At 45.0% G+C, this 288,358-nt stretch overlaps 4 protein-coding genes and 1 long non-coding RNA gene across 14 annotated transcripts; 3 read left to right on the top strand and 2 right to left on the bottom strand.

The window, feature by feature from the left end:
* Positions 1-85,779: 85,779 nt before the first annotated feature.
* LOC140652730 (uncharacterized) lies at positions 85,780-162,813 on the bottom strand. Its single transcript, XR_012042935.1, has 3 exons — positions 162,466-162,813; positions 161,887-162,029; positions 85,780-85,996 (listed from the first exon to the last, which is right to left on the bottom strand). It is a non-coding gene; the product is annotated as an uncharacterized lncRNA (long non-coding RNA).
* On the top strand, positions 143,599-148,104 carry GPR132 (G protein-coupled receptor 132). Its single transcript, XM_072865325.1, has 2 exons — positions 143,599-143,655; positions 146,998-148,104. The coding sequence occupies exons 1-2, from the start codon at positions 143,599-143,601 to the stop codon at positions 148,102-148,104; spliced, it is 1,164 nt and encodes a 387-aa protein (XP_072721426.1).
* Positions 162,814-163,308: 495 nt separating the features above from the next.
* CDCA4 (cell division cycle associated 4) lies at positions 163,309-178,788 on the top strand. 4 transcript variants are annotated; one of them, XR_012042933.1, is made up of 5 exons: positions 163,509-163,686; positions 167,296-167,376; positions 169,677-174,456; positions 175,042-175,662; positions 176,303-178,788. XR_012042933.1 is itself a non-coding variant. In XM_072863906.1 (4 exons), the coding sequence occupies exons 3-4, from the start codon at positions 169,483-169,485 to the stop codon at positions 170,430-170,432; spliced, it is 801 nt and encodes a 266-aa protein (XP_072720007.1). In that variant the 5' UTR covers positions 163,398-163,446; positions 167,296-167,376; positions 169,348-169,482; the 3' UTR covers positions 170,433-174,456. The 4 variants fall into 4 exon arrangements, 2 of the variants coding, with proteins under 2 accessions (XP_072720009.1, XP_072720007.1); XR_012042934.1 differs by lacking the exon at positions 163,509-163,686 and adding an exon at positions 166,886-166,904; XM_072863906.1 differs by lacking the exons at positions 163,509-163,686; positions 175,042-175,662; positions 176,303-178,788 and adding exons at positions 163,398-163,446; positions 169,348-169,527.
* A 662-nt stretch (positions 178,789-179,450) lies between these two features.
* Positions 179,451-194,645, top strand: LOC140652813 (SERTA domain-containing protein 2-like). 6 transcript variants are annotated; one of them, XM_072864057.1, is made up of 5 exons: positions 179,451-179,633; positions 181,584-181,640; positions 182,709-182,827; positions 185,136-185,222; positions 190,994-194,645. In XM_072864057.1, the coding sequence occupies exon 5, from the start codon at positions 190,998-191,000 to the stop codon at positions 191,847-191,849; it is 852 nt and encodes a 283-aa protein (XP_072720158.1). In that variant the 5' UTR covers positions 179,451-179,633; positions 181,584-181,640; positions 182,709-182,827; positions 185,136-185,222; positions 190,994-190,997; the 3' UTR covers positions 191,850-194,645. The 6 variants fall into 6 exon arrangements, with proteins under 6 accessions (XP_072720158.1, XP_072720156.1, XP_072720157.1 ...); XM_072864055.1 differs by having other exon boundaries at positions 181,584-181,682; XM_072864056.1 differs by lacking the exon at positions 181,584-181,640.
* Positions 194,646-196,882: 2,237 nt separating this feature from the next.
* CLBA1 (clathrin binding box of aftiphilin containing 1) lies at positions 196,883-210,645 on the bottom strand. Of its 2 annotated transcripts, none has more exons than XM_072864050.1 (6): positions 210,518-210,645; positions 208,599-209,277; positions 204,913-205,061; positions 203,275-203,404; positions 201,321-201,434; positions 196,883-199,856 (listed from the first exon to the last, which is right to left on the bottom strand). In XM_072864050.1, exons 2-6 carry the CDS (start codon positions 209,055-209,057, stop codon positions 199,689-199,691), a joined length of 1,020 nt encoding a protein of 339 aa, XP_072720151.1. In that variant the 5' UTR covers positions 209,058-209,277; positions 210,518-210,645; the 3' UTR covers positions 196,883-199,688. The 2 variants fall into 2 exon arrangements, with proteins under 2 accessions (XP_072720151.1, XP_072720152.1); XM_072864051.1 differs by lacking the exon at positions 210,518-210,645 and adding an exon at positions 209,843-210,486.
* Positions 210,646-288,358: the final 77,713 nt, after the last annotated feature.

Here is a 288,358-nt window from a genome sequence, read left to right as displayed (position 1 = left end):
GCGATGTTTTCTTGTGGGACCATTCATTCGCATGGGCACTGAGCTGGGAAAATGCTCATACTCAACGTTAGGCACATCGTTGCCAGGATGGTATTGGTATTTTAGGGTAGTCCATGTGCTGACCCATGGGGGGAGACTTTGCTGAATTGGGACCTCACCCACAGGGTTTTGCCTGCCTGATTTCCCTAGCCATTGAGGGATTATTGCTTTCCTTTTAAGTGAGCTAAGGGCTTTCTGGTGTTTTATAGTTTGCCTAGCTGCTGTCGCAGCAGCAGAGCAAAGCAGAGAGCTCCAGACGCACTCAGGACTGTGCCTCTCCAGTCTCTTCTATACAGTTGCTTGAAGGAGACACACCTGATTTTAGAAGCAGACATATTGCAGGACCATTGTATATTCAAGTCCTACTGTAAGCATATAGATGCTTACCATGTGGTTCTTACCCTGTTTAAACGGCAGTGAAGTCATCAGGGCTACGCCAGTGGAAAACAAGGGCAAATGCAGCCCAAGCAAGGCCCATACCTGTGTGACTTGGTGTACAGCTGAAAGTGGTTTCTGAACCTCTTGTTTTTGCAGGCTCAGTGCGTCTGCCCTCATTTAATTTTAGTGCTCAACCTGCAGTCTGGACAAACAGCATAACGTCATGCCAGGGTGTGCATTCAGCATGTACAGTTAGTACAAAGGAGCAAATAACGGCCCGTTAGACCACGGTATTTAGCAAAGCCCACAAGAAAGAGCTTTCCAGCTATCTCAGAGGGCTCATTTGCATCGAGAGCGCCAGTTTGCTTCTCTGAACGCTTCCCGGCCTGCCTGAACAGTGCCACCCCAACGGCTCTGAAGAAACATTGTAATAGGTACCACTGGATAAACCTTTGTAGCTGCAAATCAGAAAGGTGACCAGAAAAATTACTCTGAAGTTATTTTTTTCCCCATTAAGAGTTAATTTGCATAAATACAGAGAGGTCACCAGGAGGTTTTGCTGTTCTTCAAGCTAGTTTCTGCAAAGGACCCATGAGGCAGAGACGATCTCTTCCCCTTACTAGCAGAGAAAGTGTTCTGGTAAATACCTCTGCAGTTGTCCTGAGGTGTAATGGTTGAACATAGGCTTCCTCATTAATCTCCATGGGGTGCTCAGTCCTGTGAAGACCTGCTGGGTGAGCTACCTCCTCTCATCCTGAGAGTCGGGTCAATGGTTGTGGTAGACCATCTCCTGGTGTTCTGCCTCTTGGGAACTGCATCTTGGCAATGGGCTGGGACGTCAGAAGAAAAGAAAATCATGTGTGTCATTCGGCCAGCTCAGACCCAGGAGATGAGAAGGTGTGTGGAAATAAAACACATTAATGATATACTCAGACAGTGGTAGTGATTTCTACTTTACTAAGGAACCACCTACTAAGTCTCCTGATCTCTACCACTGCTCAGCAGATAGGCAACTCTAGTGTCAGAAGAACAGCAATGATAATTTATCATGATTAAAGGTGCAATAGGTCTCTTTAGATGTAATTAGGTGCTCTCTAAAAGGAAGACACTATAGCTAAGCCTTGCAGGCATGTTTACTTAACCACAGAGGGCCCTCATCAGAACATCAAGTACTAATACATTATCACTAATGATGACAACCAACAGTTTCTTCTCCACATGAATTACAATTACACATTCTCACTTGGCTGGAGAGTCCAATTTTTCACAAAGAAAAGAAATATTTCACAGGACGAGAAATATTAGCAATATGTACAGGTTGTTCTTTCCTACCTTTTTTTTTTGACTCTCTGTTTTCCACTGCTAATTTGTTTCAAATTATTTCCAACATGATTAGATTGGTATGAATGATCACCCGCCACTTTTCTCTTTCACCAGCCCCCATGTGTCTTTAGATGCTCCACATTTTTACAGTTAGCCCGAAGGCAATATTTGATCTCTTAAACCAGCCATCACAAGAAGGTTTGCCAATCTTTATTTCACCGCCAAACACTTTTTCAGTATGGCTTTTGACATCTGAGCTATGTGTTCCTCTCACCTCCAGTTCACCTTTGCAAATGTTCCTTCTCTAACAAGCATATTTTAAGGACCACTGCCCTGATTTCCTATGCTACATCTACACTTAACATAACAAATTGCTCCGTAAAGATCATAGAAGGCTGAAGCAGCTTTGGAGGAAGACAGCCTACCTCAATGCAGTCCAGTGGTCTGGAGGTAGCTATTACCCATGGGTAGCAGCGATACCGTAACAGAGCATCCAAAAGCAGTGCACCTTAGGAGGCTCTGCGAAGCAAAGGTTAACAGCAGGAGGTGAAAATGTGTTAAGAGGCACTAGTGTGAAGGGAGCCACTGAAGTATTTCAGCTAGACCCCAAAACAGGTGAAATGACCCAAGAAGGAGGCACTAGGAAAGCCTGAAACTGTTTGAAGGAGAAAGTCATGGCGATCTCAGCAGCCTCTGATGTCCTGAGCTGCTGTGACGGATGGGGAGGTATTGCATTATCTGGGCTGAAACCACTTCCCCAGTTCTGGGGAAGCCCAGCGCCTCTGTGAATCATATCCTGAGGTGCACAGACCAGAGCTCAGCAGTGGCTGCTGCTGCATCCCTCTGGCTGGCTGGCTGGACTGCTCCTGCAGAAGGACCGAGGGCTGGTACCGCCTAGGGAAAGCCCATCAATACCCAGCATCTAGTCCAACCTCACTGTCCCTGCTAATGAAATTCCTTCTGAACAGGATTTGTCTCCCTGTATCTGCAAGACAGTCTCCAGGCATAGCAGGCTTGCTTTGGGACCCTGCTTAATCACTCATCCACCCCCTGGGGGATGAAAACACAAGTCTCTGTTCCTGTGCCAAAATTGTCTTCTGCTGTGATGCAGAGCCTGCATCTCGGGTTTACTCTCAGAAGTAAACCTGCTCGCAGGTTGTGTGGATGCTAATTCTAGGCCTCTTCTAGTAAACCTCTTTTATTTCTATCTTCCCCACCATCCCCAAATTGTTACTTGGCCAAAAAGCTGCTTAATTAAAATTAAAAAAAAAAAAAAAGAAAGAAAGAAAAGTGCAAGTGAGATCAGGAAACACTTTTCTTTTGAAATGTCCTGGCTAATGACAGCTCTCCAGGCCCCAGGGTGCACACCAGAGAGACCAGGAGGTGCTAGCAGCAGCCGAGGTACTTGGCAGTGGGGTCTGAGACCTTCTTCTGTCCCTCGTGTAACGTGCTGGCTCCTGCCTAGGATGCCCAGAAATGAGCTGCCCATTTTGGGCAGCCTCTTCTCTGTGGGGCAGGAGGAGATTACATTCAGTTGCTCTGTCTTGTCAGGCTGCGGGATTGTGCCTCGGGACTGCACACGTGTATTCACCACTCAATCAAAGAGCAAGTTGCTGCCTAGACTGAGGCTGGGGGCTGCATCTTTCAGATTCAGGTGTCTGTCCTGCGGAAGAACTGGAGGGGAGCCAGCACTGGACCCATAGCTTGTTTTACCCCACACCCTATTTTGATGTACTGCGGGGAGCTCAGACTCAGCTCTGAGAGCAGATTGAGGTTTCTGAGCCCCCAACATCCCCAGGCACGGCTCCAGTCCTAGCTCCAACTGCAGTGCAGTGTTACACCTCTCTACTCCGATGATTTTGCTGCATCCTGCTAAGTACCTGCCTTTCTAACACTTTCTTGATTAATAAACCTCTGCATCCACTTCCTACTGTCATTCGCAGTCACTTTACTGCACTGAAACCTGCTGGCAGCTTGTCACTGGCCAGGCAGCTGGATCTGACCCTCAGAAATCAGGCCATTGCGATCAGTAGGTTTCGTTGCCTGTAAAACAGAGCTGAATGCCACCCACGTTTTCTTGAAGTCTTTGCTTGGCTCAAAGGTCCTGCTCCAGCCTGCCACAGAGCCTGTCCTGCACAGCGGTCCCCTCCTTCCCGCCTGGATGGGACGCAGCACGCTGGAATCTCATTCATGCATCTGCTGTTGCACCACTGCTGCCAATCCAGCCCAGGCTTTAGGAGAGGAGAACATGATCGCTTCGCAGGGCGCTGGGGGAGTCACCACACAAGCAGAGAAGTCCATCTAATCCTCGCATTCCTACAGGAAAGAAAGCCCCCAGTGAGCTAAACATAAATGGCCAACGGTGTGTGTTATTTTTAAGTCCAAAAGCCTGAAGGCAAGGTTTAAAGGCGAGTCTAATGGCATTTTTTTCATGAGCTGTCTTAAGTCCCCTTGTCTCTTGCCTGGATTGCGTCAGCCAGCAGTGACATATTTTGATGCAGGAGCTGTCTCTGTCCCTGTTCTCAAGGCGCTTTAAGCCTCCGTACACGGCTGGAGCGGGCAAACTGAGACACAGAGCAAATGCTGGCTTCCATCTACATATCTTGTCATCCGGGATTGACAGAGACCACAAAGTGGCCTCATGAAGGGATAAAGTCAAACGATACGCCTGCCTGATGTTTCGCGTTATACCCTGCCTCTCCTCCCCGGAGCCAAGGGGAGGCTCGCCATGCCCCGCCGTGATTTCCCTGCCCGCCAGCTGTCCATCACTGGCCGCTGGCGAGAGGCCCCGGGCAGCCCCGCTGTGCCGCACCACCTCCTTCCTCCCCGCCGCCCCGCGCGGGAGCTGAGGATGCAAAAGCCCGGCACGTACCCTCCTTCCCCTCCCTGCTCTGCTGGCCACAGAGAGCTGGGGCTGCACCAGCCCTCCCGAGTGCCCGGGAGCATCGCGACTCCCTCTCCCACACGCTCTGCTCCCACAGCCGCCAGAGCCCCGTGCGTGTCCCAGCCGAGACAAAAATCAACAACTTCACACTACGGATATGTCTAAGTCGCACATTTAGCCGCTTCGTCGCTGTGTGGGGCAGCGTTAGGAGGTGAAACGAGGGTTGCAAATGCAGAAGGGGGAGCACAGTGTGTGCCCTCCGAGGAGCCCCGGGGAGGCAGCCCCTGGCTCAGCGCCAGCTGAGGGCACGCACCCAGCGCGCCCGGGCACAGCAACCGGCTCTCGCTGGGCTTACTCTGCCGTAACTGAGCATCCCGGGTACGCACTGACATTGTATGGCATTAAGTAATGGGTTCCCGTTTAACGCTTTCTCCATTGGAAGCAACTGTAGAGGCAGTTGAATGGTCCCCAAAACTCCAAGATATCTGCCACACTGATGTTTTCATATTCCAGCAATCATTTCTGACAGCAACGCCAGTTTTGTAAAACTGCTCCAGTCAGCTCTGCCATAACTGCAAAATATAACCAGCTTTGACTTTTGCAATATTTCATACTCTAAAATTAAGATGAATATTTTTGTTACAGTACAGACGGCTCTTGCTGAAACAAGCAGCCATTCAATCTGGGATGAAATCCAGAAGGTAGGTGGGGTTTTTTTTGGAAGGAAAGATGACTTCTGGGGACAAAGAAGCCCAGGTCTTTCCCCATAGGGAAAGGACTGGGGCCAAAGTTGGAAACCATCATGCCCCAATGACGATGAATGCGAGAGGTGATGGGAGGCAGCCCCAGGGCTGAAGGCTGAGTGTGGATTTCAGCCCATCTTTTAGGATGGCCTCACCTGCGCACACACCAGCACGGGCTGACACTTGATGCTGAAATCCCCAAATCCCTGGCCTGTGCACCCTGCTGCTCCCGTCCATGCTTCTCAGTATAAAGAAGATACAGAGACATATGACACAGAAAACCACCACTGGTGCTTTGTTTTCTGAACACAAACCTGTTCAAATGAACTGTATTTTTTTTTGTTCTTTTTTAGCTTTGGCTGTGACACCTTCTCAGTTGTTCCTCTTTTTCAGCGACCTTGTGCATTTTTGCTCTTCCTAATCCAGGTTTTTCTGTCCCATATTCTATCACCTGAAGACCCTAACTCTCACAGACAACAGAGATAAGGGAAATAAGATACATATGCCTCTACCCACCAGACCAGCTTTCAAGATTCCCTTTCCCCCTCTGCTGCACCAGTCTGCACCTATGGGGCATCTGGCACAAATGGGACTGACCTGAAAGCAAAGTCCCCTGCACGAACAGGGGAAGGACCTGATCATATGGGGCAGTCCCCACATCTCTAGCAGTGAGTATCTAGAAGCAGCAGTGGCTCGGGGACAGCAACGCAATGTTCATGCAGAAGCACTCGGGCTTGTAACCATGGCCTCGTCCCTGTAACCACGGTCTTGTCCCCGTGGGGTGAGGGAGTCTGGGCAGACCCCAGTGTCTGGGCATCTTCTTCAGACCCTCTTGGAACAGGGGGCTTCTCCTGACTTGGTGCAGAGAAAACAAAGGAGAGGAAACACCAGCATCAGTTTGGGGATGGAGGTGAGGGCACCTTGTTTCTGAATTTTTTAATGAGTTGGGTCATGACAGTGAAAACAAAACCAGTTTAAAGAAGCCAGACTGATTTTATTATCAATACGATTATGAATGCACTGCCTTCCCAGGCAGAGGAAAGGGTCTCATCTTCAACAGTTTCATTAAAATAATGACTTCCACCACTTCTCCCTGCCCCCAGCCCTCACCATAGGCACTCCCTCTCCCATGCTGGCGACTGTGCTGGGATATGCCCCCGATAATCTTCTGCTATCCTGGGGGCCTGGGAGGCAGGAGGGCCATGGAAAGAATCCCAGCGTTTCCATCTGTCGAATTCCCGAGCGGCAGAAACCTGACCCTGCATGGAGTGGGTACGCGCAGCATTATTGCTGCTGTGGCAGAGCAAGCAGCCTGTGCTCCTTGTCATGCATTATTAAGTGAGCTCAGAGAGAGGGAAAGACTCCAACGAGAGGGTGAGTGAACCTGAAAAGTGGAAAAGTCAAATGTATCCCTGTAATAAAAAAAATAAAAATTAAAAAATAAATCCAACCCTGAGCAGCCTCAGTAGCCAATGCGGCAGCTGCTTTCATGGGCAGAGCTGACCGGACGTGAGACAGAGACATGACAGTCATGCTGATGGTTTGCTGCAATAGCGTGGGGTTTTTCCATGATTTTAGCAACTTCCTAGAAAGGGAAGGAGCCTGTGTGAAAAATGAGGCAGTAAATGTTAAAGCCTGCAATGCACTTGTTTCTGTCCTAATTAGCTCAGGGCTGAGGGAGTGGGAATACTTGGCTATTGCATGAGCTGCCCCAGAGCCAAACCCCACAGAAGCGGTACAATCCCATACAGCGCTGTATGGGCTGCGAGCCCGGCCAAGTGCTCCTGGGGTGGCATTGCTGGCACCTGAGGCTGGGGAACACCACGGCTGGTGCAAATCAGCTCAGCTTTGGCTCCCCAGGCAGCACATCCCCTTGGTCCCAAAGCACATTTGGGAGCGGTGGCAGGGCCCCCTGCCCCATGCAGGGCCCTGCCATGGGCACAGCACTCCGAAGCCATCAGCCGAGACTACCCTGGGACACACATTTAGCTGTGCAGGCGCATCCCTGCAGCTGTGCTCCCAGCCAAACTGCTGCACTGTGAAACTGCGTGGCATGAAATACAGGGGGAGAGCGTGGGTGCAGGGTTTGTCCTCTGGGACTCTGTCACCTGGAGAGGTGGATGGGATTTGATGTGGGGGAGGAAGGGGGACCCCAGAAGTCACCTGCCTTTGCCCAACTGATCACTGTCACAGCAACAGCAGAAGGGTTTCAGAACACCAGAAGCCAGCAAACCACATTGAGCTCACCTGCAGGGAAAGGCCACCCACCAGTGGAGGTCCTGGACCAGAGATGCAAACTTGACCAGGTATGCAATCCCTTCCCAGTCTTTTCCCGAGCCTGTTTAGAGATGCTTTTATGGATGCTTTTGCCAATTTTCCAGCCCAGTGGCAACTATTCCTTAAATGGAAAAACAAGAGCATAGGGGAACTTAATGTGTTTCTAGCTGCTTTTAATGAAATTTAATAACTTTGGCAAGGAAGCAGAATCAGCCCAACCAATTCTTGGTGAACCCAGAGCCTGTAACTTGAAAGCCTGTCTCAAGCAGAGCAAAAATGGCCACTCCTGTTATTTGCAGAAGAGGCAAAATTGCAAAGGGCCAAGTATTGCAAAATCCCAGGCTCTGCAGAAGGTGATTTATCGTTACCTGCAAAGACATGACTAAGGAGCTCAGGAATCCCAAGCTGAACAACAGTCCATTGATAAGCCCCAAGACACTGCAGGCCAAACTCTTGGCTAGCCCCCAGCTGACCCCTGCCAGTGTCCTGGGCTTGCCTGAAAGGTGAATGTGTGCAGGTGAGAGGCAGCTGGGAGCGCAGGAGGGCACTGCTGCGGGCCAGGGGCTCCGCGCACCGGGGCTGGTTTGCTTTTGTCAGCAGAGGATGGACCAAATCCATCACTGGAGGCAAATGGCTTCATCGCTGTCAAGGGGCTGAGGGTCAGACCTCTGCTAATAGGTATTTTTTTTTTCAGGGATGTTTTCTTTCCACTTGTGCTCCTGGAAATGCAGAGGCACACAAATAGAAAAGGACAAATCAATAAGCATTTATGAGCCTTGAAAAAGCTTTCATTTTGCTCAGGTAAAATCTTAGTTGTGCTCTTTATGTGGCTGGGATGATTCACTATGCTGCCCTCTCCCCCACAGGCAAGCAGAAATAAACAGGAATACTTTCCAAATTCAGGAAGGACACCCTCCCTCCCTCTTTTCCTCAGTATTAGTATAATTTTCTCCAGACAGCTCAAATCATTCTCTCTGAGTATGTGTAAACTCCTGATCATGCTTGGTTTGCTGCAGCACAGCCTGGCATACAGGCGACCAGTCTTCCTGGCCATGTATAGGTCCCCGATCGACAGCTCATTTCCCTGTGTGCCAGAATACTCCTCCGGTCTCCTGAGCTCTGCTTTTGCTGTCACTAGAGTCAGAGGCAAAACTTCCCCCGGCTCCAGCGGGAGCCAGAGCATGTTTCGTCCAGCAAATCCACGCATATCACCATATGTCGCTTTCTCTCCCTGTTCTGTTTTCCTTTCGGCCCTATCTGCTTCATCAAAGAAAGGGAGCTGATCACGGCAGCCACGCGGGGTGTTTGCACAAAGGCGGTAATTCAAGCCCTGGCGCGAGCTGTTTTGGCAGCGTAGCCTAGGCACCGCTTGTTGTTTCAGCTGACCTCTTTGGCGGTGCCTGCCCCGGCCTCCTCGCTGGATGCAGGTGGCTCTCACGCCAGCGTTCTGCCCGGTGCATTTTTAAAAACCATTTTCTTGTGACTCGCTTGTGGATGAAGCGGCTCGTGTCCTGCTTCGTAGGACACCTGAAGGTCCTCCCACAGGAAAGTTTGCACCCTGCATTATTTTTAAGACTCTGCGGGGCCAAGAGGTGCTGGGCAAAGACAGCAAACTGATAACAACACTAAGAGCGGGTGCTGCCAGGGATTTGGCTGGTGTGGGTCTTTGCTTGGGCAGGAGAGCCACACGCCGCTCTCCATCCTGCTACACATGAGCGTGCACCCATCACACTCGCGGGATGCAGCTGTTGGAACCTCCACCATCTCACGCTGAGGACAGGCATTGCAATTCAAAGAAAATCATTACTTTCTTTCACGTAACGGTCCCCTTTGTAGGTGAATCCTTTCATGGAGGGAGGCTCCCAAGCCCTCCTGCTCATCCTTTGCAATGGCCTGGGAGGGTGCTCTCTGGCTCTTTCTTTGTAGAGACTTTATTCCAAACCTGTTGCCATCATCCAAGCTCTTTGTAGTGAGTTTTCTGGCCCCTGATGGGTTTGGAGAAAGTGCAGGGTGAAATTTCCTTTCGCTGCATGCATCGGTTTGGTTTCTCCCCACTGTGAGAAATTCCAGGATGGAGAACAGTCAGATCAAAGAGAGACAATCCCAGCTGAAACATGCATGATTTGCATATTCCATTAAAAAAAATCAAAGGGGAGGGTGTGTAAAATATTTGTGCCCTCGAGCACATACAATGTATGCCCCAACAAGATGCTCCGTGTAGGGCTTATACTTATTTACTCTGATGCCTAATAACAAAAAACAAAAAAACAAAAAAAAAGAAAAAAGAAAGAAAGAAAAAGAGGCTGTTGTAATTTTCACATCCCAAAGGATTCTGGCTCATCTGATACACAAACCATCTCCTTGAAAGAAGCACAGATACCCCTAGAAAACTTGGGCTGACTTTTGGCAAATTGCTTACTTTTGAAGGTCAAACTAAATACATTCCTTGTGCAGTGGGAGGTCCCCCATTGATAGAAATCTTTATTGCTCTGGTTCTGCCATTTCATTTAACATTTGATAGGCCCCAAACACAGGGGAGGTGAGTGTTTCTCTGCCAAATTTTAGAATGGCACTGTGAAAAGTCAAAATGGCAAAGCTGAGTTTGTTTTAGGCTGAGAAAAGCACGGGTTGTGAATTTAATTCTGCTGCTGGCTCTGCTGCCAGCCAGCTGGATGACAGTGACAAGGTCACCACTCCATGCCACTGTTTCTCCATCTATAGAAACATGTTATTGATCCCTTTTTGGAGTATTTTGAGATCGACTGGTGGAAAAAGAGCTGGGCACCATTACTGTTAGCATTAATATTCTTGTAAAAGGTAATAAAATTGCCTTTTATTACCACCGTGGTGGCTATTAACACTGCTAGCCCATGTTGCACCACCCTGGTGTTAGAGCACGAGCACGCCCTTTTGCAAAAGGAGGGTAATACTATTTGCATGGGGAGATGTGACCTGTGTTGCTTATCCTGAGTTTAATGACTGTGTTCTTCTTTCTACCTACAGTTTCCAGCTTCAAAGTCTGCACTGATCTGCACTGCCTTCCAGCAGGAGACAAGAAGTAAAAGACCAACTGGTCTGTGCTCCCCTTGGAGCAGTGGGTCGCAGGGCTGCTCTGCTGACCCCCATCTCCAAAGACTTTCTTCCAGCAGCAGGTCCGGTTCACACATCAGCAGGCCCTGAGGGATGCAGAAAAAGCTGCAGGGTGGCATGCGGAGAGGAGAGGCAGGGGAAGATGATGGGCCCACACCCAGATGGGAAAACACCATTGGCAAGAGCAGAGCATCTCCTCCCACCCGTAGCTGTCCCAGCCCTTCCCTGGGCAGCGGTACAGCCCTTGGGTGTCCCCTGCAGAGCTACGGACTGGAGGAGACACTCTGCTCCTCTTCCCTGCAGGGGTTTTTTCATGGATAAAGCCATCCTGTGCCAACGCCCCACGCTCGCCCGAAAATCCGACCTGCTGTGTGCCTCAACCCACGGTCCCATGGTCTCCATGCCTCGGTCCAGCCGTCTTCTCCCTTGAAGGGGCCAGGCATGGTGGCCATGCGTGGTAATGCCCTAAGAAAGATGTCGGCTTCTTCCCATTGAGTTTTCCTGGCTATTGGCACACCGCAGCAGTCCTGTATTGATTTGCTTAAAGGCAATGGTCAAGTCCCTCATAATTTATTTAAAACCATCTGGGTGGTTTTTGCTGACTCCCACGCCTTACGCAGCTCACATTAATAGCAATCGGGTGCCAGCAACGAGTCGTTTTTGAGAATACAATCCCTCTCACAGAGCATCTTCCAAGAAAAAATAATACACAGGAAGAATGCACCTCGAGACATCAAGCGTTTTAGTGTTGGTTTGTTTGCTTTTTCCCAATAGCCTGCCTTTAAGGTACATCATTTCTGGCATCAGGTTTCCTCACGTAGAGACCATTTAAGTACTTAAGGCGCTCTCTATGTACTCAGCCAAATGTTTTGCCAAGAAACCTAGAATTTCTTTGCTTTAAAGGCATAAAGTCTTCCATCTGAGTCTTAATTATAGGGTTGAATACACAATGAAACTGCAGCTAAGCCCCTACATGTATGGAATGTAACACCACTTCACTGCGCCTCACCTGAAAGACAACTTGTAAAAAAGCCACAGATGAGTAATAAACTGGAAGGACACTAATAAGAAAAGAGAAAAGATTAAAAAAAAAAAATCCCTCCAGTAAATAATTAGCCTTTTTCAGATTACCCTCCTCCTGATAAAAGACAAAGAGCTCTGTCAGGAAGTGACTCCATCTGAGAACCTACTTCCAGAAAATGTGGTTTTAGTGGTCTAGACCATCTACTCATGGCCATGGGAAGGGTAGGTCTGAACCCATCTGTAGTCAAGCTACTCTGACACGGATGCTGAAGCCCTCTTGAATCATGCTCCTGGGCTGGGTGTCCCAGGGAAGGCAGCAGGAGTGATGGAGTCCCAGACCTCCCCTGGGAGAAGGAAGCCCAAAAGCCATCGCTGCTGGGACTTGTCCTTGGTGCTATTAAAGATCTGCAGTGCTGTAGTCAATGGGAAATTTGCCCAAGTTTCTGCGGGCTTGAGGTCAAGTCCATCTGCAAACCTTGTATTGCACCTGGGCAAGGGATCGAGGTGGCTCTGGCTATGTGGCAAACCCAGCTACTCCTTCAGGGCTGCCCTGGGACTCTTGGGAGCACAGCAAAGCCGTGGGCGGTGGTCTCATGGCCATGCTTGGGCTAGCTCAGACCTCAGCGGCACTGTACCCACCCAACTCTGGGTTCCCACCGCACCTTTTCTGCTGCCGGGGCTGTGCCATGGGGTCTTGGTGGGATAAAACAGTGTGGATAAAAGGGAATGCCCATCCCCGGGGAAGAGGAAGGCGTGTATGGGGTCTCCTTCCTGGGATGGAGAGGGGACAGGCTGAACCAGGATGGTGCATAGGGTGGAAAGCCCTGGAGAGGCAAGTTTGCTCTCCATGGCTGCAGCAGCCAGCTTTGTCTTTCCCCTCCTCGTGGGTGACGTACTGCATGGTGCAAAGAGCCGAACGGCAGAGCGAAACTCCCCGGATAAATCCCTGGCATGGCTGGGTCATCTGCTCGGGGACAGGCAGGAGGATAACAAACAATGAGATCAAGTTAGTTCTGCCATTACTTCGAAAGAAACATGCACTGCATTTCTTAGGAGGGGAAGAAGCCTCATCAAAGCATACCTGAAAGGAGGGAGCATGCTTCACCAGAGCACATAATCTTCATTTTTAACCTGTAATTTATTTTTTTCCATTGAAAGATCAAATTAGCTGCTTTAGCTCTATCCCTAATTAAATGTTTTTCTTTTTTCCTTTTTCCAAATGGCAAATTCCTGCAAAGTCAAACAAGTTGTATCACCTGGCAGAATTAATTTTTAGTCAGGACATGCCTGTCATTCCAAACAAATTAGATATCTGAAGGGGTGGGTTTAGCCGCATTTCTGTGCACTAACCAAACCAAGCAGTTACGATCCACATGGGGCCAAAAACGATGTTCTTCAGGTGACAGCAACCCCTATGCATACCAGCACCTCACTGAATCAAAGAGTAAACACCCATTGTACCCAGGCATATGCCACTGTGGGTCTCTGAACCGATGTTTAATGACCTTGTCAGGGAATGTGTGTGCTGTACTCTTACATTTTTAAGAAAGCATAATGGTGCTTTTGTCTTCTGTTTTTTCCTGTGTGGCAAGTTGCAGCTAGTCTTCAAACTTAGCTTAAAAACTTTACTTATTACTTCTGGACAGTTCTCTTGCCAGTTCTGTGCTTTTTTTTTTTTTTTTTTTTCCTCTTCAGCTGGGTTTCTCAGCAGATATCGAACTTTCTTTTTTAGTGCTGTAATTGATAGTTTGCAAACCAGTTGTGTGTCTGTGCATGTGTGTATCTGCAGACTCACAGTCTCCAGTTCATTGAACAACCTTATGGCAAGAGCATAACTTCTGCCCGAAGACCTAAAATAAACACTAATGCTCTGTTCAAAGGGCCCTGGTGTTTAGTGTCTCCTTATTCAGGAGGGAAGTTCACTAGGTGGCTGCCTTTTGGCATGCGCCAAAGTCCCACTAAATTAAAGACTGTACAAGCTTTTATAGGCACTGAGAACAGTGAAAATGCAGGATTCACAAAAGTGAAACTTTCTCTCTTCCCCACCCAGAGGCTTTCAGGAGAATTTAGGGCTCTTTTTGCCCGTGTTTGTCTTGGTGTGGCCATGGGTGTGCAAAGCACATGTACAGCTCATCAGCCTGCCCTAAATTCACAGCTACAGATCTGGAAAGCTGCTGTTTCCGGCATCTAAACCTGGAGTTCAGCTACAGAAAGGGACACTTCATTACAGATAAGATAACAAATTGTGCACATACACCCAGAAAGCTAATACGGAAGCTTCATATAAATTTCTTGGGACCTGTCATTGGGATTGGGAGGTTCAAGAGGATGTTTGGGATTCGGAGGTAATAGGAACTATTCGTCTGGAGCTATTAGAAAGAAGTCAGGGCTTTTGATGACTTTTTCAGTGCAGCTGTGGATTTTTCATAATTCCTCACGTTCTTCTTTTTAACCAACTTTAATTACTGGAGAATAATATTCATGTCACAAGAGTAGGATTCATCTCACAGCATTTTAGACATTTACAACACTGCTGTCTTATCAGAGCTCCCTTCACAGTCATGTAACGCATTCTAGAGAAGGATGGATGTAAATGATTTTGGGCATCTATTTTAGCATGAGATAAATCCTGCTTGAAGCCATTGACTCTAAAGACACAGCAGCAGGCTAGATGGTAACCAGCTAGAGGGAGGTACCTGGAGCTAGGGAGATGAATTTCACCCTAGGTACCATTTAAGTGTTGAACAGGTCTACCAGCCAACTGCTTTTGCTGCAAAATTTGTAGGAAAATTAGTCAGGGAGCTGGAGGAATCTGGCTCTAGGCAAGGAACATTATCATCTCCTGGCAGGAAGAAAAGGCACTGGGAAGTGAACAATTAGGAAAGTGTATGAATATTAAAATCCTAGTGGCTCCTGAGGTGCCCGTTAACTCTGCTAATACCTGAATGGAATGGAAGACACACAATGGGCCTTCCTAAAGAATATGAGTATGAGGAGTAAGGGAGCCTTTGATAAGCTGATTTTACTTCATGCCCTCTAATGCCTTTCGGGAGCCAGGATCCTGCTGAAAGGCAGCTGAAGCGAGGAGACCCAGAGGTCTTAGTCTCAGCGATGGAGGATTGCTCATCCAAAACAACCTGAGAGCATCCTCAAGCGTGCTGAAGTGAGGGGGAACCCTGGGAAATCTCCTTAAAGGTTATGTGATTTGGTGCAATGAAGTCTCAAAGAGTCAAGCTCAGATGATTTGCTAGGAGACAGACCTACTTGCTTTTGCTCCCATTGCCTGAAGGACAGCTGTGCAGGAGGCAGGGAGGAACCAGAAAGGTGGGCTGAAGGACCCCTTTCTCTCCTCATTGCTCCACCACATGCCACAAACATGGGTATGAAACACAACCAGGGTGGACACTGGAAGGAGATGAGATGAAGGATGTGAAGACACAAATGGGAGGGTGGGAGCAAGGCCCTGAGAGGGTGATTTACCCTACGACATGCTGGGAAGGGGACTGAATTTCATCACTCATGCCTCAGCTAAGTGCTTCACCCCCAAAGACCCTACTTTTCACTCTGGATCAGGAGTTGCTGACTCCATACACCCCCTCCCCATGCAGCCCCATACTGCAAGCCTTCCAAGGGCCTGCCCAAGGGCACCATACCATGCTCCAGGGAGGGACACACAGCTGAGCCCCGAGATAGCTAGGAGATGTTACTGTGGGCAGGATGTGTCCCTTCCCCCAGCTGGGATGTGTGTGGTTCAGCAGTCCCCACATCCAGCCCCATGCCTATCGGTTCTACCCCAACACTTCCCATGTGCTCACACGCCATCTTCCAGGGGTCACAAAATGCCACACCACGCAGTCTGCACATGCGTGTGAGCACACGCTTTCATATGTACCTACAGGCAGAGCTTTATAGGTTTATGAATACAGAAAGCTCCTAAGTGTTTCCATAGTGCTATAGGAGACCATTACATGTAATGTCAGAGCATTAAGGCCGGCACCTCGGGCCCTGCACAAGTGCCCCACATGAAGATAATGCTTCCTATCCCAAAGCACTTACAATCGAAACATAAGAGCACGGGCAACAGGTGGACACAGACAGCCAGGCTGGAGGGAAGCGCATGGCAAAAAAAGGAAACCAAGAAATGCATGCAGTGCTGATGAAGCTGCATGTCCCTATTGTTGAGATTGGTTTTTCCCATTTCTTGCGAAGTATTGCATCAAAAAATTCACATGCTCCATTCTGGGTTGTACAGATAATGCTGGAGACAAAAATGGATCAGCCATAACCATATGCTGTAGTATGGACAAACACTGGCAACTCATAAGTGCTTGTGCCCTGTACAGGAGATCCCAAATTAGATATTTTTGTTTAAATGACACTTCTGCCCTTACAGCTTTTCTCGCCAGCTGTCATATGGAGGACTATGTTCTATATCCGTTTGTTTACCTACTCTGCTGTAGGAACCGTTCCTATGACAGCTCCTATTAGAGAGAACACCTGCAAGTCTGAAACCCTGTGCTCCTTGGTTCAGAAATTAATTGTTCATCTCAATGGGCTGAAGCCTGAATCATTTAAAAAAGGGGACAAGTGAGAGTTTCCAGAGTGGTTAGAACTGCATAGGGGGAGTTGCATCTAGAAGATGGCAGCTTCAGATAACTATTTCCAAAATTCACCTCTGCCAGCATGTTACGTGATGGATTTGAAATGAAAGTCTGCAGTTGCCTTCCTTTGTTAACTACCTGTCTGATGATAAGTCTCCAGGACCCCTGGGCTTGCTGTAGCAGGCACTATGCAAACATATAGAAAGGACATAGCCCAGAGTTTACAGTAACATCACAGGATGGGCTTTTTATTCTATTCTGCTCATTATTCTTTTTTTATTCTGCTCATGAATAAGAGCTGGGAAAAGGTTACTTGCAGCTTCACACAGCTCAGAATCAAGGGTAAGGCCAAATCCAGAAAAACAAATCTCCCACTCGAACGCTCCTTCTGCATTGCTGAAATTAAACTGAGGTCCAACATGAAGTTCAAATTCTGGCAGTGTTAGATGCCAAACATCCAACAGCAGACATTGTAAAAGCAATCAAAGATTGCTGCACCAGCAAACACTCCAGCAGTGGTATCTAATATTGGTGTAACCTTCTTCAGCCAACAAATGCCCATTGACTGTACTAAGGAGGCCAACGTGGACTACAGCATCTAGACTGGAAACATGCTGTTTAGCCCTTCTCTATCTGGCAGAGGACTGTTCTCAGGCAATGCTTGCTAGAAGATTGGGCTTAGTGCTTAGCAAGGTTGTTCCTGTCACTTCCCCAAGAAACATTCCCATAATTTCCTAGAGTACAAAACCAGAAAAATACTTTTTTAATGGGTTAAGTTATTTTGCCTTATCTGTGTGTCTTTCCGCACAGCAGAACGAAGCATGACTGCTGCACACGTTAGCACACTGCTAGCACATCTCTAGCAAGGATGCCGTGACATTAGCTTTATCAAGCACAAGTAACAGGAGAACAAACCTGCTGGGGACCTGAGTAGCAGTCAGGTAAAAGCAGGGTCATGGTGCTTTCATTGCCTCATTCCTGCTGATAGTTAGATGAAGACAGACTGGGCATATTACAGTGACCGCCTTGCTCTGCAGCCTCACCCAGGCTTTCATCTCTTGGCTAATAACTCCTCCTTACTGGGGGCTTTCTGTGTTCCCCTATTTGAAGGCTCTCCGCCACCACCTTGCTTGTCACTCCCCATGGCTCACGAGTCCCATGGTGGGAGTAGGTGGCAAAGAAAAATACCACTTGTTTAAAATTCTGATTTCTGCCCTTTGGCTCTGGTAGGATTCATGACACAGCTCCTTAGGTTTGTGTCTGCAGCTGAGCAGCCATGCACAGGGCTGACCTTATGCACTTCATGCTGGTGGGTGATAGCAGGCTGAAGAGCAAATGAAACCTCTGCAAACAAACTCTTCTGCCTTAGAAGCACAAATCTAGGCATGTTATTTAACATTTTGGCTCTTAAAGTGATACAGCTGAGTCTCAGAAGCATGAAACACCTTGACGGGGGCTTGTCCCAGAGGCCAGATTTCAAGAATGACCTGAGAGGTCCCTTCAACTCTACTCCCCCCTACAAAAGCCAACTTGGGAAAAATGAGACTCACATATCAGAGTCAGAACCACATATCTGGATGCGTACGGTGGCCCAGCAAGCTGCTAAAGCAAACACTGGCAGCACTACCCCTTGACTCGCCCTGTAACACAATACAGAGCAGCTCTGAGGACTGATGCTTTGCAGTGCCGTCACCCGAGGAACCGCTGGACTCTGCTGGTAAATTAATCCTTGAGGTGAGGCCGGGGGGCAAAGGGCAGAGGGGCGCACTGTGAAGGATAATCCCCATCTCCTTTAAAAATTAAAAGCTGTGTTCCACCACCCCAACACTGAGTAGCACTTTGCTGTGTGAAACACTCACAAAACCCAGGAAATGTTAGGTGTGCAAGCTGCCCAGCTCTTAGCTAGGTGCCACGCGAAGGGGCTTGCCTGGGTCCCTCTGCAGAGGCAGAGAGCAGGCACCATGGAGGACCACGCACCCCATGGTCCCAAGTGCCTGGCCTCAAAGGGGGCAAACCCCCTCCCAGAGAGCCCCAGAGATGGAGAGACACCCAAAATCATATCTCCTGCCCATGGACAGTAAGAGCCAGCTTTGCTCAGATAGCTCCGTATTTTCAATTTCCAATATTTTATTGGCACCTGCTCCTTGAGAGACACTTCCCCATCAGGTCTGGGACTTTGAAGCCTGTGCAGCAAGCAGCGCTGGAGATCTCACAGCCCAGGGATGACAGCCAGGGCTCAGATGGGACCAGAGTTGTACATACGTCCTGGGTAGCTGCCCCTCTCCAGCCTTTCACAGGCTGCCACCTCACCGGGGTTATATTTAGTGAGGCATCTGCAGTGACAGTCATTTTTCCAGTATTTAGGAAATGCTAGTGCTGTCTTCTGGTTGGCTGCCAGGTGCTACTGGGAAACATGTGTTGGGATTATTTTCGGCTCTCCCACCACCAGAGTGCCCATCAATCATGCCTGTGGGGCTGCTTCAAGTCTGTCTGGACCATGGCAGCCTTGCAAAGTCCTCCTGCCTCCCCAGGGTGGGGGGAGCGTGAGCATGAGGAGGCTCAAGGGAGGCATGCAGATCATTTTTTTAAGAAATTCCTGTCATGCCAGGCTCTGCTGAGCCCACCCAAGCCCGCTGCAAAGCCTGGGGAAATGGGTGACGTTTAAAAGGAGTGGGCCCGGGCTGGGGGCACGCTCTGGCTTCGTGATGAAGGCTTCCTCTGAAATGGTTCCCAGGAGGAGAAGCTGAGCGAAATGCTCTCCTTCCCCAACATGCTGGCTCACAGCAGGGGTTTCAGCAATCAGGGTGTTGCTTCACTTCATATCGGCTTCTCCCAAGAAGCAGCGCTGAGTTTGCTTTCTGCAGGGGACTTCTTGCTGTTTAGAAAGCAAAATGCACTAAGTAATTGCTCGTAACTAAGTGAGGCATTGGAGGCCAGCAGAGAGTGGAGGGTTTTATAAGTGTTGTTATTACTGAATTGATACGGTCTGTTAAACCCTTTATTTTCTTTTAAATGGGATTTTTTTTATAATGTACTTTGGCCACAGCAGCATCAAAGAAGCGTGGCTCAAACAAACACTTCTGCCAGGCCTTGATGCGCTTTCTCCCAGATTGCGACAGCCTTTCCCCATTGGCGTATGCAGGATCCGGACCTGCCTCCGCACCTCAGTTCCCACCGCTTCCCACTGGGGCTCCTCCTTCGGGCTCTTGGTGCTCTCGGATTTTCCCTCTCAGCCTCTACCCTTCCTCACAGCTACACTTCCCTTCTCTTTCTGCTCTCCCACGCACATCTCCTTACTGAGGGCTGACTGCATGCTGAGGTCAGCCCGGAATGTACTTCAGGGAGGGCTTTTGCTGTGCTCAGCCCTGAGCAAGGTCTGGCTTGCCCATGGGCTCGGCGCTGCTGGCGAGTCCCTGCAGGCTGGGGCAAGGGGTGGGCGCTCAGTCCCAGAGCGGGGCAGCCCATCAGCTGGGGAAGGGCTGCAGCGGCGGTGGCTGCCTCCCCAGCATCGCTCCATGGGCTTGCGCCTTTGATGCAAACCCCTGGGAGAATGGATTACAGTCATGAAGGCTTGTTTCAGGAAAATCCACGCCCAGGGAAAAGGAGAGGGTTTCCCAGCTGGCTGAAAACAGCAATCCCGTTCCCCAGCCCAGCATCCCCAGCGCGGACCACAGCAATGGCCCTGAGCATTTGCTCCAAAGCAGCCGCTGGTGTTTCTCTCTTTCTCCCACCAAGACTTTCTTCCTTCCCTGTTGTGCCTCAATAGTCTTAAAAGGACATTTTAATCTCCATGCTTCGGTCTGCTGCTCAATTATTTTTTTCACTGGAATATATACATATTTCAAGCTGCTGGTAACTGTAAAAATGTCTTGTAAATAATGTCCTTAACAGTTACAAAGTGATGGCTGTGAATTAAAAATGATTTACAGAGGAAATCTGGACACTGTTTAGAACAACTGATAAGATACTGAGTTTTGCAATAGGTGTGTGAGACAGAAAAAGACATGAAATTTCCCAAACACGTTGCTGGTGATGGATGGATTCATCACTGTGTTGTATCTCTTGTTTCAGCTTCTGCTATATGTGGGCTCAGAGAAGCATCTTTTTATGAAATCGCTTATGGAAGTGTTTAGGTTTCCCTGATGGTGATGATTTGTTGATCTGCATTACATATTACAGCAAAAGCAGATAGGGGATGGCTGATGTGGTTCCTGGGATGGGGAGGTCCTGTTTGTGCCAAGAAAGACATTAGATGCAAATCCCCTGCAGCTGATGTTTTTACAATTCAAGTGAGTTTGCAGAGGTCCCTTTAGCTACATATGGTGTATGCCATTGTCACAAGCCAAACACACTGTGCTACTCCTGGCAGACATCGCTGAACCACCCAGTTGCTCTCTTTAAAGCATCCATGCAAGTGTTGGAGCAGTGTTCACATCACCTTTCCACACCTAACTGAATCCCACATCTCCCTTTTACTTTGTTCTTGAGGACGAATGCTACCAGCCACCAGCTCTCCATGAAATACTCCTCCTCTGGCCAGGCAGGCAGAGGCACATTGTACAATCAGGGACAGCAAGGTCAGTAAAAGGGTGAATTTTCTACCTGTCTGCCACATCAGAGCAGCACGAATGTCCATCCCTCAGCTTGCAGGTCAAAGCAGTGGTTCAAAGGAGAAGATACCACAACGCAGGATGGGAAGGCACTTGGGGCCATCCAGTCCAGCCCCCACAACCGTGTGAGCACCATGCAGCTCTCCAGTGCTGCCTCTCTGTGCCCAGCCATGCCGCGCAGCATCAGCACCGTCTTCAGCTCCCAAAACATGTTTCCAGTGGAAGGCCAGAAACCCCAATGTGCCAGAGGAAGGAAGCAAGACGAAACAATTTGTCACCTCTGTCCTGGGCCCAGACAATAGGAGGGCTTTAATAGGTGGGAATGTTCCTGCTGAGACATATCCCATTGCCAAACCTCAGACTGCCCAAGCCCCTCCCTAGTTATCATTCCCCGTGGGATTTTTGCTGAACTGGCAAGAAAACAGTTTCTTATCAGTCTCTTGCTGCCCCTCCCCAAATGCAGAGTTTTGGTGATAGCCAGGTTTCTTCCCAGGGTTTCCAGAAATAGGTGAAAAGGGCTCTGCAGTTCCTGTGCGCTCTCACACAGGGGCCCATAGCGTGCTGACAGCATTCCCAAATCCCACAGGCTGGCCTTGTCCACCCTCAAGCTATACATGCAGCACACGGTGAATACGTTGAGTGCACCCTGGACACCTTGGACCTACTGTGCACAAATGGTGGAGGAGATTTGTATATGGTCAGGAAGCTCCATGTGTGCTCAAGACATCAGATTTCCTGCATGGTGCTTGCTCCAGGAGCCTGACGCATCCAGCACTGCTGCTGTACCCTCCCTGCATTGCATGGTTTCTCTGCCCATCTCCACCGTGTCTTGCCCAGACTCCTGCATGCTTTCAGCTAGGGCAAATCCATTGCTGTGCCTGAGCCACAAACCACCAGTAGACCCAGCTGCAGGACCTTTGAAGTGAATCTTTAAAAACCCAAAAGATTTATCCTACTCTTGCAATGGGAGCATTTGCTAACCCAGGAGGGATGCTGAGAAGCTAATGCCTTCAATGTGTGGAAAGCACAGCAACACTCATGCCTGTTGACCTCACCAGGCTTGTCCTTTGAGGACAGCAAAGGGTAAAAGGCCAATGCAGCTGCTAACTACCCTCCAGAGACTACGGAGACTGAGGCTTCGCCTGGCTTCCCATGGAGCCTAGGCTGGTGGCTGAGATCCATCTGAGCTTGGGCACTTCATGAGGCTCCTAGATGGGAATTTCGCCTCGGGAAACCTTGGAGCTCTGCAGCAAGAAGTCCTGCTCAGTTGAGTTTTCCCTCGTCTGGGGAATAGGAGATGGATCTGGGGTGCCTCCACGGACCTGGGCACTGCCTCCCTGCTCCCACCCAGCACCGTGCCACAGCAGCCACTGCACCTATGCCTGCTCCCAGCACCGGTTGCAGAAGGCATCCAGGGAAAATCAGCTTCAAGCAAAAGAAACTGTATCTTGAGGATTATTAAAGAGTGACAGCCTTTTCTCCTGGAGCAGGAGCTCCCAAGGTTGCACAGCTCACCCAAAAGGGCTGCCTGCAGTTAGGGTGTATTGCAGGTGTGTAGCTCATTCACTGGCAAATTCAGTTCCTGGAAACATTCATGGTGGGTTGAATTTAAGAATGGCATTTCTCCTTTCCAGAATGGGAAGTATTTTTATTTTATTTTATTTTTATGTTTTAGACATTTCTCAGAGAAGTTGAAGTTGTCTGAAGTTGATATGTCTGAAGTTGACATGTCATTTAGGAAGTGAGCATGACTGACTTTCTACTGGAGTAATAGAAACTGAAACATGAAAATTAAACAAAATATTTTGGCTTCCAGGGACTGCAATGTTGCATTTAAAGCAAAGTATTCAGAGTGTCTTCAGAAGTCCTTCCTCAGCCAGGCACCCAGCTTACTCGTGTAGTCCTGGGGGAGGAAGGAGGGACACAGGGACATGGCAGGTTCCAAACCCCCTTCTCTCAGCCATGGGGAGAGCATTGCCCTTTGCATCATCCCTGTGCAACACATACATGGAGCTTGTTAGAGCTCAGCTGAGAAACTGCATCACAAATTTTCCCCTGAGTGGATTTTCACATGTCACTGAGAAATCCCTCAACATAAAATCTATTATCAAAAATATTCAGCAAAAAATATAGAGTATCAGGGAGGAATTTCTCTGACTTCCTGCGTGTGATCTCTTTTGAATCATGGCTACTTGGTAAAGGAAAAACTTGTGGAGTTGCACAAGTTTCCCTCCTCAGGGAAATCTCCCCATCAACTTCAGTGGGATTTTCACATGGGTAAAAGTCCAGGATTCATCCATGACCGTGAAATAGGTGATACTTGTGTTTAGTTGTTCAGGTTTCATAAGGAAAAGGGGGAATAAAAACCTGTTCTTTCACATTACATCGTTTTTATGTGAGATCTACTGAGCTAATTTCAGGAAAAACTCTGTGTGTGTATGTGTGTGTGTGTGTGTTGTGTGTAACCCTGGTGACTGACTGCTCTGGAGCCTATACATACAAAGACTTCAATCAAGATTAGTTAAAATGTAATAAATCTAAGTAGGCAGACATGGTCTGCCCCAACTATTAATAGTAGGAGTGGGGAACTCAACAACTGCTGGTTGCTCAAAGGGCTTAAATGGATAAAATGAAACAGAAGGTATATGTTTTATTATAGGGTGTCACAGTGTTATCAGATGCGTGGAAATCATCCTTGCAATGCTACTGCACCACTAAATCTTGCATGCAGGCTGAATGAAGAGGATTATTTCCAATATCCTTTTGCTCATGCTGCTGTCACAGCTTTTCCATATTTGACTTTGGGAAAAGAAGAAAAGAGTTTGCAAAACGAAGAGTCATGGCAACACTGCATGCGAGCACCAAATCAAATCAGCCATGCGCTGCTCTCATTGGTACATCAGAAGAAGTTACCAAGCCAGCAGAAATGGCTCAAGATCCTTTGCAGGGGTTCATTGGTTTTTGGGTTTATCTACATTTCAAAGAGAAGAAGATGTGGATAAAGCACTTTACGGCAGAGTGGCGTATAGCACTTATGAATGTAAGAGAGTAGGCAACTTGGTCCAATAAGCCAGAGGAAAATTGCATTTAGACCTGGATTTTATTTTTATCTCTTTATACTGTCTGACTCTGGTTTGGACACTGCTTCTTAATCCTTGCCCACCATTTGACTCTCTTGGGCACTAGGGCTGCCAGTTGTGTGGCACAAGCACTGCTTCTCAACATATGCTTATTCAAGGGCTACCCCAATGTGCCCAATCTTAGTGTCTGTAGGAGGTATCATAATGCTAATATAACCTGTGGGTTGGCTTGAAATCTTTTAAAATATACTTCCAATATGGTTCTCTGTGTGGGTATGTAGCTGGGATTAGCAGGTTTTCTGCAGATATTACTAGAACTGCTAGGAATGAACAATGGAAAATAAAGCCTAATTTCTATTAGCCTCTCCTTCTCTTGACTCTTCCAGGAAAATGACAAGATATATTAGAACATTGGAAGTGAGACACATTTGTTTGACTACAGCTATACCACTTCCAGTAATAGCTATTAGTGACTTTCAAAGTTCCCTTTTTTTCTTTCAGCTTCCAAATTCATTGTACTATGAAAGATGTTAAGTCATAATGCTGATGGGGACTTTCTTTTTTGTTGGCACAACATGAAATCACGTCCATCTTGCTCACATTTTCTAAATGGGCCTAGGAGTCTGCTTTCTACTTAGTTTTCCAGACTTGAATATAGATCTACAAGCTGAACCTTTGGTCCAGTGACCCTTTCAAATCGTGTAACTTCCTGAAAATCTACTGCAACCTTAGGAAAACCAAGCAATGGGAACCAATGAAACAGTGGAAAACCCGTAAAGGTTACCTTGGAAAATGGAGGTTGGTCTTGAAAGGCTATTTGTTCACTTGATGGGCTCATTAGATGTGCTTACTCACATGACAGAGAACTCCTGGACTCCTAAAGCACTACTCAAAAAAAGGAGATGTAGGTAAGCAACTGAGGCCCAGATGGACTGTGGAGTACCAGTGGTACCGACACTTCTCTGTGGTACTATTGCTTGTGTGGTGTGTGGCAGAGCAACCCTTACTAGGGCTGCTCCATTCCTACCTATCATGGTCACTCAGTTCTTGGATCAGAGGGAGTTTTCATGCAAAGCCTTTGCTGCATAGCCCTTCCTCCAGCTACAACCACCGTCCAGACCTGCCCGTTATGCAAGACCATGTAAGGATTAGTAGTTCTCCCTTGAGTCTCCCATCACACAGGAGGCTTAAAAAATAGTATATTGGGCTATAGATGCATGGGCAGAGACTGCCATAAGGTGCTCCTTCCCAGGGGGAAGCCTGGGGCTAGCCTGAATGCACCGATACCTAAAACAAGTCAAGGGACCTTTCTGGGACACGAAGTGACAAAAATTGACTGTGTCTGTGCTCCATAGCATTTGGGACTGGATCTCCTTTGGGCCCCATGTGATAACCCTCCAACACTAATATTTTTTACCCAATTTTTTTCAGCTCAAACTTTCTGCAGTAGCACTGGGGTCATGCTATCACCAGCCAGAACTGTGGAAATGGAGGTTATGCATTGCATGCCCTGGCGAGAAGCTGTGGGAAGATGGAAGCATATGGGGCCACGCTCCATGCTGCAAGGATAGGGGATGGCAGGAATAAGCAGTTGGACAGGTTTATCCATATAATCCCTTGTATAAGGGCTGATACCAGCTACACCATGCCACTGTCCCCTGCACGGTCAGGAAACATGTAACAGGATGATCCCAGAAAGGGAAAAATGGATTCTCCCTTCTATAGACTGATGGGGATGTCCTGTAGTGCCTGCACTGTGTTGGCTGACTGTCTTCTCGCTGGCCATCTGGAACTAGGAAAAGCAGCACATAGTGTGTGTGAAGGCAGATGATAACAGCTGAAGCTGGAAAAGAGAAGCAGAGAAAGACAGAGGAAGCTGTTTGTGCTGCTGGAATCTATTCTGCTAGATACAGGGGTTTCATTTATTTAGCAATAAATGTCAGAGATCGGAAAAAAACTAGAAATGAGCCCCAAAATGATGAAGATAGACCTATGAGAAATATTGAGTTTTGTACTGAAAAAAGATCAATCATTTAAAATATTGTTATTGATCTATTAAAATGCTTGAAATTACAATTTTCTTCCTTACTTTTCCACCTTTTACTCTTCATTCCAAGTCCCTTTGTTCCTCACTTGTCACTCAATGTCACATAGATTTTATGATAACTGAGGCTGCATTTTCTTTTCGGCTTTCTTAGAATCATCTGTTTGCCTGTGTCTCATTTCTCTTCTAGTCACTCTGGATGCAAATCATCTGACGCAATTTTAGCCATTTGAGAGTTAGCTACTTACTCGAGCTGGTCTTCTGGGCTCATTTTACAGTGGGCAGAGAGAGACCCAGCTGGCAGTTTATCCCACACTCTCTAGGAAGGGGCAAAAGGCTTAGCTTAGCTTTCACTAGACATCTAACTCTAAGACAGTGAAGAAAGAGCGTGACAAGTCCTGTCATCTGTGACTTTCCAATAACTGCATAGTACTGGACTTAAAAGGACAAAAGGAAGAACAAAACAAAGACAAGCTATCATTTGGAAGAAAAAAAAAGTTAAACCAAAATTCTCCACCTGTCAGAAAAAGGAGATTTTTTTTCAGAAATATTATATTTAGGAAAACCCAAGAACTTTTCACATAAATTCCAAATTCAAGGCAGAAAGGACATTTTAAGCAAAAAAATACAAATCAGATTTAGTAAAATTATAGATGTTATTTCTCTAAAATTCCCCAGGATGTAGTTGGATACTTTATGAAAGGTAAGAGAATGTTTTAAGCAAGAACAACCTCTAAGCAGTTATGAGTGAATTTGTTGTAGACCACAGAGCGGATGTGTTCTATAATGCAGCAGATACACCGTCACAGGCTGCACTGCTGCAATGACAACAGGGGAACCCTATACATGGATCAGAAACACATTTTATCTGGCAGCCCGGTGCATTGGCTATAAAAAACAATAAAGGCAAACCAGGTATTAAATTTATCAGAAAATTATCTAAAACTTGAAGAAAATTCTAGTATTTTCTTTTTTCAAAGAAAAGCAAATCTGTATAACTTCATGTGATATTTAAGTGCTTCTATCTTCCCTTCCCTGTCAGCCCCACACCATCATTTGACATCTCTTCATTTCTCCCTATCTGTCTCAATTAAAAGATCAAATGTAATTTTCCAGTTGATTTTCCTTTCTGAATTTTTTAATTCCCTTTTTCCAACATTCTATTAAATGTCTATCTCTCCACACATGCATAAATTACTTAATAAAGTTGGGGGGGGGGGGGAAGAACAACAAAGGAACATTAGGAAAAAACCCAGATAATTCACAAATGATGGTTAATGAATAAATGCTACTAATGCCATGTGCATTTTGATGCCATGAGGATGCTCTGCTACCTATAACCTGTCCAGTGACTTTGCCCCTTCCAAGGGCCTGGCTCCATCACCTCTTTGCACAGATGTTTGCATATGCCATTGCAGGGAGGTGAAAACCCAGTTGTGCCCGGTGCATCCTGCTGCAAGGTGCTGCCGTGGCCATGAGATGTGGACTGTAGGTGGTTTGATAAGGGTGTTCAAGCCAGGGTTTCAGGCCACGCACCTTTCTGCTTTGTCGTGAGCAGATCTGACCTGCAGTAATCCTCAAAATTTGGAGAAGTGTCGCCTGGAGCGGTGCTCTGTATAACACCACTGTGCAGATACTGGCTCACCAGCTGAGCCCCAGCGTTAGTGTGCAATTGCACTGAATGGGAGAAACCCTCTTTCTTCTCATTTTAGTAGTAATTTATTCAACTGGAAATTACCCCAGCTGGAAAATCGGTATGTCCCTGGTTTATAGGGATGTGCAGCCCCTTCTGCAAACAGAGGTTTAATTTACTTCCCGATTGCTGTGAACTGCAGTGATATTAACTGCACCAGTGTCCTGTATAATCATGGCTGAAGTCAGGCTTTAATGTTTGCAAGCTCCTGTCCAACAAACGGGTCTTTTGTCAGTGAATTTGTTGATAAGGCTGTCAAAAGGAAGCACTTTTTTCTTCTAAAAGCACTATCCTTGTGATGTACTTGGGTCACCATTATTCCAGGCTCATTGCCCCTTGTAAGCATTAACTGAGATGTTCAGACAGAGCCTGTGAAAAGAGGAATTCTGCAGATGGGGAAACAGAGGAGTGTTTCCCCACGGAGTGGCAGCGTGGCCCAAGTGAAAGCCAATGGGGATTTTTCCCCTGGTTGTGTTGCCCTGACATCAGGGTTTGCCAGAATTGGCCATCAAATAGTAATTATGACTCCCAGGCTATGCTTTCATGATCCTTTCTCCAGCAAAAAATTCCCCTTGGCTCTGATGCCAGTTCAGGATCACGTGCTGGTGACCAGCAGATCCAGGCGGCAGCTTGGTGAAGCGTGTTGGATCCGCCATGATTTCCTTGGTATTCTCAGCTGCCTCCAGCCACTTTCTCCCTCCCTGCTATCTACACCCAGGTCTTTTTGCTCACCTGTAAGCTGCTAAATCAACGTCTTTCTGTCTCCAAGTGCCTTTGTGCTAAATTCATTGGTGTTCATAAACATGCCAAGGCAACTATAAAAGTGCAAAAAAATGAATATATGTTAATGTATTCTGTGACCATAAAACCAGAAAAAGGAGAAAAGAAAGCAGTGATTTTATCTCTGTAGAAAGAATAATTTAAGAAACATTACCAAACATAGCTATAGGACATGGCCAATGACTCTATTTCAAGTCTTAACCTCCATATCAACCTGCTCATAAATGAAGTATTTTTTCAACCTTATGTACTTCCCAAGCTGCAAATAATCTGCAACATCAGTGATTCCAGTCTCATTTATTTGCACCAATGTGACTTTATTTTTCAAATAAAAAGCACACTGCCACACACATTTTGCCTACAGCTGGAATAACGTGCAAATTGTTAGCTGTTAAATTCACCCAAGGGGAACAGTTTAAGGTAAAGCAGCATTAGCCTGGAGCACATGTCACAGCACAACAGAACCCCTTGAAAATGAAAATAAAAAATGTAAATCTGCCCTCTGTGTCGTCTGTTACACCATGTCACCAATTGAGCCTAGTCTCTAGGCTTTAAACATTAAGAGAACAGCCCTGCTTTTGATTTTTTACTCCCAGGTTGGTTCTTTAGCTCAGTGCACAGATATTACTCTGTCACATAACTCCTGTGTAATTTGAACTACACTACAAGATTAATCCCTTCTTTTTTTTTTAGAGGACAACCTGATGGAAAGAGCTGCAGTTAGCAGGTGGGCTTGTGGCAAAGAAAAGAGAGCAAGGATCAGTTATAACCTTGAACATGGCTGCTCAACTATGTATCAGATAACCACCAATTCCCTTAAAATCTGTCACTACCCAGCAGTTGCTATGCAAGGGTGAGTGTGAGGCTGCTTAGTTCATGTTCTTAATCAGGCCAGGTGGGTGATGCCTTTTAAGGAGAAGCAGCAGGAGGAATGCATTGGGACCCAGGATGAACAGCCCTGTCGTTTTTGCCAGTATAAAATGTACCTGATGGCCTGGAAGCTCTAGTTTTGTCTGCAAAGGGTTTTTTCAGGGGGATTACAGAGAAGCAGAGCCCTGTCAATCAGGTGTGACCGTGCTGAGTAACGTGGCAATGGCCTGCAACAGGCAGTATTTTCCTCGTTTACATTTGCCCTTACACACTGGCCTGGGTCAAAGCTTTGATGGCATGGATACTTGGAGGACAAAGAATGGGTCTGATCTAGGAAGAACTTGCTTTTTCCTGGACTCAGCCCCCTTCTGAATATCCCCATGTTTTTCACTGTATCATATGTTTCCATGCATTTCTAAGAAGCAGAAGTGATTTTTCTCCTCCTGCCAGCACAGTTGCACAGACATCCTCATTTCAGTGCAGCCCTTAGGGGAGGGCACAAAAGGTGGTGGTTGGTTTAATTGGTCAGACAAGATTACTGCAGGTAAATGCTTAAAATTGCTTATCTGTGGGGATACATACAAAGCTCCTTGATGAGAGAAAGAACATGCTGGTTCCTCATCTCACCTCTGAGCCTGGTTAAACATCTGGCTGATCCAGTTGCTGCACTTATCTCATCAGATCTTCATGTTCACCAAGACAAGCCAAACTCACTGCTTTATACCACCTCCTGCTATCTCACCTGACAGCAGTTTTACTTGCACTGCTGAAACAGCCAATGGAAAAGAGACCTGAGAGCATGAGCTAGAGACCCCCCAATGTTATCAGGTATGGAAATGGCTCTTGGGCACAAAAAACCTCACAGATCAGCTGTGCATGCACAGTCTTTCCAACACACCCAGGCCTCATCCAACTTCTTGTGACATGCATTTGCCAGGACTGCCCAAGATTTTTCACTGGGCTGTCAAAAAGTTTGATCAGCAGTCAAAGCAGTGCAATGGTGAGGTGAGGTGAGGTGAGGTGAGGTGAGGTGAGGTGAGGTGAGGTGAGGTGAGGAGACACATCCTCAGCAATATGAGCTCTCCTCTGCATGGGTCAGGAGCACCAAACCTGATGTGACTGCACCAGCTGGACCTCCTCTGTGGTACTGCAGAGGCAGATGATCCTGTAGGAAAATAAAGAGAAAGCAGAAGGTAGTTGAATAAATGAAGTTGAGCAACAGGTGACGAAAGGAAGCGGCAATGGGACACATTCCTTATGAGGTGATCACAGATGAAGCTGTCCCCACAGCTGGGTGCTTTTCAAGTGCACTGCAGACCAAAGCTGATTCAAAGATGTTCTTCAGAAAACCTTTTCAGATCATGAAACCACACCATAAAGAAGACAAAGTCCTGCTCAGAGGTCAGTAAAGAGCCAAGGCAAAACAAACACCACAAAATAAATACATATTTTAATGCCAAGAGACCAGTAAATTCTTACCTGTCAAGAAATGAAGCTATGTTTTCAGAAGTGACTCAAAAGATTGAGATAATGGCAGCTCAGGGACTTGTGGTTGCCGCTATATAATGGGACAGCTGAAGTCAGGGTCTGCTCCCAGCTGTCCTCTTCATGTTCCCCATCCGAGAGAGGTGCCTCTGCTGCAGAAGCTGAGCAGGATGTCTGTCTGCCTCAGCCGTTGTGTTTTTAACTCCACATGAGTCAAGACCCTTAGGTTCCTCCTTTTGAAGATGGGGTGTAGGTCCTTACATCTCTTAGTTGTGTATAAAAATACTTACCAAGAACCAGACATGGAGTTACAGGGCAGTGACTCACAATTGCCTGTTATTTACTAAATATTTTTATGGTATACTAAGCAGTTATTATGTCCTTCAGTGCCCTCCAAGGGGAACTGTTGCAAACACGTTTTGAGAGATGGTGTCTGTCCCAAGGCACTTGCAGTCTGGACAGACAAGACAGACAAAGTGTGGAAGGATAAACAGTGGGGCAGATAAGTGATTTGCCTGAGGTCGTAGCATTAAAACCGGGACTGGCTCTCCTGATGCCCCATTCCCTGTCTGATACTTTGTCCACTCGGTTCTGATGCTTTGCTATTCCTGGCTATGGAAAAAGTTAATTGAAAAATATGGCAGAACAGAATATTACTGATGAATGATAGGGGCTTTTACCTGATGCCTATTTACAAGAGTAGTTATTACAGAAGAACTAATGCTCAGGGTTCTCTGCTCCATGAAAACAGGTTGGTTGTCTTCGATACCATTTTTATTTTCTCTCTTCTGCCATTGAGAAATGGTAGTTTACCTACACGGGATGGGACATTCATTGCAACAGTGCTTGATGTAGATCCTATTGCTGTCCCATAGGTATGAGCGATATATCCATGGTATTCCATCTCATCTGTGGCAGACCAGAGGCCGGTGACACAGGGATGTCGTCTAACAGCTGAGCAGGGGACAAAGAGCAAGTCCCCTGGCTGCTCTCCCCAGCCGCCAGCTTTGCAATCCTATCCTTAGTTCAGCCGGTGGCTGGTTTTGGGGCGACCACTCATGCTACCCTGTGAACTCAGGGTGCTCCGCACGCCTGTCGTGTCTCTGTCCCTGCTCTCGTGTTGCAGAGTCATTTGGACGCTTCCCATTCTACCGGGAGGCGACGGCGATGTGTGCTCAGAGCATCGCGAGACCTGCAGAGAGAAAGGGAAGCGGAGGGGATTATATCTGCTGCCTGAAAACCTCGAAAGAGGCACTGGAAAAGCCGGAGCTATAAGTTAAATGTTAACACCTGCCTCTGAGAGCCCGCTGCTTTATCTATAATTGGAATATTTGTCCTTGAAGCATCTCAGCTATGCCCCTGAGGAGGAAGAGCAGTGAGAGTATCTGAGGGCACTGTAAGAGCCAGCGAGCTCCAGGAAACAAAAATGTGTGTATCTTAGGCTTTTGTGGTTCCTGTGACATCTTGCCAGGTGTTGGAAAGGTAGTCAAGTTTTAAGAACAGCAAAGGATCCAGATACAAAATGAGTAAGAATTCAAGCCCTTTGCAAACCACCTGCATTTTAATGACATTTATTCCTATAGACAGGCAGCAAAGAGAGCAGGCACTGAGGGCTCACAGAGATAGTCTAGCCGCATGAACACGCTTCCTATGGCATTTACCCCTGATTTCCTAAACCCACAAATGAGTGTGGATGGGGAGAGGGGAGGGGAGTTCTTGTGGGAAAGGTGGAAGAGAAGCATCTTCACCTGGTGGTGAGGTACAACCAGATCTGTGAAAGGTTTCTCGTCCTTGAGACTACTTTGAGGGTACTTTCTGTGGACACAAGTATTTGTGCATGCAGCAGGCTGTGAGTTTAAGCTGGGATGTAGGAGAGCTGTCAAACTTCAGAGGAGCTGTCCCTGGCTGTTGAGGCCATGGGCAGGGAAGGGGTCTCTCCTGGGGGACTGGAGACACAGTGTGTAAGGGTCGGACCTCTGCGTGGGTGGCAGGTGGGTTCGGTTGAAGGGAAGAGGTGGATCTTGAGGCTTTTCTAAACCAAGGGGAGATGAGCTGAATCCCTCCAGTCAATGCAGCAGTGGGGGTTGGATGAGCAAAAAGGCAAATCCCTCAAATGCTTTGCCCTCCACAACAACGGCCTGAACCTGCAACATCAAAAGTTGGCCATCCCTAAGTTGAGGAGAAAAATGGCAACGGTGTCCCTTGGTGCAGACCGCAGTGGGTCTCCCAAATAGGTGTGAGTGTCTGAGCAAAGATGCATTTACAGAAACAGGGCTAAACCCATCATAGCAGTTGAGCCGAGCTCCGGGCAAGGTTGGGACCTGAGCACCGGGTGAATCCCTCTCTGTCCCTGGGAGATGAGCTCCTCCCCAAGACAGCAGGAGCAGGAGCAATGTGAGCAGCAAAGGAGCGGGCACAAGTGGACTTTCCCCAGCTCTCAGCCCTTGGTGGCAAGAAACCAGCCGAGCCGATCGCCCCACTGCTGCCACCAGCCACGTGCCAGCGAACCTGCCCGGCCTTGCAGCCATTTTATCATTTTAATTAAGCTCTGCAGACCTGGAGCTGCTAGGACAGGATTCATGCCTCTGGTATTCACTCTTGGCTCCGGTGAGGACACACTCTCTGCGGCTTTCGGGAGCCGGGGAGGGGTCCTGCACACCGCGGTGCTGGCAGGGCACCAGCGTGTGCCTGGCAACTCCACCGACATCCCAGTGCCTGATTCCTGCGGAGTTACTCAGCCAGCTGGAGTGCACAGGGCAGGAGGAATGGGCTCCCTCGGGGCACAGGTTTGGCTGCTCTGAGTGAGGTCGAAGCAATGCTGGTAGCAATCCCATGCACTGGTGTGGGGTGATATGATGGCCAAGGGACGGCCACAGGGTCCCTCGGTGAGGCAGGGATGTGGGCTGCCTCTGCTCAGCTCATTGCAATGGCTGCAATGCCCGGGCTCTGCCCCCGGTGCACGCTGAACTGGGAGAAAAGTCAGGCTTTCGTAAATGGGCACAGCACCACGCGAAGCTGTTAAATGTCCCCCTCCAAGGAGATGTGGGGGTTGAATGTGAGGTTGCTTCGGTCCAGCCTGGTGTGATGTTGTAGCACTTCCCGTAGGGTTTCGCAGCCAGCCCCTGTGAGCCCCAGCCCAATGGGGAGGTGGTGTGCCCAGGCCTGGCAAGCCGGGGCACATTTCCAGTGTTTTTCGCGGGGGCCATACCTTCCCTCCCGTGCCGGCCCATGCCGCCTGCCCACGTTGTCTCGGGTGCTTCCTGCAAGCACCAGCAACGGTGCCAAACAGAGGGTGCAATCCCCCAGGGGCTCCGGAAAGGTGCGTGGTATGTCCCCGAGGAGGCTGAGAGGTACGCACCCAAGGGCAGCTTTCTTGGTGGACATCTCAGCAGGCTGCAGCTCCAAGTTGGCTCTCCTTCATCCCAGGATGACATGGAGTCACCTCGTTAGTGCCAGAGCAGCCACTTCAGCATTACCTCTGGGTTCAAATGGGAAGGGATCCTGCTCTGTGTTACACCCTCCAGCAGCTCCTCAGGAGCATATTTCTTTCTGTAGGTGAAAGAATAAGGATTTTGCTTTGTTTCTGTTTTCGAAAGCAAAAGATCTCAGTGCAAACATTTTACATCTAATAGCCTGACTAAACTTTGAATTCATGTGGTCACAAGAAGTGATGTCTCATGAACATCCATAAAAACTTCAGGCATTAACTGCATGTGCAATTTTTCTCTTGCTTCTTTAGAGGCAGCAGGTGATATGTTACAGTGATGCGGTATGTGCTCCTGCGAGGAAGGGGAAAGGCATGCCTGCGGGGCGGGCTCAGGACGAAAGGACCAAACTCTTGCCATCCACATGCGTGAGAAAATTTGGAGTAGCATTTGGAGCTGAAGTTAGTGGAGCTGCTCCAGCTCTGTGTCACTGTGACTGAGATCACACTTTATCCTAACACATCTCAAAGCAGCCTCAATAGCAATGCCGCAGTGCACCTTGGCACTGGGAGAGGATCATGTGTGTGCCTCTTCCCTCCAGTGCCATCTTCATCCCCACGCAGCTGAGGGTCTGTTTAGCCTCCCAGGGTTTTCAAGATATTTTGTTTGATTTTTATTAGCGTTGAAGGATTTATATTGTGCTTAATGTTGTGATTTGGTTGTTAATTGTTTTCTCTTCTAGGAAATTACTTCAAACTTTTATTGTTGTTGTTTTAAAAGTCAAAGCAGTTTCTTTCCCATTGTGTTTCCTCCCTTCCTCAAAAGAAATGTCATTAATAGGACACCGGTGTCTGCACCCAAAGTTCTAATTGCTTGTGGAAACTTGTCTGTCTATGTATGTGTCAGCTGTTTTATACCAGAATCAGAAGTGTATTTAAAGAGGAAAAAAAAAAAAAAAGAAAATGGAGTGTAATAAAAAGTATAGCTGAAGGGTTTTGAGCGGTATCTCCATATCAAGAAAAGTTACATCACCTGAGAAAACATCAGATATACTCTTACAGCTCTGCAGTCATTATCCTTATTAGCAGCATTGTTATTACCGCTGGAACAAGCGTGAGCTCAGGGCCATGGAAGCAGGAGGGCTCAGGGCCACATCCTGCAGCACGCGTGATGGGGGGCCTCGCCTGGACCAGCAACAGTAAGCAAACTTGTACAGGAGAGACGGAGGAGCATTTCTGGTAGCTGCATTTTGGAAGAAGTGGCTTTCGGGGAAAGAAAATTTTAGAAAACCCTTTGTTGTTTCTCTCACATGCTGTGCCTGGCTCCTTCTCGCTGCCGCCAGTGTCGCAGTGCCAGGGCTCAGCCTGGCACTTCTCTGCTCTGCCTCTGGGGACATGTGTCAGGGGGGCAAATCCTGCCCATTCACCTCAGAAATGATCCCAAGCACAGCAGAACAGCTGGCATAAGAAATTGGGCAGGTTCCTAGGAAAGAGGGAAGTTTATTTGTAAAGCTCTCCCCTAGACAGAAACTGCCTGTAGCCCAGCAGAGGTCTGCCCGCTAGCCTCTGGGAGAGGCACACGCTGAGTCCAGCTTCACCTTCAGCCACCCTCAACCCCCCAAAAATGCCAAGAGATCTTCCTGTTCTCCCAGGGACCGTGAAAAACTTAAGTGCTTAGTTTAAAGGAGTTGCTTAGGTCCATCTGCGGCAAAGAGGAGGGAAATGGACACCTCTGGGAGGGTGTCTCACCCTAAGGGCGATATTGAGAGGAAAAGGCTGCTTCTCTTTGGAGACTCATAGATTGCCCCATCAGCAACAGACAAAGACCAGTCTGACTCAACGTGTTCCCTTTAAAATTGGCTACTCTAGGCAGGCTGGCAAAATTAAAGCTGACCAAAGGTAGATATTTTTGTAAACAAATTATATTTTTAAAAAAGCCAACCCCCCTTCCTAGGAAGCCACCCGCTTTTTGCATGCCAGATGCTCTGCTGCCTGGAAGCTTTCCAGACAAAGTGCAAAAAAGTTTCTGGATGGGCTGCAAATTAATTCAGCAGCAGTTCATTTGTTTCCCTTAGCTGCATGTACCAATTGCAAATAAGGTTAACAGATGATATTTGCTACTTAGAATAGTTTATAAAACACTACAAGAATTATTTATAGCCTGCCTTCTCTGCATGCATGGAGATTTGATTTGAGGTTCAAGAAATCAAGGTCTCCAGCACAAGTTAAACCCCCTCTTGTGAAAGTTTCATAAATTACCACCAAGGGAGAACACTCCATAGACTTATACCACTCCAGCTGGTATCCTGGAAGATGGGTTTGCTACTTCATCGAAGAGAGTAATCACACCAGTGCTCACAAGGAAACAAGAAAACAGAGGAATTGAGGTTCATATTGTTCTGCATGGGATGGGTCCTCTGCTGATCTGTGCTGCTGGAACTGCGTTGCAATCAGCAGTACCACCACAATCTGCCCCCAGCTGGGGATCCAGATTACAAAAAATAAGAAGTGCATTTAATTTAAATGTCAGCATTTTATAAAGAAGCCTCCAGATAAAATCCCTGCACTCCTCAGTATGCACTATGTCTCATTTTTACATAGTACCAACATCCCATTTACAGGCCAATTAGGGGATTAATATACACACATAACCATAAGTGTGTGTATGGATGTGGATACAATTTTATGGCTAGCATGTTGACAGAAGAGGAGTATCATAGGCCCAGACTGCACTACTGGCTCCATCAACTCATCAGAAATGTCTCTTCTCCAGAACAATCATCTCCTCTTAAAGCACATTTAACCTCTCAGACTTCATGGTTATGGGGTAGTGTTGGATTGGATCACTCCAACTTAGCAGCTGGTTACATATGAATCTGGAAAAGTACTTCTGCATGTACAGTTACCTATTTTGCATTTCAAAATGAGATGGACCACTTATGTGTAAAAATGGTCTTGAGCTATACCTACAGCACCATAAGAGATTAAAAAAATCAGCCTTTCTTCAGCCTCAGAAAGAGGACAGTTGATGCCTCCAAAGACTGCTCAACAAGCTCTGTGCTGGAGAACCCGTTGGAAAGAAAACAAAACAGAAGTGTCTGTGCTAGCGAGACTGTGATTTTTTTTTCCATGGGGTCTACCAGCACTTGTGATACTGCTGCCAATTTAGCTCTGCTCCTACAAGGAGAACTTGCAAAGGCCTGGAGCTATTGAAGGTAAACCTGGTTTGCCTTTCTCCTCCATCATGCCTGTGAACAATGATGACCCACCTCACCAGGAAAAGCTTGCGTATCACAGATGAGGTGACCACGAGGCCTTCAGATAATAGGCTGGAGATGGCTGCAGACATTTCCAAAGGCATAAGCATCATCTAGCAGTGAGGCTCTGCGCAGTGAGCCGCGAGTACAAGGCATCCAGTACATGTAAGTGCCAGGAAGTGCCTGGCATTTGAAGAATTTATGTACTCATTGTTCACATAAACATCGAGTCCCAGGGCACCTGGACACCCAGAAACAAGACAGGCACTGCGGGCATTTGCAGACCAGCCGTATCACCATGCTGACTTTGTCAGAGTCAAATACCACTTGGTTTGAACTGAGGGTCTCTTTGGCTTGCACGCAGAATCATAGCTTCTCTTTTCCTCGAGTCCTCTCTAGATTTTAACGCGGTTGAGTAATTGGAGGGATCAAGTGGGAGTTAGATACATGGCTCTTGACTTCTTTCTAAGTCGGACAAAACGGCGCTTACTTCCCTGCATTCCCTCAGGGAACTCCTGTCCAAAGGAGGGATCTAATGACCTAGTCCATATGGAGCCCTTGAGATACTGTTTTTGCTTCAAAGGCTGAATGCAAATTTTGTGCTTGTATCTTGTGCAGTTGAAGGGCTTGGCAAGAGTACAGAGGTGGGAGGTCTGAGGGATCAATAGCAAGTAATGGCAGCACCTTGCCACAAAAAGGCTAGAAGACAAAAGTCTTGCTGGTAGACATTCAGGATTTGTTGTCATGGTGCAGGGACTGCCTCAGACACTGCAGGGCCTGGATCATGGTCCAGAAGTGAGACCTCAAATGATTTTGAAAAAGCAATTTTGTTTTCCACCCCAAATTCAAAGACCCTCAACTCCTTCCAAGGCATCTTCTCACACACCGAATCCTCTGCCTCTCCCAATACTCTGCCACCCAGCCACTACCTCCTTGGGTGCCATCCTCACTCCTGGAGTGCACGAGGACTGGGCTGAGCCCTGCCCACCCTGTGGGCAGGTGGCTGTGCCCCATGGCCATCCAGGCATGGGCTGCTAAGGTCGCACCGCTGAACGCTGGCGTGGAGGCATGGAGGCAGAGACGTGACTGGGAGGGCAGAGAAATTCATTGGGCTGCATCTTTTCCATTTAAAGTATTATCTCCCCCCTTCCCCCTCTCTGCCCAAGGCCACTGGCCTCCAGAATTTGTCAAAGTCTTGGTCTCAGTGGTGGCAGAGATGAGATCAACCAGGGCATCCAGTTTGTCTCAGCTTCCCCTCATCAAGGCTGTTTTCCTTCTGCTGTTTCTCCCCTTCGTTGAGGTGCAGATACCTCTTCTCCTTTCCCTCATTCATTGGTGGTCTGAAATCACCACAGCTTTTTCAGGCTGTAGGGTTGAGTCCAGGGCATGGTGCTCAGCCCTGAAATAGGAATCAAATCAAATGAGGACTCTGACCGCATGCAGCGTTAACTGGCGGTAGACAGCAGCAAGTTTCTGAAGGAAACCTTGCTTGGTGGGAGTCGGTACTAACACGTCCCCTTGAAAAGCCTCTTCTTGGTCAGAGCTTGCAGAAGTCACGCAGACTGGATGTGATTTCCAGACAAAGGCTGCACAACACCCAGATATTGAAGACTGTTGATGGCTTCTAGAAGGGGTTGAAAACATCATCAACACAGCATAATTATTCATAAGACGGGCCAATTTCAACGCTCAGCACAATACAGTTTTAAACAATACTTGATGAAAATCAATTTCCAAGTCTGTTGAGAGGCTGCTAACATCCCTGGTTACATTGCTAGTCCCGCTGGCATGCTCATTCTCAAGTAATCATATTAGAGGCAGATGTCACACAAGAATGTGACTACGCTAACCATTAAGAGACACTGAGCTCCTTTGTCTTCTGAAGCAAGTTTCCATGGGATTATACTGGGTAGAATAATTTAAGATTAAAAAAGCAATAACAATCCTGAAATCATTTAATGGGATTTTTTTTTAATCTTCCTTGTATCGAAGAATCCAAACTAATCAGGAGTAAGCGGACACCTCTCCCCAGGGGTAAATGGCCATGAAATGCTAGCTCACATCCAGTTTCTGTGGGACCAGGACATTTAGTGGTTGTTGGTATCTTTGTAAATCTCCCTCCTAGGTGAAATTGCACTCTCCCATTCTCCTGCCAAAAAGCAGTAGTCATTTTTGGCTTTCAGGGGGGCTTTCTTTTCCTAGATGAGAATATACAGATATTCTCATCACTTTAGAGAGGCTTTTAAAACCCAGGTGCAGAGCTTTGGCATCAGCAACCTCCCCAGAGCACTTTACAGCACATAAATCTCGCTCCCGGTTAATCAAACAGTGCTGGAGTGAGCCAAGGAACCATGAGAAAGTAAACCCCTCTCCCCCTCCCCTCTCACTTATCAGAGGTTACTGCTGCTTCTTCAGAGGCAGAGTGAGGGAGGTTTTTCGCTTTAAATGTGACTTTAACACTGGTAAGGATGCTGACTTAGTTGGACATGGGCATTTTCTGTGCAAAGAAGTTTTTATTTTTTCATTTTTTCAGAACTGCCCTTGGTGGGCCAGCTGCTCTTCTGCCTTCACCCTACTCCGGAACAAGCCCTTCAATTCTCATCTTTGCAATTATTTACGCTGGCTTTAACCCCAGTTTGAGTTCTCAGCAAGGCTGGAACTGCTTTGCAATTGTGGTCAGGGACAATCACACCATTTCTCCCAGCCAAAGACTTAGCTGGGCACGTGGCTGCCTTCCCAACACTGAAGCAGAGCAACATGCAAAGTGTTGTAAATGGGATAACGTGACAATCCTTCTGCTGCGGGTGCTTTGGTGCTCCATGCTCCCAGGGTTGTGTGCTACAGGACAACTCAGGGTGCATTGCTTTTTGTTGATGAAGAGCTTTGCAAGGGTGGAAGAGGAGGTAACACCACTGAGACCATTCTTTTCCCACCAAAGGCATCTTGGAGCAACATCCCCTTTTCGCCCAAAGCTAACACTACAGGTGCCAGACTAGTTTACAACCAGTGATGCACAGACTCAAGCTGAGCCATGTAGAGCCAGAGGAGAAGACTGCACCTCCAACTTGTTAGGAAATCAGGATTAGCACCTGAAGCAGGGATTATGTTTAGAACTTTGTTCAACCTTCTGCTTCACTGAAGTCCTTACTTTAATCTATAATGGCATATTGTTTTGTCTTAATGAAGTTATGCAAAAAGTTCTTCACTGAAAAGGCCAACCCAGGATTTTCTTTCTTGCCTTCAAGTTGAGATGAAAAGGACTGCCTGCAGCCTGAAAATTTGTTTCCTTAAGGAAATGGGAAGCAAAGAACTTACTTATATTAATGCTTTGTGTGAAGCACCTTTGAATTTCAAGGGGTAAAAATTAGCCTCAACCCTGCTGCTCTGTCTAGGTTTTCATAACCTTTTTCCCACTCCGCTGGCTCCAAGGTCAGTCTGTTGCAGTTATGCTTTGGTCTGTTTTAATTCTGGTCTCTTAGTGCTGATTTCTCTGTGCAAGACATGGAAGCCACACCCCAGTGTATGCTACTCCCAGGCATTAACAGCCTTGTGCTAAATAAACACACAAAGATACTTCTGCATCTGGTTTTATTGGCAGCAGAAAGAGACATTATATGTCTCTGGAAATCTGATAAAGCACTGACATATAAATCCTGGACTGCAAACATTGCCAGTTTAACTCCACTGGACTGAATTTGCTGCAATGCTTAAGGCTGAGAATAAGCTTTCTCACTTTTTCTAAGCACTGTAAACCAGACAATTTTAAAATTAGTATTTGGCAATATCTACAACTTTCTACCAGCAACTAACAACGCCTCAAATTCAGTTTCTGCAGTCTGACATGCTACTATAGGGTAATGACTTTTCATTTGTTCTGCCTTATTTGTGGATCATTGCACAAGCCTGCCTTTCTTCCATGAATATTTAAAAAAGCTGGATAGTTGCTTGGTAAAGGCCTGGGCCGGTGCCCGAGTACTGTGCAGCCTATACCATACTCTGCCACAAACTTCCTGTGTGACCTTGACAAGTGCCTGCGTTTCTCCCATTTCTCAATTTCCCATCATTGCAGTGCGCATTTCCTTTCTTCTATACTTTGTCTCTAAATTCCTTGAACTGGGAAATATCCCTCTGTATATGCATCTTTATACAGGGCTTACCGCAGATCTTGTTTGAGTTTTCAGATGCTAAAAGCAATATGATTAAATTAAGGAAAAAAAATCTACTGTTGGTTTTGTTGTTAGAATATTTGAGATTATTTGAGCATGAGATATATATGTTTGTTTAGCCTGTGTTTGCAAGAGTCATTCAACTAGCATCAAATATGGAGAAAATAGCCAGTGATATGAACTAGGGCTTGGATGCAGGCAGGAGACACAGCTGAGACAAGGGAAGGAGATCAACACCCTTGAATCATTTGCAAGTGAGATTTAATACTTGGAACAGGAGAACCTTGCTACAGAAGAGGACTGCCAGACCTCGTGTCTGCTACAAGCTGTGTGCCCTTTCCCAGTGGTAGACTGAAATGCCTCCGGTGCCATATTCAGGAGCCCTGAATCATGCCGATCCCCCCACTCCCCGGCAGCAGTGCGAGCAGCCCCTCACAGCTCAGCACACCCTGTCCTACAGCCATCAAAACCTGCGGGTGATGTTCCCATCCTCCCTCCTCCCTTCCCAACCCACCGGCTGTCACCATTTGACAGGAGGTGGCCAGAAGGCCCTTAGGGAGGAGGTGGTTCTGGCAGCATTTTTCACAGTAGATGAGGAAAGCCAGCATGGTTTGGGGAAACGTGGAGCAGGGATGGGCTTGAAGGATGGGTTTACAGAAGAGCAAGAGGCCAGAGTTGGGATAGTATGGGAAAAGTGGAAGGAAACATGGTCAGTAGAGCACTAAGGACAGGGCCGATGGAGAGTTTGCCAAGAGTGGTGGAGGAAGATGGAAAGAGCACTGACTGGGAGTGAAAACAGGGAGTTTAGCTTTGGCCATTGCTGATAGTGAGTCCTCGAGAAGAAAAACATGAGCAACCAGGACATGAGAATTTCCTTCAGACCCCAGGACCTTCCTGGCCTGGAGAACCCAGAAGGATCTCACAGCTGTTAACAGGGAAACAAAGTCTGCATCTGTTTAAAGTTTAGTCTCTCCCCCTGTAGTTCCTGCCCCTGCCCTTTTTAAGAATTACAAGTGTGAGACTTCTGGCAAGAAACGTCCCTCCCTGCTACCAAAACAGAGCCACCACCTTTCTCAGCAGACAGGGCAGTCTAGTGCAGCAGTGATGGAGAAAGCCATTGCTGAAATACTCAATTTAGCGTTTTTAAAGAGGTTTCATCAAATGAAATCAGAAAGAAGAATCCTGCAAAGGATAATCTTTTCATTTAAGTGCACAAAATTCACATTAATAGTGGTATAGCCATTCACAGTGCATGTATACGGGCTACACTTAAGGAATGTATTATCTATACGTTAAAAAGTCACTCAGAGTGTTATGGAAAAAGAATATCTACTGATAACATTGACACAAGCAAAGCTGTGAGTACTTAACCGCTTATCTTTGCTTAAGTGCCCTCTTAGAAACACACATCTTCCTATGCAACTTAATTTACAGAGCGTAGGTATGAATGAAATTTGCCCGCCAGCTCTTCCATTTGATTATTTCAGATACTGGCCTAGATTCTTTTCTTAGCTCCTTGATTGAAGTGGACGTGTTCTGTCTATCAAATCTGGACCTCTTCTGAAGAAATGTTGCTAGTGCTCTTGCCCATGTTTTTCTATAATTAAATAGTTTCTGTGTTTTGCCTTGATGAAAGTGTAGGATTTGTCCTTTGGGATCTATGTTGCATTTACAGTTTCTAAACGGTAACTGGGCCTTTGTAGTTAAATCCTAGAGATGTAATTCATTGCGGAGCAACGGTATACAATTAAGCTTTGTTAAGTATGAAAATACGTACTATATGTGTGCATAACAAGAATTTGAGGGCAAAATTCTTCTGAGTTAACACAATGGGGGCAGAAGATGTGCTGGAGGTGTACCATGGCCAGCTGCTTGGGTGCAATTACATGATATGTTTGCTTTGATGGTAAAGCTAGCTTCAGATGTTCCAGTGAAACAGAAACATTCTAAACACTGTGTTTAATAATTTAATTTTCCACTAAAATGTGTCCTTCAAAAATGCATTCTTGCTGAAACAACTTAATCAGTGACAGATATTACAACAAGGTATAACATAGATCTTCCATGCACTCTGTGGCTCCGAGGGGAGTTTTGCCAAGCTGGATCGGCTGAAGGGCATGGCGTGTTTGCAAGAGAAAGATGAAAATAGCTGCAGTGTGTAATTGTCATCCCGGAGTTTGGTGGATTTGATGCTTTACACCACATTTCTCAAGCAGCACTCGAGAATCGGGGAGGGTTACTGGAGCTGAGTGTTAAGTACATGAACCTGAGCAGCATAAATGTCACAGGAATAAGGCCTGGTTGAGAACTGTTGTTTTTTCGTAAATGAGTCTCCTGCCTTTGTTTATAGACACGATTGATGTCCATGTACCAGTATGCTCAAGCACTATCTTTTACCCTCTGTCTTTCCCTTTTCTTCAGAGAAGAGCATAGCACAGGTTATTCTAAGCTTACAGGAAATGACAGCGATATTAATCACTGATTAATCAGGACCTCTAACAAAGGCTCTGCTATTTTGAATATTCATATTGCCATGGCATTAGGAATGTCAGAATTGCCATTGTTCTGCTGATAGTGACACATCCCCGCTCTTCCTGCTCAGCATCTCTGGGATGCAGCTCCAACGGGAGTGAACTGTGCTGTTTCTTCTGAAGGGCTGCCCCTGTTCTCCAGATGGGAGGCAGAGGCACAGAGACATGAAATGACTTGGCTGGATCACATGGGATCCCAGGGAGAGCCAGGAAAGGAACGCAGTCTTAATCCTGGCACAGGGAGGGAACCTTGTTTCTTATAAACAAAATAATTCGCATACCTGACATGAAAGGGTGTATCAAGGTGATAAATGTATGTGTACGTACATGTGCACATAGGTAATACATATATAATGTGTGTAAGATATATAATATTAGATGTGTAACTCATTCAGACTTGGCCAGAAAGAGCTATTATAGTGCTGGCTGAACAAATTTATGCAAATCAGTCACTGATGAAATTAATAAGCTTTACAATATTCTTCAGGCAAATCAAATGCTTGTGGAACCGTTAGTCCCAGAGCCCCAACCTAGAAAATAGGTTATGATGGAAAAATGAGTCTTAACAGAGGGTGAAGGTATATGAAGAGGGAGTTATCTGTTGTCCACCTCCCCGCCACCACCCCAAGGCCATTCCCCCAGGATTAGCCAGGACCTTTCTTGCACAGCTGGTAGTCAGCTTGGGGAGTTTGTTGCTTTAGGAGGTTATGGAGGCAAGGCGTGTCAGCAGGGCCAAAGGGGATTAGACAAATTCATAAACAAAAGGAGCAAGCAGGGATGTGCCCTCTAATGTCACAAGTTGGAACACGGAAAATTCCAGTTAGATATAAGGCCAAAAAATTTTTTACCATGATGGTGGTCAAATATAGCACAAGTCACCCAGAGAGGCTCTGGGATTTCCCATCCTTGGAGGTGTTCAGGCTGGAGTGGACAAGTCCTTGAGCAAGCTGATCTGATTAGCCCTACTTTGACTTGGACTGAGTGGTCTCCGGAGGTGCCTCCCAGCCTAAATTATTCCTTGGTTCTCTAACTGGGTTACCAGCTCTTCCTTTTACTCCTCTCTCTCTTTCCTCTCCTCCTCATCTGGCTAGCTTTCTCCCTAATGCGGCTGGTCTTGCAGGAGGATGGGTTTGCTCTCCCCTCTTGCCCGGCCACCCTCAGGCTGTGGCCTTCAGGGTTCCCATAATACTCTCAGGTCTCAGGTCTTTCAAGGCTAATTTCTTTGCTCTTCTTCCTGGAGGTTTTCCAGTCCCTGCTCCTTGAAACAGAAACATTGGTTTCCTCGGGCAGCAGGTCCATGGCGCTCTTGCTCTGGTGGGAACCCCTGGGATGTGACTGGCCAGGGAAAGAGCTGGCCCAACCCTGCCGCCAAACGGTGGTTTCCATGGTCATGGTACACCAATTTCCTGACATTCATCATGCTCTTGCATTTTACCTGGCCTGTGTCCCCACATTGCTAGCCCTATTATGGGAAGCCTGCAAAGATCTGGTAGGAATTTTGGCTGGGTGTCAAGTAAGCATTTGCTCAAAAAGCCATCAAACAATCTTGGCCCATCTGGCCCATGGTCTAACACTTAAAAAAGTGGAGGATGTACCCAGCTTAAATTGGTTTCGGTCTCTGCACAGCAAATGCCTTGCTCTAGCTGGCCTGTCAATGCTCATTTATGTCAATATGAAGAGGTAATGACAACACGAGATGTATTAACGGGAAAGAAGACACTGAATTTCAAGTGTCAGTACTAGAACTGGGAGACTGTTTTAATGTTTTGTGCGTCTTCCTGCCCTGAAGTATTTCAAACACTCACGTCTTGTTTGCTGAACACTCTGAACAATACACGTGTAGTTACAGATTGATGTCATAAATCACCTAAAGAACAAGACGATCTTTCAGAACAGAGAGGACAATTTTGAGGAAGTTTATTTTTTAAATGGCAATATTTATCCGCTTAGTACTTTAGAAAGAAAAAAAATCTTGGCTGTTTGGCCTGAAAACCACCTGGAAAACATTAGAAAAGGCCTATATTCAGTCTTTGACATTGTATGTTTCTGTGTATGTGTGAATGCACATGTGTATATGTGTATGCATATATGTATATAAAAATCAAACAAAATAAAAGTGGATAGGACCAAATTTCACAAGCCAAGTGAACTCCAAAGCTCAAATTTTATTTCAGATAAATGCACATTTTTGAGCCAATGTAGAGATATGAAGCTAAACAGGAACAGACTGGATAAGCAACGACGGAGGGCGAGTTTCTCCTTCATAGGCTGTGCTGGAATGGCTGCGTTGGCAGAGACCCAGATGTAGATGTGTATATACTAGTGACAGGAGCTCCGTATCTGATACAGTTACGCTGTGTCTCCTGGTAATATAAGCTGGGTCAACAAAAGAAATCTTGGAAGGTCTACTGAAAGTTGATGTTCTGCCTCAGGAAGATTTCCAGAGTTTGTCTTTGTTCTGAGCAGGGTTGAAAACCTGAAATTTCAAAATTACTGTAAGGGAAAACTTTGGGGAAAAAAAAAATTAACATGGGTTATGGTTGCATGATTTTAATTCAGTCTGTTGATCTGATTAATTTTGATTTTTCAATGTTTCCATTTTGCAGTATATTGTATGAAGATTTTCTTACAGTATGATCCATGCTATAACAGAATATCAAAATGAGAAGCAGTTCTATGGTGAAAAATGCAAATTACTTTATTCTCAGAAAGGTGGAATAGGTTGTTTCAACAACTTTTCTGCTTGATTTTACAAATCTTCCAGATTTTAATAGAATAAATTAGTCTTACTTCCATTGACATTTCTCTGCCTAGCCCAATTTTTAAATATGAAATAATTAGAGAGTAAAAGACATATCTGATGGCCAGCAGCTCCATGTAGACAAATCCTGCTTGTAAGTTAGGTACAGTTTTTCTTTTGATCAGAGAAGGCAATATACCATTGTAGCAGGTTGCCAAGGGATGCGACAGACTCCCTAACACTTGAATTCTTTAAATCAAGATCAGATAATTTTTGAAAAGCATACTTTATATCAGCTAGAAATTATAAGGGCAGCAGCCGGAGCTGTGAAGTGAAACTCCATAACCTGTGTAAATGATCAGAAAGATGTTCTTGGCCCTGTATCAAGCCATGATTTTCTGATTCAGTTCTGAGTTCAATAAAAGGGGATATGTGCAGTGATGTGCCATAGCTATTACCCTGTCTGACAAACAGCATTCCGTTTCAGGAGTCTCCATAACAGATACAGTACAGCCTACCTGCAAGTTGTATTTGTCATTTACTCAGGTGTGTTATTTATATAAATTTCTATGAGATCAACTTGATTTCCCAAGGAGTGGTAACTCCAAGTTTTGCAAGTGGGGCTACTAAACACAGCAAGGGCTCAGCAGCTGGAATATGAAGTGGCTTCAACTTAAAGAGGTGTGTGACAACTCATGCTGTTCCCACAGGCTGTCCAGGGGAAGGTGATGTCCTCTCACTTCACACCGGCCTCTGTTTCTGTGCAAGTGATAAATTGGTGCCGTACGATTGCTCTCTGTCATGAAATGAACAGAGGAAGCGATTATCATCGCTGCCCTCTTCCAAATAATAATGAAAGCATCCCCTTCATTTTCATGGGCCTTCAGTATTTGATCACCTGCTCCTCTTGAGCAAAGTGTCCTTTTCCCAGGGGCACATCACAGGATCTGCCAGCCCTGCCAAGGGTTTGGCTTGGCTCCAGCTCTTCTGTGCACATGGACAAGTCTCTCCTTGGTACAAAGAGGTCTTGACTTGTGATGTCTCTGCTCGGAAAAGGTTTGTTGCAAAGCAGTTGTTCAGCAGTCCCTCAGACAAAGGAGAAATGATGATGCTCAGCATCCCCCATGCTCCACCGTGGATCACAATTCAGATCAGGAGCAAAAAACAAAAAGAAAGAAAGAAATCTAATTGAGGCTGCTGTCTCTCCTAACAAAGAGAATGATAGAGAGAAGTCAGATTTCTCTAATTTTAGCCAGTCACTTCCATCCTCACCTCTTCCCAGCCATTGTTAGCAGTCAGTGATGTTCTGAACTTTCAAACTGGATCCAGCTGTGGTCCTCCTTCAGGCTGCTGGAGTTTAGTACACAAAAACATGCATGGTTTGGACAGGATTTCTGCGCTGATACTTTATAAGGGGGTCAACTGCTGCGCTTGGTGTTTTCCTCAACCCTTTCTATACACCCCTTATGATGGCTGATCATAGCAGGACAAAAAAAGTCAGAAACTGAGGATGGGGGACCACAGAGGTGAGTCCACACTCGTTCCCCCAAAATAAGAGACCCCTGAAAATCAGTGTCCGTCCCATTTTTGTACAGAGGATGTACAGCACTGCACCCTGGATCTCACTTCTGTGAAGAGTTAAAGCACTTCTCTTGTATTTGTTTTCACCGTTATCCTGCCTTTTGGACCCTTTCCAGGCACGATATGTCATGACCCAGGTGCAGCAATGCCTTTCCACAACGTGCACTCTGGATGAAGAGATTTCAGGACACTTTGGGAGAAGATGTTTTCCAGCACAAGACCGGTGCCGCTGCTCCGACCTCCATGGCAGGCAGAGCCCGGGCTCCTCAGCTTGCTCCATGCCAGCAGACGTCCCGGGGCTGTGACCCGCCTCTGAGTCACTGCCTGCCACTGGTTCACACCAAGGGATTGCATCTCCAGCAACCTCCCCGCTTCCCTCCTTGCTCCTGTCATAATTTACTACGGACCGATGCCGGGAGCAATTTGTCATCTGTCACCAGCTCAGCTGGCTGCCGAGTGGGTGCTGGATGGTGGAGGAGTGGAGCCCCACCACCTGCTCCCTGCCCCTCTGTGTGGGGAGGGTGCTCCCTGCCCTCTCCAAAAGGCCATTTTCTGCTCCTGGGTGTTTCTCCAGCTTTTCGGAGGAGGAAGGGCTCCCATTGCAATCTGGGTCCAGGAAAAAATGAGAGGCGGCAAAGAACAACCAAGAAGGAGGAGGAATGAGAAGAGGTCTCAGAGCCACTGAACAAACAGACCCGTGGCATCCAGGCATGCTGCACTTGTGTCGTTTCAACCCTGTGGCCAAATAGCCTTGGCTCTCCCAGGCCTTGGCCGTGGTGGGGTTTGGGCAGAGAAGGAGGGGACAGAGGTAATAGTTTCACAAGGACATACTGTTCTTGAGCAATTTCTGTGCAGGTATAAACATGATTTCCTGCGGCATTGATTGGTACATAAGTCTCCTCACTCAAACAGGGCTGAATGCATTTGTTTACTGTGTCTGATGCAAGGAAAAACTTCTGACATATGTTTTATTTATGAGGTGTCCTAACGTAGTGATACTTTTTGTGTGCACGAGGCAGGGAGGGAATTGGTTGCCTCTCCATGGCTCATAATTTGAATGGCTGAGGACTGGGTTTATAGACATGTGTGGAGGGATGACTTAAAAGCTATATAGACCTTGGCTGTGTAATATGATCAGTAAAAATAAAGTGCCTACTACTGGGTACGTTCACAGACCCTGCAGCTTCCCCCAGCGCTTAGCAGCTTCTTTAGAGATGCCTAAAAGACAGCAAAAGTGGTCCTGAAACCAGGAGGAGTGAGTCCAAAAGATCTCAATCTTTCTGAGCTGCTGCTGTGGGAATTTGCAGTAGATGTAAAGACCAGCAGGAGGGGAAATGCCAGCGACCTCCAAAACCAGGAGAGCAGAAGGACAGGAACAGCAGCATGGACAGGACAAGCCCCGTGCTTGCACTGGTGCTTGGGACAGCAGAGCAAGCCCACCAAGGAGAGGTCTGGGCAAGCTGATGTTCAGGCCTATGGCAGACCCAGCCTTTCCAAGTGGTTGAACTTGCTCAGCCTGTCCTCTCCCTTATCAGCTGGACATGGATGCCATGAAGGAGGCAGTCAACTGACTTGAGTGCTGGAGGTTGAGAGCTCACTCTGGAAGGGGAGATGTGGAGGAGATGTTCATCAAAACATAAGAAGGGTTGTACCAATTCAGTCATCAGATCCATCTTGCCCAGAAACCTCTCTCTTGGCCTTGACCTACTGGTCACGGTGCTTGTAAAAAGATAAAAATCTGGCAGATGTGTATGTTGCTGGAATATTGCTAGCCTCTGGGACTATATGGCACTCTTACTTCCCGGGCCAGGACTTGTACCCATGTAGCCCTCAATAATTTCTTCTGTTGTGATCTGGCATTGACTTCATGAAAATGCTTGACCTCTCCAATACCCTGCAGCAAGGATTTCCAGGGACCACGTGAGGACAGGACTGATGTTGCACTGGTAGAGCGACAGGGAGCCCATGGCAGAGGGAGTTAGAGGACATTTGTCCTCGCTGGGCAAAGATGCTCTTGCTAGAGGCAGCTAGGCAGCTAGGCAGGAGACGGCAGCTGCTCAGTCAAGGAGGCTGGAACAGGCAGCGAAATGGCAGCAGGAGGTGAAGAGGCAAAGCAGGTCTGAGGAAGAGCCCTGGTACAAGGTAGAAGCCAGTGAGACTGACTGTGACCACAAGGTAAGAAAAATACAGAGCCTGGGTGAAGACTCCAAGAAGAATGAAACTGGGATTCATTGCAGACTGGGTCAGGAAATAATGGAAAAGACAAGGAAGAGAGAAACCATCCAGATAGAGAGCTGGGAGAAGAGCAGCTGGGACTGTTTGGGCCAGAGTGCAGGCAACAACTGCAGACAATGGGATGAGCTTCAAAAAACAGCATGTGCTGCGCAATGTGCTGCTCAAAAGTGAGTCGTCTAAAGGCAGTTTGGGTGCATCTGCCCTGCAGTTACTTCTGTGAATGCAGTGAATTATTAGATTTACTGGCATGGGCCGTTCTGCACAGGGCAGGTTACTATAGCAGTGTTTACTTTTATGGCAAACAAACTTATCCAGTGCGAGTTACCTTGGGGACAAGCCTCCCCGCTGAGAAATAGTGATGTTACAGCTCAGCCCATATTTGAGCCTTTACTTAGGCTCTATTCCCAGGAGGATTTGAGGGAAAAAGGCTTTAATAATCACTTGAGGAAAGAAAAATGTACCTATAGCTTCCTGCTGACTTAAGTGTTAGAGCTGGAAGGGGTTTCTGTGCAAACTAGTCCATTCAACAAACCCACAAAGAGAGTTTTGGAGAAATGGATGCTGTTCATGAAAACAGGTGGAATTTACCAAGAGTTTTGGCCCAGCCAAATACAAACATGTGCTGTGTAGGGGTGTGGGGTATGGGAGGGATGCGAGGGGTTGAAGAAGATGATGAAAAGGTCAAATAAGATTTCAAAATTATGAATTTTCTTTGTTTTAGCATTTTGTTTGGAAACACTATCTTTTCATCCCATTCTCATCCTCTTTTCATAGTTCCCTCCTTCCAAGTTTTTCTTAAGGGCTTAGGTAACTTGCAAAGAAATTAAACACTTTATTTTCAGAAGGTCTAAGTGGTCTGGGGTTTCCAAAGTTATTTTCACTTCCATCTCACAAAAAAGTAGTAGCAAGGAATATTCTATATAATGTAACTGGTAGAAATTAAGCCTGATGCATGGTAGTCAGCCTGGAGCTGAGCCCTTGGGGAGCACTGCCTGGAGTTAGAAATGGCCGTGCTCTTTAGGAAGGAGAAGCAGCAATATATGTGCATGCCATTACTGGGGCAGGGTGGGGAAGGAAGCATCCTAGGATCTGGTCCCTCCCTCGGTCACACACAGGTCCATTGTATTACAACTCTTGCATGTTTGAACGTAATATCCACCCTGACCTGGCAATGCACGTAAAGCATGAGGCACTGGCTGGTCTATATATACTTGCCTGCAGGAAACATCAAAGTCATTTCCCCTGCAGTGTTTCTTCACCGACTTAACTGGAGAAATGTCTGTAGTGACGTGGTGAGGAGGAGAAGTGTCTGGCTGCCACCGCAGCCAAGCGCAGGCTACCCAGGCTCCCTAACGGCAAGGGCTAATTGCATCAGCTTCCTTATTGCGAAGACCTTCCTTCTCCCAGCAAGCACACAGCCCGCTTTCTTTTCCCCTTGAAATATCGCAGTCTCTGAGTCATCCTATCCACAGAATTCAGAGCAAAATTCAGCCCATCATATCCTGCTTTTTATTTGAAGAAAACAATGAGCGACAAGTCTGCCAACAGGGTCCTAACGCACTGGGGGCTACTGTGGGCCCTGAATGAAGTCCAAGGGGATGTGGCCGACATCTGTCCGGGAATCAAGACAGCTTCTTTGGTCCACATACCACAGAGATGCACTTGAGTTTCCAGACAGGCCTCTTGCTTGTAACAGGTCTACTAGTAGTGGGGGGAGTTTTCAAGGCCATTGCAACCAACTTAGGGTATGATGATTCCTCTGGACTTCAGCAGGATGCACTGCAGCTTGCTTTTGGCATCCACCTCGCACACTTTGGCTTCCAAGACACTTCTAACTGCCGGGTTTAATTTATTTGGAAGATGCTCTTTGTCCCTCAGTTTTGCTCTGCAGTTTTTAGGTAGCTCTTTGACTGATACAAAATCCCCTTTCCCTTCATTTTTTTTAGGGTCATGTTAATAGCAAGAGTGTTGCAGGAGATAGGTATCGCGAAGCTGACAGGAGAAAAGTTCCTGTGCAAAATGCCTCTCTCCCTGAATTCTCTTGAAGGTTTGGAGACATTTTAGCATCCCGGTACAAATGTGACATGATCTGTGTTGGACACAGCACTGTTTGTCCACTTTGTTCCACAGCCACAGGGATAAAAATGAAATTTGTTTTTCATCATTATCAAAATGTTCTGCAAATTCTACCAACATGCTATGTCTTTCAGAAATAACAAACGTCTCTTCTTTAGAACGAGCCACAAGAAAATGTGCTTTGCAGTTATAATCCAAAGCTATTCTCCTTTGACAGGCTGTCTCCTTAAGTCACACGCAGAAAGTCCAAAGTAAGGCTGTTTTTCTACAGTTTTGTGGGTTTTGTTTCCGAAGCCCAGTTTGACTCTCTAGGGGGTATGAGCCATAGCTAAAATCTCCTTGAGTTGGGTAGTGGAGACTGCGGCTCCAGTAGCTGCTCAGGGATTTTGCAGCTGTTCTCCAGCCGAGATGTGCAATAACTGCGCACAATAACGTACACATATTTTCTTTCATAGTGGATGCTAATTTATGAGCTCGCTTACTCCTTTAACACTGGGTTGGTTTATGCTGCACCTTTTTTTGTTACGCATAGACAGTATTTCCTGAACCAGGATGGCAACTGGATACAGGATTGCCTCAAATCCTCAGCAAGGTCTGCTGCTCAGAAATTCCACTCTAAACCCAGGCAGATCTTTTGTCACAGAATATTATTAGTTCCCTCTAAAAGGCCCTGAGAGTAACCAAGTACTTTTGGTTTTTTAAAACCCAAACTTATCTCGAATGGGAGGGAGACAAGGCGATGGGAGGCTTATTTCTGGTGAGAAGATGCAGACTGAGAATAGGACGCTTTTCTCAGGTGCTCTTGTAATATGTGACACATCTGCAGGTCTGAAAAGAAGCCCTCCTCCCGTTATATCTGGCTCAGCATTACTAACATAAGAAACCACTTATTTGCTTCAGGGTGGAGGTCACATTGCATGGATTTCCAACAGCCCCCCTGCAAGCTACAGCCTTCTGAGAGGGACCCAAAAAACTGGTTTCATGCAACCAGCACTCTGCAAATGGGTGCTTGGGACACTCACCCAGAGGGAAAGAAGGAAGAGCCAAGGTTTACATGGCGCAAAAGTGCAGCACAAGGGGATTCCCATGCAGTAGGTGGGCATCCTGCCCACCGGGCTGCGGCATACAGGTAGCATCCAGTCCCTGCTTCTCTACCCTTTGGACACATCCAAAGACCTCTGTGACTCTGGTCCCTTTCCCCCCAGATTATCCTTTTGCTTTCCCGTAAAAGAAGTCTTCAAGTCACTCAGGTGAAACAGATTATTAGGGCTGAAAGAAATGTTTTATTTGATCTGCTTTTTTAAAGCTTTATTGGTTTTCTGATACTCCCAGCAAACCAAAAAAATCAGGTTATTTCAAGCATGGTTTAAGCATGTGTTTAGCTTCTCCTGGTTTCTAAAGGTACTTTCTACAATACTTGGAGGTAAACACATGCCGAAGTGCTTCACTGAATGAATTCTCCCTGTTCTTCAAACATGGGGAACAGACAACCATGATAGCACAGTATCGCAGAGACATGCAAAAGGACCTCTTCTTGTGCTGCAGTTTAGAGCAGCCTTTCAGAGCTTCATTTCTAAACCCAGACAACTCTCTGGAAGTTGTTCTGACATGTATTATAACAATAAATAAATAATAACATGGCATTTTATTACACCATCAGAACTCTCTTTGCATGGGATACCAGTGGATCTGGATGAAGCCAATTCTAATTACAGATAAAAGGTTTGATGCATGAAAAGAAGCTGGTATTTACACCCAATTATCTGAGGGAGGAGAGATAGGGATATGCTTCCTTTTATCATTTTCATTAAATTTCTTTTGAAATTAAAAGACTCCTTGCATTTCTGAAGATGCAACAGTCTTTTCAACTTGCCGTCAGTGAGATACAGGTTGTTTTCCATGATGTGTTGCGTAAGTTCAGACACTGGGATCTCTCCTCCCTCCCTCAACTCCAGTAGAGCATTGCATGGTGCTTGTTCACCCAGTTGCTTCTTTAACATCCCTTTGCTGAAGTTTAATCTCCTGGGTTTGCATTTCATGTATTTCAGGTCTGAGGCCAGTCACCCTGTATTTGTAAACTGCCTCTGCCTCCACATCACCTGAAGTAAATCAGTCTGAATGAATGAAATCTCCATGCCTTTGGGCCCGGCCACAATGGGTCCAGCAGCCTGGGGATTGTTAGGGAGGAGTCACACCACCCCATTGCATGTTATCAGAGGGCAGCTGGACCCACAAATGCCATTTTACCACAGAGAACCCTCTGAGGGAGCAGAGAGAGGGGATGGGAAGCAGCCAGGTGGATGTGTTATCCTGAAGAAAGCAGCTCTCAGGGATGGGGGAGAGCAGGACCTTATCAGCTCCATGTGCTGCTTGCAGTCCAGAAGACCTGGTCTTTGCTACTCTTCTCCTCCCTCCCTCCTGGGTGCTCTGAGCCCAGCCTCTTTTCTTGATCTCAGAATAGGTTGTTTTCTTCTTCTCCTCTTCATTTCTCCATCTGCAAATTGGGGATGATGTGCGTAAAGCTCCCTGAAATCCTCTGCAGGGAGGTGCCACAGAAGTGGAAAGTATTAGCTATCAGTATCCTTGTTAATATTCTGCTTGACTCTGAGTGAAGTCACATAATCCTGTGTTTGGGTCATCACTGTTTGTTGCTATGGAAATGTGTGTTATCAGATATTACAAATTCAGTGTCTGAGGACATCTGAGGAGGGGGAAAATCCTTTGTTTGAAGAGACACTTGTGTCGGTGGCAGGAAACTTTGCCAAAAAGAAGAGAATTCACCTATTTGTCTTTTGTTCTCTGAAATTTGCTGGAATGAGTCATTATGAGCTCCCCCTGCTTACCCCCTGAAAGCCGGTATCTCTTACTCGATGCACTATTCCAAAATGACTACACATGCTGGGTGAATTTCCTGCAGTCATATGTGAATGCATCTGGTAGGATCATTAACACCAGAGCAGAAGACAAATGCAAAGTATGTGCTTGACCATATGGGTGAACGTGAGCTGCTTAAGAGTGTGCACCGTAATGGAGATGGAAAGTCTTACGAGAGAAGATCAGTATCCCCCCATCTCTTTGGTAAGGGATTAAGGCAGTTGGTCTTGCAGGAGTATTCATAGAGCGTAAGGCCAAAGGGGACAGCTAGGTCACCTACACTGACCTCCTGCATGTTAAAGGTCATGGTATTTCATCCAGTGACCCCTGAGCTGAGCCCCGTAACTTGTGTTGAGGCTACAGTAAAGCTTCCAGACAGACCAAAGAGGCAGATGCTAACAACTCCCTGCCCAGTTTGTCCCAGTGAATAAGCACTCTCACCGGTAAGGCACAACTGGTAAGGGTGGGTGCAGATCAAACCAAGCTTGCTGCAGTGGGGTCAAACCCCGAAAAGGATGTGCTGGCCCAGTGCAGCTTCCAGATCTGAGCTGGTGGGGTTACATCACCCTGCACCTCAGTCCCTGCTGGCTCCAAACCTCCGCATGAATGTGCCTTTTCTCTGGGAATGTGCTTACTCACCAAGTGACCATGCAGTCTTCCTTGAGTGAAACAGAACAGGCTTTTTGGGCAGCTTGCTGCTCATTTCTACAGTTCTCTATTGCACCTGTGAAAAATCTGACGGTATTTTTTAAACCTATAGATGCCCAACACATGGAGGTTCTCACTGTTGGTCCTGTGCATTAACTCTACAGATATAAAAATCCCCTTCTGGTATACAGTCAGCATCACTCTAATTCCTAGACCTTACTGTCAGGTTCCCTGAACAAAGGCTGCTGTAAGAGAAAACATGGTTCAGGTTTTGATAATGTCTCTATTTGAGGTATTTCATGGCCACGCTCTTATCTTGTGCTTAAAGATGAAACACAAGCCGCACCTTTATTTTCCTTTGGATCTCTGTATTGAGTGCATTCCTCATCCTTTACAAGTTTCTCACTGGGATTTTCCTCCCTGCTTCACAGAAAGCTGATTTCAGACTGAAAGCAGGGAGAAAGGTGCCTAAGACCAAGCTGGCCAGCTTGAATTTTCTTAATTAAGGTCTTTATTTTCAGCTATTAGGGCAGGTTGTAAAAGCTTGGTAATACCTGGGGAGATGCAGCCACTGGCAGGCAGGGCTGATAAGAACTGTTGCCTGAACATCATGCATATACTATTTTTAGCAGGCAAACACCTGCACCCAGCACTAACAGAAGGCTCTTGCAGTGAGAAATGTCCGAGTCATGAAAATATGTATGTGTGTTTTTATGTATGTGTACATATACATACATGTATATATATTTGCCAAGATTTTTTTCTGTGAAAAAATATTTAATCCATTTAAACTAAATTTTCCATATTTAAAGGAAAGTTCTAGTAAAAGACTTTACTCTTCCTGAAGGATGGAATATATGTTGTAGGGTAATTGTATATTGTGCTCTATAAATTCCTTGTCTGCTAAGAAAGATGATACAGCTTTTATTTTGTACAAGTTTCAGGTTTACAACTCAGACAGTAAAGATCAGGCTGGGAATCTGAACAGCGGCTTACTATTCCTGCATCTCTACTACCATGGTGATTTTTGCCATCAGAACTGAAACCACCAATTATGGGGCTGAATCATGAAACAAGACAGGATATACTTTGCTTTTCCATCCAAATCAGCAGAGCCTGCAAAGCTCTTGGTACTTGTAATTAATATTAACACACTCCAAGTCACATTTAAAAATCAAGAAGACATCCAGAACTGCCTAAGGTGTTGCTCATCAGGAGCAGAAATGGTGAATTTATATCTTGTTTGTAGGAAGCCATTTTTGGACACTTTCCATTGCCAGCTCCATGCCATTACAAATTAGTCCAGTGCCTGGGACATTGTCACCTCCTCTCACAGACTGCCAGTATTCAGAACAGGTACTGCAGACACTCTTAGGAAAAATGCTGGTGTGAAAAACCAGTATCTGTTCTCCCATGTGTGATGGGAGAATCAGGTGCTACGTTTTCCAGCTTGACAAGTTGTTCTTCGTGGACCTCAGCTCTTCTCTTTGCTGAAGCACAGACCAGAATTCTGACCTTGCAGGATGGTTTAGCAAGAATTATACAGACTTAATTGTTAGGGCCATTGCAGGTAAAAACCCCAAATACACATATAATAACACACAACAGAGTGCCATATAATTTCAGAAATATTTAATACATCCAAATTCTGTACGTGATAGCCACAATACACACCACTCCTTAGTAATACTCTACTTAATTTTAAAAAAGTTACAATTTTGTAGCTTCATTTCATGCAGTTTCTCTAGTCAGGATTTGCAAGAGTGTTTGTATCATTCTTTTTCCCTCCCAGTCAACTTTTGATCATTTTGGCCACTTGCAACAAACATTTGGTAGAAGGGGAGGGCTCTCAGATATGCTACACTCCTAATATTTTTGTGAATACTTGTCTCTGCTTCAAGGAGAGAGAAACCTCATTAGCTTGCAGGGAAAAGCTGCAAAATGACCTCAACCACAGCAGGCACAAAGGGTGTCTACAGAAGATGTTGTAACGGCCCAGCCACAGCCACATCTCATGTTTTATTAGACACCGGAGTCTTCAGTCACAAGACACGCCGCCCTGGGCAGCTTGGCTCTGCCTCTTTGGCTGTTCTTGGAGCTACTTGTTTTAAAACCTCACTGCACACACATCAGATGCCAACATGAAAAACTCAACCCGCAGCCCACAATTTACGAACCACATCAGCAAGACACACTTCTTCACTTACACATCCCTTTGCTGAACTCCAGCCAGAGCCAAACACAGCGTTTCTGCAGATCCATCCTGACACTGCTGAGCTTTAGCATCAGTCATCTCCCACCTCGATTTCTGCAAACTCTTGATGGCAGTGAGTGCCAGGGACCAAGCAGAATAAATCAAGGGATTGCCATGCATTGGAGGGCAAAGACCCTGGATGCTGCCAGCTGCACTGTAGGCTGTTGCTAAATGATGTGCTGCCCTTGGGTAAGGAGTTTACTCAACCAGTAGTTGATTAGGGCATCTCTAGGGTACATTCAAAGGGATATAGGTGTGAGGACCCAACAACAGACACATTTTTTAGTCCTGGGCTGCGCTGGGCAGCAATCATTTGGGTCTGATTTAGCAGAACTGACTAGTAAAACCCGTACCTAGAAAGCACCATTCTCTGACCCCTTTTTTGGGAGCTGTTCTGTGTGGCTGCAACATAGCAGACCTCTTCTGCCCCAGCTCCCTAGAAATCCTGCCCTGGCATTGCCCCATGGCTAGTTGCCATTGCCCTGGGGGCTGCGTACCCCAATATTTGCTGGCCTGGCTTCTCTGTGCAGTGGAGGAGATGCCTATGGTGCATGCTGGTGATCTGCCCCATGTACTGCTGGATGTTTCCAGCCTGCTTCTGATTGCTTGACTTTGGTCTGCTCTCTGCTTGTGTACAGGCACATGGGGATTTTCCAGCAAAAAATATATGCCCCTTCCCTGTTCTTGTGCTCCCTTTCATTGGATTTAAATGGTGCCAGGTAAAGCTTAAGGGTTTTAACTGAGCAAAACAAAAACGATGGTGAAATGAAGCCATGGGTATACAAGGTAAGATCGATTGCATGTTTGCTACAGATACCTGAGGGCAAAGTTTTGGGTTTTTATTCACCTTGGCTACTCCAGGATGCCTCTCAGCTCATGCACATTTCAGCCTGGGCCCTTATGGCAGCACTGAATGATGACTCTCAGTCACTAGTGACATTTTCCCTCTCTCCTAGTCTACTCGGTTTTTACCCTCCAGTTCCAGCTACCATTTCCTGCCTTATTTTCCACTTGGAAGCAGTTCTCCACCTCCCCCAGCCATGTCTGCCCTGCTCCTTCCACTCCCTCCAGCTCAAAACCTCAGCCCTTTCTCCCACATCTCACAAAAGCTGCATCCTCCTCTCTGTAGGGACAAGCTGTAGGGACAAGCTCCTTTCCCAGCCTTCTCCTCCGCATCCACATCAGCAGCACACTTTCTGAGCCTCTTCCTTCCGTGCTCTTTTCTTAGGCTGGGCTCCCTTCTCTGGCTCCCCCCGCCGTCACCTCCTCTCCTCCCCAGGAAAAGCCAGCGCTCGCCCTGCCTCCAGCCTTGGGACGCTGACTTCCTCCTCCGCGAGCAGCCGCAGCGGCTTCCTCTGACTGCGGCTGTCCCAGACACTCTGGCTCCACGGCACACCCTCCACGTGCACAAAAACACTACACCAGGGCTTTGCTTCCTTCTTCAAAAATTCAGCTCAGCCCCAGCAGCTGCATCGTTTGAGGAAACACCTGTGATGCAAGCCAGCCACCATGCCACCGCCAGCACGGGCACTCCGACTGGCTCTGCCAGCCGTCATGACCCACCGCCACAGGCGCCGCTGGGGACTGCGGCATTCGCTCATGTCCTTATGCGTCCATGTGTCCTGTAGGACCATCCCTATAGTCCAAAGGAGGATTTTTTTTGCAAACAGGATCTGTTGTTTTGCTGCAATGCAGATGGCCTGTGGTTTGCAGAGGGCACCAACATTTTAAGTGGATCCATAAAAAGCACCCTTCTTGGGTGGAAGTTTGCACAAGAGATGGGGAATATTGAACTGGAGGTAGTGCCCGTGGACAAGATTGACCCAAGGGGCTGCAGGGAACGGGCAGGGAGAGACAGAGGTGCATCTCTCCCGGGAGAGCCCTGTTTGCTCAGCTGCCCTCCCAGGTGTTGTGACTCACCCTCCCGCACCGTCAGCTTGTGTAACGGAGGGCAAATCCCTCCCTGCGAGCTGCTCCTGTTGGAGCTTGCTTGAAGGTAGGCTGTTCTGCGTGTGCAGCCACTCTGGGCAAAGCTGTCAGGGATGGAGACAGGACCTGGCCGTCCCTGTGCAATGTTGCCATCGCCACACAGTGGTGGGGCTGCTAACGCGAGTGAAGGCTGGACCATCCCTGGCGGCCTGTGCCTGGTCTGTGCAGATGCCCACAATTGCTGGCAAATGGATAGCCCAGCTCTTAGCACAGTTCTTGCCTTTGATGCTGCCAGCTCTCAGCCAGCTGTCTGTTTTCAGGTCTCATGAACTCAGCAGGCTTGGAACAAGCTGCAACTTGGCAGAGATGTCCAAAGAAAATCCAGATGTTGCAGGAAGTGCTGTTAGGCTGGGTCAACCTAGGGCTAATTCAGTGCTAGTAGCGGCCACAGCACTGCTGGCCTCCAGCCTCCCAAATAGAAAGCTACTTTTAATTTCCTGGTGGCTTGTGGCCACTAGAACCACCATGATCTCCCATTCCCAGATGTTGAAGTCTGAGTGTCATTGGCCAAGCCCAGTTTTAACTTACTTAATTCTCTGCTGCAATTTAAACCAGAGAAGTTTTGTTGATTTCCTCCTTTCTAGGCAATGGTTGTGTAACACCCCTGGCTTGGGGTAGCTGCTGTGTTCCAGTCCAAAGCAGCTGTGTTGCAGCAGCAGATTTCGGTGATCCATATTACTTAGATATAGTGTTTGTCATCTGTCTGAACACCCTTCAGTCTGGGGGGAACTCTATGATGATAATGAGTTAAATGCCTTGACCTCGTTTGGGAACTTTACTGGGGAACACGTGCAGAACTTGGCTAGCGAGGGGTTGGGATAGTCAGCCTGTTCTTTACGTTTCTGTTCGCTTAAACTACTTATGCTATGACAAATGCTATCTGGAAAGCCTGGCACAGCTGCAAGCTCTCCAACTCAAGTAAACCCCAGGTCTACCTACAGGATGGCAGACTGCTTTGGGAAGTGGTGCCAGTGACGTCAAGAGATGCTCTCCCTGCAGTGGGGTGACAAGAAAATTCTAGTTCTTTCACAGAGGGATGGAAGGTGGAGTGATGTGCAATCAGGAAAGCAATCTTGCATCTGTTACAAGAATGGCTTGTGCCAGGGCAGCAAGAGGACATGAAGACACTGGAGGGCGTAAAGGAGGATCAGTGAAGTGAGGCTGCAGCTGGAAAATGATCTTTGTGGATTGAGGACCAGGATGCTTTTTGCTTGTCAGACAGCAGGTTGAGAAGTGACTTAATCACTGTGGGTAGTGATTCCACCTAGAAAAGATCTGACAGAGGGGAACTGGAGGGACTTTTCAGTCTAGCTAGTGAAGGTGCAACACGATCAAACAACATGAAGCCTGGCAAACCCAGCCTTGCAGTAAGGAGTCCACTGACATCTCACCGTCTTACTTTGTTGTAGCAAGAAAAGCTGTTTTTCTGCATGATGTGCTTTGACCCAGCTACTGGGAATACTCCTCAGTGAAGTGAGCATGTACAACAGGGCAAGATTGCATGGTGTGGGGGGGGTACTCTTCCCTCTGAACCCAACTCCTGTTCTCCCTCTTCCTGGACATTATGGAGAAGGTGGCCAGCTGCAATTATCCTCAGTGTGATTATCACATATGTGGCTCTGTCTTCAAAATATGACAGTAATACAAGCTTGTGGCTCCTACAGGAGTAGATGCATTCTAAGAGTATAATTTTTGTTCATTTACCACTTTCCTCTGAAGGCTCAGGAAGCTTCCAGTTCCCCATATGACAGCAAAAGGGACAGACCTGCAGATGGAAGTGTTCCTGAAAATACTCTTCTGTCTGTCTGATATCTGGCTGATTGAGCTTGCTGGCATACCTCACATGCTCTAAGAGGGTGCACACAGTTTCCCCAGAGTCAGAGAGAAACAGTAGAAAATGCACGTACATCTGCAGAAGGTTGGGTGATTCAGCTGTGAGTTCCCAGAAGCAGCCCGTGAAAGGATGCAGCACTTACTGGAAATGCTCAGGTGTTATTTCCCCAGGACAGAGCGTTAGCGTAGGCAGTAGAGGCGGCAGGTCGCACTCAGTCACACTCACCAAACCAGGGCGCAGAGAGAGAGGATTGTGTTTTAGCAGTTCTCTCTTGTGGACTCAGTTTGAGCAACCTGTCCTCCAGGGGAGCTGGACTTCATGGCATGTGTGGAAGGCAAGCAGGGGCCTTTGCCAGCAGCTGGGCTAAGGGGAAAGGTCTCTGGCAAAGGAAATAGAATAGAGTAGAGTAGAGTAGAATAGAATAGAATAGAATAGAATAGAATAGAATAGAATAGAATAGAATAGAATAGAATATTTCAGTTGGAAGGGACCTACAACAATCATCTGGTCCAACTGCCTGACCACTTCAGGGCTGACCAAAAGTTAAAGCATGTTATTAAGGGCATCATCCAAATGCCTTTTAAACACTGACAGGCATGGGGCATCGACCACCTCTCTAGGAAGCCTGTTCCAGTGTTTGACCACCCTCTTGGTAAGGAAATGTTTCCTAATGTCAAGTCTAAACCTCCCCTAGTGCAGCTATGAACTATTCCCACATGTCCTATCACTGGATAGCAGGGAGAAGAGATCAGCACCTCCCTCTCCACTTCCCCTCCTCTGGAAGCTGTAGAGAGCAATGAGGCTGCCCCTCAGCCTCCTTTTCTCCAAACTAGACAAGCCCAAAGTCCTTAGCCACTCCTCATAGGACATTCCTTCCAGCCCTTTCACCAGTTTTGTTGTCCTCTTCTGGACGCATTCAAGGACCTTCACATCCTTCTTAAATTGTGGGGCCCAGAACTGCACATAGTACTCAAAGTGAGGCTACACCAACGGTAAATACAGCGGGATAATCACCTCTATTGATTGATGAATTGCTTGTTGGGGAGAGGCTAAGGTGCTGCCATTCCCTCACTCTTGTAAGATGAGGACACTACAGAGGGGCATCATCTCTGAAAGATCTGGTGGGAATGTGTGTTTACATACATACATGACAGCAAATCCCCTTCTGAGATTTTATAGTATAACAGGAAGAAAAGGCCATATAAATGAGGAACACAGAATTTATTGTCTAGGACTGCTAGATTTAATGCCTGATAATTGATTTTCTTATAAGCTATTTATAGTATTCAAATGGCACACGCAAGTTTTTTGGTGCATCAAGTCTTTCATTAAGAAATTACTTACGTTTATTTTACATGTTGTCTGTGAAATATTAACAGTTACTAATGAGGTTATTATACACTATGACTCTGAACTTTTATTCAGTATAATGCTGGCAAATCCTGGCCAGAAGGGTCGTGGACTGTGCTTGAGCAATAAGTGGAAGTGCAACAAGAAAAGTGGTGCAACAGTTGTACATGGCAGTGTTGCCACATCCCCTTTTGACTCTTGACTCCAACTTGCAGAGGGTCAAAGTGATTACTGTGTTTGAGGTTCAAAACTGTTTTTTCCTCAGATCAGAAAGCAAGGACCTGGATTCTTTTTGCTTTCCTCTACAGCAGTGGGTTGCTGGTTGCCTGCTGGTATCATGGAGGCACAGCTCACCCAAGCCCTTCTCTGCCACTGACGAGGCATCAGACAACAGCAGGATTGGTCTATCCCATTTGCAGACCTTTGACCAAGACCCTGTAGTCTTCAGAGGACCAAGATCTTTTGCCTAACCAAGTCTCCGGACCCAGTACTCGAGTTAAATCTGATGGTCTGTGATTGCCAAGCCAGGTAAGACAAAGTAATGGCCCCTTCTGACTTGCAGCTGCATCATGTGTTGGGTCCATGTTGCTGTGTATGTGCAGTGCCCCATGGGGTCTGGAGCATGGTCACTTTTGATCTGTGTGGAGGGGCACCCGGGGCTGGGCCACTCGGAGGTGGCACAGCCAAGGGGACAGGTCCCTGCTGGGGAGGCTGTGGGAAGTCTCGTCACGAGGGGAAGGTGCTGGGCGCAGCTGGAGCGAGTGCCCCCATGTCCCTCCAGAAGGGCTCCCGAGAGCCGGAGGATGCTGTGCTTTGAAATCTCACATGAGCTTTCCCCTGGGTGAGCGTGACCAGGTTTCAGAGCTGTTCTCAAAGTGCTCAAGTGCTCACGCATCTGCAGGGTGTGGGATGTACCCTCTCCATGTCTAACTCCTACCAACATCTATGGCGGTTTTTATGCATTTCCTTTTCCTGATGCTGCCTCTCCCTTCTGTCTCCTCTCCCCTGCTGCAACCGTGGACCCGTCCCCACCGCCCAGCTCCTGCAACGGGCTCCAGCTGAGCTGCTTTGGGAGGGGAAGCAGACCCCAGGGGCAGCTCTGCATGTTCGGTAGCTCCCTCCTCAGACATTAGTGTGACTGCTGATGTGTATCGCTGGCAGAGCACTGCTCACAAGGGAAACTTCTCACGTGTTTTCCTTGGCTCCTCTTTATTCCCAGTAACAGCAATTACCCAGCTGCTTTTTGGCCTTCGTTTGTCCTAAGCTGTTGTGCCTTAAGTGAGCTCTTATTAGCACTTCCTTCTCTGAAAAGGAGTGACTGCAAAATAAGCCAAGGGTCATTTGCCTTCCCTTGAGACCAGGAGACGTCCTGGCTTTTAAATCAGGCTCCATAAATTTTAAGCCTTAGCATCTCATGTGTTTTGCCTAGAGAGGGGTGGAGGTTCCCCTGGAGAGAGTGAGGAAAAGAAACTCCTTCTGATTGCATTGCCTGGGGACGTGTTTTTAAGGCCTCTGAGACAAATGACAGCACAGACCAGTGAAAAAAGCAATCATTAATATATACTAACTGTGTGAAATCAGTCAGAAGAAGAAGTGGAAGAAGAAAGTGACCATTTTCTATTTCTTGCATCACCTTTACTTGCATATCATCCTGCAGGGTTGGGCATCAGCAGGTGGAGTTGCTAAACATCAGCCAGCAAAAAATGCTGCCAGTAAATCACAGCTGCGGTTGAAAATCAACACGAATAGACCATGCTATGTATGATGAATGCAAATTACTGCAATACTCCTGATATCTGCAATGCTCACTATACACTTGGAAACAAGGATATGGTCTCATGTCAGAAGCTTGAAACTTCTACAGGTCCATAGAAATCCCAAATTTCCCAGGATATAAACGGCCTTCTCAGCACTGACCATGGGTTTCTCTACCCCATGCTGATTCTCTCTGCAAAGGATTCCAGTGGGAAAAGCCATCGGAGAACAAGGTGGCCCTTAACAAGTGATATCAGGAGTATGTGTTAGTGGGGCAATGAGACAGGGAGGTCAAGAGCTGCAATGGCTGGCTGCTTTCAGTGGTAAGCGTGATATTTGTACCTCAACATGTTCTGGTCCTTTGATGGAGTATTCCTCTAATGCCTGTGTTTACATCCTGAGAGCAAAAACATGGCTGCATCAAGGAGTTCCTCTCTGCCCCTTCCCTTCCAGCATGAGGGTCAGTACTGGTGGCTGGAGGTATTCACCCCCAGGGTGAACACCCTCACTGAGGCAGCACACCTGGCCCAGAAACAACCAGAGGCTGAGTCCCAGGCTCAGCAGTGTTTCTTGGTTAAAGTCAATAGGTTCCCCATGTCCCCTCACTAACAAGTCCCATGGATGTGAGTACTAGCTTTGCTTTTCCCCATCAAGCCAGTGCCTTCTCTTGGGCCTCAGTTTTAATTTCTTTTCTGCAGACACAGTGGTGATTTTGTTATAAGTTGCATATTCAGGAGGGCTCATGGCCCAAAGAAGTCCAAGTTTTCTAAACCCATGAGCTGCTTAGTGAGATTTTCACACAGCCCAGAGCTGCAATACAACCCACCTCCCCCAGACTAGCAGCTCATGGGTAGGAGACAAGTGTGTGTCAAGGGCTCTTTCACTCCCTCCCAGGAGTGGATGTCCTGCATGATCGTGGCAGGACAGTAGCCTGACGGTTTCATCCTCAGGTAGGGATTAGATCACCAACACCCCATCCACCAGTGCAACCCACAAGGTGTGTACATGGGATGGTCCTAGCATAGGAGCCACACCTGAACACAAGCTGTGTTGCATGCAAGCCCACTTCTGCCTGAAAATCTAAGTATTGCTCAGGGTATGGAGCAACCTACGTACGGAGGAAACCTGTTGTCGTCTTCTCTGGCTACTGATAGGGCTATGGGTGAGGGTGTGCCACAGACAGAGGGAGAAGGCAAGGAATCAGAAGAATATTATTTCTTGATTTCTGTGCTACAATTAAGAAAGGGTTGTGTTTTTTGTTTTCACGTGCCTCAACTCCCACCAGCTGCATGCACCCACCCACAGCATGTGTGCCGTGTTTTTATTACGGCTGTAGCCTCAGGTAGCATGGAATTGGGGCCAAGCATACATTAGTAAAATTAGAAGAAATATCATCTGACGGGTCTGGACGGTGCTGTGGGCCGAGCATATTTGGCAGGACTCTGCTTCCTTCGCAATCCAGCCGAGAGACATTCCCTGATCCTATCTGAACAGGGACTGAACTTGCAAAACGAGTCCCAGCTTGTGAGTTGTGAGTCAGGGATGTCTTAAACACTGCCTCAGCATCCAACACCAACAAGCTCTTTTTATCTTGTTCATCCTGCTTAAATAATTGCAGCAAGCCCTCATGTTAACAGAGCAGCCTTGAGGGCTGCAAGGCATAGGTCTGGTTTTTTTCACACCCTCCAGCATTTGTCCCTTTGGTTTTGGCCATTTTTGACCCATTATTCTCCTCTTCTCTGGCTCAACTAATGGGACTCTCGACTCCACTGCTCACAGAGTGGTTTGAAACCTGCATCTGCTCCATATGTCCATGATCATGTTCCTCACTGGTGAGCCATGACGATATTCTCACTTCAATGGGTTTCTCTGTGTAGCAGCCTTTGAAGGATGTGTGTCTGTGCTTAAAATCAAGTATGCTTTCCAACTTCTTTCGAGTACCATCCTATAAAAGAGACCCTCCTTCACAACTCAAGAGATTTCATAAATTGTCTGTCAAGACAGGCAGGAGTCTGTGGAACACCCTGCGGCACCCCTTCATGATATCTGAGAAAGGCTAATTAGAAATGTTGCATTTGGGAACCATTTGCTGAAAAATGGTGATGAAAAACATCAGATCAGAGGAAGACAGGACTTAGACTGATCTCTTCCAGAAAATCCCACCTGGCAATGCTATTGCAATGGCTTGAGCTATCCTTGCCCAAGTTTCTGGTGCTCAGTGAGAAATGCAGTAAGGAATAATGACTGCAAAGCTGCATTTACCTTGTTACTAGAAGAGGAAAAGAGAAAACGTTATTCACTTGTGAAGCAAAGGAATTTAACACAGAAGTTTGTAGTGACAGAGAGTAGAAAGCATAGCGTTTTGTTCAAATACAGAGCAATAGAGACAAAAGTCTGCTACGAAGGGACTACATGGGATGTGTCTGATGCTTTCATAGTCTTGATTTATCTTACTTCAAAAATGGGCAGAAGTCACAGAGAATAAATGAGTCCTGGATGGTAATAAACAAATTGCAGTACTATATGGGAGAGAGAGGGTCATGCTCCTGTGTACCACGGATGTACCAAGATATACCATACTCCCATGTACCAAGAAAGACACATTCAAATCTAAGTTTCTAAGAACTGTAGAGAAGGATCAGAGTGGAAGAGAAAATAAAGGCAGCTTGACACTGACTTTTATCTTAAATATATGTTGCTCCTCTTCCACAATACAGTGCAATGCAGTGTTCATGCCCCTTTTCTCATCTTCCTTTTGTTTTTGCCGTATCACTCATTGCTCTTTGCATGTCAGTACTGACTACTATCAGCACAACACACATTCCTTCAACAAACACCACCATTCCCCTCTCATGGGTTTAGGATGAATTATTTCAGAGATATCATTCAAGGGCCTTAAATATATTGGCTTTAGAGCTATTTTTACTTGCAAGTGCTTGAGCCAGACCTTTGATGTTTCATTTGGGTTCAGGGGAACGTAGAGAACACATTAAAATAAGCAAGAGCTGGTGGTTTTGTTCTAAGTGTTACCAGAAGCCAGGGTGAGACCCAGAAGAGGAAGGGAAGGCGATTGCCAAAGATTTCCGTTGGATACTTATTCTCTCCAGCATTTGTAAATCTGTCCTGTAATACTTTTAATCCCTCCTCCTGTGGGGGAGTACGATATCACTGAAATCTTCACGATCTCCTGCAGAGGTTTTAATGAAGCCCTTTGTTTATTGTCTCTGCAATTCTTTCATTTTTCAGGAGAAAAAAAGGGTCAGTTCTTTCCTGGAGCCTGAAGGCTCAGGGAAGTTGTCCAGCGTCCCCTCGTGCTCTGTCTCCCATCCAGCATTTCAACAGGCACGGACTAGTCCATATCCAGATACTGCCTCGCTGGCCATGCCAAGGGAATGGAGTGCTGGAGACCATGGCATGACAATTTTCCAAAGTCAGGGTGAAGGGAAGGCAACCACCACTAGTGGGCTTGAAGCCAATGTCCGTATGGCACATTGGACAGGCCTCTGGAGAGGCCTGAAGGCCATCTGAGCTGTCTGCTGTCCAAGGGTCCCCTCACTAATGTTGTGCACAGGGCCTGGGGGCTCCCCGCGTCTTTGCCGGGACCCTAAGTGTTGGGACTCTTCAGTTATGTGGGGCTTGTGTGCCCCTCCATGGCATTCTATGGCTATGCTCAGGGCGTGTGCCAGGCAGGAGGGAGGCAAGCCTGGTCCTGACAGCAGCCTTGGGAATGCCCTTAGCCAACAGTATCAATGTCATCAAAGGTGGAAGGGTTCAGGACGCTGCACTGATCTGCTCCTGCCTCCCCACCCATGCAGGAGCTGAGGAAAGTCAGAAGTGCAGAGCAGCTCCAGTGTAGTCCTTTTGGCAAGTCTGACCTGAGATAAGACAGGAGCTTTCTCATCTAGTGCCACCTAAAAGCGAGAAGTAAGGAGACTGTCCCCCTCTATCCTTGGTGGATTGTACAGGGAATGATGCACCTCCAAACTAGGACCATTCTGGGAACATGCCCTGGTAGAAGTGCTGCCTACTTGCTCTTTCATCTAATGAATTTTACTTAGTTTTTACGACATCTTTCAGCATGTGGGAAGACCCATCGTTGCCTGTAGCTATTTCAAGGAGACTATGTATTAATCTCCAGTGTAAACCTGTTGTGTCTAACATGCATATGTAGAAAGGATAATTTTTTTTTTTTTAAAAGGAAAAGGAAATCCTATAGAAGTCATTTTAAAGGAAAAATATTCTGGGAAGAATATGGGAGAATAGGAAGAAAAAGTTGGAGAAAAAATGAAAGCAAGTCACATATAAGTAAGCAGGGGAAATGCACAGTACAGCAAGATGGTGTTGATGCTAAAATGGGAGGAGTTTTGAATGTTATTGAACAGAGAAATTACCCTGTGGCACCTACAGAGATTAGCAATGTGGCCAGGAAAGAACGTAATGAAACTGGAATAACATAGGCCACCAGCACTCAGGAAAAAATATCCCCAAAGGACGCTCGGAGGCAGCCACATAAGGAAAGGCTGACAGGTGATATAGGAGGACAATCTACATGTAACTTTTGGCAGCCAGCTTGCAGTGCAAAAGACCCATTCCATTCTCAATGAGCATCACACTAACTGGCCTGGCTTAGATATAGCTGGAAGGTTGCTCTTAATTTCTTGGCATCCCAATGCCAAACACTGTAAAATCAGAGGCCTCAAAGAAGAGTAGAGACATGATCAGATCATTTGGTGTGGGTTTGATTTATGAAGATTAAGTGCTGCTTAGATATAAGCCAGTGAAGAGATAAGAAAATAGCAGACATGAGTCTACAAGTATCTGAACGATGTAGGCAGGGTCACACAAATGTGCTTGGAGAGAGAGAAAATAGGACATGATAGGAAGAAGGGAAAATTCCCTACCAGTATCAAGTAGACAAGACTTGGATATAGGGTCTTAGGCTAAGAGAAAATTCTCTTGAGTGGGACCTTTCAAATAGCAGAAAATGTTCTGTAGATGCAGCCTTGCTTGGATAGGGTAAAAGATAATAGTTGCAGCTCAGACTTTTAAGACTCAATGCTTCTTGATGAAAGGTGAATTTTAAAAGTGAATTCATTTCTGCCATGGATACAGTGAGCTGAAAACATCATCATCAATTTCAGTTTTCTAAATTTCTTTTAAAAACATTATGTGCAATGAGCAATCAAAGGAAAGCCAAGAAGCTGAGAGCTAAAAGTTAGCAAAATCATTGAAGAAACAGCAAAGAAATATTAAGAGCACAATGCATTCAAATTGGCACAGAGGGCCAGATGGTACCTACCCGAGGGTATTAAAGGAATTAGCTGAAAAACTCCTAGGCCCATTATCCATTATATTCAAGTGCTCCTGAAGAACTGAGGAAGCCCTGATGACTGGCAGAGGGAACACATCACGCTTCTTTTCCAAAAGGGGAATTACAGATCAATTAACATCCTTTCCAGGTGAAACTATGTCTCTAATAATCAGAAACTATTAGTGGATGTTCTGCAGGAAGAACAAAACAGAAATGTGTTACACACAAAGACAGGTCACATTGAGAAAAGCATTTGCATCCAAGTGATAGACTCTACAGCCAGATTATACTCACGGTGTTGATGGGAGGAGGAAAACCACAGGGTGTGTGTTGGGTGGGGAGAGCGAAGAATAAGCAGCTGCTTATCCATCATGTGGGATGGAGTATACACCATAGTGGGCCATGCTGGTGGGAGGAGAAGGGGGATACAGTCCCTTGAGTTGCTCAGTAAATTTGCCCTTAAGGGTTTCACAGAGAGCTCTCCTGCAGAGAGCTCCTTGATTTCAGTAAGTTATTTTATTGAGTTTTTTCAGAGATAATATTCCTGTAGATCCTGATCCATCCCTAAAGGATTCCATGCAGACACAGCTGATTTTAACAGTGGTTGGACTGGCCCCAAAGCAGAACAGGAAAGATGTAGGGTGGTTACGGAGAATAACAATGAAACAGATTAAAGTCTGCCCCTACAATAGAAAGTGGAGTATGCCTGTAAATATTGCCATGTTCTGCTGGGCTCCTCAGGGACTCTTGCTGTGTTGGACATTATATCCATCTGCAGTAGCATCGAGGAAGGAGAAGAAAAATACATCAATCAAATTCAAAGATAACATCCAGCTGGAGTGTGAATTGCAAATCATTTATTAGAAGCACCATCCTAAAGGGATTTCAATAAATGAAGAGTGGGACGTAATGGGAATAGCAAGAAATTGAACAAACACAAGTGCAGAAACATCCACAGGGTAACAATGCTCACTGAAGAGAGGTCAAAACAGTAAGCCAGAGGCTGTGGGGAGCAGTAATCCAGAAAAGACCCTTGGATGCAAATGTTGATAGAAAACTACAACTGATAATTCATTAAAAAAACCCAGATCAATCCACTTTTGAAGTGCTAATAGGAATACCACTTGGGGCAAGGCCTTCTGAAAAGAGTGCAGGCAAACAGGTAATGTTATAGATTAACTGGTATAGACAAGAGGGTGTAAGGAATGACCTATTTACTAGGAAGATCAAAGGAAATAAACACATACATAGCCTGGAAAAAAAGGGAGGCAGCAAAGTATAGTCTGATATAGAGACAAACCTTACCATGAAAGAATGCTGCTGAGCAGGAGGGAGAACCAGGGCTCATCAGTTAGCAATGGTGGGGCTACACACACAGGGCCACACTCAGACTGGGAAAGCGGGTAATGATCTGATGATTTGACAAGACCTCCAGCAGGACTAGCTTGGAAAGGTCTCCATTGTCCAGAAGAATAGGGTTTAAAACCACACACTCTGGTCCTGTGTTTGGTTCTCCACCTACATGGAGTCACCGGTTGGCTGCCTCTGAGTTCACAGCATGTTTACAGACAAATTTTCAGCAATGTTCCTTGGGCCAATAGATGTGAAAGTGGAAGCAAAATCAACAGAGCTTGAATACTGGGGGAAAAGTGTTATGGCAAGTGGAAGGAAAGTTGCTGCAGAAGAGGTGGAAAATCCCAGCTGCATGGGGTTAGATCACTGCAGGTGTGTACAGCCAGGGATGGGCAAAGCAAATGTACGGTAGGTAAAGAAAAGGACATGAATTAACACATGGAGAAGCCCAGTCCCAGCATGAGGATTGCAGATGTCCTTTGCAGTGGTGCTATTTGTTCCCCTTTCTTGGAGACTAATCAATGTGGGCCAGAGGAGAAATAAATCTCACCTCCTTCTTGATATCCCTGTGGGAGTACCATGGTTCTCCAACACGGGAACTGCAAGAAACCTACGCTACGCTGCTGTACCTCAAGGACTTAACTCCTGTTAGCTCACAACCTCAACTAGACTTTCGCCTCAGACAGGAGGTTAATGCTACACTTGAATCCTAGTTTTCTCCATGATCTCTCAGTGTCTTTGCTTCCTCTGTGGACCATACCACCCAATCTGGGAAAAGATGAGAGGACCTATTGGGAATTTCAGTGGTTACCTTACAAAACTGCTGGACCACTCATTCCACCACTGCCCCCATTTCTCTGTGCTGGCTGCCCACCAACTTCTGGCTGGGATTCACAGTGCAAGTTATGATCCAGAAACCTCAAAATGTGCATGGCCAGCTAGCCAATTCTTCGTTTTCACACACATCATCTCTGAGCCTTTATTAACGTGGGGCTTTCAGGAGCCTACGGCAGGATGTGTCTGCAGCAGGCCCTCTGCTCTTGAATTTGCACCCAGCAGAGATTCTCCTCATCCTTATCTGATCTTCACCAGAAGTGGCAGCTCTTCACCTCTCTGCTCAGGCAGTGTTGCTCACAGTAGGCTAAGGAATTCCTGGCAATTCTTCTCGGTGGAAAGGCTTTTGCTATACGTAAGCGATATGAAATCCACCTACGTGTTTGGGAGGGTGACAGCACGTTATAATCATATGGTATCACTCGAGTGCCCGTAACAGCGACTGTAGCAACACTAACGGAAGCTCTGAAGGAAGGGAATGAGAAATTCACTCCCACCACTTGACTCATGTGGGTTGCTGCTTAGATACAGGTTGAAGCAGCCGCTGAAGTCATGGGTGTCTGTGGGCTGCAGAGTTTCTAACTTGATGTTTTATGGGGCTCTGCCTATCAAAATATTTGGGATCTGTTCATCTCTGGTTACCGTGCCCATTTCAGAAGCGTGTTTTGGCTGCAGAGAAGCCGTAGTAAGGCACCGTCTTGCTCAAATGCTGGCTGAGTTAGCTGCATTTTGTGCACGGTTATCAGGGAAAGGCTGTGCGTGCACAGTAACTATAAGCTGTTGAAAATAGTTTTTAAGGGGCATTCCAAGGCTCCAGGGCTGCTATTCTGACTGGACAATGTGGTGCTTACATAAGTACTGTTTCAGAGAAACAATCACAAAAGGAATATGCAGATACGTGAACAATTGTTGGATTTGGAACTACTAATCAAGGACCCAAATTTAATATTATATTTTCAAAGGAAATGTTACATTGTCTAATCTTCAAATTGCACACCACTTTGGTGTTACTAAATGAGACGAAGTGCAGGCTTGTGGTTGAGACGGTGGGATGAGTAGTCTAGGATCAGTTCCTAGTTCTAGTCCAGACTTCCTGAACCCAAGTTACTTAATCGTCCTACCTTTATGTCCAACAGTTCCCTATCAGGAGATAAGGATAATACTACCTTTCTCCACGCTTATTCTATGTTATCTATTACATAATAGGGGGAGATGGAGAGAAGGTTTAATATAAATATGCACAACCACCTGCACAGTGGAACACCTCATCTTGATTGAGGACATATACATTATTGTTATTTATAATAATTTCAGGTGTCCCACCATATTATCTTATACAAAGGAAAACTTACAGAAAACAACTGTTACAGAGCATGGCTAACTAGATATTACATGGGTCTGTCTCTCTGGTTTAAACAGGCATATATATCTGTCTAGGTGTCTAGGGCGATGTGTTAGAGGCTGAGCAGTTTACAAAGGGGACAAGTCTTGTGATGGAGAGTTTATTGTGACTGAAAGGCTGAAGACTAATTCTTCATTTTCATGGAATGGCTCCCAAAACCAGCTGTTATTCACTATACATCTATGCCATGAAACGGTAACACGTATAATTAAAACTAATATAGGTATTTGATCAGTTTGGGTACAGATTACCAAGTTTATTTTAATTCATAGTATAATATCTATTCTATGTTTTGAAAGCAAGAGTAAAAGTGTAAGGTATAGTGTTTTCCAAATCATTGTGAGTCAATGATGGACTATTTAAAACTTCCTATTCAGGTGAGCGGTTATCCCCTTGTCTTCTTTCAAATTTATGATCTTCCTTCCTGCCTTTAATTGTCCTAGTTTTCCTGAGGAAATCAAAACATAATGGTATAAACCAGTCATTTTGTTGTACATAATGCATATGATTTGCCTTTTAACTTTAATGTTTTTTACCCATCTAAGGCTAAGAGTGCAGCATTTGTATGCTGTGGGCCTGAGTCAGTGCTGTGATGGTGGTGAGCAGGTTCTGCTGCCTGGTTGGGTTTGTTTGGCTTGTTCTCCAAAGTGTCTGAGGACACTCAGGGTCACATCCAGGCCTGAAGTAATCTCACACAATGATCTCAGATGCTTGAAAGTCAGGAGCTTAATCTATGTTAGGCACCATAGTCACTGGAGACACAACTCTGCAGAGCAATTCTTCACATGGCTCTTCTATGGTCATTATAAGAGCATGAAGAATCATGAGTGGTGCCAACCAAGCAGGGTAATTAACCCTTCTCGTTGAAGAACTTATCACAACATGACAATCTGGTAAGAAAAAAAGCTCTTCCAGGGTGCAAAGGGGTTCACACATAACAACCCCTGCACCCATCGGGTTCAAGGTGATCAACTGCCCTGGAATTTATACAGTTACAAGGAAACAGCCTGATAGTGGTCTAGGTCCTTCCACCCAAACCATCCCCACAAGGTCATATACAGCTTTCAAGTCTATAAACAGAAGCATAAAGTACCTGCTTAGGTATCTGCTGTGCCCTTGTATTCAGCCTTCTGCAGGGATTGAGTTGTAGACATCTCTGAGATTAATTGTCCTCTATCCCCTCTTGCCAGCTAATAGGGAAAGAAAGTTTAAAATTTCAGTTTCAGTGTTTCTTACCCCTGACTGCATGAATTTATTTTAATAAATGGAATGGAAGGGGAGGTGTCAGTGTTTGCAAACCAGAAGTTCTTAGTAGTATCGATGTGCCACTTTCACTGTATGTTCGATATGTGTCGCTTTCTGTTTCTGTTCGTAACAGTCGTAAGTGACCTGACACAGAGCACACTGAAATCTGTGGGTTTCAGAGCAGGTCTGTGATGGGCTCACTGTGTAGAAATGCTGAGCATATTGATAAAGCATGACATTTTCAGTCAAGGTGGGGAAGCCGTGCCAAACTTTGAACTGCCTCAACATTACTTCCATTGATGAAATACCTTTTATCATTATGCCCCATCTGAATTTTTCATGGGGACTAACTTAATCCTCCTTCATAAGCCCTGTAGCAATAGCAGGTTCATATTTTATAACAGAAGTTTTACTTTGCATTTTTAGATGAGACTAATCTTTACAATACAGTTTTCATCACTGCAGCTTCTTTAAAGAAGTAAAAGGACATAAGGGAAACAGAGCTGGAAATATTGATTTATTTTTTTTAGGTAGTCAAATGCTGAATCACTACAAAATATGCACTGCACTCTTAAACCTGCTGCCAAGGAAGAGTGAGAAAACAGACATTTTTCCTGTGTTTGTCTGTGTCATCCTCTCATAGTGTCTGTTCTACAAACAGCACCATTTGTGCATTTGAGCATCAACAAGCTTGGAGATTGAACTCTCATGTAAACTAAAGGTGAGACAGACCCTGGCTGAGTAAAGTTCTCCAGGTTATATTGATGTCCTCTTGAGGTTACTTTGCTGAATATGGGTGTGCTGAACACATTCATAACTTCACTCCCACAGGTAGATGGGACAATTCACAGTGACCAGTCTATTTGCCAAGCATAACCTCTGTGGCCACTGAATACTAGTTTCTTCAAATCGGGTAGCTATCTGAATCTCTACATTTTGTACATACTCTTTACGAGCAGTAGCATTTGAGTTGCAAAAGCAAGTCCTGCCAGGGTGAGCATTTCTGTTGACTCATTTAAAATTTGTTTTCCCTAAACACAAGTGGCAATGCAACATTCACTTTCTACTCATTTGCCCAAAAGGCCATGACAATGAGTGTTAAGTAAGATGTGAAGCAATCTTAATAAGATTTAAATTATAATGACTGTCCATAGGACATAAATACAAGTTAATACACCTCCTTCCACACTACAGTAGGATATATTTTGTTTTCAAAATATCCTAAATGGAGTATCTTCCTGGAGTCTCTCCTGCTCCCATATGTTGCTTTTAAATATCAGATGAGTTTTTCCAATTGGTTTCAACATCTTATGCTGTGGCCAGCTGATGTAAATTGGCATAGGTCCATTATACCATTGGAAATATGTCAGTCTATACCAGCTGAGATTACAGCACAGTTGTAGTTTAAAATATACTTAACAACTTTTTAATGCTTTCTTGAACAATGCTAGTAAAGTCACCTGTTTTATCTCAGTTTCTGTCATCAGTAAAACATATGGGTAAAATTTGACATCTTGGGGAAGATGAAAGAGAACAGGACCTGTCCCCACTCAATCTTTAAGACAAATATCCTTTACAAAGTCATGATGGGAGGGACTGAGTTTCTGTAAGACCAGTGGGATAGAACATAATTTACCATTTTAAGCAGTTCTGAAAACAGTGCTAAATTCAAAGCATTGAAACAAGTCTTTTTGGCTTCAACTCTGGTGCTGCTTAAATTATTCACTGTAAACATATGACCATACTGATTTAACACTTTTGGTGTTCTTTGTGATTTTTTTGAATGAGATTACCTTGATTTGCTGCCTGTTCAAAGCACAGTTTTGCCTATTAAATAACTTTCAAATGTTCACCTTGGGCTGCCTAAAGATATTACTGATACAGTCACATAATTCCTCCCCTTGAAGTGCCAATCTAGTTAGGTCAAAAAGAAGTACACACACATTGATCTCATGCCCCCATGTAAAGTACTGCTTCGGCAGAGCTTTGTACTGCCTGGAGTCGCCGCGTGCTGGCAGTCCCTTGTGCAGTCTCTCATCTCCACACCCTGACGTTCCCCATGGGATGGTGGGGTTGCCTGTCAGGGACTAATGATGTTTTGGGATGGAGCAGTTAACTCCTACGTGTTGTCCCCCACCCTGGGTTCATTTTGCCCAGGTGTCTTTGGGCTGGCTGCTGGTACCATTAGCAAAACCGAGCATCGTGAGCAGGGCTCTCGATGGGGACTGCAAGCTGGCCTAAGCAGAGGAAGAAACGGAGCTTTCACAAATGTGTGCCAGCTGCAGGAGTGGCGTTCCAGTACAGCAAAAGCCGCTTTCCCAACTGCGCTCACCCCAGCACTAGGCAGTGCAGTATAAACCCACAGTGGGATGTATCCTGACTTGCCACCGAGCTTGGCACTGCAGAGATTTCCCATTGCTTTGAGGTGGGAGCCCAGCTCAGCTGTATGGGAGCTGTTCTTGTGTGCTCTGAGAGCCTACAGATATCCATCGCTACTCTCTGGCCCCACAGCCAGCCACAGCCTGTACTATAAGGAATATGCTCAGTTGAGCTGTTCCTTAATGTATTTATCGAGTTAACAGGAAACATGGATAATAACTAGCTACCTCAATAAAACCAGAAGGATTGAACAAGAACATACAGCAAATGTGGGGTGATGAAGCTGAAGCATGGATAAAGATGGTGCTGACAAAGTGGAAGGTGACTTACTTGACTAAATGTACCTCCTCCTGAAAGCTTAGTCACTGTGGGAAGACTGTCATTTGGGTTGACTGTAATGGATGTTCCCGGGTGGCACAGTCCCTGAGGTACAGAGCTTCAGCTGTGCAACAGGAGGGGTTTATCATAGCTGTTGTCCTCCCAGGGTCAGCGCTGGCTCCTTTCCCAAGGAAAAAGTGCCCCTTTTGGATACTTTCAGAGAGCTTCAGGAAACTGTGTCTGTCATAGACCCCTCCTTGTGCACCCAGGCATCACCCTAGCCTTTCCTGGAGCGTCTTACTTCTTTCTTCTCCCATGTGGAGAAGTGCCTGCCACTTTGGGGCTTTCCCTGCCTTCAGAAGGGAAAATCTGGAAATTTTTTTTAAGCATTTTTCTTAAGTCAGAAACCTTTAAATCTCTGTCTTGTTCTTGATATCTTTAAAAGCCTGTTTTGGACCTTTCGGCTCAAGTCTGGGGTTTGTGAGAGTTAAGTGTATGAGTGAAACAGGGCTGATACACATTTCTGTCTCTATCTTTCTACACCCTCAGCTTGTCTGCCAGGCAGTGCACTTGCTGCTTTTCAGATTCTCTGGTGATATCTGAAATCCGCTGAAGTGTGAGTGGGAAAACAAGAAGGATGCCATTTGGGAACTGGTGATTTCAACATGAGCACGTTACTCTGCTGCTTTTATGCAGCAACAAAATAAAGCTTAAAGGTCTCCTCTGTGCATGCCATTTTCAGTATGTTGGGGAAAATATATTTTTACATATAAAGCAAAGCAAGCTCTGGGCAGCTGCCAGCTCCCTCCAGATGACATAAAAACACTAGTACCTGGAAAGAATAAGTTAAAACCCCAGAGCTGTGTGAAATAGTAAAATGCAGGGCACAGACTTGAGCAGTAAAACTCTTCCCCAAAGCAGTTTGAGCATGTCTACGTGCAAGGTCATGCTGCTTTTAGCTGTCCCATTAAATGTCCCTCTTGTCAGAGTCTACAACGTAAAAAGCTTTTGGTAAGTTTTGGGCTGATTGTCATGTCCAGAGGGTGTTTAAATATGCCCCTTTTGACCAGAAGGAAGCATTGCTTGCCAAGGGAAGCTAAATGGCAATCCAAACTCAAATATGAGTGGTAGAATTGGTATCCATAACCCTGAACACCGATGAAACTTCCATCACTCCTGCATAAAATGCTCCTCCTCAAGGTCCAAGTCGAGTCCATGAGACATTTGAACTCAGTCCTGTTCTGGTTTAAGACAGTTTGGTTGTGTTGCAGCCCTCGGCAATTCTGCCAGTCCACACCAGCTGGATGCACCTCCCTGGCTGTCGGTCTTCGCAGTGTGTTGCACCCATCAACTGGCAAATATTCAGTGGTTTTTCTGTTGCTTGTGTTTCTCCTAATGGAACTCCTAAGTAACCTAATTGGTAATTCACATTTTAATGAGCTTCTTATTATGGGGTTAATAACCTGCATTATTTTGTGTGGTTCTAACCATTAGCAGCTTGATGTTAAATGGTTTTAATTTGTTTTGACGCACATCTGTTGACTTAGCACCTCAAAAAGTAAATAGTTCAGTGCAGATTTGATCAGGAACAAATTTGGGATATGCCCTTGAGGTCCTAAATACAGGCAGCAACCCTCCTACTATCTACTCTCTTTCAATTCACCTTATTAAGACTTTCCCGAGACCCAGCAGGATGCATTTTTCCAATATGATGCTCCACAAAGTTGTCCTGCCACTGCGGTAATTGGTGGCATGCTATCGTAACCCAACAGGCTGCTTCCAAAGCATCTCCCTAGGTGTTCAACTCAAGGAATGAATTGATACTGGCACCTTGGAAAAAAAAGGGGAGAAATCTGAAAAAGGACCTGAATGAGTGGGGGAGGAGGAGGAGGACCAGTTCCCAGGGATTTCACACATAACTTCTGTTGCTATGGCAATCGCTCTGTCTGTCTGTACTTGCTCAGAGCAACAGCTTCATGCGGAGCCACACAGTCAGGCAATTTTGACAGTTCTCATTTGGGAGTGTGGGGGACAAGCAACAGGGATGTTTTCTCCAAAAAAGAAGGGGGGGAGTGATAAAGAGAGAAGAAGAGTTTGCAAATATGCATCAGCCTGGTCCCTGCTCTCACCAGGGTGTCATCTGGGGCATGTTTGTGTATGGCACCCAGCATAACCACCACCTGAGTTTCAGCTGGAGCTTCTAGGCAGAGCCACGGTACAGATAAGCAAAAAGGTTTGGGTCAGGGAAGTGAGAATTCAGTAATCACACCCTCCAGCATGTGGAGGAACTACGAAATGTGTCTTGTATCCAAACGTCTCTTTTACATGCTCTCAAACTAGCAGGATGGGAGAAAGTGTTGAATCACAGATATTGTCCTTGGTAAAACACCATCTCACCCACAAATTGCTTATAACACTAATAGAAACATGGCACAGACAAGAATCTGTGGGAAGAGTGAATCACTGGAAATGACATATTTATATAGCACCTCTTGGCATCGTATTATGGCAGCTCTGCTTCCTTGGGATCTGATCCTAGAGGTCCTGCCGCACTGTAGACCTTGAGGATGTACTCAGCCTTCAAGCTCTGCTTAATCATGGCCTTTCCAAATATAGGAGCTGGTCAAAGCGTTCCCTCCAACAGGGTACCAGGTGGCTCACTTCCCTTGACCTTGAGACAGGCCACATTTCAGCTGTGCTTCATGATGCTACGTCCTCACAGAACAAGAGGGGTGTAGCACAAGTCTCACCTGCAAGCAAGTAATCTTGCTTCTGCAGAAAGTATTTTTACAGGGGTAGAATCGAAGAAAAACTCTGTACCTTCCCACACCCTTTTCACTGTGTGATTTCAGGAAACTGCTCCCTCGTGATGAAAAGTTCCTGCAATAATGCACCTCAAGGTGTTGGTTTTTAAGCTTTTCCAGCGAACAAGACGTGTCCTGCTTAGAGAAGTGTACTCACCAGGGCACAGCTTGCCAAGTGCTAGGATTCTGACTCAGAGAATTGATTTTTTTTTTTTTTCCTAAATTGTGCTGGATCAAGTCTTTGTAAGAAAAGAGTATCTTGGCACAGCCTGGATAGAAAACAAAGATAATGCCAGTTGCATGTTAACTTTTCAACTGGCATGTATTTTGTTGTTTAGAGCTGGTATTAGTGGGATGTAATCTTCTCTCCAGTGCCAAAGAAGTTAATGTAACTGTCACTACAAGAATCTGAGTTAGGCAACACATATCTTGGTTTAAATCATGCTTCACATGTGGACTTAGCCTATTAAAAGCATTTAGGATTTCAGTCCACACTTCCTCTTTCAAGTCAAGGTTTTTTTCAGTTTCTCTGAATACTTTTTAATGACTTTTTAAAGAAACTGAACTAAGCGGATAGAGTGCTTGATACAATTTCCAGCATACAGAGCAGCGCAAACTCTGTGCCATGAGCATCACGCCCAGAGAGCCTTGCTCTCAGTGCGGACTGCGTGGCAGCACCTGCCGACCTTCCCTGAACCCTCATTGCCACCAGTGATGGTCCGGAGGAGCTTCTGCTCCATTTCCCTGTGTCTTCTAGAAACGTTTCTTGGCCCCATGTGCTCTGGAGCCTACTTCTATCTGGAAAAAATGTGAGGTGTCCTCTTGTGTTCTGGTTGCTGTTGTGTGTAGCACCATCAGGAAGGGAGCATCTGATCAGGGAAAACCCCTATCAGAAAGCCCTGCTCAGAATAAACACCAGGCAATGCAGAGAAGGGTCCGTTTTGTCGGGCCACACGGCTCCCCTGGTTTCTGCTGGCTGGAGTCATGTGAATCTCCCACACTGTCAGCAGCAGGGTGGGTTTTTTCCCAGCTGTTGAAGTATTCCACTTAAACAAATGGGCTCCTAACGGGGTTGCCTCCCCACTACAGGAGTGAGAAGTAGTAGGGCCTATCTGAAGTGAACTGCCTGCAATCGTGTTTCTCTTTGAGAAAAATCTCACTTTTTCCAGAGGGCTCCCCCAGCCTGGAAGCCTGGAGATAAGGAGGCGAAGATAAAGGCTGCACTGTGGGGCTGTTTGCATTGGAAGAGACAATAAAGTTGATGATAGTAAATGCTGAGTGTATGAGACTGAATGGATGGATGGAAAATTACTGAGATATTATGTGCTGCTTTATCTTGGGAACTCAGCAAGCAAATGTGATTTCTAGCCTGGCGTGATATGATACTAGCTGAGCTGCATCCTAAGATACATGGGAGAACGGCTGGCCTCCCGCATGCAAGCCTCTGGTCTTCTCAGGGGACTTTTCCGAGTGCTTCACGCCATGGACAGCGGGTGCCCTGGGGACTGGCACATCCACCAGGGACCGCCAGGCTGTCAGGAATCGTGTCCTACCTGTGCCACCCCTGGGAAAGTCACGCAGCCCTGTTCCTTACCTCCTTTTGATTTTTATCTAGGTCCTTTTGGGGTTCGGAGCCTTAATCTGCCTGTCAGTCTCTCTATGTTAATTTATTTTTTTTTAAGGGCTAACAGCACTTCCCTTCCCACAGCCGTGTTGTGTAGATAAATAGGTGGTGCCTGAGGGTGTATACTCCAAGCCTTTCTGACAGAGTAAACCTGAGGCCAGCACTGGGAGTTGGCTGCTGGGACAGCAGAACAAGAGACCGTACTGCTCTTAAAACAACATCCAAACCAACAAACAAATGAGTGAGACACTTCCCTACCATCTGAAGCCTTCCTAATCCTTACCCAGTGCTCACGGCTGCCAGCGAAAGTCTTCATGGAGCACCGAGCCGATTGAACGGAGGCACAAGGAGACTTTCTCTCCTCCAGCCTGTGGGTTGCTGTGTTGCACCAGAAACCCCCGCAACGCTTGGAGGAATACTTAAATTCAAGATCCATAAAAAAGGAAGGCTGCTGACGTAGCTTAGCTGGAATTAGGGTGGAGCCTTCATCATTCCTTTATATTTTTCCCTTCCTCCTGTTCTTCCACACCTGCCCCATTTCAGCAAGTCAAAGCAGGAGCTGGATGGCAGGAGTGGGACCAGGCTGCATGTGAGAAAGCATGTGCAAAGTCCAGAGGATGCACCAGGGACCTTCCCAGGGAAGTGACTGCAGCCTGTGGGTCACCTATACCCAACAACCCAGTTAGCCCCCATGCGGGACCCAGCCTTATGCATTCAGATCCGAAGCGGAGGAATGGCCTGTGACCAGCTCAACAGCAACCTGCACCCTTCTCCTTTCCGAAACACCCTTCTCCTTTGCAGAAATACGTTGGGCACTGCAGGGACTACAGCTTTGTTTCGCATTGTGTTTCTAAAGGAAAGATATTAGCCCTTGAAGCACAAAGAGAATGGGGGGGAAGGGTGGAAATAAATGCATGGACTACATTCCTCTTAGATATAAAGCAACTGGGACCACCAGGAATTAACTTGCCCCATTGCCATCAAATTTGAATCACAATCCTTTTTTTTCTTCCCACTGAAAGGCACATCCTTTCCAGAGGTAGGCGCAGAGGTTTTCAGATGTGAGCTTCAGAGCTTTGGGTGGAGTTCCCAGTTTAAACTCTGGGGTCTGAGAAAAGAGCCCCTGTTTCCAGGCTGCACTGAAAAATTGAGACAATTTAGCGTCTCCCAGCAGCATGCTGGTCATCTCTTTGCTTTGGTCAATGGTACAGAGCTTTCCTGCCCAACATGCTGTTTCTTCACAAGCCTGGAATCTGACAGGGCTTAAAAAAGGACAAAAATGATACAGATGTGCATTCCAGGCATCATTCCCACATGAGCCGACGAGGCCCAAATTAGCCTGCATTTACACCAGTGCAGTAGGTCATCCCAAATGTGAGAACTGAGCTCAGTGTACACCCAGGAGCCTGGCCCCACTGCCCCGATGTCTCTGCATCTCTTGGACCAACTCAGTATGAAAGGGACGGGGAAGGGTCCTGGGCAGACCCCGTTGCCATGGTCTTCTCTGCAGCAGCTGCTGCCTCAGTTTCCCCATTCCCAGGTCGGTCTGGAAGGAGGCTTTGGCAGGGGTTGGTTAGTCCTGTGGTGTGTCCGAGGGGAGGAGGTTATCCTGTGTTTCCACATCTCACAGGTAACTGGAAGGCTGGGAGAGGGTCCCAAAGCCTCAGCTAGTATCCAAGGGGCAGCACTTGTACTCGAACGTCTCACACCACCATTTCATGACCCACGTGAGGGTGCTTCTCATTACAGGCTGCCCTGCATATTGACCCTGCAAACTGGAAATCTTCCTATCACCTTTGTGATTGATACCCATATATATATATCTTATGGAGATTACTGGGACAGAGCCTTAGCTGGCATAAATAAGTACAGGTCCAATAGGGTCAGCTGGTGTATGCCAGAAAACATGGTTCTGTGTGACCGAGGCTGAAAAATCTTACTGGGAGGAAATTGTCTGTGACATTTTGCCGCTTGTCACACTGTTGGTAAAGCTGAGCAAATAACTCTAAACCATTCAGTCAATGAATGCATCCACATTGCTCCTCACAAAGTCAACATGGGACAGATGAGCACTCTCCTCCTGAGCCCCAAATCTGTCCCGGGATGAGGGCTGGCCATGCACAATTCCCCCTTCCCTCTCCCCAGTTTACTGGGGGGAAGGACCCCATCCATGAGCGTGGAGAGGAGGCAAGCTCTGCCTTGGAGTTCACATTCCCCCTAGTCTGGGCATGGCCAAATTATCCAGGAGCAATGTCCAGTACTCACAGATTAATTTCCCATGACTCACGATATAATAATTCCTGCTGTAATTCGTGGTATGACTCCTAGCGTTGTGCTTCTAGGATTCACCATCTGAAATTTGAGGAGAACTGCAAGGGCTTGATTGGATGTGCGGATTACAGGGCGTCTCCCAGGGATCTCACAGCCCGAGTGTAGAAAGCACCCGGTTCTCAGCTACAAATGTTTCCAGCCCAGAAGTGTGGTGGATTTCCTGTTTGCAGAGATCCCAGATGTTTTCCTTAAAATTCACTCCAGCCCAAATGTTCACGCTGGTGAACTTGTTTGCTGGACTGTTTCCAGAAAACTAATGCAAAAATGGGGCAGGGACGCAGGGAGGGTGCGACACGCGATGGTTTATTAGTTTGCTGTGGATGAATCAAATGCATGCAGACACTGTCTGGGATCTGACCAGCCATGATTGGAAAACTTGTAGGAATCAAGTAATGGAGATGGTAGAGGAAATCCTGTCGTTCATTGTTTTAGTCTTACTGATGTCACTTTTATGTCCCTTTTATCCCTTGTCTCATCCAAGGCTTCCAGAGGGAAAGTTGTGACTGACAGTTTTGGTCAGACAACCAGACATGACGTGCAAGAGGTCAATTCATTCTCTGTTTGTCAGAGAGGAAGAGATTTATTTGCTGTAGGTACATCCGGCTTTGACTTCTTTGCAATGCTCTTTTGTTTATGCAAACCAGTCGGCTAGGGGCATGGAGGTCAAGATCTACATCCCAAGTAGGAAATCAGTGCTCAGAAATAGCAGCCCTGGGAGTTCACGAGATGAAGGTCCCTCCAGGCTCTCTCTCAAATTCGCCCTGTGGAAGGGAAAACAAAAGCCCTGTATTTCTACAGGAGGGCATATTTATGGCTTTAAATTGCAGAGCCAAGCTTTATCACAATGCAACAAAATGATTTCACGGCAGATACACAGAGGAGGTGATCAGAAACTATTAGCTACCCACATTTTTCAAGTGGAAATTCCAAGCACTTCAGAACATGTTGTGTTTTGATAAATTTTGCCATACCAGCTCCTTTTGCAAAAACATTTGGGGATCAAGACGAGTCCCTCTTTGCTATTTAAACACAGAATAAAGGTCAGGTTTGTGCCCAAAAGAACACAGACTCTTAATAAATCTATTCAGGTGGCTTTCTTCTCTTGATCTGCAGTTATGTGGTAACCATTGGGGTTTTTATGAGGTGAAGGCTATCTCTAAACAACATAGGAACTCTCTTTCTTTGCAAGTTACTTTTACTACTTGTTTGCAGCCGTGGCTTCTTTCTTGTTTTCCTAACTCATTGCTGTTAAAAATTGAAAGTGGTTCAAGTCTCAGGTGAAATAACTCCCTCCACTGACCCTGTTAATTATAGACCTATGTACTTGCCTTGCACTGAGTTCACAAAGTTGGTTGGTTTCCTTGTGCTGCCATCTACAGAGCAAGCAACAGGTAGTGCCGGGGGATTATTAACAGCCAGATAATTCCAAATCTTCCTCTTTAAATCTTTATGATTAATACCTTCTCCAACTCTGATAAGCACTGGTGGCAGCTGAGACTGCTCGTTTTCTCTCCTAAGATTGCCCTTGAAGTCATCACCATAAGACCAGCAATCCAGATGGCTTTGCTGCAGGTCTGTGTCATTGGCGGCTTCAATACCAGGGAGATTCAAGTCTCCAACCCTCTGACCAGAGATCAAGAGCCACGTCTCAGCTCTAGGAGTTTCTGGGCCGTCCAGCAAGTGATCTCTTCCTGCCTCATTCTCACTTCATGCTTTGATTCTTCATCCTTGTCTGCACAAGACTTGGGTCTCTCCTTCAGCCACGTGAGGCTCTGAAATATTCTTGTGGCATCAGTGGTGACCTGTTTGGGGACATTTTTCTGCACACCAGTGCTCCCAGTGTGGCACAAGGGAACTGGAATCTCTGCCACCGAGCTGCTGCATGCCCTCAGTCACATCACTTCACCCCAGTGGGCCTCTGAGACAGGGCAGAGCTGTGACGTTAAGGGAGAAAAAGATTGCCTGGGGTGATCCTTAATCTTTCTATTGATTTCAGTAGTTTCAGGGTTAAGTGTCCAGAGCTCAGTATTGCTCATGCCAGATTGAGTGTTCTCTGTGCACAGGTACACAACGATGAACCTGCAGGGCCCAAGAAGTGGACAAGAAACGCCTTGAGACAATCAGGCTGATGGGAACCCATTTACTTCTAGTGTTTTAGACATTGCAAAAATGTCCTTTAGCAAATCTCGATGGTACTTAAACCGTGTCTGGAACCTCAATGTGCGGGATGAACCTTGTCTTCTAACAGAATTGGAGAAAGCAGACAGGGAATGTTTTGATTTATAATGCGCTAACATCTTTAAAAATCTGATCCAGCCTGAATGCTCCGAGGGTCTCTGTATGAAACCCTACCCTGGGTGACTCCCTTTAGGTTAAAAATAAATGCTGCATTTCTGTAGGTGGTGCAAGGGACTGCAGTCGGAAAGTCTGGATGCAAAGCGTACGGACCAGCCTGCAGAGGGGATTGCAGTGCAGGGAAGTTTGTCACTGGGATGAGGCTGGTGCCGGTTGTTCTGCTGCAGCAGCGAGAAGGAAGCACTCCAGCATGATGGCCTTCTCCTTCCTGTGGTGGTTGCTTCCCGGGATGGCAGTGTGCAGGAAAGACCAAGGTCTGGTGCAAGGTTATAGGTTCAGCATGCAGACCGGCGGCAGGGCACACAGTAGAGATGTTTGCAGTCACGGAAAAGTCAGGCTCTTGGGAGGCTGCAGCAAACACGACCCATGATTTCTCCAGCCCCACGGGAAATGGGGGAGTTAACAAGTGCCAGCCCTCCTGGGAGTCCGCCTGGGTCTGGAGAGCAACCAGGCACCACAGAGGCAAGGGAAACACAGTGCTCCCGCGGATTTGCTCCGCACTGGAGGCTCCCGTCCCCCTTCATGACTCTCCTGCACGAAGTGGCAGCCAGCAGCCTCCCCGCACCGTGGCCTTGCAGGAACCAAGGAGGGGTGGGGGTGAGCTGCAGCGCACAGAGCTGCATTGGAAAACAAGCCTAAGCGCCGGCATACGCAGACCAGGCACTACCTGAGCCAGCTGTAGCTCCCGGGACCCGCTGTGGGGCAGAGCTTTCACCCAGCTAATGGCTAAGCTGAGCTTGCCAAAGCAGGTAAAGATATAACCTGCAGCTCCCTCAACGTGTTTGTGCAGCTCTTTGACTGTGTCTCAGAGAGGAAGGAGGGCACTAGGCAGTAACTCGCATACCTGCACTGGATTGTGGAAAATGTGGCTGTGAGCACCCGCCTGCCATGTTGCTGCATGTGCATTGGTTTTATTACTCTCTGCCCCAACAGTGTATACGCTGGTATTTTCAGGGTGGGGTTCATCACAGGTTTCCATGATTTATTTCCCTTCTCTTTGCTGGGGTTTCTGAAGCCTCTGAAGAGGTTTTTGAGACTGATAGAAGGAATCATACTTTTGTGCCTCTGCCTTTCTAGATCAGGCTGTGTCCTAAACGTCTTTGGCTTCAGGGTCACTCTGTAGTATCCACAAGGAAGAGGACTGCAAATAGGGGTTTTTTAATGCTGCTAAGGCAAGGTCTGGGTGCTCTGTACTAGATCAGAAACTACCCTGGAATAGGGTAGGAACTGGTTTTATTTCCAAAGACTGACATGCAGGACTCTGCAGAAGCCAGCACTGGCCAAGGACTTTTGGCCACCATGTAGGTTTTGCTGAAAGCCTTACCTGCACTGTGTAGACAGCCCGCTGGCCTCTCATGTGGGATCCAAATCCATTGCAAAGGAGAGCCTAACAAGCGACAACAGCCAGTCTGACTCTTCAGTCTCAGTTCCCAGGATGCTTTCTCCACCCTACACATCCCACACAGTGCCTTAATTCCCCTGTGCCACCTCCACCTCCCGGGCTGACGGGGAGGCACCGAGTCACCTGCGGCAGTGAGTCAGCTGCGAGCACCCATTGCTGGGTGCCTTGCAAGAGGCTGGGGGTACAGGCAAGCACTCCTCCTCTTCTGCAGAGGACATTCAGATTTATTTAAAAAGGCATGATTGACGTTAATAGCATGCACAGCTACCTGGAGGCTGCAAAAACCTGTAGGAAAAGCTGCCGTGAGACAAGAAGTTGCCTGCGGTGGAGGAAGCATCACGTTGAGCTGCTGCCCTCTGCTGCTGTGCAGCCCCGACCAAGGCAGATAGTCGGGGTGCGCATCCATTTCCAGCAAAACTTCTCACCGGGAGGTTCCCGAGTCTGCCATCCCGCCTCGCCTAAGAACTGGGAAGCTTCTCCCAGGCTTTTGTTCAGGATCAAAATAAACAGATTTGTTCAGCTTTTCCTGAACACTCATTGTCAACGTAGGTAGCCTACAAGGAAGTAACTGTCGTTTACCAAGATAAAAAGTTGCAATTTAATCACTAATTATCTCTTATCATGCTTTGCTGGCCTGACACCAGCCAAAATGAATGCAGCGCTGCCAATAGGAGCTGTGCTGGTGCCCAGGGAGAGGGAGTCTCTGGGCTCCTCTGCAGAGCACAGACAGACGGGGTCTGGGGTTCAGTGTCCTCTGAGCCTTGTCATATACCTGGAACCCCCTGCACGCTACACGCCATCCCCATCAGCTATATATTAATATAACACTACTTTTTAAGCAGCTCTTTGATCTATTCTACTGTACTGATGGGTGTCTAAATGTTGCTTAAAAGCCAGGAGCAGGAGGTATCTGGGAGAGGTAATAGCACAAGGAATGAACTGCTTAATGGGACACCCAAAACAGGCACATGAGTTCCTGCTGGGGTGCCTTCAGGCCAAACTATGGACAAATGCATAGGGACAGATGACAGAGGGAAGCCATTTCAGGCAGGGCTGCAGGCAGTCCTGAATAACGGCAGGGTCTAGACAGCAGTATTAAAAGCAAAAGTTTTGGAGGCACCTGAAGCACAACCTAGCTCCTGGTTTTGTCCCCTGTGATGGTAGGAAGTAGCCTGTGCTGGATCTGGATGCACATTATACCCACTTCCAGCTAGGATGGTTGGCACACAGAAAACAATGTCATAAAGTAGGTGGCACTTAGATGTCACTTCCCTGCTGCCACAGCTTGTCCTGCTGCTGCCCATACCAAGAGGTGTGATGACACTTTATAGCTCTTGAGCCATGAGACTGGCTCAAGAAAATAAAGTTAATGCAATCTCTCATATTTGCCAATGTGCATTAAAAGAAATGGTCTCTGCTCTGCCCTGTTCTAAACCCCACATCCACCTCTAGAGACAAAAAGGTTTTCAGTATGGTTTAGAGTAATCTATAACCCTAAGTTCACCTTGTCTTCTCTTTCTTCAAAGAAATACTTGGGAATTTTAAAAGCCATCTGGAAAAATGTGTCATCTTCTGTGAGAATAACCTATTGAATTAGCAATTTGTTTTTGTAGGAAAGAACAGTTCAGTTGGAAGGGACCTACAACAAAAATCTAGTCCAACTGCATGTTAGATAAGCAAGTATTTTTACAGAGTTGTCTATAAATTAGACAAAATTTCACAGAATGGGATGGTTCTTTAGTAATACTGGGTGAAATGTCTGTCACTTCATCTTGAGCAGAGTGTATGATTACGATCAGCACCCAAAACAAAGATCACAGACTACATCCATGATGCTGCTGTTCTTTTCGCTCCAGAAACATTATGTCCTAGATATACCATAATATTTTTTCAGCAAATTAGCAAAAAAGTCTGGTTTAGTTAGCATATGAAATGCATTCTGTGCACTGCTACTGTCAAAATTGTAACTGACTACATAATGAAATATAATTTGGGATGTAAAAATGGCATTTTAATATGCTCTACTCAGGGAGCAGAATTTGATATGTCATGCTGGCTTACTGGCAATGTACATTTCCCATTGGGCAAACTAAGAGACATGTAGTCTTGCTATCCAGAAAGGTGTCAAGTCATACCCACTCAAGAATAAGCTTTTCTAGGTCATACAGAAAAAATGTTAAATTTTGCAATACATGTCTTAATTCAGAGAAGATAACTGGAGACACATGCTTTAGACCAAAATTACAGTAGTCAAGTGATTGGTAGAGGAGGTATTTGCAATCACACCAAACTGGAAACAAGCAGAAATTATCTGGTATTATACAGCATAAATCTTGCTCTGCTCTGCTGCTTGGGGTGCTGTAATTCGGGGGTTAGGTTTGGCCCAGGGCTGATGTTGGAGTTGGGTACGATAACTGGAGTTGCCCAGGGCTCAAGGCATTTGGAGCTGCAGTTCTTGACGGATAGCTTTAACCCTTTTGGTAAAACCTGGGGAAATGATTTCTTAGATGTGTGACTTAAAACCAGAATTTCTGTTGACCACCGCACAGAGGAACCTGCCAGTGACATCTCAGACTAGCTGTCAGAAAAGACCAAGAGAGCTGAGCTTGTGACTAAACACCTATTTCCGTTAAAAATAGCCTAGTTTCTGAATCACGACCATACTGCTTTAGAAAGGAGAGACGCTGTGCATGGTGGCGGACATGCAGAGGAGTCTGCAGACCCAGCCACTGCCACCACCGTCCATAACAATAGGCTGCAGGGAATGGGTTTTGTCCCTGGACAGCAGGAATCCCCGAAACTGGGGCTGTTGTGCACCCAAAGGTGCCCCTTCACCTCCCGCAGTGACCCCGAGCCTGGTGGCAGGCTGCCTGAGCCTTCCCTCGGCCACACATCAAACACCCAGGAAGGTCGAGGTGCGAGTTGGGACTTGCCTGCCCCAACAGCAGCCACTACAAACCCTGCACCCCGGGCACGGGGAGATGTCCCCTACCCGCAGTGCCGGCTGCCTTTGCGGGTGGCGTTTCCAATGCCAAAATCCATTGCAGTGCTTGATCCCGACTGCTCCTTGACCAATTAGCGAGCTTCCTAACAGGATGTCATGTCCCATTATCTTTATTTGCACAGTGCTTCAAATGCCAGAGAGCTGGCTGGGCGGCTGGGCAAAGCTGGACGCTGACTTAAAGGAACATTGGCCAGTTTATCATCTGCTCCCTTAATTTCTTGATTGCTTCACGGGGAATCCTCTGACCTGTCTCAGACTCAGAGCCTGGTCTCACGAGCAACCCCTCCATGCCTCTATTTTTTTTGTTGTTTTGCCTTATTTCTGATTTATTTGGGGGGTGAGGGACAAGAAAAACCCATTCCCTCCTACAGCTCTAGCCATGTCTGGCCAGGCTCATCCTGAAGGTCCAAGCGGAAGCGCTTCCCAGGCTCCAGGACCCACCCTTCTGGGAGCCACAGTGGCAGAGGAGAATTCTGCCAAGGGAAAGGAGCTTTCAAATCCCACCAGAACATCTTGCCTGGGAAAAGTGAGTCTCTGAGTCACCACAGCTCCTGCTTTCCCTTTCCACAATATCCCACCGAAAACGTTGGTTCTTGCTGCTTGCACCAGGCAGGGTTGGAGCAGGGGATGGCAAAGGCATAGGAGGCACAAGTACTGCAGTGACCAGCTCCCACCGTCCACCAGTATAAAGCTTTCAGCTGGCAAGTGGGGCTCCTCCATCAACTGCTCACAGAGCCCAGTGCCGGTGCTGTATGTCCAGTTGGCGTCGAGTGGACCAGGACACCTACCCCCAGGATGAGCCCACCTTGCCTTTGACTTACCTTAGCCACAAACAGACACTTGCAATAACTTATGAAATTGTATACAACCCGCCTTTCAGAAACCGCATGTTAACAGTCGGCCGCTTATTATCCTGATTGGTTTAGCATTGCATTTTGGCTGATGTGCAAAAGCCTTACAGTGGCACAAAGGAGCCAGTGTCACACTAGCTGCAGCTGAGCAGTAACGTTATATAAGGCTAACGAAGGTAGAAGAAAGCACAGATTCCCACGAAGGCTGGGGCTGTCACGCCAGGGAGTCTGTTAATGCTGCAGCTTCGCTTTAGCATTGTGGAGGATTTAGGATCACTTTTTTGGCCCAACAGCCTCCACAAACTGGAGTGTCTGCTGCAGGATGGTCCACATGACTGACAGGGGGTTCAAGCATGGGGAAATGGCACACGCACCAAGTATGTAACGAAATGTGTGTGTGCACGTTCATGTGAGCAAATGATTGAGCACGCAGAAATGGAGGTTAGACTCAGAAGTGAGACCAAAATGGAGGAGAGACTCTTGGGACTGGTGACCCTTGGCCGCCTATTTCTGCACTGGAGTAGGGTAGAAATACCGCAACAGCCGCTGCCAGCTCCATCAGCATCTGAATTACTTGGGATTCCCTGGTGTACCATCGCCACTAAAGCCTTTCCTTATTCTTCCTGTTCCCACTGGCTGTATCTTTTCAAGTCCAATTTAACTGACCATTTGTTGAACTTCATCTTCTCCAACTGGACCAGAAATATTGTGTTGAGGTGCAGGAAATATGGAGAAGCAGTTTATATTATGTTCTTTAACTCTGCTGGAGAAAGGGACTTGGCTGGTGATTACATGGGGCAAAACCAGGCAGATGAGGCTCTCTAAGATTGCCTCAAGGAGTATAATTTCAGGGAGACTAAGTCTGGGCTTGAGTTGGTGTCCAGAGGTAGGAGAAGCAGAGAAGCAGCTTGCAGGCAGCCTGTGCTCCTCTTCCAGGCTCTCTGCAGAGCACGAGGCTCGGGGTTTCTGTGTAGTTTTCCTGGAGACCGGGTTTGAGCCAAAGCATCGGTGCTCAGTGGAAGGATTTCTTCACGAGCATGTGTCTTTGTCCACACTGCAGTTCCTGGGACCTGGCAGCAAATTATGAACCAACTACACATAAAACAGGTCACCTCTGGGAAGAGGAAGGGAAATGAATTACCACAAAAGATATGTGAGAAAAGGAAGTCATTGCTCTTAGAAAATGGGGTATGTTGTCCCTCTGCAAGCCCAAATGCGCCCTTCCCTGTTAAGGCGCTTTAATAGCAATGGGGAATTGTCCTGTCCCATCTGCAGAGCAGCACCTTTGGACTTCTCCTTTGTTAATGGAGCTGAGATTTCCCCATCCCCCAGTGATGACTGCAGTAGGTGGCCTGAGGAAAAATTCTTTATTCATGTGAAGACAACCCATCAGGTTCATTAAACTGCAGATTACATAGGCTGATGACAGAAAGAAATTAAATAAGGTTTTGTCTCTTTACTTCCTTATTTTTAATTGAATAATAGACAATTAATTTGATTGAAGCTAGACATGTTAAACAGTTTCCTAGGATATCATATTGAGAAATGTCTCATCCTGCAGGTTGCCCTGTGACTTGGTTACTTCTTTGGCAGTGGTTTTGTGGCAGTGGTTTTGAGATGTCCTCTGAGGTGTTGCTCCTAGATTGCTACACCTTTTCTTTTTTTGGAGGGGGTGGTGGAAAGTAGGGTTATTATCATTATTCCGTATTTAAACCAGACCCAGCGGTGGTGGGAAAGCAAGCTACTGTGAAAGTGGGACAACTCCAGTGAGAACTGAGAGGGAAGAGGGCACAAGACCCGGGCTGCTGAAATGGAGAAGGTCAGGCTGGACATCGGCTGGACAGACACCCGCCTCCTGTTCCTCGTGCTCGTGCCCATGTCAGCGCTAGTGCATCCAGCGGGAAGTTTGCCTGGACATGTGAAAGACTGCTTGAAGGAGAACAGGCTGAGCGCCTTCCAGTCCACATCTGCAAAGCCCACGGGGGTGGGCAGACCCTCAAGGAAGGCTGCCCAATGAGTTATGGCCGGGCAAGCCACTTCCTCACCTCAGTGCCTCTGCCAGCACCCGTGCCAATGCCCAGGCTGATCAAACCTGGTGTGGAAACAACCTCGGTGGAGAAGGAGCGTGGCAAGGTAGCTGCCCCTCGATGAGGCTGGCTCCCTCCCTGCCGTAGAATGTGGAATACTGTTTTGCTCCGAGCATGCATAGTTTGTGTGGGTGTAGATTTACATTTCGTTAAGGAAAATGAAATAAGGGGGCCGGTTTCAACTAGCCTGCAGTTTTATTATTTGCAAGAGCCCTTGCCTTCATGTGATGCTTTACGTAACAGCCTTACACATCTGCAAAGTATGTAAAGCATTTCCACTGTTGGGAAAAAGAAAAAAGGGGAGGAGATTTCTGAAAGGTACTGTATCTCCCTGGAGGATTTTACAAGGAATTTTTAGCTCCCAGCAGGCAAGAAAACAGCAAGGATCATGGGTCTGCTCTCTAGGGCCACCTTTCCCTAGGTTTATGGGATAGTAGACCACATTTCCAGGGATGACTACAAAGCATGCTTCAGAACATACCCGATAATGGCTTCAGTTCAGAAATAAAATGCTAAAATGAGACGGGCTGAGTGAGAATAAAAGCAGCAGGAAACTGGGACATGCATCCTGATTTCAGGGAGGAACAACGGTACCAGGAAGAACATGAAATTGAGAAATGGACAGAGCTCGGGGAGCAGGAGAGATGTTGCCGCAGGCAGTCTCTGAGCGGCTGCAGAGCTACGGAGAGCTGAGCTGTGGGCTACATTTCTGTGTTACATCACCTGGAAGACGTGAACAAGCACACTCCTTCTTTAATGCTTATTGTTACCCTATCTGATAGTGCAATGTATATACATGTAAGGATGTGGAAAAAAATAGCAAAAATGTTACGAATGCCTCCAAGGAGGATTGGAATGAATGAAAAATGTCTGAAGCCATTCAAGTGCAAAGTCTAGTGAATCAGCCCATCCACTTTTCTTTGGCTTCTGAGTTTGGGTGGACCCAAACCACAAAGAAAAGAGGAAACAAAGGTGGAGTAGACATCGAGAAAGATCTTTCTGAAACTTGGCATTAAAATGTAAAAGCTCCCAATCACTGCTCAGCCCACGCAATGTGAAGCAATTGGAAAGGACTGGAAAATCACTGCACAGTGCCCTGAGATGCAGGGGGTGTTTTGTTTGTTTCTTTTCCCCAGGAGCTGCCTAAGAGCTATATGACTTCTGAGGAATTGTCACCAAGTTCCTCTTCCACTGAGATCTCCCTTAAAATGACCTGAAAAAACAGAGGAATCGTGAACGTTCAGTTCGATTCGGTAGTTCTGCTTCTGCTTTGCACTTAGTTGTCCTCATTTAGAGGTATGTCCCCAATTCTAACAGTCTTCCCCATTTTTATAGTCAGGAATAAGTGTCAGACAGTGAGCCTCCTTCAAAACAGAAACTTGAAACCTTGGTGTACAAAGTTTCCAAGTGCCCATCTTTTGGACGTAATCCTGCAGGTACTTCCTATAATCAGCATAGCTTACCCCTGAAAGCAGATCCCCAGGCCGAAGCGCCATGGACTCAGTTTGGTTCATCAAATCTCAGGAGCATAAGGCCATCCAGCTCCTTTCTGCCAGTTCCTACTCTAAAATTGTACTATAAGTGCTAAAAAACCCAGCTTTTCTCATAGCATGTATCACCTGTACCCACAATCCCACATGGAGCTCAGCCTAGAAAAGTAAGGTAGATGAATATGAAGTCGTAGAGTAGCTTAGACACATTCATGCCTTCAGAAAAGGGTTGGATCCAGTATTGTCCTAGCTCCTTTACCAAGTCAGCAGAAAGGCAAGAAAAATTGGTACGCTATTTCATGTGGGCCCTTTGCCGTGGCTCTGCTCCTGTCCCACAAGCCTGTTGTGCACAAGCCAGCAAAGGGGCAAAGGAACCCTGCTCCAGGAGACAGGGGGACCACCACCAGCCTCTGAAATCCCTGCTGGGGTGACCATAAACCCCTCAGACATGGTGCAGGTAGAAGTGTTAATTCCCCTGCTCCCTGCCGGGGCTGTAGCCATCTGAGGAGGACAGACATTGCATTTTCTAGCAAATTAAAAGGGTGATACTTCCTCTGTGGATTTCTTTGGATCCCCAATTCTGGCATATAAAATGCAATGCAAAACACCTTGCGCTGCTGCCCCTGTGACTGCACATCGGTCTCCTTCTTTCTTTGCCTGAACATTTTCTTGGCTGGGAGCCCTTTACCAGGAGCCTTTCCTTCTCCCAGTTGTGTGCTTGATTCATGCTCCTGTTTTATCCTCTCCTCCTTCCTTCTGAAGCATTTACCACCCAGTATAAATATTTGCATTACTAATCTATCTCAGGTCTTCCTACTGCTGCCCATCTCCACAGCACCTGATCCTCTTCCTTATCACTTTTCATTACTTATTCATGCGTTTATACAATATAGGACTCAGAGATCACTACCAGAAACATGCCCCAATTGTGCCAGGCCCACAAGGAGAAACAGCCCATCATCTGGGGACTTTAAAATTGAAATGGCTGAGGCAGATGGAGACCTGGGGTGCAGAGGGACTGACCACCATGCTTGCACCCTTCATCTGCACCACACGAGTGTCCTCCTTGCCCCTGACTGTGGTCTCCCTGCCTGCCGCATTGTGGTGAGGTGTGACACGAGCAGTAACTCTTGCTTCACAAGCAAGCACCAAGAAGCTGGAGGAGTCCTCTCCCTCCCCTGACCCACCCTGCAGTACTGTCCTCCTGGCCTGGAGCTGGGTCAGGTCCTTCTCCATGGGAGCTGCATCCCAGCATGAGTATGGTGCAACTTATTCAGCTTTCACAAATTATTTGCAGGGCACAGTTTTTACCGTTTGACCCCTGAGTCACAGCCTTTCCCCATTGTGCATACATACTATTCTTTTGCCAAGCAAATGGCAATTTTTCTTCACTGAAGGGATAAAGGCAAAAATTTGCTCCCAGAGAGAAAGGGGAACTTTTCTTCTCCTTTTTTTTTTGCCCCTTTTTGTAATGCTGGCACCAAGCCAACTCGCTGTGTTTTACTTTCTTTCCTCTGTATGTGTGAATTATTATTTTTTTTTTCTTTTGCACAGCTCCAGAGGAAAAGGATTTCTCAGTCTTAACATCCTGTTCACTTATGCATACTTTTGAATGCTCGTTATTAAAAGCTAGCTATTTATACACAGGAACAAAGTACATTCCACTAACCCCTTGTGGCATAACTCTGCATGCTGACTGCTAAGCTCTAGAAAGGTGAATCGAATGTATGACAGAGGGCTTTTCATAGGGATTGAATACCCACCGTACATCAACACAGTCATACCCTTTTAAAATTCTCTTTGCTATCATGTCTTTGGAAATATGAAAGGAAAACCTTTCAACAACCTCATTCCCTCTGACTCTAATCTTGATTGTGTTGAGAGGGGTAGGTGCCAGATAACTGTATCAGTGGAAACAAAGATAAGGCGGCTGTGCATACCATAAACAGTTATATTGCTTGAATTATGTTCTTGGACAGATGCAGTGACAATAACAGGACAGCATTAATAGGGTGAGTGGTTAATTTACCTGCCTGGTATCTTTCAAAGAGATCAAGTTGCATTTCATTACTGGAAAATTCCTAAGGACCTAAAATGAATCAAGAACAAATGCATTATCTCAAAATCACCCATCTGACAATACAACACAGTGGGCATCTCACAAGGAGAGGTTAATTTAAGTGGTGCCTTTGTGCAGCTCACAAAAGGGACTGGGGTTGAAAATAAGATGTCAAAGCAATCTCTCAGCTGAAGAATAGAAGGATCCTTCAGAGAGGATTTGGGTGTTTTGGGTCTATCTACTCCTGGAATATCTTTAAGACAAAAGATTGGTGCCCAAGGTGCAATTCAACATTTTTGCTTTGATTTTCACCTTTTTTATATTCCCATCAAAGGATACATGATGCTCCCTTCAATTCACAGCTGGTACATGGGCTTCAAAACCCACTGAATTACACTTTCAATCTTGATGGAAGCTTCTTCCACCTGCCTGCCCCAAAAGTGCTTTACTGTATGCACAGCTGTGACTGCAGTTCCACCTGGCATTCACCCACCTGAGTGTTTGCTCTGGGCCTTCAGGAAAAAAGTCTACCCGCACAACAGTGTCTCCACAGAGCATGATGCCCCAGGACTCCAGGAGGGGATTCTGATGAGACCACATCATGACTTCCACCAGTATATTGTGGGAACGGGGCAGGTACTTCATTCAAAGTCCCAGCCTCTCAAGAGGACAGAGGCCGTAATGCCATCCCACCTCATTTGTAGAGACTCTCTGATCAATGCATTGCCCAGTTTTCACAGGTCCTCATTCTTGTACTGTGCTGGTACAAACTGTTTCAGAAAGCCTTGGCAAAAGAGAGCAGAAAAAGTAGCCCTTCTTAACCCAGTTTACTTGACAGTTTCCATAACAACTTGACACAGCTATTTATATAGCAGGAGAATATCATTTGCGTTTCATCATTTTTAGAACCTTTGTTGCCATATCAACCTCAGCGCGTGTAGCAGAGCACAGCCCCATTCAATTCTCTCTTGTTTGCTCAGAAAGAAACTTCTCTCTCAATGAATTGAAATTCACTTGGTCTCAGAAGGACCCTTCAGAGGCCTACATGTCACTTAAAGTATTGTTCGAGAACTAATTTAAATGGGCTTGTGCCTATGTGACCTACCTGCACCAGACAGGTGGGACCATCTGCAGTGGGAAGCAAAGATGAGGACAGGGTGGACAAGCAGACCAGGAGTGCCAGCAGATTGCTTATCTTTCTTGGGAAGCAAATAATCAGAGGGATATGGCAGCTAATGACTTTCTCTGTGATGGGTGGGGTGGGAAAAACTAATTTTGAAATATCAGGGTTTCAAAGGCTTGGTGTTAGCATTCCTGAGTCAGCATTTTGGGAGGGAGATTGGGTGTCAAGCAGTTCCAGCAAAGAGCAAGGTTAGGAAGCAGTGGAAGTCAAGATGGGTAGAAAACTGGCAGAAGACAACTGCCAGAAGACAACTGCCAGGGAAGAGACTGTGTTCCTAGAGGAGGAGGAGAGGAACCTTCCTGGTGTGGGCTCAGGTGCTGCTCAGTCCTGGATTCATTCCCCACAATGCTAAGCACCAAAAGGCAACCCAGAAGGAGACAGCTGTCCCCAAAGCACAGCTCAGGTGGGGATTAGGTGTCTCCCAATACCTCCCTTTGGAGGAAGCCGTGGTGCTTAGGCACTTAAGTTCTTACAGCCAGGTGAAATGAATCTGGGCCTCAGGTTCTCACTGAGGCTTTTTTTCTGGTTCTGACTGGCTGGTCCAGCAAGTGTTCATCACTCACATACCTACAGTCTGTCTGGGGAAGTTCAGCCTTGCAGACCATGACACCAAATCTTCCCTTCCAGGTCAGAATATAATTACTTTTAAAATACTCGTACAATGTGCAGTCACAAGTATCTGTAATCCACCTGACACCTTCGGCTGACTAAGAGCATTCAAATAATCCTTTGGCTGCGCTGCATTTTGTCACTCACACTTCCTCCTCCTGTTGGGAGATGGCAGGTCTGTTGTCCATGCCCTGACACCCCACTGTCTCAACCTGCTACTTTCCCAAGACAGTCTTGTTCAAAATAGGTGTCCCCCATCTCCCCTCCTTCTGAGATCTGAAGGTGTCTATGTATTCCCTGGAGCAGGCATCCATTTGACATAGTGCCAGTGATTTACCCTGCCTTCCACCAGCAGAAATGCACCCAATGGCGTTTCTAAGAAGCAGTGTCAGTTCCTGGTTTGCATTAGTTGTATTGTTCTGTCTTGTCTTAATTGTCTCAGTATTTCTACAGGGTCTCCAGTGAGACTGAGAAGCACGTTAGCAGCTCCAGCACGGCTGGGTTTAGCTGTCTGTGTCAGCAGATGAGAACCTCTGCCTCACAGATATGTTTTGTCATGTAGCAGTGCTGAACACAGACTCTGCTGGCTTTATTAATAGCAGCCCTATTATTTTAACACGATGTTCCACCAACCCCTTGGACTGGGGACAATAGGAAATGGCACTTACATGTTTAAATCTGTGGCACACTTAACTGTTTGTATCTGTATGATTCATTGTCAGACAGTACTATGTCAGGCACTGCAGGCAAAATAAAATAGACTGCATATGCATGACCTATATGCGTTCTACACGTAAGCCGTATGAAATGCATCCTGCCCAACTTCTGCTTGCAGAAGCCATAAATGAACTCCATGTATCCTTTAAAGCATTCTCGGTAGGATCTTGGTAGGATCTTAGGAACTGCCAGCCTGGTGCTTTTAACCATAACCCCAGATGGTGCTAGGAGCTCTCTCTTGTCTTGTCTGCAGGCACTTGGAGGATGTCTGGCTGGCTACTGGAAGGAAATAGCTTTAGATATGTCCTGGAAGAGATCATTTGATTGCTAAACCCAGCAGTTACCACCCACACTTCATCAAAAAAACCAGAAAGCTTTGGAGTTTTGGGGTGGGTTTTTTCATACTGACAAGTATTAGTTTAGCCCTGAGAAATCTGGGAAGCCCTGAAAGTTTGAAACTTGCACTGGTCACATTCCTCCAGCATCTGCCTTGACTGATTGGTAGTCCTGGATTTCATTTCTCTCCCCTCTCCCCTAACCCCTGCTTGATTTGCAGCATAACTGATACTATTTAAAGTCACTGAATTCAAGGGGAAATATCACATTTGAAAAACTGTATCCTGAAAACACTAGTCTTTGCACCAAAATAATAATTCTGAAAGCTGTGACATACCCAGAAAGCTTGTGGCTCACCATACAAATGAACCAATGTAAGACTTTCCTAGAATGATTTGCTTTATTGAGGCTGAATCTCCAGTCCTGGAACAGAAATGGTCCTAAGCAACATGCATGTGATTCTTCCTTTAGGATCCTCAGCTGTCGTGGTTTAACCCCAGCCAGCAACTCAGCCCCACCCAGCCGCTCGCTCACTCCCCCCTGGTGGGATGGGGGAGAGAATCGGAAGGGTAAAAGTGAGAAAACTCCTGGGTTGAGATAAGGACAGTTTAATAGGGAAAGCAAAAGCTGCGCACACAAGCAAAGCAAAACAAGGAATTAATTCACTCCTTCCCGTGGGCAGGCAGGTGTTCAGCCATCTCCAGGAAAGCAGGGCTCCATCACACATAACAGTGACTTGGGAAGACAAATGCCATCACTCCAAACGTCCCCCGCTTCCTTCTTCTTCCCCCAGCTTTATATGCTGAGCATGACGCCATATGGTATGGAATATCCCTTTGGGCAGTTGGGGTCAGCTGTCCCAGCCGTGTCCCCTCCCAACTCCTTGTGCCCCCCCAGCCCACTCACTGTGGGGTGGGCTGAGGAGCAGAAAAGGCCTTGACTCTGTGTAAGCACTGCTCAGCAGCAACTAAAACATCCCTGTGTTACCAACACTGTTTCCAGCACAAATCCAAAACACAGCCCCATACTAGCTACTATAAAGAAAATTAACTCTATCCCAGCCAAAACCAGCACATCAGCCCAAACACAAATGCCTCCCTGGCATTTTTAGGACAGCAACCTGTCCTAGAAGGAGACTGAGGCGGAGACAAACTACGCTGCTGCTAACACCCTTTTGAAAGATTGAAACTCTCATATCCAAATTAGGATTTCTTCAAAAACTGAACAATGCCTGCAAATTAAACAAAAGAGATCTGATAAAACCTTTAAGAGTGTTCCCTGGTAATTCCCAGCCCAGCAACATGCTCTATCTCTATTGTTATTAAAATAGTGTCTTGTTCTCTGCTAGTTGTTTTCAGTATGAAATTAGACCTTACACACAGTACCTCTTTTAGTACTTGTCTGCAGAAAATAATTCTCAATTTACATTCATATGACAGTGATAGTCACCATTTTAAAGAGAAGTCCATTTGTCTGAAAGCTGCAGCAAAATCACTGCCTTTCCCCCATCCCTCAAAGACAGACAGGTTTCTGCTCTGAGCCTCTCACATGGTCAGCATTTAATCCAGCTTTTCTCTTCTCCCAGCCCTGCTCCTGAAACTGTGTCCAACCTGGCCTGCCTGGCCCTGCTAGGAACGAAAAGCCATCCCAGAGAGGCTTTTCTTTGGAAGCAGTAGGGAAATCTAGCAGGACTGTAGCCCCTGTAGCATCACAGACATACATAGCATGTGGTGTGCCTTCCTTGCTATGATGGGCCAACATGAAGGACCTTCCAGAGACATCAAGCCCTCTGTCTGTTGCTGATCAAAAATCTTGTGCATAAACCTCCCAGATCGTGTTACAACCAAGGCAATTTCCTCACTGTCCTCCTTGGCCCTTTGGTATCTGCCCTCCTGCTGCACATCACCCCCAGACCAGCAATTATTTCAGAGATCTGCAGGCATCATCTCCCAGGGAGAGCTGCCCAACATCCCACCTGCCAAAAGCATAACCTGCTCTTTGCCCTTCGTATGTCAGGTGGACTCTGTATCTTTGGTTTTTTCTACACCTAAAACAAGGAAAGGGGAAAAAAATCCATGCTCCAAATGCTAAGCTAGGGTCCGGTACACTATAACATGATCCATCCCATTTATTTTATAGCACTTAAATGCCTCTCTCAGTTGTCTTACTACATAGACTTCAGGCAGAGTGGAGACATGTTACTTAGCAACTCACAGTACACATGACAAAATTAACCCAAACAGTTTTGTTTATTAACTCTTAATAAGGAACAAACAAAACAGCAACCTAAGAGTTTCACAATACGAATGTTTTCCATTTTGGGTGCCTTACTAGTATTACAGACAACAATGTTATCTTGGGTGTTCTGTGGGATTTTTTTTTAGCCCTTTTGTGAAGACCTATTTGAAGCACAAAAGTCTTCCCCACCCTCCCCAATGCCTGATGTTTCTATAATGGAAAAAGTATATGTAATAATAGAAAAATTAAAAGACTACTGGAGCTAATGAGCTCTAGCTGATGTCTGCTTGGCCCTGTGAAATCCAGGTTTGGGGGCTGGAGATGCGTTACTCCTAGACTCTCTCCCAGAGTTTGGACAAATTACGGGGATGGGGTTTTCCAACAGCTGTGATTTACTGCAGGCTCTTCAGAAAACATGACCATCAGTTACTCTGCCCCTGTACCCCAACCCTTGAAATACAGTCCTGCTTCACAGAGGTTTTATGAGGATACATGTATTAACACATGCAAGGCAGCACAGGCTTGATTTGAAAAGGTATTTAAGTAGCTAACAAAATCACACTGATTTCAGCAGCAAGTAGGTGTCTACAGATCTGGTCTTTAGGTGCTCTGGAGATGTGAGCCAGACCTGTTCCTAAGAAGAATATCAAGGATGGCACTTGTGGAATATGTTGGTTTATGTCCATCATAAAAAGGGACTAGATGTATTCTTTTTATGGTTCCTGTCATATGGAGTTTAAAAAAAAAAATTAATTGCTTTTCAAAAATATGCAAAACTTGCCAGGCTTTACCAAAGGACAAGAGCCCATTGCCTTGCTGTCTCAGGGGATTCGGATGAAAGGCTCCTGCCAAGAATTTCAGCCCTAGGAGAGACTTCTGCAAGATTATTTCCAGATATGAAACTCTTTTCCTGCTGCATTGCTGAGCCCTCCCTGTCCAACACTTCATGGCAACTGCTGATAATGAAAGCGCAGAGGCCTCCCTCCCAAGCATTAAGCACAACAGCTGATCCAGGCAGTCTTTTCCGGCTTTTATGGAGAAGAATGAGTGACTTGTGTGTTCTTGTGAGAAACTACTTAGACAACAGATACAGCATCTATAGGTTTTTATGGAAGCAGAATGCAGATTCTTATCAGCCTCCATTTATTTAGCAAGTAATGACAAATGAATTCCTTGGAAACTTACTCCCAGTAATCCCAGAGCACCGAGTGCTCGGCATTGAAACAGCTTGGAGGCAGGGTGGTCAGAGGCACGTACTCCAAGGGCCATGCTCTGGCTGGTGCCAGCTGGTGGAAGGGGTGGCAGGGAGGCAAGAGAAGGAGAGGGACTGGAAGGGGAGCAGGAGGTGAGGGAGAAGGTCCGCTTGCGCTCTCAGCTCTGCAGCTGGGCTCAGGCTCTTTGATGGGTTTCTGCCCAGATGCAAGTGAGGAACTACAGGCTGGAAGGATGCCAATATACCCTCACTCAATGCAACGTGGTATAAGTAGACAAGATTGCTTATCTCATCCACACCATCGTCTGTCTTACACAAGAATTTTTCCTTTTTGTATATTTTCCAGTATGCTAAACCTCAGTGGATGCAAGCATTTCCCTTAGGAAGTCTTTCACAAGTGACTTGCTTTCCCTGCCAGGAGGTCTTGCACAGACTGCAGCTAGAGCCCCGTAGCCAGGTGTTCTCAAGAGGAAAAGAAAAGGGGGAAGGTTCAAATATATAGGGGATTCCTGCTAAAACTAGCCTGCAGCCTTCCTCACCTCCCCACCCAAAATTTTGGCTAACATCTTCCAAGGCTCCCTGAGCATAGAATATTTCCCCTTTCGTGAGCACTCAGTGCGGAGGGCAAACAGTCGCTCTGGGAAGGCACAAAGGCAGTAAGTCAGCCTATTCACGCATACCAAGTGTAAGGCAGGTTCCCCTCCTATAGTGCCTGCTCAGGTTCATTTGCTCCACAGCCCATGGGCTCTTCACGCTCTGCCCCTGCCCTTCCATGCACCCCCTTATAATCTTATTACGGGCAGCTGTGAGATCCCGGAGCATATCAGGAAAAATGGTACTATCCTGCCACATGGGGTAGGCAAGGGTCTCCCTGTTTCCCCCTGAGATTTGCCGTCTCTGTAACACTATGGCCTCAGCAGTCTTGTGCTGTGCTTTTTCCTCCATGGAAAGCCAGGCCAGCTTTATTCCTACATCTCAGGTAAGAACCCAACCCTCCTTCCCCATTGTCTTCTCCTGTCCAAGCTCCACAGCCTCTGTGGTCCTTGACATTTGAATGAAGACATCTCTGGGGCACATTAGGGTCAGGTCTGCTGTCTTTCAGCAATAAAAAGTTGGCAAAATCAAATGAACCTCAAAATCAAAACTGAAGAGACTTTCAGTTTCTGTTCTCTAGGACTGACATGACTATGTTGGCACAGCATAGCACTGGCCACAATCAAAGGGTACACACTGACTTAGCACGTCTACAACTGCAGCACCAAGCAGGTTGAGGTTTTGACTCTTTGCTGAGGACAGCAAGAAATATGACCTGCTCTCTCTGACCCAGGCTGAGCTGCAGCTCTCTTAGCTCAACTGGATGATTGTCCCAGCTGGTAGCTAGTGGGTGTCGATGCTATATGACATAGCAGGAGCATCAAATCCTAGAGCATATGGACCAAACCTGGGATTGACTCTTAACCTCTCCTGGTCTCTGCAACATGTAAATGAGACCAGCTGAGCCTTCTGGAGCTCTCCATACATCCATCACTAGAGTCTGCTGTTAAGTGTGGCTCTGGGAACAAGAAAGGGGCAGGCATGTGTCTCGGGACCTCAGCCCTGAGATCTGCTTCTGCTGGCTCCAGTGCAGACAGGCTCTGAGAAGAGAGATCTGAGGGGATAATTCATACTTGGTCCCCTTTAAGACGCCCAGTATGTTCTCTTGCTCAGCTCCCTCACCATCCCCAGGAGAGAGGAAGAGGAGCAAAATATCCAGCCACTGTTCTGCCCCCACATCAGCATCTGAGAAATGGAGAGGCAAGCTTTATCTAAAGTGTTGCTGAAGAAAAGGACAGGATGCCCTGGGGAAAGGAGGAGGCTTTCCCCAGGGTCCAAAATGCCTTGATCCCATCCACTCGCCAGGGTTTCTTTCCTTCATTTTTAATTTTTTCCCCTTTCTCTGTGCACTTTCTCCAAGAGGAAAATCAGAAAGCTGACATTGCCTCAAAACCTTGTTTTAAGCCTTCCCCATTCCCCATTTCTACTTTTTTCATCCACAGCTCCCTCAGTCACACCCATCTAACCCTGTGCCTTGCAGCAAGAAGACTTGGATACACATGAAGGTAGATTTGAACTATTGCCTTTGATAGTTGCAGGGTCTGCTTGTGCAAACCAGGCTTAATACAAAGGTTTCTAATGAAAGTTTATACCATCCAGGTTTCTCCTGGCTTGGACAGCAGCTACAGATGTCCTGCTCAGCCCAGCTTGGAGGCACAAGTTTAATTCATGCTATTCTGTCAAACCCCATCTTGTAGAGTTTGGGGAGTGCTCGGATGCTCAGGCCAGCCTGGGCCCCTTTCTGCTCTGTTCATTGCAAGAACTGTTCAGGTGAAAATGCAGACCAGTGAAAAATGTGCCCCAGGAGACTGGGTAGATTATTCTCCTCCACCCCTTTCCCTCTTTTCCTTTGTTTTTTCCAAGGCACTGGTCAGCCCCCAGCTCACCAACCTCAGACACGTGTGCGCACAGCCGGGCCAAGAGGGGAAATGAATCATTTGCCGTGGGAGATCACGATTGCAGGATTCTTATCTTGAAAACGAACGTGCACATCTTCAGGAGCCTGGCAGGGCAAATCTGGGCCAACTCAAGGACTTGAAAACAAGATTTCCCGGGGGTCAGGAACAAGTCTAGTTTCTTATTCTTATTTCTTCACCAAAAAAAAAACCCAACCCAAACAATCTATATACCAACCTTTTCAACTGCAAAATAGGCACAGCGGGAATAGGGAGATGGGAAAATCCCTACAAGATCAGTAGCTCCAGGCAGGATATCCTCTGTGTTGTGAGCTTCAAGGGTCTTTCAGATTCCCAAAATCTGTCTGGCTGCAGCCATTGTATCAAATTGGATTACATGGGTAAGAATTCCTGATCTGAATGTCATTTGGCTGCGGCTGCTGCGTACAAGCCAACACTATGTAGACAACGCTCTGAAAATCCAACAGGTCCTCTGAGAACTTAGAGCTTCTCAAGGCAAAATTAATTAAGAAGTAATGAACTGAGCTTTTGATACCACAGTGGAAGTGTTGCTGCAGGCGCAAGCACTAAGAGAAGGGTGCTTTTGACTGATTTTTAATTAGAATTTAATAGTGCCCTGAAGTTACATCTCTCATTAAAAAAAAAAAAAGCTTACCTAGTTCTATGTAATGTACAACTCAAATTAGATTTTAACATATGCAAATAACTGGTCTGAAAGATCTGCGTGGGAGTAATAGAGATAGGACAGGTTAAATCCTTGACCCTTTACAGTTGATTTTTCTTTAACTGTTCCATCAGTCAGTTTGTTTGCAATTAAACATTAGAATTAATAGAGTTTAAAGGAAGCACTGAAAAGCCATGTGAAATGCAGACACTGAGGGCTTCAGCTGAGGTAAATTAGCACAGCCCATTGATTTTAACCACATTAACTGCATTAACTATCTCACTGGAGTGTGCAGATCTTAACTGTACGCAACATTTCCAAGTCACAGCCAGTCCTGAGTCCCTACTTACACTGAATAGCCTCTTACTCTCCAAGATGTCCCATTAGTTAAATACAGCTCAGCATGTATAAGCCTGAGGAAATCAGCTCATAAAGTCATCCAGATTGCTCAAAAAGCCCTAGCTGGGAAACAGTGTGTGTTAGGGTAACTTCAAGGGCTCCTGGGGTGGCTTAGCCAAGGAGGTTTGTATCTCTAAGACCTTTGCACGAATGTTGCCGCTACTGATAGCATCAAGAAACCCTGCTGAGCAAAAGCCCACAGGATCTAGCTCAGGATGAGTTGCCATGACAGGAGGCCAGCAAAATGCTTTAGTTCCTCCTGAGCAAACAGCTCCTTTCGCTGCACTGCATGTAATAGAACATTTATATCATGTAAATATAACTGACCCTTTCTGGCATGCTGTGCTTTTGCTGCACTTCTCTCAATAAATCTCCACCTCAAGACGAACAACATCATGCAATGCTAAATAGTAAAATTAAATAATAAATGTGATACCCTTCAAATGATCCTGCCTAGCAGAGATTACCACTTAGCTGCTTTTCAAATGTATCTCAAACTCATCTCGTTCAGAGGCACGATACAGCTGCTTAGTTATTTAAATTTGAAGACAAAACTCCATCCTCATCTTACAAAGTCTGGTGGCGATGGGGCTTTTCAGACAACTAAGCAGGAGGGAGAGGAGCTGACAAGACACACAAAATCACACCTCCTGCTCCAGACAAAGGGCATTTGCGTACCTAACATAAGTGCCACAGTTGTTTTTCTCCACTCACTGTGCCAAAGCCTTGCAGCCCTGGATAATAAGTGACCTGAATCACTTACAGATCTCTTGCAGTCGTATGCTATAGCAGTTGGCCGTGTGCAGTGCCAGCAGCAGACTGGATACAGCCCATAAGCTCTGGTCTGCCATGCTCAGGAGTCTTGTCTGTACAGTTCTCTAGTCTTTAGGACTTCATTAAGCATAGGGCGAGCAATAAAAAGTGGTGCTTGTTGTGGTTTGGGGGTTTTTTCCTTGCTTCTTTTTAATTACACAAGAATTTAAAGGTAGTGTAGAAAGGCCATGCCAAGAAACTGTATCATTCCTTGCCAGTTCCATGTTAGTTAAGCACTGATTCTGCAACTACTGAAAAGCAAGTTTGCCTCTTCTCTTTGACGGGACCATGATCTGCTGGGAACGTTTCTCTTTACACACAGGAGGAAACGTGCTATTGCCATCCTACCTGTCTATGGGACACAGCATGGGGACAGTTGTTGATGCAGCTTACAATGTCTAGGCCATAGTAAGCTTTTCATGTGACCCATGGCATGTTGCATTCCCAAAGACAGGGGCTATCAAGGGGTGAAGGAACAGGCAGGACAAGCGTTTCAGGTCATGGGCAGGTAATCCATGCAGCACTGGGCAAGGGGCTGAAGGTTCGCTATGTTTGATGGGATGTTGTGCATTTGGTTTGCTTCTGAAGCAGTGTGGTGGTAGGGGATCGTGCTTCATCTGGCTGCGTGATATTATGGAGTTTTTCCCCACTTTGAATCCTGATATTTGGTATCAATCACCATCTGATAGCTTCTATAAAATGATGCCAGTGTCAGGCAGGTCCCTTATGGTCCCTTATGGTAACATGCTGTGGAACTGAGTGTGGACAAAATAACTGAGGTAGTGTAGCAAATCTACTGAAAAAGTCTCTGATGAATTCTTGGCTTTGCAGGAGTCCATGGAAGGGTTTTCCCATTTTTTTAAAGACCCAAGATATTATTTGTATGTACTGGAGAGACTTTTAACTTTCCCTGGAACTCCCTACAAATGCATATTTAGAGACACATTTTGATTTTGCAGCCATGGGACTTTTCCACTCTGCAATCAGATTAGGTGCAGAAATAGAGGCACTGACTTTTCCTTCAGACCGACTCTGTCATCTCAGTGCTTAAATAGACTCATATCAGCACCAAACTTTGCTTGGTTAGCTGTTTATTTTAATCTTCAAGGTCCCAGATCACCCCTCCAACACTTCTCCCAGCAGTCCTTGACTGTTTTGCTCCTTACTTATGCCAGGCCTCACAAACCCCGCTATTTACCAAGGAAATCCCAGCAAGCAGCATTGAGAACAGCAGCATCTAAATGCCCAGGATAGCTGAACTATCAAGGTGAGCCCTTTGGGTATGGAGAAGGACACAGGTAAAAATTTGGGCTTGGGATGCTTTTGTGGGACAAGAACAGCTGGGAAAGCTCATGAGTAAATCATTCTCTTTGGTGTTTATTGGGACCTCTCATCACTGGTTTGTACTTTCTCCTTAGCTCCACACGAGCCCAGGGAGAATGTATGGGGGCTTGACAGGTAGATAATGATAACAGCTCCTTGGTAGTTACTCTCTGTCACCTCCAGCATGATGTGTTTAGAGAGTGTCTAAAGTGGGTGTTGTTTCAAAGGGACAAAGCAGCTCCTCAAGCAGTTTTATGGCTTTGTAATTTATTTACCAAGGCAAGCTCAGGTCAGTCACACTATCTATTTCTTTTTTAATGAGGTGCTGTTTATTTTTCACTCTCACGTTCTGGGTGGATTGAGACACAAGGAGGTCAAATGACTTCTCCCTGTAGTCTCCAGGGATTCCAAAGTTAAGTCATTCCACCTTTTAATGTGTTAAGCACGGAGCTTGACTTGAAGTCAGGGGAACTGCAAACACGTTTAAAGGTCCTTAAAAACCTTCCTAAGGAGGAGCCTACAAGAGAGCCTTGGCCTTCTCTGTACTATGGAGTTTTAACATCTGTGCAGCTCCACTCACTTCAGCTGAGTCTCACTACCAGCTGAGGTGATCTAAGGATACCCTTTGGGAAAGGTCTGCAGAGGAATATTTTTCATTAGCTCAGCTACTGATCTGGACAAATTCAGATACTCCCACTGTTTTTCAGGTCTGAAATAGAAGCTCCTAAACTTAGCCTGGAATTTTCTGTTTCAGACCAGTCAAGGCCTGGACACTTGCCTTTCTGTCCAAATATACCAGAGGGACTTATAAAAGATACTGACTCTCTTTCCACACCTTGCCTCCACTTTAAAACTGGTGCAACAGGCTGAGGAATTGAGAGATCCTTTGACGATGCATGGAAGTTAACTGTTAAATATTCAGAGGCTTTTTTCAAAAAGAAGCACTTTTTCTTTTCCCCTTTCCTTTTGCCCAATCTGAGACTAAATAAAATCATCCCAGATGCTCTTGCACAACCATGTCATTAAAGAAAAGCATCAGGTGAAAAACAATAGAGGCTGGTGTCACGTATGGTGGTAAAAGACAGAACCAGCACTCAGGTCTGTGCTATGGTGGTGCCTGTGGGCTCCAGACATGCACAGTGCTCGGTGCCGCACAACAGCAAACCTGCAGACAAGTTGCTGTGCCCAGCTCTGAGGCATACAGCCACCCCGGGGCTCTCCCAGCTCAGTCGGGTGTCCAGCCCTCCTCCATAGGCTATAAGAAAAACGAGGGGCTTAAGGTTGTAAGAAACGAGCTAATTGGGTAAGGCACAAGGATAACCCACGGGGAACCCAGGAGAGGTGACCAGGTGTTTCTATCCGCTTGTGAAAGTCATCACTTCTGGTGGCCCAGTGTGTGTCCTGGGGAGGTATCATTAAGGATTTACCCTGTGTTTTTGCTCTTTCACCAGCACGTGCCTTCAGCCAAGGCTGGAGACAGCCACCGAGCTGGATGGACCCTTCTGACCCAGCTCATGTTTCAGGCTTTATGTGAGATAGCTCAGGTTTTTCCCACAGAGGCATCTCAGCTCTTATATCAGCAGTTAAGATGCTTGCAGATTTTGCAAGTGGCTCTTGATTTCCTTTCTCCCCTGTTTCAGGGAAATGCCCAAATGAGCAGGCCCTGGATGGTCTTGTGAAGGGGGGGCTCAGCCTCTCCTGTTGGAGCTGGTCCAGTGTGGAGCTGCTAGTTAGCTGTTCACTGGAGCAGGAACTTATAACCTGACTTTCCCACATCACACACATCAGTCTCCTGACTGTGGGGCTGGAGAGTCCATCTTCCACCTCTTCTCTCTGGTCCAGTGAATGTTTAATTATTTATAGAACAGGGAACAGCTTCAGCAGGAGACTTTGAGACCAAACCCCAGAGGATCTATCAGTCGGATGCTCACAGCACTTTTTCAGGACATGGGAGGCTCTACATAAACCATAGGAAATACACGTTCAGCCTGGTTTTCCAACAGCCCGGGAGAGAGTTTAAACCAGTGGCATCCATTTTCAGTGCAGATTACTGGTGCGCTGAGAAAGCTTATGGGATGTAGCCATTTATAGAGCTTCATGTGCCCTGTAAATTTAGAGGATGAAATCTTAGTCAAATCAGGAGAGAGGATGGACTTCCCGTTTGTTTCCATGGGCCAGGAAGTCATCAAGCAGGATTTAGGCATGGTCATTTCAGCCAAGCCAAGGTTTAGGCAGGTTTGCATATTTCAGCATGTCAGAAATGTGAACACTACAGCTAGGTGGGGCAGATGCCCCCGTGTTAGTCAGGCTCAAAGGGGCAATTAGATACCTACCCACCTTCATGGAGTTAATCTGCAATAACTCCACAACATAAAGCTGCAGAAATGCTGTGTAAGTGATTGGGAATATATAGCTAAAACAAAGAGGAGGGAAAGATGTAAAGGCATACACAAATGCAACCTTCCTGCAGCATAGCCTTCGCTTAGGTTGTATAGCACAGGCAGAGATTTTACTAGAGCTCATTAAATTTTAAAGCCTTAGTGGTACGTTCTGTACTGCGTGATTGGTACAAAAAGGAGAGTTTGACAAAGCATTAATGCAGGAGGACGAAAGGCATCCTCCGCTGCAGTGTTTGTGGCCGGGAAAGAAGCGCCTGGCTGCAGAGCATCTGCGGGATTAGCGTGACATCGTCTGGTGAAAGCCGGTACGAGTCCTTCAGCTCAAGCGGGAGCATCCCCGGGCTGGCAGAAGGCGATCAGAGAAGCAGAAAAGATCTGCAGGGTGAATGAACTGGTCCTGATGCCTTTCAGGAGAGCGTGGGAGTGTGACAGGCAGGAGCATAGGCAGGACTGCAGCAAATGAAGCAGCCGCGTATAGCAAACGTGGTGTAACAAAACTGTAAGCAACCCAGAAGTCCAGATTTTCACTTTATATTAATTGGTTCTGCTGTGGCTAAACCTGTTCGCTGGGCCTACTGGCTTTTTTCTTCTTTCTTTTCCCTCATGTTCCCCACTCCTGGCTTTTTTTTAAACTTCAAAACTTTAGCAACTAGTTGACACATTTTCTCTTTCCACTTGTCTGCCACCGCCAGCCACGCTTTGCAGACGAGGTGAACACGCAGCCGTGGGGCAGTGCTGCGGGCTGCAGCAGGAACGGCCAGCAGCAGGAGGAGTGACTCCCAGCAGAGCAATAAATACTGCCAGGTGGATACTCTGTGCATGACTTGAACCTTTGCATTTAGAAACCAAGAATCCATCTGTAAGGCCAGTATATTTTAGGGGCACTAGGGCTGAAATTTAAAAAAGAATCCCTAAGTGTGTTGCACATCTGAAACTGGGTCTCCTTGGATGTCGAAGGCCTAAACACACTTGGGTCTCTCCCTCTCTGAGCTGTACACCCACAGCAGTAATCTGAAACTGTGTACGTTTGTATCCAGGTCGGGGAAATGGCATAAGAGCTCATTTGCCTGACTCACCAACTTCCTTGCCAAGTGAGCATGAAATTTTCATGATGCTGCAAAGTAGCTCATCCACAGCCTCCTAAATGTTGCTGCTCTAGAGATTTTTATACCCAGGAAGAACCCTGAATAATTGATTTGCTTTTGGGATGCAGGATTATTTATTTATTTATTGTAGCGGTGGTAGTGCTGGTGGTTTAGGAAAAATATATTAACTGAGTTGGGGAAAACAAAATCTCTGTAAAATCTTGGGTGGGATGAGACCACCTACCAGCTTTGCACAGAAAAACCTAGGACAAACCATGGGAAGATGATGCATGGTTGTGATTTTAAGCTCATCCCTGGGCCAGGGGAACAGTCTCTGGTCTTGGAGATGGAGTACCCACCAGTTCACATTTTTAATACAACCAGTGTCAATCACTCAGATGAAGCTACTGTTCTCCAGGGATGCTGAACATCTGTCCAAAAACCTTTTAATGGCAGCTGAAAGTGGCTGCCTAGAATCATTTGCAGCTTTGTGCTTTTTTTAAGTTTGTGTCCATTATGTTTTGGTATTCACCAAAACGCTAATGAAAAAAGTGAATGGCCCAAGCAGTGAATCTGAGTGTTACCCATCACTTTCAAAGCACCTGGGGAGAATGACAAATGGCCTCAAAGTCTAAATGCTGGCAAGGCTCTTCCCAACTTTGTTTCTCATCGTTGGCTCAAGTGACAGCCACACAGAGGCACATGAAGCCTTTCTCCGTATCCCACTTTTGGGACCTAATGCTCACAGGGGCCTCCCCGGCTTTGCCCATTGTATCCACAGTGTCTCACATATTTTCCCTGCCAAGACTGAGCAGTTTCCAAGACCAGGTCATCCAGCCAGGTATAGCCAAGAGAAGCTATAGCTGTGGGGAGCGGAGCAGGGGGCCAGACTGATGCCTCAGTGAGAACAGAGAGTGTGCCCCATGCCCTGAGGATGACATCCCTTCTGCAGGACCAGTATTTGTAGAGTCAGCCTGGGACATTCCTGAATTCCTCTGGTTTGAGAGGTTCAGACAAAAATCATCTATCATCAGTTAGAGATACAAGATGCTTCGAAGCCACATGTTACAAGCCGAGTCTTGCTTTTAACACTCCATGGGGCCCAGACTGGGTTGTTTTATTATTCAAATGCACTGCATCTTAGTCACGTTATATTTTCAACATGGAACCAGCTACATTCTTTCTATGAGCAAAGAGGTTGGATGTGCAGCCTGCACAGCCGAGGCATGTCTGAATTTGCCTCTTCTAAACTCTTTGATAATTTTCTCTACCCTTGAGTAACTCAAATAGTTTTACAGTGAGTGACCCAGGGGAAAAAAAAACTATCCCTGACTGCATAAGCTTTGAAAGGTTCCCTTCAGATCACTAAATTGTGACCGCTTTTCTGTGCCACCTTTGAGCCCTTTGCATGAAGGTGTGCAAGCTCCCTTCAGTCATGCAAGAACAAGAAGATCTCTGCACATGCAGCAGGCATTGGAGGATATTTATCGAGGCAGCCAGCCTAACACAGCACAGGCAAAATGTAAATGAGCACCGTCCAAGTGCTCGCACACCGAGAGCGTGCACAGGCTACTCACTGCCGCTGCAGGGTCTCTTTAATAAATAGCCAAGTAGAAAATTAAAAACAGCTTGGTATCAGCAGCAGGTAGCTCTGTCAGGCTGCTCCTGGCCCAGCGTGAGGCTTCCTCCCCAGTGGCTTCCTGGGCAGAGTCGTGCTCCTCTGCCTATGGGGTCCATTCTCTGTCCTTTGGACACATGGAACCAAATACATGCCCACGAGGAAAGAAGGCACCTACGCCTGAGAAGGGCTGCGGCAGTTATCCATAAGCAGTAAAGAAGTAAAGTAGCAAAGCAGTAAAGAAGTAAAGTAAAATTTTTACTTTTAAGAATTAAAAATTATCTTTCCTATCAAAAACAGGGCTGCATTCAGACCATCTCTCATGTAGACTTTTGGACCTGGACTTGTGACCCTGGGGGGGGGGGGGGCAGGTGGTGACAGCCCTGGCTGCAGCAGTTACGAGTCTGCACCTCTAGCCAACTGTCCAGGAGGCCCTGCCTGGGGACAGACAAGCAGACAGACAGACAGGCAACCCAGTTCTCTTCTGACACATGCTTTCCCTGTGATTTACTCTATTTCCCAGTCAGAGAGACAGTCAGAGAGGAGCTAGAAAGTTTCATTTGCATTTTGACACCTTCCCCTAAAAAAACCAACCACAAACCAGTTTTGATGCATGCAGAGAGAGGGCTTCCAGCACAGCCCCGGGAAATTTTCTGAGTCAGCGGGAAGGCACCGCGGTGCCACCGCCCGAGGGGCCGAGGGAGAACCCTGCAATGCCCCCGGCCATCACTAGATGCCCTCCTCGCTCGCTCCTGCGGCAGCTCCCGGGTGCTTTTCCTCAAATCCCTGGAGCAGCTCTCCAGCCCCTTTCCCCATTTTGGGCAGTTGTTCTCAGCTCTCTTGTAGCCAGGTGTCATTTCAGAAAAACTGGTGGTTTCGCGCTGAAGCACGAAGGACAACTGATACCTCGAAGGACAACTGATACTGCCTGCTCATCTGCCCACTCTCTACTCCTGGGATTCTCCGTACTGCTTTCATCTCCGAGGATGCTTCAACAAACCTGCTGGTGGGTACAGCTGACTCCATTCAGATCGTCCCGGGAGAACCTTCAGCCCTGTCTGCTCCAGGAGCTGGACTTCCATCCCTTGGTGTCTGTCCCACAAGTCATCTCTGCAGGCCTCGCCAGTGAAGGCATCATCACCATTTGCCAGTCCCTCCCCTGGCAAACTTGTCCCTATTCCTTATCACAGTAACCATTTTTCTGAGAAGGATATTTTCATCTGTATTGTTAGTCTGACCTCTCTGTAACTGTGAACTCTTACATGTTCCACCACCAGCTCAAAGGCTGCTCTTTCTACAATAAACCTTTCTTTTAGACCCATTCCCACTCCTGCTAACTCCCTCCTCCACCTCCATGCCAAATTCACTCTCCTTTTCTTCTCCTGCCTTCTTATTCTCTCCCTGCAGTCAGATTTGATAACTTCTGCCTTTGCTTACAGCACCACCAAACTCAGGGGCTTTTCTCATCTTGCTCACAGTAACGTCTCCTGTCCACACCTTCTTCACCATCCCCCACCTTCAGTAACAAAAATTCCTCTCCCCTGACTTCCCATCCAAAATGCCACCACTATAGAAACCCCCTTGCCCTCCCTGCACCACCCCACTCTTCCTGTCTTTTCTTTTTGTGCCTATTCTGACTGTAATACCTTCAAGTCTTGTCCTGACTTTCTAGACCTGACACAATGACGACTCTTTTCCATCCTTATGTTCCTTACTGCTCTCAGGAGGCTCCGTCCAACCTTCTTCACACTACCTGATGCAGCATCTATGCTGTGGGTCGTGGGATCATAGCAGCTATCTGCCTCGGTAGCCCTCTGCCTTTATGCAGAAGATGCCTTCCTCTCGCTCAAGATTTCCATTATGTTCCTCCAGCCCATTCTAGGCTTTGCAAACAGTAGCTAGGCCACCCCCTCCACCTGGGCAAGTCCTGGGTGGACTTGGCCACCCTGCTATGGGGTGGGAGCTGGGAGCTGGGAGCCAGGAGCTGGGCCTGTGCTGCTGAGCACTGTGTTGCCCTGCCACGTACTGCAGCAGCTCCCCAAGTAGGAGGCTGTCTGGCTCATGATGTTTCTCACTTTCTCAAATACACACTCACTTGCTGTTACTGTCTCACGCTTTCTTCCCTTCCTCCTTCTTGAAAGACATTCCTACCACAAAGGCTTGTCTCACAAGCACCTTATCTTGACCCAGATATTACAGATGACGTTCCATTCTTTTATTACTGTAACAGCAGTTTAGAGTCAGTCTCGCTTGTCGATGTTCCTGTAAATATTGACAGATCAGCAAAACTGATCTCGAAACCTCCTAAAACTAAATACCTTCTCATAAGCATTCAGGTCTGTCTTGTTTTCATCCAGCTAGAGCTGATATGAAATAATAGCCTGACCACAAAAAGGAAGACTTGTATTTGACTGATATTCTGACGTATCAAGGCAAAACAGAACAACTTTAGGAATAAGCTGTAGGTGGCCAGCACAACGGGTATGAGGCAACCAGGTTTGCTTTTGCTTGTCTCCTATTCTTGAGGAAGAGGGGTAACAGCAGGAACAGAAAAAAAATTACCGTCACATATAGGTTCCACATATTTTTACAGGGGGCCATACAGGGCTGGTTAGAGAAAGTGAGTGTCATGCAACTCCGGATGCAGACAACAACTCAGCAAGACTGAATGAGAAAAAATGGGAACTTGTAGTCATTTATATTGTTGCTAGAAAGGCCAGTAACAAATGAGAGGAACAGGAAGTTATGTTACTTGTGAAGGAATTTGATGTAACTGATGCCATGGAAGCCTGGTGAGATGACTTTCCTGGTTACTGTAATAAAATTGTTGATTAGGAAGGGCAGACTGGCGGCGGTTCTCTATATCATCACTATCAGCTTGTGAGTTGCTAAGTCAGATTTACAAGATGCTGAACGGAAGAAAAGAAGATCTGCAGAATGATTTGCTACGGACCATCAAAGTCAGAAAGTCAAGAAGCAGGATGAGTCGTTCCTTAAACCCATTACTCATTAAACCCTCAGACAATTTGTGGAAAGAAAAGTTCTATATGCATGGAGGACTTCAGAGTGGGAGACGTATGCTAGAGATGTATGCAGTGAACAGAAAAATAGCATTTAGGTGATACAGGTGAATTATCTAACCCAGCAGGTACTGCACCAAGGTGAGATCATTCATTATGACATACAATGGTGAACTAATTGCTGTGCAGAAAGTCTGTTGCTTTCTGAAGACCAGCCATCATGACTGTGACCTGATTATTTGTAATGCTGACTGCCCTAAACACTCAGCATTAAAAAGCTCTCTACCTCGAGGAAAGTTAGTATGCAGATCCATTGGTAGAAAAAATGTGGGTAGAAAAATCTGAATGAAAGTTGAGTCCTTTGATAAGGTTTATCAGATGGTCAAAAAGTCAGGATCTCCAAGTCAAGACTGCAAACAGATCATGCTAAAAATCTCATCCTGTGAAGCAAGGATGAGAAGTGAAGAATAAATGTGAAATAGAAAAGCAATCTATCACAGATATGAAAGGGGGAAACGGACACCAATTAATGTAAAATAGAAGTAAGTAAGCGTGAGAAATGAGTAAGTGAAATTAGAACCATCTGGAAACATCTCAGAACAGAGCAAATAAAGTATTTTAACACCTACTAAGAACAAAAGTAGCTTAACAATAGTGCAGGAATATCACTAGAGAGAGGTAAAAAAATTAATAGTAATGTAAAAAAGGAAAGTACTTAAATATTTGTCTGTATTCAGAAAGAAGTCAGATCGTGTACATGTACAACATGGGGCTGCTGATGGACTTTTTTGCTCAGTAATATCAAGAGGATGATAAACAAGGTCTACTAGGGAAAAATATTTAAAATGAGCACTCTGGCTAATTAGCATTCCTGATAGAGATGACATGATCTCCCTCCTGCTTCCATTTGAAGAAGTGCTCATGGTGTATCAATACTCCAAAAGGGTAAAGAGGATGAACTGTGTAAGTACAGCCAAATAGAAGTGACAGATGCAAACAAATGAGCTAAAGGTGGGAGTGTAGCAAATGCTAATAAGCGTCTTTCAAAGAACAACAAGATTTATTTGCAAAACTGAGTTCCAGCTTTTATGAGTCTGGCCCAGACATGACGGATTCAGAGTTTTCCAAGGCATTGGATGCTGTACCAGGAAACAAAACCGTGTTCTGTAAAACACTAAAAGTTATCCCATAACTGATGTGAGAGCTGGAGAAGTGAGAGGTTTCAAATACAAATGAACAACCACAGCATGGGCTCCCAGTACAGCACTATAACATAAGGAAATAAAGCAACTGTGAGTGTGTATATGGTGTTACATGTAGGCAGAGATGTAGGGAAATGATTTTATCTTTGCACATTCATGCGTGGCAGTAGAAGGATCAATGCTGAAACAGTCCCTGACCTGCAGACTCATGGAGTCAGGGAGAGGCTGTGGGGAGAGGATGCTGTGTGCTGCCTCTGTTACACTGCTTTTCCCCAGGGACTGCTTCTAGCCACCACTGGAGACTGGATCTTGAGCTAGACAGACCTTTGGTCCCCCAGTAAAGCCACTCTTATTGTCTTATGTTGTCTGCACACTTCCTATGTGTGCATTCTCCAAAGCAATCTGAAAAAAGGAAACTAACAACTACCTGCAACAGCTCAAAGACCAGAGCAAATACCATCCTGTGTGAGGTTCAGGGCTCACTCTGCTCTTCAGTCTTTTATTGGCTTTAGTCCTTGTTCATCACATTAAATCACTTCTCAGTCTCCTGTGACCATGAGCAGGCTAATTGAACAAACATTTGCACAAAAAAAGACTTGTTTCTTGAGTTCCTAGCTATCACAACAGCCTTTTAGCCTTGCCAGAGCAGGTCTGGCCTTGAGCATGACCTTTGGCAGTGTGCGTGGGCAGCAGTTGTGTTTTGGTCCCAGATGTCAGGACTGTTTCTCCATTTGATCCACTACAGCTGTCTGTTAAAAGACAAAAATAGCCCTGGCACCAGGCACTGGGACTTCCTTCTGAGAGCCGAGTTCCCCAGTCACCAGGCCAGTTCCCCAGTTGCTTTCCTTCTGAGACATAAATGTATTTTCCATATACTTGGCCTGCTTTTGGTGGGAGAAGTACAGACCCCACCCTCTTCCACCCCTCCTCTCTTCATCACATCTTTTCTCCAGAGCAACCAAGACCCTCACAGGAACTGACAGGCACAGACTGGTACCTGCCACTGGCTGGAGAGTCAAGGACTACAGCTGCTGGATTGCCATATACTAAAGAAAAAGATAACAACAAGATTAAAAAAGTAAATCCTGGGTGCAGCAGCATTTTCGGGAAGGACCTGTTGATGTGAGGTGGTTGTCCCCAGTGCAGATCTGCTGTACTGAGACTCTTGGCGAGAGGGACCATGATTTCACCATGTTTTTGAACCCACACCAGGATTAGGTGCTTTGCTGCTCAGCACTGGGCACGTGGGAGGACTCAGCTGCAGGTATCTAGGGACCACAGATTATAAAAAAGTGTGATTTCTAAGGAGAGGAAACAGACTGTGGGTTAGATGTGGGCTAAACAGAAAGGGGCGTTCATGTTACGTGTCTGTTGTTCTACTAAGAATGGCTTCCGGGAGTTATGCGCTTTTTTTGTACCTTGAATTTACATGGAAGAAAATACGAGGAACTAAAGACTGCTTTCCTTTAGGTGAGAAGGTTGAACTAGGTGTGTTCCTTATGTATACAACAGGTGTATTCCTTATATATAAATGATGCGCCGGCTTCTGCTGAGTCCAGACACGCTGAGCCTGGAAGAAAGGAGACAGTTTTCAGCAGAGCTCTTTGATAACTGTGACAAAATACCATGGGAAGTGACCAAACACAGCTGAGGACTGGTGGGGTCTCCATTCTTTGCATCTCCAGAGCAAGGCTGCACATCTCTGCAGGAGATGCCTTAACCCAGCGTGATCTCTTCAGACTCAACGCAGAGGAAAGGGTGAAACAGGGGTGAGACTCAGAGCCAGACTCAGCAACAATACACCGGTGCCGGCAGACACCTCCCCAGCCAAGGACCTGGCCCACTTTTACACATACTGGAAATCTAGGGGAGGACTGGGGAGAAGGGGATTATTTGGGCTGTTTTTTCTTTTGAACCCTACAATAACACCACTCATGTCTAGTTGCACATGCTTTTTAAAGAGCTGGGATTCCCCCTTCTGATAAAAGTTACATAGCAGTCACGCTTCCTTTAATCTCCATCAAACTTTTATTTCAACATACCACCTACACAGCCAGATGAAAAAGCACCAGTAAAAGGGAACTGTTGTTTTGTTTTTTCCTTCTCAGAAAAAAACCAAAGCTTAGAAGAAAAGCTCAGAGTCTGGCTTTGTATGTACTAACTCCTCCTTTCTATCTGGAAATTCCCCTTAGTTATATCATAAACAAACTCCCCTCAAATACACTAAAATAAAGTGAACTGAAATTCAGTAGAAGACATGGAAGTAGGAACGATTTGTAACCTGGTGGTTACCAAAAAAAGTCCAAGAGCAGACAGAATCTGATTTTTCATTTTAGACTATTTTGAATTTCTTATTCAATGAAGTAGCAATTCACCTTATAAAGTATGTTGCATTTGAATACGGCTTTTCATTTGATTTTGTGATTGAGCTTGATAAGGTTTTTAACTACAAGAGGTTGCTGCTCTTCATTCCCAAATAATGGATTATACTTTGAAGAGTAAATACCACCATGCTGCTAGCATTTTTCAAAAGGATTTTGGCATCATAAGATGATTATTTATTGTTTTGTTGTCCTACCACTGATGCTTCTATTAAGAACCCCTCTAACAGGGAGATGACAGATGGTCTCCAAACAGAAAACATTATTGCTAGGAATAGGTGCACAAATTTTAGATCACCATGACACACTCATCATTTGCTACAACAAACCACTATAGGGGAATCACAGAACAATCACAGAGAACACCAGAAGATGTCCTTTTCATAAATAATAAGCCAGCCTTTATTCTCTCCTCCTGTTTTTGTGCCTTCGATTGCTAAGAAGCTTTCTAGGAAAATAGGCCTGGTATCCACTGCGTGCATTTTATTAAAATTTTTGTTTTCATTTTAATTAATTTATTATTATTAATTGAATTGATTTAATTTTATTACAATTTTTATTTTAATAACAATTAAAAGCAACAAAATTAGCTGAAACATCCCTGGCTGTCATTCCATCAGCCAGCAGACAGAAACAAAGCATTTTTTAAATTGTGCTGCTATGTGCTAATAGCAACAGCCACGGGGAGCCTGATGCTGTTCTAATAGAGATCCACTTACTAAAGCGGCCCAGATCTAACTCCATAGCTCAGGCCTAGTAATAAGACCTCAATTCATAAAGCATTTTAAGCACATGCTTCAGATGCACATGCTGCAGTTCTGCAGGCAGCTGAGCCAGCACAGCAATTTGCTGCCAACCGCCTTTGTACCATCTCTGGCATTTGTCAGAGCCTTGGTTGGGCCAATTCTTCTCACTAAAATGGCAGAAAACTATCCTATTGTTTATTTTTCAAAGACAGCTGGACCTTCCCCTTTGGATGAGGCGGACTGTGATGTTGGCTTACCCTGCCTCCTGGAGCTATGCCCTCAAGCAGTTATTTAGATGCTATGTGACATTGCAGCTTACAGCATCCTGGTTTCCCTTCATGCTGGTTTTGCACAGTGCCTATAAGAAAGGGAGTCGGGTCCATGCAGCAGGGTGTCAACTGCAACAGTACAAACAAAAAATATTGCAATATGGACCCAGTAGAAACTGCAGGCCTAGGTGGCTCTTTCAGGAGGTCTGCTGGGGAGCAGACTGAGGGCACAAGTGGCTGTTTTCATACAAAGCAAAATATATGAAACATGAATCATCTGAGGTTGGTAACAGGAGGTTGATGACCCACACTTCTGCTGTGGCTGCTGCTTTCCTGGTCTTTAAAGAAGTCCTGAGCAAAGGGACTGCCTGGCTGCAGTAATACAATGTGAGCTTTCTCCAGGGCACCCAAAAACATCCAAGGGTATCAGTGGCTGCTCCTACAGCTACCTACAGATACTCACGTTCATCTGTCCACAGAAGAAATGAACTTGTATATCACAGCCCAGAGCCCTCACTGACATCTAGGCATCTCAAGCATCTTGAAACCAAGCAGCACAAAGACATTGCATCCTTTCTGGACCATCTTCTTTCTTCTTTTGTCCTCACAGCACTTGCTTCCTGCTCCCAAAAGTGCAAGGATGTCACCCAAGGTGATGGGACAAGAGAGGGCCATTGTAATGAAATACAAGTCAGACTTTATGGGTTTACTTGTTATTAGTGTTTTCTTGGGTATCTGGCACTTGGGAGCCTAACAAGACATGCTTTATTTTGACCCGTATATCTGTTGTATGTATTCCATAAGCTGCAGCTCCAGGATGCAGCTGGCCTGCAACCTGCCTTTCTCCTGCCAGACTGGGTTCTGTTTGCCTGGGATCTGAGCAGTGACGTTGGCACAGCACACCGTGACACTTTCACCCAGTCACGTCAGCAGGAGTCTTGGCATTTAGTTCTGCAGAATTCTGTGAATTTCATGCGTGTTCATTCCATGTAGGTATCGATATATTTTTTAATTTGCAATAATACCTGGGTCTCATACAGTATCTTTTTGCCACTTCATCTCAAAATATCTTCAAATGAAGTAGACCTCACAGCTGTCTTTTTAAACAGGGAAAACGAAGACTCAGACAGAGATGAGATAAATGAAAAGAGCCCACAAGAACAGTGCAGAACTGAGTTGCATCTGTTTCCTTCCCATTATTTGGCCCACATACTCTACCAAAGCTGGTGGAGAATTATCAGATATTTGCATTTCTTAAAATGTTGAAGCCTGCAGGTTTTCCTGCACCAAAGTTTCATGCAAAAACACCCCACATCTGGGTAACCTGGAGTACACAGAGCTTTGTGGTGTCAAAGTCCTGCTTCTACTCTGCAAACTCACTCTAGAAAAGCTAACTCAGGTCACACTCTCATGCACCACAGACTGCAGGGCAGACAGCCTTCCCGTCTCCACTCTCACATCTTGAAATACGTCTGTACAACACCAGCACCAGGTGAAGCTACACAGTTTATCTTTCCATGGGTAGCTCTATTTACAAAATGGCCCAAGCTGCTATAGTGTCAGGAGAAAAGACGATGGCAGGGACATCTTTTAATGTTAAAGAATCTTTCTAATTCATATGGTTGCTTCACAAATACATCTTAAAAAAATACACTCCTGGAACCAAGTAGGGCATGGAAATAGTGTTTGGAAAATGAGGCTGTAAATTCATTGTTTAAGTCAATGGACACTGCTAAACACAAGCTAAAATCCCAAGTGTCTATAGGAAGACCAATTTATAGGAAGGTCTATTTACATGGAGAAAATTGTGCCAGAGCTCAAAAGTCAGCATTTTCAAGGGTGATTGCCAGTAGATTTTTCTGTTGTCTGTTCCATCTTTACAATGGAGTAAGAGGATCTGAAAAATTGGTGGGAAAGGAGGGGAAAAAGCTTTTATTTTTTCCCCTCGGTGTGTATACATACCTAGAAATCTCAAGGAAGACCATACTTATTTTTTCAGACTGTACCAGGAAATTTATTTGAGAAAAAGTGAAGCAAGTATCTCAAGATATATGCCTCACTAAATCTCTCACTTTAGTTGAAGTCTGAATGTCATGTCTTCATCCGTCACTTTCCCTTCTCCAAAACATTAAGTTGCTCATGACAATACAGCAGCAGAGACCAGAAGGACCTTTCACATATACCAGCATCCTCAAGACTCAGAGAAGATGCCTCAAGAGAGGCATCAGAGGTAACCACCTAACTTTGCAGGAGGTGGTTTCATGGCCTGGCCACTACAGAGTGGTATCATCACCCAGATCCTCACCCATGTGTGATCCTCAGTTTCCCCACTGGAGGCCAGTGACACAAATAAAGCGGAGCAAAACGAAGAAACAAGTAATTGTAAAGTAGAGCCTGGGCAACTCTGTGAGCTCCCCCATTGAGGTGCAGCCAGGTAGATGGCAAAATGTCTGGCAAAGTCTCAAAAAAATCAGTTGTGCAGAGAGGTTCTCCCTGATGCTGTTATGGAGATGCATGCTGCTGGCAGGAGGTGTGTCTCCCATGGCTTACGAAGGCTCACATCATGTGGGGGGTTAACCTCACAGGGAAGTCACACAGACCTCTGAGGTCTGCTTGCAGAAAGGACTTTTGAGAAAGTCTGAGAAATGGAGCATGGGGGGGACAACTCTACCATCATATGCCTGCTCTGCAACCACTTCTCCATCACACAGAGGTGTTGAAGTTCAGATCAGTGGCACAGGGGGGGGACAACTCTACCATCATATGCCTGCTCTGCAACCACTTCTCCATCACACAGAGGTGTTGAAGTTCAGATCAGCGGCACAGGGACTGATTTGCCCTAGATAAGGGCTAGCATGCCCAGGGTGATTCCAGTTGTATACAAGAGGGAATTCCCAGTGTAGGAGAATCCCAAGGTGATACAAGTTGCCTATCTTGTTAAATAAATACAGACATTTCCTTTTGAATCAAAGGACTCGCATCCTCAGTGTTCACGTGTGATCACAGACCTCCACAACACATCGTGCTCAGGAGAAAACCCAGGACATTAAGTCCTGTCCCCAGTAAAATCTGCCAACCTGTTTTGTTGTCCTGTTGCCTTTTTCCTCCCATTCTTCCTCCGTCCCATTTACTTTTCCTGTGATGCTTACATGGCAGCTCCTGTACATGCGAATCAGTAAATCAAACCATTTACAGACTATTATGTGCAATGTTATCTCTGCTCTGCAAAACGTTTCCTGCTTTCCTGTCTGCAGCATTTCTCTAAGGTGCCCGTCAGCAATGAACTCCCAGCATGGATGTGCCAGGGGTAACCCACGGGCGCCTGCCAGTTCAGTGGCAGTTTCCCCTAGCAGGGTACAAGCTTCCTAAAGCCACTCACCCTCCAAGGGCTTGGTGCAGCTCTCCAAGGTGGACTGCCGGGGTCTTTGCCATGGAGAGCTGGCAGTGAGGCTCCCTGACCATGCTAGGAGGAGCTGATGCAATATAAACACCAGAGCCCTTTGAATCTCTGCTGCATCAGCCTGGCCAAGCCTAGCTGCAGAGGAAACCGTTGGAGGCTAAGGGGAAACCAATGGGATTAAAAAAATTTTTGGAGATATGGCAGAGGTGTTTGTGTGGGATTCGGTTGATCCAAAACGCAGGTTTGTCCACAGCACTTACTCTGTGTATGCCAATTTGCTGTCCTTCAGCCATTCACCTCCCTGGAGATTTTGAATGAAAAGACAAATTTTATGATTTTGTTTCTGTGGTTGACACAGTTTTTGTATTAACCTGAGATACAATAACCAAAACCAAAAGAGCCATGCAGTAGCACGAAGCTCTGGGTAGCCACATTAAAAAGTCATACCTCCTCAGTAAATCATCCCCTTAACACATACTGAAATACTGCAGTTTCATCACCTTTTGGCTCTTTCACACAAGCCTCCCAAGTTAAAAGCAAAGTGAAGCTTGAAATTACAGCGCTGTGTGTAGAAGGGGCAAAACCAGCTTGAATTTCTGTATATTTGCACCACAGGATAAGCGTTGTTGCTCAGGAGTGTAGATCATGCTACAGATGAGCAACTGGTTCTTCCCTCCAAGTTTGCTAAGGTTAAACTGACTTCAGGAGTTGGCTCACCACTGCTGCTACTTTGAGTTTGTAAAAAAAATCAGAAATGCGTATTCTTCAAACCGCACCCTTTTCCTCCCCCATGCACTAACAACTGTAACCTTTTAAACCCTGTGGGTGTTATAGTTTCCTAGTATAAGGAGGTGTTTTTATTAAAAAAAAAAGCCATACATATCCATCAAAAGGCTGCGACCCGGGCTGCAAGTGCGGCATGAGTGGCAGAGCCGAGCCAGTGGTGCAGCGCAACAGACGGGGCTGCCAGGCAGTCATTGGCATCTGCTATCCGATTCTATTTATAGTTTTCAGTTGCCTTTTATTCCAGCAGTTCGAGCTGAACAAAAGAACAACGTGGATGGGCTGGGATGTTTGGGGACATGCATGTTCAGAGATAGAGTTCAAAGTAGAGCCAAGTCCCTTGTTGCTGCAGCACACTCATTCGTCTCAGCTTCAGCTGTGAGTGTGTTGCTGGCAGCAGGGTCTCCCAAAGAGGCTGTTAGATATAAGAAAGCTGCGTACCCCACCTCATCCCAAAGACCCCAACGTACAGACTGGCACCTCTTTACTCTTACCATACAGTCTGTCGTTGCCCCAGAGAAGTCAGTAGAGTCAAAGGTCTCTAAGATGCACCGTGTGACAACCAGCTGTGCTATGCCAGGGAGCTCTTGCCAGGGTATGTATTAATCCTAGTGCATGAAGGGGTAGGACTGTCAAACATGATAGGGCTTTTCTCTTCGGGGTGAGAGACCTTTCTTTGATGAGGGCATGATCAGTCACATACCTGACTTAACAGATTTCCACTCCTGAGGCACACAGTATATCACTGAATCAGTGAAAACTGAGGACAACCAAATTTCTACATGCCATTCACAATAATGGGCAAATCGAAAGCAGGAGGACTTTCAAGCGCAGATGTGAGATGCAGGCATTTATGCAGCCTGGCAAACAAGAGGAATCTGACTGTCATCCCGCCCTATGATAGCACAGCATGCATCACATGTAGAAAAGCCAGTGCACCAAAAATCTCAGCAGCTGACACTTCTGCGTTTCATTTCCAGCAGCAGAACAGGAAGGTTTCTGCACTCCCTGCGTGCTATGAACTGGATGTGCATGGGAAGCCAGAAAGCCGTGTGGGCTCTGTGCTGAACTCAGCTCAATGGTTTTGCCACTCAGCTGGCCTGATAGCCAGGGTAGAGCAGAGCTACACTGCAGGTAGGCAGTTGCTGGGAGAAAGCTGAGCTTTGGTTTTAGCACAGAGCTTATCCTACGCTATCTGGCTTGAGGGATCCAACCTGTGGTTGATCCTGATATCAACTGTAAAAAAACACGATGGCTGGTTTTTGTCCCTGTCCCAGATCAACAGCATCACATCCACTGTCACAGATAAATCAAGTTTGAACCACATGCTACTGAGACTCTATTAGGCACAGTTGTATATCATAGCAGCGCAGAGGGACTTTTCAGTGCTTGGCCAGAGGAGCAGAGCTGAGCAAACTTCAGTCCCCAATGCTTCTTAGCCCCTGGCCATTGCTGTTCTAGAGAGACTCTTGAGCACTTTTCTGCCTTGCGTTTATTATTAAGAAAGTCCTTTTTGCCATCCTGTACATGTTGTGTTCCCCAGACAGGTCTGCAGCTCAGTCCCAATTCAGTGTGCTGTCTGGTAACAAGAGAAGAGACCGACACTTGGCTTTTTCCTACCAAGACCCGTACTTCAAGGAGCTGTTTTCATTTCCTCATTTTCCACGCTGCAAAATGTAAAGCTGTACTCCATCATTTTCCAAGAAAAATGAGCCTCCGTTGCTTACAAAAAAGATGCACAACTGTACAAAAATTGTCTTCTTGGGTAATCTTTTGCAGATCTGTTATGTGAGTGTGACTCTGTTCATTCGTATGTGGGGGTAAGGAGAAGAAGATGATCTGAGGTTTCCTCCATTCATAGGTTCTTGTTGGTCACAACCAGGGGAAGATGACACTAACACAGAGCATTTTCATGTGCGGTGAACAAGAAATGCCAAATACCCTACCAGCTTTTCTCTTTATAGTTTCTAAATGAAAAAGGGTAGTGAAAAACTCAGTCTGAAAGTCTTTCAAAGACATTGGACCCCATCAGTCTTCCACAGTTATTTCTGTTTACTGATCAATGGTACACAAGCATTTTCTCTATCACAGTGTTGTGAAAATCCCCAAAACAGGTCTGTGTTATGTAGCAGTGAGCTAAAACAAAGCTGAACTCTTTTCTCCCTTGTTCTTTGGACAGTCACTGTACCCCAGTAGGAAAATTATGAAGAGTGCAGAGAAGACATCTCGTATGCAGCTTAACTTGCTTAAACATGCTACCTTAAAGGCAACTATCTAAACAGCACCCAGCAATTAAAAGATAGAAAGAAATATGCTCCAAATGCCCAGTCTAAACTCATTGAGGCTCAAAGAAACATTTCCATTTACTTCAATTGGATTTAGACAGAGGCCAGAGGGTTTCTGCCTTCTGCTATAAATGGTTCTTTATCTGATCTTTTTTCTGCCTAGGTATGACATCAGTACAATACAACTCAGGCCAAAATTTATATTGCTATGCTGCTTGTATTATCTCTACTGAATACAGACTAAACTTACTTGAAATGTTTGGTTTGTTTTTGCCACCCACGGAAGCGCTAGCTCTGTTTTCATCTCCAGTCACAGAAGATCTTGTCAAAAGTTTTTGAAAGCATCTTCCAATGTGAAATCTTGGCATCAGTCTTCAGCTCGCTAGGGCAATGATCGTGGGTGATGTTGATTGGGGCCATATTACCGAGAGAAGCATGAAGCAGCAGTGACTCTAAACAGTAATGTTTTTCAGGTCTGTCTGGAAGATTCAAGGGCACAGAGATGTGTTGTCTTCCATTTCTCTAGGGAGGACCATGCAATTTTCAGGGTTTCACCATAAAATCTAGTTGGCAAATGCATATGTGTCTCTGAATATCCTAAACCCTATATCAATGTGTGTGAGTAACTATCACAAAGAGCATAATCAAGCAGGTGTTTGACTGCACAGTTGACTGCATCCAAATGGGAACTGTGATCTGGCACATCAAAAATACCACAGAGGAGCCCACTGGTATCTACGAAAACTCCAGTTCTTCAGGATGGAGAGCACTCTCCTCTTTTCTATCCCACATCTCTGAATGAAAAAGAGTCATCTACGCAAGAAATCAATTCTAGCCACCTCAGAAACATTATTCCCACCCTTCCTCGTGGTTTCCTTTGAGTTTGATATCTATGCAGAGGAAGACAAAGATAAAATCATAGGTTTGGAGCAGTGCACAGACCGGGTCCAGCAATATGTCCAGCCAGGCTGAGCTGGTACAGACAGAAATGTCACCTGTTCTCCTCCGCAGATGGAGGCTACTAAGCTGGCTTCAGCCTCTTCTTCCCCAGTTCCTTCTGGCCCCTGAGAATGAATTGCTCTTCACAGAAAGACCCTTCCCCAGAAACCCTCTCCAGCAGAACTGAACCAAAGTAACTTTTTCACCCCAGAATGAAAGTACATGCCAGGTATTTCTTTAATTTTCCAGAAATGTTTCACGTTCAATACAGCTATCAAACGTAAATTCAGTTATCTGCTTGCGTTAGGTTGCCACCCAGTTCCTCCCTGTCCTACCTTAGCCCCCAGCAGTCTGCAAGCACTGACAGGCCCTCATCGGGTGCTGTAAGCACCTCACCGCAGGTGGAATTGGTAGAAGTTGATCAGGAAGTTGCCTGAAAAATTAATAAATCTGGTCATAACTGACTTTCGCAGGGTCACACACAGCATGGGAAATGACACATGGAACAGGTCTCACAAACAAGGTCTAGGCTGGCAACATAACATTGGGATCTTCTTCCTCCTTCCCTTAAAGCCTGAGCTAGGGCACTTGGTAAAGCTCATACGCTCCTTCATATCAATGCCATTAAGGAACTCCTGCAAATGAACTCTGCTTCTCAAAGCTGCTCAAACCACCATCTTCTCTTCTTTAGCATTCTCAGCCTTTTCTAGCACAACTGGCATCAGAATCATCTTTCCCTCATATCACCACCCCCTTCTAGTGGGCTCTAATACTGTTCCTCATCCATCTAAATACCTAGCCATTTCATACACAGTGAATATATGTGTAGCACCCAAAAAATAGTGACCCAAAAGAAGATTCCAACCTTTTTCCCTTTCTTTTTTTTTTTTTGTGTTTGTTTTGTTTGTTTGTTTGTTTTTTTAAAGTGCACCCAAAGTGGATATTACCTCCACTGTACAAATAAGGAAGAAGCACCTACTGCAGGTATCCTGTTCCTGACAGAGCCTGGCAGCCCCAGCCAGGAGGGTTTGGGGCAGCTCATCGGTCTCTTGTCCCTCCAGGGTACGTTAGCACAATGATTAAGGTGCACACCCAGAACAAGAGTCCAAGAGATGAAAATTCTGGTCACAAATGGAGCCTGGCAGTTACAAGAGTTGAACCCACATCTTCTCACCCCTGTGCAAGTGACAGAATCTGAAAGCAATCACTTCCCTTGTTAAGGCTTTCTTTTCTCTTAGCTGCTCTTCTGACTGCGCTGGTCAGTCTCTGCTTCCTCCATCAGCCAGCCATAGCAGCTCATTGCGCCACGGCTACGCATGCCCAGCAAAGAGCCCACGCGTACCTATGCATGTCTCACAGCCCTGCTGGCACAGCAAGAAGGATGGACTAAATGGAGGATGGAGTCAAACAGCAACAGCCCAAACTCCCCCAAACCAGGCTGTGCTGTCTGGTTTGGCACAGGGGGGCAGGAAGCATGGCCTTTCTCGCAGGCCCCCTCCTAAAATGCAGTTGTGGTTGCTGAGCCACTGACTTGTGATAAGGCAGCAGCCACGGATGGCTGATCTCAAGTTCACTGTGCAAGAGCATGGGCACTATTTCGTATCTGAAAGCAATACAGGGGACAGCAATGAGAACAGGCTGTTTCAAAACACTTTTGAAACCTTTGACTTTGCAGCAATGTTGCAGAAACTCTTGATATCCTGCGTGCTCTGCTTGGTAGAAACATTATAGCCCTCAGTCCCTTGGCTGCACTTACACACAGACCCACCAGCACAATGCTCTTTATTTCCTCTGTCTTCCTGCTAATTCCACATTTTCCTGTCCTGACCATTTGTTTTTTCACTTTTCTGATTATCCTCTACTTACAGTAACTAGTAAATAGTTTCTTTTGCCTCTTCTCACTCTTTCAGTATATTTTCAGGAGCGGATCTTCCCCAAAGATATTCCTTGCCATAGATGTCTTTTTACAGTGACTTTCTCAAGCGATGACAGGACTAAGATTTTCAAGGCTGGGGTATTCCAGTCACCCTCCTATCTATAAGTGTGCGCCTAACCACAAGTGACACACTTGGGGAGCCTGATGAAGTCTGAGCAATCTACTTTCTTTAAGTCATGAGACTTACGACTGTATGCAGTATCGTTAGCAACTTCCTGCATATTTTATAGAGCAGCCTGTGAGTACCGCACGAGTTGGAGCACTTCATCGTCTCCGCTGCAAATGCCAGAGAAAAAAGAAGTAAGTGATTTCTGTCCTCAAGGCAAGGCATTACTTGTACTTCGCAGTATTTTGCTTTGTTCTGCTTTGATTACTGCTTCTCTATGCTGTGCATTTGTGCTTCAGAAATGCAGACTCCGTTGATGTTTCACCGTAGTCTAAATCTCCTTGTGATTCATATAACAGACATAAAGTGTTGTTGGGTCTGTATTAATTAGAGTTCATTGCAGCCGATGGATTCTTTGCTACCTGTCTTCCTTACAAATTCCCTTTCCTATAAAAAACATATTTATCTCTTACAAAACAATTTTAGTTCCAGTCAGGGATAGAAGATCATTAGGATTGAAGGATTTGGGCAGGATACAGGTTGCTGTGAGGTTAGATTTAACTATCACTGCAGAGCATGAGGCATGAATACAGAATTGTATTAGAAACAGGAATGCTGGGCTTCCTTTGGTAGACCATAAGGAGAATGCACATCAAGCCTTTCGTCTCATCCTTACTCCACTGGAAAAGCAAGACAGGCATTTTATTGTGATATTTACCTGCTGGTCTATAGTGACTGATTGGATTTCTTCTTTTTCTCCATCTTTTATTCACAGTACTGCTGATCTCTGGCACTCAGAAATGTGGAGACTGAGTTAAGATTTTTTTTTTTTCGTTAAATATTTTGGGCGTTGACTTGTTTCTCTGAGACTTCAAAAATACTGGGACCATGCTTAATGCCCTCCTCAGCAAACCAAAGACCTTGCTTTTAAATGAAAGCTGATACTCCTTTGCATTTAGCATAGCCGTTGTTTTGCGTAGTAGCTGCAGCTTTAAGGAGACCAGAAGTCTTGTGATAAAGTCACAGGTTGGCACCACACTGGTAGATGGGCAGAATGAATCAGTTTGGGTTCCTTCCTTTGAGACTTCAAAGGATCCTACTCTTGCTTTGAGAGATTCTGAGATCAGAGAGGATCTTTCCTATGCCAAATAAGATTTAGCAAAGGGTAAACATCCTACCAGAGCCGGGCTGACCTATTGACTTGATCAAACTGAATTGTTTCCTGAATTTAGCTTCTCATAGGGTCTTCTTGATTGGTTTTCTTCTCCCTCTTACCTCCCCCATTTGTTTGTGTTTATGTTGCAATAGAAAGCATTACAGATTATAGCTACTGGCTTCTCTTGAAATTTTAACATAAAGTTTGGTACTCTGCCAAAGACCAAGAAGCATCTCGTCTTAGTTTTAACCTGCCCTTCCCATAATCCCATTTAGATCAGCTGCTGTCTCTAAACCAGTGGTTCCTTAACTTCCAGTAACCTCATTTGGGGGGTGGAGAAGAAGGGAAAACCCCCACTTATTTGGCTCTTTAGCACTTAATGGGCAAGGCTGATTTTCTTCTGAGGACTTTTCCATAGATCTGTTCACAAGACACTAAATTTAAACAAATACTCACAGTTTGAATTGAGCACTCTCTCTGTACAGATTTCTGCCTGAAACTGCAGATGACTCTTTCAGGTTCAGCATTTCCCATGCCTCTTGGGGAGACATTGATCTTATAGCCTCATCATGATCACACAAACAGCATTGCTGTCAAAGTAGAAGTGCCCAAGGGCAGTGTTTCAACCAGCTCAGCTGCCCTGACAAAGCTCAGTCCCACTTCGGAGCTGAAATGGAAATTTCACAGCTTTGAGCAGAATGATTTTGCCCTCCCAGCCAGGTTCCTTTTTTTTTTTATACAAGAGGCTACAAAAGTGCATCTAAGCCACTGGTTCCCACACCAGAAAAAGCTGGGAGTGGGGAAGCAGAGAGCAGTATTTCTGCAGTTACAAAGAGGGTCATGCCACCACTCACATTAGCAGTTGCAGTCCCAATGCAACAGGAATGTGGCTGGAGTGGCAGCTGCAGTAACTGCTGCACCAGGCAACATGAGGACAGGTTTCTGTGGCTGCTCTCCGTGACTTAGTGCCTGTACATCTGGCCTGAGCTCAGCACAAGCTCAGGTTTTGCTTGCCTTTTCTTGATATTCAGTGCAGACCTATTGTGTTTTCAGTGTGCCATGGGGTGTAATTAGCAATAAGCAGTTCAGTGCCATTCCATCTGAGGTTGTTTTTATCTCCTTTGATGCCTTTTCCCTCCCTGCACAGACTCAGCTGCCTGTCCAAAAGCATCTGGATACCTCGCCACTGCTCCTGGCTCCCGGGGTGCTGTGCATGTCTCATGCATGGAGCCAGGACAGGTCTGGCAGGGTTTAGCAGAGAGGACACCTTCTCACGCCCCTCTGCCACACACTATTGCCTCCTGAGTGGGGTGTGCCTCATTGTCTGAAAATCACTGTTTTAAACTGAACCCTTTGGGGGCCAGTGTATACAGGGGATTGCTATTTTCACTTAGCCCTGCCTCCTGTGCTGCAGCTATAACGGAGCAGTGGAGGAGGAGGTAGTCAAGGATCCCACCATACTGGCAGAAATCACATCACCTTTACAGCTGCTTTCTGTAGAGCACGCCAGGCTTGACAGAATCTGTCTCTTAGACTACCTCTATTTTGATCTTATCTGCCTTCATGAATCAAGGCTATTTTTAAAGCACAGTATTTAGTGCAGATAGATACTACCAAACACATCTAAGGCTCAGACCTGGCTGCTGCTGTTGGTGGAGCAGAGCATGTGACAAAAACATTCTCCAAGAACCAAATATCCTGCTGCAGACCTAAAGTCTGTAAACACCAAAGGTTCAGTATGGAAACTGAAGTGGAAAATTAAGTGGGCTGTCACCGTACGGGTGAGCAGGGCCTGACTGGAGTGGAAAGGTCCGAGAGAAGTGGGAAATTCAGAACAGGGTCTATCAGAAACAATGTATGCTTTTGATATCCCTAAAGAGGGACACTTTGGGGAATATCTGGTAGCTGGGATTTTTACATTAATATCTTCCAGGGTAGACTCTAAGAGTCCCAGCAAAGAATGAGATGCTCACTGTGGTAGATGGGCAAACAGCTGGGAGAGATGGCTGTCTTTGGACAAGACACTATGGGAGATTTAGCAGACGTGAGTGGGCTTACAGAGACGTCAGAGACACGCGTAGGTGCAAAGAGGAATCTTTGAGTGCCACAGTTTTTGCCGGTATACCTAAGGTCTTAAGGGGAAAACCCTGCTGCTGGTATGTGAGCTAGCTAGCTATAGGAGGTGACCCAGATGGCAAAAAAGGAAAATGGTAGTTCTCCAATTAGTTGAGAGTGAATCATAGGACAAGAAGGAACAAAGAAATTGAGTTTCATGGTAAATGGAAAAGGAGGAAATATTGGTGTCTGAGTTCAGAGCACTTGTAAATACCATCTTTAACTGCTCTATTAAAAATAGAATTGTTTCAAGTATAGAAGGCACTGTAGTTTTCACAAGGCTTCGCAGATCCCACCTGCTGAGACATTCACTTTAGACAAAAGTAAAAGAATTTTGAGGGGAAACTAGCCAGACTTCTCAGTGACAAGCGATATGTCAGTGAGCCCAAGTCTGGCAGGTCACGAAATTATTTTGGGCATCTTTTTGCTCTGTTTTTCCCCAGCAACCTCTTTAGCACTGATGATGCTACCAGCAGCAGTGCAGCTCCCACGTCACAGCAGCTCCCGCACAGACCCACAGGGGCAGTGCCAAGACCAGCAGGTCCCCCATGGGAGAGAGTTGCTCTACTGTCACAAGGTCAAAGCTCAACACTGTCTCTGCATTTTCCTACTACTGGCAGAGAGCGGCCATCCTGTCTGCGCTCACTCTTTTCAGTACAGCTAAGCCACACTCCGACTGGGGGATTTCAGAGGGATGAAAGGGACAACCATATTTTGTGAATGTAGGAAAAGCCTGTGATCCCTGTGACTGTCGCTGTTGCAACAGAGGTGTCAGTGCAGGAAAGGGGGGAAGCTTGTGAATTTGGGAGTTTGATCAGGAGATGTGTTTTGTTATGAATAAATATCCTCTGCAAGTGTCACTGCCTGGTGGCAGTCCTGCCTGGACACTTGTCCCCTGAGCCAGCAACCTCTGGCTTCTGTGGGAACTTGAGTGACAAAAGAGGTATGAGTTAACCATTTGTGGATCTCCTGGGACAGCAGTGGTTTGAAAACCATGGATTGACTTGGGACAAAGGCAGGGAAAGCAGCAGCGGGATAGTGAAAGGCACAAATGAACCATGGCAACGCAGAGACCACGTACAGGGAAAGACAGACCCCGGCAACGACAGACTGGCAGGATGCGAGCAGGTCAGCAATGGAGGACAGAGCCTGGGCAGGGCTCAGCAGCAGCAGGCCAACAGCACGCAGGACCAAACTGCGGTCAGACACAACCCTTGGCCATTAATAAAAACAAACCAATGTAGGGAAACAGAGCCATTGGCCAGCCACAATCCACAGCCAACTTACAGAAAAGCAAAAAGAAGCTTACCACAAGGTATGATAACTCTACAGTCACTAAAACACATGCCCTCTACCCGACTCTGCTACAACAACATTGCTCTGTTCATGCTCTGTTCAGCAACAGAGCCCGAGCTCCCCGAAGCCTCTGTGGGTCCAGGAGCACAGAGCTGCTGGGTGCCAGCTAAGGGCTACCACAAGCCATAGGCATGGCTATGCCGTTTCCACTGATTCCCCGCTGATCGCCTTGCCTGCCCGATGAGATGGAACGTTCACACCTCTGGACATGACGGTCCTGCTAGCAGGGACAAGTCTCTCTCTCAGCGACAGGGTGGCTGTGGTTGTCCTTCGCTTGCTCATGCACAGACATGAAGGCCTTTACTTAGGCCTTGCCTTGGGCCAGGTGTCACAGGTGGCCACCTGCCGGCATTCACTGGAGGGTGAAAAGATGTATGGCCTCAGCCCAGAAATCCCCAGCAACTCCAGGTGAAGAGTTGCTGCCCCAGAGATGATTTTGAGTCATGACAGTTTGGGGTGAACACAGCTCTAGTACAGGCCTTTCTGTGGCTCCTGGTGTGTTTCTAACTGGAGGTGGCAGAGGTTTGGCAGGAGTCTCCTGTTTGAAGGTCTGGATGAGGCCCAGAAGAAGGAGGAAGGTGTCCTTACGTAGCTGCTGGGGAGATCCTAAAGTCTAAAGGACAACAGAGCACCCCTTTTAAAGGGGTACGCTTGTGGGTTTGAACATAGGTCTTGGTACTTCTTTGTTCAGCCGCTTGAAGTCAGATTTTCCTTAAACCTGTCAATTAGACACGCTCAGCTCTAGCAGTGTGCCAGCATGGCCAGACCTCCTTGCCTTGTTAAAACAGCCTGCTCCCCGATACCCCAGCCTGCTCTTTCAGGAGTCCAGAGCAGTATTCATCCACATGTAAGCCCTCAGCGTCAAATCTGCCAGCGCTTGGCTGTGTTGTGACATCCAGGAGCACCCCAGGGCAGCTCAGAGAAGCCGTGCACCCCCTCTCATCTCCTTCTTCCAAGACTTCATAGTTCCAACACAAGCCAGCAAGAAAGTCTGGCCAGTTAGGTTTCCAAATGAGCCACTCAAGTAACAGAAGCCTTATTTCAATAGCCCCCACTGCCAAGGCTATCAATTAAGCTGTGATAGCTGTAGGGAGGCATCGAGCACGAGTGCCTGCTGGTTTCATGTGTGAAGAAGGTGTGCGAAGAGGAGGGTGTGAATCAGCAACACAAAACTCACCAGTCTCAGGGCTGCTCTCAGCTGTTCACTTTCACCTCCGCTGCTCCAAAACCTATGCTTTCCTCAGCCTTTTGACTTGATGAGCTTTATAGTTTAGCCTCAAATTTATGACGGCATTTCTGAGGTTCCTGATGGCTCTCCTGGCCATGAAGCCAGTCCTCTGGCTGTGGGACCTTTTCTAGACAAGCTGGTAGGTACCAGGGAGTAAATCTGCCCTGCAACAGCCACTCTCTGATGCTTTCAGGGAGGACTGAGAATCTTTGCCAGGTCCAAAAGTCCCAAAATGATGAGTCACAGCCTCTGAATCATGAGGCTGGGGAAGAAAGTCCACTGGTATGGGGGGATTTTGGGGTCTGTTTTTCACCTATGAACTTCCCCTATCTGCTCCATATGATACGTATGTAGTTTTACCTGCTTTTAGATGTGTTGAGTAAGATGGTTTTAAACCCTGTAGCAGGAGGTTTCCTTTACACATTCTTCTCCCCTCTGCAGTCCCTCACCAGGTAGTGTAACATGGCACTAAGACACCCAGTTTATGGAAGGATCACAATTTTAAGCCGGGTCCTTTTCCAACCCTGAATTATGTGATAGTTCACTCACAGCTGCTTATTTTAGCAGAATAGTACGTTCAGTTGTAGATTGTGGGAAGGGGGAATTGGATGTGTGGATCTACATAAATGCCCACAAACGGGTATTTAAAATCTGTAGTTGTTGAGAGTTCACATCTATGAACAGTGTATCACAAGATAAATGAAACACCTTCTTCTCATCAGAAATGATTGCTGAGTTCCCCTCCTGAACAGCAGATGATGAATATCTTCTCTCTTCTGATAATTTTTTTTTTTTAATAAGATTGCTTTTATCTGCAGTATAGAGTTAAATATTAAGGCTGTATAACTCATCTCAAGGTCGTGCTGCTTCCTTACAGCAGCTATTTTCAGCCTACAAATGCTCCATAGCTTGTTTTAACCAGCACTAGTCAACAGATGGATTATCTGCTTTCACCACAGTGCTCTGTCCGGTGTCTCGCAGTTGGAGCGTAACCACTGACACTGAAGTGGTTGCTTCTAGCAAAAAACCTACTCAGACTTCAGATGACTACACTTGGTGACCAAAACAAAGCATACGCCGTGCCTCGGTTCAGCAGAAGGCTGCTTAGAGGTCTTTCTTGTTTCTTGAGAGTCTTCTCCACGGCTGCAGCAGCCAGGGAGTGTTCAAAAGAGGGTAAAACTCAAACAGAAATCTAGCAAATACAAGAAGCTTGCCACTTTCATCTTTCAGGAATCATGTGGAGATTTTTTTCCTGACTAGGCATTAAAGCTGCTTCATACAGTTTTTATTTGTCTCTGCATTCAAATCCCATCGGTGGTTTCTTTCTGATCAAGCTAGGATGGAAGCAGATATTTTAAGATGGAGTTGTGCTCAGGATGGATTCCCAGTATAGTCTTGTAGCTTTAAAACACCCTTTTTTCCTACAGAGTTTTGAAACTATATAGTTTCAAAATTATATATTCATATATTATATTATTATATTCAAATTTGAAACTATATAGTTTCAAATCCCATTATCTTGTGTGTTTCAGGAAAAATGATCGGTCTGCTGGGTAACTAAGTGGAGCCATTGCTGCTTTTCCTTTGTATGCTGAGACTTGCTTATAGGAGTGACTTCATCTACTAATTTGTTTATTACTAATGGAAAAAAAAAACAACAAATAAACCAGTTCACTGACTTGCTGGGCTAATAGGTCATAATCTATTTTTATCCACAAAGATACCACAGACGTTTTTTCCTACTTTCAAGAGCAAAAGAGCAAATAATTCATGGCAATTTCTTACTTTCTATTAAAGTTAACAGGCACAAAAGCTAGTGGCTGGAAAGTTTAATAGTTCATAAAGTGTACAGACAGGTAATGTAGGTTCTGCATGAGAAAGAGAAGCCCAGGTTCAGGAGAGGAGTGATATTGCTGGTGATGAGTATTGTAGGTGGCGTATCTGTCATATCTGGGAACTAATGTCTTACGATACTAGATTTGAGTCGTCAGACTGACATCATGTTAGTACTCTTGTGTCAAATAGTTACAGTACCACATGATACTAAGGAAAGCACACAAAACCCCTCAGGAGAAACTCAGGTCCTGTTTCACTGAAGGTTGATCTATGCTTTAAAATATGCAGGTTGTTAACCTTTCCAAATATTGGGGGCAGGAAGGAAGGTACAAAGGGATGGTTTGTTTTTATCTTAACCATTATAAGCGTGACTCTTTTTTTTAAATTATTCTTAATATCCACATAAACTTCTCAAAATTTTCAGCTTTAGCAATAATCCTTGGCATAGAAGGATGATCAGAAAATCACTAGAAAATTAAAAATATATCAATAATGTGCTCTGCTGATCTAGTTGTACTCATGTTATGGATTTCACTGTGTCTTTTTTCTCTTCTGTCCCTCTGTATCTCAGGTGAATTAATCCAGAGTTTCAATCAGTGGTTTGTTCAACTATTGTGCTTTTTTTGACTTCTCTCTCTCTTCCCTGTAACTGTATCTGCAATTTTCTTTTTTACCTTTCTTATTAGGTGTTATTTTTACCACTCCAACTTCTCTGGTGGAAATTCAACAGTTTTACATGAGCAGCTCATAGACAAATAAAACAGGAAAAAAGCAAAATAAAGCCTTTTGCTTTCCCCCTTGTTTTCACTTCCCTCTTTACACCTCAGTGTTAGCAAAAACACATCAGTCTCTTGAGGGAAGACCAAATATTAATGCAACTGGCCTGAACGAGCAGCAAGAGCCTCCAGGACCCTTTTCTGCTTCATTAAGGGACCAGACTCCAGCGAAGATCTTAACATTCACTCTGAAGTGATAAGCTCTAAGCTGACAGGCTCATAAAAGTCCACATGCTTTTCAGGGCTCAGCAGTGGCATTTTCAAGGCAAAAGAACTGAAGAGAGTGATGTGGTTAGAGCTGCTGTCCACCTCCACGTTGACTCCAACAGCCAGATGCACTGCTTATCCAAAGTGCTCTGCTTAGCACTTGCAGCATCCACAGAGAAGGTGCCTGGTTGCGTAACTCGGTTGCAAAGACCCCTAAATAGTCAGCAGACATCAGCAGTGCCTCTGGAGACTGATGGAGGGTGCAGCTCACGCTACAGCCAAGCTGCTCTCACTACAACCCCTACCTCCACCTGCCTCTGGCTGCTCCACTCCTGGCCATGTGCTACTTACTACTAATTCCCTTGTGCCAGCCCTGGTGCTGCTTTGACGCTGGTGAGCCACTTCAGAAAGGTCAACTGGTGGACAACTGACCCGGATAGAAAAAGGGGACAAGTCTTCTGCTAGCTTACCACTCTGTGCGCGTTCACTGCAGGGTCAGGCGACCTACTGGTCAGGGACAAGGCAGAGAGAAAAAAAGGTGACAGCCAGGCTGTTATTCTGGCATGGCTATGATGTGAAACTACATCCTCACAGTATCCCGGGCTCATGATTTCACCTCCCATGAGCTGTGTAGGGCACCTCTGTACGATAGTTCAATGCTCCCTGATGCTGGGTAGGAGAGAGGACAGATGACCATCACACAGGCTCTCCTGCACAACAAAGCAGTGCCTTGGCCCCTGTCCACAAGATGGAAGATCTGATCCCTAGACCAGACACCAGTTTGGTATTTGAAATCTGCCACTTTCTAGGAAAGCCTGAGAAAGGGCACCTTTCCATTCCTCCTGGTAAACCTGGGCCACCTGCCACAAGGAATGCAAGGTGCACTGGATCAAAGCGGTGAAGAAAGGGCAATCGATCTTGATCTGGTTTCACAGCCCTGCTTGGTGGGTCTGCAGAAAGACTCTTCTGCTGCTTTCTCACCACCCTCCAAGAAAATGGGATTTCACATCCGTCATGCCTCTTCCATCCACAACCCTTTTTACCTGGGCATCTCCACATGTCCTGCCCTTTTCCAGGGTTTTCTCTCCATAACGTCTCAATACATTACAGCATGTAGGCATTCCATTTTAGGAGTAAGAAATGTAATTATCTATTCATCTAACAGTGTGAACATAACACAACAACATTAGAAATGCTAGGCCTACCCACCCCAATATTGTGGCTATAACCTAGGCCAAGAGCAGATGTCCAGCGAAGAGTGTAAATATAGAGCAGGCACATAGCAAATCTTCCTTAGTGTATTACCTTAGTGATTTGTGCTCAGGTACTTCCTGAGACAGAGGTGATGTCTCTGTCCTGGAAGATGAGATGTTTTGCACGTCTTGAAGGTGAGAAACATGCATGTGCTGACTGCGGTTTGTCGTATGCAGTGAGTCTCATGAAGCAAGGAGCCTCAGAGTGCTGCTAAACATAGACTGAGCTGTTGATGCAAAACACAGCCGGGACCTGAGGTAGCACCTAGTAATGGCTGGTGAGCCCTAGCAGAACAAGATAGGTCATGGAAAGGTGAGAACAGCTACTTTGGACAGGCTTTGCTCAACTGGAAGCTACAGGACAGCTAAGAAACCTAATGCATTGAAACAGCTTGTCTCTCACAAATGCGTTCTTGGATATCGCTCATCCTTGGCATCACAGCTACGTTTGACCCTTTATAAATGTTTGAAAATTGCTGGATGTGATAAATGTCTTAAGTTCTGCTGTTCCAATGTTTCTATCACTAGAATTGCTTATCACAAATATTAGCAGAAAATGAACCCTGAAATGGTGTATGTTTTTTTCAGCTGTGTAATTATTATTATTTTTTATTTGAATGAGTATCTGAGATGCAGGTTAGCCTCCTCCAGTCCTGCACCAGTGTGGGACAGAAAGAAAGTAGTCACAGGTAACCAGCTGCCTCTTAGATAAAGCAGTACAGTTATGAATGCTACATTCAAGAGATGTGGGGATACATCCACTGCAGCCCAGCCACCACAGAAGACGACAGAACTGGGAATCTTCTGGGCTGAGCCAAGTATCAAAACAGCAAACTCCAAAGGCCTAACAACAGGATGAAAATGTGCATTCAGTTGCAGAGGGGCAATGTCACGGGGAGAAATTTCATAAATTGTCTGCTGAGTACTGCTTTCTGATCTTCAGTTTAAGGAGAAAACCCCTCCACAGGCCTGGAGAGCTGAGCAGAGACAACTGAAGCTCAGAACTGGGGCTGGATGCAGTGGCCAGGGCCAGAAGACTCTTCCCTGGACAGGGCAGAGAGCCAGGAGAAGGTGAGGGAGGGGAGCAAATGGATGTCCTCCTCTCCTCCTTCCTGATATGGGGATGAGACATAGAGCATTACTGCTGGGAAGGATCCAGGCTCCTGAGATGACAGGCCAGACCTTCAGGAGAGGCATTCAGCACGTGTTTTTTCTCTACGAGTGTAAATTCACGTCTATGGCTGTACTTTGCCAGTTGAGGCTTTGCGCTTGGCAGCTGACAGTCATTTAAGGGTGAAGGTCTCTTCAGCTCAGTCTCAGCCCTATGGCTCAGGCCATATGCCAAAAGCCAAGGAAAAAAAGCATGCCCCATGCAGGCAGCTTAAAAAGTCACAGGCATCTCCTTCCTGAGGCTCGCTCATGGGTGCTAAGCACGGGAAGGAGACTTGGAGCAGAGCAGGAAGGGAGGAGGCAAAGGAAGGAGGCAAGAGAAAGAAACATTGGGAACCACGTGTCTACAGAATAACTCTTCTACCACTTCCTTCCTGCCTTGCACCATCACCGGCTGCTTGCTAGTAAGACAGGTACATCCGGGGGAAGCATGCCTTTGCACAACTAGCGACGAACAGCCAGTGTAGGCAATGCAGAAAGGAGAATATTCAGACAAACACAGGGTCAAGAGAAGTATGCAAAGCCCAGGCGGAGGAGAGGAGAGCGCATCTTCAACCACTCTTGAAGGTTTTTTTGCTAAGGCATGGGGGTAGACAGCCGCTGAGTAACCAAGAGGGCGTGCGACTGTATGCACGTGCTGTGCTTCACCTTAGAAGGGGAGGTCTCCAAGACCGCTCTGTGGTGTGCAGGCATACGGCAGCTCTCACATCAGTCAGACGTGTCTGAGTTGAGGACAAGCTCTCCTGTGCCACATCCCGGGTGAGGTCTGGGCAGAGAACTGCTGCTGACCCTGAAACCAAGCACTGTTTTTATCCCCTCTACACAGCAGTTTGGTAGGTGGCCCAGAGAAGGCCCCACCTCATTCACCAAGGGTGGCAGATGCCCAGAGGCAGCAAAAAACTCAAGTCAACACCAGCCCTTATCGCAACCATTGCTTTTCTAAGTTAACAGTGGCTATCAGTACACTTTCACTGCTAGGAAAGAAGGGAAGTAATTTTACACACTCTCACGCAGAAACCTTGCAGCAGCCCTGCCGAGTACCGTGCCATCCTCGCCCCACGCAGCAGTGAGGATCCTCTTTTCCAGTCATTCTTAAGACAGGACATTTGAAACTAAGGGAAACTTCAGATCCCCCTTGAGAGGGCCTGAACATACCCACCAGAGTCCAGACGGTCCGATTCTCAGACGTGGAGGGATGTGGCCCTCTGGTAAGACACTTTGCCCCAACTAGCGTGGCGACCGCTGCCTGCTAACCCTCATCAACGTCTCAGCACGCAAGCGGAGCATGGTTTGCCACAGAGGGAAGTGGACGGTAGTTGCAGAGTGCAGTCGTACCCTCTGGTGTACTTCTTCCACACACACAGCACTTTCTCAGTTCCCCTGTGGAGGCCCCTTCCAAACATCCTCACCCCGGGGAACAGCTCATGCTGCTGCCGGGGTCAGGGACGGCAGGTACTGCTGCCTCTGCCCCATCTGCTCGCTTGCTAGGATGTCTTCACTCAGAAGCTGCTGTCATTGAGTGGGCTCTGACTGCATTGGGGTACTTGCTGGAAATGAACACCTCTTGGCATGGGCCGGGAGAAGCTCTCTTGGTGTTTACGGCTGTGGCTAGCACCGTGCTGCTGTGATGGCCTCGCAGGCTAAGGCAACCCATGTCCATTTTCTCATACCACTCTCATCATCTGTTAACTAAACTAAGTCAGGGGACCTGATTGCCCTTCAAGCTCTAGGGCTCTTGCACGGCAGGTGCTCTGTTCAGCATTCGGGGTGGGGCTGCTTACGCCACGCCAGGGACTGCTCTTTCCCACATGGAGGGGAAGTAAGGTCCCCACTAGCTTGTCTGCCCTTCCAGAGATGCAGGAGACAATCCTACTGCACTGGGAGCAGACTGCTTCCCCTTGGTCTGCTTGAGACGGGCCCAAACAAGCAACAAATAAACGTTCCAAGGCTGCTAAAAAGCTACCTTCTCCCCTGCATGAACTCAGGGTTAAAGAAATTGCTCATACACAGTGTGGACCAAGAAAGCTCATGCCCCTCCTCTGTCTGAAGGGACTCAATCTCTGTCAACACATCTCCTCCTTCTGGAGTTAGCTGACTGCTTCCTGGAGCAGGTGTCCACTCCATAAGAGAATGCCCAAAAGATTAGACCTTTTTTTATCAAGGATGTTACACAGTGGACACCTTCAACTCATAAATACAGTAAAGTACAATTTTTAAGGGCACACAACACCATTATGGCACACCCACCTTCATATTCCTCTCTTCACTTGGAGAAGACTTCTGCATGGAAATAATCATGTGACTTTGCAAGAAATGCTTCTCCTAGCACGACCTAACACTAACCAAATGCCAGGTCTGCTCTTGTGTATGGTTATCTTGGAAAGGTGGAGGTTTTTGTAACTATACCTGTTCAAAGAGCATTAATTTTCTTCACCTCTGTTTCTTAAATGTGTGTATATTCTTCCCTTTGGTCTTGTTTACTTCCTCTAACTGCCCTTATTTCCTGTTGTTTCCCAGAGGCATCAAACAGATGTGGTAGGCACTTTCACTGGCTTACTATGGTGGGTGTTATATAGCAGTACAAGTTTATGTTCTTCAGCTGCAGTTATTCATTAAGAGGAGGGAGGAGAGAAGTATGAATTTTCTAGATCTGAACCACTACGTTGTAAGACAGTGTGGAGGTACACACCAGTGGTCAGATTCTGGTTCCTGTATGCTGGGTAGTCTCTGACACAGCAACTACCACCATCCACTTCAGACAGTTCCCCCATCTGACCGACCATAAATGATAGCTTCTTTTGGAAGTCTGCCTCTGAAATCTCTACGGTTTGCACTTTTTGTTACTCAGTTTGAAAAAAATGAATTGAAGACTAAAGCCCTTAATTTCCTCTGGGAAGTGACTTCAGTAATTAATCAGCAGCTCTGTCTTATTTATAATGCAGCCTGGTTTAGGGACAGTCCCCACTATCCTGTTTGTAGTGAATAGGCATGCTGGAGTCAAGAAATTCCTTGTGAAGAAAGGCACTTTTTCCTGGAAGTAAACCAGACCTGACTCCCAGGAGACAGTACAGGGAGACCAGCAGGTCTTGGAAAACTTGCCTGTCTTCGACGCTTCCCCAAGACAAGCATCCCACTTGTTCCCCTGACATGTCCTGTTGGCACCTATGGGACCATAATGTTTACTGGCACATTTTTAAGAAGCGATGCAAATGCTAACTTTCCACCTTGTCTTCTGATTCTCAGGAAACACCAGCTGGAAAAAGAATAATGGAAAATTGTACAGACACAAATAATAGCTTCTCTTGCACAGAAATTCCCTACACAGAGAGCAAGACACTTCTGGTTGCTGTTTACAGCATCGTTTTTGTCATAGGCCTTCCAGCAAATTGCTTAACTTCCCTGCTTACCTTTGTACAAATCCAAAGGAATAAAGTAATTGCCATCTACATTTTCAGTTTATCATTGAGTGAGGTAATGTATTTAAGTACCTTGCCTCTCTGGATTATCTACGTGCAAAATGGGCATAAGTGGACTATGAGTGCAAATGCTTGCAGAGTAACAGGATACATCTTCTTCTGCAACATATACATCAGCATTCTGCTTTTGTGCTGCATTTCTGTGGATCGTTACGTGGCACTGGTGTATGCTCTGGAGTCAAGGGGGAGAAGAGGACAGAAAATGGCAACCACAATAGTGTGTCTTCTCTTTGCTGTGGTTGCAATAATCCACACTCCCGTATTTCTCATGGAAGATAATGGAAAAAACATGACCTGCTTTGAGACTTTGCCCCTCAACATACAATTGGCTTCTTTTGGCTTTGCCAGATTCATATTTGGATTTGCCATACCTTTCACAATCCTCATTTTTACAAACTACAAAATTTTCCAAAGTACAAAAACAAGCAGCAGCTTGACTTGTCGACAAAAAGCCAAAGTGAAGCATCTGGCTATCACCATTATTGTCATTTTCCTGATCTGCTTTGCTCCCTACCATGTGGTACTCATGATAAGATCCATATACTTTATGTTTCATCAGAATTGCTCATGTCCATTTGAAAAATATATATATTCAATTTTTACAGTGTTTCTGTGTTTAGCCACTGCAAACAGCATTGCTGATCCAATCATCTATGTGCTGGTTAGTGAAAATGTCAGAAACGATTTTTATAGGAGTCTGAGAAGATGGAGATTGAACTCATCCAGGCTGAATTCATCCATTAATCACAAGACGGACAGCATAAAATTGAAAATGTCAAAAGAATCACAGGAAGGAGGGCCAAAACAAGAAAACAAAGAAATATCAGATTCATCTGACATTCAAAAGACCAAAGACCAAGAAGGTGGCAGCTAGCAGTTAGCTGCTGACACAAATAAGAAGTTCCCAACACCAGCTGCGGGCTGCAGACTGCGGCACACAAGTATTTACATGCCAACGTCCGTAGGAAGTTTTGCCACAGTGCATGGGCCAGCAACTCCTTGAGGATGCTATGGGAGCGATACTTCTTATTTCTGTCTGTCTCCTACGATAAAGTTTGCCCACCAGTATTACTGGTGAAAATATTGCATTGCAAAGGACATGTCAAATAAACTAAGTAATTTACTTTGACTCAAATTGAAATCTTAAAAGCTTATTTTTTGGACTGTCTCTTTTCCTCATATGAATTCAGAACCAGTTTTACCTTCTGAGATGGACAAAAAAAATCCCTGCTGAGGAGAATAATGTAGGGCCCATTCTTATGGTTGAAATTTTGAGTTCTTGAGGAGGTACATGAGATTCTCATACACGTACTCTGTTGTTAACGTTTGTGGTTAACCAGTGGAAAATATTAAAAATGAGGAAGTCTTTCAACAAGAGCCTTGAAAACGTTCCTAATACTTCAGTATGCAGCTTTATCTACCTTGCACATTCTGGGGAGAATTAAAGGGCAAAACAGTGGCCTGGTAACACAGACCAACAGTACTTCTACTGTGTTAGTCAAGATCCTGCACTGTCCTGAAATTCTTAAAATGTACAATTCTAATGCTTGATATTTTACAATTAGTAGATTTTACTTGTTTTGCAGTTAAATCTGGAACGCACTGAAGTATACAGAAAAAGTATACATTTCCAAGTGGTGTCATGGACTGTTTTTATGCCATCTCTGAATGTTCGTTGAACTTGTGTTTCATTTCTGACTAAGCTAAGACTTCCCTTTTGGTATCAATCCAACTTTTAGCGTGTAGGAGTCTATACAAGTGTTTAAGTGCCTTACTGACAAGGAAAGGAGGGCAGCATGGAGAACACAGTCCCTTCTCCCCAGAGACTGGAACTCCCTTGGACGTGCTGGTGGTGCATACATGAGACTACGCTGGGGCAGATTTCGTTGTTGCTGCTGCCACTTCCACTATGAATAAACTATTGATGGTAGTTTCCTGTGCTTTCAAACCAGAAATTAAAAAATAAGAATGATACAAATCTGGCAAGATTTATCTAAACAGCTTCTTCATATTTTTATGTGATCAAAGTAAAACAGACAAAGATCATTAATCAGTTGGATGTTTACCTGAGTACGAGTTTGTAAAGGTGTTTCATAGCGTCATTCTGCTTCATCTGTAATGCTGTATTTCTGTAATATTTTTAAATTGTCATTAATGTTGACATTTCTGAATTGAAGTAACATTAGCCAATGTTAATGTTTTAAAATTGTCATAGGTATTTCTGTATATTATGCTTTATTCTTACACATTTTTGCAAAGAGCATTGTGCCAAAATGGCATTTCCTCCGGTTATTGTATTTATGACATATTTAATTTTTGTATTATTTAATGACTCCTCTGGCATCTACCTATGAAAGGCTTGTGTCCTCAAAAGTAGTTCACATAATACTGAATTGAATAGGAGATTGTTTCTTGGAAAAATGTGAAATTCTGTTGTGATGCTTATTAACAAATGGTGGTTTTGTATTTTCATACGCATCACAGAGATGTAACTCTCTAAGCTATCAAGGCAAGATCTGCAAAGTGCTGAATATCTGTAACTTTGCTGAAAATCAAACTTTCCATTACTGAAAAAATCAGCAGCAGGTGTTGCTCATGACAGCCCAGTCAGCCACAGCATTGGTGATTAAGCTTTGAAGACGCATATGCAAACTGCCCCAACCTCAGGATTTTCATAGTCTAAATGTAAAACTCTGATAATAGCAGTGAATTCAGAAGAAACAAAAGATACAGACTTCTGAACTGACTGAAATGGACGCAAATTAGATATGCACCTCAATGAATTTTGAAACCTCTCTGATGTTTTTCCTCTGACAAAACATGAGTGTCTTTAGAGCAACCAATATTGGAGCGCAGTGCCATTAGGTGCAGGGGACAGGGAGGAGCAGGGTCTGATACAACATCTGTAATTCTTTTGCCTTGCCTAATTTACATGCTGTTCTAAATTACTACATTGTTATGCATCTTCTTTTAACGAAAATCCTTGGAGCTTCTTTGTTCAGATGCACTCTGAAATAAAAGCCTTAGGGGTGACAAGGCTCTGTACGTCCTGATCCAACTTTGAAGATGACCTAGATGATCTGCAGAGGTGCTTTCCAGACTAAAATATTCGGTGACAGGGATTAAGGGGCCACGTACCAAGCAATGTATCTGCATGGGAAAACTGCAAATCCTGACTTCTTTGGATAAATGGAAAAGCAGCTTTAAGTCTGAGCAAGGACATCAAGAATGCTATTTCCATGTTGTTAAGCTATCCCATCAGATAAGCTGTTTCTCGTGATAAATTGAAGCATGTGGTCTGTTTTGTCACACAGTATCAGACTGTGCCATACAGGCAAAGGAAGGGTCTCAGCACTGGGACACTTGCTAGAGACACAGCAAAGTACACTACTCAGGTCAGAGCAGATCTGAAGGATGGATTGATTGGGTGGATCTTTCCATCCTTTCCTCCTGCAGGGACAGTACCAGTGAGCCTGCAGGGACTGCTTCGTGCTGTGAAAAAAGGTTCACCTACTACATGAGGTCTGCAGTTCTCAGCCCAGCTGCTTGGATCTGTCCCCCGACTTCCTCAACTCAGCTTAAGCTGCAAGATGACTTGGAGAGAGTACAGAACCAAACCTAGGCCATGCTTCCCAAACTGATCTTTAGACGTCCAGGTTTCCACACGTATGGCTCAGAGCAGGCAAGTCACGTTGCTCACCAGTGTAACGGGGGTGAGATTCAAAAATTTCACTCTCTTTTGTATCCAGCATTTATTCAGGTGTAACTTCCATAATTTGATTTAAAGAAGAGTGGGCTACTGAATAAATAAAACATAATTTTATTTTTACATGTGTCTCAGACATTCATAATGTACCTGGGACATAAGTGGGTTGCTGATTATTTTAAGTATGACTATGAAGCATGAAGTGAATAATTTCTGGCTATGAACTAGAGCTGGCCCAACTAGTTTTTGCAGACAATATATCTGATTTGTTTGTTTATTCATCAATTTTAAGTTATTTCTAAAGACTGCATTTTTTTAAGTAATTGTTTGGGGTAACTTGCTTATAAAACTCTATTCCTGTCTAAGAAATGCTTTCATATTCAGTATTAAATTTTGCTTCAAGAGGACAGTTATACAAAACCGGCAAAACCAGATACGAATGAACTCAGACTCTCTATGCACGACAAAGTTTCATCTGCAGTTGGTGACCCTGTAGCTGGTCTGATTCAGTCCCTGCTATCATATACAACCCAATGTCAAATTTCTGTTGGGTAGTGAGTGATGAAAGCTAACTCAGAACCAGGCTTTCAAAAATGTCCACAATCTATCTAATAGCTTTTCTTCATGAGCATATTGTCATCCTACAGGTCATGCTGTGGGATAGGTCTTTTAGGAAACATCCTCTATGCAGTGAAGTGACGCCAAAGTTGCCTCACAGGTTGGAATACCTGTCTTATTTTCAAACCAGCACAAACTAAAGGTAGCAAATAAGGGTGGGGGGATTGCATCAGAGAGATGCAATCATTTTTTAACCTCTTTGGTGTGCAGGGAAGCATACAGGTGGCAGCATCCCCAAAGCTGGATCTCCCAGCATGTCTTCTGCAACTAGTATCTAGAGATGAGGATGTGATACCTACCGGTCCTCTCCATCCCTTCTAGTGCCTCCTGGGGTGGTTGCATCCCGCTGCACTCCCTCTTTCCCCTGCACAATTAACCTTTGCACAGGAGAGGGTGCTTCTCGTACTCTACTTGCACCAGGGATGCAGCATGGCCTCATGATGCAATCTTGAAGTGAAAAGAATGTGAACCATAAAAAGAGAAATCTGTTATCCCAAATTAGACTAATACTAATATCCTGGTAACAGATGTTAGTTGCTGCCATCATGAGCTATTGGTAAGAAAGAGTAGGACTCTAAACTCATTGTCTCAGAATCACAGAATCGTATAGATTGGAAAAGACCTTTAAGATCATCAACTCCAACCGTAAACCTAACACTACCAAGACCACCACTACACCATGTCCCTAAAAATGAGACGTGGTCCCTATATGTCTCATCACTGTAATTCAGATCACTGATAACTTCTACAGTTTTGCTCTCTTACTTCATCCTGTAAGAAATGCTCAGAGATAACGAAGCAAAAACCAGCCTTGCAGACAGATGGAGAGTCTGCTGAGGAGAGATGATAAGCTATGTGGTAAGAATTTCACAAAACATCACATGAATATCACCTACACGAGTGACCTCAAAATAAGTCTTGTCAGTACACCATGAAATGATCCATCCTGTTTGGCAGCCTCAGTCTGTGACGGGCCCATACATTTCAGCCCATGATCACAGAGCATGCCCTGTACGTTCAAAGGTCTGTCTTGAAATATTTTCTTGAGGGAGGTGAAGAATCAAAGAGAAGAGAGATACTGGGGGAAAACGGTGTTGTACGATACACAAAGTCCTGAAAAGCCTTGTAAACCTAGTCACAGATGTTCTGAACAAGCATGCAAATACCCGAGGGTTCAGAAAGCTACTTAGAAATGCATCAGCCTGTATCACAGTTCCCCATCTGTAAAATGGGACACTTCTTCCCTTGAGCATTGTCTGTCTTCTCTGTTTAAAATATAGGCCCTTGCAGGAGATACTAGAAAGAGTGAGCAGGTGTGTCATCTGCATATTCAGAGCTTACTGCAACAGAGCAGTGAATGGCGGGGAGGCAAATATACGCTACTAAAGCACAAATTCTAATGAGTCAGCACTTTCAGGGTCAGATTCAAAGCACTTTATTTGCTTCTATTTATGCTGGGGTATCAGAAAAAAAAAAAATGCAGACTTTCATTTTAACTTTGGGTCTCCTTCTGGTAACATGGGCACTAGACCCTTGGGGACTTCACTGGGATTTTTCCTCACTGGGATATTTTGGTGTTTGGAGGTGTTTTGTGGCTTCCAAAAGGTAAGAGTAATACCGATCCACAGAGTTGACTTCCAGACTGGAAACAGGCAGGGCCAAGCGCTCACAAGGCTCATAGGACCTCTCCAGGTACAGGACTGAAAACAATCAGTAACACTAATAGCATTTGCTGTTGCAACTTCTCTACACAGTAGGCCACCAGTAATAATCTCTAAAATCCTTAGTGCTTTGAGATCTATCCATGTGGACACTGCCTCTCAAGCTCTTCCCTTCCTGGCACTACTTTTGTTGGTTGGGAAGCACTTTCTTAGCACCAGATTTCTGGAATGGGTCTCTGATAGTGTGAGCCCAATACGCTTGAGGCAACAGTGCTATTGCTTACCCATTTGATTAATTTAGGGGGTTTTTTTGCCTTTCTTAAATATAGGTGAGAAGACTAGGCTCACACTACCCACTACAGGTAGATTTTACTATTGTATGTTTGACATTTATAGGTGACTTGACAATATGTTGGATAAAGGACATTTGATAAGTATTAAAAAAAAATCCTGTAACTTTCTGTTTAGCTGCATGTACCTTCCTGTCTACCTCTCATTCTTTTGTTCAAATCTTTTCTAAAATAAGGCTTATGAAAATGGACAGTCCCTAGCTCTCAATGGAATGGTGCACTTAACTGTACCGCTTGCAGTAATAGCTGTGTCCCGAAGATAACAAATGCACAAGCCTCAAACTAAACTCAGGGCTGGATGCAGCAAGGGAAGAATGGGAAGAAAAGGGAACTTTCCTATGCAAAAGGGGAGAAAAATGTACATTAAATAACAAAGGAACGGAGGAGTATGACTGACTTCTTGCTTTCTCGACTGTTACTGTGGGAGTGGCCCATCAACAAAAGGCAGGAGATTCTAGCCAGGCCAAGTACAAATCTGAAGTTTCTATGAGAAACAAGAAAAAGGCAGGGAATGGGGAACTTCCTTTGTACACAGGGGTGTGAAGCAGATACAGACAGAATGTAACATAATAATAGAAAAGATTCAATGGGAAGCGAAAGGTCAGCAGGTAACTTCAGTACTCCACAAAAGCAGAATTCAAGGGCTTGTGTGATTTTATAACTCAGCAAGGGGCTTTCCCTAATAAGAGGCTGAGTGGACCCTGCTTGCTTTATGCAAGGATGAGTCACTCCCTCTTCTGACCAGAAACATTCCCCTCTCATGAGAGGGAAGAAGCTGGAAATTATATTAAATATTTGTCTTTTTGTTTTCTAAGCAGTTTCAGATACTAGAACTATTTCTTAGTCAAATTCCAAGATGAGAAATAACACTGTACAAGTAAAAATCACAGAAAATAATCTTTTTTCTCTGGAGATACTGAAAACCATTACAAATAAATCAATGTGAAGTTGAATCAAAGCTGTGAAACCAGCTCTCCCCCCCGAAGGCTGTGCAAAATTGAATGTGAATCTGAACTTTTTTTGCTGGCCTATAGTTTCAGATCATAATGATTTTAAACCTCCAGAATTTGGAGAAAATATTATTTTTTTTTATGTAGAAATGCAGTTTGGACATATCCTTCCATGATATAAGCAAATATTAATGTATAATCCTGACTTGTCAGTCCTTCAGCATCATATGTCTAATTGACTAACATGAAGAAAAGCTTTTATGAAGGCAACTTATCATTCAAATATTCAACACATCAGTCAACTATGGGTCGTGAGTCTACTGCCTCTATTCGGAATCACACAGCAGAATTTGCATTTCAGAAATGACACTGAGAGGTTAATTCCCCTTTTCTATACTTCCAGCTTTTGTTTTGGATAAATTTCTTTGTGTTTTCCAGTGTAATTCTAGCCCTGGCCCCTTTTAGGACACAGGATGATGTTTTTCCAGGAGTTTAATGTAGTCACAAGAGGGCACCAGACTCTAGCCTATTTCTCCTGCTGGCCATGGTGAACTTCACTGTGGAAGAAAAAAATAGTATCTCTTATATCTCTTAAGGTCGCAGCCTGTAATCATAAATTTGTAAGACTTCGTGCTGCTAGGTAGAACAATCCGTACAGAGGCATGTGTGCATGCTCATGCTTACCATACAGAGAGCTGTTGAGGAAGACACAAGATTGGGTTATAATGTTTATCCAGCTATGGCAGAAACATGCAACCTTTTTCAAATGGTGGCTACAAACAGGCAGAAAAACAAGCAGCAAAAAAATAGAACTGAAAAAAAGCAAGAAAAATCATGGGGAGAAAAAGAGAGAGTCAATTCCCTTGCTCCACACAATAAAAAACAGAGGATGATGGAACTTGCCAGGATCTGTCCATGATTCCCTGGAGAGGATGTAAGTGGCAGGAGGCAAACATACCATCTAAGGCATTCAGCTGAGCCAGCCCCTGCAGTATGTAAAGACCCAGCAAATTCTAAACAACTCTTTCTGGAGCCCACTCTGCCTCCCTGCCTCAGCAAACCACTCCACATCATCCTGCACCACTGCTCACTGCAGCTCCGGCGACTTTATCCCAAGTCTATTGGCATTTGGTGCTACCTGTTACTTGGATTAAGTAAGGCCAATTAAAGATGTATTATTCTGTTAACATTAGACGTGTTGAAATGATTGCTGGGAAACCACTGGCTACCAACAGAGCACCAGGAGACATGGGTTAACACTCCTTTATTGCTACAAAAGTCAAAGCTGTCATTCCCATCAAGGCACAGGACCGTAGCAGAGAACAAGACTAGCTCACAGCCTGTTATCTGTGTTCATACTCATGCTTCTAAGTGGGTTAACCCTTTAACCAGATAAGGCAGACAGGAAAAAATAGGGTGAAAAAATAGGGTAAAAAAAAAAACATTTTTAATATGCCTTTTCATGCCCTAGCTTACCTACTTCTTATGCTCATTTTTGGATACCCTCCCTAAACTATAATTGCTATGTTCCTACTATAATTTATGACCTTTTTTTTCTTATAGACTGTGTAATTCAGGTAAGTCGCCATCAAATCAACATCAGCAATAATTTGTGGATACAGTACATTTTCCAGTTTAACCTATCAATTCACCAGACTCTAAAACAAAATTTGGAAACAATCCAAACACTCCAACAAGCCATCACAGCCTTCATCTAGTCTTCCAAGGAGCACAGAGAGTCAATTTAACTTGCAGATAAAGCATTAACTTCTATACCAGCATATTTCTCTTGCAGATGCTTAATTTTATTCTCCTTGTTATTAATGATGGGTCTAAGGAAAATCACATTTCACAAATGTTGTCAATGGCTTGTTATTACAGTCTCAGCCACTAGAATTAAGTTACTGCGTAAGAAACTCTGTGTCCTTATTTTTCTACTTTTCTCCCCTGGTTTTCATGGTCCAAATGCTTAACAACTTTAAGGCAAGCTTAAAAATAAACAACTGGCCTAGAGATTTTTAAAAGTTTTGTTAGCTTTAACTGTGCTTTTGAATTATAACTCTCCAGTTTGGCACTACTGCAGAAACTAGTTTCCCACCACTGTTGTAATTTTCAGGGACACAACTTCTAGAAACAGCACAGTGCCTTCCAAAAGGCAGTTTTCAAGAGCAAAACACTGTAATATCAAAAGATGCAGAACAGCAAAGGTGTAAGCCTCAAATCTGGCCTAAAAGATCTGAAAGCCATACTCTAATGTATGTGCAAGGCTATATGAAAAAGGAATTATTCATTAACTTCTTCAGCTTGCAAGCGCTTCAGGCTATTTTGTTCTTACAGTATCTGCAGTTTTCAAAGGAAGGTAGAGCTGGTGGGGGAAAAAAGATCTTCATATGCACAGCACAAACACATTCATCAGAAACAGACTAACTCTCAAGATGAAAATCTGGTACTTAGCTTGCTGCAAAGAAAGGAATACCTTGTGTAGTGACAGGCTGCACATGTTTTTTGAGCTTGTGGGTGCTATTTAATAGTAGATGCTTAGTTGCCATAGCAACTGTCATACCCTATGGTATTTATGCTTAGATATGGAACACATATTTTAAGCAGCACCAGACAACATGGCATTCAAGTGTCCAAAATGTACGTTTAAAAGAAAATGCCTGATATGAAGGAAGTAGGTGTGACCCTCTAGTTATTAGAAAACCTTTATAATACAACACTTTTGCAACAACAAAACAATCTTGTCCCTTACAAACATAAAACAGAACTACCATGATGATCCAGAAGAGGGCTTAGAAGCCTTAAAATAAAAGCCCAAACAACATTCAGCACTTTAAAATCCATCTTTGCTGACTGCTACTGCATAATCTGGAGACTTTTGCTGTTTGGTATAGGCCACAGTACTTTGCCACTAGAGGTTTCTATTGTAGTTTTAGTATCTCGCTAGGTACTGCTTTGAAAGTCTTAACTTCATGTCATCTGGGCTTTGTTCCTACCACAGATGTCCACTACCAACACAAAACCACATACTGGCTGTTGGCCCCTGCCTGCCATTGCGCATATGCATTATTTGTGGTTTCATGGCTGGAATTTCTCAAGCGTGCTTTGTAGCCCCTTTGGCTTTTGTAGTTTTGCCACAGAGAACACTTCCTCTGAATGGGCTGGCAACTGTAAGTCTTGCTGAAAGCACTTCTTTTATTTTTATTTTTTCACATCCTGGTGGTTATGGAGCATAAACAAATATTCTAATATGAGGGCACTCTTTCTTTCAGGCTCTTTCCACCATAAGAGGAAACCGATGGTCAGTAACTTCTACAGCTGTCTGTGAAAGGTCCTTAACTCCAACACGACCACTTTAGCCAGGCAAGCTAAAAGAGTTTGCAGACTAGTACAAGCCTAAGAGCTTTCACGTGTCCTGTTTCCACTGTATTTCCTGCAGTCAAAACATATTAATACCTCTTCTTACCAATTTATTATTGGTTCCATAAAGTTACTAGCTGACCTCAATAAACTCAGGGGTGCTGGTTTTAGCGCATAGGGTTTCTTGGTCTGAACAAGTTCTTTTTAGCTCATTCTTTACTCGTTTCGTAGCTCATGTCATCCCTAATTCCCCTGGCCTCCTAGCAGATAGATCAGATACCCACAGCCATAAAACCTAAGGCCTGAGGCTGGTGGCCTGAGCCAGACAGATTTCTGCCTAGGAACGGAATGGCGTTGCCAGTGTTGTACTGACAGCCACATACCCTCCCTCCCATCACCTGTCTACTACTGCTCTTCAGTTTTTCACCAGCACAAACACCCGGCTGAGCCAATACAGCCAGCCAATTGTTGCCATACACAGACATGTAGTAGCTGGTGCATGGATTAGTTGGTGTGATGAGCACTCTGACTATGCTATTCTCATTTTGTAAGCCACTAACATCTGATGCCAGCATCATTATCATCCAACATCAAGCTACAGTTAGCCCACAAATGCTCACTTACTCACTATGAATGCTTTGGTTTGTTTTGCAGGCACCAGATGCCTGCTGCTCTTTATCCAACACCCTCCTACAGGTAGAGCAACAGCCCTTCCAGGCTCACAGCAGTGAAGGAGAAGCTTACCCTCACTGAAGGCTGAGCAGAACTTTCAGCCACCTTTGGTGGTCCACACAGTAACACGCTGTAATGATACAAAACCATGTTCTCTTAAATTCAGTGCGCTGTGACTGCAGACCGCACGCAATGAAGTTGTATCCTGTACCTGGTTTACGGGGCCCAGCTGAGCTGCTACAACAGGCTTACTTCTTAGGGAACAGCCACATTTAATTACCCTCCTTAGCCTTTCTTCCATCTGCTTCTGGATTTTTTAGGCTAGCTCTGCTGCAGGAATGTGCTTGTCTGCAGAAGCACTCAGGACTGTTTCATAATGCTGCCTATCTCAGAGGTAATCAGAATTTGCCAGGTTGGGCTTAAAGGAAACGGTACATTATGAGCGGGCCTCCTGCCCTACTCTGGAGCCAAATTAAAAAGACAAACATATCTTAAATGCTTTAATCAAACAGTAATTATGAGAGAAACAATACAGACGCAGAGCAAGTCCACGTTGTCTTTAGCAGGCAGAGGCAAGCAAGCTCTGTCCCCGTTCTGAACCATCGGGATCACAGCCAAAACTCTTCCAAACCTCACACAGTCGTGCCGGTACAGCACAGAGCTCGAGCGAGCACACCTAGTCTCTCAGTAAGACTCGCTAGCCAGAGCACAGCACTGCACTGACAACAGCTCACGGCTTCCAGTTCAGGGCTGAGTCATGTCTGGTTGGCTCCAAGCACCAGCAGCGCAAGCACACGTTGTCCTGCCTCTGACTGCTCAGTCGTACTCTGAACTATTCACCCAGCTACATAAACCCCAGGGCCCTCGAACCAGAGACAGAAAACGCTGCAGCCACGCAGGACTGCAGAGTGAAAAACACTTCATTGTCAGCTCAGTATTAGTATTGAGACAGGACTCCATCCTATCTCACTGAAACTATTTGTTTCAAAGCTTAAGCAACCTCCTGACTAATTTCCCTACCCTCTTTATCTGAGGGCTTGCAAGCCACTGGTTGTGAAACACTGCACTAAGCTTCATACAAACACCAAGTAAGAGACAATGCCTGTCAGGGCCCACGAAACACTCCCTCCGAGAGACCTTTCCACAGGCTAGAAATACTATCAGGGCAGTGACCCAGTGGAAAGTGAGGAACTTCATTCTGCTTGTATTTCTGTTTCTTGTTCACCTACATAAAGATTATCTGCATTAGACCTTTAGAACTATTAAACACCACTATTATTATAATCATTTGTAATGTGGAAATGTCATGAACTGAGATCCTTTGTGCAGCTTGAAAATGCACAAATAAACTGTAAATTCCATTGTCTTTTTTTTCTTCTGTCTTTTAAAAGCACAGTTTCAGCCCTGCTCCCGGCCATTCAGCTCCTATTAATTTCTGCGGTTTTATAAACACTGTCCAACTCTAAACCCGCCTTCCCGTCACCGCCGATGTGCAAAAGTCTGGCCAGCTCAGCAGGGGCTGAGCAGCTCTGAGAAAGGAGCAGCAAAGCTCCCGAGGCATCAAGCACAGCCCAGCACAGGCTTGCTCCAGAAGGGAAGGAAGGGGGCTGGGAAGGAGGGAGTAGTGGCTGCTTTCCAACGAGCATGGCACGCAGGTCACACCACCCGGTACCAGCCACCGCCGGAGGAAGAGGCAGGCCAGGGCTCCCGGGAGAGCAGGCTCTCTGACAGAGCAGGTGGCCTGTGGGATGGGGAGAGCTGGAGCTGGCTGCCAGCACGGCTCCTGCAGCCGCTGCCGCTCGGCTGTGGAAGAGGCAGCATGGCTGGAGCCCGTGCGCACATGCAGCTCTCACAGATTGAAGCCGGGCCCGCCCTTCATCCATGCCGAGCACAGGCTAACCACTGCCCAGCCAAGGGAAAGGGCTCAGGGTAGCAGCTCCACTTGACTCAGCCCTCCTGCTCTGGGTCAGGGGCTCCAGCTCAAATAAGCCCCAGCATGTGCTAAGGATGGATCTGCACCTTGGACCCGCTCGGAGAGGTTGAGGCAATGCCTGCTCCTGTTAAACCAGCCCTGTACCTCCTGTTTTCAAACAAAAAGAGCATCCCGTTCAGTGATTTCCTCTTTGGTGATCACACTCTTCTAAAGGCTGCCAAGTGCTTTTAAATCCCCTCGGGACTGCCACTCGCTCTGAAGATTTTGCTGGGTGCCAGTGGTGACTCGTCTTCCTAGGAGAGATCTGCTGAGCTGGTTTGCATCATTTTCTCCTGTCACCCATGTTAGTCATTTCATCAGCAAGCAGGTTGCCCTGCAGTGTCTCACCAGGTACAATGCCTCTCAATTGCCTAGAAGCTTTGAGTACGTATTCTGAATCACCTTTTGATTGAGAAGTCTCCTGCCATTTCTGACCTGTAATTCCCCCTTTTTTTCCTTTTTTGTATACAGTTATTGTCTTCATTTCAGTTCCCCCTATCAGGTTGCTTTGCAGACGTTTCTTTCCAGTTCTGTTTCATGCTTTGTCTCTAGAACTTCAACTTTAACTTAGGCATTGGTTCTGCTTTTGCTTGCAGATTATTTTAGCTGCAAAAGTTTCATGGGCTGAGATAGCTTTCTCAATATATAAATATCTGTTTAGGAAATTACCAGTTTTTCACCTGTTCTTTTTAACTCTGGTGTTAAAATTTCATTTACTGAAACCAGTAGGAGGATGAAAAACTTCAGCATGTAGCTAAAATTTGATCATCCTCTTTATCACATTGTGGTTACAATTCCATTAAATTCTTTATCACACTATTTTAGTCCTATCAGAGATTGTTTGCTTTCTAGTAAATACTTTGAGCTGTATTGTTTTGCATAGGTCTGTCCAGATTTTTCCATTTTGACTTTTCAAGTTTTGTTTCTCACATGTGAAATGTGAGACTTGTTTTCTCCTGAGAATAATCAAATCTTGTCATATCTCGATGAGACATAGATACTCAGCTTTTCAAAGAAGATGGAGTGCTGAGAACCTTTCACAATTTTTCTTTCAGTGGCTTAATCAGAAACATAGATGATGTGGTTTTTAAGCCATCAGACATCCTCTCGTTTCACTGGAGAATTTATTGGGGAAAAACAAGCTACAAACAAAAATGTCAAGACCCTCTCATTGTATCTAAAAGATAAAAAAAAAAGATAAGGAGAGGCGACTTATGTTCCTTACTATATAGATGATGCTATCCTTGGGAAGAGCAATACCAATGAACTGTTCTAGCTGTGATCCTGCAGGGAACAGCACCCACCCTGCCCCGACAGGGAAGTCCAGAGAGGCTCAAAGGTTCTTGCAGGATTGATTGTGGTATTACCTATTTGAATTCTTTGCAGCGAAACTAGAAGCCACGAACGTCAAGCCGAACAGAGGATGAGAACACGTCTCCTTGTGGTATTGTTCTTTCAAAGTTTTGACACGTATTTTTGCACCATGATGTCATAAGCACGGTGCAAGAAGCTGTAAAAAAAAAGGGGGGAAATACTGCACTTTGTAACCGGTCTTGCCCCAAAAGCTGATCTTGCTTTGTTATGGGAATGTTATTTCCTCCTGCTTTCTCTTATCAAGCTACGGCTCTCTGTTGTTTTACAGCCTTTCCTACCGAACCTCAGCCGCAAGCCCAGTTGATGCCCCCTCCTCCTGCTGCCTAGCCCACCCTCTCTCCATTTTCTTTCTCTCCTCGCTCCCCGCCCCTCCGGGCGCAGCAGATCCTCCCCCTGCCTGAGCCGCAGGCTGCAGGCAGCAGCTGCCGTGCCTCTGCGGCTCTCTCCTGGCAGCCGCAGCCAGGACAAGCCCGGCTCCCCCCGCCCCGCTCCTCCTGGCTGCTTTGGAGGCAGCCGGCACGTAGCTGCAAGACCGGGAAAGCGACCGAGAAACGCTCGGTCGGCCTAAGTACTTGCAGATGTGCAGCGGCATCGAGCTGGAAGTCACAGCAGCGTTCAAAGCCCTCGGGTTTTTTTTCGCTCAGCAGGGCGGTTGGAGCTTTCGGGACGGCAACTTCCTAAGGGGTGCGAAGCTTCACCCCTTCCCTCCCCCCCGCCCCGACGAAGAGGCTTCCCCGTCCTGTGACTCCGAGACCTGGGCTGCAAGGCCAGGCCCAAACAGGAAATGCCACAAGCCTTGCTAATGGAGTCATGAGGCTTGGCACCCCCCGCGGCGCGGCAGAACCGGGGGGGAGGGCGGGGGGAAGCGGCTGCGAGGGCGGGCCGGCAGCGGTTGGCGCCGGGGACTCGCCGGCCCTGAGGGAAGCGGGGCCCGACGGCAGAGCGCGGCCGGGCCCAGCGGGGGAGGCGGCGCGCCGCGGCCTCCGGGTGGCCGCCCCCCCTCCTTGCGGCTCCCTGGGCACCCCGCGGGCTGCAGCAGGGCCAGGTCTGAACCTGTTCCCGCCGGAGCCTGTGGCCGGGAGCCCAGACGCGCCGCGGGGCCTTGGCTGCCGTTTGAAATCGGGGCTCCGCCTCGCCCCCCGCCTCCGCCTCCCGCCAGCCTCTCACGGCCGAGGGGAAGGGCTCGGGCGCCATGGCAACCCCGCAGCCTCCCGTGGGCGGTGCCCGGGGGCGGGAGAGGCCGGGCGCCATGGCAACCCTCCCGCCAATCGCAGCGGCGAGCGGCGCCTGCATGGTTTGGCGACAGCCAATAGCAGCCGCCGTTCCCTTGTAGGCATGGCTGAGCGGGGAAGGCCCGCCCCCCCGCGGGACGACGGGGGCGGGGGGAGGAAGCGAGCGCCTTTGTGGGCTTTGACAATAAGATGGCGGGCGGGGGGAGGGTGGGGCCGCTCTCTACAGTTAGCCCCGCCCCCTCCCTCAAGCGCGGAGCGGTCGGTGAGGCGGGAGCGGGGGCTCCTGCGCTGGCAGGCGGCGGCGACAGCAGCGGCGCGGTGGTGAGTAGGACGGGCTGGGCTGGGCTGGGCTGGGCTGGGTCGGGCGCGGCGCGGGGCCCCGGGCCCGCCCGCCTCCCCCCGCGGCTCCGCGTGGGGACGGCGCGGGCGGGGAGCCGGTGCCGGCGGAGCCCGCGGAGGAGGGAGCCGATTCAAAATGGCGGCGGGCCGTTTGCCGGGAGCGCGGGACGATGAGTAACCGCCGCCCGGGGCCGTTCGCGGCCGCGCGCCCGCCCCGGAGCGGTGAGGGGGGTCCGGGGCGGGCGGGCCAAGGGGGGCCGTATTCCCGTCGGCGCTGGGTGCCCCTCTCCTCCGGTCGGTCCCTTCCCCAGCCGCGCACCCTCATCGCCCGCGCCTCCACCCGCGGGCACCCATCCGGCGCCGCCGCACGCCGTGGCGCCGCTGCCTTCCCGCCGCCGGCGCGCCGGGGCTGGGGACCTCCCCCGGCTCCCCCAGCGCACGCATCGCGGCTCAACCCCGCCTCGGCCCCCGCCGCGCTCCCTCCCCAGTCAACGTGCGCCGGGGCTCGCTCCCCGCCCCGGCCGCGCCCGCCGGTCACGCCTCTCCCCGCCGGCTCTGGCGGGCCGCCCCGGCCTCTGTCCTCTGCGTTTCCACGAGCTTTCTGCTCCTCGCACGGCCTGCCGTCGCCCCTGCCCTGGGCGTGCGGCCGCCCCAGCTTCCCAGCCTGCCCTTCCAGCTGGTGGCCCTTCCCCAAGCCCTCGTGTCCTGGAGAGATGCCTGCCAGCCCCCTGTGCCCGGGGGGTGGACCAAACCCCAGTGCTTTATAGGTGCCTTTGTCCCAGTCCGAATAGGGATGCTTCTGGCCCTACCAGCCCTCTGCTGTGTCTGCAGCCCATTTATAACTTAGCACCACCATACGCACGCATATGCCTAAAGAGGAGTACTTGGCTTCCCATCTTTTTACCATTGCACATAGCTTTGGTTTCTTCCCACAGTTGTTATAAAGGAGAATTTTGGAGGGGGGGATTAGAGTGGTAGAGGGGACATACAATACCTTCTTACCTTCCCGTGCTAACCATCATCACTATACTTAACGGCCGTACAAAAAGAAAAAGCACCCTGCTTAAGTGAACCTCCAGCACTGTCCCAGGTAGTTCTTGTCTGCTTTCTCCTAAAGATGAACAGTGCTAAAATCTCCCATCTTCTCTGTTACCCCAACTCTTAGGAAGCGACTTTTTCCCTTAAGTACTTAAGCATATTTTTGGCAGCATATTACTACATGAATCTGAATTGAGTGTGAATCTGGAATGTGTAAGTTGATGCTCTAGTAAGAATTGGATCAAATTTCAAGCACCTTATTTGTAAAGCAGACTGGGAATTTGTCAATCCTAAGGCAAAACTTTTAATGAATTGCATAATACTGTGCTCCCTGTGCTACTATTAAAAAAAAAAAACAAACCCCCAAAAAACAACCCAAAACCCCAACCAGCAAAACTCACAAAAATTCCTTTTTTCATACTGTATTATGCTAGAGATAGCTGTTGTCTCCTTGACGGCTTTTTTGTGCAGCTATTTCAAACAGCAGTTTAGTGTACCACACTATGTTTGGGCTCTTGACACTCGGATAGTAGTGGAAGAAGGGAGATAATATAGGTAGTCTATATATTGTCTCTTGGACGGAGACAGATGCTGCTTGAAATTATCAGGGAATTTTGAACACCTTGCTTCTAAAGAAGCAGCAATCTTGCTCTCATGTACCAAGCAGTTTTACACAATGGCTAATCATTTTTGAGTATGTTAAGTATATTTCTCTATTGATTTACATATTACATTTTAATTAATTAGGTTTTAATTTTAGTATTCTCTTGAGATGAGTGCTTGTCGGAGATAGTGCAGGGAAGTCTGGGGAAGGTTATTTATTTGCAAGGTTTTAATTGCATCTGATAACGGCTATGAAGTTAATATATTTTTTTACTGATAACTTAGGTTCTGAGGCACGCTGGTATGCCAGTTAATAGAATCTGAAGAAATAATTGCTGTGATGGGCATGTTCTTTAAGTTTATGCTAGCAGAGGTCCACATGGTTTGTTTATTGCTCTAGGGAAGAACCTGGAATCCCATGCAGCAGGTCTTACGCATTATTATATTGCATGGGAAAACTGTTTCCTTCTTTAGTATGTTAACAGATTACAGACTGGACTGGTCTGCCAACATCCCCTATGTCTTTTGGTTTGCGGACGTGATAATGGCTCTTTTACCAAGAACTCATGTGTTCCCATCAGTGGTCCCCTCTTGTATTAGTCTGCTATTTTGGGAGACTAACGGCCAAAGCCTCTTCCTCTAAAATTGTCAGATACCCAAAATAGCACCATAAAATATTTTCATTTATTGTTCTCGTGACTGCATCATCTTTATCTTTAGTTGTTGTGGGGGTTTTTATGGGTTTTTGTTTGGTTGGGTGTTTTTCAACAAAGTTTATGCCCTTGTCACCTACCCTAAACTAAAGCATATCTAGTAGGAATTTGGGGATTCAAATAGTTGCTGTATACAGGCTCTCAAAGAGATTGCCCTTCATTTATGGAGTATTTTGAAAGTATACCCGGGGAGCAAAAACTTCTGAACTTTTATAGCATCATAAGTTGTTTGACAGAAATAAGAAATACTTTATTGACTTGATATTATGGTGTCTCACTGGAGTTGTAATTCATATGCCTCATGACCCTGTCTTGAATGTTACTGTGAGCTCAGTCTGTAGAAGAGAATGAGACTCTGAGTTGGTTGAAATACAGTTTCCATGACATAACAGCATTTTAGTCCGAATATTTTGGGATTGAGTCAAAATATTTTGTCTTGAGAGTGTTTAAGGTGTGGTTTTTTTGTTGTGGTATTTTAACGAGTATGCAGCTTCTTGAGAAAAACATGTTTTCTGCCCCTCCTCCCCACCCCCCAAGTCCTTTGTCAACCATCTCTTTCCCCCCCAATTTTGCGAGCAAGCACTCTTCAAAAATTTTTTTTATTACCAGCCACAATAGAAAATAAGAATAGATGTCCATATGCATCCTCTTTACTTGTTTCTTTTCTAGGTATGTACTTCAGTTGCAGACACTGAACTGTCTTGTACTGCACAGACATGTCTAGAAAAATATCGGAATTGTTTTCATATTTTATCATATAAGTTTTTGTAGCCTGTTGAAATGGAGCATTCTTTTAGGTTCCAGTAATTAAAGAAATTGTTGCATGTGTTTGGTAGTTGTATTTGGTATATCAAATCTTATTTTACCTTAAATGTGTTTTTAAAACTCAGCTTTTATAATTAAAACAATTTAATTACTGTCATTACTTTCATTATTGTCATCTTGCAAAGTAAATCTTAGTCATAAAGTTTCTGTGCTGGTAAAGGAAAATTCTCCCTGGTTTTGCTATGTTTCAGTTTTGTATTTTGTGTGTGCTTGCTCTTTTTCTCTAGATACTACAGAGATACATGGGTTTGCACAACAAAGGTGAAAACTGTATAGTTTTGTGATAAAAGTAATGAAGACTTGCTTTCAGTATGCTTTTGTGTGTGTTTAAATTTTTCAGATGATTGCTAAAGATTTTGTTTGCGCTTTAAGTGGCAAAGGTGTAGGGATAAGGGAGAGGCTGGTCCAAAGGTCAGGGTAATAGCCTAGGACTTGGACTTAAACTGGCAGTTTCCTTCTCCTGCTGCAGATTTTGTGTGTGGTGTTGGGCAAATCACCTTTGTGCTCTAGCTGTAAATTTTGTTTGATAGTACTATTCAAGTTTGTAGGAGTGTGGTGAGGATAGAGATACTGAAGCAATTGACAAAATACAGAGGTGTGTAAGTTTCTGAAATGGGAAACTATTTTGTTCTGCATCTCCTGTACTTGCTAGGTGGTGCTCTAACTTTTACTGTATGGACTCTTGCTCAGTAGCATGGGAGAAGAGGAAGGACTACATCAAACACAATTACTGGTATGTAATTTTTTGCTTCTTAAATGAAACTGTAATCTAGTATTTTGTGCAGTCTCAGGAACGGGGTGACAACTGTTTTTATGATGTAAGATACTAATTGGAAGTAAGTGTTACAGAAAAAAAATCTAGTGAATGCTGTGAAAGGTTTACCTTTAAGAATTCATAAACATTTTTTTCTCTGCTTCTGCACACCCAAGTGTGTGTAACGTATTTAGGTTTTCAAGTTTTCTGCTGCTTCTGTTCTTCTGTTGGTGTGCCTTAGAATAGTAGATGTATGAAAAACAGGTTAACATTCAATTGAAGTGTTGTAATTATTCTTCACAAGAATATAAGTTGAAGTAAAAGAAGCTTCAAACTCTGCACAGAGTGTTTCATGTTTGATGACAATATCATACATGGTTGATTAGTAGTCCCAAAAGATGTCTCTAGAGGTCAAGTTTCACATGGGGTGTGTGTGTGTTTAGAAATTACTGTACATACAACTTTGTAGGAAAAATTAAATGGGATATCCTCCGATAGGAAGTTGCAGGAATATCTAAAAATCTGGAAAAGGCACTATCAAGCAAAAACTTGGGTTGTATTTAATGGGAATAATGCAAATACATTAGGTTACAGCAGAAAATTTTAAAAGAAACTTCCAAAGCATTTAATATATTGGTAATCCATGGATAGCTTTTAAGAAGTCTATGAAAAATGACCATAAGACTAAGTTCATATATTCTATATTGTAGTCTCTGCATATTATGATTTCTAAAGAGTTTTGTACCTTCAGTGGAAAGAAATCTCTGAGAGTTGGCAAATCAAAAAAAGGTTATTTCGTGGATATATACAGCAATGTAAGAAGTGTTGTACAGAGTCAGACCACATGTTTATCTAGCTGGTGTGCTATCCCCAGGTTTTCAGAGTAGATAAGTATGTAATGTATTTTGAAAGGAATAATGTTGTTGCACTTTGGTGGATTTTTAGTGTCTCTGAAAAAGCTGAGAGAGAGCTCTCTGAAAATATGCGGAACATATGGTAGCAACCAGAAAAGCAAGGTAGAGTTTAGGGCTTACCAAAGGAAATCGAAAATGATATAGAAAGACACTGCAATAGTATTTTGGTTTTATCAGCTTTTAGTTGAAAAACTTTGTTTTGTTTGGGTCACTCCATTAAAAAAAAATCCCCAGATATTGGGCAAACAGGAATTCTAAGGACAGAAGAGTTAGAAGGGGCATAACAAAGGTGCCTAAATGTAAAGATCAGGTACTAGCTTTCATTTGCAGCCCAATTTTTTTAAGACTAAAAGAAGTGATATGTACTGCATTTAAAAAAAAAAAAAAGGTTACTTTGTATTTCAAGAGATCAGCTGCAATATTTGCATGGGGCACTTCTATCAATATTAGTGCAATTCAGAAGATCTGGAGGCTAGTGCTTGAAAGTCAGCACTTGTAAAATTCAGCAAGTGATTTTTAGTTGTAAATAATGAGAAGCCTGGATGCACCCCACTTGTTTTTAGCTGTTGAACCTAAACTAGGAATATGGGAATTTTGCTTTCTTATAGTCAACTGGGAAAGAAGTTACAGAAGCCCATACAGAGGATGACTGTGCCTATCCTTATTGGACTTGCACAATTCATATTGGAATTACACAGTTCAGTTACTCACTTGAGTAAGGGAACCAGAAGGACTGCTTTAGGCACCTCAGTTGAATGTCTCAAGTTATATGGAACAAATCTAGATCTTACTCTCCCTGTAGCCAAAATAAGCTTACCTTTTCAAGTATGCTGCCCATGGTATTTTTTTCACATTACTCTGTTAGGCATGCTGATGTTCTGGAGGGGTCAAATCTTTTAAAGATGGTGTGCCAGGTTGTATTTTTATTTCCAAAATTGGAGGTTAAGCATGCCAGTAGAAACTCGGGAGGAACGAGGAGAAACTGCCTCTCCAATAGGTGAAATACAGCCATTGAGATGTTTGCTTCTGTGTGAAGCAGCAGCTCCTGACTTCCATCAAGTGTGGAGCTTAATGGGAGCCAGGAGCTGGGAGCCCCTGCCTCTCTCCAATGCCGTGACTTGTGGACCTGCGCACCCCTGGTTCCTGAGTGCCATCTTTGGGACCAGTCCATATGTTCCTGATCCCTGTTGTACCACACTGGCCATTCTGTAACCTGGTATGACAATTCTGATGTTTCTATCTTAAAAGAATTTGCTGTTTAAATTTAAGAGTAAAGTTTTCTGGTTTGTTTTTTAGTCTTTTTTTCCCTCCCTCTTGAGCTGTTTATGTTGTACAAGAATTTTTTATTTATTTTTTTTTTAACAGGACACAATGTTTGTGCGAGGATTAAAGAGAAAATGTTTTGATGGCGAAGAAGATATTGAAGGAACTCTAGCTGGTATTAAGGCTATTCCTTCATATAATCTTCAGCGGCAGTCACTTTTAGATATGTCCTTGGTTAAACTTCAGCTGTGTCACATGCTGGTTGAACCTAATCTTTGTCGTTCGGTACTTATAGCCAACACGGTACGGCAGATCCAAGAGGAAATGACTCAGGATGGGACTTGGCAGATGATAAATACACAGAGTACAGGGCAGGCATCCCTGGATCGTCTTGTTTCAACAGATATCCTCTGTCGTTCATCTAGGGAACAAGCTGAGGGAAAGCATGTTCCAGGCTATAGTACTTTCAGTAAAGACTTTGAGGGTGACCAGGCACAAGATAGCTCAGAAACTATGTCAACAGCCTCTTCAGTGCAAGCTCCGAGAAACCTGCAGAGCAACGTGTGGGAAATGGAGAATCCACAAGAAAATAAAGGAAACTTTCAAAAATCATTAGATCAAATATTTGAGACACTGGAGAATAAAAGTCCTAATTCTGTTGAAGATCTTTTTTCAGAAGTTGACAATTCTTACTATGATCTTGATACTATGTTAACAGGCATGATGAGCAACACAAAAATGGGACACTGTGATGGGCTTGAAACGTTTTCTTCTCCAACAACTACAACTTCTAACTCTAATTGTAAATCTGATCTTAATGAGCTTGATCATATTGTGGAAATCCTTGTTGAATCCTGAAACTCCTTGTGTAGGAGATAAAGATCTCTTAATGGGAAAAAAAGACTTGAGAAAGCTATTTCCACAGTTTGTTCTATCAAATCTGCACAAATATCTATATATTATATAGATATATATATTAAAAAAGCACTTCATATTGCAAAATAGTGTTAACTCTTAAAGTTAACCTGCAACTTGTAGTGTAATAATCCGATTTATTGTCCACTGAACTGTAAGTACATACGGTAAATGTTTTTAAGTTTGGGGTCCAAGGCTCTTGAAATTGGGTTCCTTTTACCAATTTGTTTTAGCCTTTGATGGAGGATATGCTCAGTGAGAGGGAGTCTCTCATCTTTTTCTTATACTTCTCCCAGTAAAAATGGTAATAAACATAGAGAGAAGTTGGATAACTGGTTTCCTATTTTCCTCCGGTTTCCACTTTGTTACACCACATAACTCCTACCAGATCTGCTGCTTCTAAGTCGCTACATGGCTCTTAAAGAGCAGTATGCAATAGTTCCTGTTATCCTAGCTAGCTTATTCTGTTTTTTGCTACAATTTTTACTTCAAAAATAGTTTTAAAGTGTTTATTGGTGTTTAGATTTTTCCAGGTATTTTCCTAAAATATATTTTTACTACAGATATTATGTCAGCTGCTAACTTAGTAACTTTTGATCATATCTGCAGTTGATGTATTTTTTTGAAAGATTTTCAAAAAGGGATGTTTTTTTACCATGAGCTACCCAATGTAGTTCAGTAAAGTGTATGTAAATGTAAATATATGATTTTATACTTTACATTAAAATGTAAGAGCTGTTTTCATGATTCTGTTTTATAGAGTAGTACTTTACTAAATTGAGAATTGTACAATTATGCTTTTCATATCCCGTATACTTGAGTATCATTAGAAGAAGAGCTTTGATCCAGCTAGATACAATTACATTTAATTCATTTCAGACCATATTTTTTGTTAACTACAAACCTAAATTACGTAGGTTTTTATTTATGTGTATTTATATGTAAATGTCATCAAGTGAATTGTTTATCAGTGAAGTCTACCATCAAATATTTGTTTATATGGGATAACTATCTTGCACTAATTGCTACAAAAAGTGTTATTAGCGGCCTTTAAATCTCAACTGGTATGTCATGATGTCTTGTCATAATTAATATGCTCCACTCTTACCAAGGGTTCCCTCTTGGCTTTTTTAAATAACAAAAGATAATACAATATGGGATGGTGTTCTTTTCTTCAAGTACTCACATTCGTTTTGGAGTGTATATAATTAAGCTTATTCCCATGAGACTTTTTCGGGGGAAAGGGATAGATCAAGTACAGTGTATGATTTTGTTATAAAATGACAAATGTTTACCTTCACAGGCTGGTACTGGGGAAGAGCTCTGAACTAGCAGGGAGGTAGAGAAGGGGGAAAAGATTGATTGGTTTCTGGAATGTGTTAGCATTGGTTCTGCTAGGGGAAGACATCTGCCAGTAACTCAGTTGTTTTCTGTGGACCTGAACCAAGCAAGTCACTGAACGTGAAGAGAGTACATTTCTGTGTCTGACAGACTCTGCCTTCCTGCAAGTGACCTTACCTACAACACACTATCATTTTCAGATTCTCAAACCCCTAAAAAGGAGGGTGGGGGCAGGGGGGTGTTAAGGCCATTCCAGGGCCACCTCCACAAAAGGAGACTACTGAGCTTATGATTTCAAAAAGTGCTTTAGAAGCATCTGGTTTGGGGAAAAATGACATCACTTTGCTAAATTTTTCAAATTTGATAGTTGAATGCGTATTAACTCAGTCACATGAAACCACGCAGTTGGTGTGAGTCTTCAGTGAATTTCAAAGTGGTTTTTGTATTAAACTTGGACGTAAGATAATCCGTAGTTACTGTAGTAGTTAAGCATTGCTTCCTCAATTAAAGCTTGATTAATAACTTTGTATTAAATTATGAAATATCACATAGATACTTGCAAGTTCAGTCCATATAATACAGCTGGACCAAAGAAACAAACCAATAATACATGTCTTAATCAACAGAGACATCACTCATAACTGAAAGTGTTGCAGTAGTATATCCTGCTTCAGGAGGATACAAATATTGATGTGAACTGTCGTATCTCACAGTGACATAAGTCTGTTTTATTTGGCAATGTTTGTTGCAGTATCAGAGATTCTTCCTTCAAAATTATAAATCCCCAGGAAATTTTTTGTGATGCTTTTCTGTGTGTGAATAGATCCACTGAATTGGACAGCAGCTGCCTTGGGGTAAAGCAGAAAGCCAGGCAGTTTCAAAGTTTTATAAGGGGAACACTAGCATTGAGTTGAATAACTAAATATCTTCTGTCCCTCCAGGAAAGTTCCCCAAAACTGCTATGAACTGTGGTTCAAAACCCACAGGTTTGAACAACTGTGGGTGTTCCCCTCTGCCCCCCCCCCCCTCCATTTTCATTAAATGAGCAATAGCATGTTAAGATATTTAAAAAGATGCTCTCCTCCGCCTCCTTTGCGTGCATCAGTCTTCATGTTACAGGTAGGAATTAGTATAATTTGTTCGTAACTCTGAAACTGTCTACGTCAAATGCGTGTGTGTGTATATATGTATCTATATCTCACCGTACCAGGCATCTAGCTGGGTGCATTCCTTTACTGAAGAAGCTATGCCTAGTTAGAGCAATTTGTAGAGACCATTTGGCTTAACAGGAAAGGTATTAGGTAAGTATGCATTTATGTAGTTAAGCATTTAAACAGAAATATATATCCTGTTTTATTACATTCTTAAAACTTATGCCAAATCTTACGTTCTTTTACGTGCCTGATATCTTGGCTCTAGTCTTCAGCAGGTATAAGAATTTGTATTGCTGAAACTTGCACAGTCACTGTACAGAACTGATGTGTGCCTAGAACTGGTCTGACTCTGCAAGGACCAGTCAGTGTAAAATCAGTTTGTCTCCCTACTGCTGTATTGGTGTGTGTCCTGTTTAATTCAGCTGCTCATTCTGGGTAGCTTCACTTCTGTTTTTTTGTTTTTGTTTTTGTTTTTTTTTTAAAAGGAGCTTTATTTTCTAACTTGCATTGTCATTTCTTTGCCAGTCTAAAGAGGTCTTAGTTAAACATGCATCACTTAAAGGTTAATACAGTATATTTCTCCTCTATGTATTCCTCTAAGATACTGAGAGACATCAGAAATGATAGGGTGCCTGTAAGACAGTGAATTTTAAATTACTTATTTTGTGAACCGTTACTACAAATGGCAAGAGATAATACTTGCTGATGGTGATTTTCTTAATTTCTACATATAAATGGGAAGTAATTTAACCTCTGTTAAATTAGGAAAGGCTTCTGTTAGATCTTGCTACCATTTCTAGCAGCCTTTTTTCTTTTATGTGCTCCTACGGAAAAGAGTCATGGAACTTGCACAGCAGTCAACGCCGTGTCTGAAACAAGGCTGTTGGTCTGAATGACATAACTCAGCTTTAGACATGCACAAAAGGAGGTACTTTCAGGCAAATAGCTAACATCAAATCTGCTTCCTTCTCAGGTAACCTTGAGTATCTGTCCCCTTCTGCCTCTGTGCCTGTGGTTTTATTTCTCCTTCTCCCTTTCCAGAAAATCCAGAACACATGGAGCTTTTGGAGCTCGGGCATTCAGCAAATGTAAGAACTGTGAGGATCCAGGCTGCATTAGCGGTGGCTTGTGCGTGTGAAAGCTTGTCTGCTTATCACTTCCCTGTTCGTTTGGTGTTTGTTGTTTGGTTTGGTTTTTTTTTAATTCCCTCTCTCTTCTGCAGCTCTGCAAGTTTATCTAGCAAAAGATGTTGCCTCCCTCTATGAATGTAGCCATATTTGCCTAAAGGAAAAATCTGCTAAACGAAGAGGGAATAGTTTCTTTGGATGACAAGCACCTTTCCAGACTGCCTCAGAGGTGCAGCAGTGAGGGGTTTCAGCCTTAAGCAGGTTAGCGATTCACATGCGAGTCTTCATACTCACCAGGAATTACCTGCTTTCAAAGCTGTCCTTAGACTGTTTTTGAAGTCTCAGGTATGTCTGGACTGTTTTAGTAGGCATTTTAAAAAGCATTATTGTAAATTGACTGATAGTATAGTTTTATATTGTAATTATCGGACTATTATGGATGTCTTGTGCCTCAGAATATTGATTTGAGTGTATGACTGCTTTACAGTTCTGCAACTGATTCCATATTCCTATATAAGTAAACAAACTGTCAAAAGCTAGGATGAAAAAAATACCTATTTATTTGCTGACATCTAGGATAAGACAAATAAAAATGCTTTCAAAAGTGACTTCTGTTCAAAGTGAAAGTAAGTTTATGTCTCAGGCCTAGGATGTGTAGTCCCTTATGCAAAAAAAACGTGACTGATCATGACAAATTTTGATTGCTCATCAACTCTTAAATGAGTGTGATTTCACACTATGTGACTAATACTAGAAGTACAAAACCACCAAGTTCCAAAGAAATGAAATATATACATCTTGGGAAAATACATATTTTTGTCAATTTGGCTCCTTTAAAAAACAGCTTATACTTTCGGAAGGATTGTCTAAACTCCTTTTGGTTTCTCTTGCAAAGCTGAGAGTTAAGATAAATTTTCTGTTTTTTTCAAGGAAGTTCCACAAAGAGATGAAATCCCGCTGAATAATTCAAGTTGTCAGGAAAGAGATTACTTCAGATGTCTGTAGTGACCTGACTTTTTTTAAGGACAGTGAAAAATACTAAAATTTCATTATCTGACATGATTTTCATAAGTTTGTATGGTAGCTTTTTTAAAAAAACAATTAGTCCTTTGCTTAACCAAGATTCCCCCAAAATGAGTGTTTTATGAACTGAAGAATTATTGTGGTAAATGTTGGTGCACGACCAACTTATCAACAGGAAAATATAAAGCTAGAGGCAACTTCCCATTGCAGGGAAAACATTCAGTAACTTCAGCTGTTTCAACTGTCATCTTTTTTGGGAAAAATAATGATACAGGTGATTACATTACTTCTTGCAAAAACAATTAAAAAGAAATTGTATCTGCATGTCTGCTGCATTTGGAAGTCCCTTAGGAGCATGTGGGAAGTGGCAAGTGTGTACTGCAATAGTAAAATGCTACAACGAAGGAACAGTATATCATATTTTTCATGTGCCAATTACAGACGAGTTTTGGAGATCAAGAAAATGTAATGTAACTTCAACCTCAGGTTGTGCAAGCTTCCAAAACAGGACTTCTAAAGGGAAAGCAGGTATGGTGCTAAAATAAAAGCCACCAAAAGAGTTTAATGCTCAGAGGAGAAAAACAGTACTTATAACAAATTCACTTTTCTGTGTTTGAGATCGTTACTGAGAGAAATGCTAGATATGGAAAGTACTGGGTATTGGGATTTTTTTTTTTTTTTTTGGTCCAGTGAGCTGACTGAAGTTTAAGATAAAATTGTTGAATTGTTATTTGTTTTAATTGAAACAAATTTTGGGTTGCTTTTGTGTCTCTGCTTTGTTTGAAAGGTATAGGGAGAAAGAGCTTTTTCTTGTAAATTGTGATTCTTTCGACAAAATAGAATAATGACTTTAGTACTCCGACAAACATTCAGTAATGTGGGGTTTTGTTTTTTTTTAAATACCATCTTGAGTCATGGCTTTTTTTTCTTTTTTAAACTTGAGTATGTGTAGTATTAGTAGTTCACAGAGGCTTTACCACCAAAAAGAGGTGGTAAAACTAACCAGGCTTTAGTGCAGTAGGCACTACCCTTTCTTACTTTCCTATGGAAGTACGGCATACATGATCATTCTGTCATTCAGCTTCAGAATAGCTAATTAATTTCAGCCAAATCTGGCAGATCTCTCAGTCACTAGATTTTTAGATTTTTTTTTTTTTTTTTTTTAAAGTGTGGAGCTGAAAGAGATCAGAAGAAAACTGCGTTCTGTACTGATAGCCAGTAATCCAGATAAGGTAGAGACATTTATAAGTTTCCAGGCATGAGACCAGCTTCAATTAGAGCTTGTACCTTAGACACAGAGGCAATTAATCACAGGCATAAATCCTTAGGAAAGCAGTCTTCATTAGTTCCTGTGTTCCTGGAACTGTGTTTTTGAAGAGATCCGTAGTATGAAGGTAAGCAGAAGTAGCAGACCTCCAGTAATCCTCTCAGATGAGTTATATAGAGACCCTGATTGGTTTTGGGGTTGGGGTTTTTTCTTGCTCATGTGAAATTTGCTGCAAAAGCAAAAATGCTGCTCATGAGAATGGTATCCTGGCCTGCTGCGGTGAGTACAGTCATACTGAAAGACCATGTTTAAATCATAAAAAAATCATATTGCTAAGTCCTCTGTTTGCCTCGAGGTTAGTTTAAGGCAAAATTGGGAGAGCATTAAAGACTGCTAGAACACGACCTCATTTGAGAAAGTAAGGGCCTTTTAAAGAAAGTTTTTGTCAAGAAAGACCTTATATGTCAGCTCAGACCTCTGAATTCTTAAGCCTGAGAGACAAGCACAGCTCCTCTAGCTTCAGATGCGAGTTGCACAGGACATAAATATCGCTAAGCTGAACTAGGTTCCAGTTTTCTTATATGAACCCCACTGTCGACACTTGACACAAGTGAAAAAGTGACAAAAACCTTTGCAAATAAATTGGTGTATTTTGTGTAATTTCTATTAAGTTCTCCAAATGTTAGGCCATAAATCCAAAGTTCTGATGCGTGTATTTAGACAACTCCCTGTTAATTTTTTTTCATAGATGTTGTGAGAGCATGTATGAAACAGAACTGACCTTTCTAAAAACTCCTGCTGTAGAAGGCACGCACAGCCTGTCAAACAAAAATTGGTTACAAAACAGCTGACTGCGTCAGGTTAAAGACTTAAGAAAAAGTGGGGAAAGTGGGGTGAGCAGTGAGAGGTCTGTGGAACGGGAGGAGAATGGCAGGTGGCTCAGGTATTGCATTAACTCCCTGTAGCTTGAGAGAGGAATGAATCTTCTGCTGTACCAGTGCTATGGGGTTGCCTGGAGAACGTATAGTTTTGGCCAACGAGGGTCAAGTCTAGAAGACCTAATTTTTGCGCATGTTATTAAAACATTTTGGTGGCGCTGCTTGTTAAATTACCCCTTTATATGCTGCATTAGACACAATCCTTCCAGCTCTGTCTCTTCTACACCAGCTACCTTTGTACACCTATCCTGTATCCATTCCTTGGAGCTAATCCCTGGCATACGGCAGGGCTCGGTCCTGATGCGATACTCCTGGTCGTCCCTGGTTGACTTGAGCAGACAGAAGAAGTCTGAACATCTTGGAGTTAGTCTTCTGCGTAAGCCACAGTGCGTGGTGGGAAGGGAAGGGCTATGGGGGGGATATTCGGTCCACTCCTCCCCCTTGGTGCTGCCACCGGTTCCCTGCTTATGCTTGGTGTGGCAGATGGACCGTGGGGGTAGGGGTGTCACCCCTCAGCCATTTGGGGAGGCATCCTCCTCTCCGACGCAGCCCTGCAGCGTGTCAAAAAGGATTCATTAATGCTGCTTGCAGCAGCACTCGCTCCCCTTCTGTGCTCCGTGACCCCCGGCAGCGAGGTCAGAGCACAGCTGTGGCCCAGAAATCGGTGGCGGCACGCTGCAGGAGAGAGGAGGCCTGGAGAGACGGTCCCCTCGCCTCCAGCGATGGATCCTGCCGGGGTCAGCTACGGCTTTCTGTGCCTCTCTGCCCTTCCCCTTGCTTCAGGTCACAGGCCCTGTGCGCTCCTACCCCTCCACAAATGCCAACAGGAGACACAAGGGTTAAAATCTGTTGGACCTGAGGGGTTTGGTAAAACCATCAGTTTCCTTTAGCTGAATAATCGCAAAAAGAAACTACAACTTTGATGAAACGTAAGTTGATCTCCACCAGACAACTTCAGGTGTTTCTGTGGTATTTATTAGACCAACACGTAATCTGTGAATTTGGTCTGCACACACATGCAGTGTAGGAAGAACTCTGTCTGTGTAAATGTGCTTCATTTTTGTTTGGTTTTACCATCCTAGGGATTCATCTAAACCGTCTCTGAGAGAGCTGAGCAGCTTTTTGGGGATTCATCAGGTAACCCATGGTTAGGGTTCGACAAAGGCTCCAAATCAATCCTCACAAATACTTGAATGTCCGATTTTGAAACCTGGTTTGCACAAACGCTTGTGCCAATGTAACTTGATTACGCAAATGCCTGTGGAAAGCAAATAGAAGAGGTTTGAGCATGGACAAAACCACCTCATCTTTAAAGAAAAAATATTAAGTGAATATTTATGGAAGAATTGTGCAATATTTGATGATTTGATGTAGCTTTATCGCTGGTCGAGAGATGTGTGCGCCTTGTTTCCCAACTGCCCTGGAAACGGGAGTTACAGGAATGCTGCTGTGTGGAAGCCCGTGCGATTCCTCTTATTAAATTTAAATAATTTAGGCAGTTTCGGTCAGAGACCGCGTTTAAACCGAAAAAAAAAGGGGGGGGGTGGGGTGGGTACAGGGCTCCGGTCGGGGCTGGCCGGTGCCGCCGCGGGTGGTTTCAAGCCCCAACGTGCGGCAGGAGCGCGGGCCCGCCGGGGGACGCCGCCCGCCGCCACTGCGGCCCCCGCCGGCCCCGGGGCCTCGGGCGGGGCCGGGCCGGGCCGGGCCGTCCCCTGCCCTGCCCTGCCCTGCTCTACCCGCGGGCGGTGGCGCGTGCGGCGGCGCCGCGTGCCGCCCCGTGCCTGCCCGCGCGCTCCGCCCCCCCGCCTCCGGCCTCGTCAGCGGCACCCGCGCCGCGCGGGCGGGGCCGCCTCCCGGAGCGCCGCGCCGGGGGACGGGGGACTCGGCGGCGCCCGTCTTCCGATTGGTGGAAGCCGGGGTGCGGCCCCGCCCACCCCGGCTCTCCCAGCTTTCTCATTGGGCGGTGCCGCGGGGCTAGTCGGAGCTCAACCCCCCGGTTCGCCGGCCAGTGAGAAAATGGTTGCTGGGCAGGTTGAAAGGGCTGCTGCCCAATGGGAAGGCAGCCAGCTGGCGGGCGCGGTGCACGCAGCGCCCCCTTTCCTCCCTCCCGCCGCCGCCGTGGGTGCCGCGGGCGGAGGGAAGGGCGGAGCGGAGGCTGCCGGGGCCCGGCGGGGGTGGCGCTCGCCTCCGCCTCCTCCCGGTCGGAGTCCCAGCCCCACCGAAGGGAGCCCGGCCGGCTGGCTAGAGCGGGCACGGCAGACTGCGAAGGAACAGGGGGGTTCCTCCGCTCCCAGGTGGGGCGCCGGGCAGGGGTCGGGTTGGGCCGGGCGGCGGCTCTGAGGGAGGCGCCGTGAGGGGGTTGGGGGGCGGGAGGGCAGCCCCCACCCTCGGCGGGCGTAGGGCTGGCGAGCCTGGGGGCAGGGAGACGACACGGCGCGGGGGGGAGGGCAGTAACGGCCGCGGAGGGGCGGTTGGCCACGGCGGCCGGCCGAGGCGGGGGTAGTCGGGAGCCCCCTGAGGGGCAGGGGGCCCTGCCGGGGGGTGGGGGCAGGGCATGGAGGCCGGGCGAGGGGAGGGCGCGGGCCCGGCGGAGCGCGGGGACAGGGTGGCGGAGACAGGTGGGGAGGGAAGGCGAGAGGGGGGAGTGTGGGCACGGCGGGCCCTGAGTAGTTATGGCTGGGTGCGGGGGTGGGGGGGGAGCGCGGCCGGGGCTGGGGAGGCCGGCGACCAGGGCGCCGGGAGCGGGGACGGCGGTGGAAGTTGTTAGCGCAGTTATAATTAGCTTGGCCGGGGTCTCTGGTAAACTGGGGAGGAGGAAGGGGGAGGAGTGTAACTTTTCGCAGCTCGGGAAGCCCAAGGTTGTCTCTGGTTACTGCTGCCCGCTGCTGCGGGGGGAGGCGCGGGCGGCCGCCGGCAGGAAGTACCAACTAGTCTCCTTCCACAAAGGCCAAATGGTGGCAGGCTCCCTTGGGTTTTATTAGTACTTGTGCACTCGCACGAGCGGCTGCAGGCAAGGTGGCAGGAAAGAGGCTTTCCCTGAATCGCAGCTTTTTAATTCTGGCAGTCGTGATCGCTACCTCTTGATAGGTGCGACTTGTGTATTTGCTGCAGTTACGTTTTTAATAGCAGGTTTTGTTTGTCTCAATAAACGTGTATGTTAGTCTGAACTACAAGTAGGTGGATAAGACTGGAGGAGCATAAGCTTGGTCTCTTTTATGCGTGTCGTAAATTCATCTCACTAATAGATGCAGTTAGTAATTTCTGCTCTAGATAGGCCTGGAATTTTTCAAACTATGTTGGAACACTTCATTTCTAAAAACATAGGTAGGAGCCCTGTGCAGTAGTTTTATACTTTGTTTTTCATTCAGCTAAGATTATTTAGTTCAGGCAGTTAACTGCAATATGGAAAATACTATTAACATTGAAATTAATGCTACAATCTCAAATTTCTGAAGTGACCCGTAAACAGGTACTAGGAAGCTGCAAGGGAACACAGTGAAAGAAAATGAAAGAAAAAATAATTTGCTGCACATCTAATTCATAGTGATTTACAGCTACCCGCATGTCTTCTGTATATAATTTTTTTTTAACAGATTGTAAAAACTAAACCTAGTAACCTTACCTCTTGTACTTCTTCCTGACACTCGTCCTGGTGTGAAATCATATAGGGGAAAAATCATAACCTCAGCAGGTAATTTTTCAGGAGTCCTTTAAAGTATATAATAAAGGAATTAAATTTGATAACTTCTTGGACTTCAGCTCCTTCTAGCAAAAGGTTGGACTTCTAAAATAAAAAACAGTATTAATTTTTTATTGAATGCTTTTATTTTTTTTAACTAAGGTGCTGAAGTCTAAAACTTTTCAACATTTTAGTGCAGTTGTTAGCTTTTTTAGGATTCTTTAATGCTAAAAAGACTTAACATTCTAAAACATTTCTCTTTTATATTCATTGCATAGAAAGTGCAGTGAATGTACACCTCCCCCTGTGACCTAACAAGTACCCTTCAATAAACCTCAGTAGTGACCTTCTGAAGTCCTGCTGTTTCAAAGCAAATAGGTTATGAATCTTCATTTGTCTATTCGTTTTTATTTTTTTATTTACAAATAGCATGGATCTTCTTATGATAGGAGGGAAGTCAGCTTCTAGAAGGAGGAGGGAGGTATTAATGTGTTTATTGCTGTTGGTTAGATTTGGCATTCTTAGGTCACGGGCATTTTACTGTTGTTTTACTGCATCTTTACAGTTCCGAGATTCTGTAAACGGAGGAGCCCCTTGCTAGCATCAGGCTATGAGTTGCTATGTAAGATGAACTGTATTCATTTACTTGTCCATCTGTCTAAATGTAAGACTGCCTTTCACTATGTGTTGTTTTAAGATTTGTAAAATAATGTATGAATTCTTGATCCTTGATCGGGCGGGGCTGTATTTATCTGGATAAGTACTGATCCTTGTTCATGTGGTAAATTTGTGAAGTAATTGGTTTGCTGTAGTTGGGGGGCAGGTGTCTGTGTGTGTGTATGTATGTATATTGTACACACACAAACATGTTAAATACAATCCAGAGGGTAGACTGTTAGCCTGTATAAGGGCTTTAATTCTTGGAATTAAAAAACTTTGATTCTTCAGGTGGAGTTGACACCTCCAGAGCATGGATCATGCAATTCCCCCTGCATCTCCTAGTCTAGTCCATAGTTTACTGTCACTTCAGCCTTTTCACATTTTCCAGAGTTTCCAGTGCCTTGATACAATCCATGATTTAATCCATGTGGTCTCTATCCAAACTGCAGCTGTTGCTTTATTGGGGTTTTGATGAAAATGATGCCACACAATGTCATATGCAATCATAGGACATCCTGCCAGCTATCTTCTCATATTGGTTTTGTGTATGCTGAAAATGAGGAAAGTTAGGGAATTTGATAAAAATGTAACTCCTTTTGCAGCCTGTAAATGTTAGGGGTTAATTCTGAAATGTACTTCTTTACAGTTCATGGTACTGTCTCTCCTGATACGTGATTTCTGAGATGATTACAGCTGTAAATCGGTGTTCAGTAACCCGAAGAAGTATCAATGCAAGTTCTTATCCTAAAGCCGAACACGTACAGGATCAGCATTCTATTCTGTAGTATTCATTTATGAAAGATAATTTCTGCATTTTATGTGTTCATAGGTGAAACTATTAGGTCCTTTTATTTCAGTGTGTTCATGAACTTCCATTTTTCTTATTCAATTTAACTGTTTTAATAGGATTTAGCACAGATCACTTAAAAAGTTGTATTGAATTGTGTGCTTAATATTTCTGGTTTAAAAAAAAATTCACATAATAATGAAATACTCTGTTGTTTATTTCTGTTTTGTTTTTCCCCTTAAGTCACATCATCCTACCTCGGTGGATGGCTTGGCCTCTTGAATAGCTCAAGACTCTTGGATGACCACACTTTATGCAAAATCTGGAATCTTCCTGCCTCGACTCCTTTCCGTTTTCTAAGGGTAACTACTTGTATGTTTTTATGAAATCATATCTTATGTGCATAGCGCATGTTCTGATAATCAGCTGTAGATGTTGTTTTTGTGGGTTAGAATGGTAAACTGAAAAATAATTTTTAAACACAGGGTATATGATATTAAGTGAAGTGCTTTAGGCTTACTGAATAGTATAAGCTCTTTGGTTTGAATATTCTGAATTTGCATTACTTTTTTTTTTTCCCCCCCTTTATAATGAAGAAGTACTGTAATTAACAAAGTGTTTAATATTGCCATAAGATCACATTTCTTGGAAATTTGTTAACTAAGGCCTCTAATCTTATAGTGAGGTCCATTGTTCAGCTGCTGAAATGGAGTTTTTCAGGTTTGTGTTGTGAGGAGAAGGTACTTTAGATACTGAAGAAAAGTTGTTGTTTGCTAATAGAGTAGCAAAATTTAAAGAAATACTGATTTGAAATTTGATTTTGAATTTTGATCAGAAAATTTAAAGTAATTTCTGATTTGGTTATTGAAAATTATTTACCTAAATATCCCATACAGAGAACTAGAGTAAATGCATGTTCCTCTATCAGGAAAAGAGAGCTTTTTTTTTTCTTTGTTGCATTTACTGTTAATGGTCCGATTTTTCTTTTAAGATATGGACATGCTGATTTGATACAGTTACTAAGCTGTAACTTTTTGGTATTAATGGATCTTTATTTAGATCACTGTGACCCTAAAATACATGTCAGTGTTATGTAGGTGAATACATCCAGTATCTCTGTATTTGAAGTAAATAGATACTGTAAAGAAAATGGGTTGAGAACTGTTCCGTTGATTAGAACAAGCTGTGAAGAGGTATGTTATCACATTTGCAGTTCCAATGATCATTTGTCTCTCCAGTGAGATACTTTGGTGGAACCCTGGTGGTTTGGTTCTTGTTGTTTGGATTCCTTTATGTTCTCATTTAATTACAGTTTAGTTTTACTATGGGAGTTTCTAGATTTAGTAACTCTTGATCATGTGTTAGCTTTTGCTAACTAGTATTGATCCTTAGTTTAAATGATTCCGGGCCCTTCTTCTGCTAAAAAAAAAAAATGCACCCAAAATTCCTGAAAAAAAGTCTGCTAAACACACTCTCATTAAAAGTACACACCTGTGAGCTTTATTTGTAAATGTGGAACTAAATACACAAGTGTAGAGGGGGAGAGGAAGGAGAAGAGTGACAGTGGTTTAGTTTGTTTTCTTTTAAGGATGGAAGTTTTTCTCTAACACTGGTACTGCCTCAGCAGCTTTCCATATTAGCCTCTAGTGATAGATACCAGCTGCTGAGAATGTGATTCATTTACTGTTGTAAACAGCCCTGATCCACTTGTTTTAGCTTGTGGAAGGTACACATCCTAACAGAGGAGTTTCTTCCCCAGAGTGAAATGTTGTGCTCTGAAACTCAGCTGTGGTAGTTTGTAAAGCAAAGGTCTTACCAGTGCTTTATGAAATAAAATGAGAGTAAGGAACTTAGGAAGATGTCCTTGATGTGCAGGAATTTTCCAGATCCTGTTAGACATAACATAAACAGGTTGTGTGGGGGGGGTTCAAACTAACTTTTAAATCAAGGTAAAACTTACTCCCAAGTGGTTTGTAAACATCATTTCAGCTCCTAAAATGTTAGTGTATGACACGTATTTATTATCTACTTCCACAAATAGTGAAGTGACAGTGGGAAGGTTATGAATTCCAGACTAATTCTGTGCTAGAGTCAGTCTTCCTCTCATACCTTTTCTCTACTTAATGAATACTATTCAGCCTACTCTTATTTTCAAAATGCGGGAAAAGTTGTTAGGTACATCCATAGGTGTGGGTTTTTTTCTGTGTGGTTTTGGGGATTGGTGGGGGGGGGGGGTGGTGTTGTTTTGTTAAGTCTGAACAGTAGCTTATCTTGGTTCTGTGTTCCAGTTGCTTTAGTAGTAACAGACTTAGGTGTATTATAGGTCAGGATTTGGTGACTAAAAAGTTGACATTAATTCTCCCTTCTTTGAGCAGCTATTTTCTGGTCATTTCTAACTCCTGTAAAGAAGTTATAAAGGAGCTTAGGTATGGGAGTAAGCTGGTAGGACTGCACTCCTCCCTGCATGCACACTTTTAGCCACTTGTGCCTTCTCCAGCAGTTACTCATCTTGGCTAAACTGGGGCAGGGCTGGGGGGGGTGGGGAGGCAATGGACTTAAATACATTTTTGTGTATTTTAAAGTGTCTTCAGGTCCAAATTACTTTTTATGTCGCTGTTTTCTAAGGTGTTTAATCCTCCTTCCCTCATTCCTCTTAACTTTTGCTAACAGCCAAGATGTTATGGGGATCTCCAACACTTTCTGAGGACATCAGATCAGATACACTGTTCTGTGTAGTCTGACAGCTTACTGTGTTACGTAAGTCATGTTTAAGTGATCAGTGTTAAGTCCGGATGGGAGGAAAGGATTTATGCTGTGTCTGTTAACTGTACCTTCAGTCTTACCTTTTTCTTGTGCAGCTTGTTATACATGGAATACTAGTCAAGAGCCAGTCCACCACTTAATTAGAACTATTAATGAAGTTGTGTTGCCTAAGCTAAAATGCATGTCAGGTAGAGGAAGAATTATAATTAAAAATAGTATGCAGCATACATCAAATAATTCTGGGAAATAACCATAACTGTAGGGATGTTTGTCTTCCTTTACACTTCCTGCAGATAGATGTGTGCTTGTGAAATGTGTGTCCATGGAAGAGAGGGGAGAGCAGGAAATCAGGTTATCAGTCTGCTTCAGTCAGTCACTAACACAAGTTTACAATCCAAAGAGACTTCTGTCTGTTTTTACTGGTAATGTGCTTGCTACAGTTATGAGCCAAAGAAGACTTTGAAAGGGAATTACCCAAATTACAACAGCAAGGAGTATCTAATTTTGATTTTAATACTTAAGTTGCATTACTGAAAACTAGACAGGCAGCTTTCACTCATGAGGTGCTTACACCTATTCAAATCTGCTATTTCTAGCCTACGAGAATAAAGTAATTTATCACTTTGAGACAGTCTTAGGCTGAAAAATGCGACACTGTGGCTGTATGAAAAGGATCAAGCAAGTCTGAATGTAATAATATCCTAAAAAGAAAAGCCAGAAGGGACCACTACCAATGAAATTATTTTGACCTGCATAGTGCAGGCCAAGTACTTATGATCTTGCTATTTAAACGTATTTTTAAATGGCAAATTAATAACTCTTGTGTAGTTGACTATAGTGCTTGTTTTGTGCATGAAAAGTTTGTGTTCACACAATACTAACTGTGGCAGTCGTGTTTTATATACTCATGTTTTTTGAACCTTGCTATTGAAAATTAAAGCTGTGTGCGGTTCTGAGTTCTAAACTTTGTTTAACTTGCTGTTAAAACCTTTTTTGGAAGGTGAGGAAGAGGAAATTAAGAAGTAGTTTGCCCAGATAGAAGTAATTGAGGGTTTTCACATGCTGCATTCTTCTTTGTGACTGTTTCCAGCTGTACTTCCTAACCATGTGGCAGTGGCAGCTGCACTGCACTATCAGACCCTGTGACAGATGGAGCTGTGTTTTTCCTCTGAAATGGTGGCACGAGTCCTGTATTGTCCACAATGCATCGCAATGTGAATTTTTCTTGGTAGCCTGGAATGTTTCTTCTGAGTAGCTGCACGCTCTGACCAGGCCTGTTTGTTTGGTATTCTGTGTGGATTTGCCAGCCAGGGACGTGCTTCTTCCCTCCCAAGCTTTTTCAAACCCTGGTACGGTGTAGGATTACAGTGCATGGATGCTTCTTCCCATCTTAGTAGGGAGGAGTTCCTATGAAATGTCCTCTATGGAACTGGAAGGAACTGAGGAACATGCTGTCAGGGGCAGAATTTCTACATACAGACTTCTTTGTAGTTCAGTGACATGGATCGAGAGTTTGCCACTCCTAAACATAGAGTTCACTTTGCTTCCTTTTCTCTATATCTGCAAAATAGTTTTAATTAAAAAAGCATTCTACCATAAATGGCCTGTGTCTCAGTTCGCATTACTATAACGAGAGAAGATGAGAAAACACTAGAAAAAATTATTGAGATGTGGTGTTCCTCATTGTTCTTGGTTTTTTCATGACAAACGATTCTAAAATAGAGCATCTGAACTAAAAAAAAAAAATTGGTTGTTGACCTTTTTCTTAAAGTTCAAGAGAAGGGTGACATACAGCTTGGTTCTTTTATTATTGAACAGCTATGTATAGACCTCACATTTGAAGTTGGCATAAACTTTAATTTTTGTTCAGTTTATTTACTTAAAAATTACAGAGTTATCAGATTGGCACGTTCCAAAATCCTGTTACTTGATCCATTTTTTTGAGATCTGAGTAGGTTCCTGGAATTAGGCTGGAGTAAGGAAGAGTGCAATTTCTAGGCACTCTTTGTGTTTTAGTATGCCCAACTTGCGCTTCTTTGAACTGGCTGTGCCATTCTGTCAGCTGACTGAAAGGACTGACAACTGTGCAGCAGTCACTCAGTAATACAGGATTGTCTGGGCACGGTGGCGTGGATTTCTGTGTGGACTTCTGTTTGTTTTCCTTAGTACCAAAAATTGAAGGAGGGGGGAGCACTGCATAATTAAATAAGGTGATCAACATCTTGTATTGCAGATTAATGCTTTCAAAAGAGAGCATTTGACTGATGTGTGAATTTTGGGTTTGGGATATGTGTGTTAATACACAATGCTACAAAAGGACAAGTTACTTAGAAAATACGGAATAGTTTGTTAAGGATATGACCCTGTCACAAATTCTTGTGCTAGAAAGTAAAGCAAAAGGCCTGATAAAATGCAGATTAGCTGGTAACAAAGGGGCTTTGTATCTTTTGTAGGTCAGCAGCTGAGTGTGTTTGACAAGAACTGAAATTTAATGTCTCCTGTAGCAACCATGACACTAGTCATTTTTAAATCCACTGTACCAGTGGTACTCTGGTTTTCATTAGCCTTTTCCAAATTTTTATGTAACCTCTGAAGTCATCTAGCTCTTGGAGGGAGACTTAGGGATCCTTGCAATTAGGCAAAAGTCATACTAAACAGGCAGAATTTCTAAAACATAACATAGGGCTATGTTTGTGTATTTAAAAAAAAAAAAACAAAACAAACCACACAAAAAAACCAACTTTGACATCCAGAGAGTGGGGAGTCTGTTAAGTAGAAACATTTGAAGTGGGAGCAAATAATGTTTCTTGCACTTCATTTTTATAGTTCAGAGTCCTGTCATGCTCAAGTTTTGTTACATATTTCTAGAATGCTCTGGGACAAATTTTATGAAGGAAATTTGAGGAATTTAAAAGGAGGGTAGGAGGGTGTCTGCATATATGAGCATGAAATATATAATCTAATTAGGCTACTGTATGAATGTAAAAGTTAAACGTTTAATTATAAGTTGTTTTTGTGAAATTATATATCCTCACATATGATAGTTTGCTTGCTCTTTAAGCTTGCTTACAGAATTTAAATACTAGCACATTTTTGAGATGTTAGAAATTAACATTATTTATATAATTCAAATAGATAAGTCTAGTATTTCCTGTGTGTCTAACGAAGTGTAAATATATATTTTAAAATGTATTAAAAGCAGTAAATTGTCAAAATCAAGCATTCTGAATGTATAAAATGTCAGAATTACTGTTCTCTGTATGGTCTTAATTTCATTCCCTTGTGAGTGTGAATTTTGGTCTGCTTTAATTAGTTCGTGGAGAGAAAAAAAAACAAACTAGTGTGCAGTGTATAGGAATGATGGTGCTTAGTGAACAAATAGTCATTTTGATATATATTTTTATTCTTTATAGTAATGGTATAGGTTAGTGCCTTAGGTAGTACACAACATTTAAATGCTACTTAAAATGGAGAGTTAATAATTTTATTGTGAGTTTTCTATGATTTATAGATGTAATTATCTTCATGTTATGCTATGAGTTGGTATATTTAGCAACAGGTTTACTGTAAAGTCCTGCATAATCGTGATATTCCATAGATTATGTCTAAAATTATCAGTTGCTGACAGCGTTGTCGATAGTTTGACTGAGGATGCCTGACACACACACTGCCCCCCAAAATACTTTGTTGTTATATTTGGTGCCTGACCTTTGTATCCAGATTTCTTATGATTTTGTTTGTAATTGAGTGCTCACTACTATCTGGTTCTATGCACTCTAAACGGAGTGCTGGAATAGGGGAGCGATACGTGGTAAGTGTGGGAAGATCACCTAGGTGAATAGGCACACCACGTCCAGACACCGTATGTTTTTTAAAGAGATTCAGCTGGTGCTGTGTCAGTTTAGCAGAAAACTTTGGAGTAAAACAGACTTCCAAAGTTAAAAAATTGCAGCACTGGTAAAATTACAAGTAATTACAGTTTTTTGTTGTTGTTTTAATAGTGAATATGTTAGTAAACTCAACTATAGGCCAAACTACTACCTGTTATGTAAAAATGCATTCTTATGACAAATTTAATTTCATCCAGTTATGTCCCTAAAAGAAAAAGTGGGTATGATCGAGAAGTCTTAAACTCCTATACCAACTGCCTGCTTTTTCCTGCCTGTCTTACTGAGAAGTATGCGCTGCTTGCTTACTTTCTGTTCCTCCAGAGGAGCTGAGTTCTCCCACAGCCTTGTCTAGGCAGATGGATGTAGCCATGGAGCCCTGCAGTGCTTCCTGCAAATCTGGAGAAATCCCAAGAGTAAAAGAGGCTTTATCCTGCTGCCTTCTCCTTGTCCCCAAAAGTCTAGTGACAGACTACCAGCTGGCAGCTGCGGCAATCAGCTGAGCTATTGCTGGCAATATCCAGTGCTCACATGAAAAGGAAGTTGGGAGGCCCTATGCAACATGCAGGGTCTGGATCATTGTGTGTGGAGAATCTGCCCTTAATCTGCCACTGGGTGTCTAATTTATGATTGCTCAATTTTTTCTAATTGTTTGGGAGTGAGGTGTCTGTATTCCATGGACACATCAAGATTTGTGTAATCAAGATTTTGACAGTGTTTTCTGTGCATGGTATACTCCTTTTCTGTGTTTACACAAGTGATTGCATAGTGCTTGTTGTCCCTAATAAAACACTTTGTATTTTGAATGGCAATTGCAAAGTATCCAAGCATGTACTTGTTTGGATCACGTGTATTTTAGGTGTGTGTGTATACAGTTTTTTGTACCACCGTGTTCTAGACCTACCTAGACCTATATTTCAATGCAAAAGCACACAAAGCTGACTGAAAGCAACTAAATTCTCTTTCTTTTCTTTTAGCTATTTACCAAAATTGGTCACTTTTAAAATGCCATTTGATAGCCTCCTGCTGGATGTCCTTAGTGTTACATCAGTAGCAGGTTGTGAACAGGACAGGTTGTGATGAGCACCGGTCATCATTCTGTGAGCTCTGTGGCCCAGCCAAATGTCCTCCCACCATTTAGCTAAAATACTAAGCTATGGAATGGATATGAGGATCCCATGGGAGGCCCTGTTGTTGGTCTTGCTGGGTGGTTCAACTGTAGTAAACCAACTTTAAGTCACCAAAAAAGAGGGAGAGAAATGAGTTCTATAGATAGTTCTCGGAGACACTGAGCAAGACATTAAGAATACCTTCATGAGATAAAAATGGGTGTTGCAACTAGCTTTAAAGTCTTACCTAGTGTACCTAGGAATGAATGTTAAAATGAAAATGTTGAAATATTCTGTATAGTTACTATAATCCTTAGTATAAGCATCTATTTTATTTAATGTGGACATTCAGATACTTCTCATGAATGAATTTTTGTATGCTATATAATTTAAATGGATAAGAGGCTAAAAAGCTCACCTAGGAATTTATTTAAAATCTTTAATATTCTCATAGTAGACTTAAAAGTAAACCTTAAAACCAAAACTTAGAAGTATATAGCTTTTTAAAAAAACAGTTACGATTTTCCTTTCATGTTTTCTGTTTAAAAAACAAATAAATTGTTGTGAAGCAATAGAGCTGGAAGGTGCATCTTCTCAATGAAAGTAGCATCTTGTGTAGGATTTTGTTGTGTCTTTCAGTGTTCTATGGCATTAGAGTCTAAGTTAACCAATACATAGTATACTACAGACTTTTCAAAAGTGCCTGTTGAGATCTTGCAGAAGCAGTGATAGTTTTGCCCAAGGTTAATTCATAATTTCTCTCTTTCAGGTTCATGTTGGGGAGAGGTCTAAAACGCAAGCTGAGTGACTATGAGGAGAACATGGCTGGTCTCTCGAGTGCCTTTGATTCCAGTCGAAATCTGCCATATCCGCTTAAGAGGCAGTTGGTGCTTAATATGTGCCTCACCAAGTTACAGACATACAAAATGCTGGTGGAACCGAACTTGCACCGCTCTGTCCTCATAGCCAACACAGTACGGCAAATTCAAGAGGAAATGAGACAAGAGAGTAATCAGCAGCCAGTTAATGTCTGCCCTGGCATTACTCCTAGTTCTCACAGCTACGCAGGGATGGAGACATCTGGGATTTCTCTTCAGTTGCCTTCAGGTATTAGTCAGCAAGAGTCTAACTGTTGCGACTTGCGGTCTGTAGAAGACCCAATTGAAAATAGCCTGCTGATAGTTTCAGATGATGATATGTCATCTGCTATTTCATCCATTCTGAAGGATTTAGACTTTGTAGAAGATATAAGCCCGCCTACTTGTCTGGTTCCTACTGGAGATGACCAGCCAAAGTTTCCAGAAAATACCGGTCTAAAACTAGAAGATGATAGACAGGATTTGAAGGGAGCCGAATGTGTGTTTGGTTCCTTTGAGATTTCAAATTCAACTAGTTACTTGAAGGATTTGGCAATAGATGACATTTTTGAAGATATTGACACTTCAATGTATGATTCAGACTTTTGTTGCCCTCCACTAATGCCGCCCAGACCACCATCTCTTGCTACAGAAGAACCATTGAAAACCTTTCCATCTTGTAATTCTTCTTCAGCAAGCAACATTCAGATATGTAGAACAGATCTGAGTGAGTTGGACCACATCATGGAAATTCTCGTTGGATCCTGATATTTGTTTTACCCAAAGATACTTTTAAACTGCCACTTTCATTTGGTTTCAGGATAAAAGCCACTGGAAAAGTTGTAAAGAATTCTTTAAAACACAAACTAAAAATAATTTGTCCATAGTGGGATTTTCTAAATAATTCCAAAACTTACAAACCAAAAAAGTGGCAGATTTTTTTTAAAAAGAAATATTTATTTATCAGAACTGTGCAATCATCTTTTTCCTTCCAGGGTGTATGTGGAACAATAGGCACATACCCTTATCACCCCTCATGCCTCTTTCAATAAACTTTTTTATGTGCAATTTTTAATTTGTCAGAAGAATTTACATGCAAAACAAATTTCATATGAGATGATCTTTTACAAAGCCTCCACTTTATTTTTAATATCAGAGTCTATGCCAAGTTGGCATATGTCAAGTTGCATAGTTGGATTGCGTGGATTGCAGACGCATTACTAGAGATGGGTATATTTTAAAAATGAGATACGCTTTGCTTTCTTTTGGTCAGAAAAGCAGATCAAGACACTTATCAATGAAGTCTCTTGCATTTTCTAAAGCATTCAGAACTATTTATTTTTGTAAATTTTATAGTCTTTCTACATTTTACTACGTTATTTCATCATAGTTCAAATATAATGGACTTCTAGTTGGATGTGTTTAGCACTACCTCTGAGCTGAAATGCTTTAACTCTTTCCAGTGCTTCGTCTAAGACTGCAGATCTTTTTGTTTGTATTTTTTTCTGGGGGAAAGTACTTCTAACTCCTTAAGCTGATCCTTTGACAGTGACCTAGCTGATTTGTGAAATCAAGGGTATTCAATGTTTAAAAACTTTTAAGTATTTACAAATGTAATTTATATGTAGATTGTGCAATTTAACATTTTTCTGTCAGTATTACGTGCTTAGATTTTGAATAATCTTGGCGTTCTTTAAATTAAAACTTATTATGTACAGGTAGCTTTTTAATCTGTTTTGGAAAACACTGTCCTTCAGCCCTGCTTTCACTACAAAGTTTTAAGATGATTTTTATGTGCAATATTATTTAAAAAGATACACATTTGTATACCTGGCATTGTGGAAAGAAACGCTTAAAACTTCTAGCACCTTTGGAGGATACTCAGGAGAGTCAACATTTCTGTATCCTTTAAGAAACAAAGTTGAGAACACTTCTTACTACACCAGTGCTTACTGCTTTGAATACTCCTGAAATACTCATTGATATGTGGTGAGTCAGTGTTGATGGCTAAGAACCATCCTGCAGCTGTGTCGGTGAGAGCTCTGGGGTCTGACGGCTCAGATGCAGCACTGGGGCCTGGGTGGGCTTTGGAAGCATCATGGTGGTTGCTGCTGGTGGTGCTGCAGATTGTACTGGGAAAGGAGGGGTGCGTGTGTATGGCAGGTGTGTATATAAGTATATATAAGTGCACTCATTAACTGAGGATGAGATTTGCGGTGAGAGCTATTTTTCTGTAAGACAGTTTGGATACTGTGTTTCAGCTTGAACTGAGGTCTGTATCGATCCTTGCTATCGTCTTCTGAACTACACACTTGCACATTAGTTTTTGGGTTGGTTTTTTTTAATTATAAAACTTTTGCTTTGTTCTTGAAAGCTGCAGCACCTGTCTTGTAAGAAAATTTGCAGTTGTAAAAGCTTTGCTTTGGTTTGTTGTTTTTTGGGGGGGGGGTTTGTTGTTGTTGTTCTGCTGAGACTTTTCACGAATGGGGCATCAGCAGAGGAAAAAAATGTTGCCCGTGACTTGCATCTCACAGAAGTTGAAATCCTGGCCCTCTTGAAGGGGCCAGGGTGTCACCTACTGTTTCTAGTCTTGACTGATGCTGTGGCACACCTACCTTGTGCAAAGATCTCCATTTTTTTACTGTGACTATTTTGGTTAACAGTTAGCTGCCGATACAATTTGGTATCCCAAACCAGTGGAGAACCAGTTCAGGTCACGTCCTCGCAGCCATCTGGGTTGTTTAGCAACCGAAGGGTATAAATGTATTTATATGCATATAATGTATTGATTCTAATATAAAACTTCTGATCTAAAGTATTTTGAATTGTTGGATAAAGGGATTTGTTTGAAGAGTGTATAAATAGTTCTTCAAGAGGTACAGCTTCAGAATGTACACAGATTGTGCATTGTGTATAGACTACTCTGGCTTTTCCTCAGCCTCTACTTTTGTATTAAAGATATGACTGAATAAATCCTTGAAATATTAAGGGCCTTCTGCACTGTGATGAAGCAGAGTTATGGTTAAAATTGTCTTTAAATTCAGTGATGAGGAATAAAATAAAAAGACTGCATCTAATTTCTTTTTGCATTTGAAAATATGGAATGTTACTATGCAGTAAAGATATTTTGGTATGAAAATTGTATCATGTAGCAAATAGTGAACATTTAATAAATCCACTTACTTTGCAGTCCCTGCAGAAACAGAAGACAACTTGCTTTTCAGCATTTACATGCTAAAGTTTTTTGTATGCTTCAGAAATAGATTAAATTGTTGGTAGATGTTTTATCGACAATTCAAAATGCAATTTTTGTTCAAGTGCTTGCCACAGAGCTCTGTTTCTAATTGGTTGCTTGCATCACAGTGCCAAGACCATAAGCTGGTATGTAATGCAGTTCAGTTATGTATGGAATTATGTGCAAAGGGAAGTTTAATTTTTACATATGCACAAACTAATTTTAAAATCCTTCCATGTAAAATGAAGTTAGAGGCTAGTTGTGGTGGACCTATTTATTGTATGTTTGGAAATAAAAGCCACAGTTTTGCAGTTTAACCATTTATTATTTGAAGCCTTCAGTATTTGACTGTTTTAAAAACAAAACACAAAAACCACTGTACCTTGCCACCCTTCATTTGGTCTTTTCATCACAAAGATGTAACATTTTCCCCAGGTGAATGCTTTTATACCTTCTCTTTTATTTATTTTTTTTTTCCCTTCCTTTCTCCCCAGAAATACTAAGTACCATACACAGCTTCGCATCCCCTCGGTGCATCCTGTCCCCACAGAACAAGAGATGGCCCACAGAGCATTTTTTTTCCAGCCGGTGGGGTGGGGGGATTCCTGTTGTGAAGAGGTGACATATGTTTGTTAGCACTTAGCTGTCCTCTGGTTTTTGTCTCGACTGCCCTATGTAGTCTTCCCGGCCCATGCAGTTCTTAGTGTTGCTTCAGGGGTTGCCATGCTTGAAAGCAAGTGTCAGATACAAGTGTCCTTGATGCACATACTGTTGACACTTCAGATGTGTATACTTGTCAATCTGGGACAAAAATACTGCCACTCAGTGCTAGTGGAAGGTTGTTTGCTAATACAAATTACACCAGTGACTTCAGGAAAGGAAAGGTTTCCAACCTCTTCCTGTTGTGGACCTTTAAAATGACATCCTGACTCTTCTGCAGTGGACTTCATTTTATTGATGAGACTGCATTGTCTGCTGCTTACAGACAAGGAATTCTTCCTGCCTTTTGTCCTGGAGTGTGAAAAGCATAGGTCTAGAAGTAACTTCTTCAGAGAAGTCTGGATTTGGTTGTGAGGTGGTTACCATCATCACACTGGCCCTGTGACTGCGTGCATTGCCAAGCAGGGTGCTACTGATACTGTGCAGTACAGACCTGCTCTTGTACTGATGGGTCTTGAAGTTTGGCAAGAGAAAATGCTGCCTTATGAAGCTATGCTGCAGTTCAGTCTTTTAAGAAAATATTTTTAAAGTATCGCTCTTGGGTCATGTTGAGACTCTTCAAAGGTGGTGTAGGGTTTCATGTGCTTTCACCAATTTTAGCCACACTGAAAGATCTGAACTTAAAAGTATGCCAAGCAGCACAGCTCAGTGTAATGCTGGTTTAAAACACGGCTAGCTGAGGAGGTGCAGGTGCTGTCCCACGTGCTCTGTTGAGCTCAGTATTCTGAATACTGGAAGTGAGACTTAAAAAGACTAACTTTCCTGCAAGAATAAAATACCTGAAAGAAAATAACCTATCCATTAGTTCTGTGAGGAAGATGAGTTATAATTAGTTGCAAAACTAATTTTGAGCTATTAAAAACCAAGATTAGAAGTGAAGAGTTAAGCTATTAAGATACAGAAGTGTGTCTACAAAAGTGTGTATTATTAAAGCAGATGTTCAGGGAAGCTGGAAGACTTTTGGCGTTTAAGTATTTGCCCAGCATTCACAGGCATCTTGCCTTGATTGAAAAAGAAAAAAAAAAATGTTGCAACTTCATTCCATACATTTTTCCCCCATTAGGACCCATTGATCCCAGCAGAGCGCTAAGCTAGACTGGCTGTGCTTTGGCACCCTGCCTGTGCTGTGGGATGACAATTTTGGAGGTTCTCATCTGTGTTTCAGTAGAAGGAATAGAAGGAACAGAGAACAACTGCTTGATGTGACTGAAGCAAGCCTGTTGCATCTGCTGGCTCGGTGCGTTGTTCGTTTCTTTGAATGCTCCAGAGCGGATCTGGCAAGTTTAACTCGGATCCACACAGAAGCTTAGGGTTTAACAATTAATTTGAACGCAGCTCATTTTTAGCCAAATTCTCTCTGCCATCTTAACTGGAGTAAGGAGTACCCCGGGAAGTCCTCCCATTAAAAAAATGGGAGGACTAATAAAACTGATCTTCACTATTAAAAAGATCAGAGTGCTTTTAAATCCTGTAATGACCCTGCACTTTGAAGCTTTTACAAGATTTTTGTTTGTTTTTTACTCCAAGTCTTCCGCATATGTCCAACCAGCGGTGGGCTTATGGTATACTTAGAAATCATTCTAGGGTTGGGAATGCCCCCCCTGCCCCCCTTTTTTTTTTGTTAATCAAATTCTACATGTTATTTGAACTTCTAAAAACTAAGTCTACAAATACTAGCAATATGCTGTTTCTAAAACAAAACTTCCCAAAACTTTGCCTTTCTACTCTGCTCAATTTTAAGGATTGTTTGTTGAAATAAGTTCCCTAAAATTTTACTTACGTTATACCTTTGAACAGAATATGCATTGAAATATTTTCAGTCTTTCACAATGTAGTTGTTCTTTTTTTGCAAAGCTGTTTAGAGTGTTCCTTCTACAAAGGAAACATTTCAGTAATTACATTGCTGATTTGAACTTTTGAGAACTTTGTTCTATGGGTATATTTTTCTTCGAATCTCAGTGGAAGAAAAAGACATTTCTGTCTAGCTCTGCTGTCTAAAACACTTACCTTGCTTTAGTTTTCACCTTTTCAAAATCCTAAGCAAATGTCAAAAGTCTATGGTATTTGCTTTCCGCAAACACAAGAGTACAGTAACACGTTTAGTTCATAAAAACTTGGTATTTCACAGCTGAGAGCTCACAACTAAGATGAGAAATGATGAAATTTGTAGTTTAAAACATACTAAGATACAAAGTTTTATTTCTTCTGTGCACCATTTTCACAGAATGAACACCTGTGACTTCTCAGGACAGCCGTGCACTGGGGGAGTGGGTGCGCAGGAGTTGTAGCTGTTGGCACGCTTGGCTGGGCGCCGGGGAAGGCAGGAACGAGGAAATGACTAAAGGAAATGAATAGCCAGTATTTGTGCGGAACACACCAGGGGGGTTTCCGGCACCCCTCGTTTCCCAAGATAACAACAGAGAGCAAGGCTACTTTATACTATGCAATACGCCTGAAAACAGTCAGCTAAAATTTGGTTTGTCTCCCCGAGCATGCTGTCTTGTCAGTTAAGAGAAACAGTGCAATTTTCTCTTTGCGAATACCCCCAAATACGCAGATTGTGTCCAAATTCTGGTAGGGGCTGGAAGGCTGTCAGGACCCCACAACCTTGAAGCTGAATTGAATTACTTTGTAATTTCAAATCTGCTAGTCTTTTTCTTTGAAGAGATGAACTTGTTCATCTCAGCCTGCAGACAGGACTCAAAGCGCTCTCTGTGCTCTTGTGCAGCCAGTGTTCACAGGCAGTAAGGGCTCAGATGGCCCAAGGCATCTGTCCAAGAAAGGAGAAACCTGGAATGTGGAGCCCATCACCTTTGGAACCCCAGCAGTTTTGTCTCCACTGAACCATAAAGGGCTGAAACCATTTTTTCCCCAATCTGCACCTTGGACAGGGCTGTAAAATCTGCTACTGTGAGGGAAAGATTACGTATTCACCCTTCTCCTGGGGTAACAGTGCAAAACATTCTTTGGTACGTTCATCTGATGTTAGCCAAAGCAAAGGCAAACTTGCAAGCCCAGACGAAAGAGGGCCTCTGGGGTCTGGTGCATCAGCCGGTGTCATACATGCTACAAATTGCCCCCCTCAAGCCCCTCTGCAGGGCCCTGCTTGTCTGAAAGCCTAAAAACGGGACTTTATTCTTATAATTGATTTCAATAGTGTTTATTACCAACCTCAACTATCCATTCATCATTTATTGGCAATATACTATTTTGTGAGTTTATGACTACAACCTGTTTAATACAGGTTTAAGTGCTCTGAAAGACTTACAAGGGAAATTGAAAATGAATTGAAACCCAGTGTTAAGTGAAAGTTAACCCTGCTCTTGTATCCACATGGAGTTTTCAGTCTGGCCCTGCAGAACTCCCTCTAGGGCCAGGGAAGCTGCTGAGCCACTTTCAAACAGCACTTTTCCAAATGGTTACTCAGTAAATGGTAACAGGCCAATACACAGCTCATCCTATGCTCCTAGCACTCAGGTATCATAAATGTTACTAAAGTTATAAGTTATTATAGCAATTGTAATCTCGCTGCTGAACAGTTTACTAGATTAAGGGTTGGAGTCTGCCAGTGCTTTATAGTATGCTTAACTCTAACAGAATAGGCACATGATTATTTAATTAACTGACTTAGTTTGGGAATATCCAAGTTTGTTCCCTGCTTTTAACACATAAAATGTCAGTTGCAGTGCTTAGCAACTCTTTAAAATAAAAAGCCACATAAAATTCTTATAAGCAGTAAATAGATTAGTAACTTGCTTAAAAGTTATTACCAATGAATAAATAAAGCTGTTGCAGTTGGCAAGGAAGAACCATGGATTATATGGATGATAGTGAAGTGCATCCCCTCTGGCACTCAGGCATGCAGGAAGATGAGCAACATAGTTGATGGTTACTGTAAAATTTTAAAAGGGCATCAATTTACAGCACTGCGCAGTGCAAGTCCTGAACTACACTGCAGTTAGGCTTTTAACAAGCATGTTTATGCGTGGTCTAAGTGTTGGGTAGCTGAATGAATCCAAGTCATCCTGTTACAATCAGCTTCAAAAAGGTGATTTATTTCAGGTAGAAACCAGTGCCAGGACAAAATGTTTCACTGACTCTACCCGTATCACCACAGTAGGCTTTATCAGACAGAAGTTAAAACAGTTTTATTTTCCTAAACCCCACTGAAAGCCACCAGATGTAGAAGGCTCCTCTCATTACGTTCAGCAGTGGCAAAGTAACAGATTTCAGCTGATCCAAACTGGACCAACTAGAAGGAGAGATGGTGACAAGGCACACTTCACAACACACCTGAGGTGTGTTTAGTTCTTGGCAGGGAAACAAGGTTTTTGATAGAAGAGGCATTAAGGCCTGAAAGGTCAGTAGTTCAGGAGAGTAGTCCACCAGAGTGTCTTTAAAGTGGGATTGCAGCTGGATTTACTGTAGAGACATGACTCTGCAGCAAAACTTAGCAGGACAAAATTACACCTTTGACTTCACAACTAAATAGGATAAATATCTTCTAATAATGTGGCTTTAGGTACTTCATATACAGTAATATGTCACTTTCCTAAAGAACACATGTAGTCTATAGTACCAAGCCAGTAACAAAATGAAGGTAAACTGCATTCAGTTCAAAAAGAAAAAAAAGATTTGAAAGTGCATTTGGTTCAACAAACATCACTACTGAAAAATTTCATTTTTAGGTTTTGTGTAGCAAAAATGTGCTTCTTCCTTGGCATTGTTATATATTGCATGTTTCCATTTGATGATGTGGTTTTCAAAAAGAGGTTACAGGTGAAAAGATGACCATGTCTGGAATCCGGTGATACAGAAAGCTGAGTGAAAAAGAAAAACTACGTTATTTTTTTCCCATCCTACAGTAAATTAGTCACTTAGCATATTTCAATCTAATTTTTACACAGATTTCCTAAAAAAAAATTTACCATAATAAAAAAATGACATAACTAGGAAAATAAATGGAAAACATCGCACTATATGATTTAACTTACTTACAAATTAGAAATGGCAACATACATTTCCTAATGAGCTTTACTCTGAGACACCAAGCTGCAGGGCTTGTTCTTTCCCTTCAGAGGCTACTCCAGAAAAATATTGTCCATTTACCTTAACTTTGTATCATGATTCTTTTTACTTTTACTCCATCTACCTTGAACCACTTCACCTTTGCCTAAACCCTGTCTCTGTATTTTACACATTTCCAAGTATGTGTCAGCTACTGTGATCCCACCCTCATGTACTCACTGAAGAAAGCAGAACTGAATTACGAAGGAATAGGCTGGACAGTCTCTTTCAGTTTTCCTTCTGAATTCTCCAGCCTAACAGCTCTTATGTACAAGGTTCCCAGAGCAGTATACATCTTCAGTGTCCAATGCAATAAACAGAATAAAACATAGCAACGAAAGTGTGCCTCAAACTATGCATCTCCACAGCAACAACAGTTGCTCAAGTTTATTCTCTGCTGAGGAAAGGGACCTTGTGTTAAGAATATTCACCAAAAATACTGTGTTAAAAACAGAAAGTGACTGATTTTTTTTAAAGCAATGGGGAACAACAGAATTTTCCTTCCAACTTGCATTGCTTTAGCCAGAAAGAAATAGGGCTTATTAAGGCCTGTCTGACCAAAGACATAAATGCACTAACAACAAAGTATTTCAATTTCATTTCTCTATACATTTTGTAACACAGATTAAAAACAGTAATGTTCTCAAACTCCTTGTAATTGTAACATCAGTTGTGCCTTCCTCCTCAAGTAGCTCCTGTTTTCTTCTCAAGTGAACAAACCAAATCTAAATCATTCCGAATATCTGAAATGCAAGTTTGAGTGCAATTTCTTCTCTACCAGCTTTGCTTCTAATGTCTCCCTTACTATATATTTTAGGAGTGAGTAACAATCCTCATTCTCAGTGACTGATGTGTTGATCCTTCTATAGACACGCTAATCTTCCTTTGTCATCAGAGCATGCCGAGTAGATTCTATATATCGCTGCTCTCTCTCAACCAATAAGTAATGTGGCCTAAAGTCCAGCTTATGTAATGAATAACCTTACATTTCAGTATCCCCCATATTATGTTGCTTTGCATTTGGTATGTTATATTGTACCTTTTCTAAAGCTGTCAGACAGGTTTCAAAGAGCAAAAACCAACTCCACATCCAAACAATTATATCAGGACCAAACAATTACATTAGGACATATGCTAGAACAGCTGGCTGCAGCACAAAGGAACATGTAAAAGACACTGTGGTTCTCCAAAGTACTTGCTTCCAGAGCAATTCTTACCTTGGTCTGGATCAGGGCTTTGCAGTCATTAATACTGAATCCATCAATTCTGAAGTCCTCATTATCTTTAACATTTGATTCCTCAAAGATGTCATCCTGGCTCTCCAAAAAGTCCTAGTAAAACATAATTTACATTTTCTCTACAAATTTCTATCTGATCTCAAAGCATATAACCTAAAGAGAAGTTTCCCTCAATTAACAATAAACCATTAAATTTTACTTTCTGAAGCTGTATTTTGATTTATGTGTTCCCCCTTGCATTAAAACAGTTTTATGCCAAAACAAGTTCTACACAGGTGAATCTAATTGTGACTTAAAATTAAAAAAAAAGCGCCATTTCCAGTTAAAATTAGCCCTAACCTACACCATAAAATAGCTGAGAAATACATCATCAACAGTACTGATAAAGCAATACAATTTTGCAGTAACAGAAAACAAGTAATGATATAAGCTTAAGCTGCCTGTGCATTGATTTAATGTTGGTGTATCTATGGGCAATAAAGGAAGAGAAGGGGAGTGGAACTATGTTGGAGAAATGTCTCCCATTCTCTCCTGGTAAATGACAGTTCTATAAAAGTGACTTTCAAGTGCAGAATAAGTCCTATACCTTCAGCGCTGTCATTCTGTTTGTATATAACTTGCATGAAAGGTTAAATACGTGCATAAAATGAAAACTGAATGCAGCACCCCACCCCTCATGCTTCAGCAATCAAATTCTCAATTGAAACAGTTACTTCTGAAAGCGACTAATTTATCCCAACTAAATAACCAGGTTGAATACTAAACCATCTCTAATACCCTTATCTTCTCAAAGCAAGAGATTGAACAGAGACATTTCTTTTTGAGATCTTTCAATACTGTTGGTTTGTTCTCGATTCAATTTAAAACATACTCCTCTCCCTCAAGCCTTGCAAAAAGATAGAATAATCTGAGGAAAAGGGAAGTGGAGCACACTTTCAATTCATATACAGTAAAAACATCTAGTAATTACTTTAACAGCCTCTCTGATTCAAATCCGATTTTCACTTAATGGAAAGATATTACAGGCTAACAATTTTCTCATACTCTGAGCAAAAAAGAAAACCATCTTACTGCACACGTATCTGAAAGCTAATTCTACATCTATGCTAAAGCTGAACATATTACCTAATGCAACAGGGCGCTTGTCCTGGTTTCAGCTGGGATAGAGTTAATTTTCTTCTTAGTAGCTGGTGTAGTGCTATGTTTTGGATTTAGTATGAGAATAATGTGATAATACACTGATGTTTTAGTTGTTGCTAAGTAATGTTTACACTAGTCAAGGACTTTTCAGCTTCCCATGCTCTGCCAGGTGCTCAAGAAGCTGGGAGGGGGCACAGTGAAACTGGCCAAAGGGCTATTCCATACCATAGGACATCATGCTCAGTAAATAAACTGGGGGAGTTGGCTGAGGGGCAGCAATTGCTGCTCGGGGACGGGCTGGGCATTGGTCAGAGGGTGGTGAGTGGTTGCATCACTTGTTTTTTTCTTGGGTTTTGTTCCTCTCTCTCTGTCTCCTGTTGTTTTCCCTTTCATTACAATTTATTATTTATTTCAATTATTAAACTGTTCTTATCTCAACCCACAAGTTTTCTTACTTTTGCTCTTCCGATTCTCTCCCCCATCCCACTGGGGGAGGAGGGTGAGCAAGCGGCTGCGTGGTGTTTGGCTGCCAGCTGGGGTTAAACCATGACAGCGCTACATAATGGAGACTTCAATGTAAAGACAATCAGAATTTGATCCTGCACAATTTCATAGTTACTTACACATAATGATGAGAAAACACTAGACTATCATTTTAAAAGGCTCTCTGTAAAAAAATCCTTATGACTCACCCAGATCTAGTTCTTCATGCATCTGCATGTATAGCTTACAGAAAATCAGATTCGTAACCAAGTGTTTATACTGGCATACTAGCAAACCGTTGTTCAATTACCTTTTGATTTGCATCTATTCCAAGAACACTCAAGAGGTTTTCTTGGCAATGAGATTTACTCCAGGGATGTCTTAAACTGGGGGTATTACCAAAGTCTCTAAGTGTTCTCCATATGTTTCCAGAATTGATGCTAGGAAAGAAAACACAATCTCAGGTTATAAGGTGTACAAAGTTTCCAGTAGATGTATGTAACTTAGTTATTTTCACTACATATAGTCATGTACTAGCCTACCTTGACCTAAAAAGCAACTTATCTTAAAACTATTTCTACATTCATTCAAACTAGCAGCCCAATGTACTAATGAGCTTGCATGACAAGTAACGGAAACAGTAAGTCAATATAACTGTATGTTTGGGCTTCTCAGGTAAGAAGCGCATTAGAAGCATATTTCAGAGATTGTTATATGCCAACAGCTTGGATTATTCAATTACTTCTGTGAAATGTGGGTAGAGTTCAGCCCTATTAATTCTGCACTTTGCATTTTCTGTCTCTCAAACCTTTCTCCTTTGTATCAGTCGTGCTTCTCCACTGCAGCAGCCTGCTGCTCAGGTGGGTGACCTGCATCTCCTCTGGACACGTAGGTACTACAGCACAAGCCAAAGGCACACACTACTGAAACAGTGAGAATTAAAGAGCTCCCTCTACATAGTGCTTTGGGTTCTTACATTGCATTCATCCTATATAAATCCAGTCGCTTTTTGGATGCAATCATCAGTGATCTTAGTTATTCACCACGGTAGATCAGGGCTTTTTTTGTCTGTAGTTGGTACTCTGCTATAATATTGCAGTCCCTTTTACATATGTATATTTCTCCACAAGTTTGAGGTCGATCAAAATATAATGCATATACAAGGAACTTGCCAAAAGGATGCCCACATTAAATGTTTTAACTACATTTCTTGTGATTCTTACGACATTTCCAAAGTACGGTCTGACCCAGCTTTCTAGATACAAAGCCTCAGACGTATGCAAAACTAACTACAATACTGTTCAGTAACTACAGTACTGCCCAGAAGATGCTGATCCTTCAAAAACACATAGCAAATCTAAAAGCGTTCCAGCTGACTTAATGTTAAATATTATGTTAAAGTTAATGATACTAATTGCTATTAACATAACCCCAGGAAAGAAGCCAGATGCACCACAGATTCTGAAGCACATCTGGTTAAACCTGAGAAGTTGCCACCTGGGAAAACTGGGGAGGGAGAGGAAAAAAATAAGCGAAGTGGCTGTCAGTAGAAGCACAGCAGCAATGCTCCTGCCTCAGATGATGGAGAAATAAGTCAGATGTGTTGTAAAGAAAGGACAAGCGAACAGGAAGAACAGGCTGCCTGCTGGGTGTTCTGGCATTCCAGAGGCTTAGTCATAAGAAGGCACACCAACAGCAGGAAAAACCCCGAGCAGGAATTTGTAATTTTGATATATTCCCTTCCTTGTTTTCCAATGGCTAAAACACAATCCATTTCCTTTAACAACACAATACAAAATTGGTAAGATCTGTATACTAAAAAGCATAGTGATTAAAAATATTTTTAAGTTCACCTGCAAGTACCATTGATTTTTAAATTATGAAATAAACAGTGTAATTGCTAAGGAAATTTTAAATTTTTTTTTAAACTGTTATCTAAACTCATTACCTAAGTTGATTCTTCATAAGTTCAGGAATCCCAACATCTTCATTATTTGTATCAAGCACTTGATCTAAGCTTCTTATGCTGTCTCTGGACTGTGATACAAAGACTTCTGGAAAGCCCAACTTAAATATATCCTCATAGCTGTGGTTTGCCTAGAAAAAACAAGAGTTTTATTATATATGTTATACAGGCCATCCCCACAGTTCATGAAGGACCTAGTCCAAAGACTACAGTGTTTCTAGAGAATGTACTATTGATTGTTTTTAAAATCTGTATTAATATTAATGGCACAGAGGGACTGAGCCCATAATTCAGTGGTTTGAATATTTACCTAGAATGAGAGGAGGAGAAGCAAGAGTCTGAGAGTTTCTGATGAACCTTAGTCTCTAGCTTCCTAGCTACTAAGTTATAGACTGGTTTGCACTCAAGCCTCTTTCTTCTGCTCAGCTAATTCAGTCCAGGTCAAAACTGATGTACACAACAATTCAAAAGCTTGTTTTGCTAACTTAGTATTCGAACCCACCTAATTCAGCCAAACGTCACGTAACTACTAAATGCTATAGTTAGCAATAAATATTTGCACTGGGTAAGTATGCATAAAAGCTGGGGTGAGTATGTCTCTATATCCTTGGATTTGCACCAAACTTTTTCCAGCCTATGTTAAAAATCAGAGCCAGATTTACATACTTGTTCCTCCTCTGGCAGTGATGAGGAGGAGGTTGGAGGACTGAACATAGCCACATGAGTGATCCAAACAGCCCTACTGGAAGTAACAGGGTTATCTGAAGACAAGAAATACATATACCAGGAAAAACGTGCATAATTTACATCCTATCCCAAAGGGATGTTATCATGCCATCTGGCCCAGAAACATTGTCCTTTTATTCCTTCCAAGAAGGAATTACTGCTATTTTCTAAATCAAAGCAATTAATTGACTTCAACACCCTGCAGAGGGACTGCAATCCAGGAGCAGCAATGTTGTGTGAAAACTAGAGAACGAAACCAGTCAGTTTGTTTTCTTTGCCTAGAAATCAACAATTTAATCTGAAAAACATAAGTATGGATACTCCATATTTTGACAGTTTCATTTAGTTGTAATTCCAACAGCAGAAATAAATTGAGGTATTTCCACAGTTTCATTATACTGAACTCAGACAAGTGCAGTGAATACCGAGAGAGGTCGGATTTAATCTAATGATGAGTGGGCAAAATCAACAGAGCTGGTAGAAGGCCTCTGTAGTTCTGAGCATACTTCTAGAAACAGAATTTGTGCCCCACGCTGCTCCCTCCTGAAGTAATGCCTTGCTAAACCACCTATCCTGAAGGGTGACTGCTGGGACATTCAAAGACTCCTGGGTAAAATGCTTTGAATCTTGCCCAAAGTGTCATAATACTTTAAATCGATTTGTAAATTACTTCAGTAGACTTAACTTACAACAGGGATACTATATGAAGGAGAAAGATGTCTGAGAAGCAGAATTCTGTGAAAGCCCACTTGCTAAAGCATACATAGAGAGTCACAGTCAAGGAAAAAAAAACCCCACCTCCAAGTAGGTACCAAAACCTGAATGGGAGGGGAGCTAAGGAAAAGTCAGGCAGCTGCTCTTGGCTTTGGGGTGGGGGGGAAATTACAGCCACAGAAGTGTGAATCGAGGGAAGCACAGGTCTGCCTCATTTGTAACATCTTCTTAGAGCCTGTGATGTTACTCCAACACGCACACAAGTCACTGGCTTACAGGTTAGCCAAGCCAGATGAAAAATGCAAGATTTTTTTTTTTATTATCTTTATTACTGTCTACTTTAGTGGGTGTTTCTAAAACAAAATTTGGGTCTATTTCCATTTACCTTGTAGCTTTGTACTAATTATAAAAATATGAATGCACAAATTTAACATCCGTGCTTTTTGACTAAATCCTCTATACCCGATTTATCTATCTAGTATAGAATACTCCAGTGCTTAAGCAAGTGCACTAGTCCCTCTCACAAAGGCCAATATTTAAAGAACACATGAAAAATCCTTAAAGTTGTTCAATCATGTAGGCAAAATTTGCACCTACTGCAAGGAAATTAGTGATTGTTTTCATCTTAAAATACATGATTCTGCTCCTGACTGACATAATTTAATTAACTGAAGCATTAGATATAGGTGGTCAGACCTCTCACCTCAGATGATCTCTAGAGGTCCCTTCCAACCTACCTGGACGTTGTTCTATTGACCATACAGAAGACACAGCCCCAGCCTGAAGAGTTTATGGTCTCAAACAAACAATACAAAAAGCACAGGGATGAAGGACAAGCTCCACGCATATTCTACACCCAAAGAAATCTCCAACAGCTCTGCAGCTGTTTCTCTACCCTGAGACAAGAAATGACAACTTGAAACTCTAGGCATGGTTAACTTATTTAGCTCCTACTGGACATGTCCTTTTGCCTTTAATAAATGCAAAAATAAAGTAAAGGTTTCAGTAAGATTAAGATCTACTGCTTTTGGAAAGAAACCAAACAATATCCTATATTCTAGTTCAGCTCCAGCCATTACATGATCTCTTTTTTTCAACGTAAGATTTCTTGTCCCCAATTTCCAGCATTACGAACGATTTAAATTCTCTGTTGATGCATACCAATAACCAGGTATCTTGTGATCCCCACTCTGTCAGTGCCGGACAGCTTACCCCACGTCCATCTTTGTGCTTTCCCTAGTAATACCTCTGCACCAGGTAAAGTTCCAGGGCAAGGGCTAGAAAGCCCGTCTCCAGAAAACCCTCCGTTCCCTAAGCATACTAAAACCCATCTAACCGACTACAAGCAGTAAGCTATTACTGCTACTGATTAACCCCGTGGAAGTCTTAGTTGATTGCGCTCTTTTTTCAAATGTTTTAATTTAGGATAAAAGTAGTAGGAATGAGGGCGTTTTGTTTTGTATTTATACATTCTTATTTTCCTTTTGTTACTTTGCTTCGCTTTGGTGATGCACTTTGGTAAATGTGAAAACACATTCATTGCAACAAGGCACAACCCTTAGTCTGAACCTTTTTTTGTGCTGATAAGGACACATTATATTATTTATTCAGATTATTAGTTCTAACACTGTATGAGCGAATGTAACATCCTATTCTAAAAATTTAATACTAAATTATTTCTATTCATTTTTTTGTGTCATTGACTTCCACCCACAGTCACTCTAAAATTCCAGAAAGATTGTTGGATTGTTCAGGCAGTATATTAAATAACAAAAGTTATTGGTTTTGCCAGTTTGTAACTCAATGTTATGTTGGTTTACTCAATAAGCTTGCAGGCAACTCTCAGAATTTTTGTCCACCCTGTTTTTGTTCACCCTGTTTTTGTTACCCACCTTCCCGATTTTTTGTTTCCTATGCTCATTCTCATGTAGCTTTTAAATTGCCCATGCTTCAGGGCAAGGCTCATGGGTTTTACGTGCTTATTCCTAGTGGCTAGAAGCGAAGTAGTGCTACATTCTTTAAAGCTGTCCAGCAGTATAACTTAAGTATTTGTCAAACACTGTAAAGAAGTTGCTTTTGTTCCACTTGAGTTAGCTGCAAAGTAGCTTGACAGTTTCCCTCCCTGTACAGCATTATCCTTTATAGAGAAGACATTCAGATACAAATCTTGGGATGGAGGAAGCGGTAACACAAACATTTCTGGTCTTTGGTTTACTATTAACACATACCTCATTTACAGAGCTCGAAGCCTCCTGTGTCCCACTGTGTAGAGATGGCTCAGAACAGAAGTGACCAGCAGAAGTGCCACAATGTCTGCTGCTGAAGTCCGTATTAACTCTCGAAGTCTTTGTGGACTTCACCAAAACTTCAAGGTTATGGCTGAACCTCTCTGATTTGTCTAAGGACTCCCTGAAGCCTTCAAAATCACCCCAGGAACCGCTGAGTTCTGAGGTACTGTAAGTGCTCTCAGAAAACCCCTCACAACTTCTCCCTTTGCCATTCCCTGCAGGAAGGCTTTGCTGCATTACTTCAAGATTAATAATTTCTTGATTATTTGTCCTTTCATTCGAGTTACAGTCACTTTCATCAAGAGATGCATCACCTATGTCAACGGCCAGGTCTTTTAGAGACATCCGGTGCGATGTGTCTGTATTAGTAAGACTTTCTACTAGTGACATGTTCTGCATCTTTAAGAAAAATTCATTTGTTGAAATCTGTACTGTGAAAAAAGGCTACCGAAGTTCAGTTGCATTAGAAATCTGAATATTTCCAAAATAGAATGAAATTCTTCATTTCACTCCAAAGAATAACAACACTGCTAAATCAAAACAGGATGTCCTTCAGCCTCTCCTCCAGTAATCAGCATGTGCATGTTATTCAGTCTCACTTTCTGTGTAGGATATTAGCCTGCAAAGAAAGAATTATAAATAAATACTTCTGTGATAAGGGCTGTGTAGGAACAAAGAAAGATAGCTGATAAGGTAGGAGAAAGAATGCTCAGGTTAAAATAAACACATTCCCGTATTATACAACTGAAAATAGCTGTAGGCAAAATTATTTAAGATTTACACTTAACTATCTGCCCACACAAGCAAGCCATTAAATTAGTGAACAATATTCAGAAAACGCATAACAGAAGTTGTTGGATATTGAGTACTGATTGAGCACACAGGAGACAAACCGAAATAATTATAGACAATACCCAACACTTACTCAGTTTTTTCTATAACTATTTCATCCACCCCGCGCACACCCAAACAGTGCTCTTTTTGTTTGCATGGGCTTTCCCTGTCCGAAAGATTACTGACGAGGTGAATGTGACTTGCCAGCAACACGGGAACGGGCCGTTTAATCCTGTGAAAAATGCAGCGCTTCCAACTATTTAAGCAGTTAAGGCAGATTTAATAAGTTCCGTTTGGCATCTGTAAGTTACACAGGCAATACTGCATTTATCATTTCACAGCAATCGCACCTCCTCAAGCATTTTTCCGACTGACAAGCTGTTTTGGGGGGGTGTTAGCAGCTACAGTAAAACCACTCCTGAACGACTCCTTAGACATTTTCCGTGCTTAACAGACGGAACAAATGTCGGGTTTTTTTCTCCACGTTCACTCCGAAGGTGGCACAGGGCGGGCCGGGCACAGGCCACGGGGGCGGCCAGCCACAGCCGGGGGCGGCTGGAGCCCGGCCTGCCCGCAGCGCAGCGCTGGGCTGGGCTAGGAGGGCCGCGGGGCTCGGAGGGGCCAGGCAGGACACGGGGCTGCCGGCCGCCGGGGCCTCCCGCGGGACCCCCCTCTCCCCCGGGCGGACCAGGGCAAGGGGGAAGCCCCGGCGGGCGGCGGCCGAGAGCCCGTCCCCGAGCCGCAGCCGCCGGCGCTTCACCCGTGGCTCCTCCGCCCGCGTTTCTCACCGCCCGGCCCGGCCAGCCCGAGCTCCCGGCGACGACCGGGGAGCGGGCACCCCGGGCTGGGAGCCGGCACCTGCCCGCCGCGGGGCAGCCGCGCTGCCGGGGAGGAGGAGGCGGGCGGGGGGGGGGCACGGCGAGGCAGAGCCGCCGCCGAGGCGGGCGCGGGGCCTGAGGCGGCGCTGGCCGTTACGGCCGTTGGGGCAGCTCGGGGCCCCGCCACTCGTGAGGAAACAGCCTTACCGCCGATCCAGGGCCCCGCCGCCGCCGCCCGGCCAGCGCCCCGGGCCGAGCCGCGCCGGCAGGTCGCCGGGGGCGGAGCCTAGGTGTGCCGGGGCGGGGCGGTGGGGCCGGCCGGGGGCCGTTACCGGCAGGGGGCGGGGCCTAGGTGTGCCGGGGCGGGGCGGCGGGGCCGGCCGGGGGCCGTTACCGGCAGGGGGCGGGGCCTAGGTGTGCCGGGGCGGAGCCTGCGTGCCGTTACCGGCCGGGGGCGGCGGGGGGCACAGCAGAGCCCCTGGACGCTCTCAGCCGGGGCGCAGGTTCCCGCGGCGGGCGGGAGAGGCTCTCCAGCGGCCAGACGTGCCCGGTCGCCCGCGGGCCTGCCCGGCCTCCGCCCCGCCCAGGGGAGCAGCGAGGGGCAGAGGAGCCTGAGCCCTGCCTCCGCCTTCTCGCAGCCGAGTCCGGCTGTGGCCCTGGGGAGGTCCCCGTTCTCTCCCCTTTCTATTTTGACAAGTACTTCCCCGGTTCTCCAGCCTTGCCCCTGGGCCTCGGTCATGGCGGTTGTCTTCACCTGGGTCTCCCTTGGGTTAAAACCTCTCTGCCGTCTTCCAGCCAGAAGCCAGGTCCCGCTCCCCAGGAAGAGACTGATTTTAAAATCATGATGTGAAAAACTATACATGTTTTTCCAGTTTCTTTCTGCAACCTGGCAGGCTAAGGACATACGGTTTGATGGTGGTGGTTCGTGTTTGCTTTTAATTTGAGAATAGCTAAAATCCTCACATAATTACAAAACTCCGGGATACGGACTTAAAAAAAGTAACCATCAATCCACCCGGTAATATAACCTCGTGACAGAACGGTTGGAATAGGCCAGTGACAGTCTCTAAGGAGCTCCTCTTCCTCTCCCTGCTTTTGCCCCACGAGGTATTTGGCCATCCCCCCTCTCTGCTGAGGCTGGGACTTGGTCCGCCCGTTGTATCAGGTAAAGCCAGAAGCTGTGGGTCTGGTCACGGTGGACACGTCACCCCACGGTCTGGGGTGGGACTTGGTCCGCTCGTTGTATCAAGTAAAGCCAGAAGCTGTGGGTCTGGTTGTGGTGGACGGGTCACCCCACGGTGGACAGGGCACCATCTCTTCTCGCCCATCTCTTGAGGAGCAGTGGTGTGGGCTGCAGGCTGCGTGCCCAAGGCGGGCTGCTCCCGCATCTGGGTGGCAGAGGGAAGAGCACAAAGAAAACTCCTCAGCCTCCCTGTCCTCGGGGCTGGGTTTAACATCTGGGCAGTGCCAAGCCACAGGGGACAGTTGTAAAAGCAAGGAAAAAGGTTTTCTGGAGCAAGGCCCAAAGTAAAAAGCATTTTCTAGGCATTACAGTACATATGCTTTCCAGCCCAGGCACAGATACATGCACTCCCCTCCCACGCATCTGACTCTCATTCCAGGCTGTAGTGCTTTATCTGAGGGCGAGAGGCTGAATTTGGGAGCGATGCCCAGACACAGCACCAAAGCAACTTTATTGGCAAGTCTCTGAAAGATCTTTTAATTTGTTTCCTTTCTGCTTTGGAGCAGTTTCTTACCCTCCGTGGCCATCCTGTGGCAGCCTGCAGCTCTGAGGATAGCTGACCAGCTCAGCAAGACTGTGATTCAGCCCCAAAGCGTCTGACACTCGTTAGGATAGCATCATCATCCTACGCTGCAGCAAGTTTGTGCTGCAGGGACCTCTGGGGTTGCAGCTCTCTTTTCAGTTTTGAAGGGAGCTCAGCTTTTTTCAGCTACCGAGATTGTTTTGCACGGCTTTACATTTTCACCTTTGTCTTCTCAAAGGAAAAGGCTACAAACAGACTGCGCAAAGGCTGAGACGCTCCTCTCCGTACCACGCTTTGCATCCGGAGGGGAAGGGCTGTGTGGGTTTTGCAAACCTGCCTTTGCCTTGCCAAGTTCAAGCTGTCTTTGCAGTTGTGCGGGGCGGTGGGAGAGCTGGTGAGCATCAGAAGCTGCCCCAGACCTTAGAAACCTCAGTGTAGGAACAGAAGAAACTGTAGTGCCTTCTTCCCAGAGTAACATCAATAACTTCATTAAGGACTTGCCATATAACGGTGTTGTTTATTTCTCTTTCCAGCACACCTTATAACCCACCTTGGGAAAACCAGTTGCTAACCCTGAGTCCCTGCAGAGGCGGCAATTGGCTGCACCATCTGCTGGATGTACCTACTGCTGCCTCTGCTCTCAGGCGAATGCAGCTGAAAACCCACAGAATCACCCCAAGAAAAATCTGTACTGGTGCATTTTGGGCAGGTTTTCAAATCCGAAGGAGTCAGCGTGAGGTACGGCCGCCTTGCAAAGTGGATTTCACCTGCCCTCCTCTGAATTCACTTCTCTTCGCTCAACCCAGCTGAGTGTGAGTGTGACAGCTGCTGATGAGATCCCTAATTCCTGTTTTAAATTAGACCCTCTCATAGACTGACTAGTTTAAGTTAAAAGCATTATCACAGTTGGATTAAGAGTTTTCACCTCTGAAGGATATTGGGGATAAAAATCATGTTATCTGTTTGGGGGATACGTCTTTTGATTTTGTCTGACATATACCAGGCCTTGGCACTTACTCCATAATTCCTGCATTGAATCAATAATTTCTTTCTGAACTATCATTTTTTTTTCTTTTAAATAATCCAGTCTTCATTTACAGGGTCAACAATGCCAAAAGCTTCAAACATAGACTATAACCTTATATTTAGACACTTAAATATATGCGTCTACAAAACCAGAACCTCACTACTCAAAAACTCACGAACACGAACAACTGAATTGACTGAACACTCATCTGCAGCTGCTATTGCTGCTCCTGCCACCATTCCTACTGGAAAATTATTTGAGTTTAGTACACATACTCTAGAATTATTCTTTTTTTCATTTTGGCCCTTGGAAAAATACCAATTTACAATGAAAAAACTCAACAGAATAACTGAAAAGTATTCACTTTCAGAGCAAATCAGCACCACACTGCTGTAACATGAATTTTTATTAGTTTGTGAAAGATCTGGTCCTGAATTATTGAATTGTGTGGTTCCCCTGTAAAAGACTAGGGTGATATGGATGGCTTTTTTCTTCATTCATTTTCTCTCTCTTGGAAAAAAATATAAACAAGCAGTACCTTTGTATGCAGAATTTTCAGTGGTTTTTTTTTTTTAAATTGAAGCATTAAAGAAGATAAATTTGCTATTTAAACGACTGAAATATTTTCTTTAATTCATACCAAATATTTGGATGTCTCTTCCTGTAAAAAAGAATGTTACATTTAGCTAAACTGGCTTAAAATGTCATTTTGAAAGTAAGAGTAAATGTGTTTTCAGAAGTTGATAATTTTGATTGACTCAAAGCGACTTTTCATTAAATGACCTGCCTTTTCAGTAGATGATTAAAAATTTTTTTCTCACCGTAAGTATCCAGATTTTAGAAGTGTAGGACGTCAGCAGTTCCTTCATTTCGATAGTAATAGGGAATGCTCAGCTTTTTGAAAAACATTGCAGATATCAGGTCTAAACGTTGATTTAATTGACTAGCTATGGCTTAAATTTAAAAATGTCGTTCATAATTCCATTAAACTCCCTCCTGGGGAGGCACGGCGTTTTTTGCCATGTATTCCAGCTTTGTATTGCTGTTGGTGTCTCAGCATGGAAGTTTCAAAATGTCAGTAAAATCCTTCGGCTTTTTCCTGGGTTAGAAATGAGAACAGCAGCACTTCAGGGCAAACGTTACTTCTCCCCAGTGCCCCCTGTGAAATGCTGCCCTGTGTGCTAGGACAGTGGGGTGGGAGTCACTGGCGTTAATGTCACCTGCAGCAGTTAGTGCCTGGGCTAAAAGATGAACCAGAATCTTTCCAACAGCAGATGGCAGCTCTCCCTTGTCTCTCTTGCGTGCACACAATACTGTTCATTCTCCTGAGCAGGGGAAGGAATTCATCCCCTCTACACACTACGTTAAAAAGGTATCGGACCACCCGCTTTATGTGCTGACCACAGAAAAGCCATTTCCCGGGACCCCTTCACTGATGGGCTGTCAGTGTAGAAAGACTTACCCATAAAAAAGGCAACATCCTTTGCCAGGAAACGTAAGATATGCCTTAGGTCCCTCTCTTCTTCTCTCAGGTGTGGAAGATGAGGGTGCTGTAATCCATCTCTCAAAAAAGCTAGATGTGCAGGAGACATACGTGCCCTGGGTTCAGTGGCTACCTTTAGTGCTTTTGTCGAGCCCAGTAGCATGGTTTCGAAGCAACACTATGCTTACGGAAACATGGTACTTACGGAAACACCATCTTCCAAACCAATATGTGGGCTGCACTACTTTAACATCCTCCAGCATGTTACCTAGCACAGGTGCCAAAAGAAGACTCTCAAACCATTCAGAGCTCCCACAAGATCCTGAAGTGGTTCTTGTGCTGTATGTGGAGGGCCATAGGCACCTTCCTGAATTTGCCAGCACCTGCCAGCCTTCAACTCTTTGCCACCGCTCCACCATCCACTGACACTTCTAGTTTGAAATCCTTTCCTATCTTCAGCTGCTTTCCCTTCTGTTGTCAATCCCACTTGCCGAACCCCTCATTTCTTTTATCAGATCTTTTTCTTACTATCCACTTGCCAACTGTTCTCTCTTCTTCCTTTAGCCTCCTGAAAACTCAGAGAGTTGCGACTTGGGCTCCTTATGGAAGTGGTAGTGCTTGTTATTCCATGAGAGGAACAAGGTTTCCTGGGTAGCAGAATAATCTGGTGGCAGAAGCAGGAGGTTGCTAACCCCATGACTGTTCCTGCTGTAAGAGCAGTGCTCTTACAAGGGCAAGCAATAGTCCACAGATTTCAGGAGAATAAAGGTGATCCTCTCGAAGTCCCGTTACACTTCGTTGAGAGCATGGCAGACATCCACCTACTATGGGAGCACAACATGGCAGCAGCTGCTCACATGGACTCTGTCACCATGGTGGAGAACCTGGAGAAATGACAGTGCTTTGATATGGCTCCAGGGTTCCTATTCCTGGATCCCGCAGAAGATCTCTTTGAGGTCATTCTGTAAGGTACCTTTTTTTACCTCCTCCCCACCATAACTGGTATCAGCACCCCCATATGCATACTCCTGTTTCCAACACAGTAAGTGTACTGCTTTTCTATACATGTTGCTTGGCAGGGGGGACACAAAGCTTCTGATGGAATTACATCTTTTGGCTCGGATCTGCAGGGCAGCGATAAATATCACCAGCCTGCCCAAGAGAGCTTGCACACCTTTAAAAGCAGTTCCCCAGGGGCTATGAGCTGCAGCAGAAGTCATTCACACAGCAGCTACGTGAAACTATGAGCAGCGATCGGAAACTGCCTGCCCAGTCCTGACCCAGTATGGACGACTGCCTCACAGCCACGCAACAAACGTTGTAATGTATGTGCATAGCAAATATGGCAGCACAGCTCCTTCATTCATTCAGCAGGGCTGGCTGCTATTCCAAATGCCAGACTGGCTACTCAGAAACAAAGGCTCTGGAGAGGTGTCATGGCCCCACAACAGTGTCTCCCTCCAGAGCCACCAAACTGCTCTCCCAACACAGACCCTGCAGGCAGGCCTGTGGCAGGAGCCAGAGGAGGGAGTTCAGCACCTTCCAGTGGCGGATGTGCGAGTCCAGTCCTCCGAGAGACAGTCTTCTTGAACCAAATTATTTGCTACTGCAGGCACAGCCAATGGCCATCTAAAGGCTTCTCACGATCCACCCAGCCAAGGAGAGGATCCTCAAGGCAGACAGTTACACATCTCTTGAGCTCTGAAACCTCCAACTCCTGCTTCTCTTACTGCTGTTTTCTTCTCCTACTTAAATCTTTCCTTGCCCTAAGTGTAATCAAAGCAGAAAACCTAGGAGCATATCTTCTCCTTACAGTACCCCTTCTGAACACAGCTGAAAGTGGGCCCTACGCTCCCTGGACCTGCTAGGGCTTGTAGAAGGATGCTACATATCCCACATCTTCAAACAGGTGGTTGTTTAAACGTATAGCAGCAGTGTGTGGTACCACAGTTGAATTGTATTCGGTGCTTCACAGTCACCTGCCTATAATTGCTCCTTGCTCTATTATCATTTCCCATTAAGCTACTGTTCTGGGTTGCTTTTTCTGCTGATCATTCAAAATCGTCATATACATATATTAAGTCCAACAGTCTCTGCTGCCCACATGGGTTTTTCAGATACGTAGACATTAATTTACTGAAAGCATGCCTTGTAATTTTTGCCAGTCCCCTGCACGCACTGTAAACTGAGTCGCGATCGCTGCAGTTTGCCGCTCACTAATCCTCTGTTTTAATGCCTGATTAGGTCCCAAATCCATTATTGTTAGTGAGATGTGGGTGTGGGGAGGGTAGGAGGATTTCATCCTCTTGGCTGAGAGTTAAGCTGCTAGAGGTACACCCGACTGCTGCCGTACCAGTGTGTTAATTAGCTTGCCTGGAAATTTCGTCGGTGCTGTTCAGTGAGGTTGTTGAAAGGTCAGACGCTCCATTAGAAGTGCTGTGCTTCAACTTTAAGTCATAGCACTTGACACTTAACAAATCTCTAGGGGAAAAAATCAAATAAAGCATTAGCATAAAAATATTTTTAAAAACTCGAGTCCCCACTTCAAGCAGCATTTGGAAGAACACTGAATCATAGTAATTAGCATCTTTGTAGCTCCTTAATTACAAGGATCTCACTTCTTCGTTCTCCAAGTGAGCTTCACAAGGGCTCCAGGGTAGGTGGAGTAGTGGTCACCACTGCACTTTGCACAAGGGGAAACATCACGACTCCACCTTGCACAGTGGGAAACAGAATTAAAGATAATTTAAGTTATCTGCCCCCAAAAGAAGACACCAAGTCCCTGGTGGATGTCTCCGTGTCCCAAACCCTGTGAAATGAAATTAATTATCAGTAAAGATGTTACTTTATTGCTTAGAGTGTAGCACTGCCGTATGAATGAAAAATACATGCCATCCTTGCAAGAAAATAAAACCCTGGAATTAAATGGCAAAAAGGCAGAATCTGTGAGAGTTTTGCATAGGTGTGTAAGGCAGTCATCTGCCTTTCCTGCCAGACGGTGCCACCACCCTGGTAAAGCAGTATGACTGTGGTGCAGACAACGGGCAAGGGCTTAGCTATCAAATAAAATAGGTGACAATTTCTGAAGCTGACGTAAACTGCCAGCTGAACTTTCAGACCCTTGCTGTGCCTGCCCTTACCCCGGGAGGTGGGAACGTGCTATTTCGGACCTCTCACTCAGCTTTAAGATAGGACACGTGTGTCTCATAGATGGGTGAGCCGCGAATATGTGTCCAAGGCGTTACGGCAGCGCGGGGGACAGCTGGCAGCTTGCGAAGCTGCAGTAACTCGATCGCGTTGGGCCGCGGGTGAGCCCGGAGCGGCAGGGCAGGCTGTCGGCGGGAGGGTCTGCGGGAACAAGCCCTTCTCCCACCTTCGCTGCAAACATCCTACGTGTGCTCTCAGCTTGTCTCTCCCTTCCCGTCACAGCTATAAATACAGCGTGTACCACACTCCGACAAATGTTTTAGAAGCGTGCACATGGCATACGGACTGCACTGCAGCCTCATTCAGCCATCTCCTTGAGCTGTATTTCCAGATGCTCTTTGCAGCCTGCAGTTAACAAGAAGGCAGGCTTTAACCTCATTTAGTTTGTATTGCAAGTGGTAAACTAAATACAGCTAAATGGATCACAACGTAGCTGGTTTTGAAAAGCGAAAACTGCTTAAACCCCCAAGGTTAGAGCTAAGAGTCAGGAGCTGGGTGGGGAAAGGAGCCTGCTCTCCAGCTCTGTCTGTGCAGCACCATAAACATAAGGCCGGACAATTTACAGAAAAGATCAAAAGAGGGCAGGCGAGGGTACGCAACCAATTCCTCCTGTGCTAACGACGCTATCACAGCTAAAGCTGGAAGAGGGCGGCATGTGTTTTATTTAATGGTTTATATTGCTCCATTGCTGAGGTTACATTTCTGAGAGCAAAACAAATGAGCTGTAAAAGCAGGGAACCTCTGCTGAGGCAACTGGGTCTGGCCTGGAAATTCAAAGTTTGGGTCTAGACCCAAACTCTCCACTAATGCCCAGGGACTTGCATTTTAAGATTTAGATTGTGTTCATTTCTATTTATCGTTAAAAAAAAAAAAAAACCAAACAGAAAAAGCTTAGCACGCATCTATTAGCAGCTGGCCTAGGCTTCTTACGCTATTGTAAATGAGGTTAGCAGGACTCTGCAGAATATTATCATCATTGCAATTAGTGAAGAGAATTATGCTACACACCTTTTACATTAAAGGAAACAGTCGCAGTAAAAAACTGTTCAATTCAGACAACATCAAAGCACGAAGTTCATGTAAATTCATAGGAGACCAAAATATAAACTTTAGATGCACAGACACACCAATAGTTTATTTTTTAAAAAGGCTCTTGTTGCAAAGTTTGGTCACACTTTATATTAATTTCCCATTTTTTAATATTTTATAAAAGGGCACTAATTTATTATTAGCTTGAATACAGACATGATTTATATGGGTATGAATGTGTCAGGGAAAAACATGAGTTATATGGATATGAACATGTCAAGGAAAGGCATTTTGTTAACTCAACCCTCTTTAAAATAAATTTACTGAGCTATTAAATTTTATAAAATACTTAACCATATACTAGCCTGTCTGTCTATTCACCAGTTGCTCTCTACTTATAAGCAATTGATGCTTTATATGCTGTTTAGGAGTAGAACCTTGCAGAACAAGGTGACTTGAAAACTTCAGATTTTTGAGTTTATAGCTAACACCTGGATGCTGTTCTCCCTGCAGTCAATGAGATCGGTTCATTAGCTATAATTGGAAAACAGATTGGGTCTTCTCTTTTGACATAATGATAGCAAGGTTTCTATATTTAAATCAATTTATATGGAAGGGCTGGTTGGCAAAAATATTCTGAATACAGAGAGGACTGAACTGAATATAGTGGGGTAACTTTAGTATTTTAGATCTTTGCCTTGTTTAATTTTTAATGTATTAATTTTGCATTTCTATGGCTAAATTTAGTTCCAGTTAATGCAAGCTCCACTAAGTAAGTAAGGGCCATGAATGCATTTGACAACATCTTCGTGAAGGGCTGTAACAGCACAAATCACCTTCTTGCAGAGAATCCCAAATGGAGACTTGGAAGTCAATGACATCAGATGGCAAATGGGCGCAGTCAGCATGTCTGGATCAGCACATCACGACAGCATTTGCTGCAAGGGGTCCTTCCGAGCCACAGTCACGTTCAAGCTGCTGTTTTCCGGGCAGAAGCCTCATGGAGGACAGCAATGTAATTTTCTTGGGCCCTCAGTTGAGGCTGCTGGTGTATTGTGTGTGTGGTACAGTATCCTGTTTTCCATACTCTCCCAATGGGGCAAATTACGTCTAGAAAATCTCATTGCAGGACTGCTGAGTATTTGAAAGGCCGTTAGTGAAGTGGGAAGAGAAAAGCAACAAAGCAGAGCCTGTAATATAGGAAAAAGCACCCGAGGTGGTTCCACAGGTTGAAAACAATCTTCAGACACAGTGCTGGCAAGCAAAATGTCAGCTTAGCCAGAGAGCCATTGCAGTGGGAGCTCTCTGACCGACAGCGGCTGTGGCTGAGCCATTGCTATGCTCCAGCATCTCTTGGGCTGCACTGTGGCTTTGCTGGGAACGCTTTGTCCCATGGCCATGCAAGCAAGTGGTAAAGCTGACTGCTGGTCCTTGTGCAGCAGGGATGAAGAACAGGCCCTCCTGACACCATGCTCTACACCCAAATGGTTGGTTGGGCTCCTACTGTCCACCCTCTAAGTCTCAGGGTGTTTGCTGATGAAGATGACATTCACGTTGTCCACTCTTGGTAGTGGTGAGGCATGATCAGAAGTGCAGGCTCAGATCTGTGCTCAGCTGGCAGTGCAGGCAAGAGAGGCTAACCCTCTTGTCCCATGAGCCACATGCCAAAATTTGCCAGTCTTCTATCACAGGCATCCAAAGAGCTGGGGGAACTCCAGCAGCCATCCCTCCGTCCTACTGATAGACTGAACAAAGCTTGGGTTGGTACCTGGGCAGCCTGGCTCGTTCAGTTTGAGCATGCATATTTTATTTGCCCCCCAAGCTGGGGATTTGGCTAACCCGGCAGAACATGAGCTATAGGTCTGGAAAGGATCTGTGCTTCATCTGCTTGGAAGCAGCACGTGGCTGCAGGTTGATCAGCCCTTGTCCAGAGAGCTGCAGTTTGCTGCCCAGGTTTCATCTAGCTCTGTGCGAGGACACCACGTGCCTCAACCATGTGTTGGTACGCTGCGGGTGGGCTGCTAAAGCCCTTTCTCACCCATGGGCTTGAGGATAAAAATATGATTACCTGTCACTTGCTCCCCTTCTCAAGCTTAACTGTCCACGAGATGGTGGTTCAACCAAGGGACTAAAGGGATGATTTGCATCTCATTCCGCAGGCAGCCATGCCAGCAGTCTACAATTCAGATCACTCTATGTAAGAGAGTTGCCTGTTCTATCATGGTTTTGCTGTTATTTTTACCCTTTTCTTTTGCTACATCTCCAAAAAAATCTGCAGAATCTTAGCTAATTTGGCTTCGTTTACTGCAAAGATTTCAACATCAATGAATGAGACCAAATTACTGATTTCAAATGTCTGATCTATAGCATGGATAGAGTCTTGAATCAATTACAACTAGCAGAAATAACGTGTGCAGAAGTGCAGGCTGGTTCTAGCACCATACCCCTTTCCATCTCTATGCTTTTCCCAGGAGCTGAAGATACTTTTTCAATAAAATCCAGAGTCTGTGATTTTACAACAGTGCTTTCTAGAGGTCAGTTTGCTGGCTATGCTCTGAAGTCCCTGACACTCTAAGAAACAAGGCTCAGCAAGAAATTTGAGAACAGTGTGTCTGACTGGAGCATACATCTTGTATGAGGAGACACCTGGGGATATAATTTTCCTAAATTTTCTTTGTGAGCGGGCAGTTACCTTCCCAGCTGTTGTATACTCTAGAACCACTATGAATAAAACCACACAAAGTGTAACTGGCCACTGCTATTGTAGTTTAAAGCGGTTTCAGCCATCAATGGATCATACTGCAAAGCATGGGTTTTCTTAGAGCTCTTCCATGAGCAAGGGGACCGTCATGGCTGAAGGAGCTACCTCCCTCAGCTGAGCCCTGGGAGCTGGCCCCATATGCATTTCCTACGGAGTTAACGAGTGTGTTTTGTTCCTCGGGTGAAGAAGATGGAAAGCACATGAGAGACTGTTACCAGGGTTGTGGCACCTTAATAGCTTTTGATGTTTGTCCACACCTTTCCCATAACTGTGAGTTACCGAGGTTGACCTGCCCATCCCAGTCGCAAGGGCTGTCTTTATAACAAATACGTTTTGTGCCTACAGAGCTCTTCCCTAAGGTCTCAGGTGCTGGTACAGAGGAATAAGCCTGTCTGTGTGTTTCACTAACAATTATTCCTCCATTTGCCCAGATTTTCTACCAACTTTGTCACAATTTTGTAATAACTAAGCTCAGGAAACAGATTTGCAAAGTCCATACTAAAAGGTTCTTCTCTCTTAAATAGCAATTTAGCCTAACATCACATATGAAATAATTGTGTGATATGATAAATTCACACCAAGCTTTGGTTGTTCCAATTCATCCAACAGTTTTCACCAATTAATGACAACAATTCTTCTGTAATATAAAAATGAATCAGGTCATTTTGTAGACTTGCAAGCTGAGCTTTTGAATGAATTAATCCAGAATTTTACATTTCTGAGGTGGATTCACAGTGCTAAAAGAGTAGGTGTATATGCAGCAGTTTAAATAATCAGACTAAATGATTTATAGTGTATATATAAAGTTGCAAAATAGTAATCTTAAGGAAACCACATTTGAAGAACACTTAATGTTTATTTTCCCATTATTTGAGTAATTTTGAAAGGCATTTTTCATGGATACAGAGTGTTAAGTAAGAAATATGACAATATTTTGCCTTAGGGGGATTGTGTTCTTATCTTCTGACTTGCAAGAGGCATGGGGTGATGTGTCCAAGCTGTCCTAGCTGTCATAGCTACATAATACCACTTTGAAGTATGTTAATATTCTTCCTGAGCTGTTCCACTGCTCTCCACTGAAACCCTCCCATTACAAGTTGTCTTCAAATAACAGAAACAGCTCGAAGAACCCTTAACTGCATGGCCATGCGATGCTGCTTTAGATGTGTTGCAAAAGGGGACAAATAAAAGACAAGAAATTAAAACTAACTGATGTGGTTAAACTGTGGAAATCCATGCGTCTTGAATTCCATGGACTTACTTTAATCAGTTCTGCGATCTGTTTAGTTAAGCTGTTGTAAATCCTAGTGTAAGAACTATGAGGGATATTTAGTAAGGCTAAGACAAGGAAGACTTGTTTCCCTAGGCTCTTTGCACAGTCACGGGAGAGAGAAAAAGGCTTTGCCAGAAGAACAGCTGGGGCTGTGGATCCACTGAACTGATCTCATGAAAAGATGCTGAAAGAGCGATGTCCCTTCCTCCAGTCTGTCTGCTCCCTCCAGCTAGCTCCTGTACTCGCTGGGCTTTCCCATCAGCCAGATCAGCTTTCTAACACAGAAGAAAACGGTGCCATATTTTTCCGCTGGATTAGTCTGCTGCTAGGCTGGTGGCTGATCTGACCTTCTCTAGGTAGGGACTCCCCTCACAAGGTGCTGAGCAGTACCTTGAATCACTGAGCATCTTCGCAGAACTCTGTGCCTTACAGGGCATCATGATTATTCTGCATTAAGTATACATACAGAAATATACACACACATATACATACACGGACATATATTAAGTATGTATATATGCCTATTTAAATACTAACTATAGAGACATATGTACCCCTACATTTGCCTAAGAAGGGGTTAGATCAATGTATAAAAATTGTACTGAGGAGCAATTTGTTTAAAAAAGTGTTGCTATGGCTGCAGTGGCTTTTGTGTATGGTTATTTAAAAGTGGGCTTATGCAGAATGAAGTGACAGACAGATGTGTAACTTTGGGTGGGTAAATTGCCACTGGTGTTGGTTCAGCTCTGCTTGGTAGTTATGACAAAGGACAGCATCTCTCTGGTGTCCTGGGTGAGCAAGTCTGGAGCTCACTACTCACAGCCATCTTCGGGCAGCTGTGACTCAACCAACCACTCTGAAACTGTTTGCTTGCTTGAGAAAGGAGGTGGATGTGTGTCATTTCCTTGCATAGACACATAAGCATCATTTTCCTTTCTCTTTTTTTTTTTTTCTGTTTTGTTTTTTTTTTTGAGATGGCAAATCACTTGGGACCTACAATGCAGTATAAACTGCATAGGAAGGCTAAGGCTTCTGAGCCTGAAAAGACTGAAGGATATGAATTTTTTAATGGGTCTTTATTTGGACTCGTAAAAAATCCAAGAGGCACCTGAAATGACAAGGCACTTACTTACTTAAAAATGTTGTCCTTGGATTACACGGGGGAAAAGCAGTCAGTGAGCCTATCAAACAAGTCATGAAACTTACCTTGAGAGGCATGGGAAGGAAATGTGGCAGGGAGTCTGGGGCTGAAGGGACCGCAGGAGAAGTGATTTTAAGGAAGAGCAAGTGAGTGCTTGGCAGACATGAAAGGAATACTTGTTCATCTCTATGGGGTAGTCCAGCTTCCCAGAAAGAAATATTTCAATGGTCTGATATTGGGGATTATTTTTGTCCCTCTCGTTTGTTGTCTTCTGGGGAATTAAATCAGTTAGTGGCATAATCACAGATTTGAACAGTATGATCCATATCTGATGGGCCGTAACAGTATTTCCCATGCTCTGTTCATTGCTCTGTTGCTTTCCATTTTAATTTACCTTCTTAAAAAAGCACATGCAAGAAAAAGGCAAAAATATAACAATGAGAAAAGAGAGGGAAAGAAGAGCAGACATTCAGACTTCAAAGATCTTAACACGATTGATAAAGCCCTGAGTGTAAATGCCGAAATGAATATAATTCCTTTCTTTCCCCAGTCTTGAAAACATTTTTCACTTTCTCGGAAAGTCCAAGTCCAAGAACTGTGCCATTAGCGAGGTGCGTACAGTGCAGATCCCCATAGCACGTTAGCAGAAGTCTGCGCACTTGCTCATTTGTAGGTCAGAGTCCAGGGTTTTGCCCATGGAAAGGGTAGGTGAAGTTTTGAGGCTCATGCTCTGCATAGGATGCCAACAAGTTTAATCCCTTTGGAGGAGAAAGACTAAATAACAGGATGGTCCCAAGCCACCTGTCTTTGTGGGTCAGTAGTGATTTGGTGCTCTGTACAGATCCTTGGCTTCTCCAGGTGTCGATGGGCAAATGTGTGCAGCAAACAGATCCAGATCCCATGAGACTCTCTCTGCTATTTCAGATCAACTCTGCCAAAAAAGTCTGCCAAAAATAAATTTGCAATTGTTTCCATATCTGTGTCTTTATAACGGGGTCATTAATTATCCTCCATGTTATTTATGAAACAGTTCTAGTGATTTTTCAGACTTGGCCTTTCCCAGCTGACATCTGCACTCCAGAGATGTACTGACCAAGGCCCTGATGCCCTGTGAGCTCCACATGGGCAGACTTCTGCTCAGGTGACCTCTCTGGAGATGCAGACCCTCCACCAAGCAATCACAATGGATCAGGGCCCAAAAGTTTTGCTTCCAGGACTCCCAGAGGTAAAATGGGCTAGAGCTGGGCAGAGAGAAATGCCAGGAGAGCTGCTCTCTGCCTGCAAAGTTGTGAGAAAATGGTCTTGATTTTATGAATGAAATGCTTGGATGTAACTTGTATGGTGCATCCCTAGTGCATATTATGTATATACATATGCGACCATATGCATGGAATATATCATGCTATGATATATATCATGCATGGAATATATCACGCTATGGGCTTACATTGAAATACCTGCACAAGCTGAAGGTGTTAGATACTTTTTAGAATTTCTCATCTTCATAATTACAATGAGTAGCTGTATTTCCCATTGAAAACTTTGGAAAAATGTCTATTTTCTTCACTTCCAGCCATGACATTACCTGTTGGATTCATCTGTTTTTTTGTCTCTGAGATGTACCTCAGCAGGATTTCAAGTAGCAAGGATTTGTTCAAACCACCCACTTTTTGGCAATGGAGGTAGAAGCACAAGTATGAATAAATTCCCTAGCAGCTCCTAACTTAAGTGATAGTGATAGAGAGATCAGAAAGTTAGTACTTAGTTGGTGAGGGTTCAGACGGGTTTGGCTAGAAGGTACCTTTCTATCCACAAGAAAGATACTATCTGTCATCAAAGACTTTATAACCTGATATACTGATTACATTTGTGTGGGTGATAGTCTGTGCTCATAGCTGCACCAGCATTGGTATACCTCTTACTCACTAGCAGGTGTAAATACTAAAAAGAAATGAAAAAAATCTGTCTATCCTTATCTGGGAGGAAGTGTAGCAGAAACAGAACGTCTCCCAGGGGATGCTGGTACACTGCGAAGTAAACCCGGCACATCTGTAAATGGAAGTATGGGCCTCTGTAGTCTGAGCTAAAAGTTCATTCTCTATGAGTAAATAGGGCAAGACCCGGGTCTGAGCACTGCACATGATCATCCTCATCACTAAGCTGCTGGTGGGCACCATGGCATGGTTTTCTCCCCATGTTTAGAGTTAGCGGCATCAACATTGCTCCTGCAGGCATCTTGGTCATAGCCACCACGTCCTGGGCAGTAAGAGAGGTGAGCTGTATCAACACAAACTGTGGCACGCCATGACCAGGAAACAGCCTGTGCACCATTTTATCTTCTAGCCTGGATACAGCCAAAAATCTAGCACTCAAGCTGAGCAGTGTGGCCAGTCCTTGACCTCTGTGTATTGGGTACCGCCTGGGAGATGGAGCAGACACTGGTGTCCATCGCACACTCAACATATTGGGCCAAGTACATGAGTTGAAACTGTGGAGCCTACATAAGGATTAGGTACCTGAAATCCTCATTAGATGTGGGTCTTAGTCACCTGATAGGGTACTGATTAGGCATTTAAATGGGTAATTGTGGCTCTGAAAATCCTCCCTCAGTAGACACCAAGGTCCAGAGTATCTAAACATCAAAGGTCCTTCATTTCCTGATGTTAAAGTTCCTCTGACTTTTGACCATTGTGCTCTAGGCCTATTGATCTACAAACAAGATACTTGTCCATGTACATCTCATGAGCTTGATACAGGAGGCTGTCACAGTACACTGAAAGGGTTCTGTTCCAACAGAAAGAGGCTCCCACCAAGTGTAGACAGCTGAGGCTGCCTGAGAATAGCAAACTGAGCATTGTCCCCTTAGAAGGGAAGACCCCATCAGCAAAGCACTCACTGAGATCGTAGGAAAGCCAGGTTCATTACTCACCTATGCCTACAGGGATGCATGTTCCCACTTCCTAGGACACCACTCTAACCACCGAGTCTCAAAGAGAAGGCCTCTCCCAGCTTCCACTTGAAAGGTATTCAAGATACATTTTGTCAGAAAGAGAGCAAATACAAATGTTAATATTAAGGTAATCTCTTGAGGGTCAGGAATCCTGTAGTATAAACTTTCTTCTTGGATCTACTCATGCAGACGATTTTCACATGTAGTGCACAGATAGTCCAGGAACGGAGGTTGAAAGTCAGGTTGAAAGTCTAAGTGATTGTCCCAGCCACTAGTTGGAGAGTGATACTGAGTGCTGAATGTCTTAAATGCTCTGAACGCCCCTCATGGAAGAGTGTGCATACAACACCTTCCTCAGTACGATGCTGTCTCCCACATTTTGAAAGAAAAGAGTGGATTTTAGTCCTATGAAAGAAAGTGCTGAGGTTCCTCTCTTGGTGGGGTGCAGAATATGGATCCCAAGTGGATGGGGGCCCAGGTTGGCAGCTCTAGGAAGGAGCCTCATCACTGCATGTGGGTGAGGTTTATACAATTCTTTCTGCTCTTTCCCCAGCAACCTGATGATCCTGGATTACACATTGAGGGCCTAGTCCTTGTATAAGGAGCCCAGGGAACCAGCAGTGATGGTGGATTTCTCTGTGAGCTATGGGCACACATCGCTGTGATAATGAGACACTTCCATCAGCTCATGAACTCGTAGGGCTGCTGGAATGCTGAAATGTGTCGGCTGAATGCAGCCAACACAAACCACAGGTCTACATCCCAAACCAAACTGTGTTGTGCAACCTTAATAGGTAATGATATAATTTATTCATAAAGCACTGTACGAGCACTAGGAGGAGTTGTTAGTCATTGGATTGAGCAAACACACTACTGTTGACTTGTCTCTTTGGCCAATCAGTTCCTCTGTTGGTTATTGACATGTTAAATGCCCAGTAGAACCAGTTGAGGTTCCCGAATGTTACCTTTGTTCCCCTGAAGTCAGGGTAGGAAGGACAGATGGCTGGACCATATGCAGCACTTGCTCTGTATATGTTTGTGTCTGTATGTGTGCATACGTGCCTGGACTGACAAATATAGACCATGTTCTGGTTTATATTGCAAGTACATGTTGCAATACTGTACCACTTAAGGAGTTACATTACAGTATTCCAAGCAGGCAGTATTTTCCAAGAATCAATAATCATGTTAATTAATAATGGCTAAAACCTCTACAGACTCATTTTCCAAGGATACCAGAGTACTTGGCAAGCATGGGACTAATTCATGCTCCTATAGCACCGTATTGGACATGTTTACATAGAAAAAGGTATAGGAACATTTGCCTATTTCATACTAATGAAAGCAGAAAAGGTGAGTGAGTCTTGTGTGGTTTCTTTTCGGGAAGGACCTGGCATTCCTGGCTTGACTGGATGCAGTATTGGCAGTCCATTTTATTCTCTTCTTTGCTCTAACTTCCATGAGACGAGGCTCCTCCTCAGGTCTATCTTTCAGTGTTTTTGATTTTCTGCTGGATTAGACCTCTGGTTTTACTAAGTCAAGAGAGATGATTCAAGATCCCTATCTTCACATTTGGCAGTGTGCTGGAGTAATTGAAACAAAGAACTATACTACTGTAGAAAGAAGTCCCTGTATGAAGGCATAATTAATGAAACTGCTCCAGGCATCTTCTACTAGTGTGTGACACTGTCTCCTTTTCTCTTACCAACCTGTGTAACACCCATCCTAAGAATTTTTTTTGCTGCTGTAGTGTCAAAACAGAAGTTCTTATAGATTGGAAGGTCAATGAAACAAGCAAGCCATGATTTATAAATTACAAATTTGTGAAGGTGAAAGAATGACCACTTTTCCCAAAATCATCATTCAGTAGATCCTCAAATCTGGGCCAGCCAAAACTGTTTCTCATGCAGGTTTCAGAGCAAATGACTAGGCACAGCCACACAAAGCTACTAGCACAGAAGAAAAAGAAAAGGAACAATACAGGACAAATCACAGAAATATTGAAGAATTCAGGTTGGAAGGGATCACTAGCTGTCACCTAATCCAGCTCTTCACTCAAAGCAGGGCCAACTACATGCGTTCCTCTAGGCCTCATCTAGGTTTTTACTGTCTTCCAGGATGGAGATTTCCCATCCTCTGGGCAGCCTGCTTGCCCAGTGCTCGCCTGTCCTCACAGTAAATTTTTTTTCCTTAGTGGGAGAGTTTCTCACTCTCCTACTTGTGTCCATTGTTTTTTGTTCTATTGCTGTGCACCTCCAAGAAGGGTCTGGCTGCATCTTCCAATACCCTCCCATAAGGTAGTTGAAGACAGCAGTAAAATTGCCCTCAGCCTTCCCTTTTTAAGGCTGAACAAGCCCAGTTCCCTCAGTTCCTCCCTGTACATCATGTGCTCCAGACCCCCACCTATCCATCTGCTAAATCCTCTCTCCTCTCAGACCTTTTCGAATCAAGGATAGATCAGTGCAATTGAGAGGGACAGTGACCCACTGTCCAAATTGTGCCCTACTGGAGTGAGGAGCAACTGCACGGAGGTTTTTGGGGAATTTTCAGAGCTATCTGGGCTCCAAGGCTTTCCTAAACCAGCAATTTTTAAAATGCAGCAGTCTCCGGATCAGAAGTGCTCATGAGCGTTGCTGCCAAGGTAGTTCTAAATTTCTGCTCATTGCAGTTATTGCTACGGGAACATTGCTGGCATAACATTTTCTCCTGGAGTCTTTCTAGAGCACCTGCTTCATTCACCACGTGTGCAGACGTACGCCAGGACAGATGCTCAGGGAAAGAGCTGAAACCCCAAAGCTCACAGGGCTGACGCCCTTTATCAGAAAAGAGGCCACCCAAGTTCTTGATTTAAGGAGGGAGGCAGGAAAAAGTCTTTGGAGAAGAAGCAACTTCCTTAAAGTGTTTAAGGAAACCCTTTCCAGAGACAATATTAAAAATGCATGGGTGGGGTGAGAGAGAAAGGATTCTTATTTATGTATAAAGTTACACATGGGGACAATGTCCAAAATCACTGAAAAAAGAGTCTGTGTGTCTCTGTTTTCCTGAGTTATGATAGCATGTGTTTAGTATTATGGCTAATCCCTTTTAGGAGCCAAAGTTAACATCTTCCAAAGCATAAGGGGTTTTTTTTTAAAGCTCAGTTAAATTCTAGCAGTTCAAAACCTACTTAAACATAGCAAAAAAAGTCTCTGGAAACTCTTTATTTATTTTTCTGTAGTTGAAACAATTTTGTAATTGGATAAGCAATCAGGCCAGTTCAAATTGGTGAAATTTTGCATTATGGAGCAGAACAAATTATATTTGAACCTGGAGAAAATAGTAATATAAGAAATGTAGTGCTTTTTTTCCATTAAGAAAGGACAGCCACATAGATCTGGTCTAAAGGGGTCTTATTGTAGCTTAAGGAAACAAACCTAAAGACTTCATGAGGTGACACATTGTGCACATCCCACAGCGCAGAGGTGTCACGGGACGGCTGGATGCAATGAAAGGTGGCTAGAAAGGGCGTCTTTGGAGGCTTTGCAGAGTTCTCACATCCCAGCATATGACAGTCCAGTCACTGAGGTTGTTGTCTGTGGTTTTTATGTGCTCAGCGTGTTGAAGTGAGCAGGCTCTGGAGGTAGCGAGTCGCAAGGGGGAGGTAGGAGCAGTTCACGACTCCCCATGCTGTCTTTCCAAGCAGCACAGCTGTCAGATCAAAAAGATGGTAAAGCACATATGTGATTCCCAAATGGCTTAAGTTGTTTGTCTTTCATTCAAATCTTTTTGGTTGTGGAATAAGGGATTTTGCTTTTAACAACATCGTCTCAAACAAAACTGCTGGGAGCTGTGAGTGTGTATACTTTGTTAGGGGCTTTCTGCGGAGTTGCTGGTAGGAACAGTGTAAAAAGGAAGGTTGTAGAACAGGTGCATTAGGAGGATCTCTTACGGAGGAGAAGGCATAAAGCTAAAAGGGATGTTACTTTCCCCAGAATCAGTTCTCCCTCATCCTCTCCCCTTCGATGGTCTTCAACTCCAATCTGGCTGGTGGTGACGGTGTCCTTGCTGTGGTGCCGAGCTGTTGGGGGCTGTATGTGAAGCACTATGGGCAGGACAGGCTCAGTCTCCCTGGTCAGTTCTGCCAGGACCAGGTCTTCTGCCATGGTCTTCAGTTCAGGACTAACAGAGAGCAGGTTTCCTTTTTCAGATATGCATTGCCTAAGAAAATATAGTACTTCTATTTATTGTTGACATAGGGGTTTTCTTTAATGATTTTCTTGTTTTAAGGACTTAAAGGCTAGGACTCTGTGCAGCACTTCATAGTGCCTGGAGAAGGGGACTGCTGACAGCAAGAGCCATGATCCCTTTCAGGAGTCAGTTTTGGCAGGACAAGGACAGCACAAAGTTGGTGGGGTTTCTACACCTCATCCCTCCCTCGTCCAAGGACAGTTAATTCCATATGGTTTAAAGCAGGGAAATTGAACGAGAAGCAAAAAGGTCCGTTAATTAAAACCTGAGGGATTCAGTATGGACTCAGTGCCACCCAGTATCAGCCAGAGTTCCCATCCATCCAAGGTCGATTTCCTACACTTTGTTTCATCTCACCAAAATGCTGCCTAACAAATCACCTTCTCACAGAGCACGGGGAGATAAGCTGTAATTCCACAACACAGCACTTGCAAACAAAACGTTAGCGAGGTCTCCTTGGGCAAAGAGCAACCCAAGTAGTGAGAAGATGACTTCTGGTGGTTTTCTTCATGAGCAGAGCAATTCATTTTTTTTCATTAATCTAGCAGAATGAGCAAAGCACCAAACTGTTAACTTGATTGATACTAGCACTGTCCAGGCTGCCAAACATTTAGCAGCTGATAGCAAATTGTACAGCTGCTTTCATCTGACTGATCCAGTAACTTTTCCAGAGTTTTAGGGGGGAACATGACCAGATCCAATTTCTGTAATATTTTCAGAGAACTGACAGGAGAAACAAGCCAGATCAAACATGGGCATATCCCTTTTCTGCACATATGGCCAAGAGAGAGTGAACCACAGGAAAAAGCATGAATTTTCCATGTTTTTAGAACTGGATGGTTCAGCTAATCTCCATCCAATGAGCCAAGGCAAAGAGAGAGGAGAAAATGTTTTACTACAGATCACTACTACAGTGGCGAAGACTTACTTCTGTGGGAGAAGACCCACCACGCTGTGGTATTTGCTCATCTTCTCAAGCTTGGCCCCTGGGTTTTGCCTGTTCACACTTTCCTTGACATTCAGATCTTTCCACCATGCTCTCTATCTGAAATTCAGAAAGAAAATACTTTTCACAGCTGAAGGCCCCTCTGCTCTGCAGGAATGTTTGTGTTTTGTACAATATTAGAGGCTTGCTCTCTCCTGTGGTTACAATATCATTTACCCTGCACTTACCCGGCCACCATTCCCTGATGTTATGTACTCAGACTTTGCAGTGGTGACTTGAATATGCTTAGATGAAGTTGCTTTAGGAGAATAAAAGCAGCAGTTTTGTAATTCTCACTGTTTCTCAAGTCCAGTTGCAAATCTTCCCATTCCTCCCATGCAGGCAGAGCCATCTTCAGACATAAAAGCTTTACAAGGACTTATGGATTTGATTAGGTAGATTAAATAGACACAAAGATGAAATTTGCAGCGATCTTCCTGAGAGACTGAGCAGCGGATGGGAACAGGAGCCTCCTTACCAATTTGAGGTCTAATCACTTTAGCTCCTCTGTGTTTTAGAGGCCCAGCCAGCAGACAGAGATGCTAGAGAAAAAACAGGCTATCCAAAATTGTTATGAGGGTCCGGTGAGTGATCTGCCCAGTCTTCAGACATTTCTGAGGTCAGTGGTGGGCCATAGACTGTTAGGAGTCACAGCAAGGATTAGCCATGGTGTGAGAGACCCACATGAGTTGCTACAAGCTGGAGAGCAGAAACTTTCAAGGTCACATCTAGACTGCTTGCTGCCCTACGAGGGACGGATGCAGGCGTGGGAGCTATTCACACCACCTACTGCTGGGGCTGTCAGACCATGACTTTCCAACAGTGAGATGTCAACCCTGTATTTAGGCAGAGTATTACAGATGACATTTAAATAGCCTTTTGCATTTTCTTTCCTTCACTTGGCTCTTAGAAGAACACCAAGCAGCAAAACTAGCTGGACCCTGGTCCTTGGCTGAGTGCTATGCCCTTCACCTTCACAGTGAAAACCTGAGTATGTGACAAAAGCAGCACTTGTCAGTTGTGATTTTGCTCACAGCCGCTCATCACACAGCCTGGAAGCAAAGCAAATGAGTAATGGCACTCCCACACACTATACATCACACTCAGATGTATAATTGACCATCGATTTATTCCATACCAGAGGCATGCGCACACATCCCACACACACAGCAGACCCCCTCAAAGCAATCTTCCCCATAGGCGTGTCATCAATACCACCACAATTTTTTTCAGAAACAGGCTTGTGTTGCAAAACATAAATCCCTGCTAAGTCAGAAAGTCCATCTAGCACAGTGTTCTCTCTGACACCAACAAGAAGCAGATTCCTGGGGGAAGAGGTAGGAAACACAGCAAGTATTGAGTTACCTATTCCCTGCTTATCCCATTCCAGCCTAGTTCCCAGCAATGAGTGCTTTAGGGACTGTGAGCTATAGGTAGCATCTGAACTATCTTATTTAATAGCTCTCCAAGGACTTCGTTTCCCTGAGTTTGTCTAAACCTGTGTAGGATTTTGGCCTCCACAGCATCCTGCAGCAATGAGTCACGATTCAGTTATGCATTGTGTGAGCAAGTACTTCCCCTTGTTTATTTTAAAATAAATCTGCTACTTGCTCTTTTCACTGAGCACCCTTCAGTTCTCATGTATAACAAATAATGCCCTGTGTTCCTCAGCCACCTTCTCCTCATCTTTTGGGACTGTAAAACCCTCTTTATTACCCTCCTTTAATCATTCTTCATTGTGCTGGTTTTGGCTGGGGTAGAGTTAATTTTCTTCACAGTAGCTAGTATGGGGCTGTGTTTTGGATTTGTGCTGGAACCAGTGTTGGTAACACAGGGATGTTTTAGTTGCTGCTGAGCAGTGCTTACACAGAGTCAAGGCCTTTTCTGCTCCTCACCCCACCCCACAGCGAGTGGGCTGGGGGGGCACAAGGAGTTGGGAGGGGACACGGCTGGGACAGCTGACCCCAGCTGACCCAAGGGCTATTCCATACCATATGGCGTCATGCTCAGCATGTAAAGCTGGGGAAGAAGAAGGAAGGGGGGACGTTCAGAGTGATGGCGTTTGTCTTCCCAAGTCACCGTTAGGTGTGATGGAGCCCTGCTTTCCTGGAGATGGCTGAACACCTGCCTGCCCATGGGAAGGAGTGAATGAATTCCTTGCTTTGCTTTGCTTGCATGCATGGCTTTTGCTTTCCCTATTAAACTGTCTTTATCTCAACCCATGAGTTTTCTCACTTTTACCCTTCGGGTTCTCTCCCCCATCCCACTGGGGGGAGTGAGCGAGCGGCTGGGTGGGGCTGAGTTGCTGGCTGGGGTTAAACGACAATATTTATGTCCTTCCCATTTATTGCTAATTCAGTCCCCGTGGTACTAGGAATCCAAGAAGATCAGTGGCCTCAAATGCAATCCAATATTTTCTGCAGTACCACAGGGGCAGAATAATCTGGTATCACCTATAAATGCCAACACTCTTGGAATTAGACAGTGGCAGATAGATTAGACTTACGGCATGAGATACAAGCTTGCTTTCGGTGCTCATTATGGGCAGAATCAAGCTGAACAGAGGATTTATTTGGCTCTGACAGTGCCCTCATTTTGGGAGGCCACCTCACATTTTCCCACCAAGAAGGATAAGACCTTGCCTGCTTTGTGAGCTTTCTGACTGGACCCAAAGTCAGACCTGTAAATTGTTCTTCCAGTCTTGTGCTTTTTGAGGAGCACACACAGGTGCCTGAACCAATAATGATCCTTATGAAGTGGATCAATCACTTTATGACCCAAAGGTAAAAATACCCATGAAAAGATGAAAAAAATACTGAAGCATATCAGGTCAGGATGGTGAAATGTGCAGGAAGACATGACTCATCTACTTGTAAACGCATCAGCTCTTGTACTGCATTTTGCTACAATAAGTTTAACCAAGCAAAACTGAGCTCAACAGGGCTAATCATCTGAACACTGTGGACAGAACTGTGTCTCCTGGCTAAAACAAACCCACCTTGACTTTGTTTTGTTCAGTAATGAATCCTTGGACAAACGAGGCCAAAGTACAGCTCAACAGAATTCAAAGGAGATCATTGATGCCCAGTTATCACCAACATGGCTTTTCTTTGAGTTGCATAAATGTAAGATTTTGGAAGATTAAGATGTGGAAATGCTATTGAAACCACACATCCCTTTGGGTTGTAACTGGAGCATCTTTTGGCTTGAGGGTTTGCTAAAAGAATGGAATGAACCTCAAACAACACCAGAAATTGTTTAGGGTTATAGAAAATTAGCTAATTATCCATCATGGGGTGAGGATTTGTTCATTAGAACAAGCAAGTGCTTGCCATGTTTGTTGGCATCTCATGACCAGTTAACAAGCGGTAGCACTCTTCTTTCAAAACAGTTTGACAGTGTAATTTGAAATGAGTATGAGTCATGGGACTGACCTCACTGGACTGGTGTGAGATAAGGTTATACCAAAGGAATCTGACAGAAATGCAGAAAAAATGTCTGCCCACTATGGCACTGTGTATGTGCCCCTGTGAGGCAGCCATTTTAACAAACCTGGTATTTTTTCTGACTTACTAATATTACTGCTAGGCAGATGAAAGCACAAGTATAAAAACAGGAAAATATTAAAAAGTTATAAATAATGGTAGCTGTAGATGAGCCCTTAAAATGGTGTCAGAGGTCAGGAAGCATAAAGTAATCTCCTAACCCTGATGGCCAGGGACTGAAAGACTCCAGGCCTGACGTTAGGTAAAGGAATTTATTCTCCAGAAATGATGGATTGAGGTTACATTTCAGCAGCAAGGTCACAGCAGTGAGATAAGGAAATACAAGGGAATCTGTTACTCATCATAGGTTTATCTCACTGGACCACAGTCTTGCTACTCCTAATTTGCACCAGCGCAAAGGTGAGCTGAAGGAGTTCACCACTGCGTGAGTGGTTGTGTAAATAAAATGTGACGTGTTTCACCAGCTATGCCAACACTGAGCTCCTCTTCTGTCAGCCTGGGGATCCCCCACGGGGGAAGGTCTAGCACAAGGTCAGAAGAGATCTGTGGTGCCCAAACAGGTCTCCTGCTCCAAACAACGTGGGCTCTAATGGTGAAGAGCCACAGATTGACCTACGGCACAGCCTGGGCACAGCCCCAGTCCCAGAGCTCCGTCCTGGTCTCTGAGGAGCCGTCACCATACCACAACTACAACCTGCTGGTGGTTTTTACCTGGGCTGGCAAGCCACTGATGAAATCCTCACTGGAGAGCTGTTCCTGGCATCTGTGGCCAGTGGCACCTAATGACCCTATTCATGATGGACTGGGTGCTTGGGCAAGGGTGGGATTTCCCCTGTGGCTTCCTGGAAGGGACCAAGTGAGTTCAGATGCTGTAGTGATGGGGCAACTAGAGATTCTCAGCAAAAAATACACAAAAACATCTTGTCTTGCTTCACTCAGAAGGAAACAGAGTGATTGGGGACAGAACAGGGACCTAGAAGCAGAGCTCAGATGGTTTCTTCTATAAGATGGTGAGACTGTCCCCAGAAGTGCATTGATTTCTGCACTTTTTGCTCTCCAGCCTTCTCAGTTTTTCTGAGCCTTTCTATGCACTGTTAGCCTGTGGCTCTGGGCAGAGGGAGAGGAACTTCTCTGATTTTCCAAAAAGCAAGAACAGACTGCCCAGTGCTGGGAACTGAGCATATTGACCCTGATCCTGTTCCTGGTGAAGCTGGAGCAGAGTTAAGGCCCATAAAGTAAGGCATATCCAACAAAAGCAAGGATGACTGAAATAGCCTCTACTCTGGACTGAACTAGAAGTGGCAGAGATAAAAATTGTCATTCCACAGCTTGAGCTGTGGAGCTGGCTATGAGAATTCTGCGATGGACATACAACTCCTACTCTTTAGCAATGGAGAAAGATGCCATGTTGGTGTTATGCTTGCCATAGAGAGAACCCTTATTTCACTGCTCTGGCAAACTGCTTCCAGCAGGGTTTTTGTTGGGTTTGCGTGTTCCCCCCCCCCCGGCTTGCTTTGGTGGAGAAAATAATTTTTCTCCTTTCTGAGTTTGGAAGTTTCTGGCCTTTGACCCCCGTCTGCACATGGAGCAGTTCAGGGTCAGCTCCTGGGTGAGGAAGGGGTCAAAGCAAGGGGTATCAGAAGGATGGCTCTGGAGCGCATCATTGCAAACATTTTTGAAGGACACTGAAAAATTGTTCCTGCTATGTCTGGTGTGGAGCCATCGCAGCCAATGAAGATGAGCTCTCCTGCTAGAGCCGAGGGTATGGCAGGGAGCTGTCAGATAACCCTCCTCTACAGCTGCGAGCCCTTGTTCTCTCAGCGAAGAAAAATGGGCCTTTCCCTTTATTCCTCCTTTCCACTCTCCTTGGCTGTCTCTCCTCATTTACCAAGATGATGTGCTGGAGAGAGAGAGGGTGTACTGGGTTTGGCTGGAGTAGAGTTAATTTTCTTCATAGTAGCTTGTATGCTTGCTGCCTGCCAGGGTTAAACCACGACAGAGGGAAAAGCAGCAGTTCCCCTCGCCTCCCCCTGCACACCCGCACCCCTTCCAGCTCCTCCGGGGGGTCCTGACATCTCCGTCTCACTGCTGGAGAAGCTCCCCCTGGCAGCACTGTGGGGTGGGATAAAGCACCCCATGCCTCCGACTCGCTGGGGCTGAGAGCAGCCGTGCATGAAGAAGGCTTGGAGAGGCTGATTTTTAAGTCTCCTCTGGGACCTTCACTGCTCTCACCTAAATAAAGCAAATGCTGGCTGAGCCCTGCTCCACCTGGGAGCTGAGACACTGTGCTAGATGGGATGGAAAAGCCTCCATCAGTCTACACTAAGAGTATTTTCTTCGCTTGTGAAAAGTCAATGACCCACACAATCATGTTGATGGTGCTATGGGAAGGACAGCTCTCCAGGAGGAGAAAGCTTTGACAAACTGGCCCTGAACAGTCAGCACAGGCTGCTGTTCAGTTGAAGAGCAGCCCAATAGGGTTTTTGGGCCCCTCACAAGCACACAGACTCACCTGTAGTGTGGATGGTGGCATGGAAGGGTGGTAGGGTGATGACCAAGCAGAGGCGCTCCAGGAGGGATGTTTTGCTTTGTGGCCACACTTGGGCAGCATCTCCCAGGGGAACATGGGTTCCCCTTGTGCTCCCTCCCAGCAGCAGCTATACCCAATCCACCATGGGGTTGCATTGGCCACGACTTAGATGCATCCTGGGTGCTCTGAATATTACCAATAGTGCTGCCTGAATATTTGCTGTAGTTGCCAGCTATGACTGACAGCTTCACAGGGGGATTCCTCAGACCCACATGTGGTGAGGAGCTCTCTGTAGATGCAGCAGCAGCAGAAGGATTAAGAATTAGGATTTTGCACCTCTATATGTAACTGGGAATGTCAGAGCGATGGAGGGTTGCAGAGCTCACTGCTGGGGCTGAGGTTTGTGGGGGACACCAGGGCATGATGCACCAGAGGGACTTGGTACACCTCCCCAGAGAGCACCCGCATCCAGGCCAGGGAGAAGTAGGATGGTGCCGCACCTCCAGCCAGGTCTGTGCACGCAAGCTGGCCCCAGCAAGCAGCCCCAGCGCTACCCACATAAATTGTGGTGCCTTCCCACAAGATCAGAATCAATCCCTTCAGCCTTAGACTGTCATCTTGTTTGCTTGCTTAGCCTTTCCCTGTATATGCCGTAGCGCAGGGAAATGTGTTTTTTCTGGTATGGGCATGCCTATGTGCATCTGAGTAAGCTGACATTGTCCCAGCCTGAGCTTTTGCCATTCTTAATGGCTTCAGGTTTAATCATAAAGCACTGTTATAAATAATGAATTGTGAGCGACGACATCTTCCAGTAAATCCCGCTGTGTCTGCTTATGTTTGGATCACTGCATTATGCTAAAGTCAGCTGCTCAGAAGCTATTAATGTGGGGAGGCACGAAGTGGATGAGGGAGAAAGGGAGAGAGGCATTAATCTGCTTTGTTGGGTGATGATTAAGGGCAGTGCTGGGCTGACTAGTTTGATGCTCAGAGTGGCCTGACTCTGCTCCATGATGAACCATGGGCAAACCCAAGGCTAAGTCCAGTAGGAGCTGGGTCCGACAGTTGTGTGCTTGATTCAGGGTGTAAGGGGGATTTAAATTGTTAATGGACTCACCCGGGAACTCTGGCAAAGGGGTCATTTGACTACCAGGTGAGGGACAGATTAGCAATGAGGGAAGCAGGGAAATGGCAAGGAACTTCAGACAGGGATCAAAGGATCTGCCTTTCCACTTTTACAATGGATCCATAGGGATTTCAGGTGGGATCTGCTAACCCCACAGGGAAAATGTTCATATTGCTTGTACGGCTGGAACACACCAGTCGTCAGGACCAGGGTACACAGGATCAGCAGTAGGAGCTTTCCTTGCTACGAAATGTCTTACATTACACTGACTTTTCTCTGAAAAACATGTCATGATTAGACAAGGCCTGAATCGAATTGAACACAATTCAGAAAATATAGATGGGACTTACATGTCCTCCTTTGAGCAGTACCCCAAGTTTTGATGGATTTAACCTCAAAACTCCCCTGCAAAGTACATGCCCTACACTTCCCAGTTTACTACTGAAGAGCTGAAAGCTCAGGCACTGCCCAGCTCAGCTTTGCAAGACCTGCGTGATGCTGGCGACCAAGAGCGGACCCATCCATGCGACAGACACTGTGCAGAGACCCCAGATGAGCACAGGCTTTGCAGGCTGTAGGATCACAAGCCGTATAGCCGGGTCGTAGCACTGCTGTACCCGAGGGGAGCATCTCCCAGCAAAGGTGGGCTGTGCAGCCCTGGCCGAAGGAAACGCGCGTCTCAGGGCTCCCTGCTCCTCTCTCTGCACAGTACGTGCTGTGCTGTATCATGCTACCAGCCCAGCAGGATCACTCACATCTCACTGCACACAAATGCTCTGAATCTCCTCTTCAAAGCTGGCTTGGTGTAGGTCCCCACCTCCAAAGGCTTGCTTTTATAACACCCCCGCACAGCTAGCCATGGATAATTAATGCTGATGGAAACAAAGGACTTCACAAGCCTGCCCAGAAATGGACTGATTGGAAAGTCCTGCTGCTCACCAACCTGTTTTAATGAAAGTAAACGACTCTAATGAAATATCGTGCTGTGAGCAATTGCATGCTGGCTCCAGACTGATTCAGCACAATTCCCAGAGCTCTCTCTGCCCTGCATGGCTGAAGGCAGCATCGCCCCTGCCAGCCACACATCCTTGCCTCTGGCTGGAGGTCCAGTTCACAGACCCTTTTTTTCTGGGACGTGCACCCTCAGACGGGCCATCCTGCTGCTCAGCCCCCACCACCGAGGGCTCACTGTCCAGACTGGGGCTGGAGCCACGGGTAATGCTCCAGCCTTGCAAAGCAAGGAACGCCTTGTATCTCCAAATATCCCATATCCCATCTCCCTGACTTTGACTCAGCCCACCCCCAGGGACCTTATGTGTTATAGGAATCTGGATGGCAAATTTTGGTAAGAACCTGAAATATTGTCAGTGAGCAGCGCTTTTGAAATAAGAGATTACTTTTTAAATAGCACAAGAGCTCTGGCTGTTTATTTACTTGTTCAGCACTCTCAGTTTTTAAGCAAAACTTTATTTAGTGTTGATGCAGAATGAAACATTTCCTGGTGTTTCAAGATCGTTCACATTTTTCACTCATTTAGGTTTTGTGTGGCTGTTTCTCCTTCACTGGCAATAATGGAACTTGGAGAAAAGGAAAAGGAGGAAAAAAAGAAAGAAAACCGTTCCCTTTTTTGTGTTGTAAATCACATTGAGCCAAAATGAGAAACACGGGTTTACTGCAGATTGGAAAAATTCCGGGGGGGGGGAACATAAATTGTTCTAATCATCTTCTGCACTAGGATTGCTCCCATTTCCACCAGCTTCCAGCTCCCAAAGCCCTTGCTGAGCACGCAGTCCCCATGCCTGCCGAGGGCTGCTGCAGAGTGCTTGTCTTACACTCCTGCCTGCAGCATTTCAGCCTCCAGCCAAGACGGAGAATGCTGCAGACCCCGGCATTTAACCTTTCAAAGGGCTCCTCTGTCTCAGAGACATGCTGTGCAAATCTTCTCTCCTTAATGTGAGTTCTTGGCCTGGCCCTGAAACATTGAGTGGTTATGGCAGAGAAAGAGTCTGTGATGGATGATCAATTTAAGACGGTAAACAGGCTGTCAAGGACTGTTCCAGGAAATACATTTTTTTTTGAGCCATTTTTATGTGAGAACATGAGAAGGGTAAGCAGAGAAAGCTAACACGTGTATTTGCTTGGAATTAATAACATCTGAGTGAGATACACAGGCTTCCCATTAGCTAGCAGTAGCACAGAGACAACCTAGATTTTAGGAATGGATGAAGAATAACAAGTGCAAGTGACGTAACTACTGCAGAAAATCAGATTTTTCAAGACAGCGTTCACCTGTTAGGCTGATCATCTCCTTCCAGTTCACCGAGGCACTCTCCTGTTTGGGATGGCATTTTATTCTCAGGTCAAAGCATTCTGGGCTTGGAGAAGTTAGAGCCTCAGCTGGTTCAAATCAGCAATATCCCCATCACCACCCAAAACCAGGGGAGTTAAGGCATTTACACCTGTGGAGTCTTCCTCAGGAGATTTGCTGAATGGTCTTAGGGAGGGCAGAGAGCTGAGAAAGGGCTGGGTGACAGCAAAGAGTTTCTGACCTCCTGTCCTGACCCTGAAAGTTGCACCTAGTTTAGGAAAAACTAAGTGTTAATTTTGTTTTTCTCTCTCTTTTTTTTCCTTCCTTTTTCCTAGCACCAAGCAAACAGGGGTCCACAATGGGCCCCTGAGCCTTCCCCCACATCCCAGGGATGCCTGTAGCTTCCCTCATCCAGTTTCATGGGACTCAGCCTTTTCCGTAGGGCACAGCCCATCTCCTGGATGCACTTCCTGGCCAGACCTCCAGCCACTGGAAAACAGGTTCTCTCCATTGCTTTCAACAGTGCTTTCTGGTTTGTCTTGGGTGAGAATTTGGCTCTTTGCCTTCCACAGGAGTTGTGTGGCCCCTGGTTTATGCCTTAGAGCTCCTGGGCCTCTCTGGTCTTGCTATGGATTGGCTTAGGATGGGCAAGCTGGCAATACCACTCCTGTCATGGGCTTTGGCTAAATCCTGAAGAAGACCTAAAACAACTCCTAATACCCTTCCCATACTTGTTCTCTTTGTTTCCCACATTATTTTTTCTCTTTCCTTTTGCTGTGACTCAGTCCAGTGAGGCTGAGATGAAAGCAGCATCTAACAGCAATGACGGGAGTGGGACAGCACTGCTACCAGTTCACTTGGTCCCAGGGGTGATGATAAAATTGTGCTTGGACCAAAGGCTCCCCAGAGCCCATTAACCCAGGGATGACTGCAAGTGAAAGTCACCCCAGGGCTGCAAGCTGATATGGTGTTTATAGGCTACTCGTTTGTGTATCTGCGTGTGTTTAGTAAGTTGAGGAGTTTGTTCAGTAATTGCTACAATGAAAGCAAGCCAGCAATAATGTGATGCAATGTTTGGACTTATTTAACTATTTAATATTATAACAGGGAGATTTTCTCTTCTGTTTGCCCTTGAACTCTCTTGCTTTTATCCTGTTCTTTACTCTGTTTCTGGATTCTTCTCTGGTCTTCAGGTCATGTATTCCCTTTAGTCCCACACTCCCTTGTGTGTACTGCCTATCTCCTTCACCCTGACCTTGCTTTGTGCCACCTTCCACACCATCCCCTCCACTGGAACATCATCTCCAAGGTGTGCTGGTAGCTCTTCCATGCAACATCATCACAATGGACCCACACGCCATTCCCCACTCCTCTCGCTGGTTTGTGCTGTGTTTCTCCTGTACCTTCCCCTCTCTATTTCCCCTCCTGTGCCCTTGGATGAGGTGAGTGCACAAGCCAACCTCTTCAAACTCTTCACCACAACTGGGCAGCAACAGAGCTCCAGGGAGAAGGGAGCCCTGGATCTCTTTGGTGAGAACTAGGGTGCCTGTGGGCAGGAGCACAGGAAAAGCCGAGGGAGCTGCAGAGCAGTTCCCAGTCGGAGTGGGGCTGTGAGTGGTGTAATAGGGGGGCTTACTGCCCCAGCAGGGTCTTGACTGTATAGTGTGCTTTGCTTATCCTCCCACTTCCAGGCACTGCTCTCTTTGGCTACAAAGTAGTTGTAATAATATTCTATTCTATTCTACTCTATTCTATTCCGTTCCATTCCATTCCATTCCATTCATGTCATGCTGCCATGCTCATTCTCATCTTGGATAAGAGCCTGCTGTCTGTGGGGCATGACCCACCCATTGCACATACTCAGAATTGCTAAAGAAAGGTAAGAACAACATATATGTCTTTTCATCAGTGGATCTTGGAGTGTTCCACGAGAGATACCCGGACAGTCTCCTTAGCATGAGGGTGAAGCTGAGGCTGTTAAGGGTCTTGTCTGAAGTCACTCAGCGAGCTGATAAAAGAGCCAGGATTCAAATCTAGGGATCCTACACTTCAGTGCAATGCTCTGTGTCATAGGTCTTTAAACAAAATAGCACAAAATACCTCTTCCTCAATTCTCACCTTCCTGGAATAATGAAAATTACTTTGAAGTCCCAGGTCATGTTTCACACATCGCCTGCTGTGACAGTGTGCCTGCACCCACCCTCCCCTCTGGACCAGGAGAATTGTTCAAAGCAGCAGAAGAGAATATTGCACGGACAAAAGCCCCTGGCATGGACACATGAGGTTTATTGCAGGTTCAAAAGCCACGTGTGAGTTCTGCTGGCACAAGCTGGGCAGGAAATCTTACAAACATGCCAACTTTCCCGAGTAACTTCATCTCTCCCAGCAGTATATGCATGACTCGTTCAGACATATCTTTACTCCATACTTTCCCCTTTCCTTTTCAATTTATTTGAACTATGTCTGTCTCTTCTCTCTTCCAGAGAATGTGCTGTCATTTCACCAGTGCAGAGAAAAAATGTTAATTTTTTAAAAGTAAAGAAAAAAAATCATATTTCAATCTCTTCTGTGAGTATTATGATTACAGAAATCATCATCAACAACCCACAAGTCAGGAAGATCAGTTACTGCTGTAGTCAAGCCCTTTACCTCTTATTTTTCTGTTTCTTTTTATATCCTCATTTATTCTTATGAATACAGCCTTCTTTTCTTTATAAATGCACCTTTTTTTATACCTTTTGGATCACATTGTTGTTTAGGTACATATTTCTGCCTTCTTAAGGTCTGAAACTGCATACAGTCTAATGCTTGGGATGGAGTTACGTCACAGCTAGGGGGTTATTAGCAGCAAATTAGGCAAGGATTAATTCTTCGCCCACACATTTCTTGCAGCAATCCAGATCTGCTTATCTGTTTGGTCTGATGATCTGGCAAAAAAACCCATGAGCTCTTGGTGTGTCTGTCTGTACGGGTAAGCAGCAGCAGTAGCAGAACAGCCAGGAAGGATCACAGGAGGTGGCCCAATAGCAAAAGGCTTGCAAGTGGGCCAGTGGTTTGGACAAGTGAAGTCTCAAGAGATCTAAATAGGGTTAGTCACTTCAAAGGTATTTTTTTAACAAGAGAGGTAACTAAAGGTGTATAAGCCTTCCATGACTATGTCTTGTTTGACTGATTGGTGAAGATAGGAAGTTTTGCCACAATAATAATTAGCATGCATTGCCTAATGTTTTTTTTGGAGGTGGATAATGTCTAGGACTTTGCAGGGGAGAGGCAGGGAGAAGAGGGTTTGAAAAAAGAAGTTACAGATCCCAAATACACAGCTTAGCTTATGCTGCCAGAAAGATGCCAGAGCATCCAGCCGACCCTGGTGCCTGTGCATGGAGCTGGACTCAGAGGACTGAGGTGCAGTACCTGGTGCTCACCTTTTGCCTTCTTCTGGCCAAGCCAGCTCCTGCCTCAGTTTCCCCATTTGTAAAGCAGTGCTAATTATATGTTTATTCCCTTTGTGAAATGCTTTAAGGCCTACTCACAGTAAATGTTACCTACAGGACTGGTAATGGCTATTATAATGAAATTATAATACAATTATATATGTATATATAATTTGTATATACATCATAATTAAATTATAATTAAAACTGCTATTAAAATTTATTTTTTGCATGACTTGAGACAACATATACAACAGTTCCCAGTAAGCCAGAAGATCGCAAGTTCTTTTAGTATAGAGCAAAACCGCTCTATGCTAAATTAATTGAAATCTTGAAATTAATTTCAAGCTGGAGTTTTAGTGTAAGCAAACCAACAAAGGAAAGCCTAAACTGAAGAAAAGTATCAAGGGATTCCAGGATTTTTAGTATTCTACTGAGCATTTAAGTTATTTAAGCAGAGGTGCTTTTTAACATTGTTTTGACAAACACCTAAAAGTAGAAGTAACAGAGTTCAGTCCTCTGCATCAAAAGTGAAGATCCAGATCTGGTTTTGTCCATATTTTTGGTCTAAGCTCAGCATCCCTAATTCATAACTCAGACAGATGTGTTGACTTTTTTGAAACTGGCAAAAGGTTTGATTCTTCCTTAATTTAAGTGGCTGTTGGCTGCCAGTCAGAGGAACTTTACTCCTTCCCACTGATCTGCAGTATAAGAATAATTCAAGTTTTGCTTTAATTTGAAAGCTCTTTCCTAAAACTCTAACTTCCAGTAGTTGTTCAATTTAATAAAAAAAACTGAAACGTAAGCCAGGTTGATTTATATATGACTCAAATTCCCCGGGAGCATGATCTTCAAAAAAGAAAAAGAAAGACATTAATATAATGCAGCCAATGTCAGATGCAGGACATAGTTCTCTAACTGAAGATGGAGTGAATTGCATTTCCAATTTACCAACACATCAGTCACCTTCATTTCAGAGGCTCTGTGACATTTAATGAGTTTGTCTTCTTAATGGGGCACTGGATGCATTACAGAATTAGGGTTAGAGCCAGCAATGCATTTAGCTGCTTAGTGCCTAATTCCCATTAATTTCAGTAAGAATGAGGTGCAAAAGTACCGCTGTGGGGTCCCTTTGCGTTTAGCTTTGATGGCTTTATATATTAGAGGAACGAGGAACAAAATGCAACCTTTTGCTTACAGTGCTCCACTCCCCTTTCATTCCATTGCTCTGGCAAATGCACCAAATCCGCCCCAGCAGTCCCCTCGAGTGGGTGACTTCCCTTCAGACCCCTGGGCTCCCCAGCTCCTCACCAAGCCCGTGAAGGGCAGGGATGAGGACCACGGTCAGTATGTAACCGATTGTGGGACTCCCTTTCCAAGGTCACCATCTCAATGTCTCCTCAGCAGCATCCCTTCTTCATCCTCCCTAGCCAGACTGTACCAAGACGTTCCTCCAGCTTGCAAGCCTGGGATTTGTGCAGAAATTGGGCACAGTGAATGGGAGAAGGATGATTGTGCTCTGGTCTTGCTTTGACATGAGACGTTTGTAGTTTGTACCACGGACCACCCAGACCCCAGGGCTGAGCCCATCCCTTCCATTGGATGTTACTTAAGGGATCTGGGCAGCAGGCAGAGCGCACATGAAGCCTTCTCCAACAGCAGGCAGCAGAGAGAGCTCAGCTGGACTTGGCTGCAGCTCTCAGGAGCTATTTGTAACACACTTGGCTTGTTTAGAAAGATGCCCTTGGCTTGCTTGCCTTCAAAAGCCTCTCATTTTGTGTACAAGTGGTGCTGTGAAATCATGCCAATTCTCCTGAATTCTTGATGATGGCAACATGATTCCCACAGTCACAGCCCAAGAGTTGCTCCTACTTCAGGAGAAGCTCTTGACATGTTTATCTCTTCGTGCTGAGACAGCTATCAACACGGCTCTGCTCTACGGCTACATGATTAGATAAATTACTGTTTTGTGGAAACTACGCCTGGTGCACACTTCTAGCTCAATATCTGGAGGAAAACTAAGGCTTTATTTAGGTTATCTGCTGCAAGGAGATAAGTGCTCCATACACTGCTTGCTTAGACATGAAAGCTTTGCCACCATCTGTAGTTTATGACTACAGTGTTGTGGTTGAAGATGTGTTAGAGCCCCAAATCGAAACTGGAACTCTCCTTTGGTGGATGCTGCAGAGGAGACAGGCTCTGCCACCCAGTCCCAACATATCTAAATAAGCAAGAAAGTCATCAGGAGAAAGAGAGGACTGTACAAGCTGGGCCCTGAGGCAGAGTGTGACTGCTGCAGAGGTCCTTCACGCATACTGTCCTAACTCAGTGGGAATTAGAAACCTAGGTATTCGAGAGGAAGGTTAGTCTAAGGGACTTGCTGAAGGTCACACAGGGAACCTGGGATACAGTTAGGAACTGAAAGAAAACCCCAAATTGTTGGTCAGTGCCTGGACCCCAAGGAAATTACCTGATCATGTTCTCTATTGTGCTTTTAGAACAATTGCACAGTTGCCCAAGAAAGACAGGCAGGGGGCTCGGTCTGGCATAACTCAACTCCTGCCAGTTTTGCTCTGTGAGAATTTACCCTCTAGGATCTATAGGCTTCCTTCTTTCTCTTATCTCTGTGGGTATCTTGGCAGCCATTAAGCCTGAGTAAGTGCTTCCAAGCTGTCATTTCTAGAAATATAGGTAAATATTTTTGCCTTGAGTTGCTTTTGTCAGCAACAGGTGCTGTTGGAGAGTTTTACAATGGCTCAGGTGGGAGAGGTTTCAACGGGGGAGAAGGCAAGGAGACTCCTGGGAGATATGAAGGGCCTCTGGGTTGAAAGAGGAGATTTTGAAGAAGGAGCAAAGAACACTTTCTCCATAGGGAAAGAGTGTGAGCAGGCCGGAGCCATACTGCAGCAAGAGACTGTGGGTAACAACAGTTGATTAAGGCACTTCATTCCATTGAAACCTGGTTTATTTTGCTGAAACCCATTGACTATGAAACATCATTTTGGATCTGAGTTTCTTGTTCTCCTGTACAACTCCAAGTGAGCCCTTCATGGTGCCACTACATTAGTCAAGATGAGTAGTTTCAAGGCGCACAGATACATCAGGTGCACCTTTAAAATGGAGAAAGGTTTTGCAAGAACTAGGAGAAATCAAGATTTAGCATGTGAGATAAAGGTGGAAGCTGCTTTAATTATAGATTCAGTGCACATTGCATTAAGGATTACTCAGTAATGAGATGACCACTCAGTCCCCACATAACCTCATTAAAGACTGATAGACTTGTCTTTTAAACATTTGCTCTTCGCTGTGCCAGATCTTAAATGGTTCTCTCCCGCTAATGCAGCTGTACCTATTCAGCAGACCTAGCTTTTTTTAGGTTATTGAAGATGCATGAAAAAATGAATCTGCAATGCTTCAAATCTGGGATCTTAAATACTGACTGCTTAGCGTCTCAGAGGACCTGTGGAGCAGCTGCTGGACTTCTAAAGGTTAAATTCTGCAACCAAATTCCATTATGTTTTTAGCAACATCATCTGAGTCTGGCTGGCTCAGTTACTGGCCTGATGAGTGCTGCATTGGCAGCCCTGCATGGCCAAAGGTTTGGATTATGCCTCACGTCTGCATTTCAGTTTGCAACTGCTTTCCCTGGATCTCCCAAGGTCTACAGAATCTTTCTTGGTGGTTGTGAAAGGACCACAGGGTATGTGAACCCACCAGGACGCTAGCAAAAACTCCAAGGGGGTGGAGGAAAAGTGTTAAACACCCATCACCAAACAGTATCTGAGTGTTTTTGGCAAACTCTCACTCATCTTGAAATGAGCTTACCCAGTTTCTTGTAGGAGGAAAAAAGGCTTATGCATCTAAGACACTGTATCTGGAGTCAATGCCACCTTTTCCATAGATTACTCCTGTGACTTCAGACAAGTAAGTTATCTTTCCCTTGCCCCATTCTCAGATAAAATAAGAATAACAACATTTGCCTGTGATTTGACTCCCTCCAAAGTTGAGGTAAGGCAAGAGCATCTCAACTGGAGTCAATGTATTTGCAAGGATGTAAAAACAGGCAAAATAAACAGTGATTGGTTACAAGTCTACTTAGAGTTAAGGTGTCCCTGGCTGTGTTTACACCTCACTGCACAATGTGTATATAATACTTCGCACACTATGTCACGATCTCAGCTGGAGTCATTAGATGATCCTATCCTATAATTAATAAACTTGCCTACGTTCACTGTTGTCTAAATATGACATGCAAAAATTTTAATAGCAGAGTATTTTTCATTTGATGGTCTCAAAACACTCTCAGAACAATACTCTGATTTCTACTTCAAAAATCTGTGCTTTTCAGTGGTCTTGTGGAAAGAAAACAGCCCTCCCTCTTGTCTCACTCTAGAGAATGAAGGGGAAAAAAAGCATTTATATGTCTTTGCATTCCTGCCAAAGTGATTATCAAAGTCTTTAACATTTACAGCATTTTTAAGTGAATCACCAGCCTACATCTCATCTGAGCATCTATTTTTTCCCCATAATCTGCTTTTAGAGGGGCTTTTAACTGCGTCAGACTTTTCTTTCCCATTAAAATTCTGTCTGGATGATTGGAAAATAGAATAGCCAGTCCTCATTGCTTAGTTTCCATAGTGAATGTCTGGAGCAAAGGTCTGTGGGATTATTCAATTACTGCAATAATGGCCTTTGACCTGGTAAAAGCAATCCAAAAGACAGAATTCATCTATTGGATTATTTTTAACATTAATCATATTCTATTTAGAAATCACAGTAGAACAGCTAGGGTTCAAGACAGACTGCAAACTATTTGTGTGTACTTTATTGAAGTGGCTTAAAGTTTTATGTATATAGTTACAAAAATCATTTCTTTAGGGATTTTTCCCCCCCTCACATTGATATACTTTGCTAAATGTGCTTCAGAATGCAAAGCCTCCTCTCTCAGCAGCATAGTACCAGCACTAAATACAATGACCAGTGTGATCTGAGCGCTCTGTGTAGATATTAAATTGCATATAAACAGAAGTTCTCGATCCCGAAACTGCAGAATTGAGGGAAAGCAACAACACCTTTTGCTTGAGGCTGAACTGTTCGTTTCCACGGATTAAATGAAGAGTGAACAGACTCAAACAACCGTCCCCCCTTAACATTGCCCCGTGTCCACATGTCATAACCTTCCCCATGACTCCACTTTTTGCAAGACATGACTTCAGAAAAGAATGAATCCCTGCTCAGAAAGGACTTGTCTGGACAAACTCCAGGGAAAGATTCCTGGGATCACCAACACACGCATCATCTAGATGCGCTCCCCTAACATCCCCCGAGCCGCCGACTGCAGCGGCAGGCAGTGCTGCAGCAGAGCCGTGCCGCCACTCCCAACACACAGCGCTTACCGACCCAAAGCCCAGGTCCTCCCAGGGAAGGAGGAAAGATACAGGGCTAGCAAAGGAGGTCTGTGGGGCTGTAAATCATGATTAGGTTTTAAGTTCAAGTACCAGTTGAAAAACACTCACTGTTCTTGCAATCTAATATAGGATCAGATGCCCTCACTGAAATTTCTGGAGGTTTTTGTTGGCATGACTCTACACCCATAGCAAGGACGCATTAAGGACACTGGCAAAACAAATGAATGTCTGAGAAAGGAATTCACACAGCAGTAACGCTGGCAACACACAGCTTCCCACCCAGACATTTTAGAAACTACAAAACACATCTGCTTGGAAACCTGGTGACTGCAAGGAAGATGCACACCTGATCAGGAGCACAGTAGCCTGCTTTAAACTCCTTCATCCTCCTGTGGAAGAAGTAGATTTATGCTTTGGCATCGAAGGCAGTGGTACCATGGGCACCAAACTCTCCATGCAGGGCCCTGCGGGGGAAACAACCACCCGGTCGCTCACAGCAGATCTGCTGGATGCCCGGCAGACTTGCTTGGTACATCTTGCTGGTCGCATAACCACGCGGTGTGCTGATTACTGAAAAGAGAGTGGTCCTGCTGGGCTGATTGAGATGAAGGGATGGGAGCATCCTTCCCTCCGGTGAGACCTCCCTCGTGCCACATCCACTTATCCAGCAACCTCCGTTGGCCAGACGCCGGCTGCGCCTGCTGCTCCCGCACCCCTGTGACCACCAGGACTCTGCATGTGCTTTAAGTGGATGTGTGTTTACTTTTGTGTTGTGTCATGCCAATGTTCTCATTTCCAGGGAAAGCCTCCCTATCAGGAGTATGTTTGAGGGAGATGTGTTTGCTCTCAGACACACCTCCACTGTAAAATAAAACTTTCATTGGTACAAAGGGATAGAGGTCTGCCCTGGAGCTTCTGAAATACTAGGTGAGATGAATCCTGCAAATTGCCTACTACAGAGCAAGCGTTACGCTGCAATGTTGTGACTGTGTGGCTGTGCCCTTACACTGGGGCCAAATACAGTCCAAAGGGATTTAGATGCTCAGTCTGTCCTGGCTCTGCCCCAGGGCTGGATGACTTTCAGAAGTCCCTTTCAGCCCCTTATTTTCAATGATGCTGTGATAAAATTTGAGAGAATGAAGAAAAAGTATAACTTTTTTCCCCCTGAATGAAAATGAGTAATTTCTTAACGGAGGCATACCCAATAAATCATCAGTGCTCACTCCGACAGCAGGATATATTGCACCCCGTGACAGGTCAGTTATAAATGTCCCAGAAGAAGAATCAGTTTTACGCTGGGTGAAATCAGAAGTAATTCAGTCAGAGCAGGTAACATGGCTTTGCAGAGGGGAAAATCAGATGCTAGAAACGTGCTGCTGCCTGGAGGAAGAGGCTGAATGCAAAGGGGTTCCTAAAAGCCTAATTCTTCCCTGAGAGCCCTCCAGGTCCCTCCCAGCTCACTGGCAGCTTCACTGCTGCCTCCTGCTTGGCAGGAACGTGCGTGCATGTGTGCGTGCACATGCGTTTCTGTGTGTGTGGCCAAAATGCATGTAACACAGCCTCTGACAGCATTGCCCTGGTTTATCAGTTAGCCTCGCCACTGACAAGGCTCGGTGCTGAGAGCAGGGAGAGAGTGCTGGTGGTGCTCAGCAGCATCCCTCCAGCCAGCGGAGCGCTGCAGGAGGACTTTCCCGCGCCCAGGTTTTGCAGCATCCGTGCCACTGACACAGGAAAGTGATTACAGCAAGCAGGGAGTGACTAGGGACCCACCGCACAGATGGCCGTCACTGCAAGGAGTACCGTGGGCATATCTGCCGCCCAAGAGCTCGCAATGCACGGGAGGTGCGAAAGCAAGGTGCAGCCCAGTGTGTGGCAGTCTCAAGGAAGCAGCGGGGGACGATTCACATGATCCGAGGGGATACATGCACAGAGCACAGCTTCGCAAAAGGTGTTTGTGCTTTACCCCCTCAAAACGTAATGGGATGGAAAAAGCAAAGCAAATAAACTGGAAGCCCATTGCAGGGCACTGCAGGCACAAACTCCAGGGCAGAAAGGGTGAAAATAAGCCTGCAACATCATATCCTTGCCTGAGGAAATGCCCCACAGGCTTACGTGGTGCAAGGAGTGAGAAAAGCAGCCGGTGCACAGTGCCAGCAGTGGCTGGTACAAATGGAGTGCTGCCAGATCCCAGGCTGAGCACCCCCGGGATGAGCCCCTTGCTCAGCTGGGGATGGTCTTCAAAAACCTGCCCCTGTACAAGGGTTGTGTTGGTTGCTGCAAACCAGGGCTGTGCCCCAACCCGTGGGGTGCAGGCAATACCCACAAATGTGGTCTTCCAGCCCCCTCAAAAAAACTTTGGGTCCCAAGACAGCAGCCACATGCCCTCCTTCCACCCGTAGACTGCTTTCCAAACCCAGCACTGAAAATGAGACTTCTGTCCCCAGATTGACACAGGTAAAAACTCTTTATCTTGGGACTGGGAATTTCCAGTGCCCTGTCTTGGAGCAAGGACTTTGCAGCACCCCTGCCCAATTACCCAGTACCACACCCAGCACTTTTGGCTATCCAGCTGTTCGAAGTGGTATGCAGGTAGCTGGAAAGAAATCAATGACTTCAAGATGGGAGATGTACAGACAGATTATAAAAAAGCCAAGCAAGCAGGTACTCGCACAGGCTTCTGGAAAAGCGGTGAGAGCTAATACATCCTGCTGTGTAAGCAGTGCTTTTGATAGGGCTCTAATTGGGAATTTTTATTCAGCATTGACTCTCTTTTATCAAGTCCTTGTCTGCACGAGATTCTTCTAGGCACAGTAAAATTAGATTCATATTACCACATTTCTGCTCCTCCAGGCATTTTCACTTCGCTTTTCCCCTCTGCAGATGAAAAGCAACACAGTAATAAGCGGCATTTCTGTAGAATATACTGCCTCCAGACACAAACTGCATTCATAATTACTTCTCCCTATGGGGAAAATAAGGCGACTGAAGATGTAATGATAACAGCACCTTACCTTTGCTAGGCTGCTTTGATCCTGGAGGATCTCACAGAGTTCCAGAAAGTCTGATCCTGAAGCAATAAATCATGTGAGCTGGGCCCAGCATTTCCAGGATTATTTTTTTTAAATACAAACAACGGTCATCCTTGGACAAAGCCCAAGAAGTTCTGACTGTCACATGTCTGCCATGACAGCTTTGAATGAAAAGGGTGAGAAAGTATGGAAAAATACCCATGGATTACCACACACCCAAACAATACTGGGTTTTCATTAAAAACTGAGTCCCTTACTTGCATTTCCTAAATCATGGCAATCTGCTCTTGACTAGCAAGAGATGTGCAGGTAGAGAGCGTGGCCATTACATGGGTGCACTTGTGATTCAAGCAGAGTAAGTGGGGCTGATCATAGCCCAGAGATCTGGAATAAAACCATTTTGTTTCCTCTGTGGCTGTGAGGGACTGGAGTTACACCCATCTAGCTGTGGGGAAACCTGGGTGCCCATCTCTGCTTCTGGAAAACCCTTATCCCAAGTATCCTATAGCCTGGAGGTTAAGGAATTACCCTGCTAACAGAGATGTTCGCCTTGTACCGTGTGGAGGAGGGCTTTGGGAATGTGTCTTCTGTATCTATAAATACGCTCTCTCTGAGAGCAGCTGGAGCCCCATCCCTCTCAATTCTTGTTTTCAGGGCACAGGCAGTCCTGCACACACCCAGAAAGAGATGTATGTGACAGTGGGGAAGGGCGTAGGCAAGAGCTGAATGTCAGTGGCATTACGCTTTTGAATGTAAGAGTCTCCATTTCCTTTATGAACCTAGCTTAAAGATAGGTGATATCAAACAGGTGCTTTGCAGTCAAATAACACAAGCTTAGTGCCTGGGATATTCCCATGCTAGTAGTTTTAGCTGTAGTAATTCGGAAAACATCTTAGCCTGAACTACCCACCCAAGACACGACCATATCTAGCATTTTTAAGAGTGATCTGTAAAGCACAGTAGGGTGTTTTAAGGGAAACTTCACAGGTCTGGCTCTCCTTATTTATTACAAACACAGAGAGCCCATGTGTGAACAATATACTTCACACCCAATGCAAGCTTCTGACTGCCAATTGACTCATGAAAGGACACACTAGCAGAGATGCAAATGCTGCATACAAATTCTACCATCGCCAGAGCCGCAAGCCCTGGGAGCTTGCTTTGCTCTCACATAGTGTTGGTGGAAAATTTTACTTCCAGTGCCTCGCTCTCAGCCAGATTTCTTTTTGACTTGGTTTTAAACAGCCTCACTAGACCATTCCTTAGGTGGCTTCAGTTGCTGCAGCTTGGCTTCCTCAGCTGCCCAGCTCAGGGATGGAAACTGATGTGAGAAGGAAAAAACAAAAAGTAAGGCAGGATGGTTTTGCTTATCAGCTGCAAGAAGATGGTTTCACAGGTTTGACTAGGAAAGTCTTCCCAAAATCTGTTTTCATAAGCCCTCCAATCTGCCTTCCACTAGCTGGCTCACAGATACTTTGCTGGCTCGGTAATGAGCTGTTATAAGTGAGACTCCTGTAAATCAGATGACTCTGTAGTCATTTGATGCTTATATTCAGCATGCTGAGTCATAAGGACAGGGGTTACATCATGTCAAGTTAACCATGCAAAAGGAAGTACAGACGGAACAGCCAGCACCAGGCGGGCACTGGAAAGGTGCCTTCATGCCGCACAGGTGGCCCCGAGGTGCAGGAGCTGGGCAGCCATGGTCCTGCCCTTACCCCAGCCATGCCTCACCGTTGCTGGGGTTTTGTCCCCCACCCTTGCTCCTGGCGCAAGTCTTCTTCCTCTGGTAGGAATATCTCCTGCAAACAATATCTATGACAGACTGCTACAAGGCCCCAGATAATGGCTGGTCACACACCCAGGTTCAGAGCAGGGTCAGACAGGGTGTCCCAGCATGGACTTACACAGAGGACGCTGTATTTTTCTTTAAAACAAAAAAAGCTAAATTATGTTATTTTCCAGTGCAATGTTCCTTCTTAGCAGCCTGTCCCTGACCCCGCCTGTTGGCTGTACACTTTCCTCCTTAAGCTATGGCTTCATCCCTGTGGTCCCTCCATTTCTGCACCTTCTTGCTCCCTGAGTCGTCCCCAGCCCTGTGCCCTCTGTCTCCTTGTCTCCATACCCATGTGCTGACTCTTACTCTGTGATAAATGCTAGGCAACCTTTAGACCTCCTAAAGATAACAATCTTCATTTAAGGGCTTAATGCAGTAGAGAAGCCATGGCAGCCTCTCTCAGCAACCCCTTTGGATAATTACCGTTGCTGTTAAATACTGCCCTGTGCTGCAGTTGGGTGTACCCGCTTCTCGCATCGAGCTGTGGGATCTCTTTGTGCCTTTGGCTGCTCAGAGTTCACAACAAAACCACGTAGACAAGCAGAGTGGAAAACAGCCATATTATCACCTTCATTTTTCATAGGGGTGGGGCAGCTTAGAAGAAAGAGCATTTCACTCTGTTTGTTTTAGCGTAGTCTTGCACTGTAAAATAACTCAAAAGCCTGCAAGCTGAAGCCAGGACAAAAATCCCATAACCTCACCAAAAAGCAGTGTTTGGATCATGTTATTCTGGTATTCCCCAGTGAAATATTTTGCAAGTGCCTCTGAGAGGATGCTCTTAACTTTCAGTTTTTCCTTTGGATTGCAGAAGGCAAAGAAACCTCAGCGCATCTGCAGTAGGGGGAAAAATGATGACTTTGATGGTTTTGCAGTCAAGCCACTCACCTAGGAGAAGGAGCACTCTGCTCCAGAAAACCATTTCCTTATTTTACCTGCTAAATATTTAATGCAAAATGCACAAGGTTTGGCAGCCACCTACATACCCTGACCACTAAGTCACAGTCATGTTTGCAGTGGTGACCTCTCTGATCAGAGTCTAAGTTCCTTGCTGCACAGCAGACCCGTTTTCAGCAAGAGTGATGGAAGTCCCACCAGCCCCCACTGGACTAACTGGTTAGCAAGCATGGATTTGAATCACTTCACTCACCAAACCTGGCTCCCCCACTTCTTGGACCAAAGCTCCAACCTCTGCGTAATCACTGAAAAGGAGGAATGGGAATTCATTCAGAAAGAAAAGCAGCAGCTCTGGTGAGGTCTGTGAAAAGTGTTGTGTCTACATCTGCCTTCAGGAAAGGGTCCTGGGTGGTGGATCCCAGCTGGGTGTAGGTGTCTCCTCACAAGCCTGAAAAGGATGCTGGTCCCATAGAGGGACAAGTTTTCAGGTATACCCTGTGCTGATGGTAATACCCCTGTGGCAATGTCAGACACTGACAATCAGCGTGAAGAAATCAATGCATTTAATGGGCCACTGCAGGTGGAAAGCGAGAGAGGGCAGAGGCCAGGTGGCCAGCAGACCCTCGCTGGCTGCTGGAGAGGGCTCTGTTCAAGCACACAGTTACAGAGTCTCTGCTTGAATGCTCAGAATCTCTGCAAGGCAGAATGCTGTGCTGAGATGCCCTCGCCTTCCATAGAGTAGGAGGGGGTTATTTCTTAGGGAGTCTCATTACCTCTGATGGTACAGGAGTTACCTTCCCTCTCACCGACTGCTTATCCCTCCTCCAGCCATATACATATTTCAGTTATGCGACCACTTTTGTGTTTGGGATCATCTTTTTGTTCATAAACAGAGTATTTTCCTAGGGAGATCAGTACAAGAGCATCACACGTTTGGTTTTTGTCCCTATTCTCTGGAAAACAGCGCAGCCTGCCCACCAGTGTCAGGCCAACCAAGGAGGAGAAAAGCCATCTGCGAGCCCTCCCCGCTGGCTTGCAGCCGGAGACGGTGCTGTGCACCGTGATGGCTCCTGTTACCAGCAGTGCGGGAAACTGTCCCAAACTTTTACATCAGGCGATGAGCAGCGGCTGCAGCTGATGGTGTGTCCATGTGCGCTGGCGGCGCGGCCGTCCCTCCCCATGTGCCTGGCTGAAGCCGTAAATCCCTTGTGGCAGCAGCTGAGTCACTCTCACGCTTTCCCTTTGCAGAGGTACGGCACATATGAAATAGATAAATAGCAGCAGCCCTGCTGAAAGGCTCCTGCCTTACTGGGGACCAGGTTGAAACCCCAGCAGGCAGCAGGATGACCTTTTCTGTGCCTCTCCCTCCTCTGAGCTTGCTCTCCCTGCTCCTCTCTGTGAGCAAAGAGGGCCAAAAATCCCACACTACGGCCAGTCCCCATCCTGGTGTGAGAGGGGATGCCTGGGCTTGGAGTGGCACAGCTCTCACTGTCAGGGAGAGGTGCAAGAGCAGAGCAAGGGCTGCATGAAACCTCCTTCAGGGCTTCAGCCTTTGTCCTCTGTGCTTTTAAGCAGGAAGAAAAACGCTCTCCCCTCTTCCCTGGGAGAGCCCCTGGGGTGGGCAGGGTTTTGCAAACACACAAGATGTGGCAGCTCCACCCAGAGAGATCAGGGGACATCAGCCCCAGCGCCGACCTGAGGTTGGTCTACAGCATGAGCGAGCAGAAAGGTGAAATCCCTTGCACACAGGGAGCAGCCGCAGCACTCTCTGCAGACCAGACCCTGGCCTCCGGGAAGCCGAGCGCACGACGTGCTCTGAATATCCGATCCCGTGTGAGCCACGGCTCTCCTCGCTGCGATAGTGCCTGGCGAGCTCAACAGCAAACAGCTCAGTCGGATGCTATGGAGGCTGCAACACAGAAACGATCCTGCAGCACTTCTCTGTATCCGAGTCTAATAACAGCCCCAGGCACTGTCCCCTCCTCTCTCCCCAAGCAGAGCTACTGTGCAATATGAAAGTGCTCAGGTTTTTGGAGAAGAACACCATGTGCAACTCAGTATCCTGAGGATAAGTAATTATAACGTTGTCTGCTGGTGCCTGTGGGGACCAGCAATGCATTTCTTGGCAGCGCTCACAAGTTGTTCAAAGCAGATTTCCTGCATAGATCCAGGCGCTGGCTGTCAGCCACAAGTAGGACAGAGACGAATGCGCCCACTCAGGAAATGATAAAGGAACCTAGCAAATGCTTTTGTTTATGAAGCATCATTTGGAGAGCCGTGAGACCCCCTTCCAGAGGCAAAGGCAAAGCATGGAAATCACGAGCAGCTCCTAACCCCATGCCACATGTTGGGTGTTCTGGGCGAGCAGCGTGCACAAGCCGGGAGCTGCCGCAGTGGTAGCAGCATCCCAGAGATGGGGCAGAGCAGCCCCCTGCCCCTCTGCCACTCCCAGCCCTCCTGGGAGTCCCGTCCCAGCCTGCCCACCAGTGAGGATTCGGTATCAGCACCGTGAGTCACCCCCATGGAATCACAGAGGGACACCACTGCTGTGATGTTGGGTGTTCAGTGATTCCCAGTGGGAAGGACTGACCCCAGGTCTGTATTGGTTGAGGTCTCAATGCTGAGAGCTCTTGTCACCTCAGCAGAGGAGTCCTAAGCAGGAATGAATTTTCTTCCCAATACCTTAACCATTAGACAGTTTTATCCTACAGTAGCACTTGTTCTGGAAGCCACTGGCTTAAGCCGTAACAAAGATTTACTTGAGGTGTTGCAGATGTTTCTATAATCCTCAGTCACTGAGGATGGCTTCTGATTAACTCAGTTGTTAACTTTCACCAGCTTTTTGTTCATTAGTGCACTTTTCTTCTGGCTTACTGGGTGCTTCTTGCCACCCGATAGGCACAGGCAGAGCGTAAGTGCACACACAGCAAAACAAACCCATCAGCCTTCCCTGCCTGGTCACTGAGGGAATTACCAGGGCTGCAGGAACTGTGCGTGCAGGGAGCCAGCACAAGGGTGTGGCAGTCAGCTAACACTCAAAAGGGCCTTAATGCATTGTCATCTCCTGAGTGGTCCCTTTGGGAGTCCCCCTGATGGGGAAGGGAGATGGCCAGAAGGTTGGTGATCCACTTGTTATGAACTCACCTCTGTAAAAGCAAAAGATTTTTCTTTACAAAACCAACCTTGGGAAATAAGGGGAATGATCTTGGCATGGATGAACCTGAGAGGAAGAGAAAGCAGATGCAACAAAGGCTAATGGAGTGGCAAGCATTACACAAGTGCCACATAAGTCTACAGTAGATAGAGAAGACCTATTAGCAAAGATGGACTGGGCGGATTTCAGCACTGGGGCAACACATGAAACCCTGGGGTTAAAAGACCTTTTTCATGTGGGAGATTACTTTGCAGAGATGAGTCGTGGATGAGATTTACAAATCAGGCATCCTCCAAGCCAGCAAGCTGTGGAGCAGGGCCTCTGGCAACACAGAAAGAAGAAGAGGTGCCCATCAGCCAAAGCATTTTCCCAGACATGCAAGAGCCCAGTTCACACACTTTCCCTGCTGGGTTGAAGGAAGTTTTCATGTAGGGCACAGTGCCTCTTTTCTACTGCAGCAGTTCTCAATATGGTGTAGCCAATGCTCACAAAAGACTCTTGTACAGCGAGAGGTCACCTTCAGGCACCCTTCTCCAGGAAATAGAGGGAATTTCTCTTCAGCTTCTTGCCTACCAGAAGAGTCCTCCAAACACTGAGCTATTGCATGCAAAGGGAGATGGGCATCTCCCCAGCTGTGTTTTGTGACAAAAGGGTGGCTTGGACATGATCTCCAGGAAAGAGACCATGGTTACAAATCCAAGGTGTGAGCAGATACCTCTACCTCAGAGCTAAGTGTCTATATCTCTTTGCAGGTCCCTGCTACGCTCCTTGCCATTTTCTGCAGGCTAACTTAGGTGATTGCTCCTTGTTGACTTTGGTGAATCCCACTCGTACATGTCCAGCTCTCCCAGGATCTGCACAGGACTCATATCAGAGCTGGATAAGGAAAAATATGAAGTAAAGCCCTGAAATACTGAGCCCTGCAGCATCTGAGTCTTTTCACAGTCCTACCTCTATATCTATCTGGGTAATGCATGTCACCCAGTGTCGTGACTGAGCATACTGAGCATATATTGAGCATAACGCTATATGGTATGGAATAGCCCTTTGGTCGGTTGGGGTCAGCTGTCCCAGCCGTGTCCCCTCCCAACTCCTTGTGCCCCCCCAGCCCACTCGCTGTGGGGTGGGCTGAGGAGCAGAAAAGGCCTTGACTCTGTGTAAGCACTGCTCAGCAGCAACTAAAACATCCCTGTGTTATCAACACTGTTTCCAGCACAAATCCAAAACATAGTCCCATACTAGCTACTATGAAGAAAATTAACTCTACCCCAGCCAAAACCAGCACACCCAGGCAGCTAATAGATCATTACTTTTTGGATGGTTAATGGAGGAGCACTCATCTGACCACTGTGGAAGAAGAGGTCTTTCTGCACTGATATTTTCTCTTCAGCTGGGAAGAGGAGATTGAGAAAAAGAGCTACAGAAAACTGACAGGTTTTAGATAACCAATGGGCATTTTTCCAAGCTCACAGTACCTCTTCATAGCCCAAGGAAAATAACAATGAAAAATGTGTCCTTGTGAAAGGGAAGAAATTTCTATAATTGATTTTCTGGGACTCAAATGGCTGAGACAGAAGGAGAAAAATGAACTATCCTCATAACTGGACAAGTCAGAGTATGCAGATAGCTTCTTATAAAAATGAAAGCTTTGATATAGATGAGGTTGATCTATTTCACTCAGAAACATTCAGATACATTTTAATGAAACTTTCAAAGTTTTTTTAATAGAACACTAACTAAAAGAGTCTTTCTGGGTAAAACATTGAGACATTTCTCAAAAAAGAAGCCTGAAAGCAAATATATTTTACTAGGAATATCTGTACTGCACTTTTGCATTACTATAGTTTGATGACAGCGCAGGAGATTAAACCTGGCCTAAGTCTCTTCCATGATTTAGAGCAGTGAAATCTCTTCTGCCCAAGCCTAGATGTCTGCCTAAAGGCTTATCAGGAGGAGGCTAAAACAGAGATCAGAGAGGGGACTCTTGTAAAAGGCATGAAGAGCAATAGTAGAAATTCTCAAAAAAAAAAAGGTGAGGCACAGAGGGCCCAGTTATATCATCAGCAAAAGCCAATGTCTTTAACCATGGAGGGGGTCAGTCTCTACAGGTCTTGCCCAGTCCTCTGTCAGCCTGAGTCAGATGCTGAACTACATTGAGAAGTCCAGTCTCTACATGGCTTTGAACAGCTGGTCAGTGGAGCTTGGCCTAACGAATGGCTGACTCAGGACATCAAAACATGACCCTGCAGAGACTCACTGGACACTGCATTTTTTCTTCCTCCCTTGCCCCATGGATGTGCCAATACATGCTCACATGCATGCACCAAATACATACACAGACAAAAAACCAAAATAACAAGATCCTTGAAAATCAGGACCCATATTCTGGAGTCTTCGCTCAGTCCAGTGAAGTGGTGTGGCCCCTAGTAACTAAGGCCTGGAAAAGATCTCAGGCTAGAGAGAAAACAGCAGTGTAAACAGCTGCCCCAAATTTTCTTAGAAAAGGTCCATTTTTTTCATGCATCTGGACTGCGCAGGCTAAAGGCCAGTGCACCTGGGCTCCTTCAGCATCAGAGGGGCTGCAGCAGAAACCATGCAGTGTCTCGCATGTTTGCTTTGGATACTGCATGTGCACAGCTCCAGCAGCTGAGCAAATCACAGACATATTTAAAAAGGAGGGATAGGGCAGGAAGGGGGAAGTTGAGAAGGTCTTTTTTTATTTCAGGCAAAATATTTTAATGTTTTGTATCTGTTTTTTCCATGCACAATTATTAGCTTTGCTTGCCTGTAGGAACAGTTTCAGGTGACTTCTAAACTTGGTTTTAAGTTCTCCGTTCTGTTCTTGAAGTACTGCTTAGAGCAGCAAGACATGACAGAAATCAATGACACCCACTTGGCTCCAGTGAACTTTGTTGCCTTACTTTCCCATTGCATTTGTGCCAGAAAAGGTTTGTGCATCTGAGATGAAAGCAGCTCCCTAAGCAGATTTTTACCTTGGGGAAGTGACTGGCTGGATGTTACCAGATTGTATAACTCGGCAGATACCAAATCACAAAAGTCAGGTGGGAAAAGTCACCGGAACTTGTCCATGCCACGTACACTAAAACACCTGATCATCTAGAAAGTTAAGTAAAACATCCTAGGAGAAAAGCACAGAGGCAGATATAACTAATAAGATGATAGGTAATTCAGGAGAAGCTGCAGGATCTTGCAGGATCTCAAATAGCTCAACTGGCCAGAGCATAAATCTAAGCAGAAGACATCTAGCAAATAAGAACGGGCACACTTCAAGAGGCCATTGAAGGGGAGGGGGGAGGCTGGGTAGGGACTAGCTGGACCTTCTGTTGGACATGGCAGTGTGAACATGTTTCCCAGAACAATGCTGTTCCCCGCTGGCCCCAACAGACCTCAGTGGAAAAACCTCCTGCCACCCATTTTCCATACTTGCCCATGCAGTGGCAGCACCATCTGACCAGTAATCAGCAACTGAGGATCAATGGTAAAGAACAGAGGGACCCCTGCTTTGAGATCGAGGAAGAAGGGAAAGAGGAGAGAGGGATCAGGGCCTTTACAAGAACAAGGATATTAATTTGGCTGCTAGAGTGCAAATGCGGAGAGGAATGTAGGAATCGAGGCTGGGAGATAGCTGTGCAACCTGGGAACTTAAAATGCAGAGTGACAGTGACATCCGGTCCCGTGGAAATGAAAGAGCTTCTCCCACTTCAGAAATGTACCGTTGTAGAGCAGCTGGAGGGCTAGAGAAGACACTGCAAGTCTCACGCAGCCGGCCCCGCTGAGAACAGATGCCGGTGCCTAATCAGCCTTCCTCCAGCTTTAAGTTTCAAAGGCACTAGCTATGTTTCCCGTATTTTGCCCATGTATTTGAGGATCAGGGAGGCATTCGGCCCCATTAACCTTTCAGTGGTATGAAAGCTGCAAAGCAAGAGGACAGCTGGAATTCTTCCTCCCATACATACTGTTGCTGACCTATGGCAAAGTCATCTGAATGCACTGGTGTGTGGAGACATGGTGAGGGCTGACCCAGCCGACACTTGGGGAAATTGCTCAGGATACCTCCAGGAAGTGGATTTCTAGCCCCTACTCTCTGGTAGTATTTATATTGTTGGCAAGACTATGGTGTTATTGTGCAAATCGACTGGCTAGGGGAGGAGATGAGGTGTGCTGCAGCCAACACCAGCCAGCGGCCGGTCTGTGCCCTGCTCTCGCCCTGCCATCGTGCTCCTGTGCAGGCTGCCCTCTTCCAACAATGCGGAGGGAATGTGGTGTGCCAGGCCAGAGCCATAAATCCCACTGGAAGAGCCTTACCCGTGAAACGAACTAGATCACACGTCCAGAGAAGGAAGTTTCTAACAAGAAGCCCGATTACTGTTGCTATCCAGTAAGCACATACAGAAAGAATGGAAACACAAGCTCCCTTGAGAAGCTGTCTTCGCAGGTGCTTCAGTGTTTGGAAAAGTTGAACTGCAAGGGAAAGAGGAAATCAAACAAAATAAGTAGGAATGAATGTAGAAAAATAAATACGCGGCTCAGAACAATTCCAGTCTACCCATTATTCAAACTGTCGAGATCCAGAACAGATGTGTTGACCCAGCTTTAACAATGTGAAGGTGAAACCTCCTTGGCTGGGTTCAGTTGTCTGAATGTAGGCAAGTGGTGCTTTCTGAGATGGCCAGGTTATCCTGCCTTGCTTCAGCTAGCCTCTCTGGAAGGGGACGAGTTTATCCTGGGTCCCGTGTCCGATCTGCCAGCCCCATGCAGATGTCTAGGGGCCCTAAGGTGGCTGGATGGGCACTATGCACCCATGCGCGCACAAGGAAACGGAGAAACTGGACTGAACCCATCCTCCAGGCTCCCTGTGCAGTAATGGAGAGGTGTGTGTGTCTTCAACACCCAGCACTGGAGGTGGGGGAGGAATCTCCCCTTAGAGGTGCATTCCTCTTTCCAGGCACTGTACAAAGATCCTTGAAAATTCACTTACACTGTAGGTGTCCCTCTTAGAAAACTAAAGACACTTCAGTTATTCCCTTCCTTAGTCATGCAAACATACTTCCCCCCAATACCTCACTTTTGGGTCTTTGTAGACTCAGTGGGAAACAAAGGGTCCAGAAATATCACACCACCAACCTCCTTCTGATAGCTAATGACTTTGCCTCGCTCTGGGACATTGCTCAGTTGGTGGCTTGGTCGGGCCTTGCAGCTCTGCCATACCATGGCCAACTCAGCCTAATTTAGGGGACTAACGTCATGACAAGCAGCGAAGGGATACAGAGCAGCACGGCTGCGCAGCAGATGGAAAAAGGCCGCCGGACAGGCAGTTTTCCCAAACCACAACCCACTGGGGCATTTGCACCAGGGGCTGCTCTTCCCCTGTCGCAACCCTTCTGGGGTACAAAATGTCACGAGAAAGGTCTGGTATTGTCTTTTTTATCTTATTCTTGTTCGCAGTCCCTGAGGGAGCATTAGCACATTGCAATTGCTTTTCCCTATTCTTCTGTCATCTGTCGATGTTTCCATGACACACTTGCCCTGAGGCCATCAGACCCAGCTGCCAGCCCTGAGGGCATCTCCACCTGGCTAAACATAATAAGCAATGGAGAGAGGATGTTTTCAGAGGATGAGGCATTTGGATTTTACAGAGAAAGGGCATGCTCAGAAAACTGTAGCATTAGCTCTATTCACAGGTTGAAAATGCTTGCAGAGAGCAGCAGGAAGGCTGGGAAGAGCCTAGGGAGGACAAGCTGAGCTTTGGCCCTGCAGAGTTTGGCTGGTAGGTCTCTCTATGTGGTTGTGCAGCTGCCACAAACCAGCAGCCTGGCTCCGCGTAGTCAGCATGTGCAAACGAAACATGCTGGAGTCCACTAATTGCACCTGCGTGCGTGCTGTGCCATTTACAAGTCTTGGTCGCTTCCATGAGCACCTCAGACAACCCCATGTTTCAGCAGTGACTGCCACTGTGGTGACATCTGGTCCAAAGGCAAGGAGCTGCTGATTCCTCGCCATTTCCTTTGCGAAGGGGCTGTTATTTTCCCTTCATCTGCATTCGAGAAGGCTCTGTCTGATGGAGTGCTTTCGGCAAGCAAGAGGCACAGAGCTTTCATAATGGCCTCAGGAGAAAATGCTTTCCAGACCCAATGCTTCTCTTTATTCATGTCTCTGGTTCTTCTGAGATCAGGAAGATGTGGATCCAAACCCTCACCCTCGCAAAACAGACTGAGAACTGAACCCAGACCATCAGCATGCCAGGAGAGTGCTCCATGGACTGGAGTGTTATGATAAAATTGGGTACCACCCTAAACCACTGCAGGTGGAGAAACCCAAACCTGCTAGTGTGGATAAAGTATGCTCCAAGGACACCTAACAAAACGTCTCTGAAGATCCAGCGGCTCAGCAGGCTCAGGAGTCCAGGTGGACCGAAATTCTCCCACAGGACAGCTGTGGATCTCTGTGGGAGCAGATCCAATCTCTTGGGCAACAGAAATGAGGTACCTCCAGAGTGCATTTGTGTTCAGCATTAGACAGCAGCCCAAGCAGAGAGCTGGGGTGCTTGGCAGCACAGTGCTGGCCTAATTTCTGCCCACATCATGCTTCAAACTCTGAAATCTCATTTGAATCTAGTCCCCAACTATGGATCTCTTCCAGGTGCTGCCCTGCTGCTTCCTGTGCCAGATGGTGACATATTGGTGCATTCCTTATCCTGCACACTTTCTGAATTCTACAGGAATTCACTACCGAGATCAGAAGCAAAAATAAAGCTAACCAAAAAAAGGTCTGCTACAAGAAGTATTTTGGCTTTGTAGGTGCAAACACATGGCTAAAATGAGTAAATAAGGGGAATCTTCCAGCTGAGCTGTTCTTGTGTGTGTGTGTTTGCACGTGTGCTTGCATCTGCATTTTTGCTCAAACTGTTGTCATCTTCACTAAATATTTTACTATGTTCAAAAGCATAATTTTTAAAGGGCTGTCAACAGTAGGAAACAACATTTCTCCTCTGCTGCACTAAGAATAGTTCGCTTGTCAGATGCCACACTGCTCTCCTTGATAGCTGGTCCTGCAAATAGAGAGAAACCACATCCTATGCGCACAGAGAATCCCTGAGTCACCTCTCTGTCTTCTGATTCATCTTCTCCATGTTCGAGCTGCAACACGCTGGGGGCCCTTGGACTGGCTCTGCTGTTCAAGGATTTATGCCATCAGGCATAGGTAGCAGAATATAAAGCTTAGGAATATAATACTCTAGCAAAATGTTTGTCAACTGCCACTACTGCACCTACCCAAGTGGTGCCTCAATAGACCATGCTGAGATGGTGAATAGCCTCTTTTCAAGCCCTGTTGAGGTCCAGGTGGGTGTAAAGGACTCACACAAGCAGAGCAGTTGTGACCTTACACTGCCATCCCGTAGTGAAGGCTGTGTCTGTCACAGGCATGGGCTGTGTATTTAACACAAACGTCGGTCTCATCTCTTGATCCTCTGCAGTAGCTCACCTCCTCAGGGGCATCTACAGTCCCACAGACACCTGCAGTGGCATTCCTCTCACCTAACTGTAGGTAACTGCAGTGTAGGTTTCTACACCTAAGCTTGGTATCTGGGCTCCCAGGGCAGTTCATGGAGTCAAGACTGTAGGTTGCATGGTCCATACAGACAGGGAAGTCAAGAGCACAGTCTCTTAACAGTCTCTTAACAGTCACCTATGGTTGGATGACTATAGTCCTTTGACTACAATTGGACACAGAGTGTAAGCTTTTATTCTGTAGACAGCTGAAGCCATGAGAGTTGAACCCTAGCCTCAGAAATTGTGCTGGTTTTGCCTGGGATAGAGTTAATTTTCTTTATAGTAGCTAGTATGGGGCTATGTTCTGGATTTGTGCTGAAAACCGTGTTGATAACACAGGGATGTTTTAGTTGTTGCTAAGTAATGTTTACGCTGGTCAAGGACTTTTCAGCTCCCCATGCTCTGCCAGGTGCACAAGAAGCTGGGAGGAGGCACAGCCAAGATAGTCGATCCAAACTGACCAAAGGGCTATTCCATACCATATGGCGTCATGCTCAGCATATAAAGCTGGGGAAGAAGAAGGAAGGGGGGACGTTTGGAGTGATGGCGTTTGTCTTCTCAAGTAACCGTTATGCGTGATGGAGCCCTGCTTTCCTGGAGATGGCTGAACACCTGCCTGCCCACGGGAAGGAGTGAATGAATTCCTTGCTTTGCTTTGCTTGCATGTGCGGCTTTTGCATTACCTATTAAACTGTCTTTATCTCAATCCACGAGTTTTCTCACTTTTACCCTTCCGATTCTCTCCCCCATCCCACCGGGGGGGAGTGAGAGAGCGGCTGCGTGGGGCTGAGTTGCCGGCTGGGGTTAAACTATGATAGAAGTCCACAGACCTTACTTCTGGTGGGAGTCGGCTCTCCTATGCTCTGTGAGGCACCAAATCCCCACAGTCCAGGCTGGGCCCAGCTAACTGGTATCCTGGGGGTTATGCGCGTTAAGATGAAGGCGAAGTATGATCTAAGCTGGGTGCCAGAAGCAGTACAGCCACACATGTTGCCTTCCTTGCCATAAATGCCAAGGAAGCCAACTCTAGCATGAAGCCTTGAAGTCCCTTCCCACCCTGTGCTCCTTACCAATACCACTGCAATACTCACAATCAGAAAACAGCAGTGACAGTATGGGCAAATTCCCTGCTTTTAGCAGCACTCACCTCCTGGCTCACACTGGTTGCTCTCGTTTTCTCCTCAGCTCCCACTAGGATCAGGGAACCTTGTCCCATTGATCTCGGTGGGCACTGGATGGGACCTAATGCGCACTCTTGCACAGCAGCTGGTTTTGGCCCCAGGCTGGTTGCATGCGGAACGGGCAGCATGATTTCCGTGCTTTGTAAAAATTACTAATGAAAGGCTTAGAGGGGCTTTGGGATTTCTTTGTCTGATGTGCATTGCATAAATGTCTGAGCAGTATCAGAAGTACAACATGGAAAATCTACATATGATTTGTATCTTGCTCTTTTTCATCCTTGATGGTGGTAAGTAGCTGGCCACAAATTGAAAATCATTTCCAGGATGTGTCCCAAGCACCTTCCTTTGTTGGGCCTCCAGGGTTTAATTATGTGATTTTAAGCACTGACATGAGTGGCGTCCCTTCTGCTGCCTTCAGAGGGGTTTGGGTCAGGCCCTGCCTCACGGGGAAGGGAAAGTCCCGGGGTCTGCTCCCCCTTCTTCCACGCCTCCCTGCCTTCTCCCAGGGAAGCAAGCAGAAACCTGCCTTGCCATTTCTCGATCCCATTCCCCCCAGGGCTCTCCTGGCTCCCTCCATCACTGGGAGGCTCCTGCTCTCTCCGTGTCAGCTTGCCCTCTCAACTGGAGCTCGGGGAGCGCAGCAGCCAATCGGGCAGCCAGGCAGCCCGGGTATCCTTCATCAATCTCCCTAAGTGTCTTCGGGCTCTGCTAGGAACATCCACATCACTCCTTTTCTCTCTCTGCAATGACCTGAAGCTCCAGCTCTGCAAGCAGTGATCAGTCAGGCATAATGCAATGCAGGGCAGCCCGGAATAATCTGGTTGGCATCCGAGGATGTATATTCACCGAGAGGCTAAGGAGTGTGTCAGCATTTAGTTTCAGTCTAGCTGCACTTTTCCTGCAGCACAGAATCACAAAGTCTCCGTCTCCTCCTCTGGATTGGGACTGATTCTGCACTGGGATCCTCTGAAAAGACAAAGTTTTCCTCTCTTGTTATTGCTGTACCACCATAATCTACCAAGATGTGTGACTGCTTTCATCTAGTTCTTCCTAACTGGCCAGGATCTCCAGCCAGTGGTGGGCTTACATTTTCTATACTTTTCTGTATTCTGCTTCTGCTTTTCTGTGCTCTGCTAGCTGCGAATCAACCTCCGAGGCAAACCCTGCAGCTTCTAGGGTGTGGCTTTCTCTGATGCTGCATGAATCAGATAAGGAAAAATAGAGTTAAGAAAAGCCTGTCGTTTCCTCCTCTAAACTTTCCTCAGTGCCTGCATTATGTTGAAGCTAAGCTTAAGGAAGCTTTTGACTTTGTAAACAAATTAAATTCAGTTGTGTCTAAATTAACTGTTTTGGGTTGCATGCCTTAATTCACACGCTTGCCCTTCATTTCTCATAGCGATTAGGAAATGACTAGCAGGATACAGTGCATGATACAATCTACCTGGCATTTACAATAGCTAAAAGCTGTGCTGTGTAGTGTATATTTGCAAATTCAATGTGTCCTATGCTCTGTATTCGATCTGTTGGCTGAACAATACAGCACTCTGGAAGAAGGGCTTTTTTTCCTGTGTTTCCCTACTGCAGAGCAGAAGGAAATTAACAATTTAACCTCATTTTTAAAGGGGAAAATATACACATTTTAATGTAAAATATTGCTGAAACAGAACAGTGATGACTGGAGGAATGAGTCAAAAGAGTAATGAAAACCAGTTCTTAGCTTGCAGAAGCGTATCAATAAATTACAAATCTGCTCTTTAGTTTATGCACAGATTAGCCTGTTTTAAAATAAGCAACTAGTAGTCTTAAGGTTGTGTCTACAAAAATGCCAAGAATCTGAAATTTCTGCAGTATCTTTTTTTCCCTAAAATACACAGAATCTATGTTTATCTACATTCTGCAATAAATTTCCTCACTTTTTATTCTGGTAGAAGAAGTTGTAATTTACAAAACACAGTCTGTAAACATTTTGATAGCCTAAAAGGGGAGAGATTTTTTTTAAACAATATGCCTGATTATTTCTGCTTTTCTTCTGTAAATAGTTTAGGATTAGATTTTCCACAACAATGGAAAGTCAGAAATTGCTTGTCAGACTCCCAGTCGTTCCAAGTAGCATCTTATTGCTTAAGTTGTCTTGTTGAAATCAAGGAGACGACTCAAGGAATAAGTCACTTCTCTCCACCCAACGAAAAGGTACAGTCCAACCTCTGCTCGTTACCTGGTGCTTAGATTAAGTAATTGAGTTGGTATAAGGTTATGGCAAATATTTTAGGACTACACCCAGACAATAATTTAATATGATTTACTCACAATATACTTGATATAAGTTTTGGAGGAAAGACTTTCTTTTACAAATGTGACTTTTTCAGTAGTAGTATTTTCTTAATGTTTGCCTGCCTGCACAGATTTACTTATTTAGCAAACAAACTAGTTTTGTGGCTCTTACTGTTTACCACATCAGAGACGTTGTTGCGACTTCTGGGTGCAACCTAATAGAAACAAATAAAAACATAACACTAACAGAGCACTCCACATAACCACCCTCCAGGCTTTCCCCACTGATTGATTAGCAAAAAGGTTTGGGCTCTTTTTTTTTTTTCTAAGGAAACAAAATTCTCCTGTGTCACGAACATGGGTTGTTATCTCTCCGGTACCAGTTTTCTGGTGGTGTGAAAGGATGCTGCGGTGGGTCGTGCTCAAGGGGAGCATCTCCTGTACGGGGTCACGCCACAGCACCAACCGGACCCCGGTGCCTGGCCGGGGGGTGCAGAGCAGGGATGTGGCACGGACAACAAGGTCCGCGCTGGGAAAGGGAGTGGCAGGGAAAGCCAGTGGCATGTGAAACTTGACAGGCGTCTGTTTTCCAAACAGTTATTGCTGATGTTTCTTGACAACGGGTTATCATCCTCAGAGGTCAGGGCGTGGCAGGGAAAAGCAGGTCTGTTTTTCTCAGACAGGTAGGCTGGCTGGCTGCCCGGGGCATGTGATATGTGTTTGAGAAAGCCTGCCAAGCGCAGGAGAAAGAGAGAAGGAATACCAGCATGGTGATGAGGCAGGCTCATCCGAACAAGGGTGGGGAAACCACACGATGAATCCCACATCAAGAAGTGCATATTAAATTCCTTGTTTCCTCCACAGCATGGAGGGAAGGCTTGTTAAAAATAGGCTCATTTCGTAAGCTGCTGTCTCTGCTGGCTATATTCATCTGCCCTTGCTTTAGCTGACTGTCATGATGACACAGGTGAGAAACAGATAAACAAAAATTTGCCGGTTTTCTTTATTAGCCAGGCAAGCACAAGCATGCACTCAGATCCGACATCTGGAGGATGCTGGGAACATTTTGCAGTTGTTGTTGAAGACTGAGACAATGTTTTTCATGGATAATTTTTGAGTCAGAACAACAAATAAGTAGGAGAAGAGAACATCTGCATCAGTAAACCATGGCAATTGGCCAGATCCCAAAATATAAAGGTCTTTCTAGCACAAATGTTTTCTAAACCTATTTTTTACCTTGTTTGGAGTGTGATCTAAATCCCCAGAAATTAATGTCAGTCTTTAAAAGACCCAGTTCAGTAAGACACTTGAGCAAGTTTGTGTGGCCTCCTGATTGCCACAGGATTGGAGCATAGGGTCAAAGCAAAAATGTATTATTTCAGGACTTCGCTGAATGGGCACTTGAGCTGCAATGTTGCTGCTTCTCAGGTGCCAGGTTCATCTTTGCACTGGTGAGAACAGCATACAAGTGGGTTCCTGAGATCAGCCAGGGCTGTGAAAGTCCCTGGGCAGGACTCCATTGCAAGCTGTGGCATCCAAAAAGTGCTAAAAGCACAGTGACATCCCTTCTCCTCTGTTCCTATCTGCGATGCCAAAGGCAGTGAGGGCTGGGTGTCCATTCTGTCTTATGAGCTGTTGAATATGGCCCACAAATTTTGAGGATCTAAAACAAAATGCCAGCTGAGCTGCATTTTTTCTTAGAAATACTTTCTCAAGATGTTTGTCTACGAGCTGCAACAGCGTCTACTCCAGACCCATTACGAGACAGAGATAAACAAAACCTATAGGAGCCAGACTCCCAGCTCGAGTGAGGAACACCCTCCCCGACTCTCAGGAGAGGCTCTGACCTGACATGCCAGCATATTTCATTTTCCCTCCTTTTACTTCTCTCAGTGAGTATAACGTTAAAATGACACAAGCCATTTCAGTTTCAGCAGACACGTCGTCGTGTCAAACTCACTGTCCAGTAATGCTTCCCAAATATACACGCCTTCTACCCATGGTGACACCAAAATGACTGTGGTGCCAGCACAGCTGAAAGGGAATCTGATTAATCTGGGTGCAGAGAGCTCCCTGCCAGCACCATGAATCAGGCCCAGAAAATTGCATCCCTCTGGCTTCTCTCTGTTCTCCCTCCCTCCAGAGTCATGTCCCTCCCTCCAGAGTTTTTATTTTTGGTTATTAGTTTCACACTTCTATTTCCAATGAGTATGCACGGGCCCTTTGGTGACATATGAGCACCAAGTGGAAAAGAAACATCAGTGTGACAGAGTCCCACAGGCAACAAGGCTTTCTTTGTCCATCCACTGTGCAAGAAACTAACTGCAAGAAATTAGGATGGTATGTACCCGTTAGAGGCATAGCACATTGTGTTTGCCACAGCTTCTGATTCATGAGAGGAATGGACATGCCCTAAGAGCAAACCAAAACCAGCTAAAAAATGTTGGTTTTTCTTTACTGCTGTGTTTCAAAACTTCAAGGAGGAGGAAGAATTAATAGACATCTCAAGTCAGCTTTGGTAGAGCTCTCCTCCCTGAGCAATTAGGACTTTTGATGCATTTGCCCAGTGGTTCATGTGCCGTCTGTTTCTGTCCAAGCCACTCTGGCTGCAACAACATCTTTTTTAGGGCCCCTCTTACTGGGCGAGAGGTGGAGGAATGCGAAGCAAAGGCCAGGGAGAGCCCCAGCCAGTGAGTGCCTCTGGGGCTGCTGCTATTGCTACTTGCCCTGGTGAGGGCTGCTGCTGCCAAGACAGTCAAACAAGCAGCCAGGCTGGGCTTGTCCATACAGAGGAGCGGCTGCAAAATAAGCCTAGATCCGAGCTTGGAGCACACACTGTTACCCAGTGCTGGTGTCCCATGCAGATGGACCTTGCATTTCCTGGGAGCACAGCGCTGTGCACCCTCGTCCCGATCACAACCCTGTCTCCAGCATGTCTGTCGCGTAGCACGGGCCAGCACAGCCGCCATGGGTAACCTGAATCTGTGGGATGCTCGAGGCTGCATTATTTAGCAGTGGGATACCCCCATGGGTTTTTGGTTGGCAGTAAGGTTGCAGGAGGGTTATTTTCACCCTCGTCTGACTTAGAGTACACCTTTGGGGATTATATGGCAGTGAGAAGGTGCAAGAGAGGGGATAATGAGGAGCTCCTAAGGTCAGTGTTGCTGTCAAAGAAAAGGCACATGGAGCTGGTCTTCTGCACAAGAGAGCTTCCTCCACCCAGGCTGTGCATGCTAGAGCCTGTTCATCCTAGGAAAGGAAAGCCAGCAATCTATCAAACACCAAAGGAATAGCCATCTCTCAAGGATACATCCTTGTCTTTATGTCAACACAGACAATTACATAATTTTATTCAGTTACAAGACACAGACGAGTTTTAAAATGCCTACAAGATCCTTAACACTATGTGCTTACTAGTAGTAGATACTACTACTAAATAGTAGTATCTATGTACCAAAACTTACTGGCGTAACATCTTCATTTTGTGTCGAAGTATCTTTGGGGCCGCAAGGGTTGCACAAGTGTAACCTTTCATACCTGTTTCTCCATTAGTTTGTTCCTCTACTAACCCTGCTAGCCCATGTGCCTGCACAGAGCCTCACCGTGCAGATAGCAGCCAGGTCTGAGGTTAGAGTAATTAGTACTGGCTGGGCTTGCAGAGTTTTCTTTAGTACAATTGCACCATTAGATTTCTATCAGTGTGAGCTCCTCTGTCAGAACAGGCTGGAAAAAATGTGTCCAGCTCGCAAAATCACTGTGGGAGAAATATCAGTAAATTTATGCTTGTAAATTAATTGTAAATTATAGCATGCACACTTTTACCTGCATTTAAAGCTGCTTTCACAGAATACATAAGAGAAAAGAAACAAAACTGTTTCATCTGTCCTTCACTGCCACAGGGCTTTCCATCTCACCTCAACACAAACTTTTTCTAACAAAACACACAGCTGGGATGGACCAGTGGATTAGCCCAGTGTGAAAGCATGATGCACATCTATGCACCAAGAAAAGAAGAGGAAACAGCCCTTCACCCTTTTCTTAGGGCACAGAAGGCAGATGCATTGAATAATCTGGGAAGTTTTCCAGACTCACTCTCTATTTTTTTTAAAAGTTCATGACATACAGCATGAAGCAGAATGCTTTAAGCTACTGTGGCATCACACATTGTTCGGGAGAGGTGCTGTGAATGAGGATGCATACTGAACAGATCAGGTTCCCCATGCTTTTGTTTTCAAGGTCTGGCAGTACCAAAGCAGTGCTCAGCTTGGACTGATGATCAACATCAGTAAATCCCTTTGGGACACAGCAGTAGCGTGAAAGGGGTAAATCCACCCCAGACTCCTGGGGGACTGGAAGTCCTGCTGCCATGGGCTGGAAGAGGAAATGTGATGATAGCCCCCAGTGAAGCCAATGCTACATGGGGTGGTTTGTCCCAGACATTTATATTCAAGTTTCCAGTCTGTAAAGGTCTCTGCCACTATTTAACATAACAACAAGAAAGGATTCTTTCATTGACCCCAAATTTGATACAGCTATGCCATGGAAAAGACCCGGCATGTCTGTGGCACCCATTTTCCCAGTGGGATCAATGTTCTGGAAGGACAGCAACAAGAGATGGGGACTTTTCTGTTGACTCCTATTGCTGACTGTGAGCTAATAAAATCAATGGAGGGTTTCACCACAAAGCCAGGTTGGACCCTTGATATGTGCCTTTGAGAACATTGCTGCCTTCTTATTGCCTCACCCTGAAAATGAATACCCTTGTCTTTATTGGGCTCCTATATTTAATTAATGGCTGTAAAGCATCTGGAGAAGGTTGAAGTAGGCAAACTATGCATCTTAACTCCAAGTCTGATGATTAGTATCACCTTTCCCAGATTACAGTCTCTCTTTGATATTTGGAACAACAGTGAGAAAGATGCTGATGATGGTGACATTGGTTTTGGCTCTAGCTGATGGAACGTACAGTCATCTCATATCTTATAATCCCAGTTACACCAGCAGATTTTCTCTAGATTCACACTAGTGTAACTGGAAGAGGTAGTTGGACCACACAAAGCTTTAGTAAATGGGAGTTAAAGCAATGATTAGGAAAACAAAAAGGATTAAAACAGAAGGTATGGGAAAAGATGAAAAAGGTGAGTCTCAGCAGCAAGGTGTGAAGGAGCTGGATCTCAGGCTGTTGTGAAGGATAGAGCAATTGGTGATCTGGCCCAACAGTCAGAGTTTCTGAGCCTTTGACAGCTGTTCTCTGTATTACAGAGAAGGGCCAACAACCTGATGAGAAGAGAGAAGCAGGGTTGGGCTCCAGTTCCTACACAGATGAGGAGGAGCAGGAGAAAATATGAGACTTGGAGAGCCACACAGATCACGCATCACCAGAAAGGCAGCAGTAGCATTAAGGGGAGGAAGAAAAAGATCCTAGGAAAGCTTTGCCATGAATGATCATGAAATTAAAGTCAAGCAACCTATAAACAGTCTCAGGGAGAAGCTAAATAACAAAACTTTTCTTGTCTCCCTTCCTCCCCCTTTGTGTCCTCTCTTAATCCAGAGTGACCTTAGCAAAACAGCACAAGAGTAGTTGGGCTCCACCTAATTCGGTCTAGGGATAACTTACCTCCTCCCTCCACTGTTTCCATTTCTTTTCTTGACTTGTGCCATACTTGTCTCTTACACTCTGATCTCTGCCCTGTCCCATAGCAGGAGTGAGTAGGGAACGCAGAAATGTTAACCTTTTCCTCAATAAAAAGAACATAACTGGTATGAGGGGGAGCACAGCGCCTTTGCTTGGCCACTGAATTAGGCAAGCAGAGGAAAAGCTGCCATTTGCATGTCACTATCCTGATTTCCAAAGGGGAAAAAAATCATAAAGGAGAATCTGCTCCTCACCACCATCAATCCTGCAATTTAACTGAACTTTAGCAAAATATTTGCTGGGTTATGTAATAGAGATGGATTACAACAGCCTGCCACATGCTGGTTGCAGTTTTAACCCCTGGATGGACTGCCTTGTGATAGGTAAAGATAAGCAACCTCATGGGGTTGTGAGAAGAGTCCAGCTCAGACAGCCCTCTAAAACACAGTTTGAGGGTCTATCTGGTAGAACTGCTCCAAATATCTGAGGCAACTTTTCTTCCTGATCTTCTTGGCTATGCACAGCCTTTCTGTTTTTCTCTTCACCTCTCCTCCTAAGCAGTCTCAGAGGGGTTCCTCCCATTCCCAAGGTGCCTCTTTCTCAGGCTTCCCACCCTTCGTGGCTGCCAAGGACACCTTGGAGATGTTCAGTGTCATCCTCTCGTTATATCCCAGCCACCCCTCCTGCAACTGCAAGTGTTGTTAATTACCTTAGTATTACCTTAATTCAGTGAACAGTGCCAGGACTAGGAGCGGAGGGATGTGGTAGTCTGGGTTGCAGGGCACTGCAGAAACCAAGGCATGAACCCTGCTATGGTCATAAACCCCAAGCCACCGTGTCTTCTCTGGTGTTGTTATTTGCATGAGCTGGATGAATCTGCCACACTCACACTGGGATAGGCAGAGTGGCACCTTCATTTTTCAGCATAGCTACAGCCTAGGCTTTAAAGCCTCTCTACATCTGATCAGCTATTATTTGGGCAGCACTTAAAAACTGGAGAAGCTGAGTATTGTGGCTAATTAACTGAGCCAGAAAGACACAAAGAGTGTTTGAAACACAAGAGAAAACAAACAAAGTCCTGGCGAGCGTTCAAAGGCAAGGCGGGCTGGCTGCAATTTGCCGCTCAACACGCAGAGGAGCTCGTGAAGGCTTACAGAAACATGGGCGAAGGGAGCTGATTTTGGGAAGACCTAGCTGTGAAGGGCTCACATGATGCGAGGCGGGGTTTGGAGCTGAAGCCATCCCATCCGCCCCGCCCTGGGACCTGGGCCCATGAATGACCCAAAGCACCTCATTCATCACAGCAGGGACAGCTGTCAGCCAGGAGACCAAGACCAAGACCGAGACCAAGACCTGCCCACGGCTTCCAGGTAGGAGCTCACTTCTTGCAGCACATCTGCATTGCCTTGCCTTGCCTGCTGCCTTGCAGTCGCTCCTGCAGACATGCAGGAGGAGAGGAACCTGGTGTCCTCGAGAAGATGCAGTTTCTTGCTTCTCTGAGCACATACCACATCAAGAGCATCTACTGTTAGGTCTTCTCTCTCTTTTTCCCAGATGCTGGGGTTTGAAAATCTTGCTGGATGTGTGCTAAGGTGACAAACTCATTTTATTTCCCTTCTCATGGTGTTGCTGTCATGACAAATAGAGGAAAGTAGGCTCCCCCCCATCTGGACAGAGCAACCTACGTGCTGCTGTGGCATGTACATTTGCGTTCTTTACAAATGCCTGCAAAATAAGAGTGGCAACGAGCTTCTTGAAATGGTTATGAATCATTGAACTTAACTGGCACCCTCCCAGGCCCCCAGATGGGAGAAGAGGAGCTTTTTCTAAGCCCTTCCCACATTCTTGTGCAAATAGAAGGGATGAATGATCACCATCCCCAATGCCAGACAGTTTTCTGGGCCAAATTCACACACAAGTCTAAGAAAGCCAAGGGGAACTGAAACTGGTGTAGCTCTCCCTTCCTTCCGCTTCTTGCAATGACTATATTTCATATGTTCAAATCCTTCTGGGATTGCTTAGACTGACTTTGTGTAATTATTTTCATCCTTGGATTAAACAGGCCAAATATGTAAGCTGGATCTCAGCTTGCTGAGCTCTTACTTTACACCATATTTTGTCCCTCTGGCATATACATTACACAGCAGCAGATTGGATTTCAGTAGTTTTTTCAGAATAAAAGTCTGTCTTTGCTTGAGGGTGTCAATTTTTTAGTAATTCTTGCTGCTCTGTCTTGTATGGATACTTCAAAGGACCATGGAAAAGTCCTAAACCAGGGATCTACCCTCGCTGGCTCTCAGTAAACACTGTCTGACACCCCTCCAGACTTAGAACATGCACAGATTTCTCAGCCTAGAGGTTAGGGGGAAGGTGTGACTTTGTGCAAAAGCCTGTAACTACAACCTTATTTCTGCCAACTGTTCTTTTCCTTCATTGCTTGTGATCACTGACGAGATGAGCAGATTCATAGATGTGCCTAAACTTGGGGGATATCCCTATTCTCAAATTAAATAGAGAATGGTGCTGACTGAAATTAAAGACAAAAGAATACAAAGGCCGTGGGACCCCCAGAAAGGAGCAGTGGGTTTGAAAGCATCTTTTAGTTGCCTTGTTAGATGTGTGGGGCCAGTAGATACAGGAGAAAGGATGGTCTTTTGGTGTATCATGCTATGAGAAGTCCTGAGTCCGTCCTGCGCGGAGTGGTGCAGTATTTATGCATTATGAAAAGTTTAATATGTTCCCTCTGCCACCAGGTCAAGGTCAACAGGTGCAGTCAAAATTAACAACAATATTTTTGATGTGCACCACCTTTCTTTCTGCTGGCAAAGTGCCACCTAAAAGCTTAAATCTTTCATGATGGAAAATTATTTTCTGAGCAGCTTCTCTGTGCAGCCAGAGATTTCCAAGCTTTCCAGGGAAATAACAATAGTTTTGAAATCTCCAGCTGTGGCTCCTCTGTACATTGGTCTTTCTTAACTTTTGCTGTGAGCATTCGCAGTCTAAAATTGGAATCATGTTGTTTGGCCACCACTGGAGACACCTTGGAAAGAGAAATCTTAACATCTAATTTCTATATCTACTATTAATACATGCTCAAAGTCTTCTTCTAGGCTCTTCCCTATGAACTTGTGTGCTAGAGGATTTGTGAAAGGCAGTTGTGATGGGTAGAAAATGCACAAGGGGCAAATCCTAGCTATGCACCTGAGAGGACTGTTTCCCACCAGACCCATCTCTCCAACACTCCCTTCCTCCTTGCTCCACACAATAAATTCCAGCTTCTTCTGCACTGCTGGCATCTGTCTCCAAGGGCTCAGAAGGTTTCCACCATGCTCCTCATTCAGTTGAGGTGAAGATGTGTTCTCCTTGGCCAAGCCTGGACTAGGTCCAACCTGTGTGTGAGCCTAATCCCTCCAGCAGGTATTGCAGTAATGCCTGACGTAGTTTTTGTCCAGTGTCTCCTCTCTCCAGCTCTGCAATCTGCAGTATTGTCCCAAGCGGGGGCTGACCTGCCAACCACTCCTGCCCCAGGAGATGGGTGTTCCCTCTAGGGACATGTTCTGTCTAGAAACAGAGAAGTTTTAAGGGGGAAAAAAACAGGGCCACTGAACTAAGTTATGTAGCTAAGAAAATCTTGCAGTGGTTGGGAAGGAGGGCCTGCTTCAGACTCCTGTCTGTCTCACGTTGGCTTTGTCAGGAGCTCATAACCAATGGTCTCACCATTCTGGCTCCGGCACTGTTCTCCTGCTCTGCCTATTGCCTGGTCAGTCTGGTCTTCATAAAGTGATGGTTTCTTAAAACTGATGGTCTGTCTTGCTGGTAAGGCTTTAGGTAACTTCTGTCAGGATGACTTTTTCCTTTTAGCAGATCACTGGATGATGACTGTGGGCCTTGCACTGCTGATTCCCAAACTTGTTCTGGTTCATAGGCACCCCAAGGGCTGTTGTGCAGTGCTGCTCTGTTATAACTTGTTCCCTTCTTAAAAGGGAAAAGCTCCTCCAGATTAAAAAAGTGTAAACTAAGAAAATGAAAGATAAATGCTGTACCTGAAACTAATCTCTTTTCCAAGCTGTCTTTTAAGGTCTCACTAAGGCTTCTCTTCTGTGCAGTTACCCAGGACCAGTTCATCCATGCCCTTGCTCCTCTGTCTCACAACCCTTGGTCCTCCTGTCTCCAAGTTTACTGGAAAGCTACGTGGGTGCTACAGAGTGCAAATAAATCTTCAAAGCTGTTGCTGGCATCTGCACTCTCCCTCCTTCCTCCAAATCAGTGCAGGGAGTTAGATTTGCAGCTTGGTTGAGATTTAGGCATTTGAGAGGCTGTAAATAAAACATTGTTCAAACTTGTCTGCAATATCCATGGTTGTCTGGATTTGCTGATTTTGCACTAGGCTCACGCTCCTGTTTAAAAGTGAATTGACTGCCCTGTCTCATCTCTTCCTGGATAGCATGAATCACATTAGAAACCTGCTCATGGGTTTCTAATAACTTTATTATGGAGTGAGCACATACAACATCTTTTTGATAGTCTCAGAGTTTGTGAGATGTGGCTACATATTCACAGAGACCGCACACAATATGATAATAAAACTGACTAATTGGGCATTTGGGATGTTTCACTCCTTCATTCCTTTGCCAGTTTTAAAGTTTCAGGCTGTCGCTTGGGGAATTCCCATTGCCTCCAAGGGCTTCTGGTTTTCTGTGGTGCGTGATCAGTTTGGAAATGGTGATGGTTAATGGGTCCTTCATTTCTCGCTGAAGGATCTTTAAGGAAGGAATAAAGTTCAAAATCCAGGAGAGGAAATTAATTATTTTCCCCAGAGAAAAAATCCATTTCTCTTTGAGTGAGAATTTTATATCTGAATATAAACTGTATTTCATCTGCTTTTCCCTGTTGAAATTTCACTGTTCAGCAGAGGGATGACAGAGCCTTTTCAGCAAGAAGTGAGAGGATATTCAGGAAAGACAATCTGCAGCCTTTCTGCTGTGATTCCTTGGCAAAATGGACTATAGAAATAGTCTAAAGCAGGGAAAGAATAGTCCTAGGCCACAGCACTATGGATGTGTTTCCAGGAGTAGTCTTGGAGCTGAAAATGCTGAAAGCAAAGTGAGCAAGAAAGCTCTCTCTGAGGGGGTCGTGCTGGAAATGCTGGGCACCCGATGCGAGGTGCTCAGTCCCTCCAGCTCTCATCTGCAGCTCAGCAGGAGGCAGGGTGGTGATATTCATGTTTCTTACTGAACTCCTCCAATGAGAAGGGCTCAGAAAAGAGAGTGAATGAGAAACCCTCTGAACCCAGCATAACTGAAGATGAGAGGAGCAGTGAACACAAGACAGTCAAATCAAATCTGGTTAATTGTTGTTGTTATGTTGTTGCTTTTATGTGCTAGGCAAAATCTGCTCTGCCATCTTATCCCCATGTTCACAGGGGTAGAACACGATTGCACCTCCCTCTGCCATCAGCGAGAGCTGAAAGGCACCTGGGGAAACAGATCCGGTGAACAAAGTCTCACCCAGGGTGCATGTGCCACTTTTACCCATGCATTTTTCAGGACTGAGAGAAAGATAAATATTGTTGTTAATGAGCTAAATTATTAGCCCCTGTAGTTGTACTTAATTCTACGGAACTACAGACTTACACCCAGTGAGGCCCATTTTCCATACAGCATGAATCACTTGCTCAGTTTTTGTGCTCACTAGTTTCACATTTTAATTTTCCATTCCTCTGGCTTTCCTCATGCAGATGAATAATGGACCATTTATAATACATCAACAATATCAGAGCATACGATTATGGCTTCAGTCCATCTAATCCCTTCAGACAGATCGCAGAGCACGAATGCACTTTCTTTGTTCCGCAGATAAAACGCCTGTCATGCGAAGCCACATCCTATTTCCATAAAGAAAACAGAAGGGGATGCCAGCCTGGCAGCTTCTCCCCTCTGCCACTCGAAATAGCTCTCAGGAGCTGAGTCATGAAGTGAAGCCCAGAATAACGGGCGATTCCTTTAACCCAGGGACAATAATCAGCTGTGTTAACAATTACAGATGGAAATGAGCTTCAGGCAGCAGTTTATCATAAGACACACTGAGCCCTTCTATTGCTGTAAATAAATGCCTGGGTAAACTTTCTTCGAATCCAGCTAAATAAGGCTGTGTAATCGAGCTTTATTCTGCTGCATTAGGGGCTGAGCCTGCTCCTGCACGTAGCTGTGATGACTCCAGTGGGTCTTTGTGCAGAGGCAAAGGCAGCCCCGAGGACTGAGCCCACACTGCTTGCCCATGGCTCTGCGTGACCTGTGCTGGATACTGGCACATTCAGCATCCTTATCTTTCATGGATGCTGCTTTAAGGATAACATGCTTCTCTTCAGGCATCCATCCTTCATTAAGGACTAACAGATCAGACTTAAGCATGTGACAGCTGCTAATTGCAGTTCTGCTCTTCTATTTCCTTATCACACATTTTCCTCTGTCATGTATTTGTTGAATATTTGGAAAAGGAATAGTTTCCTGAAACCAGGATTTTGAGTTTGGAAATCTGTAGGGTCAATGCTGCTTAACTGAATCACTCCATACATAGGATAGTCAGCAGAAGAAGGTGATGAATCATGTGCCTATTTAGTGTGAAATGGGAAGTCTTCACAGAGCTGCTTGTGAGCTGTCACATGCATTCGTGGCCTGAGTCACTTCATTACTCAGAAACAAAGGCTGGGATGCGGCACACGGGTCTGCCCGGGTAGGAGCCTGGTCCATGCAGGATCCTGCAACTGCCAGTGGGACTTGGAGGGAGCTCAGGACCGTGTGAGTGGGATGGATCGCATAAGCGATGCCATAAGAAGCACTGCAGACATCCATTTTAGTTTCTTGAGTAAGGACTTAGCAGGGGCTAAAAAATACATTTAAAAAATTCCCAATAAGTTCTGTCTTACCCATTTATCAATAGGAATACTCATCTTAAATAAGAAACTTTTAAGGAGACTTTTTCCCATTTTTTTAAAAAGAAAGGTGTTTAAACAAAGCTAACATATAATTAAGCTGACCAAGCATGAGGTAGAAAACAGCAAAGCTACACCCCCTCTCCCTTCTTTTTTGCTGTTGTATTTTTTCACTGGTCAATCTAGGTACTGCTTGGGATTCTTTTAATTAATACCATAATTTTAGATAACTTCTTATTTGAAAAAAGCTAAAAAGCTAAACTATCAGTACTTCTTGATTTCGCTTTCCAAATACTTTAATGAACATTGTGGAAAAAAAAATCTTTAAAATTCAGTTCTCCTCCTACTCCCCAAATACTTCCAAACCCCCCTTTTTTAGTAAAAGGAAAACTCAAATATTTTTCTGTACAAGCAAAGAAAGACTGAAAACACAAGCACTCGTGTGAGATAACAGATTATGGAAGAACAGGACTCACTGCTGACAGTGTGCAGTTTGCTGTGCTCCCAGAGAAAGTGCTCTTCTCTGCCTCCGACCCCCTGGCCATTTCGGGCTCTGCAGTCTTTCTTCTCAGCCTGCGTTCATGGACGCTGAAGAAACTGAGAGCACTTCTGCTGTCAAAACTCCACAACACATATAATGTCTCCTGTTAAAAAAATACGAGTTGTTTGCTCTCATTTCATTGATTCCTATCTATGGGCAAATGCAGCCAGAACCAACATAGCCCTGTGTGCTGTGCAAGACTGAACAGCAACTTTGTTTACCATTAGCATCATTATTGAATTAGGAGGAATTAATTATTACACATTGAGTTTGTTCATTCAACCAAGTGGTTGGCAGCTGAACTCAAAGACATTAGCACCGTGGTGGGGAAAGGTTTTTTTCAGTATGTCACTGGTACCAGGGCTCCTTCCTTCTCTCCACTTCGTACACAAATGCTACCTTGCTACTGAGTAGTTCATCAGAGCCTGAAGAAATCCTGTTCATACTGATCAAGCTGATTTTCTCTGCCAGCAGCGTCAAATACAGTTAGATTCAGTTTCTGGATGCGTATCAAGGAGTTGGGCAGCTTCAGTGCTAACCATCAGTAATATTTTACTCTTCTCTGGCACCAGCTTGCTGAAAGGCAACATGAAGTATTTCTCACCCCTGACTGAGGTTGGTTCCCGTTGTTCCCTCTCCTGTTCAGAGGGAGAAAGTCAGGGACAAAACATTAAAGGGCTCAACCTTGTTCCCATTAAAGTCGAAGGCAAAACTCCAGCTAATTTCAGTGACAGCAAACAGGGGATGAAAAGACCTGAATCTACAAAGCACCGAGATGCTAAGGTGCACGTGCCAAGACCCCTAATGCCCAAAGTTTTCATTGCAACTTTGAGGATGCTGAGAACTGCACAGGATGAAGCCAACATCGCACCACAAATGCATTGTGGAAGGAGCAGTCTTTTTCTTACTCCCTCTTGGCTGCCGTTTCCCACAGGTTTCCTTTCTGGGGCACCAGTGAGCCAGTTCAGCCGAGTAAGCTGAAGTGCAGAAGTCAGATAACTGTGCAGATTGTCTGATTTTATTTACCCTGTGCTTCTGGCTTTTCCTTTTCCAATGGAAGGCTTATGTCTAATGGCATGTAGGGCTTTGAGGTGAATTTCATGTCGTTGGAAAATCAGTCTCAGCTCTGTAAGGAAGCAGGAGACCTCACAGCCCCAGATGGAATTAACCAAATGTATTTCCATCTCTCACGGATGTTGTTTACACAGCGCAAGCCAGTCCAGAGCTGTGAACGGTATATTTAAAACAAGGTCCTCTAACATTTGGATCCACCCTGTCACTCGACTTAACAGATACTTGATACTGATCAAGTGACTCACTTCATTAAGAAATAAACCCTGCTGTGTTGCTGACCTCCGACGGCAAACAGTGAGCCCCATTGTCATCTGCTGAGTCCTGTCTCTGTCCCAGCCCACACGCCCTGAAGATGCACACCGAGTCATGGGCACAGCAACAGCACTGACCCTGTTTTTCCACGGTGGTGTGTGCCAGCCACGGGCACACAGCAAACCCCTGTGCGCGTGAAATGCCCTCGTTTAATCCCCAGACTCCCTGCGTGCTTGCGATGGAGGGGCAAAACAGGGTGATCATTCATGGTCTGGAGGTAGGCAGTTTATTTTATTAGCAAGACGGGAGCTGGTGCTTGGTTGTTCCCAGTTTGAAGGAGTTCCTCTTGTTTTTCCCATTCACCTGGGCTTCTTGCTTGTGCTCAACGGCAGCATCTTCCAGCTCGTGCCCACAGAGCAGGGCACAATATTGTCCACAAGTAATCCAGTAACAGATGGTATTCAAGGTGCGTGCAAGCACTAGGTTAAAACAGTCTCAAAAAGAAGTAAATGTAAGAAAGACATGTACCCCTGTGCCCAGAGCCACTGCCGGCAAACAGCCCTTTTCCGAGTGAGACTGCATGGGTGCAGCTGGGTCCCCATGTGAATATTTGCACCCCTTCCACCACCGAGGGCAGGTTTCACTGGGACCCCGGAGCCAGGAGAAGGGGGTCATTTCAGTGCAGTTCCCAGTTACTCCTTTATCTGCTCCACTTCAGCGAATGTACTAATCAGTGCTTGTTCACTAAATGCCATGGAAACCCCAGGGCACATAGTGAGATCATTTGCCAGTGCTTTTTTATTTTAAGATTTTTGTTTAATAACTGTTTTTAAGGGTTTGGGAAAAACAAAAAACAAGGGAGGGTTCACTGAGAATCATTTCCACAGCTGGAAATATACTTTCTCATAAGCCCTGACCGTACAAGCCCCCACAAAAAGCAGGAGTTTATACGCCTCCATACAGTCACTGGTAAAAAGGAAAAGAGACAGAAAAAAATAATAGTGAAGCAACCGAAATGTGTTTTGTTATAACAGCTTAAAACTTTTGCTTTTTCCAATGACTACATGAAATATTTATACTTTCCTTTTATCAGTGTCTGCTTTTTATATGAGATCTAGAAGTGTCAGTGGCAACATTCTTTAACTTTCAATTTGATAGAAAAAAGTGTCTCGATCAAATACAACAAATGACCCACAAAGATTTTTAAAAGTACCTGTCTCTTCAGAAATATCCAACTCAGTGGACAGGCGCTCAAAAATACAGAACTTGTGAATGTTATATTCACAGGCGGCAGGTTTTGGGTTTTATTTCCCTGGATTTCCAAACTGAAGAAAAATGACCGACTCAGTGATAACCAGAAGTACTAAAACTGGGGCAAGAAAAGAGCTTAAGGCAGCATAATGACATTGCAGAAAGAGAAATAATTTTGTTCAAATCATTAATTTTTCAGATACGTGAGCATTACCGCCTAGTACAATCAGGTTATGGGTGGGTAATTAACACCTATCTTTCCAGCTTGAAAAGATGCTTTTGTTCCCACGGCGTCAGCTATTTCTCACTAACATTCACTTCTCAGGGAGGAGTGTGGTTCTGCTTTCTGTCCAATATCATAGCTTTTGAAACAGTAAAATAATAAAGGTCCACGGTCAGCCAGCTCTGATCTCCAATTGACCGGGAAGTTAAAAACAGCAGAGAGAAGGGAATGAGGTGGTTTGGGGGAACATGGAGCAAATATTAACTTTTAATTAAAGCTCTCCACAGCACACAGTCTGGAGACAGATCTCCACCGGCAGCAGAGGAGGATGTTGATGGTTAGGTGACCCGTCGGGCCAGGGTGTGCGAGGAGTTCTGCAGGCGATGGCTCTGCTCCGTGCTGCTCTGAGTGAGCTAACCCGCAGCTGATGGGGCAGGAAGGCAGCAACTCCACGAGGACCATGGTTTTCTGCAATTCCTCTATGGGCCTTGCTAATTATAGCAGTTTTCCCCCAGGTCCGTGGCCATGGCTGCATCGCCCCTTGGTCTGGCTGGCTCCTTTTTTCTGGTTCATTCTGTCCGGGCTATTTTGGCTGCAGAAGGTCAATGCCAGCACTGTCAGGGCCAGTGGAAACGCATTTGGGGGACAAAGGGAGATGGAGCTTATGCCCCAGGACAAAGTAAAAGAAACTGTCCAGAGTGAATTAGTTTCCTTTTTCTTTTCCTCCTGTTAGTGAAAGGATTGGTCTTGGAAATGCCTCATTTTGTTTCATTTCTAAATAATGCTTTCTCTGTTGTTGTTGGGGTTTTTTATTTATGCTGGTTGCAGATCAGCATTTTTAGCTTCCTTTTTTTTTCTTCATCAGGAAGAATATTAACCACTAAAGTGAAAAAATATGTATTTAGGAATCCCGGAAGAGAATATTTGACTTTCTGAAAATACACAACTCTTCCCTGGCTTTGTTTGGGCTATCTTCCCTTGTACTACTACATCCCTGGATACTGTGGAGTTGACATTTGTTTGTCTTCACAAAGGAGAAGCCTATTACTACATGAGATACCAGCAGTTGCAACTTGCTGTCAGTGCAGCATGCAGGTAGTGTTGGTAGAACCTACCAAAAGCAGGTAGACACTGGAGCCTCTTTTGAGTAAATTCTTAGATGAAAAGGTTATAAAGAACACGAGACTAATCTATTTGGAGGACAGATTCCAATTAGGTTACAAGATACGTGAATGACACCCATTCACCTTTGGGGAGGGCAATTAATTTGAATTGACTAACTTCAGAATGAGGTCTTTGAGTCCAACACTGAGGCCTCTTAAAAGAGGCAGTGATGAAACCTCATTTCCATACCTGGCTCTCTCTGTGTTTATGAGGTTATATGCCTACCTGCAGCTGGAAGAGTTTTATGCAAAAAAATGTTGAAGCAAATCAATCAAATTAATGGCTTATATATTGCAAAAGAGAAGAAATTCAGGGAAGTTTGTGTGGCTGGCTGACATACCTTTTTAGTTCAAACTAAATGATTGTAAAATATATAAATATATACATTTCCATGTCTTAACAAAATGTGGAGTCATGGGAGACAAAGCATAGATGCCTGTAAATTGGCAATTAATGTTATATTTATCTTCCTCTGGGCTTGATCTGAGAGTAGGTGGCCAGATCCCTCCACAGCCGTCTATTCATTCCTCTTGTTGCTGGTCCGACCTTCAGTTCCGTCTACTCCTCTACAACTTCTGTTCACACTGATCTTGGCTTTCCCTTCCTTTTTCTTTCTTGTGTGGTTCCTTCTCTTGGCAGCCCATTTCTCTTTAAGCTGGAGGTCCTCAGTTTTTTAACTCCTTTCTGAATTGTGCTGACAAGTTTGCTTTCTGTAGCTGATCTTCTCTGCTACCCAGTCTTGTCTACATGTGGAAGTTTGTGGCCTCATATTTTTCCTGCAAATGTCTAAAGATTCATGATTGCTAAAAAGGAAAAAGAATAGAAGTGATCACACTTTCATCCTCCACAATAAACTACAGGAATTTCTGTTTCAGAGCATGCTTT

The sequence above is a fragment of the Ciconia boyciana genome, chromosome 6, assembly GCF_034638445.1.
Source record: "Ciconia boyciana chromosome 6, ASM3463844v1, whole genome shotgun sequence".
Lineage (NCBI taxonomy): Eukaryota > Metazoa > Chordata > Aves > Ciconiiformes > Ciconiidae > Ciconia > Ciconia boyciana.
The sequence above is the reverse complement of the archived record's forward strand: the minus strand, read 5'-3'. Positions and strand labels throughout refer to the sequence as shown.

Bases quoted from the DNA above. Each gene is read 5' to 3' on its own strand.
- GPR132 (XM_072865325.1), top strand. From the start codon at position 143,599: ATGCAGTGGCCAGGGCCAGAAGACTCTTCCCTGGACAGGGCAGAGAGC. The intron at 143,656-146,997 runs GTGAGGGAGGGG...TCTGATTCTCAG, and splicing joins GGGCAGAGAGCCAGGAGAAG to GAAACACCAGCTGGAAAAAG.
- CDCA4 (XM_072863906.1), top strand. From the start codon at position 169,483: ATGTTCCTGATCCCTGTTGTACCACACTGGCCATTCTGTAACCTG. The intron at 169,528-169,676 runs GTATGACAATTC...TTTTTTTAACAG, and splicing joins ACTGGCCATTCTGTAACCTG to GACACAATGTTTGTGCGAGG.
- LOC140652813 (XM_072864056.1), top strand. From the start codon at position 190,998: ATGTTGGGGAGAGGTCTAAAACGCAAGCTGAGTGACTATGAGGAGAAC.
- CLBA1 (XM_072864050.1), bottom strand. From the start codon at position 209,057: ATGCAGAACATGTCACTAGTAGAAAGTCTTACTAATACAGACACATCG. The intron at 205,062-208,598 runs GTATGTGTTAAT...TGTTTTTTCTAG, and splicing joins CTTCGAGCTCTGTAAATGAG to GCAAACCACAGCTATGAGGA. The intron at 199,857-201,320 runs GTAAGAATTGCT...TTTTTCACTCAG, and splicing joins AAGCCCTGATCCAGACCAAG to CTTTCTGTATCACCGGATTC.